This window comes from Gymnogyps californianus, chromosome 2, assembly GCF_018139145.2.
Source record: "Gymnogyps californianus isolate 813 chromosome 2, ASM1813914v2, whole genome shotgun sequence".
Taxonomy (NCBI): Eukaryota; Metazoa; Chordata; class Aves; order Accipitriformes; family Cathartidae; genus Gymnogyps; species Gymnogyps californianus.
Genome location: NC_059472.1, coordinates 162,554,427 through 162,819,864, shown reverse-complemented (window position 1 = coordinate 162,819,864; position 265,438 = coordinate 162,554,427). Strand labels below are relative to the sequence as shown.

Below are 265,438 nucleotides of genomic sequence, written 5' to 3'. Positions count from 1 at the left end.
AAAAACCCACTTATTTAGAACATATTTATTAGCTGATCTGTTTCAAGAGGATGATGAAGTTTAGGGCTAGACACAGCTGTTGATTTTGACTGCCAGACAAGACTGACTATTTTTTTTCTCATTCAGATAGCATCTCCAGTCTCGCTCGGCCTCCATGTGCACGACCAGGTGCAGGTGATCCTAAGAGTCCACCTGCCTGCAGACCAGAGGCTAGAGGAAGCCAGGAGGGCTTTGGGGATGACCTGAGGCAGAGTGTGTCCCACTGAAGGTTTTGTCAGGGCTCCATCCCTGTGATGTCCATTGGGCTGAGAGCGCCCGTTCCACACTGCGAGCTCAGTCCGATTGGGGAGTGCAGGGGGAAACGTGAGCAATCAGTGATTAAGGGATACAACTGTAAACCAGAGGAAGAAACACATATGTTTGAAAAGCCAGAAGATGTGGTTTTGCAGCTTTATTCCGTTTCCAACCTGATGAGTGATTCCAAATAAACAGCCAGCAGCAGCACTGTAAGTGTCCTTGATCTGCGTGTGGGATAGGACGGCAGCAGAGAAAAGCTCTGCAGGGCCACAGATCCTTCAAACACGTGGTCTTTAATGGGATTTGGGATTTTTTTGGAAAAGAAAGAACAAACTGAGGAGGTGAGGCCCCCTCTGTTCCCAGACACCACATAGCCAGGACCATTTGTCTCCCCTACCCTGCTCCTGAAGCCCCCCCCAGTTGCCCACGAACAGGGGTACTTGGCTGTTGGGCAGTTGGCCTGACTGCCCACCCCTGCTGCAGGGATGTGGGGACGGAGCTGAGGAGCTGCAGGCGGCTGTTGGTTGAGGAGCGAAGAGCTCTCACTCAACACCCGGGATCACGCAGTAGTGGTGAAGTGTCACCCTCTGGCTGGGCTGGAGGCAGGGACCTCCAGGCAATGGGGTCTTCTGGACAGATCTTTGTGTTTAAGAATCGGTAGTTACTTCAAACAAGCCACAACCCCATCATTACTCAAGCATTTCTGCTTGAGGGTCCAGCCCAAAACGCATTGAAACCCCCTGTGCTGAATAAGGTAAGAGTCAAGCAGAGACGCCAATCAGCCGAATTACCGGCATTATTGCTCCGGTTGTGTTCACGCTGCATACAATCAGTGCACATTATCCCTGTTTCAGCCTCTATTGCCGCTGCTGGAAGCAACAATATTTGCATCACCCCTCTGCGGCACGCTCCTGCCAGCTCCCAAATTAACAAATTGTGCGTGCTCCTCAATAAAATGCAGCAGTGCCACCTATCAGCCCTGACTGTGGGCCTAACGAGCATCAGGCAATCAAATGGAGATCAGCGGAAATATAGTCGGGTTAGGGAGATTAGGCCGGTTTGCTATAGACTGCTTTAATTCCTGCTGCCATGATGCTCACCAAGACACGAGTGGAGTGCTCCTGCCAGGACTCGGAAACCAGCATGAGATTTTACAGATAATAGATCCTTCTGATATGTGGGCCTGTTGGAAACTGCTGCTGCTCTCCTCATGGGGGGAGCGGGTTTTACTCTCTGCCTCTGATTTCTAAAGGAAAGATTCTCCCCCACATCCTCCCTTTCATGCCGCTTGCCGCTTTTGCTGTGGTGTCTGGTGGGCCGTGTCCTGTTTCTGCTGCTCTTTTCACGAGAGCTCTTCCCTAGAGTGGGGCTCCAGCACTTCCTAATCTGCTCAGAGATGAGGTCCCTCGATAATGGCATGGACCATGTCCCTTCCTTTGGGGAGAGAAGAGACCTTGCAGCATTGTCCATCATGCTCTGGTCCATCCCACCTCCATCTCAGCCACTTTCCCACCTGGCTCCAGTAGTTTCCCCCCAACTGTGCCTACCTGATGAGGGATGTTCTCTCTTCCCACGGACCTTGCCTACCTTTATTTAAGCGCACAACAGGCAGAGGAAACCCTGGCCTCTCTGTGTAGTCCATCTAAGCCCACCCTGACCCTGGATAGTGTGGTCCTGTCCCCACATCTCTCCCCACTCCCTGTCCCCCATTTCTCTAGTGCCGGCCACAGCAGGCAGGTGAGGGCTGGTTTAGCTCAATAATCCAACTGAAATCTAATCCTGCAACACCAAAAATGCAAATAATTTGTTCTCAGCCAACTCAGCAGGCTGATCCGACTCACCCCACAAGAGCTGGTGCTGACATGAGCGAGGGGGCAGGAATGCCTCTGATCACGCCTGCTTTCAGGCCACACGGCGCAAGCTCCCTGCGTGGTACAGGGCAGTCCTGGGTATCCTTCGTTCACGCTTTTTATCCCATGGCTCCTTAAACCAAAATGCTCAGAGCATCCTGGGAGCAGGGACCGAACTCAGGCTGTCCCCGAGTCAGAGTCAAGGATGCTCCAGCCTTGGCCATCAAATGCGTCTCCTGATACAACACGCCCCATCCCAGAGGTGAGCTGAGAGAGAGCCCGTGTCACTGCAGGACACCCTGTCCTGCCTCGGTGGCCTCTGCCACTCTTGAACTCTTTCAGCCGCTGGTTGTTAATTCAATATGAGCCTTCGAGTTGTGGATATAATTCACATTTAATCTGGCAGTGGTTCACAACATCACACAATACTGTAGTGAAGAGGAAAATTCAATGTGTCCTGCAATGATTACTGCAGCGTAACAAACTCCAGGTAGGACTAAATGAAACCCAGTTTTGCAGTGGGCCCAGGGATCACTAAATCGAGGCTAATTTGGACTCAAAAATAGGTGGGGGAGTGAGTGGACTGGAATTTGTTTAAAAGAACATTAACCTCTTTGGCAGCAGCCCATCCTCTCCACCGCCAAGCACGAAAAACCCCAGGAAGACTGATAGCTTTAAGAAATTAAGCAGATCTATCTCCAACTTCATGTGTGGTGCATTCAAGTAAGACAAAGAGGCAAATAGTGACAAGTAATTGGACTTTTCCAGATTTTTTTACTTTTAATAGTCTAACATATTGTTAGTAACATAGTTGGCATTTCAAAATATATATTATTTTATTTCAACAATATTCCCTTAACTCTGTAGTTGTACTTAAAGAAAGATCACTTGTTGCCATAAATACTGTGTTGCTGTTCAAAACGCTCTTGTCTGTTTGCGCTAGGTTACCTCTACAGTGCAACTGGGACCAGGCTAACATTTACAACGGTTTCTACTGCCACTTCCCCCGTGTTAAAAAATGACGTCTTTCTATAAAAACACAAACAAAGGAAGTTTTACGGCATTAAAAAAAAGCCCTACTGTCAGTTGAGTGCATTTCCGCTGTCATCGGCAAAAATTCTCTGAGGTCCCTTTGAGTGGGTTTCACTTTGGGTTGGAGGGAAATCTGCCGTTCGGCAGCTTCTTTCTCCTTCGCAGGATGAGAGCCAGGCTTTGAATGCAAAGCGACCTGGCCGAGAGCCAGGCACACAGGCAGAGTAGTGTTCATGTATTTTTTATTACAATACAAAAGGAAAATCAAGTTATATAACGTGGGCCTTTGTAGTGCAGCTTTCTTTTTTAATCCGTAACAGAAAAGAGGAGAATTGTGTCCCCATTTAAGACTTCATATGGTGAAAGATGGCTGACATCTGAAGTTGCAAGAAGTCACCTGGCATCTGGCCACTGGTTTCAGTGGTGGGGTGGATTTTTTCTTGCACAGATGTTGGGTGTTTTGTCCAGATGTCTGACCGAACCCAACCCAAGAGCTGTACTTTACTAAAAAGGAGTCCCTATCCTCTCGCTAAAAGCAAAATTAAAAAATCACACTAAATAAAGTGAACTAAAAACACAGCTGGATTGGTCGTACAGGTACAAAAGGATTAATCTCAACAGCAGCATTAGGATGTTTCCAGCACGCAGAATGGAGAAGGTCGATGGCTATTTCACATCAGGGGTCCTATGGAGCACCGTGTGCTGCTCCAGAGAAGACACTGGGGATTTGATGGGACCCTGAAATCGGCAGACTTTGCACGCTGAATTCCTTCTAGGTCTGTAACGAGGTTCACTGTGCCCTGAAAGAGCTGAGCTGCTAATCGCAGTCCTGGATATTGATGTACACAAAGAGGGTGGAGGAGGAGTACGGGTCTCCATTCTTGGTTAGAAGATGGATGTGGCGATAACCTGGAAGCAGAGACACAGATGGAAAGTGGCCTTTAGTCCGGTCGGAAAAATATTTGCTAACATTTGCCAAGACCCTGCAAAAACATCTCCCTGTCTCAGAGCGTTTTGCTCCCAGTACCCCACAGAACAGGTAGGTCTGAGAAGCATGGCTTTGAGCACTGGTAACGTATCGTGCCCAAGGCCACTGGTGACAACAGGATCCCTTTCCCAGAGACAGTGTTAACAGCTGCCCAGTAAACCGTTTATCATCTTGCCCATATCCCAGAGAGAGGCCCTGTTCTGACCTGAGGTGTGATGGATCTGGACCTCCCATCTAGGAGCTTCCCAGAAGGCTCAGTGGTTGTGAGGAACAGGGAGCAGGGCCTTACCTTGCTTCAGACTAGTGAACGGAAGGGTGTACTGCCCGATGAAGTCGTTCTTGGTCGACATGTCAAAGTCTTCCACCACAAACCGGACCAGGGCAAGTGCAGGGATCTCTATGTCAAATGTAAACTCTTCGTCCCATTTCGGGTTAAAGCCTGGGCAACATAGACAAGGATGGAGATCAGAGCTGCTCACAAACAAGGAAGGAAGGGAGAGATGCTCACAAGCAAAGATGGAGGTCAGAGATGTTGGCAGATATGGATGGCGGTCGGAGATGCTTGCAAATGGATGGAGACACTGCCTGACTGCCAACCTAATCTCACCCAGGCCAAAGGTCTTAGGAGGTGCCAAGACCATTGTTCCCAGCTCTGATACCGATTTGCTACCTGGTATTAATAAATCCTTCAGCTTAGGCTGCTCACTGCAAACCTCAGCACCACGGTCCCAGAAGGCAGCAAGGAGCAGGAGGGAGGTGAACTCAGCTCTGCTCCACAGGCTCTCGCTGGCTGATACACGGATGTCTTTGGTTGCCATTGGACCAGCTGCAAATTTTTACAGCCCTAAACCAGGGGAGAGCAGAGAGGAGAGCTGTGCCTTTGTGTTGTGACAGCCTTCTGGGCCTTAAGTGTCACTGAGTGCTCGAGATATACACCCATCTGTCACCACTCTGTGCCTCAGTTTCCCTCTCTGCAAGAAAGGTTAATGAGGAGTGTCTGATTACAAAAAGCATCGTCAAGTCTGTGGACAAAATGTTTTATGTCTCCCTCTATAAGGGCAGTGCCTGAGACAGCCAGACTAGCCCTACTTCTGTTATGGATAAGGATCTTGTGGTCTGGACTCACAAAGCAAACAAAACCCAGACCGTCACATCAGATGAGAGATGAAGAGCAAGCTCACTGCTCGCTCTCCAGGTCACGGCAGGTGCTCTCTGCAATTTCAATAAACCACTCCCCAGAAACAAACAGGAGGAGAGGACATCCTGTTTGAAACCTTGCTGCCATCGGCCCAGCCTGTGCAGAGTGGAAACCCAAGGACAGCAAAACATCAGCTCAAGCCTGCTGGTCATGGAGGGCCTGTGAACGATTCAGCAGGAGGCAGGGATCTTTCAGCTGGCCCTGAAGGTGCCGAGATGGGCCTGTGGACAGTGCTATAGCAAAATACCTGTGCTGAGTCAGTGCACTCTATTTGGACTTTGATAGGATTAAATCAACTGGACTGTTCAGATAACACACATCTGCTCCTGACTCCCTTCATCCTTGGGGAAAAAAACCAGCGTTGCTGATCCCATGGGAGCAGAAATCGTGAAAGCTGAGGGAAAGTCAACGGTCCTAGGACAGTAGGTTTCACTGTACTGACATCTATGTGGGATTTTCAACCCATCTCAGAGCCATAGTGAGATGCTCAGAGTTGCTGAGCCAGCAGGTTCCCACAGCCTCTCAAGCTCCACGGCTGCACCACTGTGACCTGATCTGTGCCCACAGCCCCTGCTTCAGTCCCATCAAAAATCATTTAGGTTGGAAAAGACCCTTAAGATCATCGAGTCCAACTGTAAAACATCAAACCAGGTGAGCTGCTGAAGCATGGTCACATATCTGAAACCTCAGCCCATGAAATGCATCCCCCTCTCTGCAGCTGCCCCTTTCCAACATTGATGTTTTCATTGTTTGATTCACTTTCCATTGGGCAACACTCCCTCCGGCATCACTCCAGCATCACTCCAGTATCAGTCCAGCATCACTCCAGTATCAGTCCAGTATCCCTCCAGTATCACTCCAGCCAGCCAAGGGCTGGCCATGGGGCTGGGTGTGCTGAGCAGCCCTGAGGAAACAGGCCTGGCAGGTCTGAAATGTTCCCTACACAGCTTTCACTCGAGACATTATAAAAATGATTGTAGGTGATGGAAATGGCCATCAGCTTTAGGAGCCAGGCCAGATTTACTCAAACAGGAAAGAGGAAAAAGGAACCATTGTTAGCAGGGAGGAAAATATGCATTGGCTTTCTAGCACTTGGCTCTTACTCCATGCAGAAAAGCAGTGTGTGTGTGTGTGTGTGTACCTGCGTGTTTGTCAGCGGGAGGGTGAGGACTGATTTCTCAGACTCCTACTGCCTCGTTACTCCCACGGGAGAGAGGGCTGAACTTGCCCTCTGCAAACTCAGAAGGCCACAATATTCAGACCCTCACTGCATGGAGGGAAATCACAGCCATGTTTGACCGATGAGAAATGGTCCATGGGGAGGTGAAAGGTCCGTGAGATCTTTGAGGTCAGTGCTGGCTAAGGCTTGAGGCCGGCTCTTTGGAGACGGGGGCTTACGGCTTTCACCCCTCACCTGTAACATTGCTGTGATGTGCATTAATTTAGCACCAGTGCCACTTTGGCCAAGAGGAGGAGCAGATGCAGTGTCCCTGCCTTGTGAGGAGGCTCTGAGCTACAGGAAATGTTCTCCTCTTGCACAGACTATGTTATGTATGAGAAGAGGCTGAGAGAGGTCGAGTTACTCAACCTGGAGAAGGCTAAGGGGGTTATTATTGCCATCCGCCACTACCTCCTTATAGAGAAGACAGAGCCAGGCTGTTCTTACAGGTGCACAGCAAAAGCTTGATGCATAACGGGCACAAACTGCAACAGCGGAATTTCTGGGTAAGAACAGGGATATCTTATTTTGTCATGAGGTCAGTCAAAGACTGGATCACTTGAGAGAGCCCAGAGAGCCTGGGTAATCTCCATCTTTTGAGATATTGAAAATTCACCTGGGCAATACCCTGAGCAACTTGAGTTAACTTTGAGTATGGTCCTGCTTTGGGCAGGGTCTGGAACAGACACCTCCGAAGTCCCTTGCAACCTCAATCTTTTGTGAGTTTGTGACACTTTCAGGAGAAAATCTGCCTCACAAGAAGCCTTCTCTGGGAAGATCTTGGTGGGGACCTACGCATCCCAGGTCAAGTTCAACTGCGTGGAGGTAAAGAGCACTTCCAAAGCTCTAGCTCTGCAAATTTGGCAGCCAGCCTCAAAACAACTCATATGGCTGATGTTGTTTGGCAGGGAATTTCTGTCTCCAAACATCTTAGAGAGAGAAGAGAGGAAACCCTGAAAGAACCCCAATTCTCCATAGGGACATCAATCTGTGGGGCTAGTTCATGCCACCAGCAGTCTATAACCAGGGCCCCTGCACTGAGGCAGGCGAACAGCACCTCATGTATCTGCTTAGTGTGGGCAGGCTTGGGTGCACCTGGGCAGGTCCGGCCACAGGGCAGCAGTCTTGGCAATGAACACTCTGCTACATTTCATGAAAGGGTTACTGCTCCATGGGAGCACAGCATGGAAGAAAACCCCTTACCATTGTTTTCAATGACTTTGGTCTGCTTCTTGTTGTTATCCTGTTGGACGCCGTGGATCTCTACTGTTACCTTAGGATCAACGATGGAGTTTTTGCTTTTGTTCACCTTGGGCAGCTGCTGACCAGAGATGATCTGTGGGGGAAACAGAGGAAGAGGTCAGGACATCATTAGGAGAGGGGGCTCCCTAGCAAACTTCCCTCTCCTTCTTCAGGAGTGCAGGACCTGCTGTGACAAGCTGGTGCTGGTCTTTCAGAGCCAGTGTTGTGACATCCTTCAGAGGAAGCTGTCATGAGCCAAAGCACCTAATGAACATTGCTCCAGCCCAGCCAGCTGGCTAGGGGGCTGGCAACTTTTCTAACTGTCCCCACAGTGATCAGATGATACTTGGAAACAACAGTGGTGACTGTTGACTGCATGTCTGCCTGTACGTTTCTGTAACGACAGCGAATATTGTCATTAACCTCTCCTATTGCCAAACATTAAACACGTAAGTAAGTCCCTGGGGGATGAGAGCCCATGCAGGACTGAAGCAGAGACCCCAGCGGTGGGAAATGAGTAGGGTTAGGATAACATTGCTGAGGTGGGACCAGGAGAAGGAGAAGGTACAACCTACATGCCCCCCCAAAGGTGGATGCTACTGAGACATTTTCTGACTTCTATTCTTACTTTAAGCAGAAGCTTCTTCTTTGTCCCCCATGTTCCTTCTGTGATGGATTTTGGATTGAATTTGGTTTGCTCATCCCGGAGGAATTCCGGCTTTAAGACATACCCAGAAAACCCATTGTCCTGGAACCGACCCTGGTAGACATCCATTTCTGTGCCTGCTGTCTGGAAATTTAGGGCAACTGCAACATAAATAAATAAATTCAGTCACTTTCAGATAAATCAACGGGAATCTTTTTATACTAATTCTGTTCATATGAAATTGCCCTTCATGGACATAAACATTGGCTTTTCCATGCTTCAAAGAGCAGTGATAAACTCTGACCCTCACAGCCTGCTACCCCTGAGGATTTCTTGCGTTCAGAGATGTTAAAGAGACAGGAGGAGCCATTACAGCCATCTCATTTGTCCTCCTGCCTTCCACAGGATCAAAATGTGTCCTGCATTAAATTTATGGTTCACCTGGTTGAGCAACTGCATCTTTTAGATAAACCTATTCAAGGCCAGGTTGGATGGGGCTTTGAGCAACCTGGTCTAGTGGAAGGTGTCCCTGCCCATGGCAGGGGGGTTGAAACTAGATGATCTTTAAGGTCCCTTCCAACCCAAACCTTTCTATGATTCTATGATTCTATTCCTTTCTATGCTGAAGGAGTTATCTCCTACAGTGAAGCCAGCAAATCCTTCTCAGATTGTTTCTCTGGCTACTTAGCCTCATTATAAAACCTCCTTTCCAGCCCAGACATGCCTATTTTCATTTGCCATCCTGAGGGGCATTGATGCCTCTGTTGGTTAGACTAGAGAGCTCCTCACTGTCTGAACTCCTCATGTAGGAGTACAGAAGCTGCGATCAAATCATCTCTTTATTGTCTCCTGCCCAAAATAGATCAAGCCTCACTGGTGTCCTAACACCAGGCCGATTTCTTGTATTCTTTCCAATTCGCTGCTATCTTTTTAAAAGCATTAATGTCAAATCTGGAAGCAGTCTCTGTGAACAGTCTCACTAATACCACATAGGGAGTGCACATGGAGCCCAGCACCTCCTCAGTACTCGATTGATTTCTCAAGGGTGATGCTAACCTCTTTAGCAACTTCTAAGACAGCTGGCAATTTATCCTGGTCCTGGGTCCTACACACCCTGTAATATTGGAAGGCCAAAAGGATTTTAAGGCCCTCCCCTGTTTTTCCACCTGCAAGCAAGACTTTAATAACTGCAGTATACTAGTTCTACTGGGAGCTGCAAGTACTCAGGGCTTCTGAAAAATCTTATTTTGGGTGCCCAAATACTGAATTCAGGTCAGATAAGGCATGCAGGTCTGGCCTTAGTGTACCCCGAGGGACCTGATGTTGCCTCCCAGGGACATTCCTGAGGCCAGACTCAATGCTGGGGAGACAGGCCAATGGGTGCTACCTGTGCCCCCCACGGGGGCTGCGGGACCCAGCGAGTTCATATGCTGCCGAGCACATCCAGCCCATGCAGGTCTACACAGCTGGGGGCCAGGGAGACCTGCATCTGCAGCTTCTCTTGTCTGGCTGGGCCACATAGGCACAACTGGGACATCTCCAACATCCAGCATCACCAAGAGAGCCCAGCATGTCATCACCAGCCTGCCCACTTACCACTACACCAGGTTTCCTGGATGAGAGCTACAACATAATTCACCTAACAGGCTCCGGGACCCTTGTTTTCATCACATCTCTGAGACATCGGTATACCATCAGGGGCCTCAACGCCCTGGGAGCAGGTATGATGGGCTGCTTTGACTACAGGGAACAGCTCAGGCCACACACAGCGTGGCCCTTATGGTTATGGCCTTGCTCTAGGGCTCAAGAGAGCTGAGTTTGACTTACATCTCTGCCAGAGATTTCAGCACACTTTTCAGTAAGTGACTGTAACTCCCGGCTCCCTCCTCCTTTGTTAAATGGCAATACCTCTGCTTCCAGTGAAATTGCAGGGATGTGCGCATTAATGTGCAGGAAAGGCTCTCCTAACGGTTTTGAGGTGGGCCAGAAAATGGTCTATGATAAAGTCATTGAGCCTTGGCTGAAGAGCTGATCTCTCCCAGTGACCACTGAGCCTCTCTGCCTGCAAACAGCTTCAGATTGCACATCTACCTTAATTGAAGCCCCTGCCTAGCCAGGTCATGGGTGACCCAGCCAGGTTGACCCTCTCTGACCTCCCAGTTGCACCCACCGATCTGGCAGCCGACGTTCCACAAGTCGACGGGGTTGTAGTTGGAAGAATCTGTCCTCCAGCCTGCAGGGTAGATCCGGCTCAAGTGCCTGATGTTGTGATGAATAAAACTGGTTCCTACAGAAAAAAAGAAGAAAATGGCCCTTTCAGTGATGGGGACTACTTTTATCTCTTCTTGATGCTGCTGTATATACTTGCTCCTCTGCCTAGCAAGTCTGGCTGAATGTGAACTACCAGTATAAAATGCCCTTCTTGGTAACAGCTTCTATGATATTAAGTTATTCCTGTTGTTTCTCAGCGACATGCATGACCAAAGAGATCATAATCCACGTCTTTCAGGATGCCTTTTTCTTGTGTTTAACCACCACTAGCTGTCCCTTTATGAGGGACTGGGACAGAGGGTGGCCTTTTGCCAGGGCAGAACATACATACCAGACTCCTGGGCTAGTTTCAGAGCTTTGCTCTCCGTGAACGACGACATCTCGTAGAAAGCCCGAGGATGGCTGGGGTCCTCAAAGCCATTGAAATGGACACTCTTGCAGTACACAACTGTGTCTGACAGCTCCTTGGCCAGCTTCAAGGTGTCACTCTAAAAGCAGGAGAGCAAGAGGTTTGTGGGGAGTTTCTGCAGTCATACTCAAAAGTAATAATCATGTTTTGTCTAGGACCCCTGGGGCTTCTCTTCTCCACCATCTTCACATGAAAAGGATGTACACTATCAACACTCAGTGGCACCCCTATGCAGAGAGAGGGTGGAAAAGGGGCAGGCTGCCCTTGCCATGTCCCTTGCCCTGCATGGAGAGTGCTAATCCCTCCTCTCAGAGCATCACTGCCGTCTCAGGCCCATCGTGGCCTGTCCCATGATATATATCACTGATTTCCCAAGTGTTACTACCAAGAATACTTAATTTCATCTGGGCCATCCTTCCTTCTGCATTTATTTGCATGTTATTATGTGAATGAATATTTCAGCTTGGCTATCACAACTCACAAGTGATTAGGGCTACAAACACAGTAGCAACCAACCCAATCAGCCTGTATTGGTGAGCTATGAGAGGATTTCACACAACAGATGCTTTGCTGTCCCAGCATCCTTGTTGCATGATGTTCTCCAGATGGATTCTCTCTTTGTTGGTGGGATACCCTTTCTGCTGCTCTCTGCACGATCACTTGTATTTCAGCATCAATGGCTGTCTCCAGTTGCTAAACTTTATAACAGAGCCTTAGCAATGAGTTTTCCATACTGTCCTGGTCCCAAGCATGCAAATCTGGAAATAAGGGGAAGGGAAGGATGTTTTGGCCTCCACAGAGCTTGGGGTTTTTTTCCGTTGAACTAGGAAGTTCTCACAATGCTTTGATACCTCCTACTCCACAGCCACATTCATTGGTGCAAGGGTGAAGTGAGAGCCACCAGCTCCCATCAGAGGTAAGAAAAGAAAATGACAGACTTTTTCAAAATTATACACATTATTGACTACAGTTCAGAGAAAGAAATAAGACCCTCAAAGAGTGAGCAAATCAGCAAGGGGAAGCATAGATCAGACCAGATCCAGAGGCAATGTCAATTAATCAGCTTTGCCGTCAGTGGGACTGAATGTATTTATACCACCTATGAACCTGCTCCGTAAGGGATATGGCCTTCACAATGACCTGCAGGCTGGAAAAATGAATGTCCTCACATGAGGAAGCAAAACACTCGTGTAAAGGCCAGCCTTTTCCTCCCAGAAATAATCCCAATTGCTTTGGTAACCAGCCACCCCTTCCCCATAGATCCATAGCTCTTCCCTCCCTCCCTCCTCTGGGTCAGAAAAACATGGCCAGTGAGGGTGCAGGTATGTCCCCAAATGTGACTAGAAAAGCACCAGTCTCTGGTAATAAACAAAGTTATGACGGTCCCATGACAAATAGATTTCTGGAAATCAGACAGAGATAGATTGAACATGTGCCCTTCCACTGCTTCCATAAATGCTACCTGGTCTGTCCCAGCTGCAGGGTCCTCCAGCCTCATTTTAAGGAAAGAAGCCAAGCTTCATGCTTGGCTGGCTCTGCAAGATCTCTGTGCTTGGGACAGAGATCATTAAGCTGAGCAAGGACCAGGATCCTTAGCTCCAGTGATTTCAACAATTCACCCTTACATATCCCCAGCTGAGTAGCTGAAACCACACTGAAAACTGTCTTAGCTGGAACATATTTAAAGCATATTTCAATTGCTTTTCTTTTCTTTTTTTTTTTTTAGGCATTGTACAAAAGCCACCTAGAAAGTGGTTTCCCAGCATGAGTCATGGGATAGGCTAACAAGACAGGATTTCCTGATGCAGGACTTCAGAGCCTTCTGCAATAGGCAAAGACCTTGTTTATAGCTTTTCTGCCTCTCCAGCTCTGCCCCTTTTCGGGACTCAATTACTTCTTTTACTTACCTTCCCCTTCTGCTGTATCTCAGTCTTTACAGATTCATCTTCAATTTCAGCTGCTTCATCTTCATCAGAGACATCCTCAGCCTCCAGGTTGTTGTTCCCATTTGTTCCGCTGGGGTCCTCTTGCCTGCTCAGCTTCTTGCCTTTCACAAGGATCTTCCCTTTCAATTGCTGCACATGGAAAAGTGGACAAAATAGCTGGTGATTAGAAGAGGTTCCAGCCTGCCCTGAAGGAGCAAGGATATAACAGCTCCTCAGCTGCAACCAGGGCCAGGGCCTTTTAGAGTTGCATCAGTCATTGGTTATTATCCATAGATACAGGTAAAACTAAGTCTGTTTTTCCACTGAGGCCTTGCCCTGACTCTAGCCAGCCTCTGAGACCACAAGCCATGAGTTTGAAAACCCCAGATAGCCCACTGATTCCCCTGTGATACAGAGCTGACCATCCCCTCAACTAGACAACTTAAACAGTTGTGCTGTTAGAGGCAATAAAAATACGCTATTTTTTTCAAAACTGAATGTGGCTCAGCAAACAAGGCTAAGTCTGGAGGCCAGGGCTCATGGGAGCTATTTGCGGCACAGTTTCTGCCCTTCTGTGTGGCCCTGTTATTTAATCTACCCCAGTCTCTGCAATGCATGCTTATAAACACATGCACAACTTGGGAAACGGTATGAGATCCATGCAGGGACTGAAGCAGTGCAGCCCTCTGCTTCACTAGACATTTTAATGAGGAGTGAGGTCCATTAAGTTCTGGACAGGTGCCTCGTGGATAGCAGACATGGGATTTTAATATGTAAGGGATCTTGCAGGTGAAACCTTAGGGTGCTGACAGCCTAAGGAAGAGTTCCCAGACCCTTCCCAAAGATACCTCCTCTTCTGAAAAGAGCTTCTCCTGCAACTGCTACCATGGTACAACACTAATCGTAACCAGCAGCATGTGCCAACGTAACACAGCTGGCTGCTGAGCTAATCCAAGGAGCACATGTATTGTGCTGAATCAACTCTCTCCAGCCTCTTTCAAAGTGCACATAAAACCTTCAGGTGAAGGAACACACCAACAGCGCATGGTTGGTCGCAGATCACCATACCACTGACGTATCTCTTGTGCAAGATCTGACTGTGGGAGGAAGGCTGAATCCTGGAGAGGGCTGACTTTGAACCCAAACAAGGCAGCAGCGATGCTGGCAGCAGGAAGCAGTACTGGGAAGGGTGACTGCCTGGGTACAATCTCTAAGTGAGCGGGTTATGCCTTAAAATCAGGAACACCCCTAGACCCTGCAGCTTCCAGTGAAGTCAGTGAGAGACTTGCTGCCACCTGGATGCGTTCGGTACTCCTGCCTTTGAAGGGTGTTCGTTATTCCAGAAAAATGCAATCTCGGAATTAGCCAATACAACGCCTCAATCTGCGTAGCATGTTCCCCCTTTCTCAGCGTCACCCTATATTTGCCCTTTCCACAACAGCAAAAGCAACAAACCCCACCATTCTCAAATGACAGGGCTGTGCAAAACCAAGGATCTTTTATAAAGCAATACAGGCACTTTCAAAGAACACAATTCTCCCTTTGTGGGTGCAAGCAAATTGCATCACGTCTTTACAGAGACCAGCCCAACTCCTCACCACCCAGCTAAGCTATGGATGAAGCTTGGTTTGAGCTGAAATTTGACACTGGCACGGGAAGCTGCAGCCAAGAGCATTTTTCTTCAGCTACCACAAATGATCTGTTTACATTGGGGCACTTTCCCTGCCACTCAAAAGCTACACAAAGGCAGTTGGAAGGAATGTACCAGTTACTGGGAATAAAAGGCCCAAAGGAGCAGTCAGAGCATAGCAGTATCCTCCTCCCCATCCCCAGACCATCCTCCATCCTCCCAGCCCCTCAGCCCTCTTCCAGGCAGAGCTGTGACCTGCTTCTTCACATCCATGGCTGGGAGATGAGTCGGCTCATCTTCAGAGTCTCACTGCAGTCTGCTGCTCGCATGTCTCTTCCCACCCTCCTGCCTCAACATCCAGCTCTTCACTGTTCTTCCACAACACTCACTAGCAGCAGGTGAAATCCAGTTCTGTGTGAGTTTTTAGGCTCCAGTCAACACTTTGAATGAACAAGCCTGGAGGGATTGCACTGGGGACAGTGAGAAGGGGCTCAGAGAAGCCCCTCTTGTCCTTCGCAGGCTGCAGATAGCATCCTGCTATATAATACGTTATCTGCCTCTGCTTTCTAACATCCCATAAGAAACGTTACTGCCTCATCTCACAGCTCAACAGCAGAGAACTAGGGATAAGGTATTTGGGACAGATTGCTTGATTCTTAATTACCAGGAGGGTTATTAGTCCTTTTTAAGCTTCTCCAGTTCAGGACAGCCTGTCCAGCAAGTGGGAGGTGTAATTTCTGGCACAGACCCATCCTACATGGCTGAATAACATTAGCAGTGAAGGCACAGCAACAGGGCCTCCACCTTGTCTCCTCACCACACCCCATACCAGGGCTGCCAGCAGTGGGTCCTTGGTGCTGCTGTTATCCTGTCTAGACTGTGGTTACTCTGGGAAGCCTTGGATATGCTGCAGATGCTCCCCACGGGCACAGGGATAGTGGTCAGCCCCAACTGTGTTGTACAAGACCCTCCATAGGGCAATTATGGCGGTCCCCTTTGGCCTTGAGATCTACAAGGTTGGCTCCCTTCTGGAGTCATGTTGCATTGAAGAGGTTTAGTATCCCCCTATGCAGGTAACTTCCACTGTGCCTACAAGGGACAGCAGTCCACGTCCCATCAATCTCCAGAGGAGATGCATTGGCTTATTGGTCCACAATGAGGGGTGAGATTCACCCCAAAACAGAGCATTTTCATCTCCATTTCCTGCAGAAGGTGCTATTCTATTGTAGCATTGCACTGAATCCACCCTGCAGAAGCTGCCAGTTCCAAACATTGTCTTCCTTCATTTAATATGGGTGCTAGGAATCAAAATGCTAAATTTGAGTGCTTATCTTCTTTAACAAGGTTTTAAATAAGCTGATACACACAGACACAAACACACACATGCACTTGTTCCATCTCTTTTGGTTCCCCTTCATGTGATATTAAGTATTTCTAGCCTGAGGCAAAAGACACTCAGCTCATCAGTTCAGCTCTGTTGAGCAGATCCCTTGTCTTAGGAAGAAGCATTAGCTGAAATACTCAATAAATATTCTCCAAGTAGACCATAAAGCTATTCCAACTGCCTGTGGCAAGCCCAAGGTTGACTACAACCTAAGGAAAGGCTAAAAGGACACTGGACTCTACTGAGAACATATAGTGGAGTGGCTGCTGGAAAAGATGCAACTCTTTCCCTTCCTCATGTGCCCTGTAAATCGCATTGCCTTAGTTTTCCACAAATGGAGCTCCCCTGCTCTCCCACCTTTTCTACTGCATGCTGAACAAGCTCAGCTCTGCAAGTGAAATGGTTCTGACACACAGCTTTGCTTCCTTTGGGAGTCTGAATTGGGACACGGCAATCACCTTAAATGAAAGCACTGTTGATTTTATCAGATGAAGCAAAGCTGTAAAGAGCAGAGGATTTTAAAAGATCTGCATACACATGTTTATCCTACCTGAAAGTTTCCTGCCCCTAACAGCAACCTGAAAGCCACAGCAAGGTCTGATTTCCAGTTTTCATCTCAGTGGGAGTGGAAGATTTGTAAAGCGATCCACCTCATCAAACTTTCTGTGCCTTCAACATCTCTTTTAGAGTCAACAGAGAGAACTAAACACTCCCAGGGTGTGATTCTTCTTGTCTATTTAGACAAACACCTACGAGGAGGTAGACCGCACCTCCAACTCCCCTGCTTGTATTAACTATTTCTCAAAAGGACCCCTAAGTGAAGTGCTCACGTACATGGATATGCAGGGTCTGAGCGCTGTCGCCTTACATCCCACTCTCAGGATGAAGACATCCATCTGCCCAGATTTCTGAGAAGCTGTGAGGAATAACATGTTCACACATTCATGAGGAGATGTGCAGACCAGATGCACTAATTGATATCACGTCTCCATCTGTGTATGTCTTTCAGCCTAGTTGTAAACTGAAGTGTTGCAGGGTTCAGCAATAAGTGGCACCAGAGGATGAAGAGAGTCTCCAGAAAAGGGGAAGAAACACATTATCCAAGGAGATTTTGAAGGATTTGAGGGAAACGCAGCTCAAGAATTTCAGCCAAGAAGATGCACTGCAGACAAGACTGACACAAGGTGGGCTAACGTTGGAGAAACACATAAATGTGCAGTTAGGCATAAGACAGAAGGGCTTGAAGCCACATTCACGCTAAGTGTATGGTGCAAAAGTAATCCTCCTGGGCAGACAGTTCCTGAGGTCCATTGCTGACTGAAGAGATCTGTGACTGAACCTGGTCTGGACTTAGCTGAGCCAAATCTAGAGGCGTTTGCTGCCTTGCCGTGAGCACAGGGCAGAGCAGGTCAGCCACCCTGCTATTCAGATCAGTCGTGCTGAGCCCTGCATTGCCACTGCTATACTGGAAGTGGTTCCTGAGCTGCGTGGCTCAAAGTGATGTTGAATGGGGGGGGCACTGGACACAGCAATGGATGTGACTGATGGGACAGCTGGTGGGACAGCGGAGGTGTGGGATGGCAGAGGCCCCTGCCACTGCACTGGGCCTCCCAACTGGGGGGACTCAGGTTCGTAAGGGTCACCCACCAAGACAGGTCTGTTAAGCCCAAAGCCACTGTCATTGTAAACAAGGAAGTCCAGGAACAAAGAGTTGGAGGGGTTTCGGATATGCCTGATGATAGGCTGAATAGTTGCACGCAATGTTGGCAGCTGTTTTAGTCTCGTTCCAGGGCTGGGTTTTTGCAGCATTTCTAGCCGGGATGCAGGGCCAGGGGGAAGGGGCCCTGGCAGACCCCTGTGCAGATCAGGGATGGGGCAGAAGGGCCTCCAACAAGCAATCAGCAGCAGAGACTGGATCAGCTCTTCCCTACAACCCTGGCACTGCCTGGAGCTTTTATGTGGCTTTTCGCCTTTCATCCTACAGGCCTTTAATTTACTATTGGGACCTAAAGTCAGCAGCTTGAGGGAGATATTTAGATGCTCTGTGTAGTCCAACACTGTTCCTGAATGGAGCCTAATAAATCAGATGCCCGCCCTAGGCTGCGGTCTGAATCGTTAGCATGAATCCAAACTGTGTCGATCTTCCTTTAATTACTGACACTGCCCTGCTAACACAATCTGCAGTAATGCTTCGCCTGCTTTTATTTACAGCCTTTCAGCCCTCTTCCCAGTGACAGATCTCACCCTTTTTCTAATCTAAATAATACTACGTTGTCCCGGGCTTCCCCATATCAGCTTCACAAGGAAGTGGAAAATCCAAGAGGTTTCTGGTTTGATTTTTTTTTTTTTCCTTAATGTTTCAGCTTCAATGTATTTTCCACCAAAAAAATCAGCAGTTCAGCCCTTTGTACTCTCCTAGTTCACATAGCAGGAAGGCAGAGGAAAAGTACCAGAGGGAAAAGGATAGATTTTGCTACATTGGCAATTTTTCTCCCTTTAAACTAAATGGATCAGTCGCTCCAATGGAGCATATCAGCCCAAATCCATTCACTAAGGTAGATCTGGGCTGTTTTGTTCCAGCTGGGGCCACGTGTCCGTCTAGGCAATCAGATCAGGAGGTTAGATGAGCACAGGAATGGGAAAAACATCTTTGGGAAGCTGGGGTCATTCCCTTACACACACATCACACATTTCTTTCCCTGGTGTTTCTCCTTTCTTTCTTCCTATCATTCCTCTGGTCACAAGGCAGTGTTTTGAAAAGCCATCAGCAGCTTTCCTGATCCTGCACCGGAGATAAACAGCAAGCCAGGAGGTGACACTGAAGACTGATTTTTCCAACTCAGTAACAGCCTGCAGAGACCTGTCTCCATGCTGGGTGTATTCTCACCCTGGGAGAGTCACTTCCTAAATGGAGGCACCTTGTCTGTGCCAGTGCAAAGGTCCTGCTGAAGCAGCAGCATTAAAAATTATGATTCATCCTAATTTATTGCACTGGTGCCTAGGGACCAACCCAGATCAGCTTCCTTCTGTGCTAGGCATTGTATCAAGTGAGGCATGACACTCCCAAACAAAAGGGGAAAATCAGAAAGGAAAAGAGAAAAAGGGAGAGGGAGAACAAATATAGAAGATATTTTGGGTGGATCATTTTCCTCTCCTTTCTCCCCTGCTGACTGCCAGCTTTATCCCACCCACAAACTCCTTCCAGCTCTGGCTAGGCATACTCATCCAATTTTTGGCAAATGATTTCTTTAGCAAAGAAATGCAATTTAAAGGGAACTGCAGCTATCCACACAGAAGTCTGCTTCTGCAAAGTGCTTAAAAGAAAGAAAGAAAACACAAACTCAAAGGGTGGAAACAGATGAATGTTTCATTTTGGCTTCTGTTTGGGAAACAATTTTTTTTTTTCTTATCAAGATTCCATTTCCAATTTTTTCTAATTGTCAGCTAATGATTTTATAGTGGTGGTCCACTGTTGAAGGCTGTATATCTCCTTCCCCCTGCAGGGTCCAGCTTCACGGCTGCCCTGATTCATGAGAATCAAAGGGGCATCTCTATGCAGCCTCCTGCCTCCCCGTGTCCTTCATGGACATCTCCATCCCCATCAGCCCAGGCCATTCTCAGTGGCCACCCCAGGCCATTCTCAATGGAGGACACTTTGTGCTTGATACCATTTTAGGCTGCCTGTACTGGTTTTCGCCTTGAGTTTTGAGGGGCAAGCATTCACAGCTGTCCTTCCAGCCCTCCTCACTTCCTAATCAGCAGTCTGGATCTCCATAGTAGAGCACCCAAGGCATTAAAGGAGGAGGGGAGCGTATGCTACATCCCTCAGCACAGAGCAAAACATCTCACCTACCATGAAATCAGGCAGTGTCCAGTCTTGCTGGATTAAAAACACAGAGACACCTTGTAGTCACTCTTTGTGGTGTTAATCTTCCTTGCATGTGCAGCAACCTAACAGTGCTTCAGAAGATTAGCCTGAAGATGATCATATTCAGCTTTGGGGTGTGGGAAGCAGGCACAAGGCAGACCCTCAGGATTCAGCTCCTCTGGGACAAGCCAGAAAAGCAGCCTCCTCATGGGATGAAGGACATTCCCTGGCCTTGGTAAACAGACCAGGAATGTCCTCGGTCCTGCAGGAATATCTCCTCTGAGACCTTGGACAACAAACAAGGAGCAATAGGGCATTTTGTGCTTGATGTGCACAGGCTACTTCTAGATGCTCCTATTCCTTATTCCACCACTGCCCACAGACAATCTCTGTTCCTCAGCAAGTGCAGTTCCCACCAGTCCTCAGGCATATTGTCCACTACTTGGCACCCAGCAAGAAGACAAATCTCTCTCTTGTCCCACCCTCAGAAGGCAGAAAGTGCTAGAGTGGCCTTGCTTACCTCTGGGGAGGGGAACTGGGATTTGTTTCCATCGACTGGGGCAACCAAGAGCATGTCCTGCAGGATCGTTGTCATGTGCTGAGCCATGACCTTCTGCTGGTCGACACTGCAGTGGTTCTCCAGGGAGATGATGACAGGGTATGGTGAGGTCTAGAACAAGACAGTAACATACATCATCAGCGAACTCTGCAATTTCACCAGTCTATAGCAATTGATATAAACCCCAGTGCTGTTTTCTCTGGAAATGAGTGTGTCAACAGCAGGGTCTAGTATTCTGCTAAAATGAGCATTTGTTCAAAATGGACAAATTTAACTGTGCAGTAGCTACTGAGATCTCTGCTGATGCCTTCCAGAGATGATGATCCAATGGACAGGGCACCAGGCTGGGTCAGGATGCCTCCCACAGACTTGCTGGGGCACTTTGATGAGGCTCCCTGTGCCTCCATTCTCCACTTGCCCTGTGGGTCAGAGCACCTTCCTACCTCAGAGGAAGGACTGGGAAGGGAGGCTTTGAAATCACTGGGTTTGCTCAAACCCTTAGGTGACATGAATCCTTCCTCCATTTGTGCACAGGCCTGGTCTGGTTCCCTGAGGCCTCCCCTAGTCATTTTGTGTGCTGAAGGCATTGTCGTTGTCACTGCTTTATAGCCCCAAAGGAAACTTGATACTAGCTCTCAAGTGCACTGAAGGAAAATAGCAGAAAGCCCAGTGAGTCTGGACAGACCCAAGGTTTTTTAAAGGCTGCTGGCCCAGCACTGCCATAGAAGGCTCCAGACCTGCTCATTCCTTTTAAAGCAGAATAGAAGCAGTTCTTTGCATCAGTCCCTCCAAAACATATGCACATGGGTTCCTCTAAACTAGGAAAGGACCCTGAGACATCAAAGCCACACAAATGATGGGCTTGTTTGCATTTCCCACCAGGTATGCTCAGGATATTGGGCATTATTTTCATTGCAGTGGGGCCCAGGATGCAGCTGGTATAGATTCAAACTCATCCTCAGATAGTGCTCTGCCTGTCCAGCAACTCCCAGGAATTCTGCTTTCTGCAGAAAGCAGAACATGGATGCCCAGAGAGAAGGACACATCTTGTACCCATGAGAAATGCTAAGGTGAAGTCTTCATTGTTTATGCTCTCTGCTGGGAGGGCAGAGACCTACTGTCAGTCTTGGATTGTGCAAGATGAGAAATTTTAGAGGATCCCTTGTCCTTACTTTGAAAGCATAGTTCTTGATGGCCTTAATGACATCGCTGAAGAGGATCTTGGAGGTGAGAGTGTAGCCATGATAAATGATGGGCTCTGAGTTAGGGCCATCCCAGCAATCCAGTTCCACACAGCGGCAGCCTTTGGTGAGGGCTCTGGAAACAAAGAAGGGACCTGGTTGGGTTCTAACCTTCTGCTTCCTCTCAAAATGAGGGTGCATCAGGCACACGTATTGCCTGGGAAGGCTGATGGGAAGTTCAGGGAGCAAGGGAGAAAAGAGGATCTTGGAAAAACAGGAAAGCAGATGGAGAAAGGATGGGATCAGAAGAGCTCAGAGTCAGCAAAGAGAGCTCAAGGTTGAGCAAGGAAAGCACAGTGGGATCTGAGAAAGGAGGTAGTGAAAGTCCAAGGTAAGAAGTATCCAAAGAAGAAGATATAGTGAGTGCCAGATGAGAAAGGACACTCATGACTGCGCCCCAAGTCTTTTCCCAAAGATGGTGAAGAGAAGAGAAAATCAGGAGTTGCTGCATTGGAAGAAAGACAGTAAGACAGTCAGCCGTAGAAGCCAGGTCACAAAGCCTGGATGATGTGACTTCTTTATCTAGATCTGATAAGACATGAGAGATGAATCCTCAGAGCTGTCAGGGAGGGAGCTGCGGGAACTCCACCATAGCTGGGGAGACTGCTGAGGGCCGCTTTCCCAAACTGAGTCTACAGACTGAATTTCCATTTGAAACTCCCGCCTCTATATATCCATACTTTCATTTTAATTTACTTTCAAATGTAGGTTCCCCCGGTATAGACTTATCTGTCTAGGAGGTGATCTTGTCTCTTTTACAGTAACTCCCTATACGTTTCAGGTAACACAACTCCTTTCACTCATTGCAATAAGAATCATGGGATTCTTTTTTTTAACAATCAAAACATAATTCTGTAATTTTAAGATACTCTGAGAGGAATTCAAACAGCTACTGAAAAGCAACTTGCGCTAGATTTCACTCTCTACTGTTTTGAGCTTATGACTCTAGACGGCCATTGTTATCTGAGAACCAGATAAGTAATAAACAAAGACAGAATTGCAGTCATTGCCTTGCTTATAAGGAAACGCTGTCTCACTTGATAAAAGTACAGGTCATAGCAGAAGTAATGTAAGGTGGTTCTGCAAGTCAGTAAAGGCCACTGCACACACCTGGCCATGAGACATCAGACAGCAGTCGTTGTTAAAGGCAACTACCTACCTAGGTAGGCAACACCTAATGTTCTGTCCAGGGACACTGTGGGAGTGTCTGAGCTGCTAAAGAGGGACCAGGTATAAGTTTCCTGATCACCCACATTGTTTCATTATCTCATACCCCACCTCTTTTTTTGGACTGCTCCAACTAGGTCTCTCCAAAATAAACCGCAGCATGGTTCTAGGGATAGTCCATGCCAGGGGCTACTCCCAAAAGGCAGTACAGATCGTAAACATCACGACAGTATGCATCATTTTGGCTCCTTCCAGTCCCCACACAGTCCTGCAGCTCTATCCCAGAAATCTTTGCACCTTGTAAGCTCCTTGGCCTCTCTCATGCCATATTCTGGGGAATGCAACATACGCCCTCAGCATCATGCTTTGAAAACACCATGCTAGAGGGCTACAATCCAGCCTCCACATGATTGTAGATATTTTAAACTGCTCCCAAATGTAGTAATTATACATCTTACAGTCAGGTGGACACCACATGGGGCCCAGCAGAGACCCAGGTCAAAGTGCTATGAAAAGCGGGGCATGGCCAGCCTGGTTTAGAAACAGCTGACCCTGATGTGAACATGGGCCAGTCCACACTACCTGGTCTCGGGGTGGGAGATGATTGCTTCTTGGTCCTCTTGAATCTAGCAGTATAGATGCACCCTATGTCTTCTATAAGAAAGAGGTCAACCTCTCACACACCCATAAACATACACACATGAATACACACACACATACATTACCTGATATAGGCTTCTGTGCTGCTTGGACCTGTGAGCTGGTCTTCCATAAGATAGGTATTGTGTGAGGATGACACCAAGTAGTGACTGAGAGGTTGAGTCATGTCCTGGTAAACTTTACGGTGGGAGGAGTTGAATATATTCCCATCATCGGACAGCAGGTACATCAGGAAGCCATCTTTGGTCATGGCGTTACCCCTCTTGGCTGCCAGACAAATAAACAGAAACCCCATACTGAAAATCTGACACCACCAGGTTGTGCCATCATCTTCACCATGATGCCTCCTGCTCTCCAGAGGATCTCAAAGGCAAAACGTGCTCCCTAGGCATTCAGCTAATAGTAAAGATATTGATGCTGTTCAGACGATGATGACAGCTTCATCTGCCTGAAAATGCTTTTAAAACCCCTTCACTAGCATGGTTTTTTATGACACTTACTGTCCTTGATAACACCTTGAAAGTGTCAAAGACAGCCCTTACCTCACCTGTCTCTAGAGATCTACAGTATAAAAATCTCCATTTGAGCACTTCAAGCTTCCTTCATGCCAACACAGATAAGTTGTCAGATGTCTAAACATAGCCAGATAAATCCTGTCTAGATTATCCAATTAATATATCATTTGCAAAGAGTAAATGCAAAATTACCCAACTTTGGGAGAAATTGAGATCTCCCCATCTTGAGGGACTGAGCTAGATCTCAGTCTAATCCCCAAGTCTGACATCTGCAAAGCATTGTCCCTCTCCTGAAGGTATAGCAGGATACTGCAAAAACAGCCTATGATCCTGTGTTCATTTCTTGAACATGTCCTCCAAGGTGCTCCAGACTGGCGATTCACTTTTAATTTCTGAGCAGAAAGACAGTTCTGTGATTGCTCTCCTAAACAGCTGTCATCCTCTTGGCTTTCTACTCAGAGATCTCATCACCCAATGGCTTTTCAGGTGCCCACATTCAAAAACATCTGCCTCCATTCTTGCTTCTGGAGAACAGAAATATTGCTACATTCTTAACCTTGCCAAAGGCATGAGAGGTCTTGGCATTTGAATAAGCCATCAGAGCCTTTCCCTCAGGAATTTCATCACCCTCTAGCGAACTCTGTATCAACCTCTCTCTAGCTGCTCAGTGTACCCAAGCCAAAATTGAAAAGAAATATTTCCCAGGCTCTCCTGTGCCATCCTCTCCTAGAGCTGCTAATATTCCCCTAGAAGAATGGTGTTTTAGAAGCAGCTGTGAGGAGAAAATGACACACACGGCTGCAGAAGAAAGCAACAGCAAAGCAATTCATAGTTCATCAAGAAAGCAAGATTTTGAACCAAACCAGCCAGGCTTTCCAACCTACCTCTTTCATTGGGCTCATATCTCTGAATTAAGGCAGGGGCAGCAACAACAGCATCTTCTTCCTGCTGCATCTCATAGAGGAACCTCACCAGGTTCTGGCAGGACATGAACCCTTCTGCATCTGAGTACTTTTGGAAGATCTTGTCTATTTCCTTCCTCTCTGTCAGTATCTTGTAAAATTCCTCTATCTCATCATCCTCCAGAGCCTCTGTTTTGGATTTGTCACAGTGCTGTAAACGTAGAGGGGAGAAGGAGTGAAAACCTTCTTTCCTTCTGGCATATGCTAGCCGTAATCTGCACCAGGGCTACACAACGCAGAACACAAAATAATTGGAAACAGTTACTGGCCAGTGAATGAGAAGCACTTGGTAAATGACAATGGTTCTCATTGACAAGGCCAACAGTCATATAAAAGTTACAATTATTATTATTTACTCATATTATCGGTGTGCTAAAAAGCACCAGGCACGGCCTTGAGCTCCACTGCACTGTGTACTGTGCAAACCATAAGTTAGAAGGACAGCTCAAGACAATCTAAGTACAAATCAAGAGAAATGTAACTCTTGATCTCAAGAGGTGGAGAAATACAGAGAAACAATTAACCCAATGCATCTTAAACTACTGATAGAGACCGTGGCCTAGAATCCAGTAAGTAAAGTGAAAAGGGCCTTCCCCTTGACCTTAGTGGGTCTGAGCTCAGGCCTCAAGAGGCTGTCAAGGCTAGTAGTAGGGCTGGTTGCAAAGATGGCATCAAAACCAACCTTAAAAAAATCCTGCTAAACCTGTGCATGTTTAGGTATGAAAAAAATCCCTCTTTCCATGGAAATTTTCCATTCTCACCCAAAACTCACCAAGTAACAAAATCTCCACAAAATTTCAAATCAGATATCAGCTTCTCAAGGAGCTGTAATTCAAATTCTTCATGCCCCCATGTTCCTCTGTGACTTGAACTTCTCCACTAGATAACAGCGCTCTAACAGAGCACCACAGTCAAGGACTTGACTGAGCATGAAAGTTTAGGAGTTTAAGATATGCAAGTTAGCGTCTCCATGAAGGACAACAGCTTTTCCAACAACAAATATTTCCAGTTTATTTAAAATATCCCTGGGTTGAATTTTTCATCAGAAACTACAATTTTTCTGTGGCAAATCCTGATATTAATTTTGTTGTTTGTTCCTAGCAGAATTCTTCATGGAGAGGTGAACAACTATTTTTCAGTCATCTCTGGGATGTAAACCTCTGCATTAAATATGGGCTGAGCAAAACAAGCTGCAATGGAAAGCAAGAGCCCATCTCAGAGGAATCACTTATGGCAGGGAGCATTATACTGCTTCCAAGTGTTTTTCCCTGCAAATTTCAGCAATCAACTCACTTCTAGTTAATGTTTTGTTATTATGATGATTCCCTCTCTCTCAGTATCTAAAGCAAGGAAACAGACCCTTAACAGTGGTGTCCCAATCTCATACAGCCCACTCACATCTTACATTTCAGGTAAGTCTGAAAAATGTCATTTTTGGCATGAACACCAAAGCCCAAGCAGGACATGGCTTGCCTTACTTAGTCTTTGGCCTAAAAACTTCTCTTCTTCAGGCCTGAACTTGGAACAGAAAGTGTGCTCCAGGCCACTCAGAGGAGGCTGTGGTGCATTTCATTTCACCCTTGCTATGGACAAGTTGCTATCAGTTACTACGACTTAGCTGACAGATGGTAACTTGTCAAACCAGAGGAATTAAATTGCTTTCCATCTTTGATCTCTTATGACAGATAGAGCGATTGTCCTGCATTTTATAACCAAAATGCAGGTCTCAGTTTCACCAGTCATCATACTAATCTCAACCTAACTCTGCTAATGATCTCAGTGATGGCCACGGTGGCTTTGGCAGAGCCCCAGGCAAAATGATAATGATGGATTTTCATCCCCTGCAACTCTTCCACTGGAGTCCTTCACTACCTGTTTATGGTGCACATATAAAACCAAACAAAATTATCACAATGCACAGCATTTCACAAACTGAACTGATAGCAAAAAGTTCCACTTGTCCTGGCTTCAGAATCTGCTGAGTAGAAGCTATGGGCTTATCTCATGGATGGGACAACCTGTGAAATGCTCAGTACTACAGACACCTTCAAATTAGGTTTGAGCAGTCCAGGAACTGTCTTTTCCTTGCTGCCTTCCATGTCTATGATCCTGTGCTGTGGCTTTGGCAGATCTCACAAGCTAAGCTGAGCACGATGCTTAGCAATTGAAAAAGGAACATAAAGAGGGAAACCAACTGGTGGAGACTGCAGGGATGCCGTGAATGACAGATGTTCTTTTCTTTAAGACACAACAGGGAAAATGATATGATATTACTTCTAGAAAACTGGCATTATAAGTGATGTGCCTTGGGAATTTTGTTCATTAGTGGCGGTTAAGGGTTGTGATGGAAATAGGACAATAGCATTAGCATTATAGTCATATTCCAGGACAGATCAGATGCACAGTATAAAAGTGAGCTCCTTCTGCTTGGGCTACAAGAGCTCTAAATTAGAAAGAGAATCTCAACACAAAATACTGTGTTTTACCTCACTTGTATGGATCATGAACCATGAGTCCTGAATGAACCTTGGCCTGCCAGAAAAAGTCAGAACCTTTCTGATGCACCAGAATGAATATTCAGGTTGAAATGAAGTGAGCAATTAGAGGAGCTCTGCACAGTTTCTGGTTGCATTGCGTATGTCTTAGGTGTGTCTAAAACCTAGATGTGGACACAGAGTTATGTGATGAAAAGCAAGAATAATGTGAGGACATGCCCTGTAGCTCTCTCTTGAATCCTTGATCACCCTTCCTTCCTGTGACTAAATGAAGAAAAACTCACTAAGGCAGAAAAGATCACCCTTTTAATACGCTGTAATGTCTCTCAGTCCATCTAAGTTTAGGCAGTGTGTAAACTGAAAATTTAATTGCTTTAGGACAAGACAGACTCTTCCTGGAGGCAATTCAGCCCACAAGAGATGTGAATTAATCTCCGAAGAGCCTCTCTTTCCAGTGGCTATACAAGAAACTTATAACAATTACATGCCTAATGAGGGTACTTCAACTAGCTGCCTGCATTTAGATGGGTCGAATCAAGGTTTAGTAATTACTTGGAGTCCTTAAGCAAAAAGAGAATTGAACTTCATCAAGTTTCCACTCCTAGAGCTCCCTTGTAACTACTGCAATAGCAGAAGAGGTTCATTGAATGAAGAGGAGACTGTGCCTCTAAAAAAAAGGGTGTCTTTTCAGATTTTTGAGTATTGGCTTGACCTACACAGACTGCAAAGGAAGTGTAAGTGTTGGTGACTACTTCCAGTGTCTGCACTGGAGACATCTAACTCAATCAGAGGAATCCTAGCCTTATTGCTATTCTTCCAGGGTCTTCCTGATCAGGGAATAAAGCATGGGATATGCCAGCCAGAGCGGGCAGTACATCTGGAAGATTTTGCAAGCTGAAATTCTTTAAGATCTGCTGATGATCTTCCCCCAGTTCTTGCAGAGTTACCAGAGAGAGAGACCTCCATAAAGCAAGGATTAGGAGACTTGTACCTCCTTTGGGGGAAGGTCCTAGTGAGATCTTGCCAACCATCCCTGCTGTCTGCTTACAGGAAGGAGCAGGAGAACTACTGCCCGGTGCCCAAAACCACCCACATGTTTACCGCTGATCAGAAAAAGCATTTCTGAAACTGCACACCCATGAATTCAAATCCTGCTTCAGACAGGATGGAAGTTTGGAAACTATCCAGATGTTTTATCTCACCTCAGCAGGAAGGCTTCTTTAGAGAGAAACCAAAAGCTTAACAATTGAGAAATTTTCATCCCTTTCTTATCTTCTGATAGGCTCAGCTAGCAAGCCGAATCTTGAGAATTTAGAAGTGTATGTCCCTGACCAGATTAAATATGCCTTGGGCTATTAAATCAACCAGACTGGTCCAGGCTTGGGTGCAATGTTACGTATCTATCATGAATCTGGGGTTTTTTTCCCTAATTTGCACTTTCTTTTTGTTTACACCTGTCACTTGGCACCCTCCTCCTCTGAGAAGGTGAAGATCTGGGTTCATAATTGTAACCAAACCAATTTCAGCCAGACTTAGGCATTGACGTGTGGTTGTGGCACACAGAACTCCTGAAACACCTGGGACTCAAAGCGCACTTGAACTTTGCTTTTCCCTTTTTCTCGCATTATCCATGTTTGCATCTCATCTTCTCTGAATCCTGGCAAAACTGGGCATCAATGGTAAAGAAAGACCTTAACATACCTTCCTCAAAAGCATTGTGCTAGCCTAACTTAGTTGTTAGTGAGAATTTGCTAAGCACCAAAAACCAAGAGTCCTTCCCTGGTATGAGAAAAGATGCTAGGAGTTCACTTGAGCTTAGGTCTCCAATCAAAGCTGAAAGCTGTGGGAGACCTTGACCTCAGCCAACAGCAATTACTTTATCTGCTTGCTCTCATTACCTGGAAAATCTTCTTGGCATGATAGTCATCGACTTCAATGTTCACTTCTTTCAGGAAGTTCTTGAGCTCTTTCAAGCTCATCTTGTTGTCTTTGTTTTTATCAGCTTTCCGCAGGCAGGTATGAATCCAGCTGCAGGATGATGTAAGGAAATCTTTCCAGGTCAGTGCCTAGTCTAAATACCACCCTTCTGCTGCCCATGGCGGGGGGAAAATCTCTTCTAAAGACTCTGAACCACCTCTCCAGCTGCTGTAAATCAGCATGCTACCACCGAACAGCTTACATCATCTCACCTTCTGCTCTGAAAGAGCAAAATGGTGCTTTGGCAGAAGCAAAATGCACTGCAATACAAGCAATCGTGACCCAGGAGAAGCTTTTCACCAGCTGGCCAAGGCTGGATCAGCTCTCTTTACCCTGTAGGAGTTTCTGGCCACAGCCAGAAACAGTCTGATTTCTCTTTTATGACAGAAAGTGCATTCTGTTCCAGACTGTTAAAAGGGGATAGAGGAAGGATGAAAAGAGCTCCCCAGTGGAGCCTGGTATACTCATTGTTATGGATTTGATCAATATTCAGTATATCAAGCTGAACTCTGAACAGAGATTCTCCAGAAGAAGCATTAATATTAATTTTTTGACTCACCTTCAGCTTCTGGGTTTTTTCAGGGATTTCTACCTCTATGTCTTAAGAACTTTGTTGTGAGGAGAATCAAACCAAAGACCCTTTGTGGGTCTTGGCTTCCCCTCATGAAATGCACAGGGTCTGTTATGTATCATACTGTGTGTCATGGTTTCGGCTGGGATAGAAGCTGGTATAGTGTTATGTTTTGGATTTAGTATGAGAATAATGCTGATAACACACTGATGGTTTTATTTATTGCTAAGTAGTGTTTATACTAAAAGTCAAGGATTTTTGAGCTTCTCATGCCCAGCCAGCAAGAAGGCTGGAGGGGCACAAGAAGGTGGGAGGGGACACAGCCAGGACACCTGACCCAAACTCGCCAAAGGGATATTCCATACCATATGACATCATGCTCAGTATATAAACCGGGGGGAGTTGGCCGGGAGGGGCAGATCGCTGCTTGGGAACTAACTGGGCATCAGTCAGCGAGTGGTGAGCAATTGCCTTGTGCATCACTTGTTTTGTATATTCTAAATCTTTTTTTATTATTATTATTATTGTCATATTATTATTATTATTATTACCACCATTATCATTATTTTATTCTTTTCAGTCCTATTAAACTGTCTTTATCTCAACCCACAAGTTTTACTTTTTTTCAATTCTCTCCCCCATCCCACTGGGTGGGGGGAGTGAGCGAGCAGCTGCGTGGTGCTTAGTTGCCAGCTGGGGTTAAACCACGACACTGTGATAATAGTTCATAAGATCTTGGTTTATAATAACTTTAGTATGTCTATGGACCTGGAGTAATTACTATAAAAAAATGAGCTTTTTAATGTGATGCCAGATAATTTGAACTGGGTCTCCCATGTTCTTTCAGTCTCTTGGGAAAATAATGTTAGACAGTTGAGATATACCTTGCAGTTTTAAACAACAAAAAAACATGCTTTTTGCATCATGGAACTGACTCTTTCTAATTTGCTTTACTGTCAAATAAGAAAGGTCATCCAGAAAAATCTCCTATTTTTCAATAGAAAAATGATCGAAGTAACAATTTGATCTCCACGAATGTAACCTTCCACGTCTTGCATAGGAAGCATTGGTTCAAACTCATTCTAAAAGATCTTTTTAAAATGCCCAATCTGGATGTTAAGCAGAGTAAACCTCAGGATTAGCAAATACCAGCTGAGGCATATAGTACCATAACATTTTAACTGGGCCTTTCAAAATAACCCCAAAAAAGGGCATTAACTGACAGCCTTAGGGGCTGTAGACATAACCCTGAAAGAGAGTATTCACCACAGCTACCACTGCATTCAAATATTTCCGAACTCTGGAGATATGTGTAAACTGTTTGTAAGTATTGTCTCATGGAAAGTTGAACTTTCTGTCTTTAAAAATCTTGGCAGGTGCTAAGCAATGACCTCACACCGCATCCGTCTTAGCCTGGTAATATTAATATTCCCCTTCTTTAGACACGGAAACCAAAATAAAGAGAGGCTATGTTTCCCCAGCTCCCAAGGACACTCCAGGGCCCTGAACCAGGGTCTGGCTTGGACTGATTCTTCCCAGAAAACAAAGCACACCACCATCCACCCCAGGGTGGAGAACACCCACTTCACCAGCTGTGCTCCAAAGAGCATCTGCTCAGCACGTCCACATGGTGCCAACGGCGGTGCCACCCATTCATACCTGACCCCCACACCTCGTCTCCCCTTCACAGCCTTCTCTAAAAATAACAGGCAGGACTAAGATGCAACTCTAGCGAGCCAAGAGGAAATCCAGTCTGTCGTGGCCAGAGGTGAGCAGCAGGGTTGGATAACACTAACTGTGTGTAGCAACTACTCTTTTTGCTCTACCCACTGCAAAAAAACACCTTTTTTTAAAAGTCTGCAGTCATTTCCACGGATCGTGAGCACCCAGAGGTCATGCACATATCCAAAGTCAACTCTGGAAGGCAATACGTGGGCAGTAAATGAATCTGCAAAAGAGTATGCCCGGGTCCTGCCTGCGAATGGAGGATGCTTTCCTGTTATATCCCTTCCAGGGAGGCTGAGCAATGTAGGAGGGAAATCAGAGAGCCCACGAAGAGCATAGGCACACAGTGGGCCCTCTCACTGCAAGGGCAAGCAGCAAAGACAGAAAAAGGAGACTACAGACAACTGGGGCCTCAGCCTGTTGTTTCAGCAAACAGCAGTGTTCAGTCCCCAAAACACCCAAACTCCCCTTGCATCTGGGTCCCCTCAGGTTGGAGAGAGCTTAGAGGAGCTGGATGAACTAAGCACTTCAACTGAAATTCTTCTCATCTGATACTAACACCATTTTGCAGCCCTGGTTGTGGGTCTTCCTTTGACCTTACACGCCTATTTGGGCCTGAGTGGACCAGGAAAAAGCTGTTCCCATTCCTGTATACACCCGGAGAGAGCCTGCTTCCTGCCTCTTGTTTTTAAAGGATCTGCCAGCTCCAGGGCTACCAGCTTTCTATTAGAAACCAAAGAGGGACAACTGAAACTATCTGGCAGATATCCCATGAATGTGCTCCGAACAGAAATGCTGCAAAACTTCTGGTAAGCGCTTTCCAACCAGAAGAAAAGCGCATACATAAATCCCAGAATCGAAGCAGACGGTGCCACACTACCCAAATGAAAAGTCCCCTGTATTTTCTGGTCTAAAGTCTTCCCTGCACACATACCAGCAATATTTGCTAAATAACCTATGCCAGTTTGTTGCAGGGTTGAATCTGAGGCTTAATAAAACAGTACTGTATGTATAAGAACATCAGAAGTACTCATCAAGCATGTGGGAGTTTTATCTTTGTAGGAATATAGGACTGGAAAGGACACATACGACACTAAATCGAGTCCCTTGCTACCACAAGCAACTCTGTCGTATTATAAACTGAACAAACCCCATCTGAAACTAGCAAGGTTTTTACTTTCAATACTGGTTTTCAAAATCTTGCACATTCCTTACTTGCTTTGCAAGGTTTTGGAGGCTGGAAAAGATACACTGCAAGGCAATTCTCCAGTCGTGGGGGACAGGTAGGGGACCCAAAACTTCTCCTCATCTACTGACTCTTCCTCTTCTGTGCTCATAGATGCAGAGAACACTTCTGAGGTTTAAGGAAGATCTGAGTAAGCCCACACTGCCAAGCAAACCCAGTGAAGACAGACTAAATTTAAAATCCCAGGCTTTAATTAAACATTATCAAATTTCAAATGAGAAATCATGCTGTTCTGTAATTCCAGGTTACGTTAAATGGCCTGAGACAATCCCAGATTGGAAGCCAGCACTGCATGGTAATTACTCTTCCAGAAATACGGCTTGCCTACCCACCCTATTTAGCTTCGATTCTGCTTTCCAAAGACAGAGAGGCACTTTTCCACGCTGGAAATTTACAGCCTTCTTCCCTTGCAAATGTCATTGTTATTTTTCCCCCCTTAGCAATCTTGTCTCTTCTTATGGGGAAGTTTTTCGGCAATATATTCAATTTGACACGCTCCAGGGACAACTTTCTGTAGCCCAGACTTTCCCCACATGCTGTGGGGTGGGGGAAGCCTTCACATTTAAAAGGAAAACTGCCAGAGTGCAACATTTCCAACAGCACCAAAGTTTCAAGATTTCAACTTGTCTAGGGACTGCTCCCTACCACCATGGACACACAACTGATAACACTGCTGAGGAATGACCTTACAGCCTAGAGCTTGAAAAACCATCCAAAAAGACACTCATAGCGCAGGAGATAAACACAGCATCCCATGCACATCAGAACTAATGGAGTCTGATTCCTTTAAATGGAATTCCTTTAAACCATTCCTATGGTTGTGCAAGTTCTTATTAGACTTCAGAGAATCCTCAGAAGAGTAAAGCCTGAGGAAAGCTGAGCATTTATGTGCCATCTCCTTCCTCATCAGCACATTATTACCCAGCAGGGAACCCACATGGAGTGAAGCCTTGACTGAGGGTAAGACTCCCTGGTGCTTGCTTAGGCTCAGACTCCAGCTTTGTGATTTTCCCCTTCTGAGAATTTCGCATCTCCCCTCCTCTCCACAGATGCTTTGATGTTGAACAAGGCATGAAGCTCACGCAGCCTTCTCTCACTGAGTACACTATCTGGTTTCCTCTCTGATAGCTGGATGCCTATCTTTGTGAAGCTTAAAGGAACTTAATATTTTATGACTGCTGCTGCTCTGTCACATCAGGGTGAAATCGGCCAACAGGTTCATATGTCACGGTCTGGGCCTCAGACACACAGGGACTGCAGAAAAGCCATCAAAAACTGCACCCACAGATATTCTCTCTTTTTATATGGATGTGAGACCCATGGTCGCAAAAGCAACTTATTGAGTGAAATGCAGCCCCGGGGAAAATTGCCTGTGAATTCAGCAGAGCCAGGATTTCACCCAATAACTAACTCACTCTCCATTTCACAACTAATTCACTCTCCTTTCCTGCTCTGCTACTTTTCCTTTCCACTGTCTGCATTGTCACTAGAGCAATTGCAAATTCTTTCAGGGCAAAACTTCCTCCCATGCTGAGGCAAATAAGAAGTAATTTCACTAAAGTCAGTGGAGCTACCCCAGAGTAAATTTGGCAGTCAGAAGAGGAGAATCAGTTCCCTCGCCTTGTATTACTGAGAAACACGATAAACAGTATGGGCTTTTCATGCCTTGCCAAGAAGTGCCTGTCCTGGAGCTTACTGCAATGCAAGTGAAACAGACCCCTGAAGAATACAGAAAATAATGATTGTTTTATCTGGAGCTCCCTGAAAGAGGCAATACTTTGCTTAAGGAGCTATGTGAAGCCTGAATCCACTCTTGCTTGTATCACTGTAAAACAGGGGGAAAAAAAGCATTGGAAACCAGGGAGTTTGCCCAGGTGCAAAATCAGCGCGAGAGAAAACTCAGTGCCCAGGGCCAATAGGAAAAAAGGAGGTTAGTCTACTATCTCCACCCACAGAGGAAGACAAGTGCATCTTTGTCTGTGATTAATCACTTTATAAGGCAAAGGATACTGTTGGAGTTTCTGTTTCTGGTTCATGGAGTTGCTGTGGGCTATGATTTTCCCAAGGCCGGCGATCCAGTGGTTGGCATCGTCCTCTGAACTCGCAATGAGGTCCAGGTTTTTCCGCTGGTCTTTGAAAATGATGGAAAAGCAGCGATACTCTGGGACATCCTTGGCGTATTTTTCCATACCTTCTGTTTTATGGCCTGACCTCACATCCCGAATATCTTCAATGGAGACTGTGGAAAGAAAGTAGAGCCTGCTGTCAGCAGGGGTTCAGTCAGCCTTATCTCTGCTTGGTGAGGGATATTAAGAAATTACTCTTTCTCCTTTTCCTGCATCCTCTGGAGGATTCCCTTCCCTTTCCCCCCTTCCCCAAACTTTGGTACTAAAGAAAGCTCAAATCAAAAGGAGCAGAAAGAGCAAGAAATTTTAAAAAGAAAAACTCTTTCCCCATGTTCTTTATTTAACAAAGCAGCAGAATATGCACTAGATGCCATACTGTGATATTATGTTTATGAGATACAAATCACTGCCAAGAGTTTGGTTCCAGTCCTTGGAGCACCCCTGACTTGATCTCTGCCCCCATCTGAAAGTGGGGAGAGTGGAGCTGTGCCTCCCTGTGAACGTTAGCTCACAGGAAAATGAGAGGTGACTTCAGTAAGAGGAGGGCAGGGACCAAAATAGTCATTCTTTAGTATGCAAAAAAGTGAGAAGGTAAAATTTAAAATCCCATATATTCTTCTCAGTCACACTACTGCAAATTAGGGAGGCAAAGACCAAAGCTTCAGAGCAGTTTGTTGTCACCCATACTCCATCCTCACCCCTGTCAAGGGCAGACTTGATCCTCTTTGCTGTAAGAAAGCAAAACACTGCTTTCAAAACCATCCTTCCCCATTTCCATCTCTGCCCCTCAGCTAGTGGAAATAAGCCCTGAAGTCACACCACGTTTGCAAAATGCACACACAAGACAATCCAGAAAGAGCAGTGCATTCAGGAGACTACGTTATTAAACAAACGTAAGTAACGGAGGCACCCCTACATTGCCCCTGCGAGCATGCAGGTGCCCTCAAACTGTGCTGAAATCAGGCAAGCTCCCAGCAGCACGCACAGCCTCTTCTTGTCTTTCATGGGCCACTTAATACACGTACAAAGGACTGAGAGGAAAGGGCAGAAACTGCTTAATCACATTTGACTGCTGAGAAACTTAACACCGAAGTAGGGATGGCACCTACACACAATAAATGGCAAAAACGTTTGCAAACAGTGTTGGAGTCCATAACCGAGAAAGTCTCACTGCATTTTCTTGGGTGGGAGACAGACCAGTTAACTTTTTGCAAACATTTACCAATACCATCTCAGGGCACACACACACAAAAGGCAACACACCTGAGAGATATTCAGCCATCTACTATAACAAGCATGCCAAAAAATAGATATAATCACAGGAATTTGGGAAAAAAAAAAAAAAAGGCTTAACTTCTCCTTACCTCAAACTGTAAATTACAGGTAAAAATGATTTCTTGTGTCACAGATGTGTGAGATCGATTTTATTTGTGCTTATCTCAAAGGAGCTTTGTTGAAAAGCAGTACGCAAGTGTAAAATATCCCCACTGTTTAGCTGAATAGGAGAAATTTGCCTTTAAGCATCCATTTTATCCACTCCTTCATTTAAATTGGTGTAATTTTACCATCAAAGTGCCCAGTTCATTCAAAGTCAACACTGCAGAAAAACACAACTCAGTATCCACCCTGCACGTTTTCAGCATGGCTGCCCTGAGATCATCCAAAATTCATCAGATGCTCATTAGAGTTTGAAAACTTTCCTTTTTTCCCAGGGCAGTCATGATAATGCTCAGCTGCTGGGGAAAAAAAAAAAAAACCACCCAAAACTTCAGTCTTCAAAAATCAGTGACTTTCCAAAACCAACACTTGACATTTGCTTTAAATTTGCACCACATGCTGGGGTGGTCAAACATCTTCCACAGCACTTTGCTGGTTTGGTTCCTATACAAGAACATACCATGAGGACCTTCCTGGAGCTGGCAAAGCTCCTCCCTGACAATTATGAGCAATTATCTTTGTGTGGTCTTTTATTATCTCTTCATAAAGGCCAACAGTTGATCAGTCAGAGGGGAGGGGAGGCAAAGGTTGGGTTGGGATGAACTGCTGCGGAATTACGTTATCTGGCCAATTTACTGTAGAGTGAAAGTTTATGATTTTGAGTCCTAAAACCATCCTTGAAAGAAAAGGGCTGCAATTCCCCTGCAGCTGGGCTGCTAATGGAGAGCCTTGCTGGTGATTTTGCCCGTTAACAAGGACATTGGGCAAATGATAGTGATTGTGCCTGAGGCAGAACTACACCCTTAATGTAAAGGATGCTATGATGTTTGGATGGATTCAATTCAGTCAGAAAGTCTAAAGCTTAGTTAGGCTCCTTTTAGAGCCAATGGGAAAAAAAGAAGCTTTTGGAGCACCACTGTTCTGTCCTATTTAGACAGAAACTTTAGGGTAAGATAAATCATACCCTTAATCCATGGCTACAGTGGACCCTTGACCAGAAAGGAAGCCCAGGCTGAGCATCTCAGATGCAGACGTATGCCATGCAGATGGTCTGTAAGTAGGTGATTCTCCTCCACTCCTGGTCTCTTCTGGTTATGGCAGTACAAGTGGAAGGATCATCCTGTTGTTCCTCATCACCTGCCAACTGCTCACCACTGCTTGGCTCATAAGAGTTATTGTCCCTTCAGAATGGCTAGCTAGTCTGCTTGTGCAATCAATCCCTAAACTTTGGGTTGGCAACGACCTAGTGTTTCCAAGACTAGAAAATCTGATGTTAAATATTGGAAATTTAGAATGGATTCTTTGGAAACCATTACCTGGCAAAGTTAATCCACTGGAAAAGAGAGCTGTGTAGGAGGAAAAAAAGATTGAAAACCTGTGTCTGGAAGGGCTGCCTTGATCTCTTTGGGGTATGCTGAGAAGAGGATGATAGAGGGTACAAAGCTCCTTGATGCAGAAAAGGTACAAGGAAGGCTGAAAAACAGGATTGGTGTCTACTGTAGTCACGCAAGACAAGGAGAGAAACTATCAATGCAGGAACTGTTAAAAAAGCAGGGTAAGGGAGGACGTTTTTTAAAGCTTTCCATAGCTTGGTTGTGTGTACCGCTTTCATCTATCATTTAAATAGCTGAAGCCAAAGGAGTCAGCCCAAGCCATCTGCAAATGTTATCTCTTTTCTGGAAAATCTTAACCCAGCATGAGTACATTATCAGCTGCTCCCAGACGGTGAGCATACTGTATTAGCAGTCCCAAACTAACTGTATGCTCAGCTGAGCTATCCGCAAGGAGAAGTCAGAAATAACTGGGGGACAGAGACGTTTCACAGCAGAGGAACACTTACAGCAAATACCCATCAATCACGTATCCCTGCAGCCTCCCTGTTCCTTCCCCATCACGCCACAGTGAGGAGGTAACCACAAGCAGAAGAGAATCTGGAAAGTTTGCATCTACTTCTCCTGAGTGTTTACATCTGCTGAAGAGGTGGTTTGTCTAAAGCCCAAAACATGAAGCACAGAACAAGGAAGCTTGTGTCCTTCCTGGCCTCCAGACATCAAGTCAAACAGGTTACATCCTGGTCAGCCTTCCTGGCTGCTGCGGATGCTGCTCAGCCAGTGCCACAGCCGAAGGCTCCCCACTGACACGGACGTACAGCAGCGTTCCCTGGAGCTGGTGAAATTACTCCTGTCTGAACTAGTCTCAGGGAGATGTCGAAAGCTTTCTTTTTAATCCTCCTTTCAATTTTCATGACTGGATACTGCCCTTGTGCTCCTCCCTTGCTAATTCTCTGCCCAGTGCCCTTCTATTTCACCAATGGCATTAGCAGGCAGGTGTGAGCCAGGCCTGCAGGATGCAGGAGGCCAGTTTTGACAGCCATGATGTTTCAAGCAACCAACATGTACCTTTCGGGTGTCTCTTCTGATTTGGATTTCTCTCTTCATGGCTTTCAAGGAGCTTGCTGTTACACTTGCAAGCTCATCTCCTCATGCAGAAGGATGAGGAACACCTCTCAAAGGAAAACAAAAGCTGTGATTCACACTGATGTGCCTGTAACCAGACTTAGAGAGTCTGCAAGCACCCAAGTCCAAAACAGTGACCCACAAAACCTTGCTGAGTGGGTGCAGAGCCTCACCTGTGCCTCTGCCTGACCCAAAAGCTCCCCCATGCCCCAGAAGTTAGTTTCTTCCCTCAAGTGGCCCCTGCACAAAAGGCTCCCCACCTCTCTCCAGCAGGACCTGGCCTGACCTGACCTGACCACCCTCCACGAGGTGCCCTCAGACACCCCCGGGTGCAAGGATTTCAGCCCCACGTGCATGTGGAAAGGGGATGGCCCTCTGTGTGAGAACCATTCCTGCAGGAAGCAGCAGGGAGAGGGACACAAATTCGATCTCCCCATCACCCTAAAAGCTGTAACCCCAGAGCTTTCAGGCTTCAGGAGTGCATCCAAGTCACCTGTATGCCCTATAAGCCATTGGGCAGCCAAAAATACAAGTGTTGAGGAGCCAGAAGGACAAGCCTGGCAAGGTGCCTAATGATTAGAGCACTTGTCTGAGAGATGAGCCCTGGCCTCTCCATCTCTTCTCCAGTCACTGCTCCTCACGTGAAATGTCCAGACTGTGCTGGGAGCATGGACAGTAAAACACTTTGGTAATCCTAAAGAATACAGGGAAAGGAGGAACGGAGGCAGACAGCAATCACCCTTTGCCTTCCTCCTGTTTGACAGGCAGCCCTTTGAGAGGAGATATTTTTTCAAGAGTCTTACAGAAAAGAGAGAGAACAAGGAACTGAACCCACATGTCCTGCAAACCACTGGGCATGTGAAGGACAAGGACCAAAAGGTGCTTCTCCTTCCTTGTGCCTTTGCTGATAAAGAGGGAGAGGAGAGTCAATGTATAGAGACTTGGAGGCACTGCCAAAACAGCTGGCCTTGAGTTACTCACGAGGTGAGGGCGGCAGTTTTTTCACTCCGGGGGAAATACTCCTCAGATCCTTCCCTTTCCTTATCCTGCCTCCCTGTCATTAGCAAGTGATCTCTGCAATGTGGCATTCAGACACATTGAATTACTCCATCCCACTCTAATTGTCTCAATAAGTCACTTCTGTTTACTGTCAGGAAATGCAGATGAGAAATGTACTCAGCTGTTAATAGTTTGCACCATATTTGCACACAATACTGCATGTCTGCAGAGAGATCAGACCTTCACCAGCTGCAGCTCAGCCAGGCTGGCTTAGCATCTCTTCAAGAACAGATGCAAGCTGGTACCTGACCCCAGGACTGCCCTGCCAGCCAGGACGGCTGCAGCGAGACTACATGGATTTCACAACACACTGAGCATGTGGGGCAAGCTGGCACTGCGTGCTGCTTCTCTTTTTTGGTTTCACCCCAGAAAAAGCAGTTTAGTTGATTTCAGTTTCACCGTAGGTGGCTGATGCTAATGGCCAAATGCAGCTGGGATCAGCACCTTCGTAATCAGCAGGAGCTGGAGCACTGGCAACTCCCTGGACCGGGAACACCAAAGGCTATCCGTCACCCTCATTGCTAAGGGATGCTTTAACATAATGATTCAAGGGTGGATTTAGCATGAGCCCCACTGTGCTGTGCCTTCTTAGCCCTGACCTCATTGCTCTCTCATCTCCCTGTGTGTGAATTACTGCAGGTCCCAGCTGCTGATTCCTCATCCGTTCTCTTCTCCGCTCCCCCTCCACTGACTTGCTCAGCACATTGTTTTAACTTGAGACCTGCTGCACAGCAGTCTGCCTTCATTGCTGGTGTGTGTCACCAGCTGACAACCAGTGATATAATGCACATGTAATTTTACAGGTTGTTTGGAAATATCTTTTAATATAAGGTCTTTACCCAATCTTTCTGTCTACCCATCACAGCTTGGGGCATTGATGTAAATAGAGTGATCTCTATTTACGTTCCTTCCACACATCACAACCAGAGCCCTGCAAGCTATTTCTGCAACTAGTTCCTACTTCTCCTGCCATTACAGTGCCACTAAATTTGGATCTAAGGCTCTCAACACTTCTGTCTTTGCATTTAACATATGCCATGGAGAATAAGGTCAATATTTGTCAGCACACTGCCTGTGATGAAAACTGTCCCAGCAACGCATGCGGTGGCCTGATTCAAAATTAAATCGAAAAAACAGGCAGCTCTGCATTTGAAATGACTTGGTTTATGGGTTGAGTGATTTTGATAAAAACTAATGAGACCCACAGACAGACGGTTTTGTTTTCACAGCTGATAGTTGCCTTGCATAACACATTCACATCAGCAAATATTTTTCCAGGGACAAATACATGTCTGACGGTGAAGCAATGATTCCTAAAGAAACTGCCTAACCAGCTCCAGAAGGAAGCTGTCGGTGCAGTCAACTGCCTGCTGTGTGTATACAGGTTGCTGAGAGTTTCTGTTGACTTTAGGCACTTATGAGGAACAATTTAAAGTTTTCACTTCTTGACTTGAGCAAGCACAGCGCAATATCACATCCTTTCTGTTCTTCTGCAAGCAAGGTCAGGACATTAATTCAATGGAGACAATCATTCATTCTTCTACAAAAATGGTATGGTATGTTCATCGCATGGCATTTTAAGGGCATTCCTAAATTTCACAGGAACTCAAAAATGAAGGAAGAAGTTTTCTGCTGAACACTGGTAGTAGGCTATAAACATAAAACTTTTGTACTATGTTTAAACCATGCAAAAATATCCTATAATTGGGTCAGAAGTCAGACGAACTGGAACTAATTCTGTGCATTTTTAATAGTGAGGAAAATTAATCATTAGATCAAAAGATCAATTTCATTACTTTAAATAATAATACAATCATCACTTGCAACATTCAGTTTTGCAACTGAGTTTAGCTCACCTCTGTAAATTGCTCCCAAAACTGATTCTTTTAACCAAAATACAGAAAAAAACCCAACAATAGTAGTTTTTAAGTAAACCTTTTGGCCAGAAATGGAACTATTTCAGCCAAAACTCGTAAACTTCTTTCTTGACTACAGTCAGTGACTCAACGACGCACCCCCAGTGAGTCATCCTCGGTGCAGTGTGTGCAGCTCACTCATGGCTGTCATGGGAAACGTCATCTCCCTGAGCCCCCAGCAGAGAAAGAGTGCAGGAGGCAGCAAAACATCAGCTTCGCCGGTGCTCCACTGTAGCACTACTAAATCTAAAGGACTCATTCAGTCTTTTCCTTCTGGCTTTGAATATTCTGTTTCTCCACCAAATGCTCAAAAGGATGTTTCACTAGAAAGTTTTCAACCATCCGCACAAATCCCCAAGTTCAGAGAGTTTTTAAAGGGATTGAGTCTGGCTTAAGTGAGCTCACGCTAGGGATCTCAGCTGGTTTAAGAAAAGACTTTCAAAAATCGATTTCACTGAAAGCAGCACATGCCTTTTTGCTCTTTTTTTCACGTAGATGAGACCTGATATTTGACCACAGCTAACCAAGACAGTGTTACTGACAGGCTGCTGCTCTTTCAACACAAGTCCCTCTGCCTCCTTTGGCTCCCCCCCCCCCACCATAGTGATGCTCAGGAGTGAACTGGCTCTGATTGAACTGGCTGTTTACCAGCCCCCTTGCAGAAACCTTTTCTATGCCCCAAAACTGTTAATCCTGCCACTTGAACCCGGTGCCTTGGCCCCAGGGGGAAAGCTGTCCCATGTGTAAAAGCCTCACGGACCAAAGAAGCATCCACCCTGACCGTGACTATACCAGAGAGATAACAGATAGCAGCAGTGTGTTTATGGGTCCAGTATGCAGCTCAGACACAGGACGTAGCAGGCTATGGTGACAAATGGATTTTTAAAGGTGCTTTTGTGCAGCCCTTCGTGTCTAGCACTCCTATGTTTATGTGGGAGCCAACGAGAGAGTACGCACAGGGCATAACATGCTTGTTGGAAAACTGACCACTTAAGATGCTTCAAGGGCTTTTGGAAAAAAACTGTTCCCTTGGGTCTAAATGGAACATACTGAAAAATAATGGATTGTGGATAATAAGGAAAAAATTGATTAGGTTCTACCTGCATAGAAACCATATTGGAATGGCAGCCTACCCCCAAAAAAGCCCTGTGGGTAATACAGCTATCAAGACAGCATCCAATCTAAATTTCCAGTTGTTTAAAATAAAGACAAGAAAGGAAGGTACTGGTTGTACCCCATGTATCTGATCCAGGCAACATCTGTGCCTGTGACAACCCTGATATGTTGGGTTTTTTTAACTTTAAGCATCTGAGATTCTTCTGTCTATCCTTGGCAGTCCCCAGTTTTATCTACTAGACACCACCACACAATCGTTTCCAAATAGCCTTTCTGCACGATTATAAGAACAGTAACAGGAATAACAGGAAACTGCCCAAACAAAAACATAACCCTTACCCTACCCAGACTTTGCTCCTCTGAGGTGCCTCCATCTGCTTGCTCTCAGCAATGCTGCAGATAAGATTAGACCTGCTGCTAAAACCTCCCAGTTTCCATTCTGCTCATTCTTTTTCCTTCCTAAAAAAGGAAGTTTATCTGCAGTTTTAGAAAGGTTTTGTACTGGAGGGCAAAGTTACTGTCTGTTAACAAGGAAGGGTGACCCTCTGGAGAGACTCGCCTTGAAGTCCCTGATTTTGAATATCAAATCATGACCCTGCACTCTTCCTCTGCTTTTTGACTGCCTACACACACGAGACCAAATGAGAAGGCAGCCATAGTGACAAGAGCCTGCCAGAGGACACAAGCAGGGGTAATCCTCTCTATACCTAAACCCAAAGCAGCCTGGTGAAGTCAAAAGATCAAGAAACAAACTCAAACCCAGTGATCACTCTGAAAACTTGGGGATGGAAGGTCTCAGAGGACGAACAGAGGAGAAAGGCAGAGGAAAACAGATGTCCTTGGGGTTATGGCTAGGGACTGGGCAGGCGTCAGTCCAGTACTCATCTCTCTTGTTGACTTCCAGGTTCAGGTGCATCCACAGCACCTGCTGAAAGCAGCCCTGAGGTGGCCCTCCAACCCTCCCAAAAGCTTGCACCACAACTGCCAGCACAGCTTCACATCCTCCCAGGTGTGTGTAGGGGACAGCCTGCTCCAGCACGCTTGGTAGGTCAACCTGGCACCAGGCACGCTCCCACAGCCAGCCGGGTACACGGGTGCAAAGCCAGCCCGGCCAGAGCCCTGCCAGAGCTTGCTTTTTCAGAGCAGCAAGGACAAGGTCTGCCTCGACTGCCTTGTCTCCCTTCCTGCTATCCTGATGACAAAAAAAAGAATCTTTCTCCGGGGAAAGGTGTGCATGTATGGAGGCGTTATGGAGCATTCATGTGGGTGTGAGTCAGTAGGCAATATTATTCCATCTTCACTTTGCACTGAGGACACTCCCAGGACACAGTAAGTTCTCCTTCCTGCAGTGGCACTGCCTCTACCTCCAGCAGTGTGGCAACGTTGGTTGTGCCCAGTTAGCAAAGTGTATCTTGAGTGCTGTAAATCCACACCCATGCAGACACACTCCCAGCCTGTGCCCAACACCCAGCTCAAAGGATTTGATCTCACTGCAGGGCTCTTATTGCAGCTCAGCATATAAAAAAGTTACAGTTGCGCCAGCTCTCCGTGCCATTGCCCCAGTGATGGAGCCAATGGGTTCGACCAGTGCTTCTCCAAGCAGAAGTCAAGGACCCTGGAGCCAGGGCACAAGGACCCCCTCCCATTTACTTCCGAGGTGGGGTGAGGACTGTTGCTGGAGATGCTCTTAGCCCCCATAATTTGGAAACTGCTGGCTCAGAGCACAGGAAAGAAAGCTCTGAAAGTCATTCTTCTCAACTCATGTCCTTAATTTCTTTTATAGCAAGACATTACCTGGGAAAGGTCTTTGCTTTTATATGGGACAGAGCTCAACAGAGCAGGCATTCGTAGGGAGCAAACATTCACTAAGGCCTCGGCGTTTGTTGTTGTTATCATGGGTTATTGCATTAGTACCTAAACAGCCCAGCTGAGCTCAGGACCCTGCCATGCTGAGCATGCAAACACACAGTAAGGGACAGCCTCCAATCCAAAGCCACTTATAGCTAGATAGAGGAGGAGAAAGGAAATGTGTGGGGAAGGATGCACAAAGAGATTAAATGAGGTGCCCAAGGTCATGTGAGAAGAGTGTGGCTGTCAGGGTTATAAACCAAACGCATTTTGCCCCTTACTCCTCCTACTGAAAATCTTATCACTGCTTGTGGGAGGGGGGTAATTTGGAAGACTCACCCTTCATTTAGTTAATTGTGATTGTTACCAAAAATATTGTGTAAATAACATGGGCAGCGTGTACTACATTTCAACATGCCATAAAATATATTCCACATTATTAATTTACCTCCTGGCTTTACAAGACTGTGACGATTAGTGACAGAGAAATATGTCAGAAAAATACCAAATGAGAAGAAAAAACAGATATAAACAGACATAAACAGATACACCCCCTGCCCGATCCCATTTTGACTGCACAATTGGGCTCCTCGTCCCAATTATGTCCCCAAGCTGGGTGATGCTGGCACAGAATGGTTTTCCCTGTGTCCGTATAATGGTGACTGTCGTATCTGGACTTTTTACAATGGGGCAGATTCTAAGTTTCCAAGGATGAGAACAGGCTTTCCTTCCCAGAGATATCTCCTGCCAGCCCTTGGATCTCCACATCTCTGGGGTTCCCTTGTGAGGCTTAAATGCCAGCTTTCCCAGGGGCTGCAGGCAGAAAAGTAGTGTCCTGGCAGAGCCCAGGCGAACAGCCCAAGTGCACCATACCACACCGCCCATGCTCAAGCCATGTCTCACACTGAGCGTTAGGGCTCAGGCACCTGAGTAACCTGAACTCTTGCTTTGGGAAGGAAATGAGCCAAGCAGGGCTGCTGAGACCAGCACGGCCCACCCCACAACGATTTTAAGCAGTAGCTCATGAGCTTGGGAAATGTGGCCATTCCTGACACGGCAGATTCCTCCCAGCTGCCTCCGGAGCTGACAGCATCACTCAGTTTGTGTGTTCCAGGAGGTATGAAGGATCTGGTCTCATTGCTCCAAGCCCTACCTCCACATCGCAAGCATAATGGTTCTGGTTCACGCCAAGCACCTCTGCCCACAGTGTCCCACGCCTATGATGAAGCAAACTTTACTTACAGATTTGTGACTCTGGAGACCTCAGCATCTTCTTCGATTCTTGCCATATGGTTTTGCAGTCCTCCTGGAGCTTATAAAACCGCTCCTTTCTCCAAGAGCCTGACTTGACTTTTAGCAGCTGGCTGCCTTTCAGGAGGAACTTCAGATCCTTGTCATCTTTCAGGCCTGCGGAGAAACAGTAATGCTAATGTTGTAAGAGTCAACTCAAGAAATGATGCTCATAGGGTCTTCCCTTCCACCGGACACTCATCACAGACACAGACAGACCACTGCAGCGCAGCCAAGTCTGGGGACAGCAGAGCAGAGAGACCCAGAGATCTGCCATGCCACACTTCATGCTCACAAAAGAGGCTGACGCCTTGTAGATTTCTTAGATTGAGTCCAAAGACTTTTGTACTATGATTCTCAGGTGATTTATAAACATAAAATATCTTCTTCCTGGTAAATATAGTCTAATGTTAGGATGCAAAAACTACAACAAAACCAACAACATAACAGTAAAAGCAGAGGAAAGTAAGTTGTATAACTTGTAATTGGAGTACTGTCAGGAACTTTCAAGTGATTTCAAATCTATTCTGTGACAAACTTCCTTTGTGGAAACAGGAATACACAAAGATATCTCTCTTCCTTCTCTGGCAAGCAGTCTCCTCCTATCCACATGGGAATTCTGAAGATCAGTGTCATGAAGCTTAGGACATACACAGATAAGTTTGGTGACAGGCAGCATCACATCAATAAGGTAGCAATAAGGTAGCAACCATGCTCTCCTCATTGCCCATCTAGTATCTGAGAGGACCTTTATCCTTCTTACCCTACTAGGCCACCACAATGCCAAGTAATAATAACCAGACCTTCTGGTTCCAGGAACTTCAGATTTCACATCTTCGCCTAGATCCAGGAAGGCACTTAGACACCTAGAGAGGCAACAGGCATCTCCTGAGACTTTGAAAACATAGATTTGGCATTCTACATGGTTTTGAATGTCTCAGCAATATATGACTTCCACATACCTAAATACCTTGGAGAATCTGTCCCTCAAACCAACCATTAATTACAGATCTGGAGCGTGTGGGCTGGGGAGGGGGAGAGCATGAAACATGAGAAACACATTCTGGGCTTTCTGTAATAGGCACCTTGCATCTCTCTGACGTTGCATGGAAACTGCTTCAAAGCTGGTGAAACAGCATTTAACTCTGTAGTACTGACCAAGCACATCCCAACTCAATGGGATTTTTGCTAACCTTATCTTGACAATGCAGATAACCACTTGGCCACTTGCAGCCACCTGACACTCACATCATGGGAGTTTTCCCAATGCTACGTAAACGTATTTCCCAATGCTATGTAAACATAATGCGGGGTGTCACAAAGCAGAAATCCAAGTTAACTGATTTATGCAATAACATTTATATTGCAGTGTGGCATTCCCCTATGACATTGGTTTTGTTCTTCTCTGGAAGACACAGCTACCTTGAATTGTTGTTTTTTAAACAGGACAAGGCAATAAACTACCAAGCATCACTTCAGGCCTGCTTGAAAAACAAAGCCCAGCATGAGATCCAAGTGGCCAAATCCGCAGACTCCTGACAATTCACACAGGAAACTGAAGTGCCAGGCGCTGCAGAGCACCAAGGTGGGTCCTGGTGGCAGCAGCAAAATGCAGCACCACGAGTTTGTAACTGGGATACATTGGTCTAAAGAGAGCATGTTAGGTTGCCAAAGAAAGCCTGAGATCTCCATCAGAGATAAATATTAGGGGTGTCCAGTGTTCACTCAGTGAGCCGCTCGCACTGTTTTACTGGTTTTGCAGTAAAAACCAGCATCCTCCTGCCAAGAACTGTGCCCGGAGCTGAGCCTGGCTGAGGCATCCAGAGTTGAAAGCGCCACAGTGGGAGCTGGAGATCCTGAAAAGATGGCTGTGGCCTCTCTCTTTCCTCTACATTCAATTAGCTATCTCATTAATTAAGTGTCTTCCCACGCTATAGCATCCCCTGGGCCTCTCGGCTCATGTCTGGTCTGGAGGTTCCCAAGAGGAGAATTTGAATGCTTCCTCCTCTGTAAACCTCAGAAAGAAACTTATGGAGAGGAGGAAAAAAGCCATCTCCTGCAAAGCACAGAAGGGTGAAAGATTGACCCCAGCTATGGGATCTGCGACACCCTCCTGGGTTTGCTGGGGTCCAAGCATACCCAGGGGTTGACAAGAGGCCAGATTATCCAGAGGAAGGACAGACACCACAACAGCTCCACAGGTCCTTGGTCTCCTGAGTTGTGGTGTTAAGGCTTCCCCGCTGAGGCAAAGGTCTTCCAAGTGCAGAGGAGATACCACAGACTTAGGCCTAACATCTCTGTGGTACCCCTCAAGGTTCCTGGAGAGGAAACAAACTTCTTCCTTCTGTCTATTCACCCACAACATTTCTGTTCTGGCTCCCAGCCTCATTCCTTCTCTTTCTTCAGATCCCAGCCATGTGAGGCATTGTTATGGGACTGGGAGGAGGAGATGCCATCCTAGGGTGACATGAGGAGGAAAGCAGGAAAACCATCAATTCCTTTGGGTGCCTATGTGCATAAGTGTGCAATGAGAAATCCCTGTTAGCTGCAGCATGTTTCATTACACAGACACCACATGCAGCATGTGTAACGTGTCATGCTACCTGGACATCCCAAAGAGCTGCACTAATGTAATACAGGTAAATCTGGATGGGCACAGGCAGTGGTCAAGGGCAGATTCCTCTCCTCCAGGCTTGATCCACACAGGTCAGACACAAGCTGGGGTTGTATTATCCGTCTCGGAGTCCTTCATCCTGCTCACTGGCACAGCCCAGTCAGTGCATTAGCGTGGGTCAAAACTCCCCTTCCTCTTCAGAGGATCTAACTATGGGTTGGGAGCCGCCCTCCCACTCATCCTTGGCCACTGTGCCCGAGGACCAGGCCTGGTTAAATGACTTGGCAAAGGAGGCCACTGCACTTCACAAGAGCAGGGAAGAGGGACGGTGCATGGTGAAAGCATGGCAAAGATCAAAGATGGCAGGGAGCGTGAGTCAGAGGACAGTGAGAGAAGCCAGGGAGGGGATGGAGAGCTTGCCTCTAGGAGACAGCGGGTTTGGCCAGGAAAGGGCGAGAGAGCTAATCATGGGTGTCTAATAGCTCCGTCATTCCTTTGATGTGGGAGGCCTTTCAGATAGAGAGTTGACCTCTGCCGGTGGTGACCGGCAGTCAAGTACTGACTGAACCACCCAACGGTGGGCTCAGAGGAAGGAGGAGCATCCCCTTAACCGGGTGGGCACAGCCTGTTTCAGGCCTGCTCTGTGTCTGTCTAGCAGTAGTTCAAGGTCAGACAGCTAAACTGGCTGGGGAAGAGGGTCAGTGTTTTGGGCCCTGCCTCCTATGCCCAGTCCAAGCACTGCCACAGACTCTTTAAATGACCTTGGGTGAGTCACTTAGTGTCTCTATTCCTATCTACAAAGCAGCAGCATTTTGTTAGGCCAAAGATGGAGCAGAAGACGCTCTGATCTGCTGATACAGGAACCACAAATGCACCCCTGATGTGCCAGTGGGACATTACTCTCAGTTGGTCATTTGAACTGCTTTCCAGAGAAAAACCACCTTTTCCCAGCAGAAACCTCATTTCTGGTTTTATGCCTGAACCAGCTCCTGAGGATTTCTGCCTAACAACCCCATGGAGCTGAGGAGGTTTGTGGTCCAGAGCTCCATCTCACAGCAATGGAAACTTGTATGAAAGAAACCAGAGTCATCATATACATACATCATTTAAAAACTAAAAATCACTGTGCAGCAGGACAAGGATATTGGTTTCCAACTATATAACAACACTAGGCACGAGAAGCACAATCACCACACTGAAACAGATGTCCAAATCTTGCCTGAAACATGTGGCAGGACTGTGTCTTCCTAAGCATCCTCTGTGAAATACCAAATACATACTTGGCATGCAAAATTGCAGAGTGTGTTTCAAGGGTCAGGCCCCCCTCCTCGCAAAATATCAATCACACGCTTTCTCAACAGAATCTGTTTAGTGTGCAGTAATGTTCAGAGTGAAAATGATGTTTGGCAAAGGTAGGAGCGCCTCAAGCACACACAGCACTGCAATAACCATGAAGTTAATATACTGCACTATAAAGCTTTAGACAGTAAGACATCAAAAATGTTAACCTTTGTATGATACGTCTCAAGTTTACAGCAAGCAGGAAACACAATAAAACAATAGCTGTCACAGTAGAAGCCAGGCTTTGAGTTCACTAAGGAGACAGATAGAATGATGTCTATAGAAGACAGTGATAATCCATATTTCTGCATTGCTGACTCGCAAATCTGCTGATCTGATATAAACACGTTAATTACAACTGCTACGAAACAAGCCTCCTCCTGCCTGCTCTCTCTCTCCCACCTGGTTTAAGGCCAGACATAACTCAGGTTTGCTGGTTTAAAAGGGCAGAAAACCTTTCTGATAAAATCCAAAGAACTCAGGTGGGTAAATAGCGATTTTCCATTTCCACCTGCCCTCTGTAACCACGGAAATCAAGGGACTCGCATCCACTTGGGCTGTCTCTCCAGACAGCAGGAACCAGCAATGAGCTCACAGCCAGACACAGAAACTCCCTGGGTTTCCTCTTTCTTTTCATTTGGTGAATGCAGACCTCTGAGTGGTTCCTCGGGCTCTTATAGCAACTGGCAGCACACCACTGACAAGTCCTAAAATCAGGCAGGAAAAGGGCACTGCCTTCCCCAAACACCCTCAACCAGCGACAGTTCAGAAAGCCCAGCAAGAGATTTGGAAACCGACCCTTTGCCAAAGAGGTCCCACTTTCTTTGATGCCTCAGACGAAGTGGTTTACACATCTGGCGGGTGATTACAGGCAAAGGAAAGGAAAAGAAACCTCGGGACTTTAAAAATAACCTCGGAGTTGCCTTTAGGGTGGAGCACTGCCTCTGCGCAGGAAAAAGAGGCAGAAATTAAGCGGCTGCCAGCGCGTGGAAGTGCCGAGGGTCTGGCCAACTTGTCCCTTACCCAGCCTGATGCCATTCAACGCGGCCACTCTACGGCTCTGCTCCCGTAGGATGTTTTCCTGGGACACGCTGCGCTTGGGCTGCCTTCGGAAGCACTGCATGATCCAGCGTGGGGCCCAGGGAGAGGCGTCGGGCGTTGGGAAGGACGGGGGGCCACGCCACCCCTGCGGGGATCCCTGCTCATCCAGGAGCCTCTGGCATGCACGATGTCAAACGGGGCTCCAAGGAGGGAGTGGAGGCAGTGGGAGAGCGCAGGCAGAGGAAGGCAGAGGAGGGCAGAGTCCCGCTGGGGGTGGGACCGAGGGAAGTCTCTCCTCCTGCTTTGCTCACCAGCACACACTGGATGCAAAATTGCACCGAGGAGCCTGCCGGCAGCTGCCCAGGTAGAAGGAACAAGCTTTCCTACAGTCATACGCCAGTGGGTTTTTATGCATCATTTCCAGGGGCTGGAGGAGTCCCAAATATTGTGGCTCCTAATCAGTGCCTAGGGCTTGTCAGCTTAGCCTGCCCACAAACGCCTGGATCAGAGCGAGCTTGGCTCCACCCTTTCTCTTCTGTGCAGAGCTGCTCCGTGCTGTTCCCACTGACATGCAGTGAAGAGGAAGCTAAAAACACCTTTTAGCCAGGGCACACGTAGCCCAAAAGCTGCTTGGAAACTGTGTTTTAATGCTTTTCTTTTTCCACCTAGAGAAGAGCAATTTCCTAAGGCTCTGGCGAGGTCTTCTCTGCCACCGATTTCCTGTATGACTTGGGTGAGTCACTTACCCTGCGTTTCTGCATAGCTCTTGGTTTATTCTTGTAATTCAAATTTATCCTGCAGTCTGGTACAGGAATAAGCCCCCATCAGTGGCTTAACAAGTCACTGATTACACAGAATCAGAGAATAATTCAGGCTGGAATGGACCTCTGGAGCTCTCTAGTTCAACCACCCAGTCAAAGTGGGGTCATCTTCAAAGGTAGATCAGGTTGCTCACAGCCTTGTTCAGGTGAGTTCTGGATACCTCTAAGGACAGAGACTCCATAGCCAAGCTAGATCCCTGTTCAAGAGCTTAGATGTTCTTAGTGAAGAATTTGTTTGTTATGACCAGTATAAATTTCCTTTGCTGAAACTCATGACCATTGCCCACTGTCCTAGCAATGGCTGGGACTAAAATCCATTTCTTCCCTAGCCATGACCCCTTCTGCGGTGAAATACAGCAGCTATACTTATTAAGCTGCTCCACCCTAGGTGAGTTTACAGGCCTTGTTACAGAGTAGGTTTTTTGTCATTGCCTTTTCTAGCTGCTGCCCTGCCAAGCAAGCCAAGGGTGAAGATACTGCAGGGAGATGGAGTCAAGCTGGGGTGAAAGTCCCTTACTGCAGAACCAGCATATGCCTGAGAAACTTGACAGCAAGCCACATGTCACCGTTTCTGCTGGAGACCTAATCAAAGGCTCTCCATCACCAGCCCCCCATCATATTCAACACAGGTTTTAGAAACATATTCTTTATTTCTGGTGTCTGGCGATCCAGCCATCTTCCCCTTCTTTCTCTGCATTTTGAAAGAAGCCCTACCAACATTCACAGATAAGCACAGAGGTCTGGGTTATTTGACCAGCACAAGGACAGGATCAGAATCATTAATTGCTGCCATATGCTGCATGTAAGAAACTCTATGGGGACAAGGCAGAGCCATTGCATGGCCTTGAACAGCAGTACAGCTAATAACGCCTTATTTACACATAGCAACTACAAATCATGGACATCGAAGGAGAATAAAGGCATGTTCTGGATGGGACATTGCTGAACGTGTTAGCCAGGCAGTTGGTAGGTGTTTGAGGAAACCCCTCCAGCCTTTTCTGAGCCCCCTGCACATACAGGGGCTGGATGTCAGAGCCGTAATCTCTGTAGCGCTCCCCTGGGACCTGGGAGCTTTGCTTTTTCCCTGCTAGGAGGTGGGCACCATGATGTAATGGCTAGATGATATTTATTAGCTAGCAGTCCCTGAGCACTTCCCATATTTCACACTGTACTGGAGAGGATGGATCTAATGAAAGGAGTGGGGAAGAGAGTGGTCTCCCATACTTGCCTTAGCAAAACAATTTGCTTCTGTGCACCAGCTCTCCTGTCCAGCAGCAGCCAGAGTCCCACAGGGATCGATTTGGGAGCACACAGAGCTCCTCTGCTTCATTTTCTTATTAATTCTTATTAATTAATAGTGGCAGTGACAGCACTGCTCGGAGCTTTCCAGGCCCTCAGAGAACATTTTACGGTACTTATCCCTGAAGTTTGCACACACACAAAGCACAGGATCAGCATTCACCGAGTTTAGATACTTCTCCAGAACAGCAACATGTGAGTTTTGCTGTTGTGAGGGCTTCAGAGATGTAAGGCAGTTAAAATCAGTTTGTTTTTAAAATGAAGATGAGATCATTGGGCCAGAAGTGCCCTGCTTTGGGAAACAACAGATCTGGATGTACTGTGGTCTTGAGGTCATTTAAAGACAATGACGTCACATCTCATAGATGAAGCCTGACAGGTAAGTGTGACACTGTGTGTTACATGGCATTGCTTATTGATGTTACATGATGCTGCGTCACGCTCCGGTGCTGGAGGAAGTGATTCCTGCAAATGGCTTAGGGACATTCTCCAACCCTTATTCACTGCAGGTAACACCTGACTGGGTCCGAAGCCTGCGAACACTCAAACATGCAATTTTACCCATATGACGAATCCCACTGAAATCAATGGCACTCGTCACATGAGTGAAGTTATTCATGTCCCCTTGCCCAGGATCGGGGCTGTGCTAATCATCCTATCGATTCCAGCTGGATTACTCCCAGAGCAAATGGAAATCGATGTGAACGAGGATGTCAGAATGTGGTCCCAAAGTTAGCAAAGTGCTTTAACATCCAGGAAACAGGCACTTGAGATAGAAAGGCTGTAGAGTCTGGTAGGAAATGGGCTATGTGAGAAAACTATTAATGCACAGGCTGCTCTTCAGACAATTTTCCAAAATGAATTAATCATCTCCATCACATCCTTATACAAAGGAGCTAAGGAAGCACTATTACCACTTCACAGAGGAAGAAGCAGGTTGGTTTTGAGCTCTTTGGGGCTGGACCTGTTCTCCCATCGCCACCACGTTTGGGCAACACCAAAAGTGGTGCAACCCTAACACTGATCATAGTCTTTTTACACCACACTGACACAAACGACATGACAGAAGTCAGCTGCTGATTTGCCCAGACTTGTGATAATTTAGGACTGGAATGAAAATACCCGTGCTGGTGATGACCTCACCACTTCTCCATTGCGTCATGCACCTGATGTAAATTACTCTGATATGACTAGTAATGCCTATGGCAGTTACATAACAAATAACAAATGTCATGTTAAGGGGAGATTTTCCCACTAAAGAGGCCAAAGGTTATGCTTTGCTCTGCATTTGTTACCAAGAAGAAAAAATTAGGTCTATTTTACATGATGCCATTCTTTGAAGAAACACTGTAATTTTGTCTTCCCTCCCAGGCTCCCCCACACTGAAATTCAATAGAATTATTTTAATAAGAGCAATAGCACAATAAGAGTATTGCTGCTCATTAATGAACTGCAACGTCTGCCCCTACGTATTCCTAGCCCTCAGCAAGTGTGAGACCATTCAATCCAGGTGAACTCAGAATCAATGAGAGTTTGGAAAAGCTGTAGTTCAGCTGGTCTGTAGTAACATGACAACCTTCCATCACTTGTTAGGGTGATGGACCACTCAGAAACTGAAGTTCCTGATGGTAAATAAAGTTTGAGGATTACTTTTGCACACCTAGTATGAGGAGCATTGTCAGTGCAGCGGCTGCTTGGAAATTAGCACAACCAGCTGCAGCACTGGGCAGCAGCTGCTGTTTGGAAAAGCAGAAAACCTGTCAAGTGACGAGGATTTCGTTGGTTGCTCCAGTGCTTTTGCAAATCACTGATGTTACCTGTGAAGTGCCTCTGCAGAGGCCCCTTTTGTCATCTGCCATCACCCCATGGTTATATCCAACCTGGCTCTTATATCAGCTCTTTAGCAGCCCTGTGCCTGGGATCAGTGTGGTCCCAGCAATGGCAAGTTGTCTTCTAGCTGAGACCCTGCCAGAAGGACAGGACAGCAAGGCTGCTTCCATGTCTGCAGGGTCCCACCTGCCCTGCCTTTCCCTCTGGAGTCCATTCTTTACTTCATTCATGCCCTCTCACATCCCACCCATAGAAACCTCACTCTTTCCTTCTACCTTGCTACCTCCAGGACAGCACTCGCAGCTCTCAGCTTTATTCTCCCCAGTCACACCTCACATCCTCCAAGGACCAGGCTTTGCTGTTGGCACAGCAGAGCTTGAGAACAGCCAGTTTCTCACCACCAACAAAAAATGCCAACGGCTCCTCTACATCAGCGCTCCCCTTCGTGCTCCCTCTGGGGGAGCGGGGACCAGGGAGTGGGTGCTGAGACCATAAGCATCGGTGCATCTCTGGCCAAAGATGCTGCTGCTTGTTGACAGTGGGTGCATCTCTGGTGCATGTGGTATGTACCAAGTTCCACCTTGTGGTGACACTGAGAATGGGCTTCTCCACAAAGCCCGTGGCAGCATCAGCCAACCTCCTTCCCTTCCTTACATTGGCGCTTCTTGCCCATTCTGCTTCCCTTCCAGGGTGCTTGAGAGGTCCTGCTGAGCTGGGGCAGGGTGACCTTAAAGTTTCATATAGGAGGAGTTCTCCCCAAGTATCATGTTGTGGCTGTCCTTCAAATGACTGCTTAAAACCTTCCTCCGCTGGCATGCTGGCAAGAAGCCGTATGATGGGCAGGTTTCTGGTGTACTGAGATCAGCGCTGTCACCCTGCCCAATATTTCTCAGCCCCACTTTCTCTCTGTATCCTTTGGCTGTCTGGCCTTGTCTGCAATGTCTCTGGGAGGAGAATGGTCCCTTCTCCAGCTCTGCTCTGATCAGCCCACGCAGCCCAGCCATCTTTCCCCAGAACAGGCTGGGCTATATCCAGACTGCCTACTGGGAAGGATTGCAGGCCCATACCATCACCCAGATCATGCTATGTGCTAGCTTGCTATGGATCAAAACCACGCTGGGGAATGTGCTGGCAGTTAAATGGTGCAGAGCCCTGGCTTGTATAGACGAAGCCAGGCTGCCTGCTCAGACATTTCACAGACAGTTCAAATTGTGACCTCTATTTGTGAAAACCTTCATACATCTTTCTGCCAGTCTGGATCACTTGAAGGGATCTCGGATCCATGCACGGCACTGGCTGTGACCTATCAAAAGCTACTGCCCTGCATTCTTGATGAAATCCAGGTGAAACACCTAACTAAAGTTTATTGCACTCAGGAACTCAAAACCAGACTGAAGGTTTGGTTTGGTCCTTCCACTGGTCCCTCCATCACGGTGCACACAGAGATTTGGATGCAGAGTGAGAGGCACTAAAACAAACACTGGTTTGCAGTAAATTACAGCTTTTCCAGTAGTTGGTGTGAAAAGAGTGGGAAGAAAGTAATTGAAAAGAAGGCTATCAACTTGATGGATAGGACCAGCACCAACAGCCAGAAGCACTCATGCAGCTTAGTTGCCTAAGTCATGTGTCTGGGCACATGCTGATGAAGATGTTCTCTTCATAAAACCACAGTCAATTGTAGGTGGGTCCCGGCTTCATTTTTTTAAGGCCACTTAAACACCTTTTCTTGACATTTTCTTCAGGAGCTGATATTTCTTCCAGACGAAATGCAGGTCACTCATCATTCTGTAGCAGGGCAAAATTTGTGCAATAACTAAATTGCACAATTGAATTATGCAAAACTAGGGAAAAAATCCTTTTTTTTCCCTAAGAAGTGATTTATCTGGAATTTCAGCACTGTAACTTTAGCCAAAAACAGCCAACGAGACTTGTTGTGTGGTATCTCAATACAGGGCTTTAAAAGGTACCCATGTGAGGGGCAGCCCAAGGTGTGAGAATTTCCCCACACACATCATCTAAACTGGCTCATTTAAGGTGTGGAAGTATCTCGGTTTAGAAGAAACTGTGGCAAAGTCTTCTCTACCTGCATAAAGAAAAAGAGAAACCTCTGTGTTTGACCAAGGTCTGCAGCCTGCCATTCTGGTGGGCTTGACTGAGACCCTCCACCCACGGTAAGGACCTAGGAGATGCATGGGCTGGGGTTTAGTCTCACAGTATGTAGATATCTACAGTGCACTGAATAAGGGGCCAGAAGAAGACAGGGTACAATCCACCTGTCTAGATCCCTATAAGCCTAAAATTTCTTGCAGATACCTACATTTAGCCAGCTGAATCCCACCCTGGATGATCAAATTACCAAGTATTTGTCTGCAGCTTTCCTTCATAAATACCTGTTTATATATTTCAATCTCCCTGTAAAGGAAACTATACTTTGGTCCCAAATCATCGACACCTTTGGCTCCCAGAGCTGCCTATCCAGCCAGCTGAGTTTCCAGATCTTGCACAAACCACCTCTTCCCCACACACCTCTGCCTCTTGCTTTTCCCTGTAGTTGGCTGTATCCTTTCATCTCTGCTACCTGCAGCAGTTTTCCAAGCGACTGCATTTCTTTTTTCCTCCTCTTTCATTTCCTCATTAAAATCTATTTTTCCCCAAGCATCTTCTTGCCCCGACTCATCTGCTGTTGAGCCTGATGTTGGCGCTTTGTACATCGGCAACAATCTCAAAACCAACTGTGGGCTTTAGTTTTACTAAAAGGCATTGCTCAGATTGGAAATTTAGCAGCTTTTGTGTCAAAACAAAAAAAGACCCAAAATGAATTTTACTTGTCCTGTCTGAAAAAGGGACAAGTTGCATGCTTAATGCACTGAGAAGTGTCAGTATTGCAAATTCTCCTGCACTACTAGAAACACTATGGCTCAAAAAACTCCCATGTAATGCATCAGACACAACCTGCATCAAATGGGGTGTGGTAGGAGCATTTTGTTTGTAGGAAAGGAGATCAAAGTCACCAGCTGCTTCAGAGCAGATCCCAGCTGATCCCAAGTAGCATTATCTCCACCCACGGAGACTGAAGCCCAGAAGGAGCCTCCTCTGTGCTCCCAGCTAAGAAGGGCAGGTGGAGGTGATTCATTTGGAAATTTAAATCTAGAAGTTAATCCTCAGGACTAGCTGACAGAAGAAACAAGGAAAAGGCCTGTTTTGTAGGATTTTACTAACCCTTCCCTGCTGATTCTCACCCTGGGCTGCGGCAGAGGGCATTCCTGTAAGGGGCTGTGGCATTCCCTGCACAATGTACACAGTGTCTTGGATGAAAAAGTCAGTGTATAAGAATAAGGCATAGTACAAATTAGCTATTCTATAATCTGTGCAAGCACAAGAGTGCCCAGTTCAGAAACAAACCAACTTTATGAGGCAAGAGAAAGATTGTTAATAGCCCACAGAGTCTAGCAGATTCATTGCATACTAAATGTAGATGACCCTTTATAAAATAAGCAACAAGAAGTCCATCCAGCTGAATTAAACGCATTCAAAATAAAAGGCACAGACCACTAAATCACAGCACCTACTCTGGCTCTGCAGATAAGGGGACATGCTCAGTTTTCTTCCCAGGACTCAGATCTCCATCCAAATGTACAGTAAACAAAACTATACAAACTTTTGAGAAACTCTCATCTACAGTAATACCCGCTTCTGCTACTGGAAGATACCTGACGTGTCTCCTACTGACTGTCAGATATTTTACTGAGACTGAACTGTGGTTAATTCTGACATGGTAAATACAGCTGTTGTTCTATCTATGTTGGAAAAAAAAGGAGAGAAACTGAAAGAAAGAAACCAAGTTTCAACATACAGCCATAGACAAAACATATCTATAAACCATAGTATCTGAGAAATTTCTGACAAACTACATAGCACAAGTCTGATCCTGCTAACAAACCAACACGTGAGCAACTTTTCTTGTCTAAGTAGTCTGGCATTCAAAGTGACTTTGGCACTTGTGTGTGCTATGTGTTGAGGAATCTCAGTAAATACTTTTTTAAAAGCTTGGCTCATTCAACACTTGTGTATTTTTATACTTGAGACAAGAAAATAGATTAACAGCCACTGAATTCTTCTTGGTTCCTAACCCCAGAAGACTAAATAATTTTCACTCAAAAATGACCCACAGGCCAGAATAGGAAATATTTTAATAGTTCCAGATGTATTTCTTAGCTTTCTTTCCCCAGTGGTTCTATAATGAGTGAGATACCTACAAAAACTATAACATTAACCTCTGTTTCACCTTCTTGTCAGATTTCTGGCGTCTGGGAAAATCAGAGGGAAGATTTCTTGAGCCTGGGGGAATCTTTTCACATTTCTCCTTGTAATGGTAAACTGATCATGTTTATGGTCAATCACTTATTGCTCTATTAGTTTATTTTTGTTTATAGCTCATCTATAGGAAGAAAGCACCTATCTCATGAAATAAAAATAAGCACTGTAGCCTTCCCATTTCTGTGGGATCACAGTATCCCATTTCAATTTGTAGCTATCACAGCCCTGAGTTGTTTCTGCTCATCAAAGTAAGTAAAATACAATGAAGAGGTAACAAAGCAATATATTAAAGTCAGACGAGGGAATAAGGGATATTTCGTTACCCTGTCTATCAGACAAGCCTCCCAGTCTTGGTACCAATTGAATCTTCTTAAATCTCACTTGCTGCAAGGGCAGAGAGGATTTCTTCTTTTTTAGAAACATTACTTATTTTGTACTTAACATTTATAGAGTCTTGGGGGCAGACCCTGAGCCAAAGTGATTTATCCTGGCTCTGCTGTCTTCACCAGAGCCCAGAGAGTTTACTCAGTGGAGCATCCATCCCACTCTCAGTTTCATGATAAAGGGGAGGAGATTCGGATCAACTTTTCTGAACTTGCAGACACTTATCCAGCGAAGACACCCTTCCTACCAACACAGCTAACCCTATTAACAGAGAAAAATCTGTCATCTCTCTCTGTAACACCGATTAAATGCTGCATTACTTCCAAATGAGAGAACGGGGAGGCAAAGGAGGGGGGAGAAGAGAGGAAGAAAAATAAAGCTCTTGGACAAGATAAGAGAGCTGAAATGCAAGGACATTTCTACAGACTTACTGTTGCAAGCGAGGAAAGTGCCATTCGATTCCATTGCTGCAAAACAAGCCGATGTGCAGCAGCAGAAAGGGCTCCGGGAAACAGCTGTGCCCAGATGTTAGCGCTGGCCCGGGGTGGAAGCCAGACCCGCGAGGCTCCCCCTGCTCTCTGCTCCAGTAATCCCCAACGTCAGCTCCCTTCAGAGAGGCCTGCTCCTTCCCCTTGGCTGGAAATGCGTCTTCGCTATGACTCCTCATTTATTTCTCTCCCGCATCCGCACGCCACCGCCTGCCCAGCACATCGACTGAGGCCAAGCGCCCGAGCCCCAGCGCCGCGCTGGCCCTGGCTCCTCCCCACTGAAAATTGGCGTCTTCACGGCTGGCCCAGCCTCCTGCATTTTGCTACTGCTGCAGCTTGACGATGCCTCTTTTCCTGTCGCTGGCACATATTTATGCTCCGCTCCTTTCCGGCAAGGCTTCCAGAAGACACCGAATGCTGCAAATCTGTCCTTCGTGGTCCCCAAATTAAGGAAAAGGCCTTAAACAGATGCCAGTGATCAGAGTCTAGGTCTAAAGAGCTTTTAGACACTGGTAGGGGCATATTTCTTTTCGCAGGGGGAAAAAAAACAACCCAGGTCAGAAATTGCTGCTGTAGAAACAGAAGCTGTTACCAACAAAAGCTCGCAGAGGCTTGAGCTTAAAGCAGAAGAAAAGTTACAAGCTTTGCATTCGAGACAGCGAGACAGCAGAAAAAACTGCGCTGTCCTGAGGCTTTTACTCAGCGCAACTGATTTCTTCCACTCTGTCCCCTACTCTTGAATTAGGTATTTTTTAAGGGTAGAAAGACGATGCTGGCAAACAGGGAGGGGGAAAGAAAGGAAATCCTGTGTGGGAAAATAAAGTTTCCCTCTACTTCAATGTTTGGGGGAGGTTTTCAGTTACTGTTTTGCTGTTGTTTATTTCCATTTCTGGCTATTTAGGTTATCTTGATGCAAGCAATTGATGGAGTTGTTGGCAGATTCAAAGCCCTCACTCCTCAGGTGACTGATCTGGGAGACACATGGTGAAAATTACTTTGGGACTAGGACTGTTTGTCCCTTCCTGCCAGGAACTGGGCTGCTCCTTTGAGAGCCCAGACGTTGCTCTCAGACAGTTCTAGAGTCCACAAATATAAGGCTGCTGCCACTACCCAAGGAAAAACACCCTAATATAGCAAAACTCCTCATGCTAGTACAAAACTAACAAAACCAAACAGAGATTTTACCCCGTGACTCCTCAAAAGCCTACTCTTCCACCTCACAGCCACCAGCATGGCATGGGGGGGCTCATCTCCTGCTAGACACTTTCCAAAGGACCCAGGAGGGAGCATCCCTTTTGCAAACCCACAGACAAGGAGATACTGACTCAGAGAGGGGCAAACTGTTTGGCAGCAAGGTCAGCTGCTGGCAGGCAGGACAGAAGCTGGAGGTGCCCAAGAGATTCCTCATACAGCCTTAAAAGCCTCAAGGCAGGGGGATTTCCTGAGGACACCACCAAAACCTGTCGCCCTTTTAGCTGATGGGGAAGAGTACTGGAGGGAGTGTACAAGAGGCTGGTGGATGAGTCAGCCAGACTGTAAACTCCAGTAAAGCTGAGGTGATGAGAACATTATGGTTTTCACAAGGGAGGAAAAGTAGAGAAGGGCAGTTTGAACGTGGTGATGGGAAATAGCATTATAACTCCTTCACTCTTCTCTCTGTCACACCCCATTGTGTCCTCACATTGCCTAACACAAGCTCCTCACTTAGAGACATACTGGCCAGTATTCCTATGCCCTCTGTGGCAAAGGGGGGAGATGTGAGAGAGCTACGTTAGTCCCAGAAATGATGAGGACCATATTCTGGATAGAGCCCCTTCTACAGAAGCGTAGGGCACGATGGCACTAAGACGTGACCATTGCTCCCCTGCACCGCAGTGAACACCACCGTGATTGCACTGACTGCCTCAGGCTGGACAGAGCATCGCCAAGCGAGCAAGACTGAGTTTCTCTGCCATCGTCCCTTGAGATTTGAAGATGATCCCCTGCATTTACCCCTTCATGACAGCCCACTGTATCTTCTTGTGCTTCCTTGTTGCCGTGCTGCCTTCTCCATCATAGTAGCAGAAGTGGTAGCAGAAATGGTGCCTGTCAGGAGGATTCCCAAAACCTTGCCCAACTTTTCGCTTTTCCCCGTTACACTTACTTACTCTCCCTGCTTCTGTACACATCCAGAAGCATCCCCATTTAGGCTGCTTTGAGCACTGTGGGACCTTTCTGCCACCCTAAGCTAAGTCATCACCATTCCTAAATCCTCGATGGGCTTGACGTTGTATGTGTGCTCAGAGCAAGTCTGGCACTTGCAGACAGCCTTGCATTTCTTGCATTCATCAGAAAGTACAGATATCCTGCAGCAAACACCCAGAAGCCAAGATCACACAGCACAGGTCTCATCAGAGCCTTGTTTCAGAAGGCAACAGTCCTTTCGGCTATATTTCTGCATGCACACCATATGCACTTGAATTCCCTTTCCTTGCATTGCTGAAACCAATATATGTCCAGAAAAACAACGAAACCAGTGACACGAGGAGCTACTGGACTCCTGTGAGCTGCAGAAATCCTACTAACAAACAATATTCTAAGACTAATATAGCAGTTTAAGAATGTCATACGATTGAAGTCTCTGATCCCCATTTTGGATCACTGCACTTATTGTATTCCTTCCTGGTTTGGATTTTGGCAGATCCAGAAGGTGCAAGGTGTGAAGGGGGATTGCCCTCTGCCTAGTTAAACCAGCATCACAGCTGAGCGGCAAGTTTAAAACTGCTGACAGAACTGCAAAAAGTCAGTGTTCATCTGGAAGCCCTAAGAGAGCAATTCATTTTATAACAAAATGTGTAGTTAATGTGTAGCTGCAGCCGACTGTTGCTGTTTCTTTGCTTATTTTTTAAAAGCTGTCTGAATTTCTGACTGCTTCTTCCCTGTTCTGAATACAGCTCCTAAGCTCTATCCACCAGCTTGCTCACAACCAGTTTTGTAGCTTTTGATCTTCAAGATCAAACCAGGATTTGAAAGGGAGAGTTCAGTATGATTAAAATTAAACAGCACTCCTTTGTGCATGTTGTCTCTACTCACAGCAGCAATACTGTTGCTAAGGGTCAAAGTTAAATACATACAATTTATTCTGAGCAGATTGGTCCCAGCATCCATAAGGTGGCATTTCGATATGTCGAAGGTGGCTTTTTTAGGCACTGCAGGTTTGTCTTCTCTGCTTTAAAAATTAACTTTTACAGTGAGATAACAACAGGACTGTAAAATCTTTTCTTTTATTGCAAGGTAACTGAGCGAGGTGATTGCATACTTTCTGTCCAAGCTGACTTAGCCGAATTTATTCCTTGATAAAATAGCCTCCTCCAGGATTTTACACCAGGCAAGTTAACATGCACTGATTGTTTCACAGGAGGAACACACCTTTTTTAGCAATGAAGACAAAACCTAACAGAAAAACCTGCCTGCTTTCCTGAATTCCACAAATACATTGTAGATTACAAGGAGGGCTGGATTTATTCCCTCTGGACTCCTGTGTGCACCACCCACAAGCAGTGACTTCACCACTGAGCCCAGCCTGGTGTCTCCCAGCTTTCCGCATGCTGCAGATTATTACATTTAATGGCTCCCTGAGACTTAGGAAGCTGCTTTATTTCCCTGCCTTGTGTTGTCATGGATTTTAATCCCCAAATCATCCTGCTGGGCTGAAGAGGAATGTGAGGAATTCCCTGCAGTGTCTCAGCCACACATCACAGGCAGCTCCTGTTTTCCACCTTTCCAGTGTTCCTTGGAGTCAGAATCCTGGCTGCCCACAGCTGTACCTGGACCTAAACTCCTCCTCACTACCATCCCAAAAGGAAGGCAAGGTTGGGATGAAAAAGTAGAATACCAAAAAAAATTAAGATGATAGGATAAGGGCATGTAAATCAAGGAGAGGAGCAGGCAGTTGTTGTAGGGCTTCTTGGCCTCAATGCACAGGGTTTGTTCTCCTTGTTCGCATGGGTAGGAGCTATAGGATGGGACCCATACACAGAATAATGCATTAAAGAGAATATTTAGAAATGCCAGTGCAGGAGGGAGAGTATAAGAAAGGACTCAAAGTCCACATCACAAAATTTGCTCAACAAAGAAACCTAGACATGGCAATGACTCAAGAAAAAAGCAACCTGTTATTTTTTGTTCCTTTCTCTTCAGTCTTTCCCCTCCAAGAGAAATTCTCCCTTGAGGCTCTGGCGCCCAAGAAGGAGAGAAAGCACAGCTCCCTCCTGCTCCCAGCTCTCCCCTCCCCTCAGCCACAGAAGAGGGCTCTCAGGGCTGGAGGAGGGAGCAGGACTCCCATTTCTCACTCACACTGGAGAGGGGTACAGGGAGGATGCATTTCTTGAGCAGGAATCTCTGAACAGCAAGAGGCCAGAGGTGCTGTGAGATGCTCCTTGGGGCTTCTCTTCGGACTATGTGCAGATGGATATGCTGCACAAACATGTCTGTGGCAGCAGGAGCTAAGCAGCTGCTGCTCCCAAGTTGCTCTCAGGGTAGGGAGATGAGGCTCCTGGGAGGTGGAGAGGGGAAGAGAGGACATATCGCAATACATGTATCATCCTCCTGGACTATCACAAAAGGCCTTTTCTCAGTCCTGAGCTTCAGGCTTATGCCAGCGACAACTCTAGTACCCCCAGATCCTGATTAAAGGAGGCACAAAGGCCTCACAAAGTACATTTTGCTCCACAGCCCCTTAAATTTGGTTCAGCCACAGCCCAGACTTGGGCTCAAAGACCTCCCAGCAAAGACAGCAAGAACTGAGCCACTCTCAGCTCTTCGCTGCGGCTGTTTAAGACAGGCCTTTTCATTGCACCAATTCACCTTCCAGCTGAAGAGACTCAAACACCAAAGTGCACATCATCAGACAAAAGCAATTACATTTCAAATTAATAGAAAACCTCAAAGCCTGCTTTGGGCACCCTGCTTTTTTCTTGTCCACACCATCATTTTCTGAGCTCATCAAGAAGCAGAGTCAGGGCGTTTCTAGGCCTGGAGACAGGCTGTAGGGTTGGCACTGCCTTCCCAAAGCAAAGCTGCCACCTAAAGTGTACAATGTCAGCACCATGATATTTTACCGAGGGACAAGTCCTAAAGCCAGGACACCCCTTGATTAACCCACTTGCTCTCTAGCCATATAAGTGAGCTTGGAAGGAGTTAAATGTCAGCCAGGCTGGGTGAGGAGCCTGCCTCCCTCTGTAACACACCCTCCAACACGTCCATATGCAGAGGTGCCAAGATCATCAGCTGAACTGGAGTTGTGCAAAGTCAAGGAGAGCTCCCTTTTCTCGCATACCTACACCCCTTTGCACTCTCCTCCTTTGTTTGTGCACACACAGCCCAGCCCAGGCAGCAAAGAGCATTTGCAGAGTTCAAAGCCAAAAATGTTCGCAGAGTTCAATTCATCAGTGAACTATAAATCACAGCAAACCCAAAGCAAAGCAGTTTACCTGTCTCCACTCCGAAAGCATGACTCAAGCGTTAATTTAATTGTACACAGTGGAAAGAGCAGCTTTTCATCTCAGAGGAATGCTACATCGCCGGATCACCAGGTATTTCCTGTGGAGAAGATGCCTCCTGGCTCCCTCTGCCTTTCAGACTCTCACACACACCCTCCTCGTCACACAGAAATGCTCCCAACCGCCTCTCCCAAAGATAACAGCAAAAAGTGCTTTGTTTGCTTTGCAAAAAGGACTCGGGATTTCTGCCGCTGTGACACAGCAGGAGTGTAAGAAGCATTTGGGGGTTATATGGCCAGCAGGGAGCTTTGGTAGCCACGTGTTATTTTTTTGTCAGCAGGAGAATTACTGAAACCAGCACAAAAGAAAATGTCATATTAAATAGAGTTCATGTCAATGCAGAAGCAGGACTGGAATTTTTCAGACACTTCTATTATGGTCTGGCTGTTCACTGAAATGTTTTTTTCATGTCTTTTCCCAGTCTGTTTACTGTTTTAGATGGGGTGTCTTACTATCCTTAGATCATCGGGTCTCTCTACATCCAACTGTCATGAAAATAAGTCAATAATAGATGGACAGCACAATGTGGAATTCTCAATTGTCTTTTACATTTTGGGAACTGCTCAGGGCTCTTACGAAGCAGTCTATGTATCAATTTGGAAGGCCACCTCCAGCCGCCCTTTTGTAAAGGTATCATCATTACTGTTTTGTTATCAGTACCGTCTTTCATTAGGTGGACGTAGTTCTTGTTGATAACACATTGCACTCCCTGCCTATGCAAGATCTGGGATTCAAAGGACTGATCCTGCCACTGAGTCTGCTCCACCCAACATTTACCTATCGGCGAATTTTCCCAACACTACCAGGTTTCTGGCAGCTGCTGGTCTTTCACCTGCAAGAAACACGTTGCAGTGTGGGGAGGAGCAGCCTCATGGCTCGACAGGAGCTGGCAGAGCTCAGCATCTTTGGAAATCAGGTCCCCCTAGGCGATAAATTGGAAAAAGCTCAGGAATGGAATTTATGACTCTCTAAGAACAGCGAGATTATTGGGTTTGTGGGCAACTCACTGGACAAAGTAATTCACCGTAGTTTATAAACTAGGCTGGAATGGAATTAACACAACACAGTATCATAAAGTTCAGAGAACAGGTAGGGCAGCCAGATGCCTTGTTTATCACCACAGACAGCTGTGCCAAAATATCTTCAGACTGAATGATGTTGATGTATACATCTGCATTTCAACCATTTATTGCAACAGTTACTCCCATTCAAGAGAGTAATACATGGCCACAGGAAAAAGAAGCGACAGATGCTGAGATGCGTAAAGCTAAACCTGCTGCTGGCATAATCCCATACAAGTCCCATTAAAATTAATGAGGTATTTCTGCTTGAGCAGAAGATAAATTTGACTTCTTACTAAGCCAGAAATACACCTACCTGACTCTGTATATCTTAAGGATTTGGAGGGGTTTTCCCTCCACTTAGTATAAGTAATCAAGAGCTGCTCTAACCACCAAATAAAGCAATAAAACAATCAAGAGAGTCATCTATTACTGTATTGGTCACAATTAAAGACTTAAAGAGTTACCAGCTCAACAAGTCTCACATTGATTTCAGACTGAAAAATTATAGGAAAATACAGGAAAAAGCAAGATTATGCATAAGATTTGGGAATAAAAGACCTAGGTTTCTCTAGTTATTCAAAAAGTTCATTATAACTCTAGGAATTTCAGTATAAAGGAGACAAATAATTTGACCTCTGTCCAATAGTACTAGGTATGATGTAGACATCTCACTAATTTTGTCTTCAGACTAATTTTAATTTGTATTGAAAGTTTTATTTCATATTTGTTTACCTAATTTCTGTCACTACAGGATAGATTTATGAGTGTCTGAGAGTCATTTTTGTGCATTTCTGTGCTTTAACAAATTTAGGTTTAAGTGAGCCCTCTAATGTTGAATTCCCTGACTTTAAATATTTTGATTCTGGGATAATGAAAATGTCTTTACCAGAGAGCTGTACAGAAAAGTACATTTAGTCTTAAACACTGATTAGCAAGATTTGGGGGGGGAGGGGACCCCAGAGACTTCTTTTAAAGCTATGAAAAGCTCATCTATTAACAGTGAATGAGAAGCTCAAAGAAAATGTCACGCATACATTTCATAAACTTCTCAGTTCAGTGTATCAGTAAACAGCACGGATCAGCCACACAATACTAGGCAACTACATATGATTTATAACTGTGTGAATGATTTAGTAAATCTGACCCTTAATATGAAGTTAACGTTGCATGAATGAGAAACAATAACCTAACTGGGGAATCTAGTAACGCGCTAGGCTTCCTGGTATGAAAACATTACTTGGAGTCATTATCAGTTAGGAAAGAAGAACAGTGGGAGACTGGTCCCGGGGTCCTGCCACTTTTACCCGTTAATGGCTCCTTCTGATATATCCCAGATTACAACAGAGCTGAGACACCGAGCTTCACAACCACTAACATCCAGGTTAGCAAGCACATTTCTAACCTTAAAAGACCACAGTCACTAGGCCAAGCGACCTGTTGTCAGGAATGCTTGACACGCATCTCTTTTTACTTGCACCGTTGCCTCTTTACAGCCAATAGCAGTGGGGTATATAAGTTAAGTACGGAGGAGGGTTGATGATTAATGTCATAATGGTTCCTTTTAATATACTTCATCTGTCAGCTTAATTCTCTGTAACTGGGATAATCACAATAATTAGATGCAATTGTTCATATCATTACCTAATTGCAGCTTTTTTCAGTGTAGCCAATTCATATGAATTTTAAATGCACAGAAAATATGGAAAGCCTGAATTACACCTACATTTTAGAAAATCCTATTATGTATAAGATTGCCCCACAAGTTTAAACTGCACATGACGATCTTGTGATTCCAGAGTGTGCAACACAGGTAATCAGTGATGTTACACGTAAGGCATTTTTATTTCTGATCCTAAAGAGTTAAAACTACAATTCACACAAGCTCAGTGACATCAGACTTCCCTCCACCCCCATCTGAACAATTCATGCAGAGTACGAAAATGTTCTTGAATTGCTAACATCTCCAGAGCAGATGTTTATGCAGAAAGTATGCAAGGAATTCCTGTGTCTCCCAGAGTCCTAATGAATGGCCAGCATTTTTGGTGTTAATTTATAATCAGCCATGCTCTTTGAAAAGCCAGACATGAGAAGAAGAGAAAGACACATACTGAAATCATTTAGGGCCAAAAAAAAAAAAGATCAGACAAGGTGACAATTTATTACTAGATTAGTTTTTAGATTAACATATTTCCTAAATGAATAAAAGGATGAACTTGTAAAATCTCATCAAATGTATTCAAAAAGAGTATTCATAACCTCTAATTTAGCTTCTTTTAGTATGTAGTTTCATTTCATAAGATGAAAGTTAGGAGCACAGTTCAATAAACTGTCACTGAAGCGAGAGGAGCCTTTGAAAAGAATGAAGAGGACCAAATTAAGAAGCTAAAGTATCTCAAAATAGAGTAAATACCCTTCAGCGAGGTAGTGTTGTAAGTCTGAGATCACATGCTATATCTTTATTACAAAGGGAATAATAAACCTTTGGTTTAAGTGCAAAGTAGAACTCAAGTTTATGTATAAAGATGCAACTGCTACTTCCAAAATCATGCATTTATACTCCTGATAGAATCAAATGCAGCCACATTCCTCTGGCCAGTGGTGTTATTTGGATTTTTGAAAAGAAAACACCAAGGGGATACCAGGGTGCAGAAAGAACCATAAAAGTTGCCCATTGAGGAAGTATTTTATTGTTTTTTGGTGCCTCCTCATCAGTTCTGCAAGCCTAGTGCAGCCAAAGCAAAAAGGTTGAATGACTCATTTCCTTCCTGCCCTTGCTGTAGGGCACCTAAACCAGCAAAGCCTTTGCACAGACATGCATCCCCTCCGACTGTAGGAGACCTGGTTTGTGCAACTGCGTGCAGACGTACCTGTGGGAACAATACCCGGAAACTAAAACACAGAGCTACCCGATTGCTAGTAATATATACTAGTCGGATCCCAGCTATGAGCTTGTGCGCCATACAAGAACCAGAGAAGAAAACCCTGAAGCTGTGGTCTGGGCCTTGCCTTTGAGTTTGTGGCACCTCCGGCACCTCCCTAAGCTCCCCAGGGCTTCCCTCATCCACCTAGTCCAAATTATGCCATCAGCTACCCTTGTGCCCACCATATGATCCTTGAATCCTGAAAACTTCACCCTCCTCACTCTGGCCACTTGCTTGGTGGAGCAGAAGGTAAGAATCCTCACAGACACCTGTTTTTTTACAGAAATTGCGCTCATAGCTGACACACTCCTGCTTATATCAGTGGTGGATCTCCTTTAGATGAAAGGTAAAAAGGGCTGCTCTGCCAAAACAGAAGACAACCCAACAAACCAGCTTTGGCTGCTTATTGAACAGTTTCACTTAAAAGTGTTGCAACCATGTGGTGTCTCAGCACAAGAACACACCAGTAGGACATGATGGCACATGTTCTCACTGTTTTATGCCTTATATTCTTCAACCTCAATGAGGATACAGACCTGATGCTTTTAATTCCAAGGTGCCAGCTGCAGTCCAGGTTAAAATGAGCTTTTAAAGAGTTTTGCTCACTTTCTTATGCATCAGGGAAAATTCTGGGCTGCACTTTGGAGATGCAGGGGTGTATATTTTTAAGGCCAAGAGCAATTAAAAAAAGAATTCACTCTTTCTGCTGAATATGAAAAATATGGTGAAGCTCCCAAAACGCAAGCATTTCTTCTTGCGTTAGGAAACTGGTTGTTTTCAGGTCAAAATTAACACTGTAATGGATTCCATGCTAAACTGTAGCACTGAGGGTCAGGCCATACTTTGATTGTTAAATCTATCACTGATAGTGTCTGGGTGCTCCTGTGGGGGAAAAGTGCTGGTCCTTGAACTTAACGACTTTAAAAACAGTACTTGGCTGCCTAAACACAGAAGTCTTCATGTCATTTCAAGTGCTGCGGAATGTCCCAGCTGGCCGCCTGCTTCTGTCCCAGAAGGCTGTCAGTCCCCGATAGATCCTGCGTCAACGTCTGCCAGTCTCTGGCAAATGTATTATGTATCCTTGGGGATCTTACATGACAGGCACCTAAACGTAGGCAACTGTAGGCAACACTGTCTTAAGAGCAAAACCTTCCCTTGCGAGACCTTTCCTTGCTCAGAACCTTAAGGAAGCTCCTATGTTAGAAATAAGCCCTGAAATGTTAAAAGATGATGTAACTAGCCCCTAGTATAGCCTGCCTAGAAATCTGTTATAATACAAACACAAGTAATAAGCTTAATGGAAGAGTTATTAGATGCTGTTTACAGCAGGGCATAATGGGGAGAAAAACAGTCATTCTGGGACCTCCCCACTAGGGCAATTCCTTGCCCCTGTCTCAGTGCCTTAGGTGAAGGCCAGGTAGATGGCAATAAATGAAGGTAAACGGAAACAACATATCCCTTGCTTCATGATTTCCTGGGCACAGTAAAGGGTACTACTGAACGTGTCCTGCTAGCCTGGGCAGAAAAGAAGATGCTGATTTTGTAGGCAGGTACCAGTTCATCTGGCTGGTGAATGAAGCTGCCTCCTCGCTTTCTTTGATCCACTGCAGGGCTCACATGGAAACGCATATGCAAGCCTGCTGGTTTGGCTGAGCCGGCCTTATCTTTTCCTACCAGCAAAAATGAAATAATAGGCTAGGAAAGCGAGGTGATAACACAGCTGTACGTTTTTCTGATGACAGACTCTGCATGCCCTCAGGACACCACCACCTCTTGCACTCTCCCATCCCAGTGGGACAGATTTTCTTTCTTTCATACTGAGTTCCCCTGACCATACTCCTACAGACACTATTTCCAGTGAGATTCCTCCCAGTCTGCAGGAGCTCGGGCACATTTTGGAGCTAACTTGGGCAGCAAGAATCGAAAATGAGGCCAGGCTGTCCTTAGGAAATCCAAGCCACTTCCTTTGCATTTCTGCCACCAGGGCCAGGTTGCAGCAGCCGTGAGCCCTCTGTTTCTCTGGAAGATGGCAGTCAGAGAGCCCTCTCCAACAGCACACCCTGTGTCTTCTCCTTGCGGTCCAGCTCTTTGCAACAGATGACATTGTGTTGCCCGTGATCAATTTACTTACATCCCACCCTACCCTTGCAAGGGCTTTCGGGGTAGCTCTAGCACTCCATATTCACGTTGTCCCAAAGTGAACAGTCTCCTTGAGATGATCTTTTGGGACTAAAGCAAGATGTTCTTGTTCAGCTATGCAGCCCTAACTCAGCTGGCCTTCTGGGTCATTTGTCTATGCCCAAGTTCCTGACAATAAAGGGATAAAAATACATTTAAACCCACCCCATTCACCACCCTGAAACAACATAGCCAGGAAAGATACTGTTTGGAGCTTGGCCTAAATTAGCAGTATTCAGGGAGGTAAAAATAACTCAATGCTAAGGTAAAATTTAAAAAGCATTTCTCCTGAGGTTCATCTTAGAAACTTCCCTCTCACCTGGCCTGACATTCCTATAAGCTTCATCCCCAGTGCTCTCAAGTGGCTGCCTCTAGCCCTCAGCATGCTGACCAAGAGGGAACACTGGACTCAGCAGTTTACGCTAAATGTAAGCTGTCTGAATCTGGGCCTGTCAGGATCACCATCTGCTCCAAACACATTTTTGCTCATGCTCTTATTAAAGCAGAACCAAGAGCTGGGGACAAATCCAGATGAAAAATCCTAAACGTAGAGGTGTTTGGATTCCTTTTCCTTCTGAATTAGGTGGCAGTTCCTCATTGCACTGCACCATATCGGAGGCATATGGTGGGTCTTTTGCATCTTCTACTCCAAAGATTCAGACCTCACCCCATCCTCTACCAGGCGAGGGCCTTGCTCAGCACATCTTCACATTACAGACATCTAGAGCACAGACAGGCATGGAAGAATGATTGGCATTTTTCCCTTTAACTAATTCACCCACTCTACAAACCAGGAGAGCAGGGGAGTAGCTGCAAACACATTGTGTCTGAAAGTGTGCTGACAGGAGGCTGAGAAAAAAACAGATAAAGGTAAGAAAAAAGGTGTTTAATTTCTTATGCAAAAGATTTCAAGACAAGGATGGTGTCGTGGTTTAACCCCAGCCAGCAGCTAAGCACCACGCAGCCACTCCCTCACTCCCCCCCAGCTCCCAGTGGGATGGGGAGGAGAATCGGGAAAGAAGGTAAAACTCGTGGGTTGAGAAAAGAACGGTTTAATAACAAAAGTAAAATATAATACTAACAGTAACAATAACGAAATATAATCATCATAATAATAACTGTAATGAAAAGGAATATAACAAAAAAAAGAAGCAGGAAAAAAAAGAAAAAAAAACCAGTGACGCACAATGCAATTGCTCACCACCCGCTGACCGATGCCCCAGCAGCGATCTGCCCCCCCCCCGCCAACTCCCCCCTGTTGATATACTGGGCATGACGTTCCATGGTATGGAATATCCCTTTGGCTAGTTCGGGTCAGCTGTCCTGGCTCTGCTCCCTCCCAGCTTCTTGTATGCCTGCTTGCTGGCAGAGCATGGGAAACTGAAAAATCCTTAACTCAAGATAAGCGCTACTTAGCAACAACTAAAACATCAGCGTGTTATCAACATTATTCTCACACTAAATCCAAAACACAGCACTGTACCAGCTACTAAGAAGAGAATTAACTCTTCTTATGCCAGCCAAAACCAGGACAAACAGAAAGCCTGGTAAAGTACTGAGGCACTGGGACAGCACGAGACAGGCCAAGCCATGGTTTTCTGACACCCATGGCTTGGCTGAATGAGCCCAGCCAGGTAAGTCACAAGGGGGTAAAAAGTAAGTGGTAGGGTGATCTCAGACAGGAGCTCCCAAGGGCAGGGAGAAAAGTAGAAGGAACAGACTGAAAGTTTCTCCTCTTCCAAGGTTTCTTTGCATTTATAGGAATCCTGGCTGCTGTGTAAGGAGAAGAAGAACTTCTAAAAGAAACTGAAACCCAGAAGGGAATCAAGGGAAGAAAGAACCCTGTTTCCTACTAAAAAGAGTCAATCAGTGGGTTATTCCCAGCAGCATAAATTAGCTCTTGTGGAGTTCTGCCATGCCGTGCTAGATTGCTTCCAGGACAGAAGAGGCTCACGCAGCCCTAGTCCATGTATATATATCTGTGCAAACCTGGAATCTGCAGTGTAGGTATGGGGTACAGACATCTCCCCAGTGATGTCCCTGAAGGGTAGAACAACACTATTAAGCATCAGTTAAATCTTTTTGTTACTGTGAAGTCTTTAAGATCTGGAGAGATGAAGGCTCTCTCTCTACATGGTCCACCACCATGTAGATGATGTGCTAAAAGAAATGGATTCATTTACCAAAAATAGCACTGAGAAGAGCCTTTATGACCACAGAAAAAAAAAAATCTGGAGTGTGAAAATGCTAACCATATTCTTTAACTTGGGGAACAAAGGCATATCCAGAAGCAGAAGCGAGATATTGGGTTGTGAATCTAACCAGAGGCTGCTTTCCTTGTTAGCTTTCATAGACTCCTTACAAATAATCGGTGGACCCCCAGCGAGTCACGGAGCACAGGATGAAAACCACTAACTTTAACAAAACACGTTACTGGGTAAACTGTTTTGGGCTAAATGTAATAGCTTTTGACAAAAGGAGGTCAGACTCTGTAGTCCAATAAACCTCCCTGACCCAGGGACCTGTGAACATGTTGGTGAACGTGGAGTATGAGCCCCTTGTTCTGCTGTGCTTGAGAGACCCAGTGTCACACCAGCACTGCACCCTCCAGCTGGATCTCTGCGTGGAGGCGTAGCCCATTTCCAGCTTAATTAGAAAGTGATGTATCTGCCCAGACACTGTTGGAAAGGAATGACTGGCTCCTTTGTGTATGCGTTTTCCACATGCTTCTCCTACATGTTGGGTGTGTCTGGTTTGTAAGATCCCATGCGGCTTGAGTGAAATTACAGTGTAAGTATTTCAGCAGAAGTACGGCAATACCCACTGACGCGTTTTAGTGAGGGACAGACTTGTAGATACAGGAGAGAGGTGTGGGCAACAAAGAAAAGCCTAAAGTCAGGAAGTGTAAACTGGAAACAAGTGAAAGGTTTGACTCACATCAGGAGACAGCCACAAAATAACACCACACAAGATGTTGAGAGAGAAAATAATGAAGAATATCCAGGTGGAACTGCTAATCACAGGTTATTTCAAACTGTCTCCAAGAGAACTGGAGATGATCTGCGTACAGCCGGCAAGGCAAGATCTGTAAGAAACGGATAGTCTTTAAACTAAATAGGACATTTGAAGAAAAAAACTTTGGCAGGACAAGGAAGCAGTGCAATGTGAGAAGCCAGCTGTCAGAAACTGAGCTGTTTGGCATTTTTCACCTGAAACTGAAAGGTTATTTCTCCATTTTCCATGTCAGCAAATTTTACTTGAGTTTTAAAGTCAGACTGTGGATGCTGTCTTTAGTTCATCTTCAAGATACACATGGTAACATGCAAAGGAGACCCCCGTTCCAGTGATACCTGTTTGGCTGCATCTGCAATAATTATGGGTAATATATAGTTTTGCCAGTGTAGTGAATAAACACACTTTACCTAATACACTGGTAAAAGAGTATGTTAGACTGCGATGGAAGTATTTTTACCTGCTCAGTTGCCTGATCAGACAAAGATTTAATATGTTTGTTTTTAAAGGCTTTCCTCAATACATGGAAACCTTAATAAGACCACAGGAGGGCAGCAACATCAAAGTGAATCATTCATCAGCGTAGTTTTGGGAATTGTTTTGTGAAAACCCAAACCCAAGAAGGAGACCTTAGTAAAGAAATATAAATAATTAGAAATAATTTTCTGCCACCCAGATGCAAATACGCAAAACAGTGCAATTCTTCTGGCACAAAAGATAGTCCTGCAATATCATTTCCCTTACTTTCCCAGATCTAAAGAATGCCACCTGAAGCCTGCATGACTTGTCCTGTTTGCAGAAAATGCTAAAAATATCCAAAAATATTTGGAGTCTTGATGCATTCTGAACCCTATGGATTTGTGGGTTTTTTAAAATCGTTATATAAGCCACGACTATTTTTAATATATTTTTATATACATATATGTATTTGAATTATATTTACATTTGAGATATATATAGAGATACATATTTCCAAATGCATCCATATTGTTGCATTAATATAATGGGGGTGGTACATTCAGCAGAATTTAACTTTGATTTTTATTTTTAAGGCTGTCCTAAATTTCATAATTTCAAAGAAACTTTTCAAATATCAAGTGAGTGGAATCAGTTTAGTGAGTCCTCCCTCTGTAAGGAAGTCCACTGACATTAGTGAAGATTTTGGGGTCACCATGAAGATAAATGTATGAACTTTTCTGCAAGCTGTTTTGATTTAGTGAAAGAATGTTATTACTAGTCCAATATTTACACATTTAAGTAATACATGTTGACAGTAATTTAAGATTGTAGTTAGTTAAACACAGCTGTCCATTGCTTTAAAATATATAAAAAAATATACCAGCTGACTTACAGGCCCAGGTCATAACATCCGTCTATACTTTTCATAAAATATGAGCAAGGTAAATAAAACTGCGATGGAGCTTTCTATTTTTGTAAAAGGCATAACATACAGTTCCACTCTGCAATGTAGCTAGGTACACATTGCCTCTTACTCAGTACTTGAGCTCCCTGATTGCATTCAAATCACATCTGGCCATTTTATATACAAATATGTTCTGTTACTGTCAGTCTTAGAAAGCTAACAAGCAGAAAGAAGGAGCTGGGCTCGCCTTATCAACAGCGTCATTTGGTACCTGGATGCCTGAACAAACCACCCCCATGACTGTAAGGTGATTTTGTTAGGTTACAATGGGAAGGACCTTTTCTGAACATGTTACTACCAGAAGAAAGCATGGGTTTGGACAACAGTTGATCTTTTAAGAGTCCTCACGGGATAACACCTTAGCAAGTAGCTTGGTGCACTAGGAGCAGAACTGCAGTGCAAAAAAGTCGGTGCTCAGGAGACAATGTCCACTCTGTAGGCATTTGGGGATGTTTTACTTCAGATTAGCTTTTGCTTGGTCCTGTACATTAAGAGTCCATTAGCTGACAGAGCACATGAGGTGAGCTCCGGGAGAGCTTAGCTTCAGATTAGTTTCCTCCAAGAGAAATGCCACTGTGCTCCACACTGCACACACAAGCATACAAAGAGGGGCCTCAGGAGTCTCTTCAGGTCCACACACCCAATCCAAATCAAAACGTCAGCATAAAATCCAACCTTACATGATACAGAGGGGAAATACAAGGTAGAATGTCTGGTAGAAGTCATAGATGGCAGTAAGAGAAAGTGTCTACATTTTGACAAGTTATACCTACAGATGTAGGCTAAAGTTTCTGTTTGGTTTTTTTTTTACCATTTCCTACATGTGTGAGTCTCTCTTCAGCCTTTGGAAGTTAAGTATCTTAGAATGGTGATAAAGAGGATGATATATATGCAAATTGTTCTTAATTTTTATAGTATTTATATGGAAATGTGAATACATATGTGAACTAAACAGCTTTACAATGGGAACAGTGGCATTTATTTTTTAAGTTTATATGAGTAAATGATGACGGCATAAAAATGGAGATCTAACAAAAAATATACCAGTGTCATATGGGAAACAATTGTGTATAGCTCTGGACCACTGTTTAAGCCTTCCCTTCTGATCTTGCATTTGACTACTGGGCAGATGGATCTCACCTTCACTGCCAGATTTCATGGTGGGTTTCTGGACTGCAGCTGGAAAAAAAAATCCAGCTTCTAAACCGAGATGATCTGCTTGGCAAGTTACTGAAAGACAGTAAAGACGAAAGTACAGAAAGCTTTTTTCACAGTCAGTTTTGATGTACATCTATATACTATTTTAAACAAAAACATCTGCTTTACTGCCACTACTCTAAGGCTTTCTTAAAGGCTGGGAAAGAATTCTTTAAAAAATGCTGGATTTTATTAACATTCCAGTTAGCAAACAGATGTTATAATCAATTGTACTAGCGAATGATGAGAAAAGTTGGAATTCTGATGTGGAAACGTGTCAAAATGCGGATGCTCCAACCTACTCTTAAAGGCAAGGACACACCTACGTGCCTGCACAGAAACAAAGCTGTGAACCTTTTCTATTGGAAAACACAGGTACCTGGTCCTACCCTTGTCAGATATCAGCGATTTCTCTGACTTGCCTTAACCTTTGGAACAGGATATTGCAGACTTGTCAAGCTTTCCCTTGGCAAGTTTCCCTTTTTCACAGGGAAACTAAAAACACAGCAGTGCCTCTGAGTCTAATTTGGTGTCTTATTCCAAACGCAGACTTTGGTGAGCTGATGAACTAAAGCTTGTGACACCGTATAGTCACAAGCCCATGTGCCACATGCCTACAAACACCAGTTTTTCAACCACCCCCACGGCTGCCGTGGGGCTGGCACCCCAGGCCTTTTGCTTATCTGCTCATGGAACAACCTGTTGGTGAATTATAATTATTTTTGCAATGGTTACTTTCCGTGAAGTACTATCAGAGGGCAGTAACGTTGCCCACATCCACTTCCAACCCCTGCAAACCCCCTTTACAGTAACCCCGATGGAGCCCGATGACCCTGATAGCGATGGAGAAGCCCTGCGGCCCACAGCCAAGCTCCTTCACTCTAAGCAAGGTGCAAGGGGGAGGGAAAAAAAAAAAAAAAAAAGAAAAAAAGGAGGCAGGACAAGCAGAAAATGCTACGCCAGGATGGTTTCTAGGAAAATACCACCCACTTCAGCAGGAGCAGACGGCTGTTGTTAGCAACCGGTGTACACAGCCAGGGCGCTCCGACAGGCAGAGGGGGAAGATGGATGGTTTCTCGGGCTGATGATGAATTACCCCATCTTCCAGCCCTCGCAGCCCAGCTCCAGCAGCAGGGACAAGTGCTGCCTCTATGCACCGCGTGTGGCAGCTGGGGAAGAAGGAGAGGATTTTCTTCTTCCCTCAGCTGCCAAACTCAGGGCCTGCACCGGAGCCTGACGATGGCGGCGCAGGGGCAAGCCAGGCCTCGTGGAAAGCCCAAATCCCCTCAAAAGTTTCAAGTCAACATTTTATTTCGTTTCTTATTAATTCATACAGCTCCACGGCTTTAAAAGAGCACAGAAAGTACCTATTTTGACAGCGGCAGGGCAGAAACCGGGTACGAGCCTCACAGAGACACAGGGTACCGCCCTCAGCCCTCAAAGAGCACCAGTATAATGGCATGACGGCGGGAAGGCGGCGAGGGGTTGTGTGAGGCGTGAGGAAGCCCGGGAAGGGTGGCGGGGAGCCCCCATTATCCCGCTCCGGGGTGGCTTCGGACGGAGCTCAGCCCCAGGTGCCTCCACTCCGCCCCCGGGCCGGCTCCCCCGCCCGGCGGCCTGGCCCTTCCCGCCCACACGGTCGCTCAGCAACGGCGGCGCGGCCGGGCTGCGGCGGGAGGCCGAGAGGGCAGGGCTGGCCGGGGCGACCCCAGCGCCGGGCTTGCCATGGCTCGGCGCAGCTTCTCCCCCGGCACGCAGGTAACGGAGCGGGGCTGGGCCGCAGGGGCACATACACCCCCCTGCACACACACCCACACCCCCCACACACCCCTACACACACACACACACGCCCCCCCCCCCGCAAACAGCCTCACACACATGCAGACCCCTGCACACACACACAAAGGCACACACACACAGGCACACACTTGCAACACCCCCCCCACCCCCGCATTCACCCTGGGACACACAGACACACGCCCTGCACAAAGCCTGGCACACACACACATATACCCTGTACAGCGCTTTTATCTCCCTCACACACGCACGCCGCTGACGTAGCCCCATACAGACACACCTCTGCATAAACCATGACACACGCACACGCTGTGTGCACACAGAGGACCGTGTCTGCCACCATCACCTACACGTACAGCCAGCCAGCACAGACACACCGTCCGTGTGCATGCACGGCCTTGTGTACGCACATACGTACATGCCTCCACACCTCCGTGTTCACGTGCACACATGCAGCGTGTCCCCTTTCAGGGTCCTTCCTGGGTACCTTCCCCAGCCCTTTTCCCTCACTTTTCCTCCTCCATTTGCTAATTCCAGTTGTTCACACGCACCCGGGGATCTGTTCCAATCCTACCTCAGGCTTTAAGCACTAACATCCTCGTTTTCTTTCCTCAGGACATCTCCCACTTGCTGGCTAGCACCTTTGAGGACCTGTACACTGGAGATGTTATCGGGGTGGACATGGAGACAAACTGGATCAAGTCCCGAGGAGGAGACGATGTTTACCATGAGAGTTTTACAGAGGAGCTACAGAAGGTACAAGTCAAAACCAAGTCAGAGTTTGGAGCTCTGTTCAGCTTTCATTGCTACTTTGTAATTTCTAGATCTTCTGTAAAATAAAAGAAAAAGGCAGGGGGGTATCCTAGAACGGACATTTTAATGGAAATTTACTTGAGCACAGTTTCCCACAGAACCTTTCATATAAGTTAATATTCACCACATGCTCCTTCACAATATTCTCAGCTCTGGATGGCTTTTCAGACACAGAGGAAAACCAGTAGCCCTTTAAATGGCTATTCTTCTGGCTGACAACTTCTCCCTGTAACTGCTGGTCAGTGTACTAGACTTCCTATCTTGCAATAAAGTATTCTCATGTGCTGCATTTTGAAACTAGATGCTGCAAATATTATTTGCTTACCTTAGTAGTGCACTATGACATGTAATCCATTAGCGTTTGCAATGCTGTTTGGGAATCTTGGATGAAATCAACAGTAGAAATGCAAAATACTTGTATTAATCATTGCTCTGATAGCTATTGTCAGTGCGTAAAAGTAGAGGCTATTGCTGAATGATTTGAGCAACAGGTATTTTTTCCATTTTGTGTCATCATACCCTCTAAAAGGTTATCAGAGCTGAAAAATCTGAACTTTTGTATTTCTTTTGAGTCATTTATGAATATATTGGTGGACACAGTATGTTCTGAGTAATAAACGTGAATACTCACTCCCGAAATGGACTGCTTGGATAAGATTCATTTCAACTGACAGTACATGTCTGTAACATGTATGTTACAGCTGAACTAGTCACTCAAGGCTCTCTGTATGATCAGAAAAAAAAAGAAAAGAAAAAAAAAAAACCAGGCACTTTTAGGGCACAATCCATCTGATCCATTTTAGGTATCAACTTTGCCATGGGGCAGAATTGTATCTTGGATTCCATTGACAGTGGAGGGATCCCAGAATGAGCAGGAGAGGAGGAAGCATCTCATTTTAGCTGAGATGCATCCTATCCTTTCCATTTAAAAAATTAAATAGAATTATTTAATTCTATTAAATGAGCCAAAAGGTTAAACCATGTTACATAAAAGTTCTACAGAAAGCTTAGTTAGGCTACAGATGCTCTTGAGACCAATGTCTATCAGTTTCTCTTGGCATTAGTCTTGTATGTCTCCGTGCCTCTGCTACATTCTCTCTTTAACTTACACTGATACCTCTTTGAGGCAGGATTTTTCTTTCTGAGTTGTGCTTGTAAAGCACTTACCACACTGGGCAGAGTGATCCAAAATATATCAGGAGGAGTGAAGTATCACTATTGGGATATTTTGGAATTTTAGAAACCTTCCTAGTAACTAGGAGGGAACATTCACTTAAAATTTATTCCTACACTTACAGGCAAAATACGGTGCAGTAGCTACTGTCCCACAGAAGGTAAAAGACAGACATCTCTCTTGTCTTGAGAGGGTCTCCTCATCTTTCACGCATTTTTCTTGGGTAGTGCTTCTTAACCAGCGCAAGTTAAATGACAGGAATGATCGTGTTTTAGCAGGCCGGTTTATGCTTGTAAAGTAATGATGTTTTACCAAGATATCTCTATTTACCTCTCAAAGGCAAACAGAAAACATTTATCCGTAAGGAGATCTTAACAGTTCAGATTACACTCTTTTCTCTACATTCACCCATGCCCGTGACAGCTTATTGCCGAGTATAAGTGCCGACTGACAGAAGCTGACATAGTAGAAGAGAACATCATTCAGGCCCAGGATCGAGCAAAAGCTGAAGAAGAAAGGGCCCTAAACGTGCTGAAGGCAGATGTAGGGGAAGATTTCCACAAAATAGGATTGCCACCAGGTGAGGATTCTGGAAATACTGTCTCTCCCCAGTACACGCTTATGGTACCTGGAGACCAATGCAACGTTTGTCTAAATTACTGGTAGGACTGACACTAGACTCAGTGAGCTTTTGGTTTGGCTTTACATCAATAGAGCAACTTTGAAGGATTTTGTGCAGAGATTCAAGTAGAGTAACATCTGTTTAACACTGTAAGAAACTAAACAACCAGGTAATTTTCAAGGTATTAAATTTGCAATTAATGGCTTACCACCTAACTTTATTACAAGCATTACATGCCTTGATATATAGCAGCAGCGAACAGAGATTGAATGTTTCTCCAATGGCTGCATAGCTGGGTTTGAACTGAATTTAGAATTGTGAAGATGCGTGTCCAAGTCTTGGGATTAAAATACCAGACTGTTTCTCTATCCAAAAATATTACCTGACAGTGATGAGTTATAAAGACAACATTACTTTGGATTGGTCAAGATACTGTATCTTAAGGGGCTAAGCTTTTGCATTTTTTTAATTGTTTTTTTTTTGTTTTACTGTTGCAGTGGCATCCTCTTTTAGGTGGATTGTGGATAATGAACTTCTCAGACAAAATAATTTAACCTGCCCTGATGATTACATCACTGATAAATTACCTGTTACTAGAGCACCGAAAGGTAACTTTTAAGGCAGAAAATAATTTAGACTTTTTAGAACACTCTATAAGAATTGAAGCATTGGAGGATGTAGCAGATCTGAGTATATTTTTATAGTTTTCTGTAAAAGCAGAAGGGACTTCTAGTATTACAAGCATAAAATTCCACTAAAGGGACATTGTCAAAATAAAATTGATAAATTAAAATTTATTGAGTTTAAATGTGCTTAAATACGAAATTTAATGGTGGTCGCACATTTTTTTACAGTTCTTTCCATCTGCCACAAAAACTATATTAATTGTGACTGCTCTGCGTCTGTTCTGTTTCATTAGCACAAAGCTGCAACTACATCTTGTATACAGAGAAGGGAAGTGGTTACATTAAAGTAAAAACTATTTTCAGTGAAATAAAATTGTATTCTTTATTTTGGGTTTAAAGTTTTCCAGTTGTGGAAATATATCAGTTTAATTTGCAAATGAAGATCAGTAAGAAAAATCTTTTGGGCGATGTCAAGACTTCTTTAATTCTTTTACTCATATGTGAGCCAAGGTGAAAGGTTTTAGTATCATTAAAGTGAAATTTTTCAGTCAAGTCAAAACAAACGTTGCAGAGTAATCAACTTAATCACAAATTCCAAGATTTGGGTTTTTTCTTTTCCATTGTAATTCCAAACAAAGCCAAAATCTAACATCTCAGAGTTTCCTCTGAGGTGGCAATTTTGTTGTCTAACTATAAGAACATGGGACTAGGTGGTACATCCTGTTTATGTCAATTTTCTGACTGTCGTAAGTCCATCATATAGATCTTTTTGCAAAGTGAACAGGACATTCTAAGTCCCACTCACTTGTAAGATTAACATAGCTTTCTGAGAGTAATATAACTTTCTTTGTATATAGCTTGTTTAATTAGTATTTCTAAAAGCTTTCTTATTAAAGCACTAAGCTTAATTTGTGCAAAATAAATCATAAATGTAAATTAAATTCTAGAGCATTTAAAGTGTATTTTTACTGTCAACAAGAGTAAAATAAATTCATACACCTATGCGTAGAATAAACGCTTATAATTCATGTTTTTCTCTTATAGAATTAAATTTTTCTTTGAATTGCAGGAAAATCAGAACCTGGCTACATCAAAGAGACATTTAGTTTTGGACAGCATGTTTCTTCAGGCTCACGGGACCAGATGCCTGCAGAGGTTGCACACCTACAGAAAATATCTGGTAGTCTGCCAAATGTGTCTTTATGCACATTAACTCTGCCTTCAACTCCAGACTCTAGCCACCAGGCTAAAAAGACAAGTAAGGTACATTTTACAGATTTATTTGGTTTAGTCTGTCAGAACTGTAGGGCCTGTTGCTGTTCCTGTAACAAAGGGTGAATATCAATGCATTGTTGATTTGGCTCCAGTAAATATTTTATTTGATCTGTTCAGAAAAGAGAAATACAATATTTCTGTATGAATTTTCAATGCTGCATAGCTTTAACTAGACATGTACAGATACCTTTTTCAAGCTAATGCCATATTTAATTTTGCACCATGATCTCTTTGTTTTTCAAAGAAAACTAACGCCTCACAGAAGCTAGCCTGGAAAGATAGTAAGTGCAAAGCAGAGCGAGAAAGTGAGTGTGCTTACCTTGCCAAACTTGAGAAAAGGCAGAATTACTTGAAGAATCCCCGCTTTTTCCCACCAAATGCTCTTCATGGAGGCAAATCTCTTGTCATTTCTCAAGAAAAGGTGGAACAAACCATAGCCAGAAGAAAAGCAGAAAATAATAAAGGGTATGCAGTATATACGGTTTCTTGATTCTGAGCTGGAGCACACAGAGAGCTCCACTATAGAATTACTGTGGATTTACACATAGGTATTTTGAGCTAAATGTCTGTATAGTCTCTTAGGAAACAAAGTATGTTTGTATGACATTTTGTTTTTGCTAAAGAATACATTTTGCAATTTCTCATTTTATCAGTATGTAAAGAACTAGGCAGTAAGATAATGTCTCCTTTTTTTTATCCTTCAGTGATACCTCGTTTGTTCCTGTGTTTCTTGCCAATCCACCTACTGTGTTGTTTTCTGATTATGAAGTTGGCCAGGTTTATGAGGTGAGAACTTACTTCTTTGTAGAGAGTTACTTCGACCGCTGAGAAGCATTATGTCCTGCCATGATCTACATATTTCACCCAATCTTTTGGCTTTCTGCAGTTTAACAAAAGTCTGAGTTTCTTCTTTATATTGAATTAATGACCCTTTAGCTTCCTTGAAGATACTCTTTCACACATGCCGCTGACATACTAACCAGTGAAAACTCAAAGGGACCCTTTTCAGTCTCTGCTTCGTTTTGGTAGTATCTGATTCAGCCTTTATTGAATAAACGGAGATTTTTAGGTTGTTTGTGATGATAGATTAGTTACTGCTAGCAGAGTGCTAGGGAATTGCAAACATTATAATGAACGATGATAAATACAATGGAGTATTTTTTTTTCTTTTTTAAATGAAGATGACTATAGAGCTGCAGAACATCACTTCAACAGGTCATCATGTAAGACTTATCCCCCCCTCTACTTCAGCATTTGCCATTGGGCCAGGTAAGGGTTCTTTTTACTGCCTTTAAGATGTTAACATGTAAGAGAGCTAATTATCTGCTTGAACAAAGATTTTTCAGAGACGCTCTGTTTGGTTCTGCTATCCATAGTGCTCAGTTCTTTAGAAACTGAAGGCTGACTTATGTCTCTAGGACCATTCATATGCAACTCATAAGCAGATTCAAATGGTCTAATGAGGAATTCAAGAAGACTAACTAACATTAAAGTGTTTGAAGTTAGATTGAAATGTATCCATGGAACACCTAGATTGAGTCTTATCCAAAATTCATCTAGGAACAGACGTAGTTTCCACTGAAATCATTAGGGGGAGAGGGCAAGAAATAACATACTTCAGTTACAGCAAGGAAGATTAAGTTAGAGGGGAGTTAAGAAAAACATCTTTCCTATAGTAGGATAGCCAGGCACTGGGATAGATTGTCTAAGGAGATTGTGGTATGTCAGTCACAACATTGGAGGAATATTTAAAAGAAGTTAGAGGCCCCCATGTAAGCCTTGTTGTCTTGTGGCAAACTGGGTAACGTCTCTAGGTTTCCCCTCACTCTGTTTTCTGTAGTTATGACAAGCATATTTCACACAAAAAATCTTCTTTGAGTTCAGTGGAAGATGTGCACATACACAGATTACACTGGCAGGCCTTTTGTGGTCATTCATTTTTATCAGCTTGACTTAGGCAATAAATGGGGAGAGTTTACAGGCACCTTTCCAGAGGGAGATGTGATCATAAATACCTATGCCAACTTTGGGAGGTTTTAAATTTTTTTAATTCCCTGCATTATTTTTTTCCCAAGGAAGATTTCCAGGAAAGGGAGGAATGATTGCTCCTGGGATGACATGCCAGTATACGGTCCAATTTATTCCTGAATATCTAGGAGATTATGAAGATTGTATATTAGTGGAGACTCAAGTATCAGAACCTCTTCTGATCCCGATCCAAGCTAAAAGACCACCTCCAGTGTTAACATGTCAGTAATGTCCAATTCTTAAGTTTCTCTAAAGTTAAATGGACTTGGTTTTTTTTTTCATGTGACTGTCTCCAATTTTATGTCACAAAACAAATGTGGACAAACTTGGCAGTGCAGTTTCTACATTTTGATAACTATCTAATTTTCACTCATAATAGATTTATTAGTTGTTAAAATGTAATCCTGTCAAATTTTTCCTCAATTATTTGTTCTTGCCACATCAAGCTCATTTTTTTTCACCGTATTAGAGGAATGAGCAGGAGCCACTTTTCTAGGTTTGTGTCTGGTTGATTCCTGAACTCCTAACTTTAAGTACTAATCCCAATATTAAGGAATTATGATTTAGTTATAAATATTTGATGCTATTAATTAATATTCGTGGAATGTTACATTAATTATATATGGATATGACATATCTGCAGGATTCACCTCTTGGATATCTAGCCTTGACTGTAACAACCAGGATTACTTTTGCAGAAACTTGCTTTGATTTTTTGTAAATTCACCTTTCCTGTTATACTGTGCTTTTTTAAAAGGCATCTTACTTTTTGTTATCATTCAGTAAAGTCTTTAAGTAGGAAGTACCATTAAAATGTAAAATGAAGGTAGAAATATGCACCTCATACTGTTTAGATTTTAAATTGAAAAAATTTGAGGGGTTTTAGGATTGCAGCACCTAGCATATTCATACGCAGTAATGTTGTCTGTAAAGAGTTCTTTAAGAAGTAGCTGGCTTTGCCAGCTGCTAGCCTTCACTGTCCGTGTAGTCTGATTTTCTGTGTTACTCATTGCAGTGCCTCACATTATAGACTGTGGTTCCTGCCTTGTTGGAGGAATAAAAGTAACAATGATTCTGTGCAGAAATGAGGGAATTAGCACTGGGAAGTTCTGTATAATGCCAAAGAAAGCCTGGCCACCTCCTAATTCCAAGGTGAGTCATTAGAAGGGAAATACTGGACATGGTATGATATAGGTGCCCTGACATGAAGGCCTTTTGAGCTAGTCCTGGTGTATTAGCACAGAAGTCATAAGGCCTTGCTGGGGACTTCTGTATTGTGTCATTCCCTCAGGGATTCATATTTATCCTTGAGACCAACCTCCCTGGATGTCCGTACCTTCTGCTTGTGCTCTGGCTTTCTTCTGGAAGAAGTTGTCTTGCTCAGTGGTGAGGTAAACTCAGGTGTAGATCAGGGAAAGCACAACTGCCTTGAACTTTAACCTTACCCTTAAAGCACATAGAAATGCAATCAGTTCTAGCATTGCTTGAGCTAATTTCCTCCCCCTCCCCACCAAAGATATCACTTACTGACCTTGCTGCACCTGTAGACCCTAGCAGTCCACTCCAGTACTGCTCTGTCTTTAGCTTTCCATCACAAAACAGGGTCTAAGTGAAACGGACAATGAAGATAAGATGTGACTGGTAGATTGGCATTTTATGTACTGGAGAAAAGGCTAATGGGATAGCTGATGTGCCAGGTTGTCCCTCCTGAAACACTTTACAGTTTCAACTCTAAGTGAGTCATAAGCATGGAGAAACAGACAGAGCTCCTATGCTCAGGCATAGCTGTTCTTCTGTGAACGTGAATATTAGGGCTCCTGACACTATCATTTGTCTTTGGAGACAGCACCTTCCCTCCTGCTTTCACCAAGGTAATTATAAAGCATAGAGCATTTCTTCTAATTAAGCCGTATACATAAGCCACATACTTTTGAGGTGTGTGAAAAAGAATTATGGTAAGAGGTAAAACAGTGATGTAGTATACTGCCTGTTTCAGGTAACCCTGTATTTTAAAAACAACCACCTGATCAATTTAATTTATTAATCAATCTTTTTTTCTTTTTTTTTTTTTTAACACCTTAGACTGTTGCCACTGTTGGTTTTGTGATACAAGATCCTTTTGGGATCCATCCTGCTGTTTTTGAGCTAGCTCCAGGGCAGAGTACAACAGTAGAGGTTAGTACCAACTGCTATAGAAAGTATTTGTACTTTATCAAATACATTAGCAAGCAAGATCATTTTAGAAGATCTTGGCTGGACCTTGTGAATTTGGGTTTGTGTGAGCAAAAATGCTGAAATCCTTCTGTGCAATTATGCTGGAAGAATTGCAATTGAGAGTCTTACTGGAGAGTCTTTCATTTCAACTTCAAAGTCTTGCTTAGCCACTCAGACCAGTCAGATTTTTCTCACACAAAGAATCCTGTTAGAGAAAAGAGGAATCTGAGAACACGGGAGTGCTTATTTCACTCCAGCTGGGGCATCAAGTCCAAGAAACTTTTCCTTTCTGAGCTTCCTTGGAAAAAAAGGACATTTGGGGAAAAAAATTCTTTCATTGTAGAGCAGCAGGTACAAATCCTTCACTTATGCTGTGCTCTTTCCTGAAAAAGATCCTGCAGTAGTTGTGCATTACTGGTTGCCACCACTGCTTTGTCTGAGGTGGGCCACATTTTATTATAGCATCACTATGGGGAGAGGAAGAGTGATATGGAGAGTATGGATAGTGTCCAGCCCTTCCTTTTACCAGTACCTCCTGGCTGTTGATAAGAGAAATGGGTCAAGCAGGTGTGGATAACGGAGAAACGTTTCTCCTCCATTCTGTCTCCCCAGGTGCATTGCTTCAGCAGGGCCAGGCACATGTGGGAGAGAAAGAGGAGATGGATTTAGCATGGGTTGGGTTTGCAGGTGGTCATGGATAACAGGTAGAAGAACCACAGCGCACGTTACACAGCGAAAGGTTTTGGCCCCTGAACCATTTTTGTTGAGGTGGAACTCAGGGAGGGCACACAGCAGCTGCCCTGCTCACACTGTTGTAGCTTGACAGGCAGCGGTGGCGTTGCTCAGTAAGTGACTGAGGGCAGATCTGATTCTGAGGGTGCAATTCATACAACTAACCCAGTAGACTGCCCGCATCTCCAGTGACTGCAAAGGCAGCCTCTGGTGACCATCCAGATACATACATGTAAGTTTAGTGACCCAGAAAACACCTATTTCTTTCTGGTCTGTATTAAGGGAATGTGACACTGTCAGTTTCTTGCAAATGTAAGATTTAATTACTAATCACTAGAACTGTCCTTTAGTGAACATTTACGAATTGAAGTTTATTACTTCCTAGAGAGAAATCAGTTACAGACATTGCTATTTCACTTCTCTTTCAGGTCGTGTTTTTCCCTTCTTTTCCAGAAGTCTCACAGCAAACATACACCATTGTTTGTGACAATTGCCAAGTCAATGATGTTACAGTCACAGGTTTGTTTCTAACACCTTTCAGAGATCGCATTTCTAACGCCGTAGATATTCAGATAATGTGAGTGGTGACTGATGGCTTGAAGTTATGATAACATTTTATGTCATTGGATTAAGCAAGTACTTTGTCCCCTGATGGTGTTAAATGCTAAGCATTTTTATTATTATTATTATTACTGCTCCATCTCAGTGCATGAAATACATGGGATTCAGAAAGCACTGAGCTATTAACCCACTGTAGCCAAAAATCCAAATGTAAAATGTCACCAAGTAGCAGAAAAAACCTGGTGTCAGGTGCAATTTGTTTCTTAGGCTTTTGTATCAATAAGATAACATGACAAACTATAAAACATCAGCTTTAACAGGGCAGAAATACATTTGAGTGTGAAGCAAATTTGGGGCACATCTTGGATTACGGTATTCAGGAGAGATAGGCAGTCTTTGGATTAGCTAATGAAACCAGTTGAAATTCCTGTAAATGTTAATGCTTGTCCTGTAATGTAATTGTGAGTGCTATAATATTAGGCTTGACTTGTAGTCTATTTAAGCACTTCATTACAGGTATTTCCTTTGGAGATTTTTTAATAGTGCATTTGCTGCTTATTTTTATTTTAATATACCACTCAAAACATCTGGGATCCACATTATCAACCATTGCAAACACCCTGCTCACTTCAGCGAAACGATGCTGATGTAAGTGAGCTGAGGTTGTGGCCCTGAAATCCAAATCTGTTAAATTCATGAAGAGAAGATCTCTATTGGTATATGTTGATGAACAAAGCACATCCGGAAAATATTGTACAATTAACACATTGGAGTTCTGAAACTTGAGGAAACACCAGATATAATCAGTAATGGCCATTGCTGGCATTTGCTGTTAATGAGTAATATGAACAATGTTAATAGCCAGATGGTAAACAGTAATACCTACTTATTTCTTCAAGGGGTTGGACAGCTGATAGCTCTGGAGCTTTTGTTTGTCACGGGTGAAGAAAGCAAACCTGAACCCGGTGAAGTTACTGATGTAACAGCACAGCATCTCATACGATTTGACCCCCAAAACCCACACACCACTGAGGAGAAGAAATTGGTTATAAGAAACTCTACGTACGTAGCTACTATTAATAGAGTAATGCTCTGCAGTCTGAACATACTGGTAGGGATCTCATTTGCGATACCATACTCTCTCAAGCTGGAGAAGCCTTCATACACTTGATAAACTTTGTGCGGAAGCCTTGCTTCTTTTTGCTCCATTGTTCAGTAATTAAGGTTCAGGGATATGCTTGTAAGAGCAGGAACATTATACATAGATCAAACATTATGGCAACCATTAGCCATACCATTTGGTTCATACACTGCCAAGATCAATGTATTTGCTTCAGTATAGATAGATCTACAACTCCAAAAGATTCATAAATATGGATAGTTTCAGGAAATATTTAACAGGGTCATCCAGATGAGATTTATCTAGCTTTACGTGTCTACAACATATACTTGTGCAACTAAGCTAAGCACCCTATGCTCTTTTCTTTTCATAGTGCAGGGAAATAGATGCTTCTAAGGATGCAATTCTGACTGTAGACATCTCCCATAGAACAAGACATAATGCATCCTGGACTCTACTGGATGTCCACCGATTAAAACAGGAGCCCAGTGTAACATTCATATTAAAACTTTCATATGATTCCTAGTATTGAGTCCTAATAGATTTAAATTTAAACTCTATTTGAAGTCAAGGAATATGTCCCCATGTAGAATTACATTGTACTGAACATAGTGGCTTCTTGATTTTGCTCAAAATCAGTCGGGCAATAATAGAAGTATGCTAATGTGCATGACTGCAGTAGTTAGAGGCTGCAGACCATCAAAGCAGTGAGGAGGTCAGTGCTGGTTTTAGATACATTAATGTAAATTGCTACTTGCTACAGTGCATTTCTGGAAGTTTGTTTCATGGCCTGGAAACCACACATGCATAATGCCAGAACAGAATGCTGTTTGGGTAAAGAAAGTGTGATTCAGTGAACTGGATACTATAAACTGATGAAGGATGTGACTATGTGTCGTGGTTTAACCCCAGTCAGCAACTCAGCACCACGCAGCTGCTTCCCCCTTCCCCCTCCCAGTGGGGTGGGGAGGAGGAAAGAAAAAAAAAAAAGTAAAACTCGTGGGTTGAGATAAGAACAGTTTAATAACTAAAGTAAAATATAATACTAACAATAGTAATAATGAAATATAATAATAATAGTACTGAAGAGGAATATAACAAAAAAAGGAAGGGGGGGGAGAAAAAAAAAACAGTGATGCACAATGCAATTGCTCACCACCCGCTGACCAATGCCCAGTTAGTTCCCGATCCGCGCCTCCCGGCCAACTCCCCCCTGTTTATATACTGGGCATGACGTTCTATGGTATGGAATATCCCTTTGGCTAGTTCAGGTCAGCTGCCCCGGCTCTGCTCCCTCCCAGCTTCTTGCACACCTGCTTGCTGGCAGAGCATGGGAAACTGAAGAGTCCTTGGCTTAAGATAAGCGCTACTTAGCAACAACTAAAACATCAGCGTGTTATCAACATCATTCTCACACTAAATCCAAAACACAGCACTGTACCAGCTACTAAAAAGAGAGTTAACTCTGTCCCAGCCGAAATGCTAATTTCCACTTTTTCTCTGTGCTATAATCATGAGAGCAGTCCCTGCATGTCTGGTGTCAGCATTTGTATGAAACAAAGCTGGACAGGCTGAGACTGAACTCCACAGAAGCAGGAAAGAGAAAACTTTCTACTGCTATAGAAAGTGATACAAGAAATTGTACATGTTCAGTTTTGTCATTGATACTCACTTTCAAATTCCAGTGTCCTTCCTCCCCTTAGTAAGGCAAAGTTTTTGAGGCCAGCAAGGTTTTGAAACCCATGAAGACATTCCATGGAATACACTTCTGCTGAAGCAACCTAGTTAAGCAACCTTTTCTGGATTACAAAGAGCATTGCAGAGCCATTGCTGTAATCTTAGCTGGAGCCACTGTGTTTTTTGACATGTTAGAGACCACATCTTGCACTTGGATGAAATTCAGAATGTTATGTAGAACATTCAGCAGTGATCCAATGCAAACATTCTGATATCAGCAGGAATCGTCCTGTTGATCTCAGATTCTCGAAAGAAGAATTGTAGAGTTTCCTAAAAGTTGCATTACATGACAAGTTAAATAAGGCAAGAAAGTGTTAACATATCTTACACATTTATATAATTTACTTCCATATATTAGCATGTTCTTTGTACAATTTATATACTCTGACTCTATGCTGCCTCATCAGCTTTGTAGCTCGCAAAGACTGGTAAGTCTAACCCCTATAATTTTTAAAGAGAGGAATTCCCTACATGGAAAAAGGAACTGAAAATTTTCTCCCAATATTTTACTCAAAAATATCTGATTTTTTTAAACATAGCTTTTTTGTTGTTTATTGATCTCTTTGCAGCCATGTAGAACTTCCTTTCTACTGGCAGATAATAAAGCCTAATCTGAAAGCATTAATACCAGAAGAAACTGCAGACTTTATGAAGCTCAAATACAATCAAGACACAGAGTCAGCCTTCTCCCTAAATCCTGAGCAGGGAGTTTTGCTTCCCCATGCGGATCATGAGTTTATTCTCACTTACACTCCGCAGGAGGTATGGCTTGTGATTGCTTCCTATCTACAAACTCCAGCTGTGTATTTTTATGCAAGTCATAAAATCCTTGCTGTGCAGCTTTCTAAATTAAATTTAATTAGCTGGTACTATGCTCTGATAAACAGTGTTCAAAATGTAGAAAGTTACTAAAAGAAAACATGTTTTGACTGCAAAATGTGAGACAGTTTCTGATCTCATGTCATTTTTGGTACTGACTGGACACAATTAATTTTACACTGAAACTATGGACACGTCCTCGTAGCTGCAGCTGTGCTGGCTGGTAAAGTTACCACCCTCACCACACTACCAGTTCCTCCACGATCTCCTGACCCTTCCCCTTCTGCTGAGTGAGCTGCTTTGGGGATGCGCCCCATACCTACTGCAGCCTAAAGAAGTTTGGTTAGCAAACAGTGATTATTTAAACTGTTTCCAACTGTAGTTTTTTTGGGCTGAAATGGGTCCTATGAACAGCTGTGTGGTAAATTAAGGGGATAGTAGTAGCCTTTGGCAGAGAAATGATGGTATGCAGCTGTGGGTACGGAGGGGTGCAACGACGTTTGAATGCAGCTGTACCCGTGACATTCAAACCAGTCAACATACCAGTTTCTGCTCCCCTGTCCGTGTAAATAAGGAGCATGAGCTCACTGTATTTAAAGAAACTCGATCCAAAGTAAGCCCTAGAGTGGGAATATCCCATGCTGTGGTGATTGACAAACATAGGAATACCTCAAATAAGCATGGAAGAGAAACTAACTGGGTTTTTTTAAATACTTTAATTAGTTAATAGAAAAATATATTGAATTAACATATACACTTAAATTAATATCTCTCTACAAACAAATGAATGTTTTGCAAAGCCCCTCCGATTTAAGGCCTGCTTCTGTGTTTCCTTTTTTTTCCCCCATTAGGATGTAGAGGGCATCTTCTTTTCCCATGACGGAAAAGTAGTGTTTCTTACTCAAAGTCAGATTGATGGTCAATTAAGCTAAATACCCCGGAGCAGTTAGAAGAAACTTTAAGTTAGTACAGCAGTACTGAGCTTAATTTGGGGAGCCTTTGCAGATGCTTGTGTGTAGTATGCAATATACTAGGGAAATAACAGTCATGTCAAAAATTAGTATTTTTCTTGGAACCATACACCATGAGATCAGAATCTGGCTTAATATTTTGCAGTCAAACATGTTTTCTTTTAGTAACTCTAGAGTTTGAATATTGTTTATCAGAGCTTAGTACTCCAATGATGATCATTCATCCTTTAAATGTAAACTACTTTTTCATCTCTTTTTAATCCTCAACATAACTGATTACTTGACATTAAAATCCTCTCCTTCTTCATCTGTGTAGCTGAAGAGTTATCACAGTGTGATTCAGATGGTACTGAGGGACATCCCAGAATCACCTTGGTAAGCTGAGAAATGATATTTCCTGGTAAGATGTGTAGCCACATTTTAGCTATGCTATTACATTAAGTTACCGGGATTCTTCATCTTTCTGGTGATGATGGACTGACAATTATAAGGGATTTTATCTGCACAACTAGTTGTGGTACAAAGAGCATCTCTGTGATCTTCCCTCATGTCTGAACACATGCCTTAGCCCTAGCTAGGGCTGCACCTCTCTTGGAAAAAGATAATACTGTCATTTGGTCTGTTCATTTTCCAGGCTTCCTGCTGAGATTTCCAGCAGGTTTTCCTGTGTAATAACTGTTTGTCACAGCAGTCTATGACTTACATACTTGTTCATGAACAGACTGGGACAACTAGAGTACGTTAAAGAACTACTGTAATTTTTCCAGTTTTTAATTGTCCCCAGCCTGAGCTAACTGCACACAGGCAGTCTGTACTTGAGAAACTTTTGATGATTTTCAATTTTGATCTGGCAATTAAAAGATGTGATCCAGGTTAAACACCAGTTTAAGACGCTTAATAATTCTACCGTATTTCCTCCCACAGTTTAGTAAAAGAGAGGATGCTTCAAAACATCCCAGAATACAAAGCAGAGGATGTAATAGCACTGGAAATAGAAGTTAAAGGATCAACAGAACCATTTCATCTTCTTCTGGAACCATACGCCATTATCATCCCTGGAGAAAACTTTATTGGTGTAAATGTCAGGAAAACGTTTAAGGTTTGTTTGCTTTTGACTTCATTGTTATCATGTGCTTTGTGTTGCTACCTGTCATAGGTGTTATTAGAAGATATCAGATAATCCATGTTATTTTAGTTTTTCTTAAATATTTTTAAAGGAGGCCATGACTCCAGGAGGGTCTGTACTGAAATCCCCTAGCAAGCTTCCTTAGCCCTGCACTCCAGACAGCAAGCTTTGTTCTTTTTTTATCTCTCAAGTTTGATACCACAGAGTTTTACCCTTCTAAATGTTTTTCTGGGTCACTAACCTGTTGCTTATCACTTTGTCACTCCTGTAGTGTAAAAGTTTTTCAGTTGGGAGGAATAGCCAATGGATGATTAAATTACTTCATAACAGAGGCACTGTTCATGCAAAGGACTACAGCAAGCACAGAAGAGCTACAAAAGTCACATATGCTGCAGCTCACTAGACCTTATTCTTTCCTGCAGGTTCTGATAATTTCTATTTGACCATTATGGGACAGACTGCTGCTGCAATTGTCCACTCACTCAGTGTCCTGTTCACTATAGATCAGGATCCTTTTGATCTTAGACTCACTTGGGAAAAATAGGCCTGTTTGTTAGCAAGAGCCAGGCAGGGAGACATTTCCCAGTTAATGGTCTTCCCATTTTTTCTTAAAGATACTGCTAATCAGCGTTTAGTTTTATGCTTTCTCTTCCTAGTTCTTTTTCAACTTAAGACAGCCATTTCATACTTTCCAGTAATCCAGTATAGCTACATGTGTGGTATAGGTAATTAAATCACTTACTGATAATATGACATTCCTCGCAGTTTCTAATTGGTTTTTTAGTCTTAAAAAGATAAGAATTTGAACTGTGCTTAGAGATAATTGTGCTTCAGAGAACAAAGTTATTTGCTGTAATTAAGAAATAATGTCTGAATAGATCTGAAGAACAGGCCAAAGACTTCAAGAGCTTACATCTTCCTCACAAACAGATCCTTTGGCAAAAACCAGGCTGCTCTCAAAAGAAAGATTTGAAGATTAAGTTTAGAAGGTCTGTTACATTTTTGAAAAATGGGGGAAAAGTTTAAAAGGCTTCAAATATGATAATGTTCTTGGAAAGAATGGTTAATGGATTTTCTTCAGGTTTCAGTAAACACCTTCACCTGTGTGAAGATAGCCACTGTGTTAAATACAGTGGTTATATAATCTGACTAAATATATTGCTTTCAGCATAGATCTCCACATCTGAGCTACCTGCACTAAGCTTTCCTTATAGTCCTTGGAGATCTCGTTGGCAGCATCCAGGGGCTGATTAATCTCATCCTACAGGCTAAAATAGGTCGGAGGAATTGCTCCCAGCACTCCCTAGTTGGCTTTATTTTCAGTAAAGAGAATCCTAGGAGATGAGGTCAGATGTAGCTCTTGCATCTATTTTGCAGACACCTGAAATCCAGTCAGGTGAATTCCACTTCTTCTTGTCCTTGTTTTACATCACAGAGGAGAAAGGAAAGGGAGGATGCAGCATTATCATGAAAATAACAGTAGTTAGTGCATGGCACTGAGTTAGTACTGTTCGAGTCAGAGGTTAGATGAAGTTCTGTGCCTTTCCACTCTTACCGTGCTCAGTTTATTTCAAGATTCAGGTGAAGGTACAATATGTTGTAGCTAGATTCAAGGTATATTAGTAGGTCATAATGTTTAGTGGTGATCAGGATACGGTTAGAGTTTGCAAAATATGAGATGTAAGACTTGCAATCCCTAGTTTGCAGTGCATCAGTACTCTCAGCAAATTGGCTTGTTGCTATGAAAGCTTAAAGTGCATTAACTGTCTCGTTGATTTTAATTGTTGTAGATGTGGAATAACAGCAAATCATTGATCAAGTACACATGGGAGAAAATCATGTCCTGTGACATCATGGAAGTTGAACCTCATACTGGCATCATAGGTAAAGTTTCTGTGACTTGCAAGCATCAGTTAATGACTGAAATATTTAAATTGGGATGAGTGGAAGAGAAAACTCACAGAGCACTATAATGCAAGCTGCAAAACAAGGCCTGATCCCCAGCTCACTGAAGCCAGCAGGAGACTTAATTTGGTTCCAGAAGCTTCAATAACAGGCTTGCAGCAGGTGGTTTCTTTGCAAAAGGATGAGACAGGACCCTGAATTTTTCTTTTCTAGATATGAATAAATGTTGTGAATTTGAACTGGCAATTACTGGAAGCAAACCTGGGTGCATCAGCCGTAACCTGCAGTGTAAAATTGAACACTGTCCAGAGCCAGTTGTGCTGCATGTTGAGGCTGCTTTTAAGGTAAGGAACAGTTCAGTGTTGCGGGATGACTAGCTGTGGGGCCTGGCCATTGTCCATATAAAGCTTTTTGCCTCTTAAAGGCGTGACAAATCTAAAGCAGTTACAAACAGGAGGTATTTTTGCTGTCTAGTAACTACTGAAGCAATGTTGATACTCCCATGACAATAAGAATTTTTCTGCATTACACGCAATGCATTTGCTTTCTGCTATTCTCTGTGAAATTGAATATTAATCTTAGATAATGTATGCTTCTTAATTAGGCAGTTTTGGCAGAAGTGCCCATTCTGACATCTGTTTCCTGGTGTCCTAGGGTCCACTTCTTTTTATTGATGTTCCATCACTCTGGTTAGGTTTGACTAAGCAGGGTGAGACTGTGTTAAGAACCTTTGAGATTAAAAATCTGTGTCAGCTGCCAGCACAATGGAGAATGCAAGAAAGCCAGGTTTGTCTAGCTGAAAGGAATGAAGAGGTAAGTCACTGCTATAGCTGGCTATGCTCCTTCTTTAGCTATTTCTTCCTTATGCTTAGGAGTTGTAATATTCATTCCAGATATCAAAAGTTCTGATTTGTGTGACTTCTTATGAAACTAGTTCTGTACAGTTCCATAAGTGCACAAGTTCTTATGAGATTAAATGCTTCTTTGCAATTTTTCTCTATTTCCATTTATTACAAATCCCCTGCCAGCCTGATCCAAAGAGACATGGGGTATTTCCTGTATGACAGTGATTTCAGCTGCTGCTGATATAAATAAGAGGGTAAGACTTTATCAGAACTGAGACTGCTAAACACTCCTCCCACACACCCACAGCAGCATCTCGGACAAGAATCTCAGCACGTACTGAATTGGGCCTTTTGGCTTTAAACAATAGCTTTGAAACACGCAGGTGTGTCCCAAAATAACTTCTTACCACAATGAATGCTAAAACTATTGTTTAGTATTATCTAGACTGTGATGTGTCAAACGCAGTCCATTCCAGTCTTTCACTTCAGAGCTCATTCCACCATTTCATACGAAATAACTAAAGCAGCTTGGAGGTAACACTGGTGGCAAAGAATTGAGTGAGAGCTGCTATGTGTAGACCATCACATATTCCTAAAATTAAAAAAAAAAAAAAAGAAGGCAAAATACTTATTTTGATTATTTGTGGCACACAGTGGGCTTGTAGCTAGATTTCTCCTTGGTGTTATGCGTTAAAGGGAAGTGAGGAAATCCAAACTCTGGGGTAAGTGCTTTTTGTTGTAATGAAAGGCCAAATTCTGCCTGTAGGGCTCTTTCTTTACATAATTACCCATGCAAGGAATTGAGTTCACTTGTATCGTGGCAAAATTGGTCTAAACGCTGTTCAGATGTTCTGTTTTTCTGGACAGACTGTCAGTTTTGCAACGGAGAGAGGAGCTTGTTAAGCAGGAACTTTCTATTGACCAGGAGATGGAAGCCTGGGAGAAGTCGTACTGTATCCCCATGAGTTGTTGAGCTTCACTTTCTTTTCTACATATCATGTAGATATCTCACCAACTTTGGGTGAAAGTTGATGGCAAAAAGAAAAGATTTATAAGTGGTGGTTATGGCAGCCTTGCAAAACAGCTGTGTGTGTGTGTGTATGTCTATCCCTTTTCCTCCAGAATAATTATAACCAGAAGTGCCTGATTAGGGATAGGGATGCCCTGGAGGAGACCCTGTCCCCACAGTCCTCAAGCCCTTACTTCTCACTGTTATTCCTTTGTCCCCTGCCATTCCCAACAATTCCCTCAACCTCAGAAAGATTTTAGACTTAATCTCTTGAATTTGTCATCGCAGAGCCCGTTCATGTCCCAGTGAAGATCATAGATCAAGTACTCCATTCCTCCTGCGTAAGAGCTATCCCTTTCCTTTCCTGAACCTCTCCAGCCCCCACCCCACACTGGTGCTCTTTCTGTTTCCACTCCTCCAGCCTTCCTTCCTTGACCTTCTGTCTAAGAATCTCCCCAACTTGTGGCATCTTGCATAGCTGCTGCTCAGCCCCTCTGCTTGGGAGGAGACACTGCTACCGGTGCTGACTGCTTCTTCACATTCCCCCTCACTCCATGCACAGGCATCCCTGTTATGCCCTTGGCTCTGACTACCCTTCTCTTAGGTCATTGCCTTTTTTATTAGCTGTCCCCATAGAAGCAAAGTCCTGCCTCCTTGTCTAGCCAGGTTTTCACAAAGCTAGCACTGTGCTTACTGAAATCAACCCAGGTGGGACTCCAGGGGCAGAGAGAAAGGACATGTCTGAGGAAAAACTAGACACATGCAAGTCCTAATGACGTTGTGTGGCTTCAGCATTTTACACTTGCTTTGCAGACGTCAAAGAGATTTCTGTTTCCTCTCTCCTCTCCTAGGTATCTCCCTTTACCATTCAACCATCTGCTGGAGAAATACCGCCTTTGGGTATATGCAGTGTGTCAGTTCAGTTCACATCATTGCTGTGCCAGCGTCTCCAGACAGTATTAGAACTAGAGGTAGAAAATGGAGAAGGAAGGTAAGGGGGAAAAGTGGCGTTCTGCTTTGTTTTTTCCTGAGATTCACATGTGATTTTCATTTTAGGTAGTTTTATGTCCTAAAACAAAAATATGTAGCAGGAACTCAGAGTGGGGTTGTGTAATCTATCAATGAACTATCCAATTGCTAATATTGCTAAATAAACATAATCATCGTTCTTTCCACCATGCTGTTGTATGTCTAGCACATTTCATTAATGATAACAATAGACCATCTGTGTGTTTATTTCCAGTCATCTTCCTGTTTTTGTTGAAGTTCAGACCCCCCAAGTGTGCCTGATATCTAGTCATCTAGTATTCACTGAAATTTATACTGGAGTTCCTGCCAAAGCAACCAGCAAACTTTTTAACCAGACACTGCTGCCAGCAAAATACTTATGGGGAAAGGTAAATGCGCTTCTAATGGATGAAGCATACAGCAGGGATGGAAATTGCAATTTCTATCAAAATACAAATACTAACTACTCTTAAAAGCTTTTCTGATCTATGAGTAGTGATTGCTGTTTACTGGCTTATGACCAGAACTTCAACTTGAGACCAGCCTTTACGAAAAGATTAACTACCATTGATGTCAATATGCTCTTACTGTCTGTGGATCATCCCCGGGAGAACGGGTGGGCAGAGATGTGAGGGGAAATAGGATGTAAGCTACCAGAGTATTAAACAAAGTACCATGGGAGTTTAGGGTTTACATTTAATTTAGTAGAGCAAAGAAACAATGGTGCTTTTGATTTGTGTCTAAATTTTGCTTGAATTTCACATTCTGGGTGGGATTCAGCTTACAGACTAGGACCCCTAAATTTAATGTCAGTATGTAAGCTATGGTCTGAACTCTCTTTTCAGTCAATGGAAATCTGAGCAGGAAGTCAGTCGCCAGAATATATACAGCTAGTGTCATTTTGGGTGCTGTAGAGTGTTATTCCTGACGTCCAGGTGTCACTCAAGAAGTGTGGTCTCTTGTAAGTCCTGTCACACCAGCCAGCCATGCATGTATGGCTTGGCTACCCTCTGTGCCTGTGTTTAGGCAACTGAATCCTACCCCATCTATTATAGTCAGTGGAGTCCAGAGAAGTATTCAGCTCCTCCTAAAATGGACACCTACTTTGGTCTGCAGAATGCTCTCTAGCATATACTAGAGAGCCAACATAGTCTGTTGGCTACAATGGTAGTGTTGACGCTTACTACACGTACACTTAGGTGACTTAGCCTGTAATCTGAATCCTACTGTCCGTGCCTTGGTCATTCAGATCTACTCTGACATCCAGGGTTCAGCTCAGTTGCCTACATAAAAGCATTCAGTGCCATCCAAGATGTCCTCAGGTGCCCAAGGGATCCCAACAGAGCATATGGATGATATAGGACCTATAGGAAACCCTTTTGGAACAGCTGGAGCCTAGGAGGAATATCCACAGCATTTTACATGGTATCTGATGTTCGTGTGTGAGCAACCAAGTTGAACCCCTGGATTCATGCCATGTGCAGTTAGTCACTTAGGGAAGGTGCCAACACCAGGATTGTCTCTGTAGGCCACCTCTGTAGTCAGTGGAGAGAGATGGGGCACCTCTAGGATCCTGCTCCAGTATCGGATAGGTTGACTTCATCCTGGAAAGGCTTGTGACTGTGAAAGGGACGACAGTGATTCTGCTCCCAGCCCAGATGCCTCAGTTGGGCACCTGAAGTCATTTGGAATGAATGTAGGCATGAGGATCTTACCAACCATGGGGGAACTGTAAAGCAGGCCTCAACAAACTGTATGTGTTGGTACCTGAAAGTGTCCTAAGCCTGAGAATAACTTGGTCTTTATAGTCCTCTTTGATCTGAAGAGAAAATCTGAAAGAATCAGAGTTAGCTGAATGTCTGTCCTTTCTGTTTGGCAGCTCATTGGAAATCAGGCAGCTTTCTGCTCCGCTGCTGTCTCCCCAGCCAGTGGTACCTTAGGCCCAAATGAAGAAAAAGAATTCTGCATAGAGCTGTCAGCTAACATCACGGTAAGTTTAAAAACTGATGCAATTTTATCAAAACAGCAACACTGGCATTCTCATCTCACCTCCATCTGGCAAAAGGAAGGATTTTTATATACAAAACATAATGCTCTTTTTTCTGTACAATATATCTGAAATTGCTTTGCTTTAGAGGTACCATGGTTGAAGGCAAGAATTAAAGCAGTCCACATGGTGTGCAATTCTCTACCCTGCCTCTTTGTTTCTCAACTGTTCTTGTTTTCTTTCTTTCTTGAATGCCTATTCAATTACTCTTAATGCTTATCACTTTTCTTGGAGCATACAGATCCTCACTATGGATTATCCCAAATGAAATGGAGCAGACTGGCATACATGGTATACATTTGGTTTTCTGAATGCAGCTGGGCTCATGACATTTTGATATTTGAAAACTTAAAAGGGGCTGATGGGACTGAGAGTCTGCAAAACAGGGTGTAGACTGCAGAGTTTACAAACTTCAGGAATTCAGCCATAGACTTTATAGGGGCATTCACACAGCTGATTTAATGCAACTAAAGGAGCTTCCTGTAGGTATGGTGTATTAGTTCCCATTACAGTCACTGGAGACCTAAGTTTCATTTATTCGCTTAAAAGGAGGTGTTCAGTACTATCAGAGATGCCCTAGCAGATCTCAGATACCCATGTACGTCTGGCATATGTGGCACAGGATCCCAGTAAACTTGAGCCTTCTTCATGGAAAGCTGGAAGCTCAACAGGATACGTTGGGCATCTGAAAGGGTGCTTTTGCATATGGCTGGGGAACTGAATGCCATCCGAGCCACCTACAAGAAAGGTGAGCTAGATGCCTAAGTACCATTAATTAGTCATTGGAGACTTAGAGCCCACATTTGGAGTTCACCTTTATAGATGAACTTAAGGGCTCACATTTAGGGAGTTACATTTAGAAGTCTGAATCTGGAGCTGAATCCCAGTCTATTATTTTATGCAGGACGCACCGATTCATGTATTGATAAGGCAAAAAAGAATAGTAGTGTTGAATTAGTCAGAGTACTGGTGTGACTGGGCCACATAATTAATCCTAAAAGTCCTGCTTTAAACCCAGGTAGAAATAAAACCTTCGTTTTGGAAGATCATTTAAGCATGACTGAAGTGATTAATGCTTGGACCTTCAACACTTGCAGTACAGGAGGTGTGTCAAAAATCACTAATGGAGCAGTTTTAGGCTTACAGACTGATGCGGGTACAAAGCCAAGAAATAGCCAGAAATTTTTACCTTGGTACTGCCTTCTAAACAAATCTGATGCTGGCAGAAAATGCACTTAAAACAATTCAGTAAAACTTTTCGTGATTCTATTGTAGTTCTGGTTGTAGTCCAGTGAAGTTTATACATGTTTTCTAAGTTTATACACATTTTCTAAATAGATTTCTTAATGAGGCTGCCTTTCCTCTGTGATGTTTGCTTCATTCACAAGGAAACTTGACTCTTTGCCTTTCAGGGTGAGCTGAAAGACCTTGCCCTTTCCTGTAGCGTAGAAGACATGATTGAACCTCTCTTTCTGAGCATTTCTGGAGAAGTGAAAGGACTGCATGTCACTTACTCAGTAGCTTGTGACAGTGGAGTTGCCAGGTAAATCAAGGGTTTACCCCTGAACTGAACAAAAATTACTTCTTCCCAAAGCAAAAATACAATAGAGAGGGGAAAAAAACCACTTATCTATGTAAACTTCATTCCTCCTCCTGCTGTAGGCAGCAAGGATAATAAAATGTGCTGGGACAATTCACTGAGGGTGCCTATGTGAAGAAAAGGTACTGGGTTTACACCCTAGCCAAATTCAGCACCTTCATAAGCCCAAGAGAAGACTGGAGAAGAGCACTACTCCACTCCCACCATTGTTTAGCAGAAACAAATTAAATTAACAACTGTGAATTCATTAATCCATGAATAATAAATTGGTGTGAAATTAACTACACAACTACAGATTAGTGAAACTTATGTTCATGTGTTGTGTCTGTTCTCCCTTGTGCTCCTGGCACTTGTAACCTGCGAGTTGCCTTGACAGTTTTACGTATAGAGAGCATGAAAAAATACCTTTCTCCCTGCTAACCAAAGTGTGGGACCTCTGCAGTCCCTCACATGTTTGTGAGTAACAACTATTTTCTGGAATGCCAAAAATTTGCAAATTCAACTCTTAGATGTGAATTTAGAATTGCAGAATTATACCCAAGATCCTGTATTTTGGACCATTAAATTTTGTTGTTGCACTGTGAGACATGATATTAAAGAAAGATGAATATACTTCTCTTTGACTCGGTATATCTGACATTTTTATTTTATTTTTCTGATATGTAGTATGATTAGTCTCTTTCGGAATATGCTCATCTTTATACATTTTTATATAAGTAAAAATGGCTTTGATTTGGTAGGTCAGCACGTTATACATGATAAAAATTTTACCCAAAATAAATCCTTACGTGGATAGAAGTGAAAAAATGAAAAGCAGTAAATGCTGATGACAAAAACCATAGGCTACATAGTCCTTTTACACTGGTCATCACACCCACATTGCATATTGCACATCTTAAAATCTACTGACATTATCTGTGGCAAAAGAAAATAAGACTGATGTTTTAATACTAATGTAATTTTTTCTGACAGTGATGAAAGACAAATGTTACAAAGCCCTTGTGATCTTCTTTTGGACTTTGGATCTGAAGTTGCATTCAAAGACATAGTAAAGCGTCAGCTAATTCTTACCAATCACACTGGAATCAGTGCTCCATTCAAACTAGAAGCTGAGTATTTTACCGGCTATTCACTTACTCCAGAACAAGGAATCTGCCCGTAAGTCTTGCTTTTCTGCATAATGACTCAAATACTAATTTAGGTCTGGATTAAATCTGAAATCAGGACACAGCGCTTTTGCCTCTGTCATGAGTTACACTTTCTGCAGTGCTCTGGTGGGGTTTTCTTAAGCTCTTACTCTGTAGGAATGAAACCTGCTGGTGAGGTTTCCTGCAGAAACAGATAGCTTGCAATGCAAGGACGGAAGATTTAGCTGATGTAAATGGCAAAACACTCTTGTTGCCAATGGACATAAGCTGGTTTACACCGGCCAAGGCTCTGTTGTGTTAGATTGTACACAGAGTCTTACAACTCTCAAGTTGATTCACTCCTAAGGATATTACTTTCAAAAAATGCTTTGTAGGCAGTCCTTCTTTAAGCTTTAATGGCCACTAATTTAGGAGTCAGGTAAAGCTGTTACTTTAGCAGAGTCCTTCTCATTTCACAGAATTGTCATTGTGATTGTTGTATTTTTTCAAGCTCCTCAAGCCACGTGGTGAAAAGAAGAGGGCCCGTCACAAAACATGCAGCCAGAAGAGCACGGTCAGGTACGAGAATAGCTGTTAAATCCCCTCAGTGGAGAGAAGGCAAAAGCCAAATGCCTACCATATTCAGCATTCAATGTGCCAGTCAGGCACATCATTTCATTCTTGGAGTATCTGGCTAAGTCTACACTGTTAAATGACTTAGTTCCTCAGTTCATTCTTGAGTTTGAAAGCCCACATTGCATAAGCATTAGGTCAATCTCTCCCTTCCCCCCCTGCTTCTTTTTTCTCTCTCTCCCCCACCCCCGCTTTCTCTCTCCCCCTCCCTTCCTTTCTCTCTCTCTTTCCCCTTCCTTTTCTTGAAAACAACAGTCTGAAACAAAGACGGGTGATTCTGGTGATAGTTCACTCCCAGGATCACTCCCAGCAGGCAGTATGGATGACAGCATAACATTTGGCTATTTCCTTCCTACATAGTCTTCCAATACCATTGCAGCAGGCTTTTCTCCCTCAAACCCTTTTATATACCCTCCCCACTGTGGAAAGCTACAGCCCAGCCCATCCATCATTTCTGATGCGTTGTACTGAAAAATAATAATATTTGGAGCCACATGAGACCCAGGGAGGGGGGAAATGGGAGCGAAGTGCTATAAAGTGTGGATGTGTCTTCTGTATCTAAAATAAAACTTGGACGTATTGGTACCTTGACATAGGGTTTGGTATCTGTTACAAAGACAGAGCTTTTCAGCTGTTGAATTAGTACTTAAGATTGGAAAAATGCTGTTCTGACAGATTCCATCCATGCAAGCTTATTGATTTAGAAGGCTAGGTGACTCAGAATGTGGAAAGGCTTTGCTCTTTGTAATTCATTCTTTGTGTTGAAGAGCACATAGAGGTAAACAGGCAGCTGCTAACAGAACAATAACCAGTTAGCACAAATTCCAGCTTATTTTTCTCAAATTGAGGGTGTGTTTTCATGTAACCAATTAGTGCCTTGCATATCCCAAAGAGTCCTGGATCAGGTTGTTGGAAGGGAGTCCTTCTATGAAATAATCTCTAGTTCATAATCTATGAACTAACTCTCAAAAAACAGATTAAGACCCACTGCAGAAGGGAACTTGGATAAAGTGGTAAAAACGTGGGTTGTGTGAATGATCCCAGGTTTTTTTGAAGCCAGTGAGGTTAGGCTGATTAACACCAGCTAAAAATACGGTCCTATATATTCTTTGAAAGACTAACTTTGTTCCATTTCCTCAAAATTCATCAAATGCTTCTTTGCTGTGCTCCTTCAGAGTTTGCAGCAGCAGTGCTGTCTCATGGGAAGGGAGTAGCTTTCCATATACAACCTTCCACAGGAACTCTGAAAGCCTTCCAGCAGCTAATCATAGAAATAACAGCTTACAACAACATGTGGGGAGAGTACTGGGATGATCTTGTCTGTAAGGTAGGTGGGGCTTCGGTTTCAAGTGAAGTATTGCTATGGCAGATTTTACACCAATTGTATTTCCCAGGTTCCTTTCTGTTAAAAATACTTTTTCAGTTTGTTAGGACTCCTGTAAAAATGCAAGGTAGATATTGCTATACCGCTACCTCCAACGACACGTAAGGAACAATTGTTTGCTTTTACAGTGCGTGGTTTAGTTTTGTGGTAACACGTATATCCCTTGGGAGGTTTTCATGTGCCTTTAAAATGACTGGAGCAGTTTTGATTTATAAAATCTGTTTGGTAGCTGGCCAGTGCACTACTCTGCTCTACCAGTACAATATATTGTGTCGTATGGAACAGCCGCAGGAAAGCTGATGAATGTATGAGGTATTGCATTCTCCTGCTGAGAAGAGCTTTTGTTAGCACATGAATTAGATGCTGTCAAAAGAAACCAGTTTAAAATATTTGAAAATCCAATCAGTTTTCAAAACATAATTTTGTAACCCAGAGAACTAAAGTTTTATCTTGATTCTAATAGCAAAAATTCATTTTTAATAGGTGGGAGACTTACAACCTCAATTAATTCCTATGCAAATGACTGTGAAAGGCTGTCCAATCTTCCTACAGATGACGGGACCACAAACAGAGCAACCCATAATCAGGTATAGCGCAAAATACTGTCAGAGAAGTCAGAGAATTAAATACCATTAGACTATAGCCAACATACACACCTGTTCCCATCTTTTTGTGATATAATGAGAAGGTCAGCAAAGTGACTGTCAAAGTACAGTACCTGCTTCTGTAACACCAATACATTTGTCTCTGCCAGCATAATTAGAAAAGAATCTGCATACAAGCCTTCTCAGGTTTACCAGCAATCACTGTTCTGGGCTTACAGTCATAGAAGTTCACCCAGTCCAGCCTCATCTGACTCTGTGCAGGTGGAAACTGGTACACGGTGGCAGTTCTCGTCATCATCCACAGTTCATTTCTCCTTGTCCCTTTACCTGGACCAGGAGAAATGCAGCCCCAAGGTAAACAGGGGCAGGGGAAGGTTTAAGCCCTCTCATACAGCAAGTTGCATCTGCACATCTGGGTGAGGGGTAAGGGCTGATTTATGGGGACCGTGGCACTACACACTTGGCCAGCTGCCATACAGCAAGGCTGCTTCTTTCTGACTTCAGAGGAATTAGCATTGTGTATCATACTGCAGCCAAGAGCATTTGCAATGTCAGCTCTGGAACGGGGCATAGAAAATGGATTTAGCTATCCACCATAAAAAAACCCTCGTGCACCTGGAAATCTGTGTCTGACACAGGTCACTCCACTGCTGTGTAGCCATTTGCTGCTGCTGCCAGAGTGTTTCACAAAAGCTGACTTCACATGTTTACCCTGAAACGTCTTAGACAACTGAGAAAACTGGAAAAAAGAGACTGATTAAACAAAGCAATATTGTACTTCACAGTATAGGCCATGCTTTACCTGATAGCCACTCTTCACAGGCTGCCAGTGCAGCCAGATACGTTTCCACTTTTAAACAAATCTTTAATGATTTCAGACATTCACTTTTCTTTTCTGCATGTACTGACAGCAAGGTTGCCCCCCCTCAGGTTTGGCACTCATGTCTCTGGAGGGTCTCCTGTCTTTCGGAGGGTCCAGCTCAACAATCCCACTCCCTTTGGTAAGGATGACTTTTGTGCAGCAACCATCAACACTTGCATTGCGCTTCTTATGATAATAAAAATAAAACCACCCCTTAACATGTTAACTAACAGGCCTACTTGTTTCTTAATCAAGATGTTTTTTGTAAAAATAATAATAGTATATAAGAGAGTGTCTAAGTTGTTTTCTAACTTAGCTAGTACAGAACAATAATAGATGTTGTCAGGTCTTCATATGCATAGTAGTATTTACCATTATGGCATTACTGCCGTGAATATTAGTTTTCTTTCTGTAACAGTAAAGCAGGTAAGCTCCAGCCAGAGTGTAGTAGAACGTATGTAATTGACTCAATGTGTTGCTACTATGAAACTGCACATCCTATCCTGATGTGTCTGGGGTTTTGCTCATTGAAATGATGGGAATTCAGGATTTTCCATCCTGTTTTTGTAAATCTCTCACAGCACTAACCCTGGTCAATCAGATGTGCTACCTGCTTCTTAGTGGCATCATCTGGCTCTTCTGTGTTTAGTCTTTTTATCTCTTGAGTGAGATTTTAAGCTCTTCAGAGCAAAGGTCAATCACCTTTTTTTTTTTTCCCCCCGCGAATGCTACCAAACAAATTTGCTTAACAAACAAAATACTCATAATTTACTTCAATGTTATTAAAAGTATAATTTAGGACCTAGAGAGTGGCCAAGCTATAATAAGAGCATAGCACACATGGTCTTAAATCATTTTAGTTTACAGTACACATGGAAAGCTTAAGATATACTTTAATACAAATCCAGTTGCTAGACACAAATTCGTTACTTGATACTCTGGTTCTCCGGTACCAACTAAGCTATGAGCCTTCTCAATGACCAGAAGTAATTGTCCTTTCTCCTTTTCAATTCAGACATCCGCCTGGACTGGGAAATTTACAACCAAGAGCAAGATGATAAAAAGCTGGTGGACCTGTTGATGTTCTTTGGAGACCCTTTTCCTCCTAAGGACACGGATGAAAATGAGACTGCATCAATTGGTAGCACCTCAGAGTCAGAGATCGTGTTAAAGTTGGATCAAACTGCCGTTCCCTGTGGAAGCATTTATCCAGCTTTGCAAACCACAGATGAGGTCAGCTGTTAGTCTGGTTTTTTATACTGCTGCTGAGATACATGATGGGTTTCTTGGCATGAAAGGCTGAAAACAATAACACGCGATATAACTTGTAACTAAGAGCTGGATTGTTAAAAGAAATGTCAGCTCCTCTCACAGTCAAAAAAGCAATACATGAGTAGATGGCTCTTGGTATCAGCAATCAGTTTCTGGAATGACCTATAAGCAAATAGCTCTTCAGCTTCTCCTTTTCTTAAAATTGTTAAAGAAGCTGATGAGATACTTTTTAAAATACTGTCATTGAAAAACTAATGCCATTTTTACATGAAAGTGTTACAATAACTAAACCTCCTTAATTTGGGTCTACTTTTCTCATGGGTGCTTTACGGTGTCAATGTGTGCTGTAATGAGGGAGCAGAATCTAACCTGTGAAGTTCAAATTGCAGCTAATGATATGGAGGTATTTATCCCAGTGCTAAAGTTAGATTGGTTCTGTTACTCTGTTAGATTACGGTAACATCTATTACACGTGAAGTTTGATTATAATATGGCAATTTACTGTCTTGAAGGGCTGGGAGCAACAGGGAGAAGGTATCGTGTAGGATATGTATATTTCTCTGGCAAAAGCTTTACAGAAAAGATATTAAAATCACATTTTCTCTGCTTCAGCTCAGAAGGCATAGTTGTTTTGAATATACCTCTAACCTTTCTTGTGCAACAAGGGAACATTATTGCCCTAGAGTGCCGGTTTGTATAATGGACTAGAGATGTCACGGTTGAGTGCTTCTCTTGGTAGAACAGGACCCAAGCACGCACATTTTCCTAGGAGTTCAGGAGTGGTTTCAGGAGAGCAAACCTATGCATGAAAAAGTTAATGTACAGGACACATCCACATGTCCAGCTTTTGTGCCAGAAAGAAAGAAACTGGAGCTGGCCATACTTACTGACTAGCGCAGCAGTTCCCTGTACGCTTCACTTGCATTCCTCCTTTGCAGCGTAACAGTTTTAACCATTCCCCACCCTTGTGTCCCTGCAGCCTTCAGACTCTGGCAGCAAAGAGAAGGAAATCATCACTCAAGAACCTACAATACAGAAAATCGTCTCTGTACTTATACGACCTCATGAAGGGGTTCCTGCAGACAACCCCTACTCCATTACTCCAAGACAGATAGTAAGCTCTTACATTTTCTTTGTGCTTAGATTTAGCATATTTTCTGCAGGACAGAGGAGACAGAGAAGGAGGAGGAGGCAGCTTTGGTTTGGGGTAGAGACTACTAAACAGTGAAACAGTAGGCTGGGAAGCTTTGGGATCTTGAAGATGACCGTGAGAAGAGTTTGCAAAGTCAACAGAAAAAAAGAAAATGTCCTACCTACATTTGAGCAGTTAACTGATGACTGGAATTAAGTGTTCAGTTGTACTAGGCTCTCTAGAGTGGCATCGCTGGTCTTCTCACTTGGGTTGCCTTGGTGAAATGTGTGGCATTAGGTGGGGGGCATCCAGCCGGAAGCTTTGGAAGCATCCTATTTAACCAGGGTAGATTTGCTAAGTAGATGTGACAGAGCTGGAAAGCAGGCTGCTGGGAAAGGGGTGCTCTGCAGACAACTCTTTTGCATACACTGTTGTAACCCACGGTACTTCAAAAGTGACTGGTGCAAATAGGGGCCACAGTGTCACAATTCCTTAGGAATAAGATAAAGCAAAGACAGCACTGGAAAGATCTAACTATGAGCGATAGGGTTGCCCGAAACATCAGTGTGTCAATTTTGATTCTTAAATATTAGCAAGTTTTTTGCCAAAGGGTTTCAGTTACAAGTTCGAATGAGCTAAAGATTACATAAAAGAAATAATTACAGAAATGGCATCTCAAAGAAATGAAGCCTACAGTCAGCTCTGGGGTGATTGAGGCTAAGATAGTTCAGATAAACAAGTGCCTCATTGTGGAGGCAGCCTCTGTCGGGTGTAGCCAGCAGCGAGCTTGGCCCGTGTGGAATGGAGTTGATGCGTATGGAGTCATTCAGGTAGTCCTCTGCAGAAAGGTTCTCCGTGTTTCTGCTGTTGCTCCAGGAAGGTCTGTTAGCTCAGGTGTTGTGCAGCACAGCTGGCCGGTCCTGGCTTAAGTCCATGTCTGAATAGCTAAGCTCTCTATGACCACAATGCACAGACCCTGCAGTGTTGTAGGACGTGACAGAGCTTACTAGCTCTGCTCTGGCCCTGCTAGACCTTGGGCAGAGCTTTCTTATGCTCCCCACCACTCTGAGCAGGGGAACGCAGTGCAAGGAGAGCTGAGCTGGGTTTGCTTCTACTGAACGTAGGTCCAGCAAGACCAAACATCTCACCCTGTGATCGCATGAAATGGGGGAGTTTGTGTCTGCACAGCACTAGCCTGAAAGCAGTACATGCCACATGGCCCCTGAGCTTACAAGCTCAGCTAGACATGAATTGGCTCTGTGGGGAGATGGCAAAGGTTTTTCTGCAGCAATAGCAGGATTTAACCACAACATGCATAATGCACCTAAAGAAAGCAGAATATATTCAACCTGTAAATCCCAGACAATCCACTGTAGCTAGCTAGTGCATTTGATTACATTCCCTGCTCTCATGTAAAATAAAAAAATAGCCGAGAGTAAACTGAACTGTAAAATACTCTTAATTCACACTTGTAACTCTTCAAAAAACATTTCTTGTATCTGTGAGTGCTGTCAGTTGTGGGAGAATCGTCTGAGTTAGCCATAGGAGTAAGAGTGGGCAGAACTGAGTATTTTTAAAAACAAACAGATATGTACATATGTTTTGTGTACTTAGAGAGTTGGTCTGTGACTGTGCTTAAACTCTGTTGATGCTGAAGAGTGGCTACACTGATATTTGCAGCTGAAATAATTGCCAGTTTTGTTGTCACGTTGTCATTTTAGTGCAAGCCTGAGCGTAGCCAATCCCCAGGAGATTTCAGGCTGCTTGTGCAACTCAGTTTTAGCAGCTGAGTGCTGAGGATGCTTGTGCAATCCCAGGCAGCTCCCTGCACTACTGAACAGTTGTCTCTCGACTGCAGGTGGTTCCAGGAGGTGGCAGCATCTCCGTTTGCATCTCCTTCACCCCACGCATCCTCCCAGAGACCGTGACTGAAGTGCAGTGTGAAGGGTTTGTGCTGGGTTTCATGAGCCTAGACGACAAGGTAAATTGACTATCACAGCAAGGCTAAAGATGACTAGAAAATAATCGTTTCCCTTTCTGTAATTTATGCACAGTCTGCTGTGTACCTGGCCAGTCTGTATAAACAGTCCTGTTCCTGCTACCCTGTACGTCCTTCCTTAACTAGGGTGGTTCATTTGTTGCATTTGTCTTTTAGCTTGGAAGCATTCTGGGGTGGCAATGTCACCATCTTCTTACATTGTCTGGTGCAGCAGACCCCAGACAAAAGCCCAGGATTTGAAACGCTATCACACCATCAGGTTTTATTGATAATGATAGTTAACAAGGGGACTGAGACTCAGGACTGCTGAGTTCTGTTCCTGGCTCTGCACCCACCTTCCTGTGTGAATTTGGACAGCATCTCTCTCCTCTGGGAAAATTCCTCTTCAACAACTGCAAGTGCAGCTCACAGGCAAATGTGAAGCTTGAACAGTGTTTTATGAATTGCTCTGCAATTCTCTGACATGAATCATTGCAAAGGTGCAAGGTATAATGAATGAATGATAATAGAATATTTAATAAAACATCCCTAATGTTCCTGATTCCTGGAGGAAGAGACATCTGTGTCTGTAGTAACCACAGCCATTCAGAGTTCAACTGCTGCTTAGCTTTTGCTGTTCCTTGCATATTGCCATCGTGTCTTACAAACAGGCAATACATTGTCAAACAGAATCCTATTTTGGCTAACAGCCTCTCGGGCTAAAAGTACGGTTTCAGGTTTTAGTGCTATCATTTTATACATCATTTCTGTTTTCATTTTGTTGTCAGCTTGCAAAGACAGTGCCTAACAAAGTGCATCGCAGACACGGCTATGAAGCTCCACCGTTACGAGTAGACTTGCAAGCTTTCGTAAGGCATGCTCTGTAAGTACCATCACACGGATGGCTGGTACGCTCGCAGAATGAATCAGCCGGGAGGGCAGGGCTCTGACCAGCTCTGATTCTTTACACTCAGGTTAAAAGTAGAGATGGATCATGACAGAGGAATGGTGTTTCATTCAATGGCAAGTGATCTCGTACCAGATCAGCCTCTGTTAGGAGTAAGTATTTCATGCACCGATGTATTCAGCTGGTTTGTACTGCTGTGCTACTGTAAGAATTCAGAGCTGTATGCACACGGTTTTTAAAATGCATCTTTATCCCCAGTAGCCTCATGTTGCAATTTTCTATATTGCATATAACAAGACAGGTAAAACAAAAGGACTACAAGTACTTATTAGCCAGGAAAAAGCAAAGCTGAGCTCAGACAATGCCTATTTTATACGTCTTTCTTTGTAGAGGAGTTTGTAAGTAGAAAAATAAGTACTTTTTTTCAGGACATAAAGGTCTCATAGCAGAATGAGTCACTTAGAGTGGCCTGGTCAGCTTCTGTGACCCTTGACATTCAAAGACTTTTTAACTTTATGACATTATTTGTATTTTGTTTTTTTACTCAAGAAATTTTGAAATACACAAGTAGAAAATACTGGGTTGCTTTGGGGTAAAGTCCTTCAGATCCCCGGTGGTGCTGAATGACCAGACAGACTAGCACAAACCTCTCAAGGGAGTTAAAACTAATCAGTTTTGAATCATTTTTCCACCAGGTTTTGACAGATTCGGTAATGACTCAGAGTTTGAAACTCATCAATTGCACTAAGGTTCCTCTGTACTTCAGGCTCCTTCTGTCTACGCCCTTCAGCCTGTCCAGCACAGATCCCAAAAAGAGCACCAAAACATCCCACAGCAAGAAGGAGGAAAAAGAACAGCAACCGCAACTTGTACTTTATCCCCAGCAAAACATGCTGGTAGGCTCAAAAATAATAATCCTGTGCCAGAATAGATAGTTTAGTAATTGGTGTGTTAACATGGCCCAGATGAACCACAAGAAAAACACAACCAGTACAGAAATCTCCCAATTTCAGGGGAAATAGTGGTATATTAGCAAATGCTAATTACCGCAGTTTTGCCTGCTATATTGCGGGCACAAGATATTTTTCTACAGCGGCCCTGATGTGCTTTTCTCCTCAACTCTGACCTGTTGCAAACTCCTGCAGAAAACCCTGTGGTTTCTGGAGCTCACCTAAATCAATAGCCATATATATGCTGGACAAATTTAAAAGATTTCCAAAGACTGCAGTCCCTCATTTCCTTAAATTAGATGCAGGCAGTGCAAACAGAGAAAAAATTGGTTCATTTTGGGTGCACACAATGACATTAAAGGAAACAAAGTCCTGGAGTCAAGAATTAGCTAGGGTGCAAAGAATGAGTAACAGTTGCATTTTTGAAGCGCGCTTCTCATTTTTCAGTGTTCCTTTTGACATAGAGACACACACATCTTAATTCTGCGTGTGTGGGAAGAAAGAAGACTTACATTTTTAAGACCGCTTTGGGAATACAGTATTTGTAACCTCAGGAATTTAGAACCTTTGTCTTGCTAGAGAATGTTTCTCCCCTGTGGTTCAGAGATCAGATGTTCACCTTTACACTCCGTCTCTGTGTACTGGCTTCATAGGAAATAGCTGTGTTTTTTCTTTAATTATAAAGCTTTGTTCCAGTGGGAATTTGGTTGCTGGCATGACACCTTGGGGTTCCAGTGGGAAAATGTACGCCTGAGCCTTTGAGCAGTGTTTACTTTGGATTTCCTGCACACAGTATCTTCTTATGTGATGGTCATCTGAATTCCTCTTCCCACAGGTGAAAGTGTCATTCCACACAACTCTGGAGTTACTTACGTATCAACATTTGCCAGATACCCAGCTGCTTCCTGGATTCCAAGTGCTCCAGTTTGAGAACGGAGAGAGAAAGCTGAAGTTTAATCAAAATCTGGTCATTGAACATGGTAACCGCACTACCCAGGTAAGATCGGACTGACAGTTCAGGGGCTATGTTTTATCAGCATCTCTGACTCAGAATGAATGTCAGGATTTACTTGGCTTTGAAATACAGCCACCTCTAGAGTAAATTGTGTCATCCAGTTAAAGTGAATGGCCACGGATTTGCCAAAGGAGCTAGCTAGCTCTCTATTGAGACCGCAGGTGACTCTCAGAGGGAGAGAGCGGTTTTGGGTCAGCACCCTGGTGCTCGTAGCCCGGCTCTTTGCACAGCGTGATGGCCTGGATGATACGGCTCAATCCAAGGGCAGCACACCCAATGGCAGTACGACTCTCAACGTCCTTCTGAGACATGGGGTCAGGACTGTCCCAGCGAACATGCCAGCAACTGAGTCACCAAGCATTGCCTCCTGCAGTACCCGAGTGCTCCCTGAAAGTCTCCCGAGTCTGTCTAACTCATGTGGTGTGGTCACAGCCCACACACATTTAAAGACCAATCTCTTCCAGATGGAAAGCTATAAACCCCCCCAAGTCTTCAGCAGTTCCAGTACACTGCAGGCATTTTTTCTTTTTTCATACCAGGTATTTCTGAGGACTGATCTGTGTAAGATCCGAGCACCATATCTAAGATACAGTCAATTTAATAATAATCTTGGGCAATCTGCACAAACTGAATGACTCACAGTGGGCCATATACAGTCCTAAGGGACGACAAGATGCTGTAATGTCTGCATCTCCACAGAAAACCCTAATAACAAATCAGAATGTTCACTCAGTGTTACTTCATTAAGACCACAGTGTCTGGTTTGAAAACCTATCCCAAAACAGTAAAACAAGCAACAACTTAATTCTCTCAAAGCTGTAGAATGGGGAATTGACTCTATTACAAAAGAACACAGAACAACTCCTCTTGATTCAGTGCTTGAGGTTAAGAAGGATCCAGCTGTAGCAGGTATTATTAAAGCTCTACAAAAATAAGGTGGTTTTTTTTTTCTCCTTTCCCTTTTCTCTGTTTTGCAGCTGGTCCCAGTGACTGCATACCTCACTGTTCCGGTTCTGGAGCTCTCTTGCGACATGGTCGATTTCAAGACCTGCTTTGTTGCACAGACCAAGACCGAACATGTCTTCCTGTGTAACAGGAGCGGCTGTAGAAGTTACTGGACTGCTTTGCTGGGTATTCTGGTTTTGCAATTGGATTTCCTTGTTATATAGTTTCACTATTCAGTGTTTTTATTTAGTAAAACTGCATACACTCACTCAACATAGAGCCAATATATGACGATGTTGGCTGCAAACATATCAGGTCTGCTTCTGTTCTCGCTTATGTGGGCTGCTGCTTTTTTTTTCCCTTTTTTTTTTGACATCAGTGTATCTCTACTGATTTCAGCAGTTACTCCAGATTTAACCAAAAGATTAACTCATAACCCTCACAAGTAGTGGACATGCTTTGCTCATTTATAATACAATCCTCAGGGGCAACAAGGAGCAGTAGCTCCTCATGAGTTCGGTTTGAACTTGTACCTAATGATGTTAACAACAGATAGGCTTCAAAGGAAAGAAGATCAGGGCCTTATTATTTTGACATGGAGGCCACTGATCACTCCCCTCAATTAGAGGATAAAAACAGAAACTGGCCACATGCATAGAAAGCCTCTGATAGTGCAAGACATGATTTATTAGTTGGCTACAAGGAGGTGCATTGTTTTGAGTGCAACATGCTGTACAAACTTACACAAAGGGTCTTGTATTGCTTTGTTTCATATTTGCCCCTTTCACTGCAGATGAACAGGAAAAGCGTAACGACCTGGAAATATTTTCTGTCTGCCCTACTAATGGCATTCTGGAGGCACGTGAAGGGGACCCACCTACCAAAGAGATTTTGCAGATCAGCTTTACTGCAAGGTACAGTTAACAGGACTGAAATCTTGCTGTTATTCCCTGTCAAGCCCAAACTTACGGTACGAGTAGTCACTGAAAGCAAAGAGCACTTCTGCTCTGTTCTTGTGTTATCAGGCTGCTCATTTTGCTTCTAACACTTGCCAATCCTGGGCTTCCAGCTGGTATTTTTTCCGTATAACCATGGTCCCTACACTGCTCCCATATATGGGATTTCTTTTGGATTTGGCACCCAGAATTTCAGACTTTAGATCTACCCACTCGAAATCGTGCTGTTCCAACAGCTGGCATGACACACTGACTACGTACCACTGAATTAAATCCCTTTCTTTAGGGCAATGTCTTCAACAGAGGGCAAATCTCAGGCCTGTAATTCAGTGCAGAGGCTGATACAACAGTTGAGTCCTTTATGCATCCAGCACTTTATTAGGATGGAGGGAGAAACGTGTCTGGAGTCGTTCAGAATTCCAGTAAGGCATCTGTTTGTCATGCAGGAAAGTGCAGTGTCTTTTGCAGTCAGTCTCAGGGATCCTTCATTATAGTTTATGTGGCTTTTCTCTAAAAGAAGCTTTTTTGAAGTCCTTTACTTCCCTACACGCATTCAGAGTACCTCCTGATGAAGCAAATAGAGCAAAATGTTGTTCTAATGCAGTGACACAACTTGTTTTACCCTTGCTTAGCCTGGTGCAATGTTTAGTGTTAGTCATGTTGATGTTTGATGAGAAAGAAAAAAATCAATGTATTTTTGTTGCCTCTAGTCCAAAGGTTTTCTACACAACAAAGACTGAGCTGCAGGCAAATGACAGCAAAGAACAGAAGAGAGCAGATGAAAATTACTTTCTTTGTCCTATAAACATCTAATATTGTTCTAATTATGTTTACGGACGTCTTATCATAACCTTTGTCAAGGCTAGGAATTAGTTGTGAATGGCAGAGGTAGTGCCCCAAAGCCTTTCACTTCTTTGCTTTAATTAGGGAGATGCAACTCCTGTAAGCAAATTCAGCTTCCATTACAAATTATTTTCTTGAAAGTTATCACATGGTGGCAGAAAGTTTAAGACAAGTCTATCCCAGTGATTTCAGTGCACCCTGAACACTGCTGACAAGGAAGTTTCAAGAAGCAAACTATAGGTGACATGAGTTATTGTCGTAACTTCCATCTCCCTGGGAACACGCTGTGAGACCTCCATCACTGGAGCTACTGAAATCTCAGTGGGACGAAGCCTTGAGCAGCTGCTCCAAGCTGTCCCCGCTCGGAGCAGCGTGGTGGGCCAGAGACCTCCCCAGGCTCCCGACTGCCTAAATTTTTCTGGCGTGCTTCTGAATATGCCTGAAGCGCTTCTTTTTGTCTGACAACAGATACGCTCATCAGCGTGCCTGAAAGTACCAGAAAGCAAAGATGTTGCTGTATAGCAGCCAGCTCCTCTGTTCAGCTCCAGTCGAAGAATTCCCAACACAGCAGAGTTCCAGGACCAGCGTGGCATTAGTAAAGAATTATATGCAAGGTGTGAGGTGATTTTAATAATTCACCTCCCTAAATCAGTGGTCTATCCTGCAGGGGAATTTTGTATGAGAAGGAAAAAATAAAAGTTGTCTGGCAGAACAGGCTCTTGCCTCAGGCCTTAACAACAGCCCTCGCTTAGACGCAGAGCAAGTCCTTCAGATGAACGGTCTCAGGAGTGTTGGGTAGCATTAGCCTTCGGCAAATTATACTGTAAGACTTCTATTTAGCACAAAACTACACTTGGTGTAAGCTTTTTGATGTTCATTTACAGCCTGGACTCCACTGACTGCCCCTTGTCTTAGGGGAGTTGACAGAAACTTTTCCGTTTCCAAGTTTGTCTGTCACAGGGATGAGTTTTCACATCAAGGCAGCGCAGGCATTTGCTCCCAAACACTAGCCCCCAGCAGAGCTTCGTTTTCTTTATTTAACTAAAACAGAATTTCATAAGTAGGAAGATACTCTTCTTCCACATATGAAGTTAATAATCCAATGTCTTTACTTCAGGTAGAGACTGGACCATTCTTTTCAAACACCCTGTATGTAGCCATGGGACGTGACACTACGAAGTGAGATTGCCACCCGCAGACTCGACGCTAACATTAAGAGACCAGTGCTTGTGACTAGGAGCAGTTCATGCCTTAGGGCACCATTCTCCCCTTTTTCCTCCACAAAGTAACTAATCTCATCCTTAAAGACAGAATTACATCTGGCTGTAACCGAACTGTCTTTTTGCTCTGCATTTTAGGAGCGACATTGAATATGAAACTATCGTGACCATTACTGGAATGCTGGGAGAGAAGCCTTGCAAGCTACACATCAGGGGACGAGGAACATACGATGGAAAGTATGAAGACCTGTATTTAATTTAAGCAAGACAATGTGGGACAAATGTCAAGGTAACGGTTTGGATGCAGATGTGCCATGAGTTGAGCCTGTATTTTCATCTACTTCAGCTGTTTTAATATGAACTGGAATTTTAGCAGAATGAAATTTTAAGTTATGAGGAAAAAAAGCTCATGGTACTTTAAGGAAGTGCTGTTACTTTTATTGCTGTGATAAGCTTACCATTACCCGCAGAACCAGGCTCTGCAAAGTAATGGGTTTTAAACTGCAAAGCAGCTATGGCAACAGTTAGGCCAAAACCCTTTGCATATCACAGCATGCCTCAAATTATAATTAAAGACTGTTTGTACCTTAAAAAGTAGCTTTTGTTTTGCCTTGTTTATTTGACATTAAAATGGACATCGACACATAATAAAAGCAAGAATTAGTGAATAGGCCAGTATTCCCCAGGCTGTTTTCTCGGTGCCTTACGTGAAAAGGGCAAGAGCCAACTTTCCCTGGACTCCTTGGAAAATTACCAACCTGCATGTTTCATCATGCTCGGGCATTGAGAACATCCCCTTCAGCTACAGCGGGAGGAACCCTTCTTCCTTTTAATTCTTTCCCCCCACATGGTTCCCATTTACTCACACTTCTCTCTAAATGTTTTTAGTATTACTTTTGCTAAAGGTCACTGAAATTCCCACTTCTGAGCTTGTTAAGTTTTCCACTCCCATCATATAAAAGGTTTTTGTTAAAGGCAGTGTGTGTGGGGAGGAGGGGGCTGCAATCCACACTGGAGGAGAACAAAAGATGCAGGATAGCTGCCTTCCTGCCTTCTGCGTAGTTTAAAACAGACTTGTACTGGCACTGAGAACTCACTTTAAACACAGGAACCTCAGTGTGAAAAAAAGGACCCTCAAAAGATGCTAATGCCTCTCTGCCCCCTCTAAATAATTTCATCTTTTTTGGTCTAAAATATAGCACGCGTGATTGCCGAGAGTGTGAGACAGGCTACAGAACAAGAATGTGAGAATATAAAGTCTCTCCCTCTAGCTAATCACGGCCTTCAAATAACAATCATCATAACAAGAATACAAATATATTGCAAGAACCCAATTGTATTATTAAGTGCAAAAACAAGAGCCAGGACAAAGAACTTCAGTCTGTGTTACAAATTTAAACTTTTCGAACAGGTCAGAGATGATGAGTACATTTCTTTTTCAAGGCGTTAGCTCTGAGTTTCAGTGATCTGACGATTCCTACTAAGAGGAAGAACAGATAAGGGAGAACTTTACAAGATGAAACATATATTTTGCTGCTGTTCATGTAGTGCTTGCAGTAAGAGTAATGCTGAAATCTGTTTTATGTTAGGTAAGTAAACATTATTAAGCATAAGCTTGTTTTCTAAGTCACACAGGCTGATAATTAGAAATGTGTTGGAAAAGGTGGAATGGTCACTTTCAAATTCCTGGCTTCTATCAAATCATCAAAACCTTTCTATTCAGGCACCTCAACAGTTAGTTTGCTCCTGAGTGAAGTACTTTCTAGTCCTTCCACTTTCTCCCACTGGAGCCTTCAGAGCAGCCTGGTTAGAAGTAGAAAGCTAAAGCACATCCTCCAGCATACGGACAATTTAAGACCTAGCCAACTTAGGACTTGGATAGGACAGACAGAGTTGTAAAGGAAATGATGTCAAGTCTTTGCACTGCTTTCAAAACAAGCTGTTCTAGACTTCTTGCAAGATGGTGAAATCTTAAGAAAACCCTGGAAAAGCCTTTTCATGTGCACTGATGTTTTTGTTTTGAGTGACCCTTTTAAACAATCTGTCATACAAAAATGCTGTATGATCAACTACTTCTCTCTGATAATATTCACAGAATAACGGGATTGATTAAATTAGAAATACTCATTCATCATCACCACACAAGGGCCTGTAGTTGAACTTCAGCTGAACCAACTTCTCTTCGCATGTCAGGATGTTTTTTAACTCTGAAGCAAATGCCAGTTTTGCATTTTCCCACCTGCTTAGTAGATCTGTATGATTTATTCTGCTTCACAATTTGTGCCTAAAATTTGTAGATCTAGTAACGAATCCCTGAATCCACTTGATTTCACAGTGCAAATTATTTGCTATTACTAGGGAAGGCAGAGAATTAGCTGCTGCGTTGTTTCATCAGTACGCCGGAGTTTAGTTCCCTGGGTACTCAAATACTGCTGCAGCGCCCATGCCAGTTCCAATGCACATTGATACAACACCGTATGCTCTGAAACAAAAGAACACATGGAATTAAGAACAAGACAGATCAGGTTTAGATCATCTGGGGAAAAAAGAATACAATAAATTTGAGCTACCCACTGCTGTCCTGCGTCACCAAGAGATTCTAACTCTGGAGCAGGTCCTGGTGCCCTGGAATTCTTGCAGGGGGTTGTTTGCAGAGCACGTGGACACACATTGCTCTGCCTGCTTTCTGGACAGGAGCAGTGCGCCAGAAGCAAGCTCCTTACCATGCCTCAGCCATACTAGCAGCGAGGTCAAGCTAGAAGAACTGCTTTGATTCAGATGGGTTGAAGAAGAAACTCTTCTTTTCCTGCCTCCTACCGCTGCCCTTCACGTGGCTTTGCTATGTCAAAGTTCAAACTTGGATAGTCAGATGATGTGCAGCAGGATTTGTGGAAAAACAGGAGTGGAAAGCCTGATTTCAGAGCAAGTTCTTCCACTTCAGTTTGAGGTGGTTTATTGTTACTGCCCGATTTGCTTGGCATTTAACAGCTCGCCATCGCTGTTATCCTCCCCTCTAGGCCAGGGCACAGCTCATCCTAAGGTGCAGTCCAGCGACACTGGATGTGCCAGCCCTGAAGGGAGCAGTGACAGAGCCAGCCAGCAGTAGCTACCAGGTTCCTGCCACACGTCAGGAAGAGCCCGAGTCCTGGGCAGAGGGCTGAGGAGCAAACTGTCACAAAGCCCAGCCTTGCAGAGCCGCCAGCTCTGACCGTGGACTTGCTGCTCTAACACTGCACAGCAGAGATGTCTACCCCAGGGCCCTGCACCACCAAGGACCAGGAGAGACTCTGCATTCCTGGGTAGCAAGACATTACAGAGCCCTCCCTGAAGAGGGCCATTGGGAATTCATGTTCAAAGGTATCGAAAGGATGGAGAAAGCTTAACCCAAACTGATGGTTACTTCTGAGCCTAAGTTACTTACATACACATAAGGCATCAAGGCTAATACTGTTCCTCAGTGCTCACCTTTTCCCTCTGCGCTTCAATTCATTGAGCAAAGTGACAACTTGACGAGCACCAGTACAGCCCAGCGGATGCCCCAGTGCTATTGCTCCTCCCAGGGGGTTGACCTTCTCCATGGGAATGCCCAGCTTTTCAACACAGTACACAGCCTAGAAAGACAAGAGGGAATGGTTTCACGGAGATGCTCTCGCCTCCGTTAGTTCTCAGCTCTCCTGCAACAGAGAGCTAAGAGGACTGCAGAGAAGACTGGTGATCTCGTCCGTATATGAAAAGGGACAGCAATCCATCCTAGGCAGCTCTAGGGGCTTCAAAAGTTTTGTGCTTAAAATGAATTTAGCTCAAACTACATTTGTTATTACACAAACTCCACATCATTGTGTCAGCTGCTGTTGAAGTATTAAACAGTACTTTTAGAGGCCTGACTCCAGCTAGACCATCTTTCCCAGTGGAAAGGAGTGGAACTACATTACAAATCCAAAGCACGCAGAAGTGAGCTAAGCCTATCAACTTCATCTCAAACTGAGCCCATGTACTTTCTGACAGGCACGTCGTAGATTTGTGGAAGACACAGTAGTGAAGTTTCTACCTTTCCTTAAGGACCTCCAAATTAGTGAGTGCAACACAGTCACACTGACACCACCCGATAATAAGTTACAGCCCTTGTGAAACAGATTTTGCAAGTTGGTATGAGGATACGATAGCAAAGATTACATTCTTAGTTGGCGGACATATTTTTCTGGGTTTTGTTTGTTTGTTTTTTAAATATTAAGCTATATAAAGCAATACTCTGCTTATTTTTATTTGAAGGAAAGGGAAAATAATCTGCGCATGTTATTAACATCTGGCTGAAGATGTAATATGTGGAACAAGTTCCAATCTTAATTTGGAGACCAAGCTGAAATAGCTACCAAGCAATGTAGCAACTCAAACAGGATGATCACTCACCTGGCTTGCAAAGGCTTCATTAATTTCATATATATCAATGTCATTCAGAGTCAGACCTATGGTGCAGAGAAGTCAGGATTTAAAAGGAGATATTTTTGCCTTATGGCTATATCAAAGAGAATAATTCACTCACAGCCTCCCTTTACGAGTTCTAGTTCTACTCCACTAATGACAGAAAGAGGGGGACCTTGACTCCATGTGGGGTGTCTATACTTGTATGCGTGTTCATGTACAGCAATAAACACAGTGTGTTTATGTACAGCAACGTCTAAAGACTGCAAAATGTCACAGTTTGTGGTATTGTGTCACCGCGTTTGCCAAGTTTCCTTAGATTAAATGTGATTTCTTTGCAGAGGGATTAAAGATTGAAGGGTATTTCAAGACTGAAAGATAAAACTACAGGTGAGCGTGCGACCATAGCAATGATAGGCGGACACAACAATAATCATCAGCTATAAAAGCTATTTAACCTGATGAGTATGATAAGAACCCTGAGGAAAGTCTGTTCCACTGGTCAGATGCCAAAATTGTAAAGAAAAAAAAAAAACTCAAAAAGCAAACACAAAACCCACACCCCCACACGCTGGTCACATTAAGGAAGAGAAAACAGCACTAAGTGAACACTAAATCACTTGCTGTATGTTAACTGTTTGTTGAGACTGTGCAGGGATTTAATCCTGAGCTTCTCAAAGGTGAGCGAATGACAATTTATACGTGAGTACAAGTGAACAGTATTACAATAATCCCAGCTGGGATCTCTTTTAAGGTTTTGAATTTAAGTTCACTGTTCCTACGGCTGGTAGCTGCACACGCTAGAATAATAGAATCTTAAATTTCAGTCCACAGAGTCTGATGTGCCAAACACCGTATGAATGACAAGTGGTTCCTACCCGCCTTCTCCACAGCTACAGGGATTGCGTAGGCCGGTCCTATGCCCATAACATCGGGTGGGACTCCAACCACAGCAAAGGACCTGAGCACCCCCAGGACTGGGAGTCCCAGTTGTGCTGCTTTTGAGCGTTTTGCCAGGAGAACAGCAGCTGCTCCATCACTGACCTGGCTGGCATTACCTGTTGGAAGACATCTATTAACACCTTTTTTGCCTAAGCACATTCTATTACAAGGCAGGTAAACCACGGGAACGGCACAAATTTAACAACAGAGCTGACCTGCTGTAGTGCTACCATCCTCTTTGAAGGCAGGCTTCAGCTTTGCCAAGCCTTCCAGGGTGGTGGAGGGCCTAATCCCTTCATCTTGGTGCACGGTGATTGTTTTCTGGTTGCCCTCATTATCTAGAACAGTGGTCTTCACTGGAACAATCTCAGTATTAAACAGTCCCAGCTGCTGAGCTTTTGCTGCTCTGTTAAAGAAGAGTATGAAAGGTTAAAATATTCTGGAGATGAACTGCAAGAGAACTGATGTCAAGGAAAACAGTTAGTAAGAGAATGAGCTAAGGTGTGACTTGGTGTACAGGTACATCATCACTGAGTAGTGGATGGGACGACAGGCAAATACTTATTTCCACTCATGGGAAGACAAACTTCTTACCTCTATGTCATGGGCAAAATATCACTAACATTATGGGCATTCTCCCCAAACCCGGGTCACAGGATCACACACTGCTGAGCAAGATCCCCCTTCTGCTCCCATCCACACCTTTGTGACTGACTGACCGCCCCCAGCCCGCAGCACGAAGCTGTACTTGTCCAGCGGGACAGTCACATCACAACTGTAAGAAAATAAATGAATCCTGATGTTCAAACATCAATTCTTAGAGTTCAAACAGGGCAAGTGGGCTAAGCCTAAACATAATGCTAATAATTTCTGACAAGTTAAGGAATGGCTAAAGTTTCACTCGTTCCTGGTTTTATCCTACTAAAGACAAATTGAGCTTTAGACCACAGACTTCAGGTATAATCTTCTGGCATTTAAATGCAACCTTTCAACCCAAACTGACTGCAATTTATGTTGCACAGTTCAGTGTGACTACGTAGAAGGGTATCACTTAATTTAGCAGTAAAGGTACAGCCAAGATAGGTTCTGGTCCCTGAGACAGCAGCATCAGCACTAGGGAACAACTGACATGACTGGACTGATACAAGTAGGCAGAATGCAATTAGCTAAATTAGAATTAGCTCAGGACACACAGTTTTAATCTTTCATAGCAACAAGATATTTAAAAACCTCCACAGCAGAGCTGATATAGAAGACTGACCTTCCAGCAGCACAGCACCCTTTACAGGGAATACAAATTGGAGACTGAAAGCTTGTTTTACCCCCTCATTGCTTCACACTTGTACTAATAAAATGAAAATATTTAATACTCCCAGGTAAGCGAGAGTTAGAGCAAAGTGCTGAAGGACAGATCAGTAACTCCGCAGACATCCTGAGACCGAGGCCAGAAAATCACCCCTTTCCTCATGTGAGAGGCGAGCATCGTGTTCACATACCCTTTTGCGTTATCAGTTCAATGTCAGTGAGAAAGCCTGGCATGCCAAGTTCCTTAAGAAGCAGGGCCAGAATTTAAAGGTTAACTGGCCTGTGCAGTGGCTTCCTGTATTAGATAAATAATTGGACCGCGGCGACACTTAAACAGAGCTCTGAAAGTTAGTTTAACTTTTTGATGGCAGCAACTTTAACGTATCACCTGCCACTGGACTGCCAGTACAGCCCCACGGATTCTAGGGGTCAGTTGACTTTGGCAGTGATTTAACCTAAGAGGAAGGTTATTAGAGGTAGGATTGGACTCACTTGGAGCCAAACACCTGCAGCGAAGACAAGCCGCTCTTCTCGTAAGCTCGGCAGTTCTCTAGAAACAGCTACCTTCAAATATTCCCTCTTAGGAAAGGTTCCTTCTGCTGCCACTCCCACGTTCAATTTCAAATGACACTGAGCCAAAGCCACTATGAAAATACTGCACCATACATTCGTTTCAGAAACCTCACGGAGGTTGTATCCTTTGGATGCTGAAAAACACAGGGGCACTCACTGCTCAAGGCTCGCATGCCCGGTGATACGTGCGCAAGATCAGTCACACAGTCCCCAGTACAGCTCTGGGCTCGGGTTTCCTTATCGCACAACCCAGGACACGCACTGATCTTTGCTCTCACCACCTCAAGCTTCTTTACTCACTATTAAGGTTTGGAAGGCAACACGAAGGCTGCACTTCACCACTCTTGGGAAGTAGCAATGCGTTTTCTATCTGTATTTATTCCTTAACTAAAAGGCTAAAAAAAAAAAAAGAAAAAAAAAAGAATTTACTTTTGTTGGGAAGCCAAGGCAAAGGCATCTTGCTTCTTTCGGGAAACTCCAAACTTCTCTGCCACATTTTCTGAGGTTATTCTGGGGAAAACAACATCACAGAATTAATCCAACACCACATCTAATGGAGCTGCAGTTGGCTTCTACTAAGACAACACAAGGTACAAGCACTGGCTTTAGTCTTAAAGCTAACTGCTGCCTTCTCAACCTAGAACTGCTTGGCAGAAAGCAAATCCTGAATCAAATCTAGGACTAAAACAAGGTTTGAATCCATTTTCCTTGCTCGTTAAGCCATTGAGCTTAAGATGTAAGACATGAAAATCTTTCATCAGAGTCGCTGATCTTCCCCCCATTTCACCCAATTAATCTTCTACCACAACCAAGGAGGATGCCGACACACAGAGATCCAAGCTCACCGCATTCAGATTGATTTGAAACAGCCCGGTCACTGAGGCAGCAGACCATCCAGAAAACCCTTAAACTTTGGGAAGAGGAAACACTTACCCCATAGGAATAAGGCAATCTCGAGCTTTGCTGTTTTCCGTCATACTGGAACCGATATCACCAGGGTTATTTACACTTCTGAGGGACATCGTCTCCACGCTAAACACAAGGAAAATTTGAATTTGCTACCAGTGCGTTCATACTATATTTGTGGTAATTGCTCAATTAAGACTAATCAAAGCTTGATTATCTTGACAACATGCTTTCCTATCACCCTACAGAAATGCAGCTAATAATTAAGAACTGGCTGAGACAGAAGCTCTTCAATCATCAATATAAGAATTACCACGAAATGAAAACAGATTGCTAGATTAAATTGGTCATTGTTTCACTAAGAACAGGATACCAATGTCAACAGTTAATTTCTCGTGTTTCCACAGCTAGGAAGGAATTGCTAACGATTCTGGCACTTCTGTCTTCAAACATAACTAGAAACCTAAGATCCTAGGACTGGAGTTTCCAGAGAGAGTGTCAACAGCCATAAAAATGCCACTTACAGCTTAAGAACTGGTTGGCAGTATAATAAGAAAAGTATTAAGCAAACCATGACAAAGAGGCTTCAGTGAGTTAAGCCATTTGTATTTCGCAACACAAAGAATTTAAGACACGGATCCCAGAGGCTGCAGTCTTTGACCTACAAATGAGTTAACAGATTGAAGATATCCAAATTTACTGCAGAAATACACAGCCATCACTTAAAACTAGCAAGCTTTTGTAAAGTCAGTCTTGACCATGAAGCCTACCATGGGAAGAGGGATTGAATTCTACTCTGCACCCCACAAATACACTCATGAAGAGTAAATAACAAACTATTCCTGGAAAATGCAAGGCAAGCAGAAAATAAAGTTTTTCCCCAAGCAGCTTACAGTAAGTGCTATCAGGAATTTAAACTAACTCTAATATGGGACACTGCATTACTTGACTTCAGCTGCATCTACTCCCTGAAGGAAGGTATAGAATCAGGTTTTAAGTAAGAGCAAACCACAGCTATTGCATTTTGTGTTGTCATCCAGTGTCTCTCCACCTATGGAGTGGGCGAGTCCACTCAGGGGAAGAGCATGACTTGGGCTAAACCCAACTCACAGAATTTATTTGTAACTTACGGATTTTATATCTTCATGGAGGACCCTGCAGGGTAGAGGCCAGAAAACTTCCCACAATGAAACCCGGTGGCTTGCATACCCAAAGGTGCAAAGGCTGGATCCCAAACCCTTGGAGCCTTTCAGTACCTTTAAGCAGATCATTTTGGTGGACACTGCCAAGCAACTTCTTGAAACGAGTGCGTTAAAGTGAAGGAGTGAAAAGCATCACGTGTTCAAGCACAAGCATTCCCCGTGAACACCAAGTACTCTGCCTACATCAGAGGAACATGCCTGTCTGGCTGAGCTGTTTATTTTGCAGCAGTCTAAGAAGGGAAGGGCGTTCTCAACATCAGATCTTGCTCAACCAGGTACGTGCAGGTGTTGAAGAGTTGTAAATATAAACATTTTCCTAAGGACTACTGGATGACTGTGTACAGTAATAATTCAAGAAAGACTTAGAGTTACCAAGGTAAAGAAAAAGAGAAAGCCAGTATTTTAGCCTCAGGATTACTGAATACTTTAATTTGTTCTTCTGAACTGAACGTGTATGTGGTCACTAGGATTTCTCCAAAGCCAACCTAACATTTACATAATCCTCTAAAAAATAAACACTTATGATGTTAGGACTGAAGCAAAGAACAGCATGCCCATCCACTGCAGAAGAACATCTCCTGTAAGTCTGTAGAACAGTTATTAGCATGAGTAGGACATTAATTTCTTTATCCAAGATAGCTGCTGGTCTTCTAAGACACTAGTTAATTGGAGATTAGTTAAAAAGCTAATTCTGGCAGGCTCTTTCAGGCTGTCAGAGCTCTGCACACAAGCGGTATCCTACAGCAGGGCCAGAGGACCCTAATAAAACAGGTCTTTTGCATGCTTGTAAGAGATACTCAGCCTCTTATTGCAACCCCAGCAGACATGTCACCAAGACCAAAACTTCCAGGGGAATTAAAGGATTTTCAAGCACCCTCCCTCAGACCCTTTAAGATGATCCGATCTTTTGCAAAAGTACTCATCAGCCTCTAGAAATACACAAATTGCATCTGCAGCCACCACGTAAATTCAGGTCCAAATTTTAGAGTTTATTCACCCATTTGTCAAATAAGGACAGTGTCCATTTCCTTGGGGGGGACAGATCTAGTTGGAAGGGGTTTCTAATTCCTCACGCAAGAGCTATTGCAGAGGGACAGAGCGCTACCTTCAGGAAGCCTAAGCAAGTACCATAAAAAGACTTTCTTACCCACAGGCCAAGCCAATGTCATACGACCCATTTCGGATGCCACCTGTAACAGCAGTGCATAAACATCCTTACTATCATTAGGAGCAAAAGCACTTCCATTCCAGCTGCGGTTTCATGAACACCTGGGGCACCCACTAAGCCAAATGGGGCATTCCCTCCACCCTACTGCCTGCCAGACGTGAGCCGGGTCAAGGAGGTGATGGGGCTGAAGACTAAGCGTGACCTGACATGCAACCAGAGAGGACAGGAGGGACACTTCTAGAAGCTGCCTGATGTGGAAGTGACCGTAGAACTCATCCTCAGAAAACCAAGTTACTTCTCTAGGGGTAAACTCAGCCACTCAAGGATATAAAAGCATTCAACCAACACCACACTGAAAATTCCTAACAGCAGAAGACATTATCACTATTTTTACTGCTCAGAGAGATTTGAGGGCAGGAGAAACAAGCACTTGGGGCACGGCAGGCATCGACTCTGACAGGAGTGCCTGTAAGACTTACCAGCTATATTGATAATGGCCTGTAGCCCGGAGGAGCACTGCCGGTTCACGCTCGAGCACGGTACTGTCTCTGGAATACCACTAGAAAATAAGACAGTGTTGGCAAAGACTCAGTGACGAAAACCACGCAACAAACCAAACCTCTAAAGAGAGCATTAAGTCACTTGATTAAACTTCAACCCTCAAGTTCAAGACAGACCCCTTTATACATTTGTTGACCTATTTGGTCCTGCACCAAGAGGAAGCAAAGTTCAGAGATAATTTCCACACTTGATTTGCAATCTCCTCCGAGTGCTGTTTCCCCACCGGTCTGTCTTCAGAAGGTCCTCTGTAAGCAGGGCCCTCTCGTGTGCCTAGGTCCCAAGCCCTGATCGGAGCCAGAAATGCTGAAAGACTCTGCAATATTCATAATCACCTTTCCAAAGTGGTGGTTGTACACTGATTTACAGAAGCAAACACCACTTGGCAATAGACATTGGTTGAAATATTTGGAAGCTGGGATCCAGCTCAATGTGAGCCATCAACCACAACACCAGCAAACGAACAGAAACACCCCAGACAACTCCATGGTTTCAGGCCCACGTAGAGCAGAGAGAAGCAGAGCCTTGCAGTCCGGAGAAGCAGCAGGTGGAGCTGGGAGCCCGCAAAACAAGATCTCCCCTTCAGAGGCTCAACACAGGTAGCCCGAACAGATAAATCAGCTCACCTCTGCCTCCCTGTCCTTTGCCTGCAGGGTTCTGCAAACACGTGACCAAAATCTAATTTCTAGGCAAAAGGTGATTTGCCATAACTTCCTAGGAGCGCATGAGCCTCATCGCAACCTCTGACCCAGTGCTGCTGCATAGCCAAGGCCCAAGAAGGGGAGGAAGAACCTCGATCTGGTTGAGAGTTTACCTTAGAAACTGTGCAACTCTTGCAATCAAAGCGCCAGCTCCAGGCTGCAGCACGTTTCCTGAGTGCAAAGATACGATTCCAGTCAATCGGTTGCATTTCCCTCGCTATTTGCTGCAGGCATCGAAGGGATGTTAACATCACCACGGCTTGGTACCGTCCGGCAGCCAGATCAAAGCCCCACCATTTGACATAACAGTCACGAAGGACGCGCTGATTTTGTAAACCTAATGCTACGCACTATTGCCTTCCAACCCCATGATACTTGCAAGTATCCCACGGGACACCAGGAGCAACCTGTCCCAGAAACATATCCAGACCACGAGTTTCAAGTCCGGACAGAGGTTGTTCACTCACCCACACAGATGTCTCCCAGGGCCTCAGGACGAAGATTGACATCTTGAAGGACAGCCGTCATAACGGCAGACAGCAGTTCATCGGGTGTAGTATCCTAAAAGCCCAGGGGATTAGCGCTACTCAGTGAATACCAGTAACTGCCCTGTCATCAGTTCACCCTCAGACTACTTCAGCGGGCTAGCGTACCATGCTTAGGCAGCTTTACTCCACTTCTCAGCTCATGATGGTTGTCGTTTTCCTACAAAAGCAGAATTACTCTGCCTGTTTTTTACCCCAGGTATCTTTCAAGCACTGTAGCACGCTGCTTTCTTACCTAGCGCGGTTTTATATGGGCATGCTTTGTAGGGCCTTCAAAACCAAACGACTACAGTGAGTTATCTGACAAGACTTAGCAAGTAGAGCCCCTCAATTTATTTTGTGAAAGAAACAAGGGTGACCCCTCAGCTGGTGGGAAGCACCGCCGGCATGACGACACCTATTTTGAAGGATGACAAGCAACGCACATCCTCTGGGGCCATCCTGGCACCATGCTCTTGCCTCGCTCGGTCAGAGCCCCAGGACTCTGTGATTGCCACCCGGTGAGGAGAAGGGCCGCTCCAGAAGGGTGGCAGGTCCCTGCCAAGCGCCGTCAGTACCTGAGCGGGTGAGACGCTGCTTTTCTAAGCGGTTGCTCTGTTTGACCACAGCAGGTAGAAGCAGTGTGGTAGAGACCTACCCCAGGCTTTAAGGGGAGCCGGGAAACTCGCCGGTACATTGGCCGACTTTTTTGGGGGTGCCAGTGGCCCTGCCACACCTGGGCCACGCAGCCGCAGGCATTAAAACCATCAGAAAATGTTGTCTTTTAGACCTTTATAAGGCAGAGCCTCACTCCTGGGCCGTGGCTGGGGGGCAGCGAGCAGGCGGGGGCCCAGCACCCGGGTGTGTGTGGAGGGGAGGCAAGCAGGGGGATCCCCACCTTCCTGTGGGGGGGCTCAGCACCTGCAGTGCTTGGGGGGGGACCTCAATGCCTGGGGGACCCCGACCCAGCACCCTGGGGAGGGTCAGCAATCGGGGGGAGCGGGGTCAGCGGGCGGGGAGGCCGCAGTACCGCTGGGACCCGCAGCACCCCGGGAGGGGGGCGGGCAGGGCTCCCCCCCCGCCCCGGGCCGTACCTTGAAGCCGCCGCGCTTGGCGCGGCCGATGGCGGTCCTCCGCCCGTGCACCACCACCACATCGTCGGGGCTGGCAGCCCGTGGCGAGACCCCGGCGCGGCTCCCGCACGGCGCGGCCTGAACCCCGGTGCCGGTCCCCGTCGCCCGTGGGGAACCAGCGAGGTGCCCCAGCACCACCTGCACCCGCCGGATCGCCCCGCCGCCCGACCCCGCCGCCATTTTGTCACCACCGCCTCCGGGGGCGTGGACGCGGCGGGACCGACCGCCTCATTTGCATGGCCCCGCCCCCAAGGCTGAACCCAAGCTTTCGCTCCATGCATGGAGGGGGGCAATAAAAAATTAAAATAAAGACTTAAAAAAACCCAACCAACCAACCAACCAAACCCCAAACTGATTAATAAATAAATAAATATTAAAACAAAAAAGGAATTTTAAAATAAACTAAATTGATAAAGAAAAATAAATTTAAACAGGAATATAAACAAGGAAAATAAAGGAAAATAAAGGAAAATAAAGGAAAATTTAAAATAAAAATAAATTAAATTAAAAGATATTAAAATTAAATAAATTTAAAAACAATAAAAACCTGTGCGTTTGGAGCATTTGAACCAAACGGGACGCCAGGACAAAGGGACACGCAGAGCCATAGGGTCTGAGAACTGCACAGATTCATTATTTCGAGTAAACCCCACGAACCATCAGCTCCACCCCTGCCTTGTCACCCCCCCCGGCCCCGCTGCCACCCAGGGACTGTCATGCCAGGCGGCCCCTTGTGCCCCCGACACCGCTCCTCGCTCCCCACCCGCACACAGCCGCTACCTGCTGGGAACTGTCCTACTGGGAAGGGACCATACTGGTGTGCAGGGGACAGGCGATGTCCCCCTCCAGCCTCCCCCCCAGAGAAAATCATTTCTCGACAGATACATGACAATGCGGCGCACAGGGAAAGCCACCGGGCCCGCTACAGGCAAAATAAAATAAAATTTTAAAAGAAAAAAAAAACAAAAAACAACTTTACATGGCATAATATTACATTCTCTTTTCCTAGTTTCATTCTGTACATCAGAACACTGCAAGGGTTTTAAAAAATAAAAAGGCAAAGGCACCTGAGGAGTGAGTCGCACACACACACGTGCACACACACACGTGCACACACGTGTGCGCACACACACACACACACACACCAGCCGCATCCATCCACGGGAGGATTTGGGGGGTCTGAGGGCCCTGGGAGCGCTCTGGGGCAGCCAGAGGTTCCCAGGTAGCCAGGTTCCCCCTGGGAACCTCGTTTTGCTCTCAAGCCTTTGGAAAGAAGGAAAACACCCACCCACCACCGAAGGGCTGAGAAAATCAAAACCAAACAGATTTAATGAAAGAGGAGAAAACAGCTTAAAAATGGGTGGGGTTTTTTTTTAGCTTTTGTGAAAACACACTTTGTTACCCTCTTCTGACAAAAACCCTTCCCAGCCAACACTGATTGGTTTTTTTTCTTGTATTTTTTTCCATCCATCCCATATTACTGAACAGACTGATGGAGTTGGTCCTATTCACAGAATAAAATTCTTCATTCCCCCTCGGAGAAAGGAGACGACTTTAACCCCCCTCCCCGAGGAGAGCTGCCCGTCACCGCCGTGGTCGACTGGCACAAACCCCTGGTGCTGCCCTGCCGCAGCCCGCCGCCTTCACCGGAGCCCAGCCTGGGTAATAACCATCCTCTGCAGCTTTGCAGGCAAATTTATAGGGAATCCTTTTAGCTATTTCTTTTAATTTGCCCTAACACTACCAGTGGGGTTTTGTTTTTGTTTTGTTTTTTTTAATACTGATATAACTCTAAGTTTTGCTTCTTTTTTCAGAGCTGTGGACAAGGAAACGCTCCCACTGCCACACCCGTGGTGCAAAGTCTTGATCTCTTCCACGCGGAAGAATTCAAGGATGTGTGAAGTCACATGAACAACCAATTTCTCAATTTCCTCTTCAGCCCAAGCAACGCTTTTCATTTTCAGTGAAAAACAATATTAAAATAAACGTGTGTTTGACACACTGGCCTGAAAATGGCAACCTCCTGGTAACTGCTTATTTAACCCTTTGCTGAGCCGGGTGGAAATAGCTAATGCAGCAGGGAAGGGGGAAGTGGGATGGTGCAATTAATTTGTCCAAAATAACCAAGATCTGATTAATTAATTAGCTTCCAGGGACTCTGTGCATGCTCCCTGCCCAGGTTTTCCAGCAGAGTAGTGCTGGTCAAAGAGGCTGTAGCCTGACTCTGCTTTCAAATGGCCCATTTTCTCCTGCAACTTCAAATATACTGCGGGAAGAAATCTGCTTCCAGCTGCCCTCAACTGATGCAGCTCTGCTCTCCCGGTCTGAGGCCTCATGGTCCTGCAGCTGCTCCCTCAGGCACCACCGTGGAGGTGACAAATCCCTTCCCTGCACCCAGGGCTGGTCCCACGAGGCATGCAAGAGAAGGCACCCAGCCCTTGGCAGCTCAGATCCACAGGCGCCAGTCCTCTCTGCCTGATTTTAGGCACCCGCTCGGGTTTTACAGAGACCCACTGGGCTCCTCCTGCAGCTCTGCTTCCAAAACGCGTTGGCATCCCTCCAGCCCCAGCGTAGCGGCATGGGCACGGGTTAGCGGGGCTACAGCTATGAGCAGGGAGCTGCCCTCGCCAAGATCCCCTCCAGCTCCCGCCTGAACCCTGATGGTTCCCAGCGCAAACCGGCTGGTCCTCAGCCCTGCCCACCACAGGCATCGACAGCATTTAAACATCCCTCTGCACAGCCCGTGGCAGAGGTCCCAGGCATCCGTCCATGGGCGTACCCCGCAGAGACCTCCTGCACCCCGAGAAGACCTCTTCTTCCAAGACTTGCACACACACGCCTGCACACGCACACACACACACACGCACAAAGGCAAAGTCAACACGGCTGCTGCATCATCGCACCCGACTCCGTGCGTTGTGCCAAGTCGAGCATCACTCCTTGATTGTAACCGCTTAAGGCACAGAACAGTATTAAACGCCGCCCCGCTGGAGATGCTGGCTGGTCCCACAACCTCCAGAAGGGTTCGGTCCCCTTGTGAATGGGGACACCCAGGTCCCCCCCGACTCTGCGGTCTGAGGATCATCTCCTCCGGCTTGGCTGAAGCCCCTGTCTGTTCCCCTGCGAAAGGTGGTGATCGCCACTGAGCATTATTCCTCCGCTGGTCCCGGGGATGCTGCCAGCATCGCTGCCGTGCTTGGGGGGGGGACACAGATCCCATTTGCTACACTTTCCCCAAGAGTAAGTAACACAGCGAGGGGGGACGACCCCGGTATCGCTGGTGGCAAGGAGGTTACTTGGTCCGAGGCCAGCACCCGCACAGTCCGGGAAATCCCTCGCTCTGAATTCCCGGCGCCAACAGTCCCGAGCGCAGCTTGGAAATCCAACGACGCGGCGGGTGCCGAGCCAGCAACGAGCAGGAAGGGACCTGCGGGGTCCGCTGCCAGGACAGCCCAGGGCGGAGGCCTGAACCGCAGAGCACAAAAGGCCGCGGGTCTGGCGGCCGCCCCCCTCCCGCCGGCGTTTCCCCATCCCCGCTGCCAGGGGCTCAGAGCCCGCAGTTGACGAAGGGGTGTCTCAGCAGGTCCTCGGCCGTCGGCCTCCGCTTCTCCTCCACGAAGATCTGCTTGAGGAAGTTGCGGCAGGAGTTCGAGACGCCGTCGGGGAGCTGGGGGTTGGTCGGCTGGGTGGCGATTTTAAAAATAGCCGCCATGGCTTCAAACTCTGCCCACGGCGGCTTCTCTGTTAACATCTCCACCACGGTGCAGGCCACGCTCCTGCAACAACGCCAAGCACACAGGGGTGAGACAGCGGATAAGGGACTGGGGTGGCGGCTGTGCATTTGAAGTCTCAATCGGCTCTGGGATTGCGCCTGCCTGAACGGACTGTGCGGGGAGCAAACCCGCATGAGAGATGGGCGCACGTCTCTGGTACGTGTGGCCCCCTGAAGCTCACTGTTCACACAGGTCCTTGGCACGGGCTCTCCACTCCCACTAGTGGCAGTGAACTCGCAAGCCTTGCCCTAAAGCTGGTGGCTTTTCTGCCTATGTTAACTGGCAGATAAGAAGTTTCATAAAAGCGTGTGAGAGACCTCATCAGAGCATACCCTGAAGGGAAACCCAGGCATGAGTTTAGACACCACAGTTTCAGCAATAGCATGTAGTTCCCCAGGAAGTTGAGCCAGAATGAAACATGTTTGCCTACATCCAATTTCATCTCCAACATGCATCTGAGGAGGAGCGTGTCAGATGAGCAGAGGTTTCCCTGTGCTTGCTGAGGAGTCCTCATCTCAGCAGGGACCCTGTCTGCCACCTCCATTCATAGTTGCTCCTAAAAAATTGAACCACATTTCCCTCCCATCAGCCAGAGCCGGTGGTGCGGGGTACCTGGCTGCCTGCTAAGGACTCCCTAGGTTTCCCCCCCAAGCAGGGCTCTGTTGGAGGGACCAGTTTTTGTTGACCCTACTTGCTTGGGCACCCAACAGAAAGCACACTGTGAAGACAGCGCTTCCTCTTCATTTATTGGGAGGATTAGTAGCGTTATCCCGACTCTTTCAGGCCCCAGCTGACATCCTCCACAGATCAAAACATTCACAAGCAGCCAATGATTTTGGTTGTCTTCGTGCCTGAGCCACACGGAAACATCCAGCAGCAGATTTTGAGAGGCCACACAAGATCCCCCTGAGCCTCCGAGCTGGGTTTAGCTAACCTAAAATCAGGGCCACCAAAACTCAACAGCTCTTTTAGCAAACTTTGTTATCAACCTGCTTTCCAGATTTCAAGAGCAGCTACGGGGTCAAGCTGCACATGACCCTTACACGTGATAAGAGCTTCCAAAAGCAAGATGTGATTCTGAGTGCTCCTGTTTTGGGACCTTCAGCTACAACATGCTCCCTCTGGATATCTGCATAGTTAATCCTAACATTCAGCTCCTATTGCCATCCTTTGCACTACTCCGTCTTCCAATGACTAGCTATACCTGTTGCTCCCATTACAACTTCCCAAAGGGACTGTTTGATTTAAGCGGCAGCGGTGGGGTTTCTACTGTATTCCTTACCACACATCAGCTTTCCTTCCGTAGCCCTCTCCACTGATAACCTCTGGGCTCATCCAGTATGGTGTTCCCGTGACAGATTTAATTCCAGTCCCAGACATGCAGATGGTCTGGATGCGTTTGCTGGCCCCAAAATCTCCAAGTTTCACATTTCCAGCAGAATCTCTCAAAATATTGGCACCTGGGGTGAAAAGCAAAAACAAAAACCCCAAGAGATGAAGCAGCAACCTGAATTGAAGCGGCTACAGTGAGGACAGCAGGAAGGGCACAGGCAAAGAGCCGGACATGAGGGAGCCCAAAGGGCCTTGGTGGGGCTGGCCTTAGCATTACGTAAAATTCCTCTCTCCTAAGGCAGCTGCTCTCCGAGAGGGTTGACTCCCACCGGCATCTCCTCACTCAGCAGGTTTCCCAAAAGTGAGCAGTGAATGGGAGACGGCAGATCATCCTCCCCACACACAGACAGCAGAACAGAGCCTCACATCTCTCTGAATGCCAGGGCCTCTCAATTCTTGGGCATGTTACACCAGGTTTTTAGATGTGTAAGGGCCGTTAACAGTAATACCTCTCAAGAGTACTTAATCTGGGCTTCCCAAGCAGGAAGACAGCACAAGATTTTGGTTTCAGCTGCTTATTCAAGATTCTCATGGTTCAAGTCAGTGAAGGTGAGGGGCAAAAATACTTTAAATACCAGATCCCAGCACAATGTTTTGCACAAGAATTTATATTGGGGCGGGGGGAGGTTGGGTTGAACAAATCCAAGCAAACAAGAAACCTCTCTGTATTATCTACTCACCTTTAATGTCCCTGTGGACAATCATATTGCTGTGTAAATAGAAGACTCCCTGCAGGATCTGCCTGGTGTACTTCCGTGTGACGTTCTCGGTCAGAGCACCGTAAGCTTTTAGCTGGTCCTTTATTGAGCCCTGTTGCAAAGAAACAACACACACCAACCGTAAGGACCAGCAGAACCATCATGTCACAGTGACTTTTTAAACTTTCCTGACCACTCTATCTTCCAGCTCAAAGAAACCCCACTCTGCTGTAGAAACAGCAAGATAAAAATCCACTACGGGCTGAATGGAGCAAAGACTTGTCCTCAACGTCCCAGATCCCAGTGGAGAAAAAGGTACGGTCTCTGGTGCGTATCAGTGCTACCTTCTGCCAACACTACAGATCTTTTTCCCCCTCTAGTGGCTGGACGTCACCAACAGCTCATGGAGAAGGACCAAACTGATGAAGAGTTACAATTCAAATGAGAGGATCAACTCAACTAGTTTTTCAGGGCCAAGCTGATGAGTCAGTCTTCTATGAAGCCTCCCCTCACAACTTCTCACAGCAAGGAGTACCCACTGCCATGAGGCAGACAGACTCATGAGGGACATGACCAGCCCCACATGGGACTGCTTCAACAAGAAGACCCAGGGTAGACAATTTGCAAGTACTTGAATTTCTGACCCAGGCATGCAGGCTCTTACTGGTTTGATTTTACTGATCAAAGAGGAAAGGAAGCAGGGGTGCAGACATCTGTCATCTGCAAGAGGGTGACCCCTTGGTTTTAGCTATATTTTCTGTCCCCTTGGAAATGCATGTCCCTCACTATGCCAGAGTTGGGTTTTAGCAGGGATGAACCAGAGGCAAATTTGGGGTTCAATCAGAGAGGTCACACCCAACTCTACCTCCAGTATTCAGGTTAGCTGAAAAGCAGGAGGGGAAACTCATCCTGTTTCTGCCTGTCCTGCAGCTCTGGGGTTGATCCAAGATTGCCATAGTCCTTCTGTTCTGGGAACAGGGGGCTGCTCCGCTCCAAGTCAGCCACTCAAACTGTATCAGCTTTTCCACATCCACCCACCTCTGCTGTTCCTCTGCCCAGCTACTGTTTTGGCCTTCTTTTGAGGCTGGTGGTGATCCTGTGGATGGGCCTCTCCTTTCCCTTTCACAGTGCTGCTGAAGTAACCTGAAATGCTCCGAAATTACTCCCTCGTAAAACTTGTATGCAGGGTATGTTCCCTCACCCACAACCGAACAAGCTTTCTTACCCTGGCCTCCCTCACCCTGGTGGGGGGACATCAAACAAGAAGGGGAAACAGGGTCTTCAAGGCCTGTGGTCAAATAGACCATTCTGTTTTCCAAGCATAAATTCAAAAACATAGTTTATGGGCAGGGCAGGACAGAAAATACAGAGTCAGATATTTAATGGGGGCAATCATAAGAATGCCAGGCTAATGGTGCACCCAAGCTTGGCCCCGTGAAGATTTTGCCAAGCTGGCTGTGTTAAATCAGACCCAGCATTGCAGAGCTGCTGTCCTGCAAGGTTTGGGAATTCATTAACTTCCACTGGCCTTAGAAACCAAAGCCCTGAGCTATTCTTGTGAAATGAGCCGTTGTTGCAGCATGAAAGTCAATCTGTATTTGGTCAGAGCTCTGGTTTATCATTAAAAAAACCCCAAACATTCAACTTCCAGCCCTGCTGGACACTGCCCCAGCATCAAATGTTGGTTTCCTGGCTGCTAACAAACATCAGCATGCTGCAGAATAAGCGGCAAGGGGACTGCTGAAACTCCCGGGCTTTACTCCTCTGGGTACATGCCTCGTGATAAGGCCTGAAAGCGAGATGCCTGCCCACAGGGAGAGAGGGAGGACAGGGCTTGGAAGGGACTCAAACGCGTGGAAGTCCACCTGATTACTCACGTGCAAGATGCGTTAGGAGAGCTTCTAGCACATTTACTCATGACCAAAATTATTTGCGACCAGATGACTTAGTGGTCCCTTCTGACCTTACAAATCTCTGTATAAACAAGGGTTTATTCTCCCACACTCTGGGGAATGAATCCAGCTGGACAGGCGGGACTTAGGAGAACAGATCCTCCAGCAACGTAAATAGCCTTATGCTGGTTTATACCAATCGATGACTTTGTCTAGATGGCTGATGTAATTCACATGCTCGCAACAGAGAAAGAGATGTTCAACTAATCTGCATACATTCTCCAGCCCCTGCTTAGACTCTCTCAAAGCTTTCTGACCTTCTTTTTCCCTAGGGCTATTTCATCCTGTATCAAAGTCACAAACTGAGTGACTGCACGAGAAGATAATGCTACCAATAAAATGTTCTGTCCTGAACAGGAGAAGACTTACAAGTGAGTAACACTGTTTTTAATACACACGTGCTGAAAGCCATAAATAATTGGTGACAGCTGTAGGTGGACAGTTGTACTATTAGCTTTTCCTGCAGGGATTTGCAATAAATACTTAAGGACGGGCTCAGGCCACAGTGTTTGGAGCCAGATCTGGATCATGTCCCACATTCACCACGTTCAGATTCCAGACTGTGAACACACCCTGCTCCAGGAGTCAAACCTAAAACCTGCCTTCAAGGCTTTTGATTTCACCCAGTGCGTGTTGAGGGGCTTCACCATGACATCTCACAACCTCAGCTTTCCCAAGTCTGTTTTGGTTTGGCTCATAGAGCAGCTCAGCTGAACAGTTTAACTCCAGATGCAAATTTCACCAAACTCCAGGGCAGTCTAAATCTGTTCTCTGTCGCTCAGGACGATCTTTAGCGGGAACAGCACTTACCCCTGGCATGTATTCAACAAAGATAGACAGTTTCTTCTCCTCAGGATCCCGCAAGCACCCATAGTACTGGACTATCCTGTCGTGACGGAGGGTCTTCAACAGCTGAATCTCACATTCTAAGGCATTCACCTCCTGCAACAAAACAGACATGCTTCGTGATGAAAGGGAATGGTTACTTTGGGAATATTATCCAAATATTGCTCGATGATGAACACTCTTTTCATAGCACCTGTGAAGCTGGCCACGAGGACATCAGCCACATAAGGCTCAGAAATGAGGAGCACTGCCCTAAGAAAAAGGTAAGGAGAAAGACAGATGGGCTACACAAGGGCTTGGCTTTGAGACAGGTTTACTTATTATTATTACTTGTGCTTAAGAAGTTTTTCTTGAAAGATGTGACTGAAGACACCAGCAAAGTTAATGCAGCGCCCAGAGTGGGAAGGGGTGAAGGGAGCAAGAAGGCCAAAACTAAGGAAGAGCAGACAGAGCTGCAAGAGATGATACCTGAGACAGAGCAGGCCAACGTGACCAAGGAACTAGGAGGTAGAGAAGTCACCAGAGCATGCTGACTGGTGCCACAAGCCATTTGGGACCACTCCAAAGAGGGCAAACAACACGTACTGTCTCTACACGCCGCCTTCCATCAGGGACACGGACCCCTCTGCCACCTCTGCCCTCAGCTTCCAGCCCACAATTCCCCAACATGCTGCAGAACGCAGTCCTGCTCTCGTACTCACTTTACTTGTCTCTTGACTGTCAGGGTCAAAAGGCACCTGCTTCACTGACAGCTCCCGGCCAGTGTCAGCATCATAGCAGAGATAAACTTCCCCAAAAGCTCCTCTTCCGAGCAGCTTCCCCAGCCTCCAGTTCACAGGTGCCTGCAGGGCTACACGAGGAAGGTGAGGGTTGAGAGAAAAGCACAGCAGGGAGACTTCAGCATCAGGGTCCATCTGACCCTACAGAGTGCAGATCAGGCTTGCAATGAGCTCACCAGGGCAGGCAGTGAGCCACCCTCTCCCAGGGGCACCACGACAAACCAGTTTTAATTGCACTAGTGCTACTGGTTTGTGGGGGGGATGTCTCCCAGTCTGCATTAGTATAAAGCAGAAACAAGTCCCAGAAAAGTCACATTTCTTTAAGAGTCCTTCCTCCAAAAACTGCTTTCTTAGCCAATGTTGGACTTTCTCTCCTCTGCTGTAGGAGTGGTTAGCAGGATACAGCATGGCTAAGCAGCAACCCAGGCAGGGACCAGTAAAGATTTTTATCTCACTGGTCATTCCTAGCTTGTTATCCATCGCTGAACAGGCCCAGAATGCACCAATTTCTACAGCATGGGCAGTCTTGCAATACCAGAGCAGCCTGCAACACCATCTTTGGGTGCTGGGGAGATAGCAGTGTAAGCCAAGGAACGGAGCCTTTGGACACATTTGCTCCCACATCCCAAGTCTCCTGGAAGCTTCTGCTGCATGAGCACACTGACAGTCCAACACACAAGCAATTTTCTGCAACTCAGCAAGTGATGAACACCAGCTGACCCCACACATGCTCTCAGCTCAAGGCCAAGGTAAGATACAGTGTGTTGTATTAAATCTTCCTCATTGAGACATAAGCCAGCGCAGTGTGCCTCGTGTTGGGGGTGGAATCAAAGTGCATTCACACATGGTTAGCTTAGCTGACGCCCAGTAACTCAGCAGGTCATGGTAACTCAATTTTGTCTTGAGACCCGGAGGTCCTGAGACCTCAGACACTAGCGGCTTTGATTCACTTACAGTTCCTAGCTTTTGTAGGGGAGGTGCTGAAGACCTGCAGACCTTTTTCACAATTGTTCCACCATTTGGGCCTGTACTCATCATACTGCAAGGTGCTGAGCTTGCTGTCCCCGTTAAAGCTCTTGGTTCGGCTAGAAGGGACAAGCTGAAATAGGTTCTCCTGTGGGAAGTAACTCCTGGGGAAAGTCCTCCGGCCTGTAGGAGAGAAGGGGGAGAGTTACGGCAAGAACGCACACACCAGCTTGGATCTACCTATCACCACCTTCTCACATCACTGCCCAGATCCAGTGATGCACCTCTTCAAATTAAACAAGACAAGTTTAATGAAACTGAAGCAAAGCCCTGTGAACATTTTTAATTCAATTTAAGAGTTGTTAACAGCAGGCATTACATATAATGCAGATGCTTCCAGAGAGGTATGCAACAGTTTAATTACATTAGGGTTTTTGTTGGTTGTTAATCACAATTAAACTCTGAATAGGCAGGGATTTACACTGCAAATTATCCCTGCCATCCCCTAAGTCCACAATACAAATGACCACACAAGCAGTGCCAGATCTCCTGATAACTGCTTTCACAAGGGTGATGTCAGTGAGAGATGAAGTTCATTCTGGAAGGCTCAATATGCTGTCTGCATGTCCTCACTATTTTTTTTCCAAGGGAATTTGATTCTTATTCAGTTTTGCCTCCCACCACTTGCAGTCTCATACAGTGAAAGAAGGAGCAGCAAGAAGGTGATGGAGTGGTCCCCAAAGCTCAGAGCTCACCAGCTTAAAACAGAGATGTGAACAGATACTGCTACCCTGAAATTGCCAGGGGATTTCCTACAGCTCTGTGAGAAACCTGCTGTAAAGGTCACAAACCAGCATCCTCAAAAGCAAGCAATTTAGGGGAACAGAAAGGTTGATATTGCCAGGGATGAGAAATGCCAGTCATCCATGTGGCAAAGTTAAAATAAGTGTAAGCAGAGGAGGAGCTGAGCACTGACTTTCATACATGCTGTAGACGCTCAGCACTTCCCAAGAGCAGACCCGCAAGGTCTCACAGAGGATGCTCTTCAGAATACACAAGCGAATCCCAAATTACTTGGTGGTTCTCCCTTTATTAGAAACCTCTCCTTCCCAAGTCTCTCCAGTCCTAGGCACTGTCACAAGCAATCGAGATCCAGGACCGAGCACCTCCCTCCCTGACCCTCCATCATTTTCTTACCGTCACTGTAGTCCTTGCGACTTTGGGAGAGGTGGTACTGCCTCGGGAAGGTCCCACCTTTCCCAAACCTCTCGCAGAACGGAATGTCGAAATCTGACAGGAGGGAAGACGACATGTGTTTCTGAGATCAGGTCAGTATCAAATGCCCAGAGCGTTTCTTATGGGAAAACGTTCTGGTCTTCACGCTGAATTACAGGCAAGAACAAGGTGACAAGCTGTTCATTTACACGACCATACATTCCCCAAGGCTCACTCTGAAATCTGTCCACAGTCACACACCCCTTAGTGGAAAATAAGGGCTAGACACACTGGTCTTGGTCCCCTTAAAGCAAAGAGGTTTAACTGCTAACTTTATGGACCCTGGCCCACACTGTTCAAATACAAGGCAGGGGATTAACATAGACAGTGCCTGGTTTCCAAGACAGCACTAAACATCTTATTTGCACATGGAAAATGCAAAAATTAGCATGGAAACAGAACTGCCAGGCAGGGTCAGGCCCAGATCCATCTACTCCAAAACCGCTGCTCTGATATCAGCTATTTCCAGGGAAATGCAAACATCCAGCACTTGGCTAACACTGGACAATCTCTCCCCTCTTTCTTCTCAGATGCGACTCCTGACTTCTGAAAGCCAGAGACCAATTTATACCCCTAGAGCTCCAAACTTTTATATTTACTTTGATTAAATGCTAGAAAGATAGACTTAGGATATACAGAAGGGATTAAAGACCATCAGAGTTTAGATTAGACATGAGATTATGAGAGAGATGGATGGACACGCGAGATAAGGACGTATTTTTTTAATAAAAAAATGCAGCACAGGAAGCCATTGCTGGTAGCACTGAATAATTTGAGATTAAAATATCTGTCATTCCCCCCCCATCTTTCACCTCCTGTTTTTCCTCCATCCAACTCTAATGACACAGTCTGTTCTGATTGTTTGTTTGTCTTAGCCTGGGGCCAGCAGCCGCTCCTTGGAGACCATTCCTGGCCTCTGCTGCACTTCAGCATGATTTCCCCATTACAGCAGCGCGCAAGAGGAGCGCATAATGGCTGAAATATGGTCAGCAAGAAAAGCAACAAGGACAGGTCAAAAGGCTCTCGGCAAGCCACGTGTGAGCGACGATGCCGAGTGGTGTCTCAAAGCAAAATGCCTCCCCTACCACTAGGGATGTATTAAATTCTTCAGCGACGTGGACTGACTGCAGCTTCATCTCTACAGTTCAATCTAGAAATCCTGCCTCAGGCCAGAAATGAGTTATCATGCCACAGGCTGACTGCCATTTGCTCATTTTTAATAGTGAAAGTCATTACAATATTACAGTTTCCATGATTTAACCAGCTGGATGTTTATAAGTGATTAAGCGGTAATCTATGATCCTTGCAAGTTACCAATACACTTTCTCTAACAGCAGTTGCAATATCGCAGATTATTATTAATACAAGTGGAAGAGGTATAATTCCCTAGAGAGTCTGGGACTCGGGTTTTGCTATGTAGGAAGTCGGAATCCGGAAAGTGCAACTCACAGGTACTAACAGAGACAAAAGGTGATCCCACAAGGCTGTTTCCAGCTTGTCAGCACCTCGCAGTTGTCTCCAAATATAAGAGCAAGGTCCCCTCAGCAACTTCTTCCAACACAGAACTCATCTCTGATCTTTCAACAGCTTTACTTGCTTGCATCCATTTACTTCAGGGCCCTTGCTACCCCGTTTGGACTGTTGTTGCTGTAAATTGATTGCCGAACCAGGCCCAAAGGCTCTTCAGTGCTACCACTATTGCTGCAGAGCCAAGAAGTGTTAATGATGACAAGAGCAGCCCTGCTCGTGTTTGATGCTCTTGGTCTTTTGATTTTAAGAGAACATTCATGTTTGATCATTGCAGGGTCATTTTTGAAGTGTAACCTAAGCAATGGAGCTGGTTTGCTTGATTGTTTTTAATTACTCTTCACGCAGTGCCATCTCTCTAATAGCCTTTATCCGGTCTCTTTACTACATGCTTTTTATACTTTTAAGCAAATACAAACCTCCAAGAGTGCTTACCCATGCAATCAAGGCTGTCTTTGGGATGAGTCTTCCTTCCAGGAACAGGGGTTTGGGAAAAGGGAGGGCTGCAAAGGGATGAAAAAAAAAAAAAAAAAGGATACACTTCATTATATCAGAAAGGCTATGGAATGAATTAGGAAGTGATTACACACAGAAAGGACAGGCTATACCACAAGATGCACCGATCAGTCCAGTCTACCCAACTGAGCTCCCATCCTCAACCTGCACAAGGATGAAGATTGTTTTTTTGCTGGATCACAGCTTGTTCCTGTAGCAAACAAAAGGGATGCTGCAAAAAACACAGTCACCAGGCTGAAACAAAGCAGCCGAAGACCATAACACTTATGCACAAGATGGCACAGAAGGAGGGCTGCAGATTTCTCTTCCCTCAACGTCAAGTGTTCAACCGTGCAACTCTGCTTTCTATGAACATTGCTTAGTTGCTGCAGATGTACACACTGGAGTCCTGCAGTCACGCTTGATGCATGCGGGTCTCCTCTTCTCTGCAACATCATCCCCCACCTTCCTCACGCACGAGGGTCCATACCACCACTGGGCACACGCACCCTCCCAGGAGACCAGGAGGGAGAGTGCAGGATTGGTACCTCAAGGCTCAAGGTCTTTAAACTACATTGAGAGGATGATAAAGCACTGCAAGGGGATCTCAGCAATCCTAATTTCAACCCAGCCTCTGTAAGGGCCAACAGGGTGATCTGGACAAGTTGCTTTTCCACTCTCCCTTTTAGCTAAATGGGCATAGTAGTAGAAATCTGCTTTGTAAAGTGCTCTGAAATCTACTCACGTCAGAGCTGATTATGGCAGGTTTGCTACGGCGAAGAGGAATTTGTCATGTTATTTTTTAGCATCAGACTGGTCACCATGCCTGGTGACTAGCTCTGCTCTCTTGAGGCTAATGCCATCTCAAGCAATTGGCTGCAAAGGCTCAGCTACGTCTTTGCAGGAATAGTCACACTTACTCCTCTTTCTGCCTTTGAAGAATATAGCCGTCCTCATGCCTTTTCCAGTTCCTAGACCCCATGACTGAACACAGCTGCCTGCTTCTTTGTATGTCAAATCAAGCCATACTACCCTCTCGCAAACATGCCTAACAGTCTTCTCTCAGTTCACAGTAAAGTGTTACAACCAGGCCGTGCTCCTTCTGTCGTTCTTCCTAGCAAAGTCTATGCAAAAGCAAAGCTGAGGCATAGAGGCTGGGAACACAAGGAATCCAGCTTCCATACAGCCGTAACAATGAGCAAATACATCACAGGAAATTATTAAAAGCCACAAAAAGGAAATGGACCTTGATGCTGAGACAGATCCAAAGCGCACAGAGCTGCAAACCCAAAGCACGCTACAAAATCAAATCAATACAACGCAGACCTGTTGGAACACAGCCTTGATGCTGTATGGCAAAAGCAACAGGGGGAAAAAAAGAAAATCTTTGATGTAGATGGAAAAAAATATATACTGCTTCCCAAAAGGACACTGTGTCTTATACACAGCCTACCGTGCACAGCAGCAAACATACAGTTGCTGTGCACGTGTGAGCTTGGACCAACCAGCCGCACCAACTATTGAAAGGCAGCCTGTGTTAGTACAACGTGTCCTAGTTGCTTCCTGCTGAGAAGCTAAACTTAGTTGTTGCTCGTCTGGTATCCTCAGCACCTTGACTGACACATCTGTGGCTGCTGGCAGTGCACAGGGGCTGCCGAATTTACAAGTGGTCAACGGAGAGCAGACAGCATGCCTGACGAGGAAGAGGCATGTAGAGGCTAATGGACTATTGACCCAGTGACTGCAGAAAGCCAGAGGGGTAGGAGAGGGATCTGACCGAAGCAGAAAACCTGGGCACACAAAGCCAGGCTCTCCGCAGATCCCCAGCTACTTTGTCCAACTCAGATTACTGCAATTCAAATCATACTATCGCACAGCTGTCTGTGCTAGGATCTGGTTTTTAGCATTCAGAATAAATTTGTTTTTCTCAGGTGCATCCTCACCCCAACAGGAACCTCAGGGGATGCCGCTGACCCCACTCCCCTCCTGCTATGGAGTGGAGGCTGCATTTCAGCTTGTGAACATGGTGACACGCGTGACTCACCTGTCCACAGATCTGTCCAGTGACTGGCAGCTCCCAGACAGCGACTCATCGGGGCTGATGAAAGCTTCAAGCATCTGACAGTGAAAGAAAAGGGAAAACAATAAAACCACGCACTGTAGCTCTTCAAGTGCCAGTCCTAGCAGACCTCTGCAGGGTCAACAAGGCTCCACTGAAGCTGGCTGATTTACACCAGCTGATGCCAGCCCCAGTAGAGATGAGATCCAATCTAACAAAAGTTTTCTTCCCAGTGGAAATCTATTTATGATGCCCTCTTTGCATTATTGTTCTTTCCAACTGCTATTTGCTAGTAGGGAAACCGAGGCAAAGATAATTAGCACCCTGATGTTCAAACCATGCTGAGAAGCCAATGAGATTCAAAGTGCTCCAAGTATTTGTGAAAAAAATAATCAGGACGCAAATGATGTGCCCAAGGCCGAGTGGATATTGTGTGCCACAGCCAGGATCGCAGCCCTGGACTCCTGACTTCCCCAAGCTGCCCTGGCACACAAGATCAGCCTTCCTCTCCGGTGATAAGCGAAGTATCATCAGGGCTTTTGGCTGGAGGAACTGGCTTGGCTCTCACTAGCTCAGTGAGTCAAAAGCTGCATTTGTGTTGCTTCCTGGATGAGACATTGTACTGGACGGGGTTATTTATAGCTGATTAGTAACAATAGAGGTTTTGTATTGAGTGGCAAACCTAGGAGCTATGTGCACTTCTACGTGGAGCAGAGCTTGCTCAGGGCCACGCTGTGCTGCGGTCGGTACGATGCTTCCTCCCGGCTGCAGACCCACTGTGGACACTCGCTAACCCCTACTCCGCAGCCAGCCCCAAGCCCAGCTCGTTCCCAGGAAAGCTGAGGAACGAGGGTTAATCACCACGTGGAGTCACCCTTCGCTGGCTCCTGGACCCACATCACTCCTCCTTCCCTGTGTACAGCAACAGCCTCCCTTTCCAGGCGCTGTTCCTGCGTTAGACCTCCTCAACCGGTTGTCATAACAGCTCGCATTGTTTTGGCAGGACAGTCCCAATTGGAAAGTGCAATTTTTCTCTGCTTCCCAGTTTTTACCCTAAAGCCTCATCCTTCAAAATGCACTAGCCAAAGAGGAGCAGACCTCTGCTAGACCCCGCTCCCCACCTCTGCCAGCCATGCCAGGTCTCTCCCAGCAGTCAGAATAATGCTGAAGCAGACTCATTTCTCAAAAGCATAAAATTGGGAATCCAAGCAGGCTCCATACTCAGCCTCTGTTCATCTGCCAAGCTGGTCCCAAGGCAAAGACCACAGTTACATCACAGGCTTGCACAGGGGCATCCCCCAAAAGGCAGCAAGCACCAGCTTGTAAGTGGTTTTCCACGAGGCACATATGGAAGCTGCAGCACAAGGACATTCTGAGGGCAAAGCCCATATGGGGAAAAGCGTGGCTGCTCAACGAGAAGAGGGGAAAAAAAAAAAACCCAACCATCCCCAAATCCCCTTTTTCCCCGCATTTAATTTGCCAGAGAAGGGCAGCAGGCCACCCACAGCGTGATGCTGGGGGAAAGCGAGGAGAGCATCTGGGAACCTTCATCAGGAGCAGGCTCAGGGCTCAGCTAGTGCTAACGGAGCTCCATTAACAGCCAGTGGAGCTGCGCTGATTTACACCCACGGGGGGTTCATGGGGACCCTCCCCCTGCACGCACACACACTTTGTCTTAATCTTACCAAACGTGTTTGGAAGGCATGTGAAAACAATAGAAAGCCAACTTTTGGCTGCAAGGAGCACAAGATACATCTGCACTCTGACGCTGCCAAGACTCACCCGGAGTGACTTCTTATTTTATTAATGGCTGTATAATAAACCGTTGAAAACACAACTTTGCCATGGAAACACCGGCACAGCCTGCACACAAAAGCGAAGCTAGTGGGTGCTATTTGAGTGTTAGAAATGCACATCCCCCCAGGCAAGATCCTTGGGGGCTGTCACAGCAGCCTGCTGGAGTGAGCTTAGTGCCTTCTGGATGTCCGTCCATGTCCCTCCTGCACAGCCAGCCCTCCTGCAAATTGTGGATCCTAGTCCTGCCCTTCCAAGAGCTTTGCAAGAATGAACTGTGCACCCAGACAGCCCAGCTGACTTCACAGGACCTATACTAAGCTCTTCGGAGCTACAGCTTGAACAGAGATGCAAATGGAGAGGGAGGTGTAAGCTGCTCCCCCTCTGGTCCCTCGACACTGCAGAGTTTCCCCCATCGTGGGTACCAAATTGACTGGAGGAAGAGGTACTGCTCATCACTGTGCTGAAGAACTAGCTGCTCTTTTATTACTGAGGGACTGGAATATACAAACTCCTTATTAAGAGAGGGGAAAAACAACCATATATATATGGGGGAGAGACAGGGAGGCAAAACCACAGAGAGAGGCTGTGGGCAGAGCCAAGAACTGTAACCAGAGTTCAGGCAGAAACAGCACACGGGAAGCAGCGAGAGATGCTGACATCCCCAGACTGTTGCAATCACAGGCAATCGGTTGCTTGGCACGCTCCCTCGTGGTCCCTGGGATCCGGGAAGGCTGTGGCCACGAGGGCCCGGCAGCTGGCGTGCACGTGTGTCCCAGATCTACGCTCCTCCAGAGCTACCTGAGGTGCCTGAGCATGTTGCCATCACCACTGCAGCTGGCTTTTACGGTTCCTGAAAATCAGGCCCGCTGTTTCTTGAGCATGTCAAGCCCGAGGGCACCCATTCCTGGAAAAAGCTGGCCTGAGCCCCATGCACAGGGCCTGCTGGGGATTTAATAGTGGGAACAGCACTCACAGTGCAGCTTCCCTTGTGCCTAATGCTGTCCCGGTTTAACCCACATGCCCTGGCCCACTTACATTCTGATCCATGGTCTCAGGGATGAACTCGCCCTCACTGTTGATGCTGGTATAGGATCCTTGCCGAGCGATCTGCTGCTGCTCTTCAGGAACGCTCCCCGGGGGTGGAGAGCTCCGGCCAGTGTGCAGAGAGCCTAGGACACGGGAAAGGCACAGGTCAAGGAGAGGACTTGCCACATCCAAGTCCTTCCAGAGACGCTGTTCCAGTGATCACAGACCTGGAGATGCTGCTGGGTTTGAACTTGTGTGGAAGGGAACGGAGGAGCTAGAGACGCGATGCGCATCCTACAAAGCTTTTGCAACAGGGACGGTTTGTTACTGTGGGGCCACACAACATCTAGCAGACTTGGCCTTCAACCTACCCTGTGGATCCTAAGAGCTGTGCACTGTATCCAGGTGGTCTGTCGATGCCAGAAAGAAAAGGGCTCCAGAGTTTTCTTGTCATACAATCAGTCAATCTCAAAGCAAAACACAAACTCCAAGCCCACCTCCCCTCTTTGACCTCTGGGCATTTCCTCCCTGGATCACATCACCGCCTTGTTCAGCAGTCTGGGAAACAGCCCGGGTGAACTCGGTGCAACATCACTTAAACACTTCTTATATGGAAAACAATTTGCGCTCAAATACCTCTCTTCTCTCCCCCTTCCCTATACAAAAGCAAAGAGGAAGGAAAACCAGCCCTCAAATCCAAGAACCGCAGGGAGGGGAACAACCTACGGGATCAGCTCTCCTGCCAAGGGAGGGTTGTCTCCCCCGTCTGTAGCCCCAGAGGCTCCACGCCTGCAGCTGGCAGAGCCTCCACACCAGGCAGAGCCACCTGGAAAGCCCTGGGGCTTTGCAGTGCATTGTGCGCACCTCAGCACGGACAGCAAGGCTTTCACAGGCTCCCCCACAGGGCTCGTTTAGCAGAAGGGGGTTTCTATTTTGCACCTGGGAGAGAACTCCACAGCTTCCTTACGCAGACGTCCCGTTCCTCCCCCTTATTCCCCCAAATCCACCCTAACTGATTCCTTGTGCCTTTTCAGGCTTTAGGGATCGTTGCCCTCACTTGGCCCAGATGCACGGGCTTGTCTTTCTGCAGTCCCTCCCCTCCATCCCTGGGCTATCATCACTTCATGGCAAGGAACTGCTGACGGAGGTCCGTGCTGCTCCGTGCTGGAGCTTTAACCGGTCGGCATTGTGCAATGCGAGCCTTCACACAACACAACAACTTGTTTTTAAGCAGACTTCTAAAAAGCAAACATCCTTGAAGAGTTAGAAAGCACACAGAGATGCATTTCCTTACACTTCGTATCCATTTTTGTGGCACTCTTGCCAACTCTTTGGTTCATTACTACCATTTGGTAACAACGTGCCCAGGCTAAGCACAATATTGCAAGAAAAGGATACCGGGAAGGGGCCTGTCCCATCGTGAAAAGTCAACACTGATCAATCAGCACAACACTTCTGCCTCTTCTGCTGCTATTCTGCATCACAGTTACTGTGCCAGATTGATCTCTGGCATAAATCCATCAGCGTGATCAACACTAAAAATCCGAATCCCCACCTTTCACTTAAGCTGATATGCATCAGGAGCTTCTAACGTTAACAGTGTCACACCAGCATTAAAGATCACTAAATCAGGCTTGCTGGATTTATACCAAATACATAGATATCTCTGTCCCATGGTATGTCTTCCTCCACACTCCTTGCTCGGATTGTAAAAATAAAAGTCATATCGCTTTGAGTTACTTTTTTTCTTCTTCCTATTTTCTCCTTCACAGATTTCCTGCAGGATAAGAACACAGCGAAAAAAGTCCAACTGAAGTAATGCCAAGATCAAGGGGAGAGAATCTCTCGAGTGCTGCGGCGCTCATAATGAACTGGCTTTCCACCAGCCCTGAAAACAAAACCAGTTGGGAAGTACGGCATTCTCTCTTTGAAGATAAATAAACAAACGTTTAACCATTTAACAGTTCAGGCACCCTGGATAAATCACTGCATTATCACCCCCTCGTTTGCTTAGCAGATGTCAATCTAGAATGCAGCATAAGGACATTTGGGTGGCTCTTGCTCAAAAAAGCTGCTAGAGGATTTGGCACGGTGTAACTGCTGTATCTTAGCTCTGTTGAGCATTTCTGTTACTGCTACGATGAGATGTGGGTCTGCTCATGCAGTGCTGGGATCTCTTGCTGCAACAACCCACTCATTGCCCAGAAAGTCTTTTGACTCAGATTTTACAGAGAGCTGTACATGCCCTGTTTGAGTTTGAACCCAGGGAGTTAAATGAGATTTATCACAAGCGTAAAGACTTTGCATGATCTCACATTAAGCCTTTGCCTGTAACAACTACTCCCAGTCATCAGGTCAGTTGTGTTTGACCTTCCAGAGTCACATTTCCTGCCAAATACTGTAAAAGGGAATAAGACACTAGCCATTTCCCAGCAGGCAAGGAAGTTAAACAAAATGCTTAGGCTTTTGCACGCCTGGAAACTGCTGGATTGAACAAGATCCCTTTCAGCCAGGCTGTTTGGGTAGAAGAGCTGCTCAAAGTAATTTATGCAGCTTCACACCTCCAGGAGCACTGGTTGCTGCTGCTTCGCATCCATGCATGCCCATCCACCCAGGAGGAACATGGGGAGGTGGTGGGAGCAGAGCCCCGGAGCCCAAGGTTGATTTCTCCCTCCAGCCCTATCCTGCCCCATGAACAAAACCTCAGGCAATCTCAGTGCTGCTGGTGGCAGGGGAATGGAAAATAGGGGCCATGGAGAGAGCGCAACTGTGGTACTCAATGGCAGGCTTAATTCATAGTGGGGGCAACACAAGGCATACTGGATATATTAGATAATTCCTTCCACCCAGAGGAAGAGGAAGAAACAGACAGACAAGCCCAGATGTGCCTGTCTGACATATCACGGATGCTCTTCACGCTTGACCTAATACTCAACAGCAGTGGCACCAGGCAGAGAGAGGAGACCCCCAAGGGACTGTCCTCCTCGGGTCTACAGGATTACACGTCAGCTCCAGTCCTCAGACCCAGCGGGGATGGGGCAGGCCGCGAGGCACTTCTTTAAGCCAAATGCTGGCCAGATCTCAGCAGCTCTATTCAGGATTCCTGAACTCAGAGAAACTCCGCAGATTGGCACTGGTCGAGCATCTGACCTCAGTTACTCTTTGGAGCAAGGTGCTTTGGGAAGGGATTCCTGCTCCATGTTACACACACTAATGTAAAGCCATGTATTTGAGACTAGAGCACAGCATGTCCCGAGCAGGGTGAACCAGACCAGCACGGAGACTTACAGTCACTGCTGGCATCTACTGGGGTCTTTCATGTTCCCTTCTGTTATTTTTATTTAAGAAGTGTCTTTCATGCAGTATGTGCAGAGTTCGTGGTGCTGCACGTACAGCCAGCTCCCCTGTGCCAGGCTTGGCTTCCCTCCGCCTCCGTGTTCCCTGGCTTCACCCTTTCCCTGCCCTGGCAGGGCCTTCCCAAAACTTCATCCATCACTGCTCAGCATCAAGCAGGGGTCCCGATGGAGAAGAGAAGCACCTTAAAAGTCAGAGCTGGGGAGGGTTTGTTGGCAGCCGCCTACGCTCACAGCTGCAGCCATGGAGAGCCCAGCCCTAGGATGACGTCGCCGCAGAGCCAAACGAGGGACATGACATCAAGATGTGCCGTTCCTCTGAGCCCTGGCAGAAACACAGGGCTCAGGATGCAGCGGCACAAGAAGAAGAGATAAACCTGCAGGAAATTTCTCACTTTGTGACTGTCAAGGGGAGGTGTGAGCAGATGGACCAAATCTCCCTTGATTTCTTCTTTTTCAGTGGGACCCCTACAAGTCTCCCTCCTCTCCATGCTGATCCTCTGAGGATGGCTTCCTACATCTTGATTTAAGGCAAACTTTAGGGTACTTCTATACTAATAAGCAGGACAGAGCCCATTTTTTAGCCCTAAAGCAGCTGGCATGATGCACACAGCCAAATTCTCCTCCTCTTCTCAAAACAGAGGGGGTCTCATCCATCCCAACTCCTGCAACAGGTCCCTAGCCCATGCTACCCCGATTTGTACCTGGGCACTGCTGGGATGGCAGTCATTGGTACAGGGTTGGCCAGGGAATGTGCTAATGATTAAGCAATCTCATTAACAGCCAGCCAGTGCTCATGTCCTGGCCCTGTGAATTTAATGGCACAGATACCATCTCCAGGCCTTTGTCTCTCAGTCACCTGGCCACCCTGTGTACCAGCAAAGTCTTTGTACCATCCCTCTCCAGAGATCTGCATTCAAACCTTCCCCGCATGCTAGCAGGGGTTAGATGCTGCTGCACACGTGTCCAGGCACCCATGAAAACCTGGGCACCATCACTGCGGTGGCAATTCTCCGAGGCGAAAGTCCTGCTGTTCCCATGGCCAGTCCCTATTCAACAGCCTGGACCCAGCCAGCATTTGCTCCTGGTCTGGAGAGGGCTGGCAGGCACATGATGCCATGGCTCAGCAGCCTGGTTTGCCACCGTGGGGGAAAAAAAAATTAAAAAAAAAGCTTTTGGCAAATGTTTCCACTGAAATGGTGATTCTGGAATGGAGCTCTTGAATAATTTGTGGATAATGTTCTTAAACATGTATTTCCTCAAAGTAAATAAAAACAACTTTCAGTTATCTGAAAATCTAGAACCCAAAGAGATTTTAGCGAAAGTTTCCTGGCACTCAGCTGAACATTTGCAGATGCTGGTCACCAAGAGACTGGAATATTTTCCACTTCCCCCACCCACCCCCCCACCCCCCAAAAAAAGAAAGGGGGGAGGGGGGGATTTCCACTGAAAAAGTTTAGGGGAAAAAAAAAGGAAATATTGACTTTGCGTAAAGTTTTTCAGGGATATGGAGTGAAGATTTTTTCTGTCCAGCAGAAGCAAAAATAGCCAAATCTTCCCCAGAACATCTACCCCCGCTTCCAGTGTGCATGTGCCAACAACATGCAGTTTTATTATTTTTCACTGCTGCTAACATGGCAAAGTCAGTAGAAAAACATGAGACATCTCAGAAACACTGAGAACATGACCCTGAACCACCTTTTTTAACAAAGTCACTTTAAATCTCCTTTTAAATGTGGTTTCAAGAGAAAAGCTGAACTGAGTTAAGATCCTCTCTTGATAGCAACCACTCTGATGACAGCAGAAGCAAACACTGTGAAATACCTTGCAACTGCAAGTGAAGAACAGTTTCTCCCACAGAAATCCCAGCCTCTTAGGCTGCCTTTTGACTATCCACCAAGTTCAGTGAAATCCTCGGTTCAGGGAACCACAACGCAGGATCATCTCTCTCTGTCTATCGCCTGACGTTCAGTTTTATGCCCCATTTGAAACACTGCTCTCCCTTTCAGCTCGCTGGAATTTCTGCCCAGCTGCTAGATTACCCAGTTCTGACTCAGGAGGTCAAAAAAATGAATCTGCTGGATTGCGAACACCTCCTAAGCAGAGATGCAGTAGCTTCATGCAGACTCCAGATAACTCCAAAGAGAGGTCTGGTGTGCTGTTACCACGCAGAGGGTTTGTTGCCACCTCTTTTCAAACTAAGAGCAAGACTGACAGTCTGCATGGAAAAAAACCAGATGGATGACTGTAGCATGGGCTGGTTACCTTTGCTACCTAACTATGTAACAGCACCGAGGACACTGGTTTTGGTGCATTAGCAATCGGCATGCAGACCCTCCTGAAGATCCCAACGTTACCACACTCTGTATCCTACATCTGGTGCTGCCCAGTCCTTCTCCTCCATTACCTAGATTAAACCAGCATGTTACGCCCATTCCTCCACTCTGCTATTCAGGCATTCCCTCAAAATCCATCTGTACCTCAGGCTCTCACCCTTGCAGAGCTGATATCTCTTCCTTTATCTGCCTTATCTTATCTATAGGATGCTCTTCAAGGCAGTGACATCTCACAGTCAGTGGTGCGGACCTGGTCATGGACTCTCTTGGCATTACAGCAGCTCCAAAACAGTAATGAAAGGCCAAAGCAAGGCATAAAAGTTAGTAGAAAAGTCTAACTTTGCAAGAACTAATCTTCTCACTAGTACAGCTACACATGGAATCAATTCTGCCCATCATGCTCGGTTCACACATCAGTGACAGCTCCTGGTGCCACAGCTCTTCACTGGCTTACATTAACAGCTTAACAAGTGCCAAAAAAAGAGCAGCAGAGATGTTTTGCTCAAGCACAGTTTCTGCTAAGGCTCTGTGCCTTCCCATGTATTTGTATGTGCATTTCACTCAGGCTCATCTAGTGACTCTGCCAGACTCTGGGCAAACTCTCAAGAGCCATGTGAGCTAGAAAAAAAAAACCACAATAGAAAAAAACCAACCCTAGTACATCCAAACACCAGGCCCAAAGAGAGCTCTTGTACGTGTACCACCCACCCCTGGCTTCAGTAAGAGCTGGGCATAGCTGCACAAGGGGCTATACTGGACCTACCCTAGAAGAACATTTCCGATATATCATTGTCTGAGATGCAGCAAACCACAGGATATGTTATCAAGGCAGCACAGGCTATGAGACAGAGAAAGGGCAAATCCTTGGAGAAAAATACTCTTTTGTTGCACAGAGAAAAGAGTTTGGAAGTGTTTACTGCCATATAAGTACAGAGGATCTTTGGAGGATGAAGTATATCTTCATGTATATTTGTATAGGAGGGCCCCACTTTATTCAAGGCCTCTGATGCTGTAATTTCTACAGTTGTCGAATAATTGTACGAAAACAATAGGGATCTGTAGAAATTAGCCTGTAACCAGCACCCACAGACATGGCAGAGAACATTCACTGTATGACAAAATCATTAATCCTGCCTATAGGTTGTAATACGAATAATTACATCCCTGCTATACAGTCCTATGGGCTGCTTTACCAGTTCTGCACAAGGCACCCTGCTCTCTACAAAATCCTACAAGGTGCTCCACACAAAAGGTCCTACAGACAGCTTATCAAGAGTACCTGTCATTTCAAAAAGCTCAGAGTATTTTAGAAAGCAAGAAAAGCATAAACTCAAGCACAGAAAACCAAAGAAAAGACCACACAAGGCTACGAACAAACTCTAGTCCCTGCAGGGCTGTAGGCATTTGCCAGCCTGGCTTCAGAGGCTGCAGGTATCTACTCCCAGCATCTCCGAAGGAAAGGGATGCTCCCCTTCATCTGCAATGCAACCACTGCGAAACACTGCGCACATCCACTCTCCTGAGAAACCACAAAAGCAGCTACCACAGACTTCATTTCACCAACAAAAACAGATTGGTGGCATGGAGACAAATATTTGGTCCTTACGTGGTGAAGCTGGTCCCAGCTCAGGAGCTAAGGAACCCAAGCCCATTCAGCTACATTATTCTGCTAACTGGGAAAGGAGGAGAGATGCTGAGAGAATGACGACAGATGGTTAAAGAAATAAGTACGTCAAGGTCTCAAAAAGCCTTGGCTTTCTATAGATCCTCACTCTTCACTTTGATAAAGCTCAGTAGCATTGAATTCACTGGAGATTTTTATCACTGCATTTCACCCCTCAAATTACACCTCAGATCCCCTGTTCTTCTTAGCTTTCATGCCCAACATGACTCTCTGCTCAGCACAACCTCGTCTGACCTGTGCAGCTTGCAGAGTCTCTTCCTCAGGCTGAGGGTAAGCAGCAACTGCACTGAGTTACTGGTGGGAGACATCAGGGTGGCCGTCCAGACTGTAGCAGCTACAGGGTCGTGACAGAAAAGAGAAAGGGGATGGTGGCCAGCTTGTAATAGCACAAAACACCCCACAGAGCATCGCATTTCACTGACCTGTTGAATACTTCCGCGTCCTCTCGGAGTCTTTGTACAGGGATCCCATGATATCACCCATGGATCTGGAGATCCTCATTTCATGCTGTTTACTGTTGTTCGGCTGGAGGAGCTGGTAATCAGACAAAGGGAATGATCAGACTTGGCCAGAGCCCTTTTGGACAGACCATGTGAAACCCTGTATTTGGCTCCCCATGACCATATTACCCAAGAACTATTAAAAAAAAAAAAAAAAAGGCATGCACGTAATCTAGAGTGATCCAAAAATCATTCACAAACAATTCACATCTGTTATTAAAATACTCTAATAAGATTAAGCTCCAGTTGGTAATGGTAAATACAGATACTTGACATAAAAGACTGTTCCCGCACTGCATTATCTCCAGATAGACAGACTGATCCCTGGCCTGAACCCAAGTTTGCAATCCCAAAATCAGAGCCTCTCCTCCATGCTCCCTGGACTTCAGCGGCAGCCTAGGCACTGCAGAGGTTCCTCCGTAACACAGCAGAGGAACACAGAGTGCAAGATGAGGCTCTGCTAGGGAAGACAGGTAAGGGGGAGAGCAAAGAAATGCATATCCAGCTGGTAACTTAAACGGTAGTGGCCAAGTCTCACTAAGGTAACATGCTACAGGGCACTGTGATTTTGTGATAATTTTATGTATGACCTTGGAACCGTATGTTCTTACATGCAGGAGCACGGTTACATGCTTCAGGAAGAGATGGACTTACTCTCAAAGGTACGCACGAATCTACCTGGCTTCCCTGCTCTTAGTAGCTGACTTGCAATACTGCTATGTTCCCACAGTTGCTAGGGCAGATTGCCCCATTTCTGCCCAGGATTTAGGAAACCCCAACTGATGGTTCAGTTTTCCCCTGGGACTCTGGTCCCTGCACTTTCTGAGAGCCTCTCAAAAGGAGCGGAGAAGTTCCAGGAGCTGCGAGCACCAGTGGTAGCATGAGGACAAGCACTATGAGTTTCAAGACTCCCAGTCTCTCCAGTACTTCTAGGAAATATAAAGAAGAAACGGAGTTGCAACATCTGCAAATCCCTTGCTTTACAGCCTGTGCTTGGGGCAGCACGACATGTGCTTTGGCAAGACACTCTGTGCAGGCGAGGTCAAGCCAACAGGCTTAACTGCAAAACCACTGAGCTCAGGAAAAACAAATAAATAAATATGGAAAAAAAGACAGTCCTGCACGAGACCAAAGGATTCTCCAGTTTGCTCTTCCTGGCCTTTAGTACTGCAGCACCACATGGAGGGAACGGTCCCCACACTGCCACCCAGCATGGCAAGGGCCAGGGCATCACCCTGTATATGGAGCAGAGGCTACAGAGGAACGGTGGCAGCATCCCTAGGCAGAAAGCTCAGGGGGTTTCTCTTGGGGTTTAACCTTGTTTGAGGATCAGTACGGTATTTAACCCTTCACAGGATGCAGGAGGAGCTAGAGGGAGCTGAGCTCAGTCTCTGGGCTGCCACCACAGGAGGATTTCCGAGCAGCTGAGCCAGAGCAGGGCTGACCCCCCTCATGACCAGCTTGCCCTCTGCTCTGTACCGCCAGGAGAGTCGTTTCCACTCCCCAACACAATAACAAGGCATCTCGCTCCGGACACAAAAGAGCAGAGAAGGTGAAGGACTCACATTCGCTTTCTTTGGAGCGCTCACAAGGATCCGCAGGCTCTTCAGGGAAGGGCTCAGCTCCAACTGTTCCATCGCTTTGTCCAAATCTTCCTGGGATTTCAGCGGGATCAGGAGCTGGAAGGGATTGAACAAACACCGGAGCACGGCACTGTCACACTTTTGGGTAAACAGAGGAAGCCAGATCCTTGCAGTGAGCAGCTTGGGAATCGGGGGATGAGGGAGGAACCCGAGAAGGCGGATGGAAAACAGAGCCCCCATGCCCTCCAGCTCGCCAAGCTCTAACGTTTTCTTCCAAGTTCTCATCTACCAAGGAACAGACGCAAAAAATCACAACAAAAAGCATCTGCAAGGAGAGAACTTAAAGGTCACATCACCAATTCAGCTAGTGGGAAGAGAAGAGGGCTGAGACGAAACCGTAGGCTTGCTGCCTGCTATTCTGGGGAGGCTCCGATCTTGGAGTTTGTAGGCAAGACCTACTGCTACCCAGCCCAACAGCCCCACACATTCTTCCTGGGTGTCTTCGTGGGAAGACGGTCATGCAGTGGTGCTCCAAGAAAGCAGCGAGCTGCACCTAAGGATTTACTCTGGTAGATCCTCAGTGGCCTTCCCTACTGCTGCAACCTGTGCTCCTGCACACTGACACAGTCTTCCTAGTGTTTGGGCATCAGGCAAAATCAGGGAACATCTCACAAATAAGAGTCTCTTCCCTTTTGATGTGAAAGGTGTACATTGCTCTCCCTCCAAGAACCACTTGTTTGACTCCCAGCAGGTCAAATTCAGCTTCTGCCCTTTATAATGTAAATAGAACAGAGCGCTACACACTGCCGCGTTTATCAGGCAGCTAAAGGTCCTGATGTTTTCCTGGTAAGTCGCAGACTATTGCCCTCATATCTCCAGAGGGAATTTGACCCTCCTGACACTGCTGTGTGGTGTACCACGTCCTGCAGACAGCCTGCAAAGCTTCCATCACCCAACACAGCTGCACTTGAGAGGGGCTCTGTGGCCTTCTGCTGCCCTGGGTGAAGATTAAAAACACAACTTTTTGCCCCTCATTCAGGGGCATTCTGCCTAATCTCATAAAAACCAGGCCTCAGCCTCTGTAGGTTGCCTCGGGCATTGGCACTGAATCCAGCCAACACAGCACATGTTATACTCATGCCTGTGCCAAAGTACACAGCAGTTCCACCTACCAAAAGAGACTGAGCGGCCACAGCTCCCAGTAGGCTCTTACTGGTCTCACTGGGAGCCACAACCGCCCAGAACTCCTGAAAGGCAGCTCAGCCCTCTGGGCGATCAGGGTTCATGCCAGCAGCCACAGCAAACGCACCTTAGATCAACCGCCACAGAAGACGACACTCAAAAGCCGCCTGTGTCTACCTTTTTGATCCCAGGATGTTTCCAAGGGTTTGGCTGTTGGCCCGTAGGCAAATACGCCCCAGACTGTGTGCACTGAGGCTAGGACTTTGGGGATGACCAGGTCAAGGGAAAACTGTGGGCCCTGGCCAGACATGAGGTTTCACCTCGGGAAACTGCTACAGTCACCTCCTCCACCCAAGGACCACAGCCTGAGCCTGCCAAGCTCCATCTTAGATGTCCGCGTGGCTGCTGTTTCTACAGTGTGAGCACCTCAAGGTTTGGATTGAGTTTCTCCTCTCCTGTGTGCTAGGAAGGTTATCTTTTGTTCCCATTTTGCAAACAGGGAACTGAGCCATATGCAGGCCACCTATTTTATAGCATAAACATCAGGCTTAACATCATCGTCATAGAATCATTTAGGCTGGAAAAGACCCTTAAGATCATGGAGTCCAACTGTTAACCTAACACTGCCAAGTCCACCACTAAACCATGTTCCTAAGTGCCACATCTACATGTCTTTTAAATACCTCCAGGGATGGTGACTCAACCACTTCCCTGGGTCAGCCTGTTCCAGTGCTTGATCACCCTTTCAGTGAAGAAATTTTTCCTAATATCCAATCTAAACCTCCCCTGGAGCAACTTGAGGCCATTTCCTCTCATCCTATCACTCGTTACTTGGGAGAAGAGACTGACACCCACCTCGCTACAACCTCCTTTCAGGCAGTTGTAGAGAGCGATAAGGTCTCCCCTCAGCCTCCTTTTCTCCAGACTAAACAACTCCAGTTCCCTCAGCCGCTCCTCATAAGACTTGTTCTCTAGACCCTTCACCAGCTTCGTTGCTCCTCTTTGGATGCGCTCCAGCACCTCAGTGTCTTTCTTGTAGTGAGGGGCCCAAAACATCCCACCAAGAAAGCCAAGCTCCCGCAGCTGTGCATAGTAGGTGGTCCTGCGCTTACACCTACCTTAGGCACCCAGCTTCGAGATACTAAAAGCCAGGTCTGCAAAGGGGCACTGCAACAGCTCAGTTTAATGCAACCTGCTGTTCTGTAGAGTTTACAGTCCCAAATTAGATACCCAGGACCTCTATAGCTTGCATGGGAGAGTTAGATATCCAGAAATGGGATTAACAGGTGAGAAAAGGAAGCTGCCAGGTGTAATTGCTGGAAGCAGTGGTAATTGCTGAGGAAAGACAAGGCCAGTTCTCAAAAGATATTTAAGCAATGAACTCCAGGATGAGCTAGGAGCGCTCTTCTGCTGTAAGGTATGCAAACGTGGTTGAGAAATTTCTACAAAAAGACAGAAAAAGAGACTCTAGAGCAAAGCATTTAGCACATTCACCAAGGAAGAGGGATAATCAGGCTGTGCACCCTTTGTCTGAAAACTATTTATTTATTTGTGTGTAGGAAGAAGATTCCAGGAGGAATTCTTGAGAAAGCCTTGCTCCAGGATATCCTACAGGCTGTAGGGGCTTGAGTTCTCAACCGAACCAGATGTGGAAAAGTTCAGGAAGATGTCCCTTACCTCCCAAGCAAGGGACCTAACCAGCTGGGGGGCTTAGAGAGAACACCAACACCAGTCTTGTCTGGGCTGGGCCTCACAAGCAAGGCTGGAAACAGATTCCCAGTCTGGGACCGGGCTTGGACATGAACGAAAGGACAGTACTCACCAGGTGGATATCAATTATTCAGGGCTTTCAGTAGGTCCATGGAATAAATGGTTAGACCGTGGCTCATGGTTAAACTTTGGGATCTGAATGAATCACCCATGTTCACAGCAGACATCAGACAAAGATGGTATTGAATATGTCTCCCAAATGCTGTGCAGCTGTCCTCAGACAGTCTGCTTCCTTAAGCAGAAGAGCTGAACAGATACTCTCTTGGTGCACTGCTTAACCCTCTTGAAGTTCACAAGGGCTCCACAGGTGCATCAAGCAGACAAGCCTACTCTCCTACACTCACCCAAACAGAAATGAGAACGGTGGAGAGCTGCTCTCCCTTGTTTCACCACCAAGCAGAATTTGACTCTGAACTGCAAGTATAGTCCCACTGCTCATCCATCCCTTTACTGAGCTCCTCACAAGTGTTCAGAGCAATCCCTCAGCTGCTGCTTTGAACAGAATGTTCTGCAGGTCACTCCATCTCACTCCAATATCACAATATTAACACGTTTGCATGCCTGCTTCAGAGGAGCCAAAAACATCAGGGAGAAACTGCCCTCCTGTAAAAGGGACTGGAGCCAGTATTTAGCTTGGCTTTACCTATTACCCACATCTGGCAAGTAGATTTTGCTCCATTTGGCTTCCAGACTGTGGCACATACGGATATCAAGAACAGATATCTACTAGGCATGGAACTAAATATAGACTCATGCAGAACCACGGAAGTAATTGCCAGGGTGCGTTTCCAGTAACTGGGTTTATTCTGTCTACAGAGTGAGCAGCCATGATGAACGAAGTTTACCTACGCAGAAGTTTCACTAAATAGAGCTTATTAGACTTTCTTCTTGCTTTCAAATAGTATACTCCCCTACAGCCTAATGTTTTAGTATGGGACTTGGTAGTCAATCCATTGCAGTCTAAGAAAGTGAGTGCAAAGGGTGAGTTTTCGCCGACTACAACAGTATTGCTAGACCTCGCTCTGTAAGACACTGCAGAAAGCCAAAGAATAGTAGGAAACAGGGTTGGGGAAAAGTCTGAGAGGTCAATTAGTTCATCTTCCTGCCCAATGTGGGACCAACTGGCATCAACAATTCTCGACAAATGTTTGTTAAATATGCTTTTATCTCCTCCCCCCCATAATGGAGCTTCTACCACTTCCCTAGGCTTTAACTCTCCCTAACCTTCTGAAATGATGCTGAGGGACAGCCTCAGAGGAGACAAGCAAGGGGAGGTCAGAAGGGAACTGGTGGCACACCGAGGTTCAGTGTTCTGCCCAAGGTCACATCACAAGTTGGTCATGGAGATGGGACAAACGACAAGGTAACACTTAGTCGGACCTGGAGCAGCTGTTCAGCAGTGCATACAGATCAAATTCAGACAGAGCATTTGCCACAGAAGCCAGTCTTTCAATCCATAACACAGCCAACTGTCTAACAAACACCACACCGTGCTGTCCGTGGCCAGGCCAGATTTTGCTGTCCCGCTCATCAGAAAGATGAGCCCAGCCTAGTACTAACACGCAGACATGCCCCATGCGGTACACCCACGGCCAGGCCCCGCTATTATCTATACCAGCCCAAGCCCACTGATTCCATGGTCCCACCAGGATGTGATTCATGCGTGCCCCTGCTCCACCCAGCTGGCGTGCTCGTCTCGCTGATCTTGGCTTCAAGACTCGTGCTTCACCAGGACAGGGACTGCCACTTAGTAAGCTTTTGTAGGGGCCTGTTGACCTCAGTGTAATTTTGGTCTACAAGGTGCTACTACAAGAGAAACATCTGATAGCAACAAAGAATTACTGCACAGTTCCCTTTGAGCATGACGAAAGGGTGAAACATTTAATTGTAATGAGTCTGTGGTCAGGCTACCTCTGAGACTTGCAGTCATGAGACTCAAAAACCTGACCCAGAACGCACTAGGAGCCAGATGCTGGCGTGTCACCACGTGGACATGTAGGCTATCTCCCCGAAGGCCACTTTTGTCTGTTTATAGTGTTTCCACAATAACAACCCTGAATTACTACTGCTCAGAGCTCTTCCCAAAGGTGTGGGTTCTTACAAGGAGGAATTTTTATCTATAGAAAAACAAAACACTAAAAGTTGTCTTTAACCCTAAGAAATCAGGAGTACCCAACGGCCTGCTCATGGTCCTGCTATGTGCTGTGCACATGCCCAGGAAGACAGTCTCTAACATAGGATAAAATGCATTTTTTAAGCTTCTGTTTGCTGCTGTTGGAAAGAATTCCTCTTCCAGTGGAAAGAAACCTGGAATGAAATGAGTCATTCCTGGAGAATTCAATGGCAGGCTTTTCCCGGGAGGGCTGTCAGAGAATGCCCAAGATTAGAAACCTAACTGCATTCAAAGCCAAAACCCAGCGGACACTTTGGTATCATGAGGTACCTATTATAAAAAAATAGCAACTTTTTTGTGGATCAAATCTCCATTGAAACAGAAGGGAGGAAAAAAAGAAAAAAGGAAAAAAAAAAAAAAGAGAGAAAGCTCTCTTCACGACCTCTCTCTCCAGTCATACTTTAATGAAAGGCTGTTAGTCATTTGCAATTAATACTCGAACAAGCAAGCTGTCAGGAAAGATCCAAAAGAATTTGTGTTTAAAAGCCCACCTATTTGTCATCTGGCCCTCTCCTCCTTCCCAAAGCCAAACCCACCTTGAGAGTCCAGGGGCTCCAGTCGCCTGCCCAGCTCATGGCAAGATGCCTCACAAGAAAACACTGAGCACACCAAAACAGATGCCAAGGATTGCCCCCTTCTAGGTGAAGGCCCTCATCAGTACCCTCCTTTCAGATACAGTGCTGGGCTCAAAGAAAAAGTTGGAAAAACACAGTGGCCTATGTTATGAGGAAGGTTGGAGAAGAAAGGTCTTCAAGCCTGCAAGGATGGCAGAGGGAGGGTTTCTTGGCTGCTTGTATGTGGCCACAGCACCTGCTAGAGGAACCTTCAGTGATGCACATGTCACTGCAGATGTAACCCCAAGAACATGCACATTGTTCTGGGGTTTTGGGGTGAAACAAAGCCAGTGCTAGATAAAAGTACACTGTGTTAGCAGTGCTGTCCCTCATGCTCTGGACCACACCATGCTCCTGCAACTGCCCCCAAGATGGGAAGGCTTCACATCCAACCCAAGCACGCAGTAGCCTACAGTCACTTCATGTGGCTCTCAGGAAAGCCATTTGGTCTCAGCTGTTCTCCTCTCTGCCCTGTGTGTGCTCTTACCAGCCAGACATGCTCTGAAAGTTGGTCCTAGTGCCCCAAGGATGTTAATGGGAAAAGATCTACCGCTGCTCACTGTGCAGCTGAACTGACAATGTCTCCGTCATCTCAGTTACTTAATTCCTCCCCCTGTTTGAGTTAGGGGGATTTTTTTGTTCTGGGGGAAAGACAATGTTCCTGTGTCACCATTTAATAGGCCTTAATTGAAATAATTTTGAGAAGGGAAAAGCCTGGCTTGGAGTCTGAGAACCCAACTGAGCTGTGTCAAGACAACAGCTCTTGTACGCTTACTAGCTGGGAACCACAAAATAAGATTATTTTTCTTCACATCCACGTACAATGCTAAATTAGGGCCTTAAGAACAAACCACTGCTCAATTCTGAAGTGAGCAACAGGCACCCTAAAACTTCCCCTTAGCAATAAGGAGAAGAGTACCTCATTGTTCACACAGACTAAATCCATCGTCTGTCCAAAAGCATCCGTGACCTTCTGCACCACTTCTTTGAATTTGACTGGTCTTGGAAACTGGATAATCCTGTATACACAAACAAATACAACAATAGTCTCAATTTAGTAGAAGAATACTGGAATTTGGGATTAGACTGACAATTCAGAAGAAAGGACCTGTATTCTTCTATCACGAAGCATAAAGCTTGCTCCTTGCTTTTACACTCATAGAAATGCTGCTCGTCTGCTATGCCCAAGAGGGGATTTGACCTACCCTGCAAGAATATCTATCAAAAATCTTAGTGCAGCTCCTCTGTTCCTCCCTCTACTGTGAGGTACAGGTGGAAAAGAAGAAAGTCCAGCAGCCCTTCACTGGAGAAGACCCAGGATCAGGCACTGGTCAGTGATTTATCATCTCCATTTTCAGCAAGTGGCTCTGAATAGGGAGGAGGGATGGAAGAGAGAATGATGCAGTTTGACATCCTGTGACTCTTCTGTACCATCACATGCAGCAGCTCTACAGGTACATATCAGCAGGTACAGTCTGGCCCTACAGTAACACTACTTAAATTTTCTTTGGCTTTAACATGCAACTTGGACCATCAGCCTGTGAGTTTCCAGCCCTGTGTCCTGCCCTGCCACAGTCACCGAGCACCAAGCAGAGGTGATTCCATGAAAATGTCAAGCAGGGAAGGGCAGGCAAGCTTTAACTCCCAGCTCTATTTTTATGGGACCCATGCCCAAAATCTGGTTATCTTAAGTAAGTGTCATAGGCTGCTAATCAAAAGGACACATTTCTGTAGAGTTGCAGCTCAGCTGTGGTTCAGCATGGCTCAAGAATTAAAAAGAGAAAAGGATCCAAGTGCGCACCCTATGTCCCTGGTAAGAGGCATTTAATGACTTCCAGCTTGGAACCACTTCGCCTGCATGCAAATCCCAGGAGGTGCTGGTGGCAAATGGGATGACGAGGCAAGGCTCTTGCATATAAAACTGTAGTTGATTTTAGGGGAACAAATCCTGCTGTGAGCTCATCTGCAGCTGGCTGAAGTCAGCAGGACGACGTTGGGTAAAAAAAGGTAATTTGTCCATGTACATGTGGGGGACTGGGTTGGGTACGTACCTTTTTTCTCCTTCATATTCAAACTTGATCCTGACATTTCGCTGCTGAGAGAAAAAGCAGAAAATGGTTAGGTCCCAAACTGTATCCCAGATTGACTCGCAGATCCAAAGCTGACAGGGGTTCTCAGGGAGACTCCCCTGACCCCAGGGGGTGTCTGGTCTATTTAGGGCAAAGCTGCCTGCTGGACTTGTGGACTTTGGGGAAACTCCACACTGCTGATAAATGTGCTCGTCAAAAAATAAGGTCTTCTGTAAACAAGAGGACACTCGCTCATCTGTATAACTGTTAGTTTTAATAAAATGCATTAATAAAAGTGGAAAATTATGAATGTTCTGAACTCAGTCGGGAACAAGGCACTATTATCAAAGAGGCAAACATGTTAAGTGTCTGATGTCTGTCCATCTTCAGCGCTTCCCATGGTTTTACCCCAGTACTTTTCTGTTGGAAACCCAAAAAGCAAAGCTCAGAGGATGTTTAATAGAACACAGGAATATTTGGGACAAAGAAATAAGAAGTAGAAGCAAGCATCCTATAATGCAAGTGGAGAGACAGTCTTGGATTTTAAAAGCCAACAGTGCTGGGGTGGTGGTGGGGGTGGCTATTATTTTGTTAGGACCTACAAAATGCGAAGTATATCAGGCATCGCTACACTATACACAGTAAATGCCCACTCTGAACTGACCCGTTGCTCACCTCAAGAGAAATCACAGCGGAGTCACAGGCAAACTGGGCACACAACTGTGCAGGGACTAGTAAAAGCCACTTCTCCCATCCTCTATCTGTGCATATTTAGCAGCAATCAAGACCACAAGGAGCCTTTTCATTCATTCAGCTTCTCAGACCGTGCCTGAGCCAAGCAACCCTCTAGCATCCCTTGGCTCATTCCAGGACTTTCCAATGGTGTCCAAAGCAGATCAAAACCCTCTTTACTTCCCAGACCAGGTTTAGTCACCCCAGTTAACCAGGGCTCTGCCCCTACTAGTGCACACAAGCCTCCTCAAATAGTACTTTTCTTCCCGTGGAGAAAAAAGGGCTCGACACCTCCCTCCGAGGTGTAAGAGCAGGGAGGGCTCGGTCCCACGCTGCCTGCATCTCACAGGGATAATCCCCAAATGGGTGGGCGACAGCCCTTCCTGAGCAAGGGCCTTATCTCTAACCCTGGATTGCCAGCGCGTGAAGGCACACTTTCCATCCTCTCAGAGGGAAAGCAGAGCCACAGTGAAACAGCTTTGTCTCTAATGAGGAAAATGAGCTGGATGGGCGTCCTTAGGTTTATTTTTAAACTGACAGCTCCTCAAGTTCTGCAAACACCCACCAAAGTTCAGGAAGTTAAGGCTGGAGGCAATTCGGTTGAAAAGCTTAAAAAAACCCCAGCAGATTCAGGGTAAACATGCTGGATCATCCGAAACGCATCCTTTTTAGCTCCGCTTGTGGTATTTTCTGTGTTTCCAGAAAGGCTGGGAAGAACCAGTGCCGGGACAGTCACCAAATGGGGCACTCCAGCAGTGTTACAGGCCTGGGCTAAACAGGCACTTACATCACCTCGGTGTCTACAGCCAGTTCTCTAGACCCACAACGTCTGGACAAACTCCAGGTTCGCTTCTAGAACCAGGCCCAACTCGTAAAAATACCAAACTAACTCTAAAACAGTCCAAAATTCAAAAGGAGAAGAGATGACCATAACCAACTCGGTGTTCAAGGTCCAAATCATTCTAGAGAGACAGGCAAATACAGGTGGGATTGCCACCTTGGATTATCTCTGTTGGAAAAGGAAAAAAGATACGGGCTCTTTTATGCCAATTTTTATTTGCATGTGCTTCTCTGAACAGGGCCTGGCTGGTTCATCCCTCCTGGATGCTGGCAGTAAATCAGCTGGTGTGGGTTTACTGCATGTAGCTCTGCAAAGTCCTTCTCTAAAGTAAGAGAAAAAAAATCAGGGCAAGAACTTTCGAGGTTTCTCCTTACAAAGGAGCAGGACGTGTAAGGGGAAAAGCTCACGCAGCTCCGGCCTCACTGCAGGAAACCTTTCAAAACACAGGTTTCACTTTCAGCGCAGACCCGAACACTGCACTGAGCTGGGACGTAGCACACGCTGCCTGTTTATGCTGAGCAACACAAATTTTGCAGACAAATAAGTTTTGAAAAACAGCTTGTGGCTGGAAAATGTCAAAACACTCGTATAAAGCTCCAGAGAGAGAAGAAAAGGAAAAAAAATGAGCCACGACCCTGCTGCATCCTTTTATTCTACATCAACAACAGGGCTGATGTGCTGTGGCCCGAAGCCAACAGAAGTAAGCCAGCTGCCCCACACTGCTCCACTCTGCTTCTGAGCAGAGCAACAAACACACCGGCTGCAATAGAGGAATGAAAACCCACTTCATTTCTTAAATAGATAATTTCTTTTTTCTGATATAAAACACACTAACCTCTCACCTCCCTCAAAGAAACCAAGCTCGCAAGCATTTGAAAGAGAGATAAATATATATTTATCTATAGTCTGAGAAGTTGGCTACAGTTTTATTTTTCAGTCTTCCCTTGGCTTGCTCATGTTTTTGACACACAGCTAAAGCTGAATTCATCACTGCTATCAGCAACAAATACTTTTTTCCTTTAAAAAAAAAAAAAAAGTGGGCAGTGCCCAAAGCACTAGGAAGTCCCAGGGGGATGCAAAGCACTTCCTAAATGCCGGAGCAGGCTGTGATTTTTTTTACACCCATGGAAATCTGGTTTGGAGCAACTGGTTTAAGATTACACAGGGAGTCTGGGGCACTGCCAAGTGCTGGAGCAAAACCTCACGCGAGTCTGCACCCAGCAACACAAATGCACGATGGAGGGGAAGGCAGGATCAGCGTCTTCTCTGTAAGGACCTCAACACAACGTGCAAATGCTTGAGGGCAGGTTGTGGAAGAGGTGCAGGTGGTGGAGGCTGCCGGATCCTACTCACTTTTGCAATTTTGTGAGGAATGAAGACAACAGCGACTCCTCCTTGCACAATCCAAGTCGTGCTATTTACCCTCCCTGCCATCGGATCTCAAATGAGGTTAATGGCAGCCTTGTTCTCCCCACAATCAAGAGGTCGTTAGTTGGTGTAGAAGAACAAGCTGAAACATCCAAGAAGGGTGTGTGTTAAATATGGTGGAGAAGCGGGGTAAGGCCATGCTGCAAGGCACCAGCCTTCAACACTGAGCTCTAGCAGAGGATTTCATTGATGGTTTCAGGGAGCGCTGTGAAAGCTGAGGCAGGTAACGGGGCAAGCAGGGGAAACTGAGGCGCAAGGTGCTTTTCCTAAGGGTGTAAAGAAAAAGCCCAGCCTGGGGAAGAGAAGTCTCCAAGGAGACCTTAATTCAGCCTTTCAATATATAAAAGGGGCTTTACAAGATGGAGAGAGACTTTTTCCAGGTCCTGTAGTGACAGGACAAGGGGCAAGAGTTTTAAACTGCAAGATGCTAGATTTAGGTTGGATATAAGGAAGAAATTTTTTATGATGAGGTTGGTGAGACACTGGAACAGGTTACCCAGAGAAGTCGTGGATGCCTCACCACTGGAAGTGTTCAAGGCCAGGCTGCATGGGGCTTTGAGCAACCTGATCTAGTGAAAGATGTCCCTGCCCATGGCAGGGGGGTTGGAACTAGATGATCTTTAAAGGTCCTTCCAACCCAAACCATTCTGTGATTCATTCTATGAAGCAGAGTGGCAGAGCCAAGCACAAAATTTAGATGTTTGATCTCCTGGGTTGTATGTACTGAGCAACCTTCCCTCTCCACGTGCGTTTCCGTATGACACGGGGCACGGAGAAGCCCTCGTCTCGGCTGGCGCCTGTAGGCCCTGCTGCGACACAAACAAAATAAGCGACAACCCTGGCAGGAAATACCACAGTAATTCCCTTCGTTTCTGGAATAATTTCTTCTCTGAGATACTTGTACCGGCATTTCCTCCAGCCCTGCTAACAAATGGTATTTTACTCTTTCTTGCCATCCGCCTCAGAAAGGAAAAAGCAAAGCCACCGCAGTGGCCACAAACCCATCACCATCTTTCCAGGCTTTCCTTGAGGTATTTTTAGCTCCTTCCTCAAAACTTCTAATTTCACGAAGAGAAAAGACCACAACTGCCAAGCTTCAGAGGAAGCGCTGACGGGAATTGGGGGGGGGGGGGGAAAGGGGGTAACCGCTTCTGCCCGCTCAGCTGGGGACCATGCACCCCGGCGGGCTCGGCCAAGCTCAGCCCCCGGAGCTGGAGCAAGCAGCCCTGAACGCTGGTTTAGATTAAGAAAAACGTTGGAAAAAAATGGAAAAAGTGTTTCCAAACGAGGTGAATCATGATCTTATACAGAGATCCCTGAAGAGCTGACTGCTGTTTGTAATAAAAGCACACGCGGAGAGCAGGAAAACATGCGGTTAGGCCTAAAATGGAAGCGGCTTTGGAGGAACAGAAGGTGCTGAGCACCCTCGCTGCTGAACACCCAGAGGGTTGATCAGATTGGGGTACGAGTCCAAGCTGAGCAAGGCCATGCCTGTGGAGAAGGGTGTGCGATGGCACAGGGACACCCTCGCTGCATCGCCTCAATGCTACCGACTGCAGGCAGGGACCCAGCAGAGGAGACAGCCCTGCGCCTCCACGTCTGCCCGTGCGCTAGTGTGGCACCGAGAGCTGAAGCACCTAAAACTGCCACGCTGCAAAATCCCAGGCCAGCACCAAGTTCAAAGACTCCCGCCATCACATCCTCTCGTCCTCCCAAACTCAGCTGCCATCAGAAATGGCGTTCTGTTCGGACCCCACCTCTGTGGCTTGCTTTTAAAGCTGCTCTTGTCAAACCTAACCAGAGGACAGCTTTGCCCATGCTGAGACACCACAGAGACAGGGCCTTTGGATCACTTCTTCCACCCAAATCCATGGTTGCCTCACAAACCACCTGGGACAAAGCCTCTGACTCCAGCATTAACCCTTCTGAGGTCAAGAAAGGCAGGAAAAATCATCACAAGGGGCCTCCCCTTCCCTTCAGCGCTGCACCAAGAGAGGCTCATTCCAGCTTTGCTCCTACCCACCCACGAGACCTTGGACACTTCCTTTGCCTCAGTTTCCTCTCTGGGTAAAATAGAGGCAATGAAGGAGACCTATTTCTGCATGCTGGAGGGTAAGCAGAGGGATTATATTCACTTCTCGTTTTCTACTTGTTGGATTAGGAAACAATGAGAAAACCCCACTGAGCGGTGCAGCATTCAAGCATTAGTGCTCTAGTTACTCCTTCGTACAAAGCCACAAAGCGGTGGGATTTCTCCTCAACTTCTCGCTTCGGCCAAGAGAAATCGGCACCCCAGGGCCAGGCCGAGGGGACTTCTGCACCTCCCCGATGTGCACGTTGTTTGCATTAGTCCTGTGCTCGCCCCTGCTTTTAGCAACGGGAGTTTCGTTACAAGCCAGACAGCTGGACCATGTCCCTAAACCGCAATAGGAGATGACTAATCCGCGTCATTAGGAATTATCTGCACAGAACCCCCACGCGCTTCGGGTTATTCAGCAACCAGACAGAAAGGGGTTTGTCTGGGGTTGCCCCCTTCTCCTCTCGGGGGGTGGAAGCTACGAGATTATCCTGGTCCCCCTGGATCCTTACAGCTCTTTCCCTCCGAAAAAGCAAGCCCAGCACGTGAGCAGCTCAGAGGCCAGTGGAAAGATGATGTCTAGAGGGTTCACTGCTCCTTGTTACAGATATTTTCGGTTTATACAGCAGCAGAAATCACAGGCTTCAAAATGTGTATGCAAAACCACCTACCTGGCAGGGAATAGCTTTCTTCCCAGCTGGATTTCTCCTTGGTATTACCCTCTTAGCACCCAAGTCAGCTCCACACACAGACAAGGGAAAGCCTCTTCCCCAAGTCCTTGGGACTCAACTGCCTTTGCCATCTCCAGCCAAGCCTTTCCCAACCGGTGCTGCTCCCCTCTTGGTCCCTTGCTTCTGTCCCCCAGGTGAGGCAATCCCTGCAGATCTCCTCATAGAGACTCCCATCTTCAAGGTGATATTTACGGACCCTCATCATATTCCCCAACGGTAAAACAGAGGTGATAAAGCCAAACTCCTTTCAGGCTGCTTGAAGACCTACAAACAGAGAGCCCTAGAACATGAGCCGTATTTTCTAGTTATGAGCAAGCCTTGTCCTGCATCCAACTTGCCAAAGAAAAGAGAGTCCGGAGGTAATTTAATAAAAGAACAACTTCTAGGTCAGTCTGACATTTGTTGTGCATGGGAAAACATTCCTTGCAAGTATTGGACTTTATTGCCGTGGGAGAACTTGCAATCAAAATTAACATGGCAGAGGAATTGCTAGCTGTCATCAGCTGTGATAGAGGCCCACACCAATGCCTTGTCATTAGACCGAAGCGCAGCACTGACAACCAACTTCATACTGCGAGTTGCCAAGCGCTCTTTATATAAATAAATGGATGTGCACATAAATAGATGCAAAATAAATGTTAATATAATTGCTCCTTTCTCCTCCATGCTTTTGTTTGGGATTTCTAATTCTTTGTGGTTTCCCTTCTTATCCTACTCATCTTTTTCATTAGTGATCACAATGCAGATCTTTATTTTGCTGTTTCCTCCTTCCAGCCACGCCAGAGGATGCATGAGGAATAATGGAGTGATAAAGGAATAGTGGAGGAATAATAGTGCAGAGGATGCACGAGCAATCATGTCAGGATGATCCCTCTGTTCCCAAAGAACAGCTCCCTTTTAAAGACTGTGACTCATATGCAGAAGGAAAAGGGTGTCCATCTCTATCCCTCTACCCTGTTTTCTGACAAGGCAGTGTAACGTAGCGGCTGGCACACCTGACCAGGACTCAGGAGATTCAAGCTCAGCCATCACATCTGCTGCCAGCTGCCTGGGCAACCTAAGGGAGGAAACTCATCCGCACCGTGCATCAAGTATTGCTGTTCTCATTTCCAGCTTGTTCTACCATGAGGCATTAGACATCCAGAAACTCAGCCTGAGTCTTAAACTCATTTGTAAGGAAAGCAAACTAAAAAAGGAAAGATTTTTACGCAATTTGCCAAAGGATGTTCATTTCATAAGACGATCTGAAGCAAAGCTGTTGATATTTTTGGGAAGAAGTATTGTGTAGCACACACCACCACAGACTACTTTCTTGTGTGGCCCAGGCCTACCAGGAATACTATCTGGCAGGCTCCAAATTTCAACTTCTGTCAAGAGAGCACTAAGGAACCCCTCCAGGAGACAGGGATGAGATAGCACTTTAGTTGTGTTTCTCTGTGGACCAAAAAACTGCTGCAAGCCACCAAGGGACAGGCTAGTTAGCCAACACATTCTTGTTTAAAGTGTTTTTCAGTGGAAATTTTGAACACTGACTAAAGGATTCCCTTTCTTCAGAAAAGCATTTTTCCACAGAAAAAAAAAAGATTTTTTTTTTTTTAAATCTAACAACTGAATGCCCAGACCCGAGTATTTCAATGTGAGCATGTTGCTGCAGGGCCTCATAAGAGACATCTACAATGAGATTCCCAAGAGGAAAATTTCGCATCTAAATGCCCCATGCCTCACTCTCCCTGTCCAAGAGGGGAGACTCTGCAGTGCATCCTTCAGCCCAACCAGCCAACCTGATCACAGGGAAAAAAAAAAACAAAAGAAAAAAAAAAGAAAAAGAGGGAACACCAAGTACCAAAGGAACAACAAATCACAGGCATGACAACAGCATTTCCAAAGCAATCTTTCCCCCCCATCAATTTCTGTGCTAAAAACAAGGAAAAAAACCTAAGTGACCCAAACAAGTCAATTAGAAGTTTCTAAGCTGCAAACACGAACCAAGTCCCCACTAATTCCTCCTACTCTGGCCACTCCCCACCTCGCAGACTAGACTCCCGTCCTCCCGCGAGCCAGACTTGTTCCAGCTAGTCCAATTTAGTGAAGCAACAATTCAACATACTCCAACGCCCTTCATCTCATGGGGCCTGTTGGTCTGAATCCTCAACCCCGGATGCATGAGGAGAGCGGGATGCTGACCATTTGTGTCTCCTCCATCAGAGAGCTCTGAGCAACAATGAGCACGCAGCTACGGCTGGTCCGCTTATGGATAAAAAGAAAAATTATAAAGGTGGTGAGGCTTTTCCAAGCATCGATGTTGTAATTGGGAAGGGAAGTTTGATTCCTAATATAATGAAACACAAGTGGCAGCCAACAATTTCTAAAGCTGATATCAGAGCACAACATAACTCTGTTGGTGATCTGTAAATGAAGATACAGAGTGGATGGGCTGTGGATATGAATTTGATTGCTAGATGTCAACTTTATGAAACTTTTGTAGATTTCAGCCAATGAAAACTATTTTTTTTCCTTATTTTCAGCTAATTATCTGGTTAACTGTGTATCTGCAGCATTTATAGCAACAATTTTCAAAAATGACAGCAGGGATTTTCCCCCATTGTGAGAAAACAAATACGTTATTTAAGAGAAGTCTAAAAAGCCTTGCTATCCTGAAAGCAACCCGAGATGGCTTGGTACGGTCCCCACCCATCAACTTGCAGAAAATGCTACCCTTGGAGCCATCCAAAGCTGCGCTGGACTGTCTGCTTTGCCTGCAGCTGCAGAGAGCCAGCTCTGAATTTCTCTGGTCAGTTTTGTAAACATCTTGGACTTATTTCAGCATGAGCTGGACACAAATCCAGTGATTCAACTTGGACAGCTGCTACCGCCAGGACACACTTTAAAACAGACATGCTACGTGTGCACGTGTTTTCATCTGCATGTGTCTAGGAAGTCTAGAGGGATTTGGGAAAGGATTTTTCCCCGCTGCATCCAGAGTTCTTTGTTAGTAGCACAAGTGCCATTAAAATACGCATGACAACAGTAAATGACAATTGTCTTCTCCTTTGCTAGGCATTCAGCAATTGCAAAGTTGATTGCAAGCTTATTCTAAGCCTTAGCACTAGAAGTGGAATTCCAAGTGGATTTGCTCACATGCTTCTCCAGCAGCTTCCCGGTCCTCTTAATTATCTTCCCCTTCTTTTTTTCATGCTATTTTGACAACTGAATTCTTTCTTCACAACTTTCGTGTTCGCATAACATTTGTTCCATACGCAAACACGCTATTAAATCCACTTTAGCTATTATATCAATGTCAGCAAATAATTTCTGACATTGCTCAAGGGACAACGTTTTTGCTCACCAAATCAACTCTGAATGCGCAACACGGCCAAAATGTTTTGGTTTAGGAGCATAAAGATAAACACTAGTAATTAATATTTATGACAGTATTCCTCCCAAAAGAGCCTGGGTGTCTACAGCTCAAAGTTGGCAGTCTGTCTTTCAAATATCTGAAGTAAAATGTGCACATGATAAATATTGTATTTCATCACGCTGTCAATAGAAAACATTTGACTAATCCAAATCTTAAAGCTGCATAGCCTGTAACAAGTTCTACTACTTTCAGTGCTAAGCAAGAGAAAGAAGTGCCTTGGGGTGGGATTTGCGATTTAAAACCAGTTTCAGGCTCTATTGCTATATTTGTGAATGATTTAGGGTATTACTCTTCTCCTCTGCTCCTCCATTGCTCCTCTGTGATACAGGGATGCCTGTAGCTTCTTTTCAGCTCTTCAAAAAGAGGTCCTAAAGCTTATGCCTCAGTAAAATTATGTTATTTCTGATGTGCTGAGCTCCTGCAGCACTTGTTGACTTCAGTTCTAACATTTAAACTCTGTTCTCCCAGCATGGTAAGCACCATGTCCACCTCTTTGGCCCACTGGAGTTTGGGGTGGACTCAAGCAATGCCTTACCTGTTTGCTGGAGTGGACACAGTTTTTATTCCTGTTGTTGTCCAGCAGCCCCCCACATTTGCCCAATGCTGCCAAATCCTTCATAATAGAGTTCAGAGCTTCTTCTTCATCTGCAAAAGAAGGAGAGACAACTGAAGTGTGGAAGGCAACCTCACCCCTGGAAGTGCACAGTAAAAATACAGCATTGCAAATACAATCTTTCAACCCAAATGGGTCAAAAGACACAATGTCTAGCCTTCCTATTAAGAGAGACATTCAAAGACTACACCACAGTCCCTCCCAGCCCATCGTGTCTTGGGAAACACAGGCTTCTTCATCACAGGTGAGAGAGATCCTCCGAAAAGGCAGTGGCTGAGTGCGGGTGACCACTGCTCCTCCAGCTCGTAGCCCACGTCTGCTGCTCATGGGGCCCTTTGGAGAGGGACCCATAGGCCAGATGCACTGTCCAGGGGGCTGGATCCAGTTTGTGAGGTATAAGGTGGTGCTCTACAGGACAGAAACCTTTCAGGACCCAGAAAGCTCACGCAGCAGGTGACGGAGTACAAAACAGTTCTTCGTCTCCTCCTTTCCTCCCTCTTCATTAAACATGCTCAAGAGCCACAACTGATTTTCAAAACTAGAGCCAGTGAGAAACCATGGGAGAGGGCAAGAAACTCATTAGAAGAGGTAACAAACTCAACTATGCTGGATAGAACAGAGACACACTGAGAGCCTGTATGGTATTTCTGATCACTGCAGTAACTAGAGAACTTTGAAGGACCCGTTCAATCTGAAACCAATCTCCTCCTTTTCAACGCTTTTACATCTACGGTTGTGGTCTCTTAAAGCAGCTATAAACGATCACATTGCAAAATACCAACCACAAGCACTAAAAACCCTATCAAGACCTAGGGCATGGCATGCTCGTTAGGAGGCTGTGAGAACCCGTTGTATGCTCCATGTTCATGATACAGTCAAGACAGGCAGGTATTAGGCACATGCAGCTATTACTGTAAAAATACAAATACAGCTACCGCATTTTGTGTAAAACTGAGTGTCTCCAGGGACAGAGCCACCCCTATGCCAAGCCAGCCTGCAGATTTAACTCAAAGTCCGCAAAGATGTGAAAGATGACAAAAACTATATGAAATCAGACAGAACTGGACCAAATACTGAGGTTCTTTCCCCAGGGAGGTGTATGTCCTGGATCCTCATGCTCAGATACAACGTCATCTCCTCTTTTCCCGCTCCTCCTGCTGCGTTGTATCAGAAGCTGTGAAAAAAAAAGATGTGAGAAAAAGATTTCTCATGCGTGCTGCGCACTCAGAGCCATCTCATTAAAGAAATAAGGGGCAAAATGGGAGAAAATGTTTAAAATCCAGTGTCACTTCTAATTTGGAGCTCAGAAATGAGCTCTAATGCCTACATCAGGCATTAGGAAAATGCCTACATTTTCCTGTAGGCAATGTGTGTGTATATATATTTAAAATATAATATAAATATACATCTATGTATCAATATTAAATATATAATTAATAAAATAATAAAATTCATATCAAAGTACATTAAAGTGTAATTCCTCTTCCCTTCCACATTTCCCTACCCACTAAAAACACAGGTATGTTTTTCTGGAGGAGTGGCAGGGAGCATAACCTGAAATGCTACAAGAAAACACTCAAGAAAATGATAACTTTCAGTTCTAGTTCAGGAAAAAAAAAAAAAACAAAACAACAAGAATGTTCACATAGTTTGGGTTTGGGGTTTGGTTTTTTTATTTTTTTGGTGGTGGGGGGGGGGGTGTGGGTTTTGGGGGGGTTTTTTTGTTTGTTTTGTTTTTGTTAAAAGGGACCTCTGGGGACCAGCATAGTTTTCCAGACAGATTTTGTAGTAGGGAAAAAAACAACACAAAAAAGAAAAGAAAAAACTTTTTTTGTGGAGGAGGAAGGGAAAGAGGGGAGGGACAAGTTAAAAAAAAACCACAAAAACAAAAACCCTACACACCGCCCTCCAGGAATTTTCCACCAAAGCTATAATCTCTAAAATGCCCCTCACCCCTTTCTTTTTTCCAACCCGAGTGACAACAAAAGTTTCCTGAACTCACTGAAATAAAACGCAGTCTGTAGTATCATGGGGAAACAGGGCTTCAACAGGCAGTGGCAGAGCCAGACTTTTGCTAGCAAAACCACCTGATTCACCATGCTCTCCCACCTCCGAACCTTCCTGGACATGCCTGGCAGCATCTGCGAGGAGATGCATCTCTGGTTAACCCGCTGGTGCCCTGCACAGATATTCCAGAATTTACAAGATTCAGCACTGCCTGTCCCAAGGAGAGACAGCAGGGTTTGCTGGAGGTCAATACTACTACTAAAAAAAATAATAATAAACCAACAAACAGGGACAGAGTAACTTCAAAGTTTTCTGGAGTGACTGTAAGCTGCTCCCTCCATTCCTCCCAAGAGAAAGACCTGGCAGCCCCCAAGAGCTGGCCCAAGCCCCCCCCAGACCACATCCCAGAGAGCTCCCACCACGTCCCATGGGTACCCGTGAGGATTAACCATGCAGCCAAGAGCAACAGCATGAACCATGCTTTTGCTAGGATGTCTGACGAGCACATGGCATCACTGAAGACATCAAAAGACATCTTTGAGCTGAAGTGGATCCTATCACTGTTACCACTAGAGATGAGTATTCAGGGTCGCTGCTTCAGTGTTATTCCTGCGGGGCAGGTTACTTTGTCATTCATACGGACAGTAGTCACAAGAGATTGCCATGTAGTTTCACTAGAAGGAAGCTGGAAGTGAGCCACCCTGCAAAACGCAGAGGGACTGCGATTGGAAATCACCTCTGCAGGGTGTACAGAGAACCTGGATGTCCTTGCTGCCTATCCTACCACATGGGGCTTATGCTGGCCACCAAGTCAGGGTATTCAAACTAACTTGTCACAAGTTGTTTACTGATTGACAAAATAAAGGCGGCCAATTTCCCATGGACTTCTGTCTTCTCCTTAAACACCAAGGGGTTTCCAATGTCCACGAAAGGCTGGCTTTATATTACATTGCCCTCAAAGCAATAACTGAGTCTTCCTCCTCTACCTACCCATCAATTTTGTCAAAACTTTTTGCAACGCAGTCTTCTGAGTCCATCAAATATAGGTTTAAAAATTCCAGGTACTGCAACCCCACCTGCATGATTATGAAAGCCGCATTGCCTTCGAAAGCCAGGCTACACATCTCCGCCAGAAGCGTCCTTTTGCATCTCTCCCAACACAGCAAAGCAAGAAGCATCCACTCTCTTTCAGTAACTCCTTAAATTTAGGCCATTTTCAGAAATACCCAACCATCAACTTCATCAGCCTAGAATCAGTGGTGTAAAACTGGGCTCTAGCTGTCCTGAATCAGGTACTAGAAGGGAAAAAAAAAAAAAAAAAAAAAAAGGAAAGAGAAGATATTTCTTGTATTTAGGCTGTCAACTCAGTATCTTTGTTCCTCCGTTTACTAAAAAGTCAATGTCAAAGAGCATTCTGAAGAGCATTTGAGAATTTTTTATTATAAAACAGGAATGTTACTTGTCAAAGAACCAAAATACACATCCATGCCATCACTGTTACAAAATAAGGTAAGAGAACTTCTTCCTATACGAGCAGGAAAGGTTGTTTTCTGCTGCTGGAGTGTGAAAGAACACGACGTAAGCAAAAGCAGAAATACGTTATTTCCTTAAAGTAATGTATTTCTATGTGCTTAAGCAGCTTTTTAACTACTTTTAACAGTGTGTTTTTAGTCCAAGAGAACTGCAATTTCAGATGGACTATGACCAAAGCCTCAACTGTTCAAAACAAAGCGAAAAAAAACCCCACACCATGCTCTGAAGCAACTTCAGAGCACAAGCACAATTTGCATCATCGGTTGCAAAACTGACACTTCCCAGTCCTCTCCATGACAGCTTTGCACAGGGACTGATGCTTTCCAGACTAAGCCTCTTGCCCATCCTAATTACTGCTCTTGGGGTCTCCAAGCTGACTCCCAAGAAGGGTGGAGAACTTTGTTCCATGGAAACAAGCAGCCAGCTCAGCCAGTTCAGTCAAAATTCAAACAAGCACTGAAGCTTACTGGATAATTAAATCCAAATGCCACTCACAAGCCTCTCCGGCGAAAGGGGCATCACAGACTGCTCGCTCCCTCTTTGGCTTGGTTTGAGCGAGCAGAGGGTGCAGGATGGACGGCTCTCCCTGGGAGAAAACGCTGGGGAATCAACAGGAATTCCACACCCAAGGGACATGCAAGATCAGGTTCTCCTGATCTAGCACCGGCAGGACCCGAGAATGCTTCAGCCTTGTGAGAAGGCAGCATTGAGACTACACAGCAAACATCTTCCCAGGCTTTGCCACGGCTCCAGAACAAAACAGCTGCAAGTTGCACAACACCAATGAAGTATCCGCAGAGCTCATATGGACTCGGAGACTCATGGAAACCATTGACTTTGCGCAAGGTGAGCAGGTTCTTGCTCCTGAACAACCTTCTGGCCCAGCTTCAGTCTTGCATCATTTTGTACAAATTGACTTAAGGTATCGTAGGTTGACAGGATGAATTGTGCAACGAAGCCTGCTCTCTCCCCAGCACAACATGTAAACAGGAATATTTCTATGACGGAAGACCAGGACAAAGAAAAGCTAATTACACAGACAGCAAAAATGAAACGTAAAAATCAATTGTGTTTAGCGCTGTCCCTTTGTCCCCAGTGTCTCTTCTTCCATCCTCAGCTCCTTCTTTATTTTCAGCTATTTCCCTTAGTAGGAATCTAATTTCTTTCTTCCCTACTTCCCACCAACACCCCAATTTTGTGCTTTTTAAATCAGCTTCCTGTGACAAAGCTCATTCGATCACGCTGCCAGCCCATCCAACCAAGGACCACTTCCAACCAAATATAATAGAGATCTCAAAGATATTAATTTCCCAAAGGTCTGAGGGTGGGGGAAATATCCATAGTCACATAGAGGAGAGGAACACACAGAAGAAGTAAGCCAAGAGCACTCCCAGGAAGCAATGACCAGTGGAGGAGCTACAGTGGACATCAGAAGGTTGGTTTTATACTTCTGTTAAAGGACACTGATCCATTTGGGCAGGATCTTATATCAAAACCAGAATACTTCCTTGTGTCACCAAGTTTTCAGTTCTGTAAGATGTTAAGACTCACAGGTCCCAGGCACTACCAATGTGAGTCTAGAGCATTCGGCACTTCGCAAAATCAACTATGAAGTGAAATCAAAAAGCCACAAGATGACACATCTCTCTGCCCTTCAGATACACGTTTCCAGCGCTGCTACATGGCTTCGGTTCCAGCATGCGTGTGGGAGAGAGGAACCTGGAGTTTCAGTCTTAGTACAGCAGGCTCACTGCTGAACGAGAAGAAAAAAAAGCAAGGGAGAAATAGCGAGCCTAAAGGTCAGTACGGACCACCCAAAACAATTCAACAGTCAGGAGAGAAAGCAAATGAAGAAGGGACAAAGGAATAATTTAGCTGTGTTCAGATGGTCTAGACAGTGCTGTTATTGTTGGCTTCACTAATAGGTCATTACTAAGAGGCAGCTTACAGTAGTTCCATGAAGCTGCTTCCATCGACTGCAAAAAAAAAAAAAAGCACCAGCTGGATGAAGCACACAGAAAAGCCTGCAGAAGTAAAAGAGAGTCTTGTAAAACATGGCAAGTTCTGATTTCAGCCTCTCACACACAGCAGGCAGAGCCGGGGCTGGGAAAAGTCGGGGAAAAATCCTGGGCGTTGCAGAAGGGCAGAATATTGTCCTCTGAGTCATTACTGAGCAAGGCTGGAGCGTGTAGCTAAGGGGCCACATGTTGTCACATACACTTCCGCTTGGATCCAACGTAAAACCACAGACGTGACCACTTGTGGTCACTAAAGATCCCACTGTGCTTTTCGCAAGCGTGATGCTGATAGCCCAGTTCAGCCGTCGTGCCTGTGTAAATTCCAGCAGCACCCTCCATCGCTAGCATCCACCTCTCTGGAAGGTGATGCAACCGCTGGGGATATCCCCAGGCAGAGGGAAGAGTTCTGTGAAGGCTGAGGGGGGATGAAGAGAGGATGGGAAGCTTCACAGAAACATTGTCACCTTCAGTAAAAGCCCTTTCAAAAGGCAAGACTTTGAACAAACAGTGACAAAAATACTGAAATGTAATAAAACATAGTGATAAGAAATATGGAACCACATGACTATGACACTGACAATCTTAACTTTGACCTGCAAAGGACATCAGCCTTTCATTTTCTCTGTTTTTTACACAAGTTTTGGATTAACTGGTATACAACATTCATCATTTACCAAAGAGAACCTCAACTGAAAGCCAAGACTCACTACCTCAGCATCACTCATTACCTGCAAAGGGCAGTCCCTGTCCTGATGGGCTTTCAGCTAAACTATGAGATGGAAGAGAGATGAGCTGTTTTTCACGTCTCATTTGATGGACAGGAATCTGAGACAGACAAAAGTCTTGCTCAAGACTACACAAGTCTGCAGCCAGAGCTAAATACATTAATGGAGCTTAAATTCAGAAAGGACTTAACTTGGTCTAGCCTTCCTGGCTGTATACAAAGGCTACAGAAATTCATTTAGCAGCCTCTACATCATGATCTTGACCTGGAATCATGTAAAACAGCCTCTTTCAGAAAGCTGTCCAGAAAGTCTCCGTTTGAAGAGCTCACACACTTATTCCAATAACCTCTCTGTAACAAATACCTCTCTCAATTCCAGTTTGAGTACAGCTTGCTTCATATTCTACTCATTACATCTTGATATCCCTGTATCTTAGAGACCCCTCTATTAACAGAAATCCCCCCCCATCTTCTGCAGGTATTCACAGACTGCGATCTCATCCCCTTTTAACCCTTTGTCATTTAACTAAATGGAAACACGTAACATCTTACATTAGAGTAATCCTTAATTCATTCCTACAGCTCTTTCCAGTTGTGTTTTTTTTTTTTCTTTATGAAGAGCAGAGCAAACATTAGAGTAGCATATAATGTTCAATGGCCACAATGCCTTTTCATTTCTATTCGCATGTGAGCATGGGGTAACAGCAAACTTGGCCCAGACATTACAGTGAAAGTTCACATCTACTGGACCAACAGCAACCTGGACTGCCCACTGCCTTCATCAGAAGGTCGATGTCATACCAGTCCTGGATTTGCTTTCCTGGTCCAGGGAACTAGACAACACTAACCTATGCGAAAGCAGGTGTTAAAGAACTTGCTTGTGAAGACAAATGCTGCCTTTTCTCCAAAAGCCAGGGGGGAAAAAAAGCTTGGAGATCAAGAGAAAACCAGGACTTCTGGGTTTCTTCAGTACCTGCAAACATCGTCAGCAGACATGTACTGCCACCAGGATTCAGGCCATGCACAAAATACCAGGGGCAGAGGTACCAAGACAGCATGGACTCGATGATCTTAAGGGTCTTTTCCAACCTAAATGATTCTATGATTCTAAATAGCAGAAGGGATCGATTAGTAAGTAAACACTGTCCCAGTGACTCTGCTGGGAGTCAATACTAGGAAGGACACCAGTGAGCTAGAAGCTCAAGAGCCTGACTTGGACCATAACAAAAGCACCTAAGCAAGTAAAGAAGGGACCCAGACACTCTCACAGGCAGGTACAAATACTGTTTTGCAACTCATCCCCCCTAGAAGGGCTGTCTGTGAATGACCTGTAGCAAAACAGATTGCTGCATGCATCCATCTAGTGAGAGATGCAGATGAACCTCCATGTAAATCAAACCCGCGTGTACAAATCATTTTCCCACTGTCTGGAGCAGTGTCCAGTATCTGATAAAGAGAAAAATTATCCAATTACCCTCCCCCAGTCCAGATTACTGTGCACTGCAGCAGACATACCAGTGGAGCACGTTCCCTTTGCAAGTCAGCAAAGGCTTGCCGGCAGCTGGATCCTGCTGTCGTTCACCCTCCTGCAACCCCACCCAAGGGATGGCAAGGTCACCCCTGTGCATGACTCAAGGGCAGGGCACAGCTCAGCAGGTTGAACAGAGCAATTATACACGAGGAAGTGAGGAAAGACCCTTCTGATATGCAGGATTTCTTGGCAGGAGTTTGCTCACTGACGTCTTAAGCTTGGGACGCACAAAGTCACATAGATAACTAACGCTGTGAGGTGCTGGGGTTTCTTGAAAGCACGTTTCTCTTTATCAAGGAATTATGATGCTAAAGGGTGCACCACCTATTAATACTTTACCTGACAAATCGATGGTAAACACTTGGTCTCCACAAATGACATTGTTCTGGATTTTGAATTTTGCTTTTATAGCACAGCCAGTAACTGCTTTGTGAAAAGAAACAAAACCAAACCCATCAGAGGCTTTTGACAGCTACAGATGTCCATCACACCAAATGCCCAGTAAAACATCTGTGGTTTTAGGGTACAGTTACACTATCTCACAGACCCTTTTCTCAGGGGTAAAGCTCATTTTGAGAGTTCTGCATCCTATTCCCCCTCTACCCCATGCTATCCTTCAGGTGACCCACACAACTATTGGTAAAATTGCACAGTCAACAGATCAGAGAACCTGTGTAAATCAAAAACAACCCTTCCCTCTACATCCCCTTGCAAAAGGGGACAAAAATTAGTGCTCAGGAATGGGCTTGGGGGAAAGGCAAGAATCTCTTTTAAAAAAGCTAAACCAGTTATTTTTAAACTGATAATTAGTAAAACTGTAGATCACATATATAACTAATTCTGATCACCACAATGACAGGACCCAACCAGTCCCCAAAATACTCATGTACACAAATAAGCAAACACCTCCAACATAATATTAAGTGATTGGGCTCTTGGTCTATAAAAGCACTGAGGAAACAGCAACAGAGAATAAACTGGCAAATAAACGAATATGTTATGTCATAACGTATTTGTGATCCAGGGTGTGAGATACTGAAGAACTTCCAACTGCCCTCTGAATTTCCCCAGGGAAAACAAAAAGCTAAAGTAATGCTACTGGGACTGCACCTCGGTTTAGGTAAGGCGAGAGCGATGCCCTTAAAACACTGAGTGATCACTACCTTGCAAACACCAAAACCAAAACCTTTCAAGGGCATTGAATGGCAAGTTTTATCACTTATGTAAAAGTTCCAGTGGCTAAGCCACAAATCATACAAGAAATTTCTCTTGACAATCACAAAGAGCTGTGGCACGATACTGACGTACCCTCGTCCCAGAGATTTACCAGGGACTTTTGCAATGGAAAAGGACTCAGGATCCAAAAGGTGTTTGGTTTAGCTCAGCAGGGAGGGAAAGCAGGGTTACGTCTGTGGTTCACTACAACCCTCCACTCCCAAAATAGCCATCCTTCTGACAGCACCGCGCGCAGTAAAATTCCACGGGATGAGAGCTGCCGGCAGAGCTCTCCCATGCTCTGCAACACACTGCCCTCCTCCATGGCCCCATCCCTGCGCACACTCATCACCACGTGTCCCCCGTACATCCCCGCACACGCGGAAGGCGGCGAAGCCTGGCTAAGAAGCCATTTTCCCCCCAGATACAGCCCGTGCAACATCCTGACAGCTGGATTCGGTTAGGGTGAAGCAGCTCAGGGATGAGGGCACATCAACTCCCCGGCGTTACAGGATGAGGAGAGCTGCTCAGAGGCTGCACTGTGGTGGGTATCCGAGCTGGACAGCTTGGAGATAGGCAAAAATCTTTGCCCTTGTGGGGTTTATCCTGTGGCTTTCAGATAAAGGCTCAGGCACAAAACCCAGCCTCTTCCCTCCTTCTCACAGCCTCCCTCCTCCAGCAGCACAGTGTTGCTGGGCCCTGTAACAACCTGTGGGGGTCCAGCCATGGCACCTCACACCCTTCAACCCTCCTTGGCTAATGGGGCAAACATCTGGGTTAAAATTGGGTGGCATTTGGTGGAGGGGAAGATTTGCTGAAGAAGGCAGAGTTGGGGAAAACAGGTGCTGCCCTTCATATCCAGCCAGTGACTTGGATCCTGGAGCAGGAGACGTGATGGTTCAATAATAAAAAACACACCAGTTTTTAGTGATATAAAGGGTTTCAGTGCTTCTCCAGCAATTGCTGACTGACCCCGCACCCTGTCACCACAGGGCGGCGGGGCTCAGCCCAGGCTCAGGCTACCATGGCACCCCGGGTTGCAGCAGGGTGCACAGGCCCAGCCGTGTCCCCAGGCCACGGGTGACAGGACAGGACCCTGGTGTGCCAGTCATACCCACCATCTCTCTAAGAAATCACCCCTCAAATGCTTCTCCAGCCCCCAGCAGGTGTCATTTTGCTGCCAAAAGGGTGGCAGCATGGCGTCTAGCCCTGAATCAGTCTCTAGCACCGAGCACGCCACACAAGGCTGGGACCCACAAGAGGAGTTCTGAGGAGCTCTACACTCCTTCGACTATTTTTATATTTAGTCAACTAAGCAAGACCAGCGCCCAAGCCCTGCCCTGTGACCTTCCATAGCTAATTGCCAGCTTGCCATCAGCTTCGTCCGTGCCGCCTCGTGGGCCCCCAGTCAGCTCCCCTACCCCCTGCGCTGCTCCCTACAAGGGGAGCAGACGAGGCCACCCCTTTGTGGGGGAGGAATTTGGCCATACCCACACAGGCAGTGCCAAAGCACGGGCCACGATGTGTTTTGTTGGCTAATGAAGGTGTAACTGGGTAAGCGGCTTTTGCCTCTAAGCGCCTCTAAACTTGGCTGTGAAGCGGGCAGGTGTGTTTGCAAACTCATTTGAGTCGTGCAGGGAACAAGAGCAGACCTTGGTCCCCCGCTACCGAAGCTCACAAAGAGATCTAAAGCATGGCAAAGATTAAATAAGCAAGTCTCTGTTAGCCAAAGAGCAAGCGTTTACCCTACGGAGTACCAAAGAGAAACTTAACCCAGCCTTGACCGTTCCAGCTGCCAAAGGCTTCCCAGCCCTGAACAGGCTCCCGCACTGGGTGGCTCCCAGTTGCAGCCCTGGGGAAGACGGGAAGCAGAGACAGGAATACGGCAGTGAGAGTCAGGGCTTTCCTATAAAAACACAGAGTGCTGCAAGATAAGCCGTGCTGAATCTCTGCCTCTTAGAATCATAGAATCATTTAGGTTGGAAAAGACCCTTAAGATCATCGAGTCCAACTGTAAACCTAACACTGCTCTTGGACAAACCCGTTGTTTCTCATTTGCTTTTGCAGATCAGTCTAGGAGAGCTGCGAGCAGGGGCTAGACCCTTAAAAAGCAAAATCAACCACATTTAAGAAAATTTCGTATGCCCGTAGCTCCACTGAGCATTAAAAAAAAAAGAAAAAAAGAAAAAAAAGAGGGGCTGTTTGGTTTTATGGCATGATGCTTTTTCTCCCACAGCATCTGCCTGCAAAACTCCTCACCACTTCAAAGGTACCAGGTACTGGTTTCTCTCTCATTCCACAACAAACTTTCACAGCTTTTTTGCTAACCCTGCCCTTTGCTCCACAGACACTAGCTACCTTTTCCTTTCACGGATTAACATAATTAAATTTAACTTGGGGCAATTTTTCCAGCCTGTTTTCCTGCTAAGCTTAAAATTTGCTCCTTCTGAAGAAGGGCTTATGCGCCTAAAAGGCAGCCTGTTTTCTTCCACCTCTATCAGTTTGGTCTAATAAAAGATATTACCTCTCCCCACAAACCGTACCTCTCTCTTGAGCACACTTGAAAGGAGAAAAATGTTTACCCAGCAAGAAATGTAGCTGGCGAGTTATTTCCCCTGACTGCCTCCGATACCTTTGAAAGTTATTTGCGGGCTCATAAAGACCTCTTTCTCCCTCCCAGCCTAGCTACTTCCAGTGCTCAAAGCCACAGCCCAGAGCCCGTGAACTCCTAACCTGTTGCTGCAGCAATGGCTGCAACATCCCAAATACAGCAATGCAGGTCCAGTGCCGCGTTCCCCAGGTGCCCAAAGCGCCTGGCGTGACCCTAAACGGGAGCCCTGGGTGCAATGGGTATGGTGCCAGGAAAGGGAGAAGGAGACACAGTCACCTCTTAACTCGGACACCTCTCGAAAATAAGAAAACCCGAGCTGGAAAGCCAGATGTGCCTGATTATAAGATAAACTGCTGCAATTCAACTTGTATTTTTTTTTAACAGCTCTCAGCATACAAAGAGCAAGTGAAGAGCAAAAAGCAAGTGAAGAGCAAAACCATCGCCTTAGATTGAGGAATGAGGAAAACAAGGCACGGGAGAGCTGAGAGATCAATGCCTGTGTGCATGGGGATAGGGAGAGTTGGTCTGTTCTCCCCCCCAGCTGGGGCAGTTCTCTCTGTCTCAACAGCCCCCCAAAAAACACCGAATTGGGTTAAATGGCCAGACCATGGCTGTGCAAACAGGCCCTCTCCTCCTTCAGCAAGCTGCTGTGCCTTCTGCCAGCCCAGCCTGCAGTTGTCTTCTCCAAACACACCCACTCTGTCAAGACAGTACCGTAAATAAGCATCATCTCCCATCTGCTGCACCTCAAATTACCTTTCTGCTGAAGCAAAAGTCAAACTTGCTCCAGAAAAGTACTAAAGACCTAAACCTTTGAGTTATACGTACAAATGCTAAACAGAATAGATAAGCATTCCTGGACTTTTTATCATCAGAAACACACATGCATGCACACAGCATTTCATAACCAGAATTAAGAATACTTAAATCATTTTTAAACAAAAAGAAAAAAGTTAGGCAATAAGCATGCTGGTGCTTTTTATACCAACTTCCACAGTTTTTTAGTATTACTTTTACTGTGGTGTCATGTTTAAACACAGCAATTTTTAACTGCTATTGACCATGGTCCTTCCACTGTGTTGTACTGGAGACGTGGACATCTTTAGAAGTGTCATATGCACTCGCTGGTCCGCAGCTACATTTTGATCAAATTATAAAGAGGTCTTGGACCCTCACGGAGAGGTGGCAGATGGAAATGGACTGCGAGCTGGAGGAATTGCTCTGTGCCAGGAGTGAGAGGTAACCAATGTAAGAGGCATATGTCACTTGGACTCTTTGAGGCCTCAGAAGAATGGCAACCCAACAACCATGATAAAAATGAGTTCATAATTCTTCAAACCAGCAGGAATTACAGCACCAAACTGACAGCAGATAACCACTTCAGGCTCCGGCACCGTTTCGGATGATCAGTGTCCAGCAAGGTGTGTTGGGGACTAGCCTTCCTGAAGATATGTCTCTCAGACCCATGCTCAGTCATCTTACCCCACTTCACCTCCATACCCAAGACCTGACCCACTCAGGAAACACGTGGTCAGCTTCTGAAGCAGTGACTGAACACCTACAGCACGGCCACATCTCTCCCTCTAGAAATTGTTAAGTCCTTCCAATGCCATTTCCACCTACAAACCATCCCACTGTTCTCATCACCTTCCTTTTCCATACAAAGAAAGAGTCAAATGCTCCAGTACAAATACAGCTGTTACACATCTGGAGTAAAGTGTCCCAGGACAACACTAAATGGGAGCCCAAGTGATTTACTGAAGACCAACGCATGAAGCAAAACCAGAACAATTCTGCCTGAGATCCTATGCTGTATCCAGTTGCTCTTCCCTCCAAAATTAAGCCCTCTGATCTATCCTGCAGAGATACGTCCAGGTCCTTCACAAACTGCACTAAGAGAATAAATAAGTGTTAAGTGACATGGTCATGGCCATGGCCATGTCTACACATCATAAGAAGACCCAGTGCCAAGGATCTCTGCTTAGGCTGGCCCCAAGCTGGCACATGTAGAGATACTGTCTTGGACCTGCAACAACAGAGCAACCTACCCGCAGCGCCGGGATGCCACGGCTGCAGAGGGCTAGTCCAAGCACCACTGCACTGCATGACACAACCAAACTGCTGTGTCAGAGGTGCAGCCCACGGAGACGCCAGAAGTCCCCAATTCCCATCTTGTGGTCTCCATACAGGTCATGCAGCTTCCCTAGAACACGTCCAGGAGTGAACAGTCCTATGCTGAACTCTGAGACACCGAGCAGACTATAAATAGGATCCTAGGAAGGAAAGTAGACCTGGAATGGACCTTCAGAGATCACTTCATCCAACACACCTCCTCTGTGTCTACCAGAAGGGAATCAATGACATGACTGCAAATTCCCTGCTCTTCCCTTGAAAATGCTCCCTCATCCCAATGCGCAGAGGAAACAAACACACATATAAAGGGGGGGAGGGGGCGGGGGAGTGAAAATAATGAAACCTCTAAATTTAGCCTAGTTTTCTGTGCTGTTGCAATGATCCTTTAACTAACAAACACCACTAGGTAACACTGATCAAGATACACATCACTTCATCCGTCTTGCCCCAACAGTCAAGCCAGAGACCAGACTAAGGACCACACCATGATCGTTTCTGAATGCAGCCTGGCAGATCTAACTGGTGCCTACACAGGCATCGATGCTATGTTAGTGACGAGCTATAGCAATGCTCCAAGCAATGACATTTGGGGAAGGGGACATGCACAGCACCTTCCACCCACACACAAGTGTAAGTAGAACTGCAAACCTGCACAAGACTCCTACTCATTCAGCTCGCCTTCCCAAAAAACAGTCACAGTGCCTTGCAAAAGGGTGCTCTCTTCACTACAATGCATTTACTGCTTCCCCAGTGCATTATGTTTACAGCTGACAGTTTGAAGGCACCTTGAGCAGTTTGTATCAACCGCACTCTCTGTAAAAGAAGTCCTCAAATTGACTATTTGCTGAGAACTGGACTGGAGCCAGCAACTCATTTCCTACTGATGCTCAGAGCGAGTCTGAACTTTCCTTCTTAAAAAAAAAAAATATTGCACTGACAAAGGACTGGCTTATCACCTTCAAAGTGAAAATGTCTCTAAAAAATGTTGGGGTTTTTCACCAGGGATTTTAAACTGAAATCTGTCATTCTTTATATTGAAGAAGCAGGTCTGGGCTTTCTCTTCCCTTCCTTTTTTTTTTTTTTTCTCATTTACTTGGCTTTAAATTAGTCCTCTCCCCACAAAATCTCTCTTCTAGGTAACAGAGAAAGAGCAAAAAATCAGAGAGGTAAAGCCAGGATGGGGTAAACACTGCTTTTCTCCTTTCTCCAAGGGGGAGGACAAACAGTTAAAGTGTGGCAGTGGCTTCACGTTTTTCAGTTTTTAAATTCAAACCACTGTCAAACTCAATCTCTTTTCTACCAGGTTTGCAAGGACAATCCCTAAACTTACTGGTATTCCCCCCTCACCTCCTCCTTTTTTTTTTTTTTAAGCACCATTTCAACCAGCCCTGAAAAGTCTTGGGTGAACTTGTGTAAATGCTGCAAATGTAAAAGTGGTCAGCTTCAACCAGGACTCCTCCAAGATCTCTTCTCCTTTCTTGGGTCACCAGGTCAGGAAGCCATTTCAGGAGATGAATTTAGGCTCCTCTGTAACCTTCCTCTTCTGGTGAAGGGAACAGGACAATCCAAGCTCAATTAGTGACACGTGTTAATTGAGCACTGACACCCATGTGAAGTAGAACCTGGCCTCGTTCTTCAACCTGCTGAGCTTTCTCTTTTCAGCAAAATTAAAGAAAAGGAGCAGAAACCCCTACAGTTGCTGGAACTGCTACCGGCTGGCAGAATGGCTTGTAGACCAATTTGGAATTGTTTTTGCGGTCTATGTTCACTCTGCAAAGAGCTTTCTCATACTTTGCCATGCTCATAAGTGCATGAAATGCTGGCTGAATCCCAAACCCAGCAGTGCTGCTGTCAGTAAGGCATGCGTCTGCTGCAAAGTCCTGTAGCGGGGATGGGAAGACACCAGGCAACGCCTCCAGCTGTGTCCCACCTGCGTGACAGGTTACAAGCACAGCAGCAGAGCACGGACGTTTTCCTGCAAGTAAGGTATGATTTTGCAAGAGTAACGTGAGAAGTTTGACGGCCAATGGCATGAGAAGCTGAAGGGGAGCTGGGGCTCTCGCACTTATCACCTGCACATGTGAGACAACACCACCGATCTGATTATTCACATGCTAAAACTGAGAGGGTCCAGCACTTCCAAGTGGTCCCGATTTCTGACACAATGAATCTTCTTTAGCAGTAGAGATAAGATCAAGATCATTATGTACCTCCAGAACTACAAATAATTTCCACTTTAAAAAAAAAAAAAAAAAGTCTCCCTCAGCACCACAGAACATCTGATACACAACTATTCCAGTGGAAGAGCAAGAAGGCGCAAGTAATCCGACTAGAAAAGCAATATACTCGGGCTCTGTTTGAAACAGAAGCTTCCTTGGGAGAAGAGATACAGGGAATGAAGATGCTCTGCCCAGAAATACAAGGCAGACTTGGGAAGAGGCTCCACCTAGAACATGACCCACCAGATCACACTGACGGTAAGAAGAGAATTTGTCCAGTTTTGGCACCACTGAAAGGCAAAAAAAAATTAGAAAGCAATGTAATATTCAGCCAGACCATCTTGGCAATGTCTCCCACTCTGCTGTCACGCTTGGTAGCCCCAACCAAAATTAGCAGGCTGCAGAAAATTAATTGCTTCAGGGGAATGCAGTTCTTACCCATCTTTCCATCTACATCAGGCCTCCATTCCACCGGTCCCAGACGCTTGTACCTTATCCTCCACTCTCGAGCATCCACCCTGTAATAACAAACATACACAGAGGTTACAGATTAATTTTGACACGTCAGTGGGGACAGCGACTGAAGAGGACCACTCTTTACAAGGCATTTCCCCACCATCACCCAGGCTGGAGGAAAGAGGAGAACGATTTAGTTAGGAATTGAGACCAGGAATCTGCCCTCCTCTACACACCCCAAAGGTAACACACTACAAACCTGGTACCTTTATGGTTTTAAAATCTTGGAGTAAACAACTTACACTTGTGCCATAGGTCTCCTTTTGTTAAGAGCAGACCATCTTTAATATATTATACTTTTAATGTATTTTTACATTATTTAATGTAACGTTAAAGCAATACCATCTTTAACGCATTACATTTTGCGGCATCCCTATGGGATAACGCTCACTTGGGGAACAGACTGACAGCAGGACATGGAAAGTCAGTCCCAGAGGCAGCCTGTATCAAAGCAGAAACCTAAATTTAGGCCTTCCAAATTCCAGCCAAGGTTCCTCAAGGCTGGACCAGCTTTCCTCTGACCGCATGGGAAAAAAAACTGAGTCTAGGCAGCTCTCAGCAGCAATGTATGCCCCATACATCCCTCATGGCAGGCACGTCCCTAACAGCCCTTCCAGAGTCTCTGCCTGTTGCCAAGTGCTACACATGGCTATCCGCTAATCTGCCCCAAACCGATGCAGAAGTGGGTTCAGTTACCCGGCATGCTGCATTTAGTCAAAGCTGTGTGCCCAGCAAGGGTTGGTGGGGTTTTTTTGGTCACCAAGAAACTTAGAGTGTAAACCTGAGCCTGCTGGAGTCAGTCCTGCTCACTAGTGAAAAACCGCATTTTAGACTGAACAAAGGCATAACCCACCTAAAGACGGGCACCTTTTAAAGAGCAGTGTGATAGAAGCGATCAGCAAAGACCTGTCCACTTTAGCTGACTGATAAGCACACAGATTTCTTGGTCGTAAACCTGTGTGATAGCACGAGTAAATGGAGAGACATCTCAAGTACTTCATCAGACTCACACGGAGAGAGTAAGATATTCCTCTCCTGCAGTCACTGCAGGCAACATTGCCCCAAAGTCAATGAGAGCTGTGCGTGCCAGGACACAGACACGAATTCTGGAGTGTTACGTACCATGCATTGGGCAGAAGCAGTAGAAAAAGGCACTTTGAAAATCTCCCAGCTCAGTCAAATCAATTTAAACACAGTAACTAATCTGAAGTGAACCAGGAATGATCGCAAGCGTGGATTAAAACAATCTGCAGCTCTGGCGCCTTAGTGCTGGCAAGCAGGAGGATATTTATCCAACCTATTTTGAGAGAGACGAGCAGGAAGGGAAAGCGATAAGAAAGCAGCAGAGGCGGAGACGTACATGTGCCCCGAAGTGCGTTGTTCCTTTTGCTGCTGCAGCTTCCTCTCAGGACAGCACCATTTAGCCTAAGAGCCCACGGCTGCCGGGGAATCTGCTCTGTCCATTTTCAAGACAAAGGAGGAGGCAAGGAAGTAACTAACAGGCTCGGAAAGGTTAAAAATCCTATCCTGAGAAGGAACTTGTCAGTCTATGCAACACTGAATCAAGAGAGAGCAGAAAACCACCAAGAAGGCAGTGCAAAAACTCCATCTGATTATAGCAAGAGCAAGAAACAGCCCAAACCTTCACTGCTTTTGCTTTCAAAATTGATGTGACACTTCCAGCAATTAAGCTGCGTGCAGAGTTTGCACGGAGGGCCACATGCAGATAGCCTGGATTAACCCTCAATTCCTGGGATAGCCCACGTTAAGCCTCCTATCAGCGTAACAGACTTTTCTAATGGCTTTCTGGAGACCTTCCAGACCTTTGCAATCCCTATCTAGTTAGAAAAGCACGTACCTACAGGAACTGTGCAAACGAACCCTGGAAAAAACAGGTGACCTTTCCATCAGCAGAGCCCTGCCCTGTGTTCTTCGCCATCACCTCTGCCATAGCAAGCCCCTGCGACCCCACTGCCCAGCTCTCGTGAGTGAACCAGCCCTCGCACACAGTGCAGGAAATCTCCACGGATAAACGAGAGAAAAAAGATTTTCTATTTTAGCAGATCTCTTCAACCCTGAGGACAGCCAGCCTTCAAATTGGACTGCAAACACTGGCGATTTCCGTGGCTTCCCAAAAATACATACCAGCAGCTTCCTGTTACAGAAGGACAAATTCCTGTTTCTAGTACAAATTCTGTCCTTTTATTATCTCCCTTAAAAAACAGGGGGCAAAAAGGGAAAAAATAAGCAGAAAAAAAAAAGGAAAAAAATCCTTTTTCTACTCCGATGCACTTCAAAGCAGCATCCCCCTTCACCTCCCACGAAGCTCCCTGATCAGAGCCTTCAAGTGTCAGCAGTTTACAACACAAACCAGTGAGCATCTGAAACAGGGCTCCCACTTTGCTCTCCACCGCTCCCACAGCTAGCAGAACCAGCCTCCGCTGTAAATCTGCTCTAAAACTCCACTCTCAACCTACAAACTACTGCCCTGGTAACCCCGCCGTGCACAAACGCCTCCTACCAAGCAAGGAAAGTAAGAGCTCAGCAAAGTGTCGGCTCCCAGGGACGTTGGGGCGATGTAGTCCTCGTATTCGAGGTTTGTGTCGTGCACGCAAGAGACTTCGGCTGCTCCTGTCTACTCAGGAAACTGCTGGAGGTTACTTAACCTGCAGGAAAGCCCAGTATAGATGCTCTCATCTAGAATAAAAGCAGCTTTGATTTGACTGAGCTGAATTCAATTCTGCAGCCGAAGCGGCTCAACTTCATTACGGCTACATGAGTGCAGAGCATGAGTACCCACGCAAGAGCTATATGTAAGGTTATTAATCCACTTTAAAAATTAATCCCAGTTCTTCCCTTTTCTCCCCATACTCCTGGCTGGGAAGGGATTAAGCAAGACGGAGTTCAAGGGAGACAACAGCAGCGTACTGTCCAGCTAGACATGGCTCCAGCTTCTGTGTGCCTAAATTGCAGAAAGCAAAGCAGGGGAGGAGAGGATGGAGAAGAGCAATTTTTCCCTGGATGTGAGGGAAGACAAAAAAAGTGACTGGAAGAGACTTACTGGGAGGAAGGATGTAGGATGAGGGTTAGGAACGCGGGAAGAGTGCGGTCCAGCATTGAGAGCTGGAGTCACCAGCAGTCTACCATTGATTTGAAATGGGATTTACAGTATCCCCTACCCCAGTGGGTAGGTTCTTATCCCACTGGGATAAGGGCTCTTCTCACCCCACAGAGGCTCAGGATCCAATATAAAACATGGCCTCCAAGTCGGGATGTCTTGCCACTACTGCAGCACAAGCAAGTGGCATCTCCCTCTGTGCTTTATCATCCCCAAGCTTCCAGGGAAAGCAGCACCTACTTATTCCTGCCTAAGCACCACTTAACACTTTGGTTTGAAGGTGTAGGGACACACCACCATAAAAAAAAAAAAATAATAAGCCACAGTTGCCCCTGAAATGTGGCTCAGCTGGAAAGCTACTCAAACGAGCATTGCTAAAATTGGGACTTTCCTTGTTTTTTCAAGCTGCAGGGAACAACATGTTGGGCTCAGAGAGTTTAACAAGCAAGAGTCAAGCGGAAAAAATCTCTCCTTTTTAAGAGTTGACCACATTAACTTTCAGCAAGTTTCCGGGAGTCCTGCCAGGGCGCTGGAGTTTTGTATACTACGGAACTGTTAAAAATATTATTGTAAATGTTATTTTCAAAAAGCTTCAGAGGCCAGGGCTGGGGTAGTGTTAAAAACAACAGCAAAGCAAATGAGATTGTTTTAATGGTGAGAATACAAACGTATGCATGCTGATAGCTCAATCAAACAGCCTGCAGGCTTGGCAAAGATGGATTCAAATGCAAAGAGAGAGCAGTTGAAATATTACAGGTTTCCTCAGATCATCTCAACCTCATCCTTATAGTGGTGTCTAGACACTATAGAACATTTGACCTTGTGCACACAGAACTGCCCTGGAAATGGGATCCATATTTCAGGGCTACACAAAAGAATAGCTAAATTTTGCTGATGCTTGAGACACCTAAGACCCTACTCTCATGGCACTTTCCGTTCAGGTTACCCGAAGGATGCACCACACAGGGGTAGTCAAAAAGCAGCCATTTAAGACTATGCATCTATGTAGACGTAGCACTTAGGGACATGGTTTAGTGGTGGACTTGGCAGTGTTAGGTTTACAGTTGGACTCGATGATCTTAAAGGTCTTTTCCAACCTGAATAATTCTATGATTCTATGTTTACGAGCATGCAACTGGGATGGACTTTTTGCAAACACGTGTGTAACCAGGCCAGGTTTGCAGGCATATCTCCCAAGTGGGCTCAAGGGACAAACTTCATGAGCCAAGATGAGGAAGAAAAAAAAAAACCTTTCCTGAGCATGCACTGATAAGGCTGCTAAGCAAGAATTGACATACATGCATCAGCACAGCTCACGTAAGGAGCAAGCCAGTGCTCTGGGAACTACAGCGCATGAAACCCAACAAGCAATTCTATATGAATACTCATCAGTTGAGGCTTCTTCTCTCCATTTTTGGGCGCGGCACCCCAAAACTGCTTAAGAAGCTTTTTTACAACATATGTTGCTGGGAGAAGAGATCTGTGCTTAAGAGCCATCATGCACGACGGAGGATACCTTTAGTCAGTGACGCAGCCAATGCAGCTGTATTCAACAGCTGCTTCTAAAGAAAAATCTCCTGAGCCATCCTGTAGATTCCAGCACAATGCGTACGCAGAATAAGAGCTTTAAAACCTGCATGACTCCTACTGTTAACTTCCATGACAGCCCTTTAAAATAGCCATTGAGATCTTAAAACCTTCCCCCTCTCAACACTTCCTCTTCTTGCAAATGACTTTGTAAATGAAATGTTGCAGACAGCATGTTCCAGTAAGTTATTTTTTTCAGTTAGTTTCTTTTCTTGCTTTACAGTAATAATCCTTTTAGCAAATTCAGTGAAATAATCAGTAATTTATACTGGCATATAAAATAGCTTTGACTTTGCATACAGATCTCAAACTTCTGGAAACCCATAAAACAAGGAAACAAATCAAAAGGATTGGAAAGGACTCTTCTATCAGCAAAAATCAGACGATGCAGCCCTATCAGGTCTGAGTTAATGTATTTTTTTATATATATTACAGACAAGTCAAGCAAAGCAAATTTCCAGAGAACACACATGGTCCCCACCTGTTTGGTTTTTTACTTGCATCAAGGTCTGCACAGCGCAGAACTGCATCTCTACTGAACTCGCACTTGTTACAGCGGAACTGCCTCCTCCAGCAACCGGTGGAGCCGAACCAATCTGCAGACACCCTGACTACACTCCAAAGCCCACCTCAGTCCCACCATACACTGTGCCTAAATGCAAACTTTTAAATCAGGTACTGAAGTGACAAAGTCGAAAGGATCCTCATCTCCTGCAACTCAGTACGTTCATCTCCCCGGAAGCCAGCCAAGCCAGGATTATTTAAACAAACAGCCCTGCCTGCTGAGGATGAAGGTCTGTAGCTAAAGGAGAGCACTGTTCTGCATCATTTCCCCTTTTACAGGGCAAAATCCTGTCCTCGGATAGTTATCTGTGCACTTGTAAAGCAAAGAGAAACCCTGATGCAAGTTACACCAACAAAAACCCCCTGATTTCAATGAACATATCCCCCTAAGTGAACACAGCAAAGGGGAAGGTGTATCTCTATGTATAAGATAAAAGCCAACACAGAAGAGCGTTGTAACTGCTTCTTCCTGCAGGTTTTCATGGCCTTATTTCTGTTTCTCCTCAAATGACTGAAGACTTTGTGGGAGGGAAATTAAAACAAAAAAGCGCATCTGGAAAAGCGAGGCTTCAGGCCTCTTTCTTCTATGACCCTGGGAACAAACAGGAAGAAGAAGAAGCAGAAACCAAAAAGGAGGTATAGATACTAAAACCTCCAGATGAAATATGCCCTCAGAAAAGCATTTGTCTCAGAGCAAAATCTTTCCTGGGAAAAGCAATTGGGAGAAAAGCATCTACGCAGCACCGATCTGCTATTCGGCATCACAAATGAAGAGTTTCCGTGAACGAAGCTTTACGCCAAAGAGCTGCAAAGCCAACATTGTGCAATGGAGAACCTGGCCTGAGAGCCAGCATCTGGACGCGGGGACACCCGGTTCTCCACGAGGATAATGGCAGGCAGGAACCAACCCTGTCTCTGTAGCTTTGACCTCTAAGAGTATCAAACACACTACAACCTTTATGACTGGTCCAACATGCTCTAACGGGGAGGTTAACACTAAGTGACCAAGCTTTGGACTGGGAAGGAGGGAGGTCCATCCCATCCCCTAGGTGGGCAGCAAGACCTTGTGGCAGGATCAGGTTTTTGAAGCCACTGTGCCATCTTCCACGCTCATCCCACCTTCTAGCTGACCCACTTTCTCTCACTTGCAACATCCCACTGACAGCATACAGCCTGTATCTCCTGTGAGTTGTCCTACCAGCCTTTGTATACCACCATTTACCCTCAACCGGCTGCAATCGATAGTCCCTCTCGCAGCCGTCCCACTGCACAGCTTCCTCTTTAACAAGCCGGAGCCTCACCCCTGCAGCCTGTCTAGATTTGATTGATCACAACGTGACCTTCCGATCGACTGCAAAGCTGAGGGCTGAGGACTAATTGACCACTTTCTGCTCTCTCAGCAGCTACCTGGTTATTTTGCTCCTTTCTCGTGGGCAAGAAGCATGAGCTCCACAGCCCAGGGGGAGACCAGGACCTGAGGATTGGCCCCCAAGAGCCACCGCAGAATTTGCAAGGTCCTTTTATTGCTCATGCCACTTCTGCCATGCAATTCTGGATTGAGATTAGACCAGGGGGAGGAAGCAGAGCTCAGTGAGTGCTTGGCGGCAAGCGAAGATTAAAAGACGTGCTGTGTTTTGGGGCAGAAGGACCGTGTTTCTGCATAGCCCCAGGACACTGCTGTCTCCACAAGCTGCTGGCTTGTGCATGCTGTCGATGGGGTGGTGATGGGGTTATGAAACAGAAACACGTGGGTCAGCTTTCACAGAGGTTTTATTCTGCTTGACCTCTTGACTTGTGGTATCACATGAACTCAAGGACGCTTGCCTTCATGTGTGACTAAACACGATAAAAAATGAGCCAGTGCAGGAACCAGACTGGGCAGCACACGGCCATACGCCCACACAACCTTATAGGTCTATAGAGCATATGTATTGCCTGAAGCTCAAAGCGCTCAGGGCCTCCCAGGTCTGTTCTGCCTCTCCTGTCAGCCCTTCGCCATCCAGTTTTCACATAGCTGTGGCTCTGCAGAGCCCCTGCACAGGCTGTTGCTTGCTCCAGTGCACACAAAGCAGCTTCTTCTGGAGAAGAAGAAGCAACCTCAAGTTGCCCAAACTGTGCCACCCACGGCCGTCACGTAACGGTGACCTGCTCCCGCAGTGCAAGGCAGCAGGTCACACGGCTGCTGCGCTGACTCTCCTTCGTTCCCCAAGCCTGGTGGAGTGAAGAAAAGATGAGGAAACTGAGGAAAAGGCAGATCTTGCCTCTAAACCCAGCTTAGGGCATTGCAGAGTGTAAGGCTGAGAGCATGACAGCTCACCAAGGCCAAGAGCAGTCTGCAAGGGAGGCAGACTGATGAGTAATTTCCTCTCCTAAGGTGTCTAGCCTGGTGCGGTGCCGTGGAAAGTCACAGGCAGCAGAAGGCTGTGGGCCTTTTCAGCCATCTTGGAGGAAGTCTGACCTGAAGACTTTCAGAAGAGAGAAGCCCATCACCCTCGACAGACCATGGACCAACCCTGAACTGTCAAGGCAGCCACACAACACCTCTGAACTGGAAGACCAGTTGCTCAGCTGCTCCACAATCAGGTCACTTATTAGGCACAGTGGGGAAACAGTCAACTCCTTTTAGAAGAAAGCTCTGGAGAAATACAGTTCAACTCAATATTGATTCCCACGGCCCCGTTACAGACAGACAGAATGAATTTCCAGGATGGAAAGAAACATATGCCTGCATATCAAAACAAAATACAGAAGCCTTTCCAGTTCTTCAGCTGCATTTCAATGGAAACCAGAAGGCTGTCACGATGGAAAGATTTCAGTTTTCTAATTAATCCTCCCTGCTGAGCATTTAATGCCGCTAATTGATGAGGAGAGGTGGTGTCCAGACAGCATTTGCAATTGCTTTTTACATCCTTACACCAAGTTTTCTCTAATTAAATAATAATAAGGCAGATTTGCTCCCTGCATGCACTGTGCCCTGCTCCAACTCCCTCCTCCCTAGAAGACGTCTGGCTGAGGGAAGGGAGGCGAAGCCCATCTCAGAGCTCTTTTACAAGTGTTGGAAGTTTTCCTGGAAAACGTCATCTGCGATCTTGTCGCTTCCACAGAACATGCCAAGAGAAAAGACCATCGGTGCCAGGGACATGGTCTGTACCATGAAACACCCAGCCCCTACCCTCCACAGATGTAGGGAATAGCTTCTCCTGATTCAACAGAGCAATCGCTCAGCCAAAAGATGTCCCATAACACCTCCAGAAAACTACACAAAATGCATCGTAGTGTCAGATCATCAGACCCCACAGCACAACCCCAGGGGCCCAACACAGTGCCACCACCAGCAAAAACACCTCACTGGTGGCAGAGCAGGCTTGGTTGCTCACCTGCACCACAGAACGGTCCTGGTCTCTAATCCTAAATATTGATCTCATACTGGTGTGGACCAGGAGACACCTTTGGAGCCAGGGGAGTGGTCCTAGATGTAAAAGACAACACAGTCTCAACACGAGAAGGCAGTTCAGCACATGCCTGGATATGAAATTTCTGCTCCCATCCCCTACCTGTGTTGAGCACATGCTCTAGTTCTTCCCTGAATTAGTTAAGGACAGAATCTGTCCCTTTATACTCAACACTCAGCGATTTCAATCTGGGAAATGCTGAGTGCTCTGAGCTGCAAATGAAATCGGGGAGTGTGAAATGAAAAAAAAAAAAAAAAAAAACAAAAAACATGTGTATGAGGCTGTGCTATGGTTACTGAGGAGTAATAAACGAAGCAGTGTTGACGGTCCCCAAGCTCTGGCCTGAAACTCCAGCACCAATCTGTTTGTCATAGCAATAGCATTTCCACCTGCACCTGTCTGACGTCTCCTCTGGGAGTCTTCACGCACCACTGTCATAGATCATGGCCAACAGAGCCCAGGCCAGCTGTGCAGATGTCTAGCTGGCTGACCTCTCCTTACCAAAAGGCTTCTAATTTTTTTTTTCCCCCTATTATTATTAGTTTTTAAACCACCTACTCCATCATAAATATAAAGTAAAATTAGCTTATTCCTAGAATGTTAAAAAAAGACGAGCTGACGCCTGCACAAACTGAGTCCCAGCAAGACAACGGGAAGGCTCCAAGCATGCAAAGAATGTCGAGTCTAGAGGTTTTGGCCCTTTTACTACAAACTCCTATTGCTGCAAGCAACTTGTGCACGTGCAAGCCGAGTCACGCGCGTGCAGAGTCCCTCACCTGCACAGGCTGGCTGCTACTCTTCCATAGTACCCTGAGTAAACTACTTCTGTCTGCCCAACAGCCTATTAATAAATATACACCAGGGAGAAAAATTGCACGCCAGCAGGGAGGTGGATGAGATGATCTAATAGGACCTTTTCCATCTCTTAACTTTTATGCTTAGTCACAGGATAACTATCTCCCACATTGTAAAGAAACATGCTGGCTTTGCTTGCCTGCTTATGTTGGGAGAGCGTTGCCCTCTGAAGACATTTTGTTTTCCGGCTGTTATTTCACTCACGCTAACAGGACTTACCCAAGGAGAGTTAAGCAAAGAAGGACTTGCATTTGCCTGGCTTTCGGCTTCAGTGAGCTCCGAGGCACCCAAGCGAGTCCCCTAATTCCTGTCCCAGCAGCCATAAGCAGCGCAGGCACCTCATTTCTGTATTATCAGAGTACTTGTGCTTCTCTGAGCACTCAAGCCTGATCCTGTCCAACGAGGAGAAGGCACTCAATTTACTTTTGCAGAAAGCAGGCTGGCAAGAGAACAGACAGCAAGCATCCCCTCCATCAACCAGCCAGGTCAAGCCTCCTGCAACAGACTGTCAAAAAACAGCTCAAAAAAAAAAAAAAAAAAAAAAAAAAAAAAGAAAAAGACCCCAACCACCCCAGAAAGGGAAATGCAAGGAACCAAAGGGTTTGGGGAGAAGAGAATCCAATGCAGCTTAGACAGTATGGCTTACATTGCAATTTGCATTGGCATTGATTCATGCCACTAGCAGCAGCAAGGCCCCCTCTTAGTTTTAAAATGCAAACAAAGTGCAGTCACGCAGAGAACGTCCAGCAGCTGTATTACTGCAGCATCTCCAAAGTGTGTTCAAGCAAAGCATGCACCAATACGCAAGGTTTTTACAAGAGACCACCCTCACACGTAATCAAAAGAGCAACTGAGAGCTTCAGGCTCACAGATCTGCAAATTTCACCATGTAAGAAAAAAATCTTTTACCATATAAATTATAAAAAAACCCCACACACCATAAAAAACCGAAAAGCTACACAATCTGGATCTCTTGCAACAAGACAGACACCAAGGGATGGGGAAGCAACGCTGGAAAGGGAGCTGGGAGTAGAAGGTTTTGCTTCATTTTCGAGTTCAGCTGCTGGACCACAGGATGACCCTGAGCATTGCCAATTCTCATAGGATTCAGTGTTTTTCCTAAGTACCCGGTTCCTGGAGTCACATGATTACATCAGAATCCACACTTCCTTTTTTTTTTGTTAAAAAGAAGTACTTGTAGATGTCAAAAGTTGAAGAAAAAAGTGTAAGTCATGAAGTTTGAAATGCTCAAACAAAAAGAAATAGAAAAAAATATTTTAAAAAATAAATCACTATTTTAAACTTAATTATTAATTTTTTGGAGGAAAGAATGTGATCCAGGATTCTTTTCCCCCCAGTACTATACACTGGAAACCTTAGACTGGGCAGGGAATGACTTAATTTGGGGGGGTTTCCAACATCCCCATCTGTAAGTTACAGATGAGAAAATACAGCTTTCATAGCAACACCTGCCTAGAAACTAGGTAGCCCCTTTGAGGTACCCTGATGCTGGCCTCCCTAGTCAAAAGAGCATTACGCATGGGGGGATGATATGAAGGCACAGCAGTTTATAAAACAACCAACCAACCAGCAGAACAGCTTTCCAAATTTTGCTTCCACTTATTTTATCCATCATCAAGCAGGGTAAAGCCCTGGAAGTCAACTATGCCAGCTCATCTGCTGGCATCCTCTGCTCACCAAAACTACCGGATTTACAGCCACTGGTGGGTCTTGCCCAGCAGAAATAACTTATGGTAATAACTAGTCTGTAAATAAGGACTTGACCTTCTGAAAAAGCCTTTGTTGGCTCTTATAGAGCTCATCCCATGCTGCTGCTGAGCCCTGGGGCAGTGCTTCAGCCCACTGGGCTAGCCACCACAGCACTACAGGCACGTGGACTGCAGCTAGCCACCACTTAAGTGCAATAAACTTTGGCCCCACATTCAAATATCCACAAGCACCATGAAGAGGAGAAGACTGCAGGTCACATTTATTTCCTTTTTTTGCATGGAAGAAAATTGTTAAGACCTAGAAGACTTGGATCTGGGGTGTGCTATGCTATGCATTGAATACATTATATCCATGGAAAAGGGGGTAAACACTACTCTTCTGATTAAACCAGTGGTCTTTACCCACTCTGCCCAAAGCTAACTAACTAAGATGCAGAGAAATTCAGAAGAGGAGGAGAACAGGAAGGACCTGAGAAATCGTGGCACGCACAGCAGCTTCTGGTGCAGGGTGCTTGCCCAGGCAGCAACCCCAGAGGCAAGCCCAGCGGGTAGCTTCCATAGCCCTGACTTGAGCTCAACTGTGCCATTCCTCGAGCAAGAAGGATTTGCTTTTCATCAGCTGTGCAGCCAGAGACGATAGCAAGTCAGCTGTTCTGCCTCGCAGGACACGCACGAGGGCAGAAAAAGGAAGCCTCGGTGTTCTCGCTGGCAAACGCTTCTGGGTTTCTGTATTATCTCATCTTTGAGACTACAAGGAAGTGAGCACAAACCTGTTCAGTCACATTGTTCCCGCTCACTCCTGGCCAACGGCCGGGCCATTACGCTTCTGTGTTCCTGCTGTGTTCCCAGAACAGACCTGCTGCCCCTGTGCAGCCCTTCCTTGGGCATCTCTAACCCATTCCCGCAGCACACCGGGACACGCTTCTGCCTGCCCCAGCTGCAGAATTTAACCACAGCCGAGCACTGGCAGAGAACATGCACAGCACAAGAGGTTGGTCCACATCTATTAAATTCCTGAACTCAGCTAACATTGCTGCATACAGTGTTTAACAAGCCTAACCCTCGTTCCTTCTACCACCTGCAAAGCACAGGCACATTAAATCCACTGCTCCACATATCTCCCTATTCAATTACCTTCTGCCTACCGAGGATTCCCCCCCCTTCTCTCTGCTCGCTCTCAGGTGCTTGCAAAGGGTGGCTAGACTTGGGAAAGATACTGCAGAGGCTGCCGCAACCTGGTTGCAGAGGTGGCAAAACACTTGGGGACCTCCTGCTATCTGCAGTTATCACGCAGCTATCACCGCTCTGATTCTCCTCTGGTTAATGCTAATCTTGCTGCACTTGGTTCTCAGGGATGCGAGTGCTGCTCCCTTTAGACGGCGCAGACAAAGCCGGAAAGTGAATCAAGGGTCTATAAATAAATAAACATTTTTTTAAAAAATTGAAAAAAATCAGATTGACCAAACACTAAAGCACCTCTTGCTAATACTCTGCCTTGCTGCATCACTATAGAATCGGAGTCCTCTATTTGAGCAAACATTATCAACAAAAATTTGATGCAATTATGGTATAGTTTGCAGAATTTTCTCTGCACCTCCTCCTCCTTCCCCAGAAGGATTTGCTTTAAAAGAAAAATACCACCCATAATGTTTCTATGCTTGCTTATTTAAGAGGAAAAATACGGCATACGGCTCTGTAATGTTATTAGTACCTTTTCCCTTTTTACAGCAAAACATGACTAACTGAGACATGCTACGAAAACTAAACAGACGTGGAAGTTACAGGTCTTTTTTTTTTCCCTCCCTTTTTCAAATGAAGTATTTTATTAGGCGAGCTCAAAAAACCAGATCACGCATACAAAGAAACGAGTTTGGAAATCCCCCCCTCCCTCTACCCCCACTGCTATTTGCTAAGGAAACCAGATGCCCAAACCCAGCCAAAAAAATGATCTCAGCCATTCTTAAGAGAGCCTACAGTGCATTTTCATGAGTCATGGAAAGCAACAACTCGTTGCTTTGGTAATGCTAGGTAAGCAACTGGTCATCCATCCACAACCAGACTTTCAGCAGAAAGTCAGAGAGCAGACCATTTCTTGACAGATTATGTCAGAGACGGCCCCAAAATAGAGCCTCACGGCAAGTTTACCTCGCAGGAGGTTTTATAGGACATGCCACAAAGTGCGTCCTATAAAAGCATTTAGCAAAGCATTCAGCAGCCGGGATCCCCCACAGTCCTGATCCCTGCGTGGCAAGGGTGTTTCTCAGCCCCCCACCTCCCAGCCCGTGCTCTCAAAGCAGGCAGAGATGCCCACTACGGGCAGCGAATGGAGGGGGAAGCGACAGAGAGAGACAGGGATTAGCGAGAAGGCGGCAAGTCCCTTACTCACACTCTTCCCACGAGCTAGGGCAGATAGGAAACCTGCTGCCTGCCAGCCCAAAAGCCAACACTGGGGCAAACAGGCTTGTAGGAAGAATTGCAGGATGCTTCATCCATCAGACCCCTTCCAAGCAGGGGTCTGTGGTGACTGCACAGCACATACACACAAGACTCAATGCACATATGCACACAGACGCATGAAAGATGTACTTAAGCTTTCATCAGTCCCTGACCAAATTGCTTGCTCTTCTCATTTCTCAAGGACTACAATAATAACCCCTAATAACCCAATCTAATAACCAGAAAGATGCCAACCTGCAGTTGAGCAGAATACTGCTGTGTCTACCGCCACCTCAAGACTCACACAATAAACACACATGCAATTTATCCAAGCACTGCAAAGGGAAAAACAGGCTTTTAAAATATGTATTATATATCTAATTTCCCCACCCCTCTCTTTGGGTGAGGGAGACTACTGCAGGGGCACCACTCAAAGCCCTCAGTTCAGACACTTCTGAACACGGCCATGAAGATGGTGGTGTTCCGTGATGCAGCCTAGAGCCCTTCAACCATACCTGTCCAAGGCACCCATCCGTCAAAACCCAGGGCTGAGGTTTTGGAAATCCAGCCCAAGACAGGTCAGGGAGGTGGGAGGTTCCCCTTGCAGCAAAGGGAGACCCTTTCCAACACATCCCATCTTCTTCCACAAACACCTCCCACCTTCATCACCTCTTGGCGACTCCCACAGCAAACACACAGCCACCGCTGCCTGAGAAGCTCCCGCAGAGGCGAGACACCAAACTGCACCTCTCTGGCAATGCATGCTACGAAAGGCAAATCGGCTTCCCATATAACGATGAACTGGGTACTGGAAGTCTTGCTCCATCTCGTCCAAGTCCCCAACAGCTTTGGGACTCTGTGGTGGTCCAGTATGAAAGCAGAGCGTGCCACACCACCTCCCTGGGACAGCCCAACTGGCTTCCTGAAAGGGAAGTTCTCCTGCACAGGATTTCCTGGACATAGACCAAGACTTGAACTAGCTCGTCCCCAGCTTTCCCTCCAGAGGTGAAGACAGTTACAATCTTCAGCGCCTTTTGCGCTGTGTTCAAAAGCCGATTGTTTGGCCTTGCCTCCTATAACACAAACTGCGAACAGAAAACACATCCTCACCCCTTATAGCCCCATCCCGAAGCGGACCGGGCATGCACCAGATGTTAGTCACACTGGTAATGCTGTAGGTGAAGTTGCTGAAATGTTGTGATGATTAAACACTTTCTCGCTTTTTCTTGAGCCATCAGCCAGATAACACAGTGACACGTCATGCACATCTTTAACAGCGCAGCACCTTGGGGAGAGCATTGTGGAGAGCCCCAGCAAGCATCCCCACCCCAAACAAAAACATGCAGGAGTGGGCATGGTTCCTCAAATCTTTCACGCTCAAGAGATCATTTCAGCCAAGAGAGGTGAAGCCAAGCCAGTCTTCAGACAGAGACCATCATCAGGGTATGCAGAACACAACACAGCTGTCCTTTTGTCAGAGCCACCCATGACTCAAGTCAGCATCCAGGAGCACTTCGTATTCCCCAGGCAGCACAGCCAAAAGTGACCGTTTCACAAGAGGGGGAGCAAGCGGGCATCAGCCCAGGCCACCGGTGAAGCAGATCCTCCCAGCCAGCAAAGCCAGGGTGAGCTGAGGACGGGGGGCAGGAGAGAGCACCGGGCGGTGTGGTCCCACATCCAGGCAGCCCTGATGGTCCCCTCCCAGCTTCAACACCCAGAAGGCTGCAACAGGAGATGTCAGCAGGGCTTCCCCTGGCTGCCACCATCAGAGGAGCAGCTCCTGGGAGTTAACAGGAGCCAAGTGCAGAGTTTTCCAGTGAAAACTCAAGAAAGAAGCATGACAGGACTTGCCCCATCATGATTCTTCCAAGGCACTGCCATCGACCCCCTGCAGTCACCGTTCAGAAGGAATACACCGCGAGAGCACTAAAACGGCACCTTTCCCTACCCTTTTCCCTCTGGCAAAACACGGCACAGCTCGGGAGCAGCTCGAATGCACCCTGCTGCTGGGTTTATCCCAGGCAGCAACAACGTTCAGAGCCGGACCTTGAACCTTTCAATAAAACCAATGATGCAATAAGCTAAGCACAGCTCAATACAGTCTCTGTTTATCTCTTTTACTTGCCACCAGCACCATCCAAAGAGAAATAACTGAAATATCTTGCATATTTCTCTAATGACTCTTGCTACTCTGTTAGCACCAGCACTGAGGGACTAGGACCAAGGAGCAGCAAACGCATTCCACTGGTTTATTAACCGGGTGCTCAGGTTTCCCAAAAGCCACTCTCCAAGCAGGAAGCCAGCAGAAGGATTGCAGCAGCGGGATCAGTGCTGTATTTTTGTGCTGAAAGGCAAACAGAAGGCATCGAGGCTGCAGTGTGAGCACCTTGCATCAGCAAGGAAAGCTTTCCAGGAGCTTGGCCCAGCCTGGTATCTTTACTGAAGGATGTTTCATCCGTTCAGCAAAACAAGCCCCACTCCACAACTCCACACTGCATCAATGTGTTGACCAACCTCAACAGAAGTAAGCCCTAATCTCTGATTTCCAAGTACCAGTTATTCATCGCTTACACACTCCCGAACCGCTCTGCCCCACCATCCCAGCCCACACACCTCCCTCCAGCCACAGCAACCGCATTATTTCTGCTGCAGATACCAAGCTGAGTTATCAACCCATCGGCATCACCCAGCTATAGATAACACTATCAGCCGCCCTTTGCGATGACACTGCCCTGACCCAGCATGCAAAAAAGGGACAGTTTCCCCCAGGGCACTCCCCAGGTAGTAGCAGAGAGGCTGAAAGGAAGAGGGTATTTAAAACAGGGTTTCTGTGCATGCACACACGACTTTCCTTCAGTTCACCTTCACCACCAGCTATACACGCCACACTTTCTCCCCAAGCCATTTTCCCTGACCAAGCCTTCCTTATCACAGCACTCAGGCTGCCCCACGCAGGGGATGCCCCAACCCTTTAACCTGGATCAGAGGCAAGATTTCCCCGTTATCGAGAGCTGGCAGAGCCAGACGTACCCGTCGCCCTGTGTCCACCACCCTTCTGCAGGGTCCTCATGCCCTGGGATAGGGCATCACTGCTGCCACCTTGCAGAGCAAAAGGTGCAAACAGCCCGCTATCAAAAGATTAAATATCTGCTAGATTCTTTTAGCCATGATAAACATGGAGGGCGCAGCACTATTTCCAGTTTACAACTAGACCATGATGATCTGACCTCTGCTCAACCACAAAAACCCAAAGAGGTTGTAGCACAAAAGCACTAAGCAATCCAAGTAATCCACCATCCTCATCACGACGGACTTCCATGTACATATATAGAATAGAATAGAACAGAACAGTTGAGTTGGAAGGGATCTACAACGATCATCTAGTCCAACTGCCTGACCACTTCAGGACTGAAGGACAAGGGCAACCTTAACAAGGACAGAAAATACCCCGAAGAAGCAGCATCTTCCTCTGAACCTCTGCACCGAGACAGCAGCAGCAGAACTTGTAGCACAATACATGTTTGCACATGATGTTTGGGCTAACGACTGTTATGTGCAAAATTTTTAATAGTCCCTTGGGGATTTGTGGGCACTTGGAAGCCGCTGTGCGAGAAACACTTTCATGTGGACAAGACAAATGCAATCGCTCCAGGACAGTCCTAGTAGCGCAGGAGCACTCAAAGCATTGCAGAGGCCACAAACACCCTTCAGCAGTGTTGGATTTAAGACATTCCTGCCTCCTTTGCAAAGACTTCTTATCGCACAAATTATTTTCCCAGAGCAATTGTACAGAATCATCTAGCTATCAATCAGATGACTTTTTGTTACTTAGCACACAAGCTCCTGGCCATAGCAGGTTTGCAGAGCACCCCTAATCCACCAACCTAGGGCTATTTTTTCAAGCAATTTGGTGTTTAATCACTACCTGAACACTCAAACCATCCTCCCACCCCCTTTGAGGACCTGGCCCGCACACACGCTGTTTACACAGCAGCCCACGCAGTAGCTTGGCCGGCTCCTTCCAGGATCTGGCCCGTACTGCCAGGCACAGCACGCAGCACGTGTTGCCGACCAGACTTTGTCCTGTGCGACTTCTACGGTGCTGAGCCAAACCCTGTCTCAGCTCCACCCTTGGTTTCATTGCTGTTGTGGCTTGTCCTCCCTGGGCTGCCCCAGATCATCTTGCAGAGTGGAGAGTATAAAATTAGGGGAGCTTTCACGGAAGTGACAATTAGTTCTGCTTAAAATGGTGGCCAACCTGGGTTTTAACTCAGGAGAGCAGGACAGGCTCCAGCCTACTACAGATTCTCATTAAATTCAGAGTCCCTTGGTCTCCACTAACATTTATATTAGGATCTTCCAGGGTAGGAAAAAGTGTTTGGGGAATGCATTTGGGAGCTGAGTCCACCTCCTTTAGGCAGGTACAGGTATACCTTTCATTCTTAACTTCTAAAAGCCTCAGAAAGTCCAGGTCAAACCCTCTGGGTAGCCTTTGCAGATGTCCCAAGCGCTCTGGGAACAGAAGCTGGCACCTGAGACCAGACACAGCGATGCCATGCAATAGCATGTCCCCACCCCAGGTCACAGAGATGGGGAAGCAGGGGGAATAGCTGCGAGCAGCCGCAGGGCTCGACCGTGAACCCACACACCCTCAGCTCGCTGAACCCTTCCACCACAATCGCTGCAGCACCAAGTGAGCCAGCTTTGGGCCAAACTCTTCCACGGGTCCCCACCACAGGCCACGCTGCTGCTGCATCTTCCACCATCCCAGGCTGAGCTTGGCCCCAAGCCCTGTGGCTCCAGGGAAAGCTCCTGGAGCAACAGCCCCAGTGCTGAAACAAAGCAGGGAGCCGTGTACCCCCAGCCTGCAGCCCCGAAACTCTCCGCTAGCCCCACTATAGCGTTCTTCTCTTGCCCTCCCTTCCCGTGTAATCAGTCTTCTGCAGGGAATAGCTCCCCAGTGGCTTTGAAGAGCATCTAGTTTAAAAGAGATCTTTGCTTTTTCTTTCTTGCATCATTACAGATGAGCTAGGACAGACTGATTTGGTTGGACACCGCTGCCATTTTAGTGACTAATGGGAAGATGACTTGGCCAGACCAGATCAGAACTGCAGGGACAGACAGAAAACAAACAAAAATGCCCACATATCCACGCTCACACGTGCTCACTCGCGCCTTCACAGACAGAAAAGCACTTGTCCATCTGATGCTCGCCACAGCGTTCACCACATCAGACAAAGGCTCACGCCGCACAGGGTACGGGGCAAGCCCGCAGAGACAGCATGTTTCAGGCACAACCGAGTTGAAATTTGTCATCTCTGCATCTCGTATCACACTCAGCAAAGGCAAACGCAGTCCTGATCCAGCGTGCACGGCCACATGTGGGGACGGGGAACTGCTCCCGGAGGGACGCGCCGAAAATGCCTGGTTGCCCATTTCCCCTTGTGGAACTTAAACAGGAAAATAAATAAAGTCTGGGGACTGAGAGTGAAGCTGCCAGGTTCAAGATCAGTGGGCCATTTATAGCTTTTCTGAAAAGCGTCTGAGGAAATAAAAAAAAAAAAACTGAATTCCATATTCCTCTTCTTATGGCTCCATAATGCATTTTCCATCGCCCCGGTGCACAGCTGACATTCTGCGCATTTCTGCGCACATTGCACTTGGTCTGTACTATGTGCAGGGAAGGGAGTGGAAGTGACTGAGCCCAGCAGCCTCCTGCTGCTGTCAGGCATCAGTGAGCCCCAGCCCCATCGCCCGCAGCTCCCCTTCCTGGGAGCTGGGCTGCAAAGGGCTCGGCCACCTCCTGAGAAAGGCTGGCACATGGGATGCACGTCCCTCTCCTGTGGTGGATCACAGGATCTAAAAGAGTCCAGAGATTTGTAGAGTTGAATAACTCTTTTTCTTTTTTTTCTCCTTTTCTTTCAGATGATCTCCTCAATTAGAAGAGCCAAGGTAAGCTCATAGCAATTGCTCCCTCCTAATTCTCATCTCTGAGGTTTGCTGCTTCTGCATGTAGACAGGCTCGTATGCTCCAAAGCCAGTCTGAGTTCACCGAGTGGTCTAATAAAAGATATCCCTTCTAACAGCAAACCCTGACTCACTTCCCTCTAGCCTCGACCAGCAGGTCTCCGACGGCAGGGCCAGATCAACCAGAACAGAATCACAGAATCACAGAATGGTTTGGGTTGGAAGGGACCTTAAAGATCACCTAGTTCCAACCCCCCTGCCATGGGCAGGGACACCTTCCACTAGACCAGGTCGCTCAGAGCCCCATCCAACCTGGCCTTGAACACTTCTAGGGATGGGGCATCCACAACCTCTCTGGGCAACCTGTGCCAGTGCCTCATCACCCTCACAGTGAAGAATTTCTTCCTTACATCTAATCTAAATCTACCCTCTTTCAGTTTAAAGCCATTACCTTGTCCTATCACTACATGCCCTTGTAAAAAGTCCCTCTCCGGCTTTCTTGTAGGCCCCCTTTAGGTACTGGAAAGCTGCTATAAGATCTCCCCAGAGCTTTCTCTTCTCCAGGCTGAACAACCCCAGCTCTCTCAGCCTGTGTTCACAGGAGAGGTGCTCCAGCCCTCTGACCATCTTCGTGGCCCTCCTCTGGACTCCTCTGGCAGAAGATCCTGCCAGCTTTCTCACCGATTCCCACATCCATGTGGGGATAGCAGGGCTGGAAGCACATCACCTTCCATGCTGCGGCAGCACACTCCATCCCACTGCTCTGCCAGGGAGCCAGACACACCGTGCGATGCTCGCCGGCATCTTCCCGATGGGAAAATTCAGAAAACACATCAAGTCCAAGCTGCACGCTAACACCACAAAGCATCATCAAGCGATAGCAACATTTCAGAAGGGATGGAGAGAGGACTGCGCTCCTCCCGCTGCCATAATCGCCGGCTCTTCGTGACGCAGTCTCTCCATCCTGGATGAAAATCCAGACTACATCTCTCTGCATGAGCACACTTGCCTCATAGGTTTTAACAGCCTCCAAAAAAAGAAACACATCACCCATCAGCACACGTTGACAGGGCAGAGCTGTGGGTTTCTGATGGAGATTTAAGACCCACGGAAAAAATTGTAGTATCAAAACCCATTTAGAGAAGGAATGTATAAAAGAGCCTTTAAATCCACATCCCACTAGGCTGGCAGCCCATCTAGCCTCGTGTCCTGCCTCCAACAGAGGCGCTTTTACAAGCTGCAAAACCTTCCTAGGGCAAAGGCTGTGCCCAGCCACAGAAGTACGCTCCGAATCTGCAGGAGCCCTGGGAAACCTTGAACCCCCGTTTATAACTAATGTCTAAATTAGGGGTTCTGGAAACTGGACCATCCGACGCAGGTATCACAAGACACAGGTAGTCACAAGCAAGCCCCCAAACAGCTAATCTCCCGCATGCCTGAGGAACAGCTTTCCAGAGCTGCGCTCCGGGCACAAATCCTGCACGGAGCTACATCAAACTGCACGTGCCAGACTGGAAATAAATTCACAAGGCGCCACAGAACGAAATTCCCCAAACTGCTCACACTCACTGAAGAGGCAAAAGAGCTTGACCCTGGAAATCCCTGGGATCACTTAAACTCTGCACAAATCCCAAGCCTCCAAACCCCAAAGCGAGCCCTGTGTTTTCGGTCCGCGCACCGGCAACATATGCAGACCCTGCACCGAAACAGGAGTGGGTCTACTTCCAAAAACCACTGGATTACAAGACAGGAATTGAAGAGGAGGATAAAAGCAGCAGCCGAAGGGGGAAACCGCTCTCCAAGCTGCGTTGGGGCCAGCAAGAGACGCACTTGGCCACCGTGCACGACCTGGCGAGCCTGCCGGCGCACACCCACTCGCGCTGGCACACGGCTCCCACCTCCGCTCTGTTCCCCACCCGGCCGCGGAGGGCTGAGGTTTGGTGCCGGCAGAACAAATCCTCCCAGACCACCAGCCTGACTCGTGGCACAGCTCCCCACGACAGCCGCTCACTCCGTCCAGGTGGAAATCCAGCTTCCCAGCTCCGCCAGCCGGCACGGTCACTCATACCACGCAGGTACCGGCTTCCCTCGCCCACGGGGGTCCGTGCCCACCGCAGAGCCTTCCTCCCTGCTGCTCACCCCATCCTCATTGCTTGGGACAGACTCTACGCAGGGAGGACTTTGCTCACGGTGAGGCTGGAGAGCGAGGGCCGGCCGGGCATTCCCGCAGGCTCCCTGGCATGGCCATGACGCCTTCCACCGAAGCAGGACCCAAGCGACCGCAGCCGGCAACATACCCGCTGGCTCAACACTTTAATGCTTCCCGATAATGGGACCGTCTGTATTAGGGTCTAATCCTGGCGCTCGCTGTCAGGCAGCCGAGGCAGGAACAGGCTTCCAGGCTGACTCATGGCACCAGGCAATAACCTGGGAAAAATAGTTACCCGAGCATGCTAACACAAGGCGAGGGCTGTGCCGGGGCCGCCGCGGAAGGTAAATCCCCAAAGGGGAGGCAGGTCCTCCCCGTGCTCCGCACCCACGCACACGGCCCCCCACGCCCTTCTCTTGGGGAGCCGCTCCAAACCCCCTGCTCGTCCCCCACGGCTTCCCAAACCCAGCCCAGCTACCTGCCCGGAGGGACAAGCTCCCACTTGCAAGACTAGAAGGGGAGGAAGAAAAAGCCACCGAAGCCAGCCCCGGTTGCAAAACTCTCGGTCACCACTGCGAAAAAGGCAATAAAAAAAAATTAAAAGAGCGAAACCAACCCGCGCACCGCCGCCCGGAGCGGGTGCAGGGACCTACCGCCCGCGGCGCGCCCCATCCCCGAGGCGAGAGAGCGGAGAGACTTACCGGGCCGGCGGCGCGGCGGCTACCCGCGGAGGGCCATGCCCGTCGACTCGGAGCACCGCTGTCCCAACGCCTGGCACGGCACGGCACGGCTCGGCTCGGCTCGGCTCGGCACGGCTCGGCTCGGCTCGGCTCGGCGGCGGCGGCGGCGGGGCGCGGGGCGGCGCGGGGCGGTGCACAAAAGCGGGAGGAAGCGGTGACGCGCGGCGCCGCCGCGGCCAATGGGACGGCGGGGGGACGGGGGGGGGGGGGGGGCGCGAGCTGGCCCCGCCGCCACCGACAGACCGACCGACAGACAGACAGACCGACCGAGCGGTCCGAGCGGGCGGTGCCGTGCCGTGCCGTGCCGTGCCGTGCCGCTGGGGGGGCGTCCCCGCGGCGGGGGGGATGCAGCCCGGCCCGGCCCGGCCCGCGGGGCAGTTCTGACCCCGGGGAGGGGGGGGACGGGGACTCGCAGGCCGGCGGGGGCTTGGGCTGAGACCCCGTCCCGCAGCGGTCCCGTTCGGTCCCGGTGGGGCTCCCCCGGCCCCACAGCTCGGATCAGCCCCGGTTAGACACCGCGGGATCCCCTGCCTTTGCTTTCAAGAAGGATGGAATTTGACCTTCTGCGCTCCAGCTGAGGGTTTCTGGGACCTTCTGAAACAGGGGGGCTGGGACCGACCTGTCCCACTTAGGGTTAACTTGAAAAACCGGGAGAAACAGGGAAAACCAGTGTTGAAACCTCCTGACTCCGGGAGATGGGGCTTCATGAGTTGAAGCCTTGGAGAAGCTGGTGAAACCTTGCCGCAGCGTAGCTTTCTGCAGCGCCCAGCTTCCTCCACGCAGCCCAGGACATGAAGATGGGGTGAAGGGATTGCTCTCTGATAACTTGGTTTGGTTTTGCCCCTTTTGGGGGGAATTGAAGCAAAAGCGAGCCATAGTTAAGACCAAAGGGTGGGGGGAGGCTCTCGGCTGTTCCTGAGCTCTGACCCGTTGGCACAGCTTGCTCTTCAGAACAGCTCAGGGCTCCTTGGGCAGCTCTCCGTGGGAGGCAGAGCAGCCTCTGGGCTGCTCCGATACACGCCCGCGTGTCCCAAGCCTCCTTTGTGTGTCCACGTCCCTTTGGGCTTGACTCTCCGTACGGGGAGAGACAACGATGGCGTAAAGGCAAAATTCAACCCTGAGCAAAGGGCCAAAGAGAGCCTTGTGCCTGAAAGAGGGATGGAAGTGGGACCTGACTTATACCAGGTATCACTCAGACTGGTGGGAAAGAGAGAAAATTCATGCAGACAATGGAAAAAGTAAGTAAGAATATTTCTCTGATTATTTCCCTGTTTCCCCATTTAGTAAATGTGTTGTGGAGAGGAACAGGAACAAAGTCAGTTCAAGATTGGGGGGGGGGGGGGGGGGGGGGGGAGAAAAAAATGGGCAGAATCCTAAACCCAGATCCGTTCCCCTCAAGTTTTTAAGGACTTGCTGCTGCAAGAAAGTTTGAGCCATTGCCTATAAAGGCAATAGAAACCCCAACCAGGGACCCCTCCTGAGAGATTCAGATCTCACATCCTCGTATACAATCGTGTGACCTATTAATAAAATCCATAGAAACCAATTCTGTATATACCAAATAACAGCAGATGGCTCCAGCCCAAACCGCTCCGGGTTCCCTCACTCCATAAATGATTTTACTAGGGCCAGTCGTGATCTTGATGTAATTGAATAGGTTTCACTCTTTTCTCTCTCCCTCCCCCTCCCCAGAATATTTGTGCAGCTTACGGAGAGACATCCAGGGGGACTGAGCTGTTGCTGGAAGGAACCTCTGACTCCAGCTTGCCTCATCCGTTTGGGAAGCGGCGTAAGTCTATCCTAAGCCACCTGGCTTTGGGAAGGAGGTTGCCTTTCTCTGCACCTTCCCTCTAACTCTTAACAGCTTTTAATAAAATTCTGGTAACTTGGCACATTTGAAATGTTTTGGCTGCTGCCCATCGGGGATGTATGTAATGAATTCTTGTGCTGCAGATGCCTTTCTGAAATAAATCATATGTGTTTACCTTGGGAACCAGGCATAGGACCCCAGGACTTCAGATTCAAGTGTTATAAGGCACTGAGTGACAAACAGCTCCTTTAAAACCTCCTGGTTTTAACGGGAATCGGTTAGGCAAGCACCAGTTACTGCTGAAAACTCCTTCCAAGTGGCTTCTCTTTTCTGAACGTGTTTGATGCCCCAGGAATCCCACTACCGGGATTTCAGTTCTAGGGTGTTCCTGAACAATATAAGGATCGTCATGTGTGTAAAGCCTGTTTCCATTGATGTCAACAGCTCTCTGCTGATGGGCGTGCTAAGGATCTGCCCCCCGATTCTGCCTCCTCGAGTTGCTCTTGAAAACGTTTACAAAGCCTGGCAGAAGAACGGACAGAGATGTGTGGCTCTGCGCGTAGTTTCATGTGTTCTCCTGCAAATGCCGGCTGACAGCCTTCGCCACGTTTCTGGAGAGGAGTGAAAACCTGGTAGAGAGTACACAGTGGAGAGCACTGGTAAAACCAGTGTGTTGCAGACAGTGCTTGTAGTGGCTCCGTACAGGGAAATAGAATAGACACGGGCTGTCCTCTGTCTCTGAGGACAACAGGCATCGCATACCTTGTACCCATACAGCCAAACTCTCCCTTCTTTTCCAAAACAGTGTCTAAACTGCCATTAGGAAACATTCTTTGGTGCATGCTGTCCCATGCCGTGCTGGTGTATGTGTCAGTTGGTGAGATGGAAACCATTCCACGCATAAAACACATAGATGTGTGCTCTGATTCTTCTTAGTTGACTGGTATACATGTTGGAGTGGATATGAAGGACTATATGATCCTGATAATATCTTCCGTGACAAGTGTGATGGCACAAGTGGGTAATAGTGAGCTACAAGAAAAGGTGATGGTTCATCCACAGACCAAGAACTTTGCAAATCACAGCCCTAGGCTGTTCTAGTTATGCTTCTCTTTGAACGACGTAAGCATTAGTATTTGCTGTGGGGAGAAAAAGGGGAAGATATTTGGCTTTTACCTAACTGCTACTATTTTGGGCTATGTTAGGGTTCCTGCAGGAAGTGAGCACAGGTCCCAGAGCACCGACCCAATTCTTCTGTGACTAAGTATGCTCCGTCTAACCTGAAATTCTCCCATGCCTTCTGTTTGATATAATATCCTTTCTTGCTTCCTGTCCTACACGGCAGCGTAAAGCTGTTGTGTGCTGTGAGACGTCTGTCAGGCTTTCTCTCCCATCGAGATGGCTGCGTATCGGCGGTGGGTGAAATCATTCCTATACTTAGTTTGCAAACTGTACAGGAATGATGCCATCTCGGTGTAAAGAAAAGAAACCAATTACTCAGAAAATGTGTGCTGCTTCACAGCTGAAGGTTGGAGCTGGTAATGGACTTGGGTGGGATTTCAGCACATAGACACAAGCCTGTGATGCTGAAACCTCTGCATGGCAGCGCCTGGGCTTGGCAGACCTGCGTCAGCTGCAGCTCCTCCTCACCCAAGATTAATCGCGGGTCTGCTGTTTGCTGTGGAAAAGCAGGTGGAAAAAGAGGGCTGGAGCTGTCCTATGTCCCTCTTAATGATAGTACCCGCAGAGAAGCCACGTTTATTTTGCTTAAATATTCCCCCATTTCCCACGTGTTCTGACTGCTGCAAAGCTGAGTGATTTGGGGACTACCTGATAGATAAACCTGGTCAGGACCCACAGACCATATGTGTCAGCGTTCCTGAGGGGTTTGCGCTGTTCCCAGAACACGCCTGAACGTATGCAGAGGTTTGCCGGGGACAGACATTTGGGGACGGCATTTCATCTCTACGTCTGCTTCCTTTTACAAGAACCACTGTGTGGAAGCAGTTGAGAAGGGTGAAAGTCAGGTTCAGATCCTTATTGCTGAGGGGCTGCATGCTTTCCGGCTAGCTTTCTCTTCCTTTCCTGTTACATGAAGTGCTCCCTGGCTGATATGACCATATGCTCTGCGGGGCAGGTGCCGAGATCTGCTGTATGAAAGGCCTCACAACCAGGCAAGAGCAACACGGGATCTCTCCGTCTCGATGGGCTTTGAAACCTTTCCTCTGCCGTGGCAGAAAACTGTTTCTCACAAACAGTAGATAACGCCTCCTGCCCACACAACAGATTAACCTCGTGGGCTAGAGCTTGGGTTTATACCCCCTCAGGCTGGAGAGGAAATCCTGGGCTCCTTCCCAGGCTCGATGTATGGGATATTTCTAGCATCCACTCCAGCGTAAAAGGTAGGTGGCAGCAGCAGCAACCGTATTTTAAAAGAAAAGGGTGAGTCCTGCACTTGAAGATAAAATGCAGGGGCCTCGTCCTAGAGGAGAGGGTTCAGAGCATGAAGACCCAAGAGCAGAGGAGCACTCTCCGTGCACTGTCGCCCATCGACCACTCGGGAATACTGCAACACCTCATCTTGGGGGGTTAGAAAGTTGCTCTGTGAAGGGGTCAGAGCAAAGGGGTGCCCCCCAGCCCTCTCTGAGGCAGCGTTTGTGTCCATCCACCTAGCCGTACGCAGCTGACAGGAGAGATTTTTCAGATCTTAAGAAACAAACGCTGAAGGCTAAGTGTCACACGCGGAAAAAGGTAGCAGCATGCAGCAGCCAGCAGCGTCGATCAACCAAAAGGAACAGGTTTTAATGCATATTTCTTCCAAGCTGGGTGTGACTACAGTGAGATTGAGTTGTGTGGATGAATTTTTTTTGCTGGTAGTCATCACATGCGCTTTCATAGCTGAATATAAGTTTCCACGCTGTCTTCGTTCCATGACTCGCCTTCTCTGCCCAAACAGAGGGAAAAACATCTCCAAAAACGACAAAGTGAAAGTGAAGAGGATCTGATTTCTGGGTGAGTTGTTAAGCAAATGTCGTTGGAGAGCATCTCTCTGTGATGCTTTTTCATGTGTGCACGGAGCTTGGAACTTCTGTCATCCAAACAGTATTTGCAAGGTGACTCTATATATCATGCTGGTGAAAGGTGTGGAGCTGAAAGCCCTGGAGAGTTATACTACCTGTCTGCGAACAGACCCAGTTTAGACTTTCTCAGGTAAGGTCAGAACTATCCCAGAATATTTATGGGCTCATCTGGCACCTGAGTATTGTGGAAAATAGCACAAGAAATACTGTTCTTGTGGCATTCACAGCTGAAGCTGCAAGAAAGCCAAAAATCACAGGGGACATCCTGCGTTTCCATCCTGCCTTCCCAGAAAGTTCAGAGAAAATCTTGATACTTTTCCTGAAAAGAACCAAGATTCTCCACCCTGCAACTGGCTCCTCTCGCACAGAGTCTAAGGGATAAGAGAGGGACTGAAAGAGCATGGTCCAGACATGGGGTTAGGTATGCGTATCCAGCCTGCCCTGTTCTTTGTCGCCACTGACTTCAATAGGATTTTGCTCCTTGAGAATGTGTCCCTATTTCTCTAATCCCTCTCCTGATTTGAACGGTAACCGACCTACAGGGGTGTAGTCAAAGCCACCCATTATAATCATTAGATTACAGCTGCCATTTCAATTGGTATTTTGCACTCCTTACTGTATTCTTGATGAAGAAGCTCCTTCCAGAACCCTTCAGGCATATTTGTACTCCTACAGCTGAAAGTGAATCATGTACGAGCAGCTATCAAGCCTGAGTTTCTTTGTATTTCTTCCCATCCACCCACGTGGAGCTGGATTTTAGGTGACAGAAATCAAGGGAAGTAGAGAGTGATTTACCGCAACTGGGATCTCTCCCATTGGCCATAAACTTATCTGCATGCATCAAGTGGAAACCTACAGTTTTTCCTTTACATCTGTCACGAGGGGGAAGAAATCACCGAAACAATCAAAACTTGACTGTTTACACATGTTTTGTTTTATAAATGGACTTGTATAGAAAGTTGCAGCACTGTTGCACAGACAGCTCACATAGATCTCTTATCACAAAAGCCATATGTCCTCATTTCCTCATCTGCGGTAAAATACAAGCAGTGGCACTTCGATAATTAGGAAGCTGGAGGGTAAACCACTCAGCATCCAGCAGTAGGAAAGTGTATATGGGTGAAGGTTACAAAACACAAAATAGAGCAGTTTGGTTTTGAGCGGTGTCACTCGTCCGTACAACTTTCCATTGCGCAACTGTTGTTTGCGTGTTAACAAGCCAGTTCCTCCACGGAGGGGATACTGGAGAAACTGGAAAGGTCTGAGAGATGCCTGATCTTCCCCATTCAGTTTTCTCTGAGCTGGCAGCCTGGTTGCTCACCTTTGCTGGGCATTTATCTTTCCCTTGAAAAGGACTCAAAAATCAGACCTCAAAATGCAGTGAACTGACGTGCTCCCATTTAAGTCCCTTTGATATGATCTCCAGACACATCGAGGGGGAGAAGAGCACCCATGGATGGTCCTGCAAAAAGCCTTCTCATCGGACGGATGGGATGGTGGGGGATCCCCTGTTCCCTGCATGGAGCTAATACGGTTTCACCTGGGAAGAAGGAGCAGAAGGGTCCCACGGGACCACTCAGACATTTTTTGGCTTCTCCCTTACCAAAAACTCGGACAACTGTCATCTGTGGCCCTTGTTCGGCACTGGTAAGCCAAGCCAGTGTCACTCGCTAACTTTTAACTTCACCCACATGTTTCCATAAAGCTAATCTGAGATGGATAAAAATTAACAGAGTGCGTACAATTAGCACAGCTGCCATTATGGCACGTTTGAGTTCTTCCAATCTTTTTTTTTTTTCCAAAAGGGAGACATTTCCTAAATTTCAGATCAGCCAGCAATGGTGAAATGCCCTTTTGCCCAGCTTGGTGTGCTTTGTGTAAGGGGTATTTATTTAATCCATCTGAAACTACATGAGAAAGGAGAGAAATATCCCGGCGGCGAGATAAGATGATTATCTTCCTGGCAAACAATAGGAACACGGTCAAAATTAAAAATAATTTGATTGCAAATAGGAAGCCTAGTAAAGCAGCAGGACTAGAGGAAACATGACTAATTTTTTTTAGCTTGTCTGAACTCACACAGCAGAGCTTTGCAAGAGCCATAACTTTGAAATATAGATCTGTAGAAAACCCATGGGGGGAGGATGGCAACAATCCAACTGCAATAGTACAATAGGAGCAAGTTAATGCAGCTGGTAGATCTGACCTAAATGGCTAAATGGCAACAGACAAAAGCTATTTTAGGTATAATTTGGTGGGGACTACAGTAAATACGATTTGGGGAGGAGTGGAGAAAGTGAAGGCTTTTTTCTCGACTCTTTTTTGGTTTCCATTTGTTTGGTATACTCCTGGGCAACACGTGGCCAAACCACGATGCCAGTATCACCTGCAGGATCAGTACCAAGCTCGCTATGCTGAGCCTGCAGGCCAATGCTTCACATCCTCGGTCAATGTTGGTTCTTCCCCTCTCCAGCAAAGAGCCTGACTTTCTGCAGGGGAAGGAGTAGGTGGCCGCAGGACCGCAATGACCTTGGGGTTTGTCTCCAAGAGAAAATTCTAATAGATGTGAAATGTATACAGGGGCCCTTATAAAGGCATTTCCTTCTGATAATGATTACCCAGCAAAAGTGTTTATATGATTCCCAGAAATACTGCGTACTAAACTACTGCTTCCTTAAAACTCAACGTGAACCAACCTGTATCCAGTGGGGATGGGAAGAAGAAAATGCTGTATAGGACAGCTGTTCCTCAGCATCCATTGCAGGAATCTAACATCTTCCTCTGTCCCTGACAGTGCTCGTATCTGCTGTAGACATGCTGTTGGGCTGGGTAAGCACTGAGACTCACCTAGACTGCAGTTCTTGTTGTCCTTGCATCACAGCCTGCCTGTCAGAAATGGCCCAGTGACTACTGATTTAACCCAGTGGACAGTAACATTTGGATCTGTGTTTTTAAATGTCTAAGATGATTTGACTGTAACTTTCTATAAATATTATTGTCTAGAATATTCTGTGCTTTTATTAGCATTGTTAGAGATGGGTCTCTAATACGAAGGCATTCAGCACTCAAAATGCCCTGTGCGATAGGGAAGTGATGTTCCATCCATTTAACGGCAGAAGAAATTCTGCTGTACATAGAGGGTTGAAATGATCCGTTCCAAGAACACAGGGAGAAGCATGGATCAGAACACAACAAAGACATGATGTTCCCAGGTCTAGTTGTGACCACAAAACCACAATTTCTTTTTTTTTTTTTTTTTTTTGCTTTAAAAGCCTTTTGAACTGAGGTTTTTAGTCAACTGAGGGTTGAAGCAAATCCTTGGTTAGCTCCATTGAAGCCATGTTGAATTACATCAGCCAAGGATGTGAGTACACTTAACTGATATTAAGCTACTTCAGTTGCAGTTATGCATGTCTGATCCTCTACCTGGGTAGATATTTTTTCTTGTATTTTGAGGGCATAATATAAGTCAGGTGAGAGTGTGTTGCAAACCCATATGACAGCCATAAGCAGTAGCTGACACTAGATGCTAAACAGTATTTAAGCCACTTGGCAAACCTCAGACAGGTCCAGTAATTGTAGGTGGATGAGAGCTTGCAGAGGGTCATTAGGTTCCTGATGGAGGAAATACCGCTGAAAGGCAGAAGAGGAAATGACAGATTTAATGAATAGTGGTCACAAGCTGAACTACAAAGAGCAATCGGTCTGTATGTTTTCCTACAAGAACGATCCCAGCAGAACCAAGGCCAGATGGTCCCTGCACGGTACCTGATGGCAAGACCCTTCCAAACCAGAAGGCATGACAAATGACACCAGGGAAAAGTCTCTGACCAGTAAGAAGAGCGGCTGTATTTATGCAGGCAGTGAACTGAACTCTTTGAGCAGGGCTATGTCCTTCTGCTTCCACCACAAAAGAGAGTGCCAAGTCTTTTGCAGTCAAAACATCAAAGCTTTGTCTCTGGAATGGGAGGTCTTGGCATTAAAGGCAGGTTGCCACTGTTACTAATGGTTCAAAAAGCTGAAAGATTGATCTAGTTGGAGTATCAGATATGCGTGAAAAGAAAGAGGTGTTTCACGCTGGTGGACAGGATTTAGCATGCCACTCAAATCCAAGAAAATGAGATTGTACTTGTAGTCAGAGACATTAGAGCATATGCTTGGACGCAGCAGGGCTGGTAACAATCACTACAGTCTGTCTCTGAGCAGTGCTGCACTATATGTTGATCATGGAGGTTTTATGCTTTTATGAAAACAGCTAATGATGACATGATTCAAGATTCCGTAAAGGGCTCAGAGGAGACTCAGTAAAACATCAAATAATGATGTCAAACTTTTCATGCATGACAAGCTAAATGCAAAAGCGTCATTCTCACAGTGACTTAAAAGAAGCAACAGTTGGGATTTGCTTCCAAAATGAAAGAGGAAATTATTCAGGCCAATTTGTTACTTTAGACATGTGAAACACCATCTGAATGAAGATGGTGGTATGCATCACGAATGAAGCTGGGCACAGATGCTTATGAACATGGACGTCGATGGATGAAATGTCAAAGACTGTAATCAGTGATGCAATGACACAGCAGTGCTGGAGGCAAACTGTCCAGCAGACGAAAGCTTTATGGTCCTGGGGGAAGGTTATCAAGTGTGAGCCTTTAACAGAATCAAAACTTCGCAAAAGAATACACAGCCAATGTGTGATAGTTACCTTCTGTGTGATTGTTTGCAGTGCTGCTCAGTGCATGGGTGGACCTGCTCCTGCTGCTGTATCTGCTGTCTTAAACACTGTTCCTGTTCAACAGGAGGCTGTCACTATTGAGGAAGACTTCTGCCTTCTCTTGCCTCAGTGCTTCACCACGGCCTGTTTCTGTCTAGGAAAACAAAAGTGTTGGTGTTTGTATGTTGTTGAACTTCCATCACAGCAAGCTAGGTGCAGAAAGGTAGGGAAAGAGGAGAGAGGAGAGAGGAGAGAGGAGAGAGGAGAGGAGAGGAGAGGAGAGGAGAGGAGAGGAGAGGAGAAGGGAGGGAGGGGAGGGGAGGGGAGGGGAGGAGAGGGGAGAGGGGAGGGGAGGGGGGGGAGGGAGGGGAGAGGGAGGAGAGGAGAGGAGAGGAGAGGAGAGGAGAGGAGAGGGGAGGGGAGGAGGAGAGGAGAGGAGAGGAGAGGAGAGGAGAGGAGAGGAGAGGAGAGGAGAGGAGAGGAGAGGAGAGGAGAGGAGAGGAGAGGAGAGGAGAGGAGAGGAGAGGAGAGGAGAGGGGGAAGCTTGGCCCACCTCCAGTTGCTCTGTCACGAAACTGGCTGTCTCTAACAGATTTGTTCTGCATAAGCCATAAAAGGAGAGCTTACTGCAGGGGTGATGAGGTACAATTCTCTGGCTCTGTTATCCAAGATGGGTACAACAGACATTTCTGACTGTAACACTCAACTCCAGGAATAAACAAGAGATGATAAATGGCTTTAATGAGTGAAAAAGGACACCCAAAGCAGCAAGGGGAAGAGTACCACCAGATGGTTATTGACTTGGGAGTTGGGGTCTGTCCAAGACCTGGTATCCCATGAGGTTGTCTCTGAGAAACAAAGGGATCACATGCTGCTGTTCACATTGAAAGAAGCAATTGCTAGATACTGTCTAGCCTGGTCCCTAGGTTTCCCTTAGGTCTGGATAGTCCATGGCTGTCCAATTCTTTTATCATTGGTCCCCTGTGTAACTTCACCAAAGTTCACAGACCTCCCCCCATCTCCCATGAATTACCTAACAACTTCAGGGCTCCAGGAAGGAAGCCGTCTCTTGGAGGATACTTAAAAGGACAAAAATGACGGTGGAAAGCTTGGTCCCCTCCATACTGGCACAGAGATTGCTGGTATTGCCACACCTGTTGGCAAAGCTTCTCTGCTTCCCAAAGGGAGAACGGAAAGCTGGAATACCGTCTTGGAGTAGAGAGACAGGTGTCAGTGAAAAAAAAATAAAGCTTTTGTTCTCATTGACTGTGTTCATCTGAATGGACAATCCAGGCAAGGAGACTGAAGAGCCTACAGTTCACAATGCCAGATCTCCTGGTTTCTAATTTTAGAACTAAGTACTCCTCACCACCGCTTTTCCTAAACACCCCCCTTCTTACACATATTTTCAGAGGATGATTTCATAAGGTCTCACAGAAGCAGGGACTGAGCAGACATACATGCAGAATCTAAGAAGGAGAAACAACTGTGTAAGTAAAAAACTATCATCCTCTTTTATCAGGGTAGAATACAGAGCGGATGCAATCAGCACTATTTTAGAAAGCACTGCCTTGAGTGTGCAACAGGATTTGTACTCTCCTACAAGAGTGCAAAGGAACTAAAACTGACCTTCAACCGTGTGACAGAAGGGGTACGGTGTTGGGTGTAAGGAGGTCTGGGTTCTGGGCCTGAGCAAACTGTTTGTCCTTTATGGACATCTGTTTTTCCTGTCCACTCTTGCTGCCTAGATCGTCACATTGAACAGCCGTGTCAGTGCAGAGTCTGTCGCGGTGCTCTTGCATTGTCCACAATGTTGGACACTTTGCATCCTTTGTATCTATACAAATAGAAAGCTGGCAGAGACTCACTTGCTTTTAAACCCATTTTTGTTTCCTCATTGGCATATCAAGAGTTTCAAATCTCTTTTATGTTGCAGAGGTTTCTGTTAAGTGGAAACCAGCCTTCCTTGCCAATGGGAAATAAACCCTTTTCAGGCAGTAGGGCACCTCTCTTTTGCACGCCCATTAAATAAGACCTCTTGAAGTTGCAATGCAAGTGGGTGGCTGTCTAGCAGCTGTGAGAAAGCTACAAGGGGATGTCATTATTGCCAGACTTGGCCCAGCTTAATGTCAACCAAGACATTGTGGGGGAAACCTGACTGCAAACAAAAGCGAAGCCAACTGCACTGTTTGTCCTTGTCCAAATGAAGGCAAGGGCAAACAGGGAAGATTTATACACTGGATTTGTAAAATCCCTTCATTTCTAATACGATAAAGAGAGGTATTGGCTTCCATGGCATATGCATTGCAAGCCGACAACAGTGTTTTCCTTGGGCACGAGCTCTACTTTTCTTTCACCAAACATGAGCCCTCTGGGATGAGTCACTGGTTCTTATAGCAGGCTGCAGTCTGCTGAGCCAGGAAAAGGAGCCCTTGTTGCACAGAAAAGGAATCAGGAGATGATGTGTCATGTGCGTCGCATGGGGAATCGGCATCACTTCCCACAGCCAGCCAGTGCAGATTGCATGCAGAGGACCTGCAGGCCTGGAGGAGATGGAAATCAAGCCAGGACTCCCCGGGACCCACTGGGGTTTGGGTACAACATTTAATCTCTGGTGGGCATCTAAGAGTCCGTGTGGCTCCACCAAAAGCTCCACTTCAGCAATTCAGGTACTTAAATGAGCTGCAGCAATTCATTTCCGTAAACCTGGATCCTCAATCATCACCAACTCCTTGCTGCAACTTGTTAACCCCTTCACCATCCTCTCCCACCCCAAGGAGAACGAGTGGAGTTACACAAGGGGAGCATGTGGCTGGAGACCGCTGAGCCAAGCAGGGGATTTTTTTGCATTTCCTTTTATTATGAGAGCCGTCGAACGAAAAAAAGGATCCCGAGGGACAATTCAGTGAGTAAGGGATGTATAATCACTGGCGTCCAACGTCAACTTACGGAAACTATAGGATGAGGCAAGCCTTTTCACTTCGGCCGCCGCTGTCAGTGCTGAGAGTCGAAAACATTAATTATTGCTAATCTACAGCTCACCTTTTGTTAGTCAGCAGGTGAGCGAGCTATCCGCAAAGCTGGTTCGCATGCTAGCGGGCAAGGGTGCAGTCATATCGCAGCCTTGGCACTTAAAGGATAAATACTAATCAATACTAATTGTCAGAGCTGGGTGAGTGGTGCTCCTGGCAGGGGTCGGTTTCACCATGGCTGTGCCCCAGCACAACGGAGCCACGCTTCTGTGTGAGGTGGTTCCCAGCTGCTGTTATGTGGAAGATAAAGAGATTATCGAGGTTAAAAAAAAAAACCCACAAATTCAGCAAGAAGTGTGACTGGCCGGGGCAGGGCTCTGGTGAGAGGCTGCCATGGAAAGGCACGGGGACCCCAGACAAGGGAAACGGGCCTCCTGCCCCGCCGCCTCCTCTCCGCCCACACAGCCCCGACCGACGCCGCTGAGGGCTCGTCCCGGTCCCGCCGCCCTCCCGGGACGCGGGACGGGACCTGCCCGTCCCACGGGCCCGCAGGGAGCCGGAGGCGGGACGGCTCCTCCCCGGCAGGGCGGGCTGAGGGGGAAGCGGGGCGGTGAGGCGGGGGTGAGGCGGGAGCGGGGCGGTGAGGCGGGAGCGGGGCGGGCCGGGCTGAAAGGCGCCGAGCTGAGGGAGGACAGAGCCGAGCCGGGCTGAGGGGGCCGGGCTGAGGGAGGACAGCGCCGGGCCGGGTGAGGCGGGACCGGCCTCGTCGAGGCACCATGTCGGGGCCGGCGAGGACAGCCATCTGCCTGCTGCGCTGCGACCTCCGCGCCCATGATAACCAGGTAGGGCCCGGGCGGCGGCCCCCCGGGTATTTCTTTAGAAATAACCCCGCTCTTGGGTAGGCTGGGGAGAGGTGCGTGCTGCATCCTGCCCCCCAGAGCTGCCATGGCCCTCTCTGTGTTTCCAGGTGCTCCACTGGGCTCAGAATAATGCAGATTTCATTATTCCCCTCTACTGCTTCGACCCGCGGCACTACCTGGGCACCCACTGCTACGGCTTCCCGAAGACAGGGCCCCATCGGCTCAGGTTTTTGCTGGAAAGCGTGAAGGATCTAAGGGAAACGCTCAAGAAAAAAGGAAGGTAGTTGAGAAAGCACTGTGCAAATAACACGTCTATTTTTATTTTTCTAGTCGTTTTTGACACATATCTGTGCTGTGAGTCAAATCATGTCAGATACTCTGGGCTCTGATGGTGGCTCGCTTCAGAGAGCCCCAGCCCTTCTGTTAGGTACAGTAAGGTCCCATACATAATGCCTGTTCAGATGACCTGCTGTGGCATCTGCAAGGGAGCAAAGAGCCATGCAGGCTGCGTGCTATTCGGGGTTTTGCTTTCTTGAACTCAGATGCCACAGATGGGTGTCAGCCTTAAGCGCTTTGCCCAGAGTCCTGACGACTGGAGACATGAATGGCAGTGTTCCGAGATTTATGCAATGACACTAGCCACCGTGGCATGCATCCTTCCTTGTCCCTAGTGAGTTTTCCGTAGGAGTTGGCTTGAGATAGACCATCATGGATCCTGGCTTGTGAGACTGTAGAGTTAAGTTTGCTCATGCCCTGTCCTGCTAAACCCTATCTCTTTGGTAGGCTACACTGTGGGAAGGGGGTCTTCAGGGATTCCTCCTTCATTATGCCCTTAGAAACCATAACTGGGGTAGACCAGGGCCTGAAGGTCTGCTTGCTGAAGAATCCCATTACCAGATAACATCTGGCTTTGCTTAGCAGAAGATGCGTCAGCCAGCCTGTCTTCTTGCAGAGCAGCGTAACAGTGGTAGTAGAAGCAAGAGGAACGGCTCTGGGTTTGCAGTGCAGTGTGGACTGTGCAGATGGTGAATGTTATAGGAGACTGAAAGAACTGATCAGTGGGTATCTGCACCCACACCCTGCAGTGAACAGATTCAGAGCTGCTTGAATGCTGCTGTGCTGTTGTCAGTGGCGGATTAGAGATTGGTCTTCTGCAGTGAGAGATGTGTGGTTGTGAAGAGCTACACTAAGACATAGTCTCCATTTCCACAACCATGAAGTATCTTCTTAATGCAGTGGTAGATAGAAATCTCCTCCACGTCCAATCTGTGGTGTTCTCTGTGGGCAGCTTGGTCTCTGCTTTTCTGTGGGAAGTAAGGGAAACAGCTCTCTCAGCAGCATCCCTTGCTCCTGCCTTCTTCAGACCCAGTCCATCTTTGAAGAAACTTTTCAGTTATGCTTTAACTTATTCTGGCAAAAACACTGTATTACCCCTTCAAGAAACTCTTCTCCAGCACAGGCCTCTGTTAGATGACACAGTAGTGTGTGTGTGAGAGAGACAGGAAAAGGGACAGATTTATGTATGAGGCTCCTCACAGAACTCTGCACCCACCTCTGACGAACTTTCTCACCACAGCTTCTCTTTTGGTCAGGTGCCCTGAGTACACAGCTGGGCAGCTGGTGAGGTTGCAAGGTGGGAGGGAAGTTTTGTTGACTCTCTCATGAACACAGAGCATTCAGAGGAAAGAATTCCTCTGAATATTCCCACATGAAAGTGGAGAGGGGTCTGCCCACAGGCCGCCACTGCCTGTGAAGGGGATTGAAAGAGGAATCAGTTCTTGAATCTCAGCCTTAGTGTGTGAGGATGAACAGATCTGACAGATTTACTTTTAGGTAACAGCCTGGCTTTCTGCCCAGTCATCCTTTCTAAGGCATCCGGGGTGGTAGAAATGTGTTTGACACAAACTCAGCCCCAGAGGCTTACAAACTGTGTTCAGTGGGTCCTAAAAAATGTGGGCTAGTCAAATCCTGTCTGTCTGCCTCCACATGCTGTCCGTGCTCTGTAGAGAACTAGTACATGAGTGCCTGGGCCGGGACTCAGGCCTCCTGTACACATAAATAACAATAACATCAAACGTAATTCAGGCCAATATTTTGTGTTTGCAGCACCCTGGTTGTGAGGAAGGGGAAGCCGGAAGATGTGGTCCGTGATCTGATTAATCAGTTGGGCTCTGTCAGTGCTGTGGCTTTCCATGAAGAGGTAAGGGAAATATTTGAGTGACATTGTTAAAAGATAAAATTAGGTTGTGGAGGTTTCTTCCACAACCAAATGGTGATGCAGATCCTGTGTGTTCAGAGCCTTTCTTGTCTGTGGTATTGTTAACTTTGGGGAAACTGGCTAGCTCCTGGGATGGGGATGGTGTAGGTGTCTGGGTGGGAGTCCTTGCTGGATGACAGCAGCTATTTGTGATTGATCACTTGCAAGTGCTGCGTCTTGAAGAAGAGGAGTTTCCGGCAACTGGCATTTTAGGTCAGCTGAGTCCATTTCTCCTTCTGTTTGCATCAAGCTGCCTTTTCCTGGTGCCTTCCTTGCACAGGGAGCTAGCTGCCAGGGGGCATATTGTATCGAGTGTAGAAAAGGCCCACGGTGAGTTGACAGCACCCATATTTAGGCAGTTGCCCACCAGTGTGTTGAAGAACGTAAGATGAGTCCAGTCCTGGACTGCCGATGGGCTTTGCGTGTCACTGACCTGTCTTCACTGAGCTAATGACGTGGTTTGATCCAGAGCCTCCTGAATTCAGTGGAGGGCTCTGGATCTAAACCACTGGGTCTGGAGGCTTTGTGTACACACACACATACATATGTATGTACATAGATGCACTCAAAATTAGCAGAGTCTGGACCTCAGAGCTGTCTAATGCAGGAATCACTCTGTGACCTGCACTGCAGGTATTCCTGCTGTCAGGCCTAAGACCCTTGTAACTTGACAACCTACACATCCCATAGTGCCTTGTTCCATGCAGCACTAAGAACAACCACAGAGGATCAGACAAAAGGCCTCATCTAACTCCATAACCTTTTTCTTGACAGTGACCAATAACAGATGCCCAGAGAAGACCTCAGGAGCAGGGCAAATCTGTAAAGATACTTCCCCTGATTACTTTCCCAGCCTCCAAGAATCTGTGGCTCATGGACTTCTTGAAACAGGAATGCTATCCTGATACTCAATAACCCTCAGTGGATTTCTTTTACATATATTTGTCCATTCACCTTTCCAGTCCATGCAAACTTAAAAGATCTGCAACATCCTATATCAAGGAGTTCCTTATTCTGGCAATGGAGAGTGAAAACACTTGTTGGGTTTGGCAGAGGGAAATACTCAGAGATTGTCTGTGTGCACCTCTCTCTAAAGGGATGAAGCTAAATGTGGAGATGAGGGAGGAGGGCAAGACCAGGGACCAGGGTCTGTGTGCATGCGGGAGCTAAGGCCGTGCAGCCATGGCCTCACTGCATTTTGTTCCCCCTAGGCCACGCAGGAGGAGCTGGATGTGGAGAAGGCGCTGTGCCAGGTGTGTGGTCAGCACAGGGTGAAGATTCACACATTCTGGGCATCCACGCTGTATCATCGGGACGACCTTCCCTTCAGGCCTGTTGCCAGGTGGGCTGCTGCATGGTATCACTCACTCCTCCACTGTCCCATTTGTTTCTCACTCCCGTGAACTGCTCAGGAGGGGTCTTAGTCATCTGGTCCCACAGGGAAGGGACCCGTTAGTCCATCTGCATTTATGGAACAGTGCTGTCATGCTCATACAAAGGGGAAGGGGCACATTCATCCCTCTGTACTAGTAGGATTTACGCTTCGATATGCATAAAGCCAGGGCGTTTGTTTGACCATTTATTGAGGGACTGATTTCTCTTTGCCCTTCCACCAGAACAGTTTGGATACTCGGTCTGCAGTGCTCAGAGTCCTTGTGACGTTGGACTGGATTGCTGCATTACCCCATCTGGCTAAATGCAGCTGCCTATGGCAGTCGCCCTTTGCGGGTGGACTCCTCATGGCTCCCTCAATAGTCACTTGAGGTGTAGTTGATGGAGTTGAGTGATTCATGGTATGCTATAGAAAATGTATAAAATAGGACAGAAGAGTCAGGCCATAAAAATGCCTGTTTCTCTCCATTGACTGAAAAGGCAGCAGGAGATTGCAAATTTTTACGTTGAGGTCAGCCTTGTGGGTAGTCAGAAGTTAGGTGAGATAAATCTGACCCTCATGGATTGCCCCATCAGGACACACCTTAAATTGAAAAGGCACCATTTGCATCAGAAGCAGAAAGAAATTGGTTGAAGGACTGAACTTCTGATTGCTGCTAGCCCCAGGGGCATCTACCTACATTGTGCCAGGCAATGTACAAACACGCATCACAAATACGCACTCTGCCCTCAGGAGAGTGCAGCCTGGAAAGCTAACCCTCCATCTGTGGAAGCTATGTGGTGCTGTGTGGAGGGGCCAGGGTAGCCATTCTGCGGAGATCTGACTGCGCTGTAATCTGCAGGTTGCCCGATGTCTACACCCATTTCCGAAAAGCGGTGGAATCTGAGGCAAAGGTCCGGCCAACCCTGCGGATGGCAGATCAGCTAAAGCCTCTGGCTCCAGGGGTGGAAGAAGGGTGTATCCCTACAATGGAGGATTTGGGACAGAAGGGTAAGAAAATTTAATTTGGCAGTTGCTCCCATGAAATCCTACTTAGAGATGTTTCTTACTGAGAGTCAAAACATGGAGGCCTCCCAAAGGCAGTGGTTGCCCTTCAAACTGTAACTAAGCGTCTGTTCACTCATACAGCAAATAAAGGTAAAATCCCTGCGTGGAGGAGCTGCACTGCAGCTGGGTAGAAAACATCCTCTTAGTCAGTAATTTTTAATATGTTCGATGTGGCCCTTGGTTTAAAGGAAGACCAAGGCACAATCTTTTATGTCCCCAAAGCAGACATCCCTACTGCTGAACATCCCTAGATTTTAAGCTTCCTACCTTTGAGATGCTTTCCAAGGGGGTAACAAGGTGATGGTGTTTTCTGTGGCAGATCCTGTGACTGATCCACGAACAGCCTTCCCCTGCAGTGGAGGAGAGACCCAGGCTTTAATGAGACTGCAGTATTATTTTTGGGACACGGTAACTCTTACATTTCCTTGTCTACATCCTCCCCCTTGTACATACGGCTGTGCAAGTGGGTGAGGCTGCAATTTCACTTCCTAATAATATTTCCTTAGCTCCTGTATAACACTTTACAAAGGAGGGAATTAGCATTATTTCAGTTTTTCAGAGAGACAAACTAAATCAAAAAGAAGTCATCCAGGAACTGGGAATGTAAGCCAAATACTTAGGAACCTAGTTTAGTGGCCATCCCTCTTAAGTCTTTTTTTCCATCACCTTTTGCGAATTGGGACAATTTTTTAGCTCCTTTACCTTGATTTGCCCTTTCTACTCTCCTGTCCCACATCATCAGCAATGTAGTTCCTCCATTTTGGAGGAGTGAAAAGTGGCCTGAAGGGCTGCAATTGCAATTGGGGTGAGGAACAGCTGACCCAAGCTGCTGCCCGCAGTTAAAAATAGTAGGAGGTTCCTAGTAGTCTGGTTTAAAAACTTGCAGCCAATAATTACAGCTACTTCTTGCTTCCTCGCTTTGGTGGAGTGAAGCTGCTGCTGACTGCATTTTGTCTGTGCATCCTGACCAGTTTTGAACTTTTTCCTGGTCTAGTTTGAGGAACTGCCTTAAATTTGCCTTGTGTGAATTTAGACGAAGACACATATGCTGATTTCCAACAGCATCAGACCCTACACAGCTTTGTGGATAAAGGGGGTAGCATCTCTCCAGCTGAGATGGGTTAAGAAGTGTGCTGTGCCCAGTGTGCTCACTGGGACAGCCCCCAGGGATTCTTTCAGCTGTGCTACAGAAGTTCCTGCATTCCCTTGCTGTTGGGGATCATTGTCATGGTTTAACCCCACTAGGCAGCTCAGCCCCACGCAGCTGCTCCCTCACTCCCCGCCAGTGGAATGGGGGAGAGAACCGGAAGGGTAAAAGTGAGAAAACTCGTGGGTTGAGATAAAGACAGTGTAACAGGTAAAGCAAAAGCTGTGTGCACAAGAAAGCAAAACAAGGAATTCATTCACTACTTCCCATCAGCAGGCAGATGTTTAGCCATCCACAGGAAAGCAGGGCTCCATCACGTGTAACGGTTACTTGGGAAGACAAACGCCATAACTCAGAACGTCCCCCCCTTCCTTCTTCTTCCCCCGGCTTTATATGCTGGGCGTGACATCATATGGTATGGGATATCCCTTTGGTCAGTTGGGGTCAGCTGTCCCGGCTGTGTCCCCTCCCAGCTTCTTGTGCACCCCAAGGCTACTCGCTGGTGGGGCAGTCTGAGGAGCAGAAAAGGCCTTGAGGCTGTGTGAGCGCTGCTCAGCAATAACGAAAACATCCCTGTAGTGTCAACACTGTTTTAATCACAAATCCAAAACATAGCCCCATACAAGCTACTGTGAAGAAAATTAACTCGATCCCAGCCAAAACCAGTACAAGTATGCATAGCTTCTACTCTTGGTCAAGCATTAATACAATCAGTGCTGGAAAACCTGTTCCTTCTTTTTTGTTAATGCAAATATTGTCTTCCCCAGTGAGCTAGAACAGCCCTTTAGCAATTGTAACCTGTGCAGCGAAGGGGATCAAGGAGAGATCAGGCTTCCCAATATCCTCTGCATTATCAATGAAGTGCTCAGAAAATGGAAGATCTGCACCCTGCTGTAAACGTGGGTGGCCCAGAAATAACAGTGATCAGCATTCCTGCAGCTGAGTGTTGGGTGCTGTCAGACACTGTGGTTCTCAAACCCAAACAAGCAGCCACATGGACAAGGGAACTGGCCGCCAGTCCCACTGGTGCTTTTAAGTGGATTATTGATCCAGAGTCGGGCGGGTATGGGCAAGGAGCAGCACAGCCAGGTTCATAGTGCTTGTAGAAAGAAACGTGCTACAGGCTGAAGCAGGGAGCATAGCTTGTGACACGCATCCCAGAGCTATAATGAAAACTGCTGGCCTGATTAATTCCTGTGCACTGGAGGCAGTAATTTGGCAGCTCTGTAATCCTTGCAGGCAGCCATGAGAGGGAGCCCAGCCCTGCCGGATTGCCCTGGCTCCAGTATGAAAGAAAACATATCTAGCAGGTTGCATGTAAAGTATTAAACCCTTTTGTTCTTTTGCTCGCACAGAACCTGGTTGCATCTTACAAGGAGACTTGGAATGGACTGGTGGGAATGGATTACTCAACTAAATTTGCACCATGGTAAATATTTTTGTTGTGAGACTGGAAGCTCCTTCTCTGCTCCCATCCCAAACTGATGTTACCTGTCTGCTGAGTGCTCACGGGGCATGGGTAGGGGCCTAGGTGTGATTCCCTTGCCCTTTTTTGTCGGGGTAGAGCAGCCTCAGAGCTGCTCTTTATTGCGCTTCCAGGCAGCAGTTCCCTGGGAACATTCCTGCAGTTAGGAATTGCTGAAGTGTAGCAGTACTGTGCCAAGAGCCCAGTGTGCTGGGAGCAGCGATGTGGACAGGGCACGGGACAGACACACAACTTGTCTTTGGCTTTATGCTGTTTAATGTATCTGGGGTGGTTAGAGAGCAGCCAGGGCAGAAGCGTAGCTTCAGCGTGTTGATAGGGCTGTCACAAAACTCGATCCAGTCCTGGTTTGCTGAATACTGTGGGGCAAGTCACCTCACCTCACGGCCATTCCGTTTCTCTTCTGATTATTCCTATTGCAAAAGGATCTTGTTTGGGTAAATATGATGACTTCTAATTAGGGGTTTTAGTCTCTAGTGCTGGAAGGGGCAGAGTTAATTCCGGACTGAAACTGCAGCAGCAGAACCCAGTTCAGCCTCATGCTGAGAACATCTGGAGCGTTTTCCCAACAGAATTGCAATGCGAAACAATTTTCTGAGGCTGTTACAGGTCAGGAACTGGCTTTGTGCTTCAGTGGTTGCAGTGGATGGCTCCACCTGGTGGCACTTTGGGATCCCAGGACCGCTGGCACTGCAGAAGTTCTTCATTTGTGGCCTCCACTCGAGTTTTTCCAAGCTGGCCATTTGCCCAGAGCAGACAGTCCTGATCTGCCTGCCCCAAAGCGTTCCTCTGTCAGATAATCAAAATCAGACCGGTTCAGATTGCAGCCAGTCATTCACGTCTCATACCGGCCATTTCTAAGTGTTAGAGCTTGTCAACAATTAAAGAAAAACTCTTCAGGCCCTTTCTTCTTGTTTTCCAAAATTCATTAGAACATCAAATGTTTCCATGAGCCTTAGTGGGAAATTGCAGTAAAATAAATTTCTAGGAAAATCAAGGTAACAGTTATTCCTTATCACCCTTTGCGATGGGGTTGGAGTCTATAAGCTCTTTCCTGTCTTGCACAGCACTGATTTGGAACAAATGGAAGGAGTTCAGTGGGTTGAAAGGGCCAGAGCTGGGTTTGATTCCCTAGTTTTGCTACCCTGCCTGAGATTTTCAGCAAGTCACTTGCCTTCTGTCATTGCTCAAATGAGACACTAAGGTACTGCAGGTATAGGAGCCCTGGGCATATGATAAATAGGTTTGTAGTAAAAGGAGGGCTATTGAACAGCTGAGGCAGATGATGTAGAGGCTGACATTTGAGATCCATTTCTGGGTTTGTCGTTGGTGCACTAAGTCACCAGCTGATCAAAATCTTTTAAGCAAAACTTGTCAAACTTCTGTAAAATGATTTATCTCAGTAGGTTGGAGACTCTTGTAACAGTCATGTGCTGGAAAGGGGAGGATTTTGATTCTCAGATTGCAGATTTGCAAAAAAGTCATACGACGTGACTTTGGGAAGCTGTTTGGGAAGTCGGTGGCAGAACTGCAAACAGAGCAAAGTTTTCAGATGATGACTCTAAACACAAAACTGCCCCTCCACTCCCTCCACGCAGACATCAAGCTGTCAGTCCTACATTGCATTCAGGACATCATTCTTCTGCTTTCAGGCTGGCGCTGGGCTGCATTTCACCTCGATACATCTATGAGCAGATCCAGAAGTATGAAAAAGAGAGAACGGCAAATCAGAGCACATACTGGTATGTCCCTGCATGATCAGCGTGGCTTGTTTTTTCTGAAAAGGAAACCGGCATCTCACACACAGGAGAGAGTGATTTGTTAACTTTCTTCTTAATTAACGTTTGTTTTTCCTGTGCCTGCTGTCTGGTTCCTCTGGGTTGCATTGCAGTTCTGTTTCCGTATGGATTTATTAGTCTGCCTTCGACATCCAGAGGCTTTAGGCACTTTGTAAGTAAAAATTATTAATGCTAGTTGTCATTATTATTGCTGGGAAATTGTGGTTCACGATTTTTAAAACTGATCTCTGTAAATCAGCACCATCCCTCTCTGTATTGTTATTATGGGCTAGATGAGAAGGAAGAAGAATGATTTACAAATAAAAGCTAAAGGATTTCCCAAGCCAAGGATATGAGCAGGGTTTCACCCAAAAGGCTCAGTGACTGTGCCACTTGTACAAATCACATGGTGTGTCAGAAGGGCCTCTGGCCACAGTCCAGCAAATGGCCCCAAAATTTGCTCGGCTGCCTGGCCATGACCACAACACCATAGCAAAGGGGAAGAGGGGACTGGGAAGTGAGCTTAATGCATCCCGCCTTGTCACACGTGCTCTTCCTCACCTCACCGCTGGCTGCTCGCCTGCCTGGAGGTTGTCCTGAAGGAATCTGGGGGACAGCTGAGGTCAGTGTATCCGTCCCTGGGCTGGCCTTGAACTTGCTCAGGCACTCTGATCTGCCCAGACACTGTGAATTACAGCCTGGTAAGGAGCTCTCATGGAGAAGCAGGTTCATGTTAGAGCCTGACTTAACACTAGACCTGGATGGGAAAAAAACCAAACCAGAAAGTCTGTGCAAACTGTAGAACTATGTTTTTGTATTGGTTTGTTACATTTGCAATATGTACAGCACAGTGGTTGGTGAAGAACAGGCAGAACATTGCCAACAATTCCAGCCAAAATACTCAATTTCATTAAAATTCACATGACAGATAAAATACCGACCTTTTGCCCGTTGAAGTATATCCTTTTTTTTTTTCTTCAAAGACAATTAAGAGAGGAAAGATTTCAAGAAATGAACATCCTCATGTTTTTCCGTCTAACAGCCAGCCACCCTGCCTGCAGCCAGGGTGCCATGGTGATCTGAGCATTTTAAAGTGATAAATACTTATAAAAAAGAAGCTGTCAAGCTCCCAGGCACTGCAGTCAATTGTGCAGGGAAGTACAGGTCGTGGTGGCTGCACATGAGGGACTGATTGAACCTCAGCATCATGACACTAGTTTTTAGCATTTGGACAGTGTCCTGTTTTGTAATCAGGTTTTCCAGAAAGATCTTGTAAGCAAAAACATCAGCTGAGAAGAATATTTCCAATATGCCAGAGAGCTGAAGCAGGTCTCAGAGGCTGAGGTCACATCATTTTATAAGAAGCTCTTTCTATATAAAACTGTCTATTTTCTGCAGGCCTAGCACCTGATCTCACAAGCTAAGACCACTGTAAACCCAGTTTTGAAACGTGCCTTTAAGTCCTTTACAAAGGTTATTGCTTAAATCAACGCAAAGCTCTTAGGAATGTGCTGACATGCTTGCTCATGTGGAAGTGTGAAGCTGAATCAGGTCCTCGCCCTGCTCTTTGGAGAATTACATCCCAGTAGGGACGGATGAGAAACAGGTTTCCCGAAATTCTGCTCCTGCACTAGAGTTAAGGAAAGCTTCCCAAGTGATTCATGTTTTCACTGTAGTCATCCACGTGCAAGCTAGATAAGTAGGCTTGGGGCAAGAACTGGTATCATGGGAAGGTACGTGAAATTGCTCATTGTGAATAAACCTCACGGTGTTAATGATGGGTGCTATGGAAGCAAAATCCTAATTCAGTAATTTTATTTGACCCACAGTGAAATACAGACATGGCTTTGTGTTTTAGGGTCCTGTTTGAACTGCTGTGGCGGGATTACTTTCGATTTGTGGCCCTGAAGTATGGCAGAAGGATTTTCTCATTAAAAGGTGTGTATGGATCACCACATTTGGAGAGGAAAGGTACAGTCTTACAACAGGGAAAGTAAGAGAAGAGGCTGTCGGCATTGTGTTGTACAAATGTTCTTCTCATAGCGCTTGTGTCACCACCCTGGGATGTTGCTGGGGACTTACTGTTAGCACAGAAGTGCCTCAACACTGGACACTGTACCATGTACACTGTACAATGCTGGACACTGTAGACACTGAGACTTTTGCCCCAGATCTGATTAGATATGGGGAGTATTATTAAGACGTCAGTGGGAAACAGCAGCACAATAAGAGTAAAGATGCTGCTTCCGGAGACATTCCACCTTTGGAGAGAATCCAGGCTTCAGGCTTGCCCAAGTTCACCAGAGAATCTGGGACAGAGCAGGAACCGACCCAGCAGTGTGAATCCCAAGAAACCAGATATTCTTTCTGCCTTGCACTACACAGGAATCAGAATGAGATTCAGCTCCAGACCCAGTGACTTACGTGCAGGTGTCTACACATGAAATGGGGATCTGAACTCTCAGTGCAACAACAAATATCTAGTCCATATAGTCAGGAAACCCTACAGCTGATGCCTGTGTTGGGTGAGCCATTCTCCATGGGATGTAGCTGCCCACACCTAAGCATACAGCACTGTTCTAGATGCAGTTTTAGAGCAGTCTGCCTGGCATCCAGCTGTGGCTGCAGAGGAACACATCTCACTCAGGGCCTGTGTCACATCTGCCAGGCCTATGTGGCTGCTTCAAATGCCCTACAGCATCTCAAATGGCACTGGATGCCAGCGGTGGGCCTAACCTTAGATGTCTGGAGCTAGAGCTGAGTCGTCCCTGCTGCCTCCATTCCACTGTACAGAGGACTGTAATTGCCACTGGATGCCTGCAAACATAAAGTCATCCCCGTCATCTCTTCCTACCCCGCTGCAGGAGCAAAGTGTTAGCAGGGCCTTCTGCCAGGTAATTCTGGGTTTAGTATCTGCTACAGAAACGCATTTCACATAAACATTGTCCTGGAGTAAAATTGAACAAGAAAATACTAGCTTGCGCCAGAGCGCAACTCCAGCCACTTGTGAGGTCTCAGTCATTTTTAATTAAAAAAAAAAAAAGAGCAAACACCAACAAAACAAATAATCAAAATCCATTAGGGCTTGAGCATCCTCTGTGTGCACGAGACACCCCTTTGCAACACTTGAGAGGAGGAATGGATCATCTCTAAACCTTTGCAGAAGGAACATGGCGTTTGTAATACCAGAGAGGGCTAGCTTCATCCTAACGTCTTGTGTCATCCAAGGTGCCTCTGGCTGTCATTGTTTTATTAATAACTGCCTGCGTCAGCATTTGTCTTCATTAGCAGTGCATTTTTTTCCTCACTAGGGCTTCAAAGTAAAGAGGTCCCCTGGAAAAAGGACCTTCAGCTCTTTGACTGTTGGAAAGGTCAGTAGAAGCTGCACGTTTTGCTAAGTGTGCTTTTGGTTTCCATGTGTCTGCATGCTAACACGTGCCCTAACGCTAACTCAGATTTATGTACAGGAACTGTCAGCATGATCAGGGCCTGTCATTTAAACTGATACCACCAAACAAGAATCCAACCCCTCGGTTCAGTGTGAGTACAGGATACTTGGCTTCCCTTCTGAGACTGAGCACCATACAGGAGCAGGCCCACAGGGTATCATGAATGGCCAAGCTCTGTCCAGCTGGTACCCGCTTTGTGAGATGCGCTGCTGTTAGATTTTCCTGCCCAGGTGGAAGTGTTTATGACCTGTTGGTCCCTTTGGTTTAGTCGCACAGAGGCTGACCAGCCTTTCTTACCAAAGCTAGATTGCCATGCCTGCTACGTTTTGTTCTTCTGATTGGTTTTGGTTAGAAGGTTAAAACAGCGTTAGAATAAATCACATCTTTCGTTATGCCACAGCCTTTTAATATCCTTGCTTTTCTTTAGCTTTTATAACTTTGTTGTCACATGAATAGCAAGCATAATATCTCAAAACTTGGAGGGACTGACAGATTAAAGTATCAGAATCAGTGAAATACACACCTATATATCTTCACGTTAATGTGATCTGTATCCATTTGCACACAGGTACAGTAAATCTTTTCCTTAACAACAGACAAGGCGCTCTGCTTTTCAGGTACTAACCCTCGGGGACTTGTCCAATACATCCCCTTCTGCTATTAGTCACCTGTCAAGAATCTTTCTGTTCTTGGCCCATCTCACTATTGTCTGTATATTTAGTTTGTTCTGCAAAATTCCCTGCAATCCACCTGATTGTTTTTCCAGTCTGAGATTTTTCTGTACCTTTTTTTTCCTTGCCAAAAATTCTCATTTTAATTTTCAGTATAATTTCCCATTTAATTTCCAGTGGATCTTGGTGGCTGCCCGCCAGCTAAACCTCACTGAAATCTCTCCCTGCTGCTGTACACTGGCACTGTCTTACCTACTTGGATGGCTGTGAATGCATGACCACAGCTTGGTTTATGAGTGCCCAAAAATGTCATCATGTCCGAGCACTGTCTTTTGTCTCTGCAGAGGGCAGAACAGGAGTTCCTTTTGTCGATGCCAACATGCGAGAGCTGGCTGCGACGGGCTTCATGTCTAACAGAGGGCGGCAGAATGTCGCCAGCTTTCTCACCAAGGACCTGGGTCTGGACTGGAGGATGGGGGCAGAATGGTTCGAATACCTGCTGGTAAGACTGAACCCTTTGTGTATCTGGAGTTGTTTGTGCTCCCTGCCCTGAGTGACAGACAGGAGGACAGCTCTGCCTAATAAGGAAGGATACAGAAGATGATCAGTGATTTTCAGGCTGATACAAGTGCATGTATATACTGCTTGCGTGGTATGGAATTCCCAAAGCTCACGTAAGAACAGGGAGTTTTGCCACAGTGAAGCTGCCATCAACCAAGATGTAGCTATGAAGTTCGCAATGATAGTTTTGATCCTCCATGTAGGGTTTTAGCCAGAGATCTGTCACACTTGAGAAAACCTGCAAACATAAATTATGTTAACAATGCTCTGATTTGCTCACCCCAGAGGCTGGGGAGGAGGACAGCCCAGAAATAGAACATAAAAAGAAATGTGTTCTGGCCACTGAAGCCAATGTTGGCACAGTGTCTTTGCACTGATCGCTGTGGACAGGGAAGTCATCTAGTCATCAGGAACAGGCGAGTATGGACAATAGCTAGATCACCTTCCAGAGAGCTCCACCCTGGCTGGAGGCATCCTTCTTCATTCTGGTGAGTCACAGGCCTCCCTGCCAACTGGAGCACCAGTTCGTTTCTCATATGCTGATCAGCGGCCATGCGAGCTCAGTTAAGTAGCTGGGTTGCTTCTCCGTCCTCAGTCCCCATCGCTTCTTCCCAGGAAGATCTGAACAGGCTGGCAGTCCCCAGTTCAGCTCTGTGCGTCTTTGCTTGGTTGCCGTTATCTCTGGTGGTACTGATGGAGAGACCATCGGTAGCACCACGCTGAGCAGTGAAAACTGAGGCTGAGGAGGTGAATCTGCATTTGTTCTTCACCAGACTGAACGGTACAGACTGAAAAAGGCCAACTACTAATATCAGCCTCACATTAAAGATCTTGTCTGTGGGATACAAGAGGCTACGGGTAATCAGGAAACTTTCTACTCACTAGGATGGCTGGAGGTAGAGAGAAAGCCCAGTCACCTTGCCATTATCTACAATTAAAAGAGCCTTTTTTGTGAATGTAATTTTTTTTGAGCTTCCTTGGAGCTGGGCTCTGACAAGGCTTTGGCTACGGAGATCTACAGGAAGATCTGGGTGCTCTTCCTATTGCTGTGTCTTACACCAGTGCTGTGAGCAGCGGTGGGCTTGCACAGTAACACGGTGCAGTACTTGTGCAGGATCCTCCAGAAAGTGGTGTTTGTACCTCCATGCAGTGATGCTTTTCCAGATAAGAGCGAGAGCCCCTAGCAAATGGCACCAGAGAACTTGTATCGGAAAAGTGGTGGCCTTATCCTTCATATCCTGGCTGGAATTTGGGATGGAAAAATCTTACCTTGAGTGCATTTCTTTTGCAGTTTCAGTGGGTTGTATAAGATAGCTGATACCCTGCGTGCCCTAAGCTTCGTAGTAGTGACTTGCCAAGCAGGGGCTGCATTTCAGTATGGATGATCTAACTCCTGTAGCCTGAATGCATCGTATATATCACACAGTGGTCCTCCAGAAGAATGGTACAGCACACGCAAATGCACAAACACATCTGTGCATGCCTGTCCTGCAGAGTGAGCCACTAGGACCGTTTTGAATGTTTTGCAATATCTGGGTTGATTAAGACTTGGGAGTCAGGAAATGAGGCTTTGCTCTGACGGGCAGGCAGCCTTGCCTTCCTCAGACAGGAGCTTGGTTCACTTTGCAGTCAGACTCAGAGCGCCACAGAAGGCTGATCCTTGTGTCCTTCTGTCCCTTCCTTTCAGGTTGTGTCACACTGATACATTGCTAGACAGCTCTGTTACTTTAACCTGGTGGCATCCCCAGAGTAACATATAGGAGACATCAGTTTGATGGGGGAGATGTGGCTATAGAATGGTAGAGGCCAGTGCAGAACTGAAACTGGTCTCGCCTCTAAAAAGTGAAAGCAATGCATATTTCATCTCTGATACTTCCAGCAAAGGCTCATCAAGTGTTTGCGCGTGCCTGTGAAGAAGAGGGTGTTTGTCATCCACACCAGACAGGCAGGGAGACTAAGGCAAGCTTTCTGCAACCTGCTGAAGCCAGGGGAAAGACCAGAGACCTCTGGTGTCCTGAAAAGAGAATATCTCAGCTATGATTTCATTCACAGGGTCAGGCCCCAAGGAAAGGGAGAGAAACAAACAGAAGAGAATGCCAGGAAGGGGCAAGGCCGAGGGGGAAATAAGCCTGCCTCCTCCAGTCCCCCTTGGATTTGCCCTCACCTCCCACACATGCTTTCCTGCATGTTAATCGCACAATCAGGCCTCCGATGGCATCTTTCTTCCCCTCCTTATCTCACCGACTGGAGGAAGTGCTGCTGGGAAGGGGAAGCCTGGTGCACAGTGAGCATAGCTGGCTATCGATCACCCTGACCCCAGCTCTCGGCTGGCTTTGCAGAGAAAGCGGAAGGGAACTTGGCAGAGCCCATTCCCCTGTGCCTTCTGCCATCAGGGTGCGTTGAGCTTCTCACTTTAAGGAGTGGCTGAGATTTTGGAAACGTCACTGTGGGACTGGTTGTTGCTGCGGCGGCAGTAAAGGGAGAACAGCACGGAACCTGCTTAGTGACATGTCTTTGCAAACTCTGCCGCAGCTGCCAGCGCTACGCTTACGCAATGCGGACACCCCTCCTAGGAATGCTCAGAGATCCCACACCCTATTTGCTATCACTGCCACTCCCCTCCTGAGCCAGGTTTGCATTCTCCTACAAGTGGAAAGCTTCTGATGTTGGATTTAAGCCACCCTGCCCAGCTGAAGAGCACTCAGACTGGACCATGTTCTGCTCTCATTTGTGCCTGTTTCAGGAGCCTTGCTCCATTTTACATGAGCATCCTTGAGAGCTTTTATTTGTTTAGATGGAGAATAACTTGACGATGTGCAGCCTACTGAGTACGTCATGAGAGCTCTAGTGTTTCCCGTAGTAAAGCGCCTCTCTCTGCCAAGTCCCTGGGAGTTGAGGCTTACTGCCTGGTGAAGGCCGAGAATGGCAGGGAAAAAACGGCGGTGTTTGTATCGATTGGATCTTCATGCACTCTGTGTGGTCACTCCGTACAGTCTGAGTTAGGCTTCTCTCCCATCTGCCTAACAGGATACACAGAGATGATTTTGTTAGTCTGTGGTCTCTGGGTAACTGGTCAGGAAGAATTTTCTCATATTTGAAATGTACTGGGCTACTGTTTCTTGGAATATGAGCACTCAAAAGCTAGGGCTAGTTGTCATGAAGTCTGCCAGATGATGGCAGAAAGAGAAGGATTTTTAAAAAAAAAAAGGAAACTGAGAAAGAGAGGGACTTTGGTTGGACTTTTACCTATCTCATTGACCTAAGGACCACGAAGTGAAGCAGCCTGGGAAGCTGATCCCAGCTGCACAAAACAGCCATGCAGCGTGGTCCTCTTCTGAGCCAGATGGCTGTACCTACATGGGAGAGCTCTGACAACCCCAGTGTGGCCAGATTGATTCCCACACAAGGAATTCTCCCCTTGAGATAAGGGGTGGATAGGGAGAGAAGATTCACCAAGAGCCAGCCCAGCTCTTCTTACTGTTTTCTTTCTCTGTTCCTAAGGTGGATTACGATGTTTGTAGCAATTACGGCAACTGGTTATACATCGCTGGTATTGGCAACGACCCACGGGACAACAGAAAGTTTAACATGATTAAACAAGGCCTGGATTACGATGGCAGTGTAAGTCTTGTTTGGCTGTCTTACAATGAAGAGTGCAGCAAAGCGTATGTGATAGTTTCAGGGAACAGAGGACATCAATCTGCTCTGTGGATACTGCTGCAAAAACAGTTCTGTGATCTCCTTGCCAACAGTCAAGCAGGTTCCTCGTTGTTGTACAGGAAGATCTGACGTTTACGATCTGCTGCTGTCCCCAAAGAGGCTGGTGCTCTGTACGCCCTCCCTGCCCTGCCGTTGGTCTGTGCGTTTAGTGTTTCATCACCATTTCTTCCGGGTAACAGCCACATCCCATCAATATCTCACACAGCCATTTCCTTGAGCACAGAGCAGCTTCTTGGAGAACTCAGAAGTCACAAGAGAGACGGAGCTGCTCACATGGCACCTTGGGAGGTCCTGGAGAATAAATTAAACCTGTGACTCCTCTGACTATCCTTTGTAAGTGGTGGGAGCAGATAAATCACCCTTTCCATGGGCTTACCCAGTGTTCACATACCAGATTACCTGCTTCCACCCTATTCCTTAGCTTCATGGCAAGCTGTGCTGTTGCCTTTCAGCCCTGTAGCTGACAGGACTTTGCAAGGCATTAGGAATTAGTCCTAGCAGGGGACACAGCAGTAGAGTTAATGGGAGATTTGGGGGCAAGGGGAGTTCATCTTGCCAAGCACAGGTGGGTGTGCAGCTGAGCTGTTTCCTTCACAGTCACTGGAAAGAAAAAAAAGGACTTCTTGGGCGTGATTTCATCTCACTATACTCTATATAGGGCAGGTGAACTGTACCAAAAACCCACCTGTCTCCCTCCGCTGCCTGCAGAGTGAGCCCGGGAGAGGAGCTCCAGTGTCTGTCTCTCTGTTTAGGCACTAATTCTAGGTAGAGGGTTTAACAGGAGGGGCTAAGACTTGACAGAGGTAACTGATGCTGTAGTATATCAGCTTCTTTTACCTGGAAATCAGGCTTCTGTCTTTCATGTTAAGAAACCCTTGCTGGGAAGCACACAGATTGTTACTGAATGGATCCTGTCCTGTTGGTTCTGTTTGCAGGGGGATTACGTCCGGCTGTGGGTCCCAGAACTACAGGGCATAAAGGGAGCAGATATCCACACCCCTTGGGCACTGAACAGTGCTGCTCTCTCCCAAGCAGGAGTAACTCTAGGTGAGACCTACCCACAGCCAGTTGTGACAGCTCCAGAGTGGAGCCGATATATCAACCAGAGGCCCGTGAGTACTGGCAAAGTTCGGATGGGGTGGGAGGGCTCCAGGCAGCTGCTCTGCATCTGTAAGAGTGGCTGTGAATTCTGCTCTTCTTTCTCAGGTACAAAGGGAAAAAATTGCTTTAATGCAAAGTCACGTTACCTCACAGCAGAGGGTGATCCAGCTCTGCACAGGGACTGTGCAGCCAGGGTTATTTAGCTGTGTCTGTCCTACTAAACTACATAGGTCTGAGGCACAAGCCCAAGTACTGACCTCCTGTCATCCAGACAGTTACATTGTTAGCGTATTCTCCAGCACTATTTTTGCCAGGGACAACAAGCACCTTCCAGAACCTTGTCCAAGCACAATTTGAGGGTACCACGTGCTAAGGACTGTCACAAAATACAGTCTTGACAAAGCCACCTGACATCATATCGACATAAACTGTGCCAGGCCAGTTGGCTTTAGGGCTGAAGAATGAACCCATGCATGTTTTGTTTACTATTTTATAGGTAGCTCTTCTTACTGAGGTTTTTTCCTTCTGGATATACGTAGTGCCAGATATGAGCAGAGGGATGGGGTATCTCTGAAGGCCTCCACTGGCCTAACCACCCCCTGATGCAGACGGACAGAAGGGAGCCAAGGTTGATGCTCAGTTTCCACTCTGTTCATGAGGTGGAACTCCTACCATGCTTGAGTGCATCCAAACTGGAGTCAGCAAGACCAGTAAATACGGGGACTGGCCCTTGCGCTTCGGTTTCTGGGTGTACCTGCCCTTTAGAATGGGGACAGATTAAGATGTGGATCCTGCGACATGTCAAGACTTGCATCTGCTGACTGGGCTGCTGTTCTTGGAGGAGATGGGTATGGAAGGAGAGTGCTCTGTAGGTCTTAGTGGGGTCAGTGATGGTGGAGCTGGAAGGGCAGAAGGAAATGGATGTAACCAACGGTTGTGTATTTCAAGGGGTTTTCAGCATTTTGTCTTCCCCCCTGCATCCTCCCTGCCTCCTCCCAAGTAAGGATACTTTGTGGAGGCTCAAATTTAGTTGTCATACTATGTCCAGTGAAGAATGAAGCATGTCTCCATTTCCAGTTTTAATCCCAAGGTGCAATACCAAATTTCTCAAGCCAGATTCCTTTACCATGAGTGGAAAGTTTTGTGGAAGCAAAGCCTTCTGCTTCTGGCCATGCTGTTGAAGAGCCTGCATTATTACTCTTCTGTTTAAGAGTACATCTGAGATCAAAGAAAGGACCCCGTGAAGGAGCCCCTCGGTGAGACACTGGTTCGAGGCAGTGATGAAACTTGAACCTAAAAAGCTCCTCCATCAGGCAGGAGTTCCATTTTGATCAACTTTCCAGCTCACCTGCGGCTCTGTGGGCCTGCACTGCCACACTGTGCTCGTGAAATCAAAATACTACTGGGAGGGACTGTTGGCCCAATGTTACTGAGGCCTGGAGAAGAACCTCCCCTCCTAGTCCCCCCCCAAACTGAGTATCAAAATACCTTTGAAAATACAAGCCCACACCTTACCACAAACCCTAGTTTCCTAAGTCCAAGCCTAGAGCTGTGCCTGTCAGGCCTCCTCGCCTTTTTAGTGCACTTGGGGGTAGAAGTGCCACGTGCACATTTTTCTGCATGTTAAGGCTGCTTTGTGATCAGATTCACCCTGCAGCATCAGCAAATATCTCACTGTTCATCTTTCATTTGCAGCAGGGAAGAAGTCCCCATCCCCGGGGCAGGAGAGGACCTGCACATGCACCAATGCAGCACAAGGACAGAGGGATAGATTTTTACTTTTCTCGCAAGAAAGATATATCATGAAGGCTGTCCAGGTGCGTGCTGGAGAAGCGCTCAGGGGGAGATTTCGCTGCTGAAGATGCCAGGATAATGGTTAATCTCCTTGAGCCAAGCCAATGATAGAAGTCTGGCCACAACAAAGGAACTAGGGATCTGCCTCTTCAGTGTTCCCAGGGACGCGAGCTGGACGTGGATATTTGGAGGCTGTCTGTTAGCACTGACTGTGGTGATAGGATCTTGTATTTTCACTTCGCTGCTTAGGCTGGTGCTGTGAGCTCCTAGGCGGTTCGCCTGTCGCTCTCCAGGCGTGGCTGCCCTTCAGTGCTGAGGGTCTGACTCCCATCGACACTGTATCACTCTCAACTGTGTAAAGTCCTTTGGTTGAAAGGGGCTGTCTAACTAATATTAATTAACTAAAATGGCATGGCCTTTCTGTTTGGAGGAGGCGTGGCTGCTTTTCCAGTGCCTCTTGCTTTGCACTGGCGCTCACAGCTGTCACAGCTAAATTTCGACCCCTCTTTACAAACTGGAGCAGATGGTTTATGTGGCAGGTGTTCAGTCAGAACCCTTTCTAGTGAACTTTCTTATGCTAATATTTCATGTTTTAAAGCTTTAAAACTACCAATCATTGTGCAATTAAAAGGTTTGCTACTGGAATATTTTATCTTCCTCATTTCCACAGAGATCCATAGACAGAGTGAGACTTCAGAGGACGTTCTTTTACTGTGGCTCCTACAGTACTTTGGAGAAACAGTAAGTTCCTCTTGAAAACTGCCCTGGAGTCCTTGCAGCACCCAGGCTGCTTTTGGTACCAGCCTGGAAGCTGGAAACTGTTCCGTTCATAGCTGAGAACTGTATTTTGTACTCAGCACCAAAAACCGGTCAAATGGTTCCCTGGCCGTTTTAAGCATTTTGTTTTTATGCAGAATGTTGTATTCGTTGGAAGAGTTTGGGAATTTGGAGATAGCCATATTTGTGCTGTTGTGGAGCATCGTCACCCAATGGACCTGATTAACTCCTCAATCCCAAAAGCAGCCCTCTCAGTAGAGAGGACGTGGCTCTGGATTTATTACCACTAGGGATCCATTTGGGCCTCTTTTGTAAAAAATACTACCATAATTCTCTTAAATCTCTTTGAACACTTACTTGGGTAGATAGGTTCAGGACTGGACTGAGAAAAGAACTGACATGGAACGCAAAAGCAAGTTGTTCTACCAAAAGGAGACAAATTAAGTGATTTTGAACAGATGCCCTGTGGCGGCCACGTTAATAAGCCCACCGTTTGTTGTATTAGGGGGCTGGGCAGGAATGTGGCCATCATGGAGTGATTCTGGACTGGAACAGAGGAAAACCAGGGACAGCACCGTTCCCTCTGTGGCAGAAGCGTCTCCCCCAACGCACACCCCGGGTCCCGCGTGTCCCTGTCCGGGGCTGCCCCACGGCTCCGTTAAGCACGCAGCGGAGCCGAAGGACAGGGCGGTAAACCAGCGCTGTTCGCCTCCTTCAGCGAGGCCTCAAGCCAGGCAGCGAGAAAAGCCCGGCCCCCCTGCACCCCAAAAGCTGCCCCGCACCTCCGCTGCGGGGAGGGCGGGCAGAGCCCGGCGGTCGGCGGCGGCCGGGGGAGGGCGGGAGGCGGCGGCGAGGCGGGGCGAGCGGGAAGCGAAAGGGCCGCGGGACGGCGGGGGGGGGGAAGTTGCGAGAGCGGCGCCACCATGGCCACGGCGCCGGTGGGCCGCGATCCTGGCCCCGATCCCGTCCCCGGCTCCAGCCCCAGCCCCGTCCCCGTCCCGTCGCCGCCCGACCTCCACGCCGTGCCCATGGTGGCGCTTAACTACCGCGTGCGGCGCCGCCTCGGCCTCTACCTCAACCCGCGGGCGGCGGCGGCCGCCGACTGGACGGCGCTGGCGGAGGAGCTGGGCTGCGAGTACCTGGAGATCCGGCGGCTGGAAGCGCAGCCCGACCCCACCGCCGCCCTGCTGGAGGACTGGCAGTGCCGCTGCCCCGGCGGCGCCACCGTCGGCCGCCTCCTCGACCTCCTGCGCCGCCTGGACCGCCACGACGTCCTCCTCGACCTGGCCGACAGCGTGGGTGAGGCGCGGCGGCACCCCCCCCGTCTCGGGCGGCCCCTTCCCTCAGGGCGGCCGCGGCGGCCCGCCCGGCACCCACCCGCGGCCCCGGCCCTGGAGGCGGGGAGCCCTCGCACCCTGCGTGAGGGAAGGGGAGGGCGGGAGGGGACGGGACGGCGACGGTGGACGGCGAGGCCGGAGCGGTGTCCCTCGGCCCTCAGACAGCCCCGGGTGTCCGCAGGCCGCGCTCGTAGGGGAGCGGGGCCGAGCCTGCCCCTTCCTCTGTGGGGCTGCTGCGGGCCGGGCTGGCGGGGCCGGGTGTTTGGCAGGGCTCGGGTTTATCGTGGGGACGCTGCGTGCGGCTCTTGCCGCCCTCTGCGGCAGCAGGGCCCAGCTGAGCTCGGTGCTTCCTTGGTGCCTGGCAGAGAGGGGATGCTGTTTGTGTTGGGTTTTGCTGCTCTGGCCGGGGAGGTGATGTTAAGAAAACATCCCACGCAAGCAGGAAAGCCCTTCCCAGGCTGTGGAGCGACCTCCTCGGTGTTTTTATAGGAGCCTCACATAGCTTCCAGGAGACAAGGTAGAAGCGCATGGTATTTCTGCTAACCATAAGCCCTGCAAAGTAATCTGGAGCCCCATCTTAGCCCAAACCTTCAATAATAAAGTTTCTGCGTGTCAAGGATGCCTTGGGCCAGGTCAGCCAGGAGGCAGCTTGCGCAGACACGGGACAGCGTGAAAACTATGATGTGTGGGTCTGGTGTGATAGGAAGATATTTGCAGGGAGAGATGAGGGATATGTGGAACTGGATAATGGAAGGGAAAAATAATTAACTGGATAATGGAAAGGAAAAAAATTTCCTTACAAACTGAAAAAAATTGAGGTAGGTCAGTGAGGAGTATGAAGGTCCTAGTGCTGTTTTGATAACTTGTTCTTTATAGACTCTTCGTATTCTTCACGATCACAGAAATTCAGAGGGAAGCCAGCTGTCATCAGAAGGGGAAATTCATTGCCGAAGGATTTCCAAAGCCAGAGACTCTGCTGAAGTCCTGTGTTGTATAATATCGCTTACTGGGCTAGTGATGAGGAAATAATAAATCTCATTTCCTGTTACTCATGGAGATAAGTGAAGATATAGAAATTCATCTATGTAGAGAGCCTGACCAAGGACTGATGGAGGACTTTCCCATACTCCTGCGGTTCTTCCTACTTAAGAACACACTTTGAAGACTCAGTTTTAGGAAAGACAAAAAAATCAGTGTGCTTTGTGATCTTCTGATCAGAGGTTCGTTCAAATAGCAGGAGCTCCCAGCTGTGCGAGAGAGCTAGAGCTTCACAAAAACATTGGGCATCACCTAGGCTGCTTCTGGCCCTGAATTCAGGAGCTGGCCCGCTGGAAGGGAATGTGGTGGACAGTCTTTGTCAGAGCCTGAATAGACAACAGCAGAATGAGTGGGAGGAACCCGAGCTTCAGGAAAGTCACAAGTTTAGCCTGGTGGTAGGTCACGCTGATAAGAGGAGACGGATAAATTCTTGGAAGAAAGACCCACTGAGGGCTATTCAGTGCAAAAATATTGCCTCTGGCTCAGGAAATTCCTTAACTGCAAGTTGTCCAGAAGATAGATTATAGAAGTAGGTTGTAGATTATACCTAAAAGATAGATTATTTTAGGAAAATATCACTGTATGCTTATTTTACTCTTATGTTCTCCCCTAGGCGAGAGGAGATCTGTTTTTGACCACTGCTGCAGACAGGATGCTAGGGTAGATGGACCCTCAGCCTGACCCAGCATGGCCATTCCTATCTTTTATTATTTTTGGCTGAGGATTGCAGCTAGGGCCTGTGACCTGGTGCTAGCACTCCGAGCTCTTGCAGCAGTCGGAGATATTTACACTCGTAAGAGGAAAGGAAGTGGATGGGTGCGTGCACTCTTATGCATGGTATTTCCTGATGCCAAGGGCATCTTTGTGTATGCCGTTAGGACTCCTGCAGCGGGATTCAGCTCAGAATCAGAAAACATCGGCATAGAGGTTTCTGCGGTCTGTGCTTTCATCATAGGAGGTGCAGATCTGGGGGCACGATTCAGCTGCCCACACGAAGACATCTCAAGTCATTTGAGAGGCGTCAGGATATCTCACATGGCCTCTACCTCCTGGTGGACACAGGTCATTCGTAGGTCCAGTGTCATACCTGCTAGCCCGTAACAGATGTCATGGACACTCTGGGATCTCTCAAATGACACCTGATGCCCTTGTGTGGGCAAATGAGCCAAGCTCCTTTGGGACACAGCATCCCCATTAAACACAACTCGGTGGTGCTGTGCAGCTCCAGAGGACATGTTTGGTTTGTGGTTTCTACTGCAGAACCAGTTCCCTGTCTTCTCGTCGCATGCTCCGTTCCTGGCCATGCTTAGGATGCTAAAAATCGGTGTCTTCTGCGGCCTTGAATAGTTCCACTTTTGGCCGCTCTGTACAGTGGGGCTGTATGTAGCAGCTCCCCTGTTACACTAGCTGGAGTACAGACACTTGCAGGATGCAGCTTTTCCATCCCAGCAGATCTGCCCTAACTGTGATCTTTCTCAGCAGCTTATTTCGTTGTACAGTCATCTTTAGGGATGTAAAGTTATTTGGTTTGGTACATTTGTGCTAACTCTTTCCTGCTGAAACTCAATGATTTTTGTTCCTTCCTGAACTGTTACAAAAGTGCTACTTTCCTGCTTGACAGTTACCAGGTCTGTTTTCTCTCTCTTCTCATCGTGCTAATCATTTTGCACTTTAGGTTTCCTGTTTTTATTCTTTCTCTCCAATACCTCAGGCTTTTGTTTGACCATTGGAGCAACGTAAAGCCTGCACTGTGTTTGTTAGGTGCTGGGTGGAGTGGGACAACTTAACTCGGAGGAGTTTCTTGCTACTTCTTTGTGTTGGTTTGCATGCTTTTTCTTGTACAGTCAGGCACTGTTTCCAACTGGGGACTAATCCGTGCCAAATTAGTGAATGTCTCTCATCCCTCTGGGTTCACCGGACCTACTGGCAGTTTCGGTGCGATAGGGCCCCCGGTTTGCACTTGTAATAAAACCATGAGGCTCCGGTGTTTTCTTTTGAAAGCTTTGCCCAGCTCTCAGGTTTATCCTGTAGGGATAAATGGGGTCTGGGATTACAGCGTGATGCTATCAGAACTGTGCGCGTAGGCTTGACTAGATGAATCAGGAGAACACTTGCGTTAATGAGAATGTGTGTCAGCCATGAGTGGTTTGGCGATGAGCTCTGGGCACCAATCTAGAAACACACAGGTCAGGGCAGCATACATGCCACTTTTGCAGCTGGGAGAAGCAAGGAGAGAAGACAGGGAGGAAATAATACACTTAAAATGAACATTTCTCTATTGAGCACTAGTGTTAGTATGCCTTTAAATAATTGCCTGTTCTTGCCTATTGAGCAATATTTTGGATTGTAAACCTGGCTACCTGGGGGACCAAGGCACATTTAAGGTGGTGCCTGCATGCCAGTCCTTCCTGGGGAACTTCTGTACCCGTTGGCCGATTCAAAGTGGCTTTAATCGTGATTTCAAGGACACTGACTTACCTGACACGAAATGTGCACACATCACAGCAACAGGCAGCTGGCAGAGAGGTGGGACCTGAGTTTGTGCTTTAGTGAGGAAAGACCTGACATCTGAACCTTCTGGCTGGTAAAGAATGCCGCTGATTCTTCTCTCCCCTGCAGGACTGGGGAGAAAGAGGGAGGAGAGAGGCAGACTGGGAATGCCTCAGCCTCAAGAAAAGCTTTGATCAGATCTGACACTTTATTAGATTGGGGATAATCCAGTCACGAGGTGCAAAACTATGAGATAGAAGCAGAGGATGGGGCTTCAGGAGCTGGGCTTACTGCAGACCCGCTCGTTACGGATTAGGGCTGTGTTACAGCAGTGCTTACCGGGCTCCCGCCTGCAGCCTGAACTTCCAGGAGATCCTTTACTCTGCTACTGCTGTTGTACCAGTGATCTCTGTCGCTGTGCCAGCCTAACCCTCTGAGTGACCACTGCTTTCCTGATTGATACTTGTATTTTTGTTTTCTGTAATTTTAAGTAAAGGAGAAGGTTCTAGGGAGTTTCATCTTTTTGTTAATTCCTGGTTTCAAATCTCTTTTTACTTTCAAGTTCTTCTGTCATTGCATATTGCAGAGTGACAGAGGCTGCAGGGTTTCTTGCCACTTCTACAAAGACTTAACATTTAGATTTATCATTCATTTTTAAACAAAATCTGTTTATAATAGGTCTGTGTCCATCACTGTCCTGTTTGGGAAGTTCACAGCGGCGAATGTGACAGGCTTGCTTGCCCTTCAGTTATCCCAGAGGGGATGTACACACCCACTCTCCCTGAGATAAAGAGGATCTCCACTAGCTGTTGCACAACATAAAGCCTGTTTCAGGGGCTTGCTAGAATTTTACATGGTCCTCCTGTATGTGATGAGCATACGTACTCATCGTCACCTGCAGCTCTGTCTGACGAAGGCCGGTGGTGTGAATCAGCTAATGTATGTCTACATTCGTTAGTAAAAGACAATATGAAGACTCTAATTGAGAATCCCTTCTCAATTATTTGATGATTTTAAATACTCCAAAATGCATAACAGTGAGAGCAGACAGTAGAGTTGAGACCTGGTATGTACATGATGCAGGCTGTTAAAAGTGTACTGGGATGTACTAGAACTAAGGATAATAGGAGGAGATTGGTTTAAAACGAGTAAAAGAAAGTAATTCTTTAAACAGCAAGAGTGAGCTTCAGGAATTAATTGCTAGAGGAGGTGGTGGAGGCAGCATCAAGAGGTTCAAAAAGGGGTGAGAGAAATTCCAGGACATCAGGTCTGTAAACAGGTACCAAAAACCAGACAGGGGTTTTCCCTCTGATATCCCTGGTCCATGAAATAGCTATTCCTGTTTTAAAGAACTCCAGCAGTGTAAAACCACCATCACAGGAGCCTCTTGCATTGGTTGTGTGTTTTTGCAGAGGAGGACTGTAAGAAGTACTTACAAAGGAAGCAGGAGCAGGCCGACCAGCCGCTTCAAGTGCCAGCAGTAGACAGCAGCATGCCGAAGACGTCAGAACTGATGGGCATCACCACCAGGGACGATCCGTACGGTAAGAGCCCGTGATTACATTGCTGCCTGATACCTCATGTTGGAATTGCCTTCAGCTGTAGCAGATCCCCACGAGAAGTGCAGAAAACCTGTTTGCTTTCATTAGTCCCCGTGACTTTTCATAGCCTAGGCCAGAATGCTTTAGCTGGTAGTCTGCGGGCGTTTTCATTTTTCCTGTTCCCTAGGGCAGAGAGGAAAAGCAACCCTGGGGAACGCTGTACCCAGAAACAGGCTGGCACAGAGCCCACTGGACGCGCGTGGGAGGAGACTTCCCAGAAATGTGTCCTTTAGCACAGCCTGGCACAGAGCAACAGCTGCTGAAAGCACAGTGGGTTGGAGTCAAGGGGGAAGGACGTCAGAGCTGATTGCGTTGGCTGCGCTGCCCTGTCTTCAGCAGATTTAACCACCTTGAATAAAAAGGAAGCAGGGTTTGAAGTACGGCTGGGTGTGAAGTGAGGGAAGAGAGGAAACACAGTTCTCTGTGTGTGTGCGCTTGCTGGGCTGTGCGTGCAGCTCTGCATGTGCAGCCATGTGCCTGTGCAACTGCGTGCTGGGCTGCCTGCGCAGTCTTCTGAATTTCTAACTGCGTGCTGGGCTGCATGCACAGTCTTCTGCATTTCTAACTGTGTGCTGGGCTGCCTGCGCAGTCTTCTGCGTTTCTAACTGTGTGCTGGGCTGCATGCACAGTCTTCTGCATTTCTAACTGTGTGCTGGGCTGCCTGCGCAGTCTTCTGCGTTTCTAACTGCGTGCTGGGCTGCCTGCGCGGTCTTCTGCGTTTCTAACTGCGTGCTGGGCTGCCTGCGTGGTCTTCTGCGTTTCTAACTGCGCGCTGAGCAGCGCACACAGCCGTATGTCTGCACGCTGGGCTGCATGTGCAGCTGTGGGCTGAGGAAGCAGACATCCTATAAGGTTCTGTGACAGACGGAGCAGCAGCCGAGGCTGAATGGAGATGGGTCAGCTCACCTCTTCAGATGCTCCCCTGGCTAGTCCGACTTTGGGTGGCCACCTTTGCTGTATGTGGGGACATCATTAACCCTCCCCAAATGTCCACAGACCAATATGCTGGTGTTTGTACATGGCAGCTTTGCCTGATGTGACCCCCAAGTTAGCGCTGTGCCCCTAAAGCAGTACCCTCAGTTTGATTGACCTGGCAGACAGTTACCCTTCTGCTTGACTGGATCCTTCTTGGGCTGGATCTGCCCGCCGGGTTCCTACTTTTCCCAGTAGCTTTTAGAGCCTGACCTATTTTTTCACTGTGGTAGGCTTTAACTGGCATAAAAACTTGAAAATATATGTAGTGACGTTGATACGGAAAAAAAATAACACAGTGGGAAACTATCCAGCAGTCTTAAGGCACTTAATTACGAGAGACATTGCCCTTAAAATATAGCACTTTAATATTTGGATAAGTGCTAAGTAAACGAGAGCTGCCAGCCATTAACATCTTTGGTTTTCCAGGGCCATTTACTTAGGATATGACTTCAGGTACCCAAGTTTGACATCTTAGCCATAAAAATTGCAGTTTCCAAATTTCAAGGCCTACCTCGTAGCTCAGTAGACAGCGGATGTCAGGACATTGCTGGATGAAGGGCCTGCAGGAAGGTTTTGGTTGGGAAGTTTGTATCTCTCTGACCTGAACTAGGGAACTAGTTCCCAGAGCCACAAGGATATTTTAGATGTGTAACTCCCAGTGAAATCCCGGAGCATCGGGGCTCTGAGTTGCATTCTCTGGGGTACTCTGCTCCCTCCGGCTCTTTCCAGACTCTGTCTCCTCTCGACTCCCTGGGGCTGGATGTTACTGCCTCTGCAGATTTTGCATGTCTGCATCTCAGCTACCCTTCCCTAACCACTGCCAGTAAATGTGGGTTTATGTGAATAGCCTGGACTGTGAACCAAAGCGGTCGAGGCACAGACGTGTGTTACCTCCTGCCAGCCCTGTTATGGACAGGAGTCTGGGTTGATGGGTAGCTGGGCTGGTAAAATGTTAAATTACCTTCGCAAGTTTGGCCAGAGCTTGTCTGTCAAAGCTCCTGATTCTGAGTCAAAGACTGTGGGAGCTAGTGAAAGTTCACTACAGGAGTTAAGTTCATTTATAGTAGAAGATGACAGCTAAATTTTTAATGGTTTCAGGGAACGGAACAGAGATGTTTGATGCCTTCATCTGCTACTGTCAGAAAGACCTTCAGTTTGTCCAGGAGATGATCAGGGAGCTGGAACAAACAGAGTTCAAACTGAAGCTCTGTGTATTTGATCGGGATGTCTTGCCAGGAACGTGTGTGTGGTCCATCAGCGGAGAACTTATAGAAAGGAGGTAAGTGAACCGTGGCTGTTAGGGACAGCTGAGCGTAATGGAACATTACGTTCATTTTACCATGATGCCTGCAGCGTGGTGCCAGTGAAGCAGTAAAAATCCACAAGGATGTCTTTGTGGGGTTTGTTTTATGCTCTTGGCCCAAGAAGGAAGACTCGAGCATTCCCAAACATGTCACTTCATTGTGTTCACAAGGGAGATGCCACTGTAGTGATGCTGCTTACGTTTGATCACTTTTCTTTGGCTGGAATATCCTGCAGTCGCATTCTTGGAGGTGATCTGGAAATGAATACAGCTCCAGGCTGAGTTAGCTCCACTCCACGGTGTGGAGTTTGAGGGGACAGCACTGGTGTTGGCTCTGGCACTGACTTCAAGGATACTTCAGACCTATGTGGGCCTCGGGCGTGGTGGGAGCTCTGGGACATAAAAGCAACTCCCCAGATAGGGAGTGAAAAATCCCAAGGCAGGTGTTTGGGTTTTCAACATCAGCCTTTCAGAGGGAGGTAGCTTGGTGTTAACAGAGACCCTCATAAGGCCTCACTGTCCTGGCTGTTGTACAGCATAGCCTTCTATAAAGAGCCTAGTAGGTAGTTTACAACCAGGCACCTTGAATGTGAGCAACAAATCGGAGAATAAAGGTCAAATTTATGAAACCAGGTGAATTCGCAGTAATATGAGTACAACAAAGCTCTGTCCAGTTCATTCTGATAGTAAAAAGTACCAGTTATGCTCAGTCAATAAAGGCAGCATGTAAGCAGATAATTAAGATGGCATTGTTTGTAATATATAGACAGAGGATCAAATAAAGATTGCACAGACAATCTGGACTTCGCTGTTTCCTCATTTTTTGGTATACGACTGTGTATCTGTAATCACGTATTCGTGTGTAACGTAGCTATCTGTCTGTCAGTAGTCCTTGCTCTCTAGTTAATTCCTGCTGGAACACAGCTGGCGGGTTCATTTCTCCACCGGAGCAATTCAGAGGAATACATGCTTCTAGCAGTGAGAATGAGAAGCATCTCTGTTGACATTTTATTTTTTTCTCCCCTGACTGCTTCATCTTCAGGTGTCGGAGGATGGTGGTCGTCATTTCAGATGATTACCTGGAAAGCAAAGAATGTGATTTTCAGACCAAATTTGCTCTCAGTCTTTCCCCAGGTAAGATCTCACAAATATCCCATTTAAAATTGCCTATCAACATTATAATTTTTATTACAGTAACACCTCCAGCTGAGATCAGCGCTGTACTATTGGGCACTGCACAAATGCAGAATGAGGGCTAGTCTCAGATTAGATAAATACAGGTGACAAAGGAGAAACTAAATAACTGATAGTTACAGAACTGGTAACTCGGTCTCAGACCTGGGTTCTCACCACTGACCTACGTTTCACGTGTGTGAAAGTCCACCCAGGCACAGGGCTTGCCCTGGGTGTAATGCCCTTCACTAAGCAAACAGAGATTTATCGCTGTTAGAAGCAGCCATTAAAACTAACGGTGGCTTTATAATTTTGTCGTGCAGGCAGGGACCTGGACTTGGTTCCTTGCCCTGCCGTTGACCTCCTGCATGACCGCGAGCGAGCAGCTTAGCTGTCTGTCCTTCAGTGCTCTGCCTGTCAGTGGGCTAACGCTGCCTGCTTCAGAGATGCTGTAGCTGCATGCCAGGCTTGTGAAGTGCTTCAAGATCCACACGGGAAATACGCTACTAAAGAGAAAAGTATTATAATAAATTCAGGGTGTGAGTAAACGCCGGGAGTAGGGTAGCAGGTAATGAACATGCAGCTTTTTGCAGAGATCTTTGAGTATTGTGGATAGGTAAACAAAATATGGAATGAATGTTCAACTTGGATTGGAAAAATGTTACATATTTTGTTCTGAATTGAAAAGCCATCAATTTACTTCTGTCAAGTCTGTTCAGATTGCTTTTCTCTAACCGCTAGTTATCCTACACTTGTGTACGTTGCTGGAGAGTCAGCGCAGCACAGCCTAATAGTATGGAGGATATGTAATATCAGTAGGAGTGTCTGCATGTAAAGTCTCTTTTCTAGATGAGGTATCTGACATAGTATTACAAATGACATACCAGAGGTTAGACTGGAAGCCAGTGGCAGAGCTAGGAATTAGCTCCATCTTCCTCGACACAATAATTTCATACGATGGCCATTAATCCATTGAACATCCCTAGCACATTGCATCAAGCCCCAAGCATCAAGATTTGTAGCAAAGTCCATTTAGTTCTTCACCATTTCTTTGTCGGCACCATACCTTTCATTAGAACAACAGGAAAAGAAATGTCCGTCTGTATGCAATGACCTGAGCTCTACCAGTAAAAACATGCGTGTAAGTACAGGCTTCCAGAAATCACAGAGGTACTTGTTTGCGTGGGGTAACTAACGCACCGAAGGGTTTGGTGGCAAGTTCTGGGAGCTCCACGGATTACTTAAGCATCTGCTGCAGTTCGAGATCTTGGTTATTTGCCTCATCCAGGTCTCAGCGTCATCACTTGCGGCGGGCAGCACAGTTTAGCTGGTGGCGGATGTCCCTATGGAGAAGTATAAAGGGAGAGGTTCCTCTTTAGAAGAGCTGCTCCTTCAAGCAGTAGCAATCCCAGGGAGAGTTGTCTCATCTTGTGCGTGCCTCAAAAAAAGCAGTTCATGTTAGCAGAGTGATTCCTTGCAGCCCCTTGTTGGGTAACATCTGCAGCCTATCATCTGAGTAAATCAGGGTAGGAAGAAAAAGAAACGGAGATAACCCAGCAAAGCTGACCATCTAGAAGCAACTTAATCTCTGAATTTTCTCTTCATACACACCTGGAAGTAGTCAGGACTGTATACTCCTGTTTGCGTTCCACAAGAAACTGTGCTCTGTTGTTTTATATCTGGAGTTCATTAGGCCTTTCTCACTCCCAGCTGGGATCAGCGCAAGCTGCCCTACACATGCTAGATGGGGCCTTGCTACGTATTTGAATGCAAAGTTCTTAGCAGAGGGCTTGGGATTCAGAAACTTGCTCTCCAGGGTGCGAGCTAGTTGCATTATAATGAGATGACACAAAATCAGGAGCAAACCTGGATCTTGTGATGTGCGTGCTGCTGTGGGGAGAAAGTGGATACAGGATCTTGACTGTGGCTCTGTGTAATCCTCTGCCTGTGTGACCTGTCTTTCAGGTGCTCGTCTCAAACGGCTGATTCCAGTCAAGTGCAAAACCATGAAGAACGAGTTTCCAAGTATCTTACGGTTCATTACAATTTGTGATTACACCAATCCTTGCACCAAAAAATGGTTCTGGATGAGACTGGCAAAATCCCTCTTGCTGCCGTGATGCAAAGTCATGAGAGCTGGGTGCTCTCTTGTCGTCTGTCCTGGCTGTGCCTTCGGACCGTGGTGTCGTTCACGCAGGGTCCTTTACCACTTCAGAACCTGGATCCTTGCAGTCGGTGTTTGGAGCCTGCGACCAGGAGCAAAGACTTTTCTCTAGCACTTTTTTATAACTCGGAAGGGGAAGTAAAGAATCTGTGTGGGTGTTCCTGTTCAAGTCAGTGAGCAACAGCATCCAGCATTTTGTGTTGTAAGCACTTTCACTGAAAATACAGAAAATACACATTTAAAGACTGAGTGTGTAATACAAGAAGGCTCAATTGTAAGCATTTAATAAAGCCTCCAGGCCTCAAACTGCAGGCTTTCTTAAATATTTCCTATTATTTTAAAAGCTGTTCAGTGGCTCTAGTCATATCTAGGGTTGGTGTTTTTTTCAAACCCAGTGAAATCCCTTGGCTGCCTGGTGATCTGCAGGAACTGAGGGTTCAGGCTCTGTCTCCTGCTTTGTGAAGGGCCAGTGCCATGAGAATGACTGATTTTGGCAGCCCTGTGAGCGGGGCCCAGCCTGCCCTGCGGGGACGATGTCCCCTGCCCTGCGCTGCAGCCTCGCTGTTGGGCAGCACGGGGGAAGGCGTGTGGGCTCTCCCTGGCCCACGCTTGTTCTGAGGGTAGACAGTCTCCTTCGGTCCTTGATTTGAGAAAAGCAGAAGCGTATTTTAACTGTTAAAGCACTGCAAAGAAATGAATGGTTCTCCCATTTTTCTTAGCAATACCTGCAAAATTAGAGCAATTATTCATGTAATTGTAACTGATGCGGAATTACTGAGCTTGGTTTATTTTCTGTGGATGTTTTCCTCAAGTTATATCACAATATTCTTGTCCTGTGTTTGTTTACAGGGTAGATCCCTCGCCA

The 265,438-nt window shown here is 46.2% G+C and overlaps 6 protein-coding genes across 7 annotated transcripts; 3 read left to right on the top strand and 3 right to left on the bottom strand.

Annotated features, from left to right (window-relative positions):
- Positions 1-2,856: 2,856 nt before the first annotated feature.
- Positions 2,857-51,403, bottom strand: PLCD1 (phospholipase C delta 1). Its single transcript, XM_050891167.1, has 15 exons — positions 51,304-51,403; positions 46,278-46,442; positions 35,088-35,316; positions 29,457-29,586; positions 24,986-25,214; positions 23,652-23,853; positions 21,691-21,835; positions 20,480-20,629; positions 13,060-13,227; positions 11,075-11,231; positions 10,643-10,759; positions 8,455-8,633; positions 7,788-7,920; positions 4,457-4,606; positions 2,857-4,088 (listed from the first exon to the last, which is right to left on the bottom strand). Exons 1-15 carry the CDS (start codon positions 51,401-51,403, stop codon positions 3,997-3,999), a joined length of 2,346 nt encoding a protein of 781 aa, XP_050747124.1. The 3' UTR covers positions 2,857-3,996.
- Positions 51,404-79,520: 28,117 nt separating this feature from the next.
- On the top strand, positions 79,521-119,972 carry DLEC1 (DLEC1 cilia and flagella associated protein). Its single transcript, XM_050891261.1, has 38 exons — positions 79,521-79,553; positions 80,208-80,348; positions 82,003-82,159; positions 82,699-82,809; positions 83,897-84,090; positions 84,347-84,567; positions 84,807-84,888; positions 85,284-85,371; positions 86,178-86,351; positions 87,146-87,282; positions 88,213-88,305; positions 89,505-89,595; positions 90,537-90,699; positions 93,064-93,256; positions 94,601-94,659; positions 95,209-95,383; positions 97,201-97,294; positions 97,529-97,659; positions 97,970-98,128; positions 100,021-100,160; positions 100,413-100,566; positions 102,057-102,167; positions 103,637-103,767; positions 104,797-104,982; positions 105,463-105,530; positions 106,760-106,911; positions 107,452-107,555; positions 108,504-108,574; positions 109,451-109,668; positions 110,687-110,821; positions 112,698-112,820; positions 113,606-113,700; positions 113,792-113,876; positions 114,420-114,620; positions 115,510-115,671; positions 116,667-116,820; positions 117,428-117,548; positions 119,792-119,972. The coding sequence occupies exons 1-38, from the start codon at positions 79,521-79,523 to the stop codon at positions 119,913-119,915; spliced, it is 5,031 nt and encodes a 1,676-aa protein (XP_050747218.1). The 3' UTR covers positions 119,916-119,972.
- A 999-nt stretch (positions 119,973-120,971) lies between these two features.
- Positions 120,972-133,264, bottom strand: ACAA1 (acetyl-CoA acyltransferase 1). The gene is made up of 12 exons (XM_050891263.1): positions 133,046-133,264; positions 131,895-131,988; positions 131,541-131,598; positions 130,648-130,727; positions 130,148-130,190; positions 127,826-127,924; positions 127,322-127,402; positions 125,230-125,420; positions 124,951-125,130; positions 124,061-124,116; positions 123,119-123,264; positions 120,972-122,135 (listed from the first exon to the last, which is right to left on the bottom strand). The coding sequence occupies exons 1-12, from the start codon at positions 133,262-133,264 to the stop codon at positions 122,060-122,062; spliced, it is 1,323 nt and encodes a 440-aa protein (XP_050747220.1). The 3' UTR covers positions 120,972-122,059.
- A 684-nt stretch (positions 133,265-133,948) lies between these two features.
- On the bottom strand, positions 133,949-217,888 carry LOC127013622 (mitogen-activated protein kinase kinase kinase 3-like). Of its 2 annotated transcripts, XM_050892576.1 has the most exons (17): positions 217,840-217,888; positions 195,203-195,282; positions 178,696-178,805; positions 168,916-168,959; positions 167,784-167,883; positions 161,108-161,221; positions 159,465-159,576; positions 151,679-151,812; positions 148,832-148,905; positions 146,728-146,795; positions 144,688-144,780; positions 143,479-143,673; positions 142,447-142,595; positions 141,710-141,841; positions 138,930-139,059; positions 138,140-138,317; positions 133,949-136,860 (listed from the first exon to the last, which is right to left on the bottom strand). In XM_050892576.1, exons 2-17 carry the CDS (start codon positions 195,204-195,206, stop codon positions 136,632-136,634), a joined length of 1,866 nt encoding a protein of 621 aa, XP_050748533.1. In that variant the 5' UTR covers positions 195,207-195,282; positions 217,840-217,888; the 3' UTR covers positions 133,949-136,631. The 2 variants fall into 2 exon arrangements, with proteins under 2 accessions (XP_050748533.1, XP_050748534.1); XM_050892577.1 differs by lacking the exons at positions 167,784-167,883; positions 178,696-178,805; positions 195,203-195,282; positions 217,840-217,888 and having other exon boundaries at positions 168,916-168,949.
- Positions 217,889-231,211: 13,323 nt separating this feature from the next.
- Positions 231,212-252,321, top strand: LOC127013203 (cryptochrome DASH-like). Its single transcript, XM_050891919.1, has 14 exons — positions 231,212-231,296; positions 231,422-231,594; positions 233,421-233,514; positions 234,783-234,913; positions 235,806-235,954; positions 236,331-236,419; positions 238,514-238,587; positions 240,294-240,383; positions 242,278-242,357; positions 243,731-243,790; positions 244,884-245,041; positions 248,602-248,721; positions 249,756-249,932; positions 251,617-252,321. Exons 1-14 carry the CDS (start codon positions 231,231-231,233, stop codon positions 251,725-251,727), a joined length of 1,572 nt encoding a protein of 523 aa, XP_050747876.1. The 5' UTR covers positions 231,212-231,230; the 3' UTR covers positions 251,728-252,321.
- A 1,094-nt stretch (positions 252,322-253,415) lies between these two features.
- MYD88 (MYD88 innate immune signal transduction adaptor) lies at positions 253,416-264,680 on the top strand. Its single transcript, XM_050890940.1, has 5 exons — positions 253,416-253,791; positions 258,770-258,901; positions 261,032-261,212; positions 262,279-262,370; positions 264,375-264,680. Exons 1-5 carry the CDS (start codon positions 253,416-253,418, stop codon positions 264,527-264,529), a joined length of 936 nt encoding a protein of 311 aa, XP_050746897.1. The 3' UTR covers positions 264,530-264,680.
- Positions 264,681-265,438: the final 758 nt, after the last annotated feature.

What these genes read in the sequence shown, in the direction of transcription:
- LOC127013622 (XM_050892576.1), bottom strand. An exon ending in GCGCTCCAAAGAAAGCGAAT is followed by an intron (nt 159,577 to 161,107) that starts GTGAGTCCTTCA and finishes TCTGATTACCAG; the next exon opens with CTCCTCCAGCCGAACAACAG. An exon ending in GACGCGGAAGTATTCAACAG is followed by an intron (nt 151,813 to 159,464) that starts GTCAGTGAAATG and finishes CCCGTGTCCTAG; the next exon opens with GCTCTCTGCACACTGGCCGG.
- ACAA1 (XM_050891263.1), bottom strand. Translation starts at nt 133,264, where the DNA reads ATGGCGGCGGGGTCGGGCGGCGGGGCGATCCGGCGGGTGCAGGTGGTG. An exon ending in GGCCATTATCAATATAGCTG is followed by an intron (nt 130,191 to 130,647) that starts GTAAGTCTTACA and finishes CTGCTGTTACAG; the next exon opens with GTGGCATCCGAAATGGGTCG. An exon ending in TTGAAGCGCAGAGGGAAAAG is followed by an intron (nt 122,136 to 123,118) that starts GTGAGCACTGAG and finishes CTTTTGTTTCAG; the next exon opens with AGCATACGGTGTTGTATCAA.
- MYD88 (XM_050890940.1), top strand. Translation starts at nt 253,416, where the DNA reads ATGGCCACGGCGCCGGTGGGCCGCGATCCTGGCCCCGATCCCGTCCCC. An exon ending in GGAGAACTTATAGAAAGGAG is followed by an intron (nt 261,213 to 262,278) that starts GTAAGTGAACCG and finishes CTTCATCTTCAG; the next exon opens with GTGTCGGAGGATGGTGGTCG. An exon ending in TGCTCTCAGTCTTTCCCCAG is followed by an intron (nt 262,371 to 264,374) that starts GTAAGATCTCAC and finishes CCTGTCTTTCAG; the next exon opens with GTGCTCGTCTCAAACGGCTG.
- PLCD1 (XM_050891167.1), bottom strand. Translation starts at nt 51,403, where the DNA reads ATGCAGTGCTTCCGAAGGCAGCCCAAGCGCAGCGTGTCCCAGGAAAAC. An exon ending in CAAAGTCATTGAAAACAATG is followed by an intron (nt 4,607 to 7,787) that starts GTAAGGGGTTTT and finishes TATGTTGCCCAG; the next exon opens with GCTTTAACCCGAAATGGGAC. An exon ending in GTTCACTAGTCTGAAGCAAG is followed by an intron (nt 4,089 to 4,456) that starts GTAAGGCCCTGC and finishes CTCTGCTTCCAG; the next exon opens with GTTATCGCCACATCCATCTT.
- DLEC1 (XM_050891261.1), top strand. Translation starts at nt 79,521, where the DNA reads ATGGCTCGGCGCAGCTTCTCCCCCGGCACGCAG. An exon ending in AAGTTGGCCAGGTTTATGAG is followed by an intron (nt 84,889 to 85,283) that starts GTGAGAACTTAC and finishes TTTTAAATGAAG; the next exon opens with ATGACTATAGAGCTGCAGAA. An exon ending in CAATGATGTTACAGTCACAG is followed by an intron (nt 89,596 to 90,536) that starts GTTTGTTTCTAA and finishes TATTTCTTCAAG; the next exon opens with GGGTTGGACAGCTGATAGCT.
- LOC127013203 (XM_050891919.1), top strand. Translation starts at nt 231,231, where the DNA reads ATGTCGGGGCCGGCGAGGACAGCCATCTGCCTGCTGCGCTGCGACCTC. An exon ending in TCAACTAAATTTGCACCATG is followed by an intron (nt 238,588 to 240,293) that starts GTAAATATTTTT and finishes TTCTGCTTTCAG; the next exon opens with GCTGGCGCTGGGCTGCATTT. An exon ending in GCAAATCAGAGCACATACTG is followed by an intron (nt 240,384 to 242,277) that starts GTATGTCCCTGC and finishes TTTGTGTTTTAG; the next exon opens with GGTCCTGTTTGAACTGCTGT.